The 243,793-nt window shown below is 42.2% G+C and overlaps 11 protein-coding genes and 2 long non-coding RNA genes across 28 annotated transcripts in view; 7 read left to right on the forward strand and 6 right to left on the reverse strand.

The window, feature by feature from the left end:
• The window catches only part of agap1 (ArfGAP with GTPase domain, ankyrin repeat and PH domain 1), a 112,609-nt gene extending 97,253 nt beyond the window's left edge, over positions 1-15,356 (forward strand). For all 5 annotated transcript variants that reach the window (XM_061779828.1, XM_061779822.1, XM_061779837.1 and 2 more), the window contains 2 exons: positions 10,062-10,317; positions 11,551-15,356. In XM_061779828.1, coding sequence (XP_061635812.1) covers positions 10,062-10,317; positions 11,551-11,772 — 478 coding nt within the window. In that variant the 3' untranslated portion in view covers positions 11,773-15,356. The remainder of the gene's footprint in view (positions 1-10,061; positions 10,318-11,550) is intronic.
• Positions 15,357-16,923: 1,567 nt separating this feature from the next.
• Positions 16,924-38,277, reverse strand: gbx2 (gastrulation brain homeobox 2). 2 transcript variants are annotated; one of them, XM_061779908.1, is made up of 2 exons: positions 36,993-38,277; positions 16,924-17,889 (listed from the first exon to the last, which is right to left on the reverse strand). In XM_061779908.1, exons 1-2 carry the CDS (start codon positions 37,285-37,287, stop codon positions 17,363-17,365), a joined length of 822 nt encoding a protein of 273 aa, XP_061635892.1. In that variant the 5' UTR covers positions 37,288-38,277; the 3' UTR covers positions 16,924-17,362. The 2 variants fall into 2 exon arrangements, with proteins under 2 accessions (XP_061635892.1, XP_061635883.1); XM_061779899.1 differs by lacking the exon at positions 36,993-38,277 and adding an exon at positions 18,446-19,736.
• Positions 34,320-48,938, forward strand: LOC133481038 (vesicle transport protein SFT2B-like). Of its 3 annotated transcripts, XM_061779914.1 has the most exons (9): positions 34,328-34,565; positions 36,986-37,031; positions 38,284-38,373; positions 42,107-42,192; positions 43,397-43,478; positions 43,666-43,701; positions 45,329-45,387; positions 48,165-48,194; positions 48,284-48,938. In XM_061779914.1, the coding sequence occupies exons 1-9, from the start codon at positions 34,528-34,530 to the stop codon at positions 48,318-48,320; spliced, it is 504 nt and encodes a 167-aa protein (XP_061635898.1). In that variant the 5' UTR covers positions 34,328-34,527; the 3' UTR covers positions 48,321-48,938. The 3 variants fall into 3 exon arrangements, with proteins under 3 accessions (XP_061635917.1, XP_061635898.1, XP_061635906.1); XM_061779933.1 differs by lacking the exon at positions 48,165-48,194 and having other exon boundaries at positions 34,320-34,565; XM_061779922.1 differs by lacking the exon at positions 36,986-37,031 and having other exon boundaries at positions 34,333-34,565.
• Positions 48,939-49,078: 140 nt separating this feature from the next.
• On the forward strand, positions 49,079-67,805 carry tbx19 (T-box transcription factor 19). 2 transcript variants are annotated; one of them, XM_061779849.1, is made up of 9 exons: positions 49,079-49,673; positions 49,821-50,029; positions 53,008-53,287; positions 55,057-55,191; positions 59,622-59,683; positions 59,817-59,875; positions 64,984-65,136; positions 66,040-66,130; positions 66,199-67,805. In XM_061779849.1, the coding sequence occupies exons 1-9, from the start codon at positions 49,518-49,520 to the stop codon at positions 66,362-66,364; spliced, it is 1,311 nt and encodes a 436-aa protein (XP_061635833.1). In that variant the 5' UTR covers positions 49,079-49,517; the 3' UTR covers positions 66,365-67,805. The 2 variants fall into 2 exon arrangements, with proteins under 2 accessions (XP_061635833.1, XP_061635841.1); XM_061779857.1 differs by lacking the exon at positions 49,079-49,673 and having other exon boundaries at positions 49,680-50,029.
• A 2,754-nt stretch (positions 67,806-70,559) lies between these two features.
• Positions 70,560-81,662, forward strand: pcid2 (PCI domain containing 2). 3 transcript variants are annotated; one of them, XM_061779871.1, is made up of 14 exons: positions 70,560-70,719; positions 71,757-71,820; positions 72,803-72,892; positions 74,896-74,969; positions 75,050-75,127; positions 75,365-75,419; positions 75,531-75,634; positions 78,369-78,444; positions 78,583-78,724; positions 78,810-78,910; positions 78,998-79,071; positions 81,088-81,213; positions 81,299-81,422; positions 81,489-81,662. In XM_061779871.1, exons 2-14 carry the CDS (start codon positions 71,785-71,787, stop codon positions 81,576-81,578), a joined length of 1,170 nt encoding a protein of 389 aa, XP_061635855.1. In that variant the 5' UTR covers positions 70,560-70,719; positions 71,757-71,784; the 3' UTR covers positions 81,579-81,662. The 3 variants fall into 3 exon arrangements, with proteins under 3 accessions (XP_061635855.1, XP_061635871.1, XP_061635863.1); XM_061779879.1 differs by lacking the exons at positions 70,560-70,719; positions 71,757-71,820; positions 72,803-72,892 and adding an exon at positions 75,244-75,273 and having other exon boundaries at positions 74,939-74,969; XM_061779887.1 differs by lacking the exons at positions 70,560-70,719; positions 71,757-71,820; positions 72,803-72,892 and having other exon boundaries at positions 74,899-74,969; positions 75,050-75,273.
• A 5,641-nt stretch (positions 81,663-87,303) lies between these two features.
• prozb (protein Z, vitamin K-dependent plasma glycoprotein b) lies at positions 87,304-94,552 on the reverse strand. Its single transcript, XM_061779940.1, has 8 exons — positions 94,339-94,552; positions 90,844-91,007; positions 90,745-90,769; positions 89,126-89,308; positions 88,922-89,053; positions 88,770-88,846; positions 88,285-88,417; positions 87,304-88,197 (listed from the first exon to the last, which is right to left on the reverse strand). Exons 1-8 carry the CDS (start codon positions 94,541-94,543, stop codon positions 87,587-87,589), a joined length of 1,530 nt encoding a protein of 509 aa, XP_061635924.1. The 5' UTR covers positions 94,544-94,552; the 3' UTR covers positions 87,304-87,586.
• A 213-nt stretch (positions 94,553-94,765) lies between these two features.
• Positions 94,766-103,494, reverse strand: f10 (coagulation factor X). The gene is made up of 9 exons (XM_061779951.1): positions 103,336-103,494; positions 101,330-101,490; positions 98,811-98,835; positions 98,617-98,730; positions 98,387-98,518; positions 98,032-98,315; positions 96,101-96,218; positions 95,837-96,024; positions 94,766-95,303 (listed from the first exon to the last, which is right to left on the reverse strand). The coding sequence occupies exons 1-9, from the start codon at positions 103,394-103,396 to the stop codon at positions 94,881-94,883; spliced, it is 1,506 nt and encodes a 501-aa protein (XP_061635935.1). The 5' UTR covers positions 103,397-103,494; the 3' UTR covers positions 94,766-94,880.
• A 4,503-nt stretch (positions 103,495-107,997) lies between these two features.
• Positions 107,998-113,913, reverse strand: f7i (coagulation factor VIIi). The gene is made up of 8 exons (XM_061779996.1): positions 113,759-113,913; positions 113,361-113,524; positions 112,325-112,349; positions 112,124-112,237; positions 111,902-112,039; positions 110,427-110,530; positions 110,008-110,128; positions 107,998-108,705 (listed from the first exon to the last, which is right to left on the reverse strand). Exons 1-8 carry the CDS (start codon positions 113,814-113,816, stop codon positions 108,092-108,094), a joined length of 1,338 nt encoding a protein of 445 aa, XP_061635980.1. The 5' UTR covers positions 113,817-113,913; the 3' UTR covers positions 107,998-108,091.
• Positions 113,914-114,584: 671 nt separating this feature from the next.
• LOC133481068 (coagulation factor VII-like) lies at positions 114,585-119,584 on the reverse strand. 3 transcript variants are annotated; one of them, XM_061779976.1, is made up of 8 exons: positions 119,456-119,584; positions 119,182-119,345; positions 119,069-119,093; positions 117,778-117,882; positions 117,534-117,698; positions 116,943-117,061; positions 116,713-116,833; positions 114,585-115,277 (listed from the first exon to the last, which is right to left on the reverse strand). In XM_061779976.1, the coding sequence occupies exons 1-8, from the start codon at positions 119,526-119,528 to the stop codon at positions 114,685-114,687; spliced, it is 1,365 nt and encodes a 454-aa protein (XP_061635960.1). In that variant the 5' UTR covers positions 119,529-119,584; the 3' UTR covers positions 114,585-114,684. The 3 variants fall into 3 exon arrangements, with proteins under 3 accessions (XP_061635960.1, XP_061635949.1, XP_061635970.1); XM_061779965.1 differs by having other exon boundaries at positions 117,769-117,882; XM_061779986.1 differs by having other exon boundaries at positions 117,552-117,698; positions 117,769-117,882; positions 119,456-119,560.
• LOC133481083 (uncharacterized) lies at positions 118,331-119,604 on the forward strand. The gene is made up of 4 exons (XR_009789452.1): positions 118,331-118,471; positions 119,086-119,111; positions 119,242-119,367; positions 119,466-119,604. It is a non-coding gene; the product is annotated as an uncharacterized LOC133481083 (long non-coding RNA).
• Positions 119,605-122,837: 3,233 nt separating this feature from the next.
• On the forward strand, positions 122,838-135,187 carry LOC133481089 (dnaJ homolog subfamily C member 16-like). 3 transcript variants are annotated; one of them, XM_061780026.1, is made up of 15 exons: positions 122,840-123,875; positions 124,135-124,316; positions 124,386-124,452; positions 126,511-126,838; positions 126,923-127,107; positions 127,197-127,301; positions 127,379-127,537; positions 127,634-127,764; positions 127,844-128,033; positions 128,609-128,788; positions 128,889-128,965; positions 129,606-129,686; positions 129,758-129,847; positions 129,921-130,091; positions 133,153-135,187. In XM_061780026.1, the coding sequence occupies exons 1-15, from the start codon at positions 123,855-123,857 to the stop codon at positions 133,598-133,600; spliced, it is 2,415 nt and encodes an 804-aa protein (XP_061636010.1). In that variant the 5' UTR covers positions 122,840-123,854; the 3' UTR covers positions 133,601-135,187. The 3 variants fall into 3 exon arrangements, with proteins under 3 accessions (XP_061636000.1, XP_061636009.1, XP_061636010.1); XM_061780016.1 differs by having other exon boundaries at positions 122,838-123,875; positions 126,511-127,107; XM_061780025.1 differs by having other exon boundaries at positions 122,839-123,168; positions 126,511-127,107.
• A 7,037-nt stretch (positions 135,188-142,224) lies between these two features.
• On the reverse strand, positions 142,225-243,491 carry mtcl2 (microtubule crosslinking factor 2). Of its 2 annotated transcripts, XM_061780050.1 has the most exons (25): positions 242,217-243,491; positions 234,097-234,198; positions 232,700-232,822; positions 203,707-203,856; positions 175,860-175,922; positions 171,849-172,016; positions 169,650-169,803; positions 168,602-168,816; positions 168,282-168,526; positions 167,727-168,027; positions 164,902-165,123; positions 162,132-162,269; positions 160,572-160,676; positions 159,948-160,178; positions 159,237-159,353; positions 158,995-159,162; positions 154,035-154,184; positions 153,832-153,933; positions 152,259-152,323; positions 152,031-152,178; positions 150,711-151,277; positions 149,018-149,285; positions 148,136-148,354; positions 147,051-147,460; positions 142,225-145,749 (listed from the first exon to the last, which is right to left on the reverse strand). In XM_061780050.1, exons 1-25 carry the CDS (start codon positions 243,135-243,137, stop codon positions 145,606-145,608), a joined length of 5,496 nt encoding a protein of 1,831 aa, XP_061636034.1. In that variant the 5' UTR covers positions 243,138-243,491; the 3' UTR covers positions 142,225-145,605. The 2 variants fall into 2 exon arrangements, with proteins under 2 accessions (XP_061636034.1, XP_061636023.1); XM_061780039.1 differs by having other exon boundaries at positions 168,282-168,816.
• Positions 176,651-186,080, forward strand: LOC133481107 (uncharacterized). The gene is made up of 4 exons (XR_009789455.1): positions 176,651-180,479; positions 180,562-180,689; positions 184,502-184,609; positions 184,831-186,080. It is a non-coding gene; the product is annotated as an uncharacterized LOC133481107 (long non-coding RNA).
• Positions 243,492-243,793: the final 302 nt, after the last annotated feature.

The raw sequence follows: 243,793 nt of genomic DNA on the forward strand, positions 1-243,793 counted from the left end.
CCTGTATTAAACACCTCCTCTTCCTCCCTTGCTGACTGCCGGGTTTGGCCAGAGGGAGGAATTATGTTCATGGAGATCACGCCCCTGTCCAATGAGATATGTGACAGGCCTGTCTCCAGCTGTTGTCATCATCTCTTTATCAACCTCTGGTTTGTACCCACCGTTCACCGCTTGCCGTAAGCCCACCCACAACATTGTCTAGTCCAGGTCTCATTAACATCAGGGAGACGAGGGCTAGACTCTTAAAGACCCTGTTCAGCACCGCAGCACATAAAGATGAGAAGGAATACTTGTTGACATAGTCGTGATAATGCTGCAGAGATCTGCTGCGCTGTAGGGTTCCTTTGCAAGTATTTTTCCTTTGTGGTCCAACGCACAAAAAGACTGAGCCATCCTCTAAACGTTCCCATTAACGTCTGGCTGCCCGCGGTCAAGCGTCCTCACCTCAGCTGGCATCCTCTCTGGTATCGGCGCCACAGCTGATGCCACAGCTAAGGGGGCTGCTAAGTTTGGGCTCGCTGCCCGTGGTAGAACACCCACAGGGGTCGGCCATTTTAGTCCACATTACTGCGGCACCCTTGCTTGTGTTGTTGGCGTCTCAGTTCATTGTTTTAATTATCTGTGGAGTGACACGTCAACACCAGCACGCCCAGCACCTTGGGCCCATTCAGGCGCTACTTGACGCAGCGTGTTAAATAGGCCTCGGCGGACAGCAAGTGACAGTGCGGCTAAGCCAGCCTCCTGGCTTCCAGACTACAAACTACAGAGGTGATGTGCAGCCATGTTCTTTCCTTCCAAAAAATGACCTTTGGCGGTTTGGCCCAGCGGCTGGCCTTGGCCTGATTCTGCTCATGTTTCTCGTGGATGTTCTGTGTGTCCAAAGCACTTGAATTTACCCAGTTAGTCAAACCACTTGGTGGGAACCAAGGAAAGGCTAAAGTGCGGCTTAGTCCTACCTGGTGGTGGCCGGGTGAGTATGTAAGGTAAAGTTAGTCGGTCCAGACAGGAAGGATGGTAGTTAAAGAATATGCATGAACACCATTGCATCACTTAACAGTGGCCCATACATGACGGATGCAGAGTCAGTTTTAATGCAGCGTGGTTCTGACTGCAGGGATGTCGATGAATACAAGCTCAAAGTATTAATGCGGCCCCCCCCCCCCCCCCCCCCCCCCACCCCTCACCCGGTCCTGAAAAGGCCAGCCCAGCACCAACAGATTTCAAATAAGACCTGCTGCTTTTAATCTGAGGTGGGGTGTCAGGTGCAGTGGCCGCCATTGTAGGGTGGTGGGATTGGGCTCTGGGGACTTGATGAGGCGGCCAGGAGAAAGGCGGGTGGGGCGGTGGGGGGGCACACCACAAGATAATTGCCCCCCAGGGTCAGAGTAGTGTCAGGGAGAGGAGGAGGGGGTACTGCTGCTGCCCCGGTTCTGTGATCATAACACACATTGGACTTCTGTGATTTTGTCGTACACATTGGAAGAGAATGGTGATGACAAACATCGAACACCCCAGACAAGACAACATATTTCTAGCTAGATTTACTAGAGGACATAATAAGTCAGTTACAAACAAAGTCAGTTTCTCTCTCTGCCTGAACATATTAAACTTGTGTGTCGCTGAGATCCGATTTGACCAATGATGACCGAGCCCACCCCAACTCCCCTAATCCCTCCGCCGTTATGTGCAGCCCCTGCTGATGTGCGGCGCCCTCTCATCCTCTCGGCCTGCATTTTAAGCAGTGCACGCTGGCAGAAAGAAGCCTCCTGACAGGCGGGCCAGTGCAAATAATTGGGCCTACATTCTAATTCATCCTTGATTAAATGAGTCCTAATAGACATTATTTTTTACATGACTGCCTTGCTGGCGCCCGCAGCCGCGTCCTCCGACTCGCCTAATGAGCCCTCCAATTTACTATTGACATTAAACCGGTTGACACGAGCCAATCAGCTTCCCTTCATGGTTGGTCATCAGCGAGAGACTCTGCTAATGTGGGCTAAAAGCACATTTTTTATGCCTGAGTCATCACAGCATCGTAATGAGTAAGTAAATAACTGTCGCTACATCTATGACTCTGGCATGCTCCTGGAGCAGATAGGAATATATATATATATATATATATATAAATATGATGTACGCCACCGATAAGCATCCTCCCACCCTGTGGCTGATTGGCCCACTCAGCGAGTATCTCATAGCACGATGGTAGGGGGCCGGGGGGATGGGGTCCTCCTCGGGTTTGTGGGTAATATGTTTGGATTGAATCGGTTCACGCACTGCTGATAAACATTTGAGATGCTTTTATTTTGCCATTTTACTCATTTACGCAGATTTGCTAGTAACTCAAGCAACATATCCTCCCTGGTTCGTTAGTAAGCGTTGAAGAAAAAAAATTACTATTACTATTATACTATGAATTCATATTACTGTGATCAAACTTAAATGTTTGTCATAGCATTTATAACACTGCATTGCCTCCCTGTCCTACATCCTTATGGCAAGACCAAAACAGGTTTTAGGTTGCTTTCGACATCTCCGTGTATAATTACCCAGAGAGATTTTGCCGACATGTCCCATGGCTTTGGCCCATTTCTACTTTTTCTTCAATTGTCTCCCTCCTAATTTGCATTAGTTAACTCATTCTCTGCTGTCGAGTCGAGTCGCACGGATGACTCGCCCCCTCCCCCCTCACCTCCTTTAATTATCTGTGCCTATCGGAGGGCAGCTAACGACCGTCCGGCAAAGGCTAATTGATTTCAGCCTCTTCTCCTTGTTCTTTGTCTTGACTTTTCTCCAGCGGGTGGAATTGATGTGCTGTAGGTTTCAGTAGAACATTCTGCAGCTCACCTTATGACAAAAAGTATGATGTGTGGTGATTCATCTTGACTGCACATTATCTCGGCAGTTAGCTGATGCTCTTACCCATCTATTAATCTATTAATTAGAGGCCTAATTAGGCCAGAAGAGCAGCCACTGACACTGTGTCACTCTTAACCCTGTTTCCTACCGCTCATTACCTCTGACATACACACACCCGCTCAGACTGTAATTAATGATCGCCTTGAACAGAAACCTATTAGCTCAAGTAGTAGCTTTTTTCAGGTTGTACCTTTTATGCTGTAACAATGTGTGTAACGCTTTTACTTAGAGTATTTCATGTGCTAACCAAAGGCGTATGCTAAGCTAAAGGCCAGAGTGATATTATACAGTACACGTGTCACATCCAGTTATGCAAGGGTTATATTTTGCGTTTGTGTGTGGGCACTTTTGTCCTCATATTAGCGACACAATTGTTTTGCACAGTGGACAAGAGGAGGATTGGCCGTGTTAATAATGGATTGTATGAAAATATCAGCACATAATTAGTAAAATAGCTTAGATGTATAGAAAAATGTAGAATTCTTTTGAGGTAATTGCTGATTAAGTATAATGGTAATTCAGCAACTCCACTGCTATATTGCAGTTCCTCGTTAGCACCCCTGCTATATCACGGATTTTCACGCTATTGTTCTTTTATGGATTTTTACAATATTCACGCAAGTTCCACTGTAGAGTTTCACACCTTCAGTGTATTACTCCATTGTGCCACAGCATGCCGGGCAGCACTGAGGTCGACTTGAAGCAACACGGAGTAATTAAGACTAAGAAGAGGAGGCAATAACGGTCCCCAACTAAGATTCAGTAATAGTTGTTCTTCCCACAGAGCATCTGCCTGTGAGTATTGTTGCATGCTCTGTTTGTATGTGTTGCTGCTCCCTGTGTGTTAGTGTTCGAAGGCTTATAATTACAGTAGCATCTATACTAGTTTACCTTAGGCTGTGTATGGCATTTGGCGGTATATGGTAGCATTAAGTTAGAGGACTTTTGTTAGACGTAATAATATGGTTTGGGTGAACATATTACTGTTTAAATATACGTTTTACGTTTCAGTTTCATAGTAAACAAACTGGGAGTGACAAGCAGCTTGAAGCAAGCACAGCATGCCTCTTTTTTTGGAGAACTGCGAGAGAGGAATGCTTTTGTTTTTTTACATTTTTTGTGTGTTTTAATGTTTAAATGAGTTTAAAGCGGGGGCACGCTGGTCGACTGGTTAGCACATCTGCCTCACAGTTCTGAGGACCGGGGTTCAAATCCTGGTCCCGCCTGTGTGGAGTTTGCATGTTCTCCCGTGCCTGCGTGGGTTTTCTCCAGGTACTCCGGTTTCCTCCCACATCCCAAAAATATATATGGTAGGTTAATTGAACACTCTAATTTGCCCGTAGGTGTGAATGTGAGTGCAAATGGTTCTTTGTTTCTATGCGCGCTGCGATTGGCTGGCGACCAATTCAGGGTCTCTCGCCCGAAGATAACTGGGATAGGCTCCAGCACGCCTGCAACCCTAGTGAGGATAAGCGGTACAGAAAATGGATGGATGGATGTTTAAAGCATGTGGGGGAGATACTATTTATTTTATTTGTTTTACTTTTTTTTCGCCATTTTTTTCATATGGTCTCTCTGTATCGGATGTTTTCACCTATTGCTGGTGGGTCGAGGACATATCCCCTGGCAGAAACAGGGGTTCACTATATGTTTTTATATGTAATTTAAGATGACTGCATAATATTTAGTTTAATATTTTGAATCCAAATTACAACATATTCCTTTTTAATATTTTTTCTTTAATTATTTACAACAACATACAGCATATCTACACAAGTGCCCGCTTATTAAAACAATACAACTTGCTGGTTTATTTCAAGACAAATGAATATAGAACACAATTGAGGTTAGCATGTTGGCGTGGCCCTGGACAACCACTCCATTTTCTCTAGTCCAAGGCCTCCTGTCCTTTCGTTTCTTTCTTGGTTTGAAATTGAATTTTTTTCAGTTATTATGTTTTGCATTCTTTTTTTTGGGGGGGAACACAAAATAAAGCAAGCACCAGGAAACACTACCAATCCATAGCCTGGCATTTACGTGCGTTTCACGCTCAACTGCCTTTTTGCTTTTGTTCCAACAAGTCAGGTAATTTAAGGATCTCTTGGAATATCATTTCTTCTTGGAATAGTGGACTTTCTTTTATATATGTTCTGCCATATAAAATAATTTAAAAAATCAGTTATACGAATTACGAGGCAATATTTGATTTAAAAACTAATGCTAAAAATCTACTTACTAATAGAAAATAATCAATGGCAGATGAGTGAATGCTGCAATTATACATTTTCACATCTGGACTTCTCATTGTTGCAAACATAGTTAAAGTGGTGTTAAATTAATTTAGTGTGTAATTATGCTAATTAGCTGGATGTGATTATCAGTGTGTGTTCGAGGGTCATGGATAGATGACCCCTTGAATCGCACTGAGGGAGCAGCCAAATGGCCTCTGGTCCCTGTGTGTGTGTGTGTGTGTGTGTGTGTGTGTGCGCGCGTGTGTGTGTGCGCGTGTGCGCACATGTGAACACACGCAAACAACGGAGGCACTGAGAAGGAACGTTTATACACACACACACACAATGTGAGGAACAGGAAATCCAAAACACTTTGGCTCCTCAAAACACTGGGAGGGACTCACACGGCCTCAAAGGATGTGTCCACATGCACATTAGCGACAAAGCTGTCAGTCAACAGGTGGACACTGTGAGCGGACAAATGTATTAAAAAAATATAGAAATTAACTAATAGAACTCAGTGTGTGACAAGAAAGAGACTAAATGGAGATTCAGTAGACAGTCCAGACTCTGTAGAGATACTGTAAATGCATAAAATGGGGGTTTATATCCTCTGGGTGCTTTTTTTTTTTATCATTAATTTAAATTACACACACACTTTACCCCTCTGGGCCTGTGTGTGTTTTTGTGTGCCTCCGCGTCTCTGTCTTCTCACCCATACTCATGTTTAATTATCTACCCAGCATGCCTGAGTGCAGGAAAACAGCGCTCTGCCTAATGGGATGTGAAAAGAGACACACATTAGCACACAGAAATATGAGGCTGCGCATTCACAAGATACACACATACACAGACATATAAACACGCACACACACTGTGGTTAATTAGTGCAATTAGCCTCTCCACTGTCGAGAGCTGTGTGTTTTCAAGACTCGTTAGTTTGTAATGATGGAGTCACTGTGTACACACACACACACACACGCACACACGGACTCGGAGTCTTAGCAACAGTGTTGGTGGGGGAAGGAAGGCATGCGTTTCCTGGGTCCAGTGGCCTTGATTTCCCTTCTCGGGAGACAGAAGGTAGGCATCCCGCTGCGCGTGCACACACACACACGCTCACACACTGAGCGACACCGCCGGCCTTTGTCCGGGGGTCATGGGCCGTGCTCTCATGGCCGGCCTTCCTGGTCCAGAAAAGAAGCCTCCAGGACATTCCGTGATGCTAGACGCTATTGCTGGTCACCAGGAAGTTAATGAGATTGTTGCAAGTTCCCACACAAACTCTTGGCTTGCTTGTCTCATGTCCTGTAATGTCACTTCAGCTTGGGCATGCGCACACACTGTATTAAGAGTTGGTTCATCAAGTCAAGTCAATTTTATTTATATAGCGCCAATATACAACAGGAGTTATTTCAAGGCACTTTACACATTGTGCGGGTGAAGAAGCACATTCCCTAATACAGTCGTGCCTTGACAGAGGAGTGACCCAACTCACACATTTTTTGCTATGATTTGCAAATGCAAACTTGAAATACAAATGCTATATTATGGCAGTGAACTCAACACATCTAACTTCACAATACGTCACACTGGCCAAAGTGCACATTTCTTCAAAAACGAGGCTTCAAGCTGTTAATGCCAGTCCCAGTTTAGGTTTACTGTTAAATTGAACAAAACTAGGAGAATTGCATTGAAATTAAAGTGAATATAATTTAATATTTGGTGGCAGAAGCCTTACTTGCAATAACTGCATCAAGCCTGCCACCCATTGACTTCTCCACTGTTGCATTCTTCATTTGAAATGCTTTTCCAGGCCTTTACGGCAGCCTCTTTGAGTTCTTGTTTGTTTCTGGGGGGTTCTCCCTTCAGTCGCCTCTTCAGGAGGTAAAATGCTATTGGGTTAAGGTCCGGGGATATATTTGGCCACTCTAAGACCTTCCACTTTTTCCCCCTGATGAAGTCCTTTGTTGTGTTGGCAGTGTGTTTTAAGTCATTGTCTTGTTGCATGATAAAGCTTCTCCCGATTAGTTTGAATGCATATTTCTGTAAACTGCCAGACAAAATGATTTTGTAGACTTCAGAATTCATTCTGCTGCTACCATCATGAGGTACATCATCAATAAAGACTAGTGAGCCCGTTCCAGAAGCAGCCATCCAAGCCCAAGCATGACATTACCTCCACCATGCTTCACAGATGAGCTTGTGTGTTTTGGACCATAATCAGATCCTTTCTTTCTCCATACTTTGGCCTTTCCATCACTTTGGTAGCGGTTAATCTTTGTCTCATCAGTCCATAAAACTTTGTTCCAAAACTTTTAAAACAGTGGATTGTGATACCTTCACCCCTGCCCTGTGGAGAAAATCCACGTAGGCACGGGGAGAACATACAAACTCCAAACAGGCGAGGCCGGATTTGAACCCGGGTCCTCAAAACTGTGAGGCAGATGTTAGGCAGATGTGTTAACCAGTCGTCCACCGTGCCGCCAAGTTTTGAATCTGCTTTGTCCATAATTGGCTAAACCCGCCCCTTTTTAACAATACTTAGTCATATATTCTTTATCCTCTGCAAGGAGCTGAGACGTATTATACTGTACAGACTTCCTTGTACAGTATAAAGTGGCTGAAATAAGTATTTAACTTTTTCTCAATAAATATACTTCCAAAGGTGCTATTGACCTGAAAATTTCACCAGATGTTGGGAACAACCCAGGTAACCCAAACACAGAAAGAAAGTAGAACAAATAAGCTCAGAATTTAAGTTGTATGTAAAATGACACAGGGAAAAAGTATTGAACACATGAAGGGAGGCACAAAAAGGCATTGAAAGCTAAGACAATACCTAAAATCTATCAATCATCAAACAGCAATCCAGCCCCTTGTCAGTGCAAATGAATATCAGCTGGTTCAGTCCTAATTGATGGCCTCCAAAACGGTCTCATTCCCAAGGTGTGAGTCAAGACACAGCTCATGATGGGTAAGAGCAGAGACCTGTCTCAAGACCATCGCAAACTAATTGTTGCAAAACAAAACAATGGCATTGGTTACAGGCGCATATCTAAGCTTCTGCACATTCCAGTGTGCACGGTTGGAGCCATAATACGTAAGCGGAAACCCAAATTTGCCACGATCAGGTGCTCCTTGCAACATTTCTGACTGAGGAATGAAAAGAATAATCAGTTGTCCAAGAGCCAAGGACCACTTGTGGAGGGCTTCAAAGAGACCTGGAATTAGCAGGTACTGTTGTCACAAGGAAAACGGTGAATAATGTACTCTGCCACTCACCATTGAAAATGGTACTGTTAAACTTCACATTATTGAAGGACGGATGAATGAGCAAATGTACCGAGACATTCTTGACAAAAATCTGCTGCCATCTACAAGGATGTAAATGAAACGAGGCTGGACATTTCAGCAGGATAATGAGCCAAAACATACTGCCAAGGAGAAACTCAATTGGTTTCAAAGAAAAAAATAAAGCTGCTTGAATGGCCCAGCCAATCACCTGACCTGAATCCAATCGAAAATCTATGGAAAGAACTGCAACTCAAGGTCCATAAAAGAAGCCCACGGAACCTTCAAGATTTGAAGACTGCTTGTGTTGGAGCAATGGGCCAAAATCACACCTGAGCAATGCATGCAACTAATTTCTCCATACAGGAGGTGTCTTGAAGCTGTTATTGCAAACAAAGGCTTTTGTACAGAGTATTAAATAAATACCAGTTGGCGTGTTCAATACTTTTCCCCTGTGTCATTCCACATTATTACACACAACTTAATTTCTGATCTTATTTGTTCTACTTTCTTTGCATGGATGGATTACTTGGGTTGTTCCCAACACCTGGTGAAATTTTAATGTCAATAGCAACTTGGGAAATATTTAATGGGAAAAATGGTGACGTGTTAAATACTTATTTCAGCCGCTGTATGATACTCTCTCTCTCTGTCTGTCTGTCTTTTCTTCCCCCACATGGCCAAGGCCAAGCAGCACAATGGCCATTCAACTGATGCGAAGTGTGACAAAAACTGTTACATTATTTTTAATTATATTTAGTTATGTAATTGCTTTGTTTTTATGAGGTAGAATATTATAGAGTGCTATTCTTTTCTTTTAAAAAAAAACATGACTTTTTTTTATTTTTTTTTTTTTGGTTGGCTGGAACAGATTAATGGCATTTATATTCATTTCAGTGGGGAAAGATGATTTAAGATATGCCTGATTTGAGCATGGTCAGGGAGCAAATTAAACTGGTATCTCAAGGCACCACTGTACCTGAAAATGAACCAACTGAACAAGCATAAACAGAGTCCAGGCACTGTGGGGCGACCGGTTGAATTGATATGGGGAGGCAGAGTCGAGGGACAGAGGGTTGCTGGAGAGAGAAAATAGAATAGAGGTCTTGAGCAACAAGAGATTTAGATTCAGACAACTTTATTAATCCCGGTGCGGGCAGTTTGTTTACAGCAAGAGAACAATAGGCAGAACAACAGCTGTATTAACAACAGTATTGCTTCCCTGGACTTGCAATCACTTCTGTGTGACATTGGTGGACGCATTTTAGTCACATGATCAGACTGGGCTTCAGGGGTCAGACACTTTTGTGCCATCCTGCATCCCCTGCGGGGACACGTTTTCTTAAATGGGGGGGGGACAGCTCAATATCTGCCCTCGCACTGATCACAAGTGTCTGAATGAGTGGATATTTACATAGTAGGATTTGGACAGATAATCGCAAACCGGATTAAACACAGTTGATGACACTGGATTGGAAACACTGATGTCCACATTCACTGCTTCTCACTTCAGGCTATCGGGTCTTGACATTTGATAAGGAAGAGTAAGATAACATGACATGCTGCATCTAACTCCGGTGTCATGTTGTTCTGTTCTTTCCCGCTGTGTCTTGGCAGGGAGGAACGTGAGCGCTGGATCCGGGCCAAGTACGAGCAGCGTGTATTTTTGCCGTCGCTGCCGTGCGCCGAGCTGTCGCTTGGCCAGCAACTTCTGCGTGCGACGGTGGAGGAGGATCTGCGCGCCGTCGTGCTGCTGCTGGCGCACGGCTCCAGGCAGCAGGTCAACGAGACGTGCGGCGAGGGAGACGGACGCAGCGCGCTGCACCTGGGCAGCCGCAAAGGCAACGTGGTCATCACACAGCTTCTCATATGGGTAACATATCGTACAAACATACATTTTCTCTCGCTCTTCTCTTTTTTAGGGTTGCATTAGGGTGAGCTGGGGCCTATCCTAGCTGACTTTGGGTGAGAGGTGGGGTAAACACTGGACTTGTCACCAGCCATTCGCAGAGCACAGACAAATCAACATTCATACTTGCATTTACACCTATGGACAATTTAGAGCAGGGAGCCACAGACTGTATGGCCCACTCCATTCTTTAATCCAACCCACCCAGGATTTACGTTTACAAGACTTCTGGAAAAGTGTCGCTTTAGTTTAGATGGGTTAGTTAAAATGTATTTAATAATTTATGTATTTATTTGTATTTAACAATTTCTACCTCTACCAAAGAGTAGGCATTCACCGATACCAGTATCGGTGTCGATACTGCAGGTCTGTACGCATACTCGGACTTCAAAATTATTCTCCAATACCAACACATCGATACCACTTTACCAGTCTGACATATAACTTCCCGGTAGGTGGAGGAGGAGCAATGTCAACCGTGTGGGGACTCACTTAAAGATAAGCACGGCTGACAACACTTTGACCGACATGCCTTTTGATACAGGCTACATTTAAGTGAAATGTGTGGCAAGACCGTTTGAAAAATATGCAGTTGGATGTTAAAATGTAAATGTGAGAAAATGAGCCGGACTGGAGAATTGTGAGCGGGGAACCTGGCGTATCTGGTAAGTGCTATTTGTTTACAGGGCTCGGTTGTAGAAGCGAATACACTGTTTGGTGTGTGCGCTACTGCCGCAGTCATACACCATATTCAAATTAAGGTAAACAGCTATCCAATCACTGCAAAGTTTGTTTACATATTGAATACTAATGAGGAATTCTGCTCTCATCTGCCAAACTAAAAGACCAACTAAAATAGCTTCATAAAAACAGCATCGTGTACATTTCCTATCCAAATGATCATGCACACCCAATACAAGGTAATCAAAGATGATATAAAAAAAATGAATTGATGGCATAGGACCTTTAAATAATTTCTTGATTTGTAAAAATGAAAATCATGATAAATGTAACATTTGAAAAGAGACAATTACTATAAATCATTTCTGTGACAATCAACTTTATTTTTAATTGTAAAAAAACGAGTGTGATATATTTCAGCATTTTAACTTTTTCTCGTAATCTTCTGATGCGGGTCATATTTTAAATGTATTATGCTTTTGTTTAGTTGGTAACTCTTTGTCTGTCTGTCCGCAGTATGGCGTTGATCTGATGGCGAGAGACGCCCACGGCAACAGCGCCCTGGCGTACGCCCGGCAGGCCAACAGCCAGGAGTGCGTGGACACGCTGACCCAGTACGGCTGCCCCGACGAACGCTACCCGCTCATGGCCACGCCCAACCTGTCGCGCCGCAACGCCAACCGCAACAACAGCTGCAGCAGCGCGGGCAGCGCCGCGGGCAACAGCGCCTTCATTTGAGCCCTCATTGGGAGCAGCGTCAATTTTCTTTTGGGAACCACTCACTACCTGCTGTGACTCTTGGCTCCACCCACCTCACCGTCAGACTGGTTGAACCGGGTGATGAGCCAGGATAGTACTCAAAGCATGCTGGGTACTGTACTGGGTCACTTTCACCTAAGACTCTTGAGGGCTGGCGTCATCCTTTCTTCTTACACTACAAGGCCAGTTTGCTTTCAGGCAGCGTCACTTTCCCAGCCCGATCATATCGTTGCCTGTCCGACGGGTCCTCTGCATCGTGTTGTGGCCCAGCCCAAACGTTTTTCAGACTTCTGTGAACTAATTTACCTGTGTTAAATGTGACAACTATGTGAAAGATCTAAGGGGCCGACGTCTGGCATCTTTTTCTGTTTGGACCGCTCGCCAGGGAATGTTGGATCAGGCTCAGGGACGGAGTCGGCCAGAAGCAGCTTGTTAATATGGTCGCCCACATCTACGTGATGAAGACGTCTGCAAGCCTCGCCCCCCGACTCGACCGTCTCGCCATCTTGAAGGCAGAGGTGGGGGACTCCAGTCACATCACTCGACTTAAAGCAGACTTGGGAAAGAATCCACTTGACTTTGACTTTAACTGCGTGACTTGACAAGTCTTATGTGTTCTAATTCGAAGATCTGCATTTGCCATTTAGTGTGCTGTTTGTTTTAAAAGTAATTTTTCATACCTGGCCAGCAACCAGTAAGCTGTGATGCGGAATGAAGACGTCACTTCACGAAGCAAGTGTCACGAAAGGAGCGTTGAGTATTATTACATTTGGATTCAGGAGTATGCTTTTGACAATACAGCTGGTTTTGGAAAGTGTGAATGTGTTAGTACAGCTAACTAACGCAAGATCAGATGCTGAATACAAAGTGGCCAATTTGCAAATATATGTTGTGACTGACTTCGGACTTGCATGACACGCGTAATAATGACTTGACTTGAAACTTTACAGTTAAGACTTGGGACTTCCTTGTGACTTCCTCCCACCTCTGCTTGAAGGTACGGTGTTTGTGTCCCTAAAGCTCCAGACTTACCAGAAAGGGAAGGAAATGCTAACTACTTTAGCGTCATTTGGAAGCTAACCCCGATGTAAACGACAATTAAAAAGACTGATATTAAGCCTAGCTTTTCTACACACCATCCCTTTAACACTCGCAGCGAGTGTGTGCTTTGTCAAATTGTTGGGTTACTTCCTGGTGGAGCAAAAAGGGAGTCTACGTTCTTCTTGAGGTGTGTTACACCAGGAACCCGTCTGTAAGCATCTGCTGTCTTTCAGCATCAAGCTTAAGAAGGGTTTGTTGTTTGTTCTTGTTCTGTGCAAATAATTTAAAATCATGTTCCGGTCCTCTATGAGATGTGCTGACAACCGCTAGACTGAAGGTGGTGCTCATTTATCCACTGCTTCAAATTCAAACTCCATCCTATATTTATTTATTTACTCTCTCCTACTTTGGCTTCAGAGTGTCAAGTCTGACATTTGAAATGCCGACACAAGAAAGCAAGGCTGCATTTGTGGATGATTGAGGACTACAAAGTTTGCTCATGAGCTAAATAGTCTTGCATTACTTATTGATCTGACTGAATGTGCTGTGAGCTCGCTGTTTCCTCACCACGTGACTGCTGAGTAATGGAGTAAACCTTATGTCAGTCCGCCACAACTCCCCTCACCTTTGTACAAATCTTAAACTGGGTACACACACATCAATTTTGAACATCTAAACCTATTTTGAAAATGGGAGAAACCTGACACAAATGATGAGGACAAAATGGGCCTATTTTAATGCTTTTCTAGTGAAAGCTTAAACTGTTTTCACTGCAATCTCTCTTTCTTCACATATCAAGCCACCGAGCTTGTCAGGAGGGCCAAGGCCTTCACCCCTGAACACGATCGATGCCCGCTTCCTTGCTTAACCCTCTGCGACGCTGTCGTCAATATCATCAACTCCTCCCTTGGATCTGGCATTGTACTTTACACCTTAAAAACGGTCTCAGTCACACCTGTTCTCAAAAGGCCCTGCCTAGATCCAGAAAACCCCCGGACGATTTCCAAGCTTCCTTTCCTCAGCAAGATCCTGGAAAGTAGTTGCCAGGCAACTTTACCAATACACAACTCACAATCATCTTATCGTTCACATCGCATTCACAGAGTTGGTGACTCGCCTTGACCACATAAGAATTTATCCAAGTACATATTGAACAGGTTTCACATTCACGAAAGATGACTCGACCCAGCACAGGATAATCATTGGAGATATTGGAAAGTCAGGCCTTTGCTGATGGATCGGAAGGAGGGAATCGGGCTCAAAAATGTCCCAATCATCAGTGTGTACCCAGTTTTACAAGACAGACACTCCGTTCATATTTGCCTTTGTTTTAACACACCTACGTTCATTTGACTTGTGATCGTGTAAACCCCACCACCACCACCACCATGATGATGTCCCCCCCCCCCCACAAATATATATATATATATTATATATATATATATATATTAAAAAAAATTCTAACTTGGGCTATTTTATTTATGACAGAAATGCACTAAATTCACTTCGGATTATCTTGTAGCCTCGTGGCTGCTGGCGATGTGATGCTTTTACTTTCATTTTAGCCAAGGTTAGCAGCTACCGATTGGCTTGAAGTTTCCTCAGATTTGTCTGTGCGCCTTTTAAAATGCTTCTCCTATGCCAACACAAGTGGGGAGGGAACACATTAATAAATGAATTAAAAAAAAAAAAAGCTTGCGTGGGCCAATATGAGACGTGCAGCTAGCTCTCACACAAAAGCCGTCGACGCTAACCGAGACCTCAATGTTAGCTGCTGTCTCACATGCATTTTGTATAGTTTGGTCCCCACTTGTTCCAAGTCCATCCATGTTTTGAATATTCAGATTTCTCGCTCAGACACATTGTTCTTGTGGTTCTAATTATTATTGTTTAGTTGGTGTACAGTAAGATAATTCTACGGTAATGTGTCTCTTTTCAATAAAGACCAGAATGATGCTCACTCACTTTGGTTTGAAAAAAATGAAACTTCAATATCTGTTTTATTTCCCAAGAATCATTTGACGCGTCACACTTGATGAATTCAGGCGGTTCCCACCTGGGCTTCCTTTGTGGAGTTTCATGTGTGTCGGAGTACCCAAAGAAAAGCCGTGCTTGCGTGGCTTTTCATCGGTTACGCTGGTTTACTCCCATGTTCCAAAAACGATTAAAATAAAAGTACTTAGTGATGCAATTAAAATGTATTACACATAAGGGTAAAATAAAAATGTAACTTAAATGATTGTTTAAAAACAAGCATTTCCAAAAGACTAAACATGAATGTTTGAAAGTTAAATACAACTGAACTGTACTTGGGCAGTGATTCTTTTGCATACCACTAGAGGGACTTTGTGGTACTCGTTCTATACTTTAAGAATCACAATTGTGGCCTACTACAGCACATCATATGCATCTACTTCATGGTTCTTTTTAAAATCACAAATTGTCTTTTTTAACATCATATTGCAAGCATTTTTGTAAACAAGTCCCTTTTTAAAATAAATTTAACAAACTATTTTGCTTGACTTCTGATTTCAAAACAAGTTATCATCAATTTTTGGTGTGTGTGTGTCCTCCGTGTAGAGGAGGAATGAGCAATCAGGAATCAGCAGGCGTCCATGTGATGCCCGGCAGGTCCTGTTCATTTAGTTCAAGGGTCAGCAGACTTTTAGAAACTTAAGAGCCACTTCTTGGATACCGAGTCATTCCAGTTTGATACACACCTCTGAAATAACTGCAAACTGTGAACTCCCCCTTTAACTATTAATAATTGTTGATATTCATCTTTGTGAAGACACTGATCAATATTGATTTCTGCCCATAATCATGAACAATGTTTTAACTAGGTAGGAATGTCAATATGCAAGACTGTGTGTGCGTGTGTGTGTGTGTGCGCGCGTGCGCGCGTGTGTTTTCATTTCCAAATGATCATTTCAACAACATTCCTAGGAAATCACAATGTCCCGTGACTGGAGAGCTATTTTAAAAACAGGCCCGTTGTGACCCCAGAGTTGGACGTTTAGCAGGATGAGCTGCATCCTCTTGGGTTAATTTATCATTCATCAGTCGACTGTGACGTCCTGACTTGATGAGTGCCCAAAAGAATAAAATCAAATCACGTTCACGTGCACGTTAACAGATTCAATCCTGAACATTTTCGTGTTCTTAATTTAGGACACCAAAATGGACGGATGTTTTCTTGTTCATTTGACATTATTGTTATTATTATTATAAGGAAAACAAAATTGGCGGATGAAGTTTTCAATTGGGGGGGAAAAACGTTCGCGAAAGTAACAGCGTCTTTATCTTTTAATAAAATACTTTTTTTTTTTTTTTTAATTATAGACCACTATCGACACTCCCAGGAGCCAATTATTTCCACATTTTTAAGGACTTGATCTGTAAACGTCATGCGTGAGTTGACGTCAGTGAGACTGACTTCAATTTGCGTGTTCGTCTAATTTTGTTTACGTTATTAATGTTGTTATTATCGTTCTTAATGTGGAAACTGTATCTATTGACCCAGGCATTTTATTGTTCACTCCTTTCAAGCTTTACAAGCATTATAAATATAACTTCGTTGTCTGGATGCGTCAGTCCTGTTATATTTATATTGAATGCATTTCTATTTGTTCAGGCAGTCGTAATAATAACTACAGAAGTAAATTAAAAATGTAAATTCATAATTGTTTATTTGCCGGGTTGAAGTAGAAATGTGCCTTGATTGTTGTGCTGTTTTATTTTTTAGTCTTCTGTGACAAACGGTTGAATATGTTTTGAGATTCTGGCTGTGGGAAGAAACAAACCATTTTTTAATTAGTTCAATGTTTTTAATTAATTAGTAAATTTACGTACGAATTTGATTTAATTCATAGTCGGAGTGGAAAATAGTGAAATTCGAGGCCTTTAACTTCCCTGGCCTTCACAAATTAATTGTTTTAATTTTTTTATTTCTGAAGGAACAACTTTTAAACTTTGAACTCCCAAAATAGTGGCTATTGTTTAAAAACTAAAGTCTGGTGTGAATAAAGGAAAAAAAGGAGAGACTGTTTTTTTTTTTTTTTAAATTAACACTTATTTAATATTTGTCACTGGAAGTCACTGATCACACTTGGATTTAAATAAACTAGCAGCGTCTTTGGGAAAATCAAAAGAGAAGAAAAGAAACCGTTGAAAAAAATCAGTTCGTTCCGTCCTCGGTCCGATTTCGGTACTCTAAAGTGTCTTCATCATCATCGTCGTCGTCGTCGTCATCATCATCCTCGTTTGATGTTCGGATATTTTTTTTCATTCAAGCATTGTCACTTTAAATGAGAACATTATTGTCCTTTGACTAATTAATTTTGATCCCATTGCACTTATTTAAAAAAAAAAAAAAAAAAAAAAGCATTTACATTTTGAGTTTTAAACTTTGGCCTGCTTTTTTTTTTTTTGCTTTTTTTAAGCGAATTAAACGAGTGTCTCAAACGTAAAGTTTGCACTGAAGAGAGGCCAGTTCTCGTCAGCTGTCCCGGTTCGGTTCTTTCGGGTCCTAGGGTCGGCTCTGCTCCAGTTGCTGGTGCTGACTTCTTATTGCGAAGCGGCTCACGTGCACCGGGATCGGAACCACGATCTTGGGGTTCCGGGACGGCTCCCCGGACTTGTTGTTGACGTTGCCGGCTTTGACCCGTTTCCACTTGGCGCGCCGGTTCTGGAACCAGATCTTGACCTGCACCTCGCTCAGCTTGAGCGCATGCGCGATCTGGGAGCGCTCGGTGAGCGACAGGTACTTTTTGCAGTGGAACTCCTTCTCCAGCTCCAGGAGCTGCTCGCTGGTGAACGCGGTCCGCCGCCTCCGGTTCTTACCCCCGCCGCCGCCGCCGCCCCCGCCCGCGCCTCCCGGTGCGCCCGAACCGGACGAAGCGTGGAGGTGCAGGCCGTCCTCCAGCCCGGCCGCCGCGGAGCTCATCATGTTGTCGTCCGAGCTGTAGTCCGCGTCGCTGTCCATGGAGAAGCTCTCGTCTCTGCGCGTGCAGTCGTCCTCTTTGGACTCGTCCGGACTCGCGTGCAGGCCTCGCGCTGCCGAGGAAACGAAACACACACACACTTGGCGTGAGACCAAAATAAAAGTGCACATTTGTGTGATGATTTATTCATTTCCAGCCACCCATTTCTAATGCACATTTGAGTATGCTGGCGTCTTTCCGATGCTGACTTTGGGCGAGAGGGGCAGTACACCGGGGACTGGCCGCCAAGCCAGCCCAAAATAAAATACATTCATAATAATAATAATAATAATAATGCATTTTTTCCTCAGAGCAGCTGGCCTCTTGGAAATAATGCAAATAGCCAACTGAAAAAAAGTTGAGTAAATTCAAAGGTCAAATGTTTTTTCGACTTGTGTAATTACATTTTCAATCCCACCCTGAAAGAAAAGTTCTTAGTTTGATCGTGTACATCGGTTGCACAGCATTAAATGTGCTACTGACGTCACGTTCCCCGCTTTTCCTCGAAAGTAATCATTTTAATTCGTTTCACACATTTTAATCATGGGTAACCGATGTTCGAATTTTCCAAAGGACGTTTTTTTTTTTTTTTTTTTTTTTTCCAGTGTAGAAATATTCAGAATTAGCACCTGTGGCCGCTGGCACCGACGTCTCCGCGTCTTCTTTAGCCGCCACCGGCCCCAAACTCTTGGCGTCCTCGGCGTGCTTCCGCCCGGCGTCCTGGTGCTGCTGGCTCGGCGAGAAACCTCCGGGCAGCGAGGCCATGAGCGTGGAGGTGAGAGCCAGGCTGGAGCAGAAGCCGCCCTGCAGCGCGGGGATGTGTGCGTGCGTATGCGGGTGCGAGGGGTGTCCGGTCGGCGGCGGCGGCGGCGGCGGCGGAGGCGGCGGCGGCTGCAGCATCACCGAGCGGTAGGGCATGAACATGGGGTAGCCCGCGTACACGAAGTGTCCCGGGCTGGGCTGCGGAGGCCCCCCGATTAGAGAGTCGATGCTGAAGGCGGAGCTGCTTCCGAGTGGCCGCTGCATCACCACGAAGGGCGGACTGGACGCCGCACTCATAGGAACGACCGACGCCGGACGACAAGCACTTTGCGCGGCGGCGGCGGCGGCGGAGGGGCCACGGAACCCCGGGGCTTCAGGGGAAGCCGGGACGCTTCGGTAGGAGTCCCGGAGGCTTCAAGGTAGCCGGACGCAGACGCATTCCACCCCGAGCCGCTTGCAACTTCCACCGAGGTCCCCTACACGAAGCGGCTCCACTTTCCTCCGGTCTACAGACGTTTTTGCGATTTCAATTTGCGCTCCCCGCTGTTTAATTGCGCTGGTTAATGCCCCGCCCCTCCCCGCAAAACACCGGCCGCCGATTGGTCAGGGAGGATGGCGTCACACGCCTGCTTCGGCATGCCGGATGAGTGACGTGTGAGGTCGTGCGCGCGCGTGCATGTGAGCGTCGGTTCAACTTGGGATTGATTATTGATTTTGGAAAACGATTAAATTTATCCATCCTTTTTCCAAAAAGCTCTCAAACTTTTTAGAAGTACTACCACTTAAAAAAAAGACAAGTACCACCATGGTGACCAACATTGAAATACGGTATACCTTAGGCCCAAGTATTCATTAAAAACGATAGAGGTTTTATTTCTAAAAAAGTACAGTGTTCCCTTGTTACAGTGTATCACTGTTAACCCATTGCATTGTGGATATTTTTTGTTCCCATTTTCATACTGCGCATAATTCACCATATTGTGGGATTTTGAGTGTATGCTGTAATATTTGAGGCGGTAAAATAACCGCTTCCCAGGCTGAAACATTAAAACTGTAAAGCCACGGAAACATTTAAATAGCGAGTCAGTAAAAAATATACAAACAGAAATTGTACTTGAATAAAAGCAAAAATATTTTTAAAAAATGTTCTGAAATATTTAATGCAAATGGTAAATACATTTGTAGTTTAAATGTATTATACTAGTTTAATACAGCTGAGCTGTGCGGCACGGTGGACGACTGGTTAGTGAGTCTGGCTCACAGTTCTGAAGACCGGGGTTCAATCCCCGGCCCTGCCTGTGTGGAGTTTGCATGTTCTCCCCGTGCCTGCGTGGGTTTTCTCCGGGCACTCCGGTTTCCTCCCACATCCCAAAAAACATGCATGAATTGGAGACTCTAAATTGCCCGCAGGTGTGAATGTGAATGGTTGTTTGTTTGTATATGCCCTGCGATTGGCTGGCAACCAGTTCAGGGTGTACCCCGCCTCCTGCCCGATGACAGCTGGGATAGGCTCCAGCACGCCCGCGACCCTAGTGAGGAGAAGCGGCTCAGAAAACGGACGGATGGATAGATGGACAACTGAACTGTACCTATAGGCAGAGATCCTTTCATGTATCACAAGAGGGAGCCCTTATACCATTACTAGGACTAGTACCACACTTTAACAACCACTGATCTGTACTACTTATGTATTTATAATATACATATTTGTATTCCTTCAATGGTAGGCTCTGCGCTTCAGTTGTCATTGTTTTATTGTTTTTCGTTGTTTATGTTGAATTGGGGTATGGTGTACTTGTAGTTAGCACATTTGCCTCGCAGTTCTGGGGTTGGGGGTTCAAATCCAGCTAAGGCCTTCTTGGTGTTTGCATGTTCTCCGCATGCTTGAGTGTTTTTTTCCCGGGGACTCCAGTTTCCTCCCACATTGCAAAAACATTAACTGAAGACTTGAAATTGTCCCTAATGTGAGTGTGAGCGGTTGTTTGGCCTACGATTGGGTGGCGACCAGTCCAGGGTGTACCACGTCTCTTTGTCCAAAGTCAGCTGGGATAGGTTCCACTTCACCCACTACCACAAGTGGTACACAGGCTCCCTCTAGTGGTTCATGAAAGAATCACTGCCTAAGGACAGTTCAGTTGTATTTAACTTTGAAGTGTGTTTTTGGAATCCGGGAGAAAGACGGAGTACCGGGTGAAAAGCCACGCAAGCACGGGTCGCCGTGGCCTTTCTGCGAGTACTCCGGCAAACAAACTCCACACAGGCAGGCCAGATTGGAACACCGGACCTTAGAACTGTGAGGCAGACGCGCTAACCACTAGTACAACGTCCATTTCATATAATTAGAAAATTCCAGGCCACGTTTTAAACACACGTTACGTCACCACTAATAGATTGCAGTGTCAGTCAGTATCAAATGGTTGCCAATGCCACATTATCATATGTAGCCGCGTGACCTCTGACCCTGAGTGGATCCCCCAGTGGACACCTCCCCACCTCTGGTGAGCTGAGTCAAGGACACGCTTGAACCCCCCCAACCACACCCCGCCCCCCCAAGGGTCACTGGGACACGATGTCATTAAAGGCGTCCTGATGTGTGGTGACATTAAATAGCAGTATTTTTCAATTAGCGCTGACAAATTCAATCAAAGTCGTATAGATTAGCAGGAACGAGCCGCGGCTCATTTACAGGCAATTTTAATTGCGCGGCCATTAGACGAGCGGAGCGCGGCCTCGCTCTCATTATCAATCATGCAGAGCATCAATAGTAAAAGGTTGGAAGGGAGGGGAGGACCAGTGGGCCTGCGAGTGTAAGCGTGCACGCACGCCAATGCTCAGCTACACTCCGCACAGCAGCTAATAAATAGTCACTTTTGTACTTATAAATTATCCAGTTTAATTAACAACAGGGATTATGATTGGACGATGATTTAATTAAACCTTTCCTGCATGCAAGGAGAGCCTTCATCCATTACAAGGAAAAAAAGGGGGAAGGCCGGCGGAGGGGGCTCGGCAGAGCGTGCTGCGGGGACAAATGTTGTTGAGCAGTTCTAAAAAGATCAGCTCTGTGTTTACCTGGTTGCATCACTATATACAATACAGTGGTGCCTTGACTTACGAGTTTAATTCCGACAACTCAAAACACTCGTATCTTCAATCAGCGTTCCCCATTGAAATGAATGGAAATGCCATTAATCCGTTGCAGCCCCCCAAAAAACAGAAGAAAAAAAAATTCGAATGGGTTTTTAAATACGAAAACAGCACTCTATAGTATTGTACAAAACCCCCTACATTCATAAATGCAATTAAATACAATGTAACGAATGAAATGGTTTTTGCATCATGTTTTTGTCCTTTAATTCAATGCACATTGTGCTGCTCGTTCTGGTGTTTGCTTTGTCCCTAATCGGCTAAGACCGCCCCTTTCCTTTGATTGGTTCCCTCCGTGTACAAGACCCACCTGTGAGAGCACACGTGTTTGTAATGTTGACGGCGCTAGCTCGGGAGTGGAGAGGTAGGTGGAGATCTTTGCTAGGGATGTAGATAAGCACACCCAATTGATGCCCAGCCAAGCCCGCCACCGTACTATCTGCACCCCCTTTGCATGCCCCTGTCTACTGCTCATAAAAAAAATAAAAAAAAGTGCTCGCAAGTCAAAGCAAAAAATACACCGAGCAACAGCTTGTATCTCAAAAAGTTGGGCCACTCGTAAGTCAAGCACGTAGTACGTAGGAATGGCGGCCTTTCACCAGCACGCTTCCACCCCCCACCTTTCCTGGCATTTAAATCTGCAGCTAAATGGCATCTTTACTCATATTACTGCATGTAAAGTGGCGAGGACGTGGCAGGAAAGCCATTAGGTGGCTCGGCCCAGCTGATAGGAACAGATGCGTGAAGGGTCGGGTGGGGGTGGTGTGGGGGGGCTGAGGGGGCGTCTTCGCCCTAAGCGCTGGTGCCACTCGGCGCCATTCAGCGAAAGCATAGCACCGTGGCGGTATCAAACCTTTTCATCAGCTTCCAAATGCCAGGGTGCGTTTACTCATATGCATGCCTCCTGAATGCCGCCACACGGTGAGAAGACGCTTCAGGCCTTAAAATAAAGTGAGTCCAAAGTGCAGTCTGAACACGAATACACTACCGTGCTTACAAAGTGTCCCCTGGAGTATCTGTTAGCCTTTGCCGCGCACACATTCCAATAATCGGGCCGATTTTGAGCCCTAATGGCCCTTTGCCATCAAAGTCAGTAAAGGCCCGATTGTCGGATGTCTATAAAGGATGATCCTGACCGATTATTCAGTGGCGTGAGTTGTGGCAAAGTCCCTGTCAAGTGATCATAAAATGCCCTATACATTTCACACAGCACAGAAAAGAGTATTGTTAACAACCAGGCCAAATTTGAATGATAAAAAAACAAATCGCCAAGTGAGCCATTCTCGCCGCTGTGGGTGTGTACACAACCCTGCTGAAAAATGGATGCTACTTCCTCCAGCAACTTTCTTATGCGTACACATCTCTACATGTTTGAGCAGTTAAAATATATCTGCTTAAAGCCTCTGGTGGCTGGAATATATCTCATTGTGTCTTCGCGGGGCTTTCCACGTCATGACGAGCTATCTCGCAAGCTAACACGGGCTTGCGGCTGGCTCGTTTGCGGCATCGCCTCCTCACTTGGGAATTTAAATAATGACACCGAGCTGCTGTGTAAATGATGGCATCCAGGCAAGATGCATTTTTTGGGGTGAATATAGCCAGCTAGCTAACAGAATGATGTAGCGGTTGAAATGGTCCTAGTAATGATAACTAATGAACGTGCAATTATACTCGGTAACCATTCATGTGAATGAAGGCAATCAAGGGAGGGGCAACTCATGCTGATGCACGCTGGTGCGTCACTGGGTGTTGTTTTAGTAACGGCCCCCCAAAAAACTGAACTTTTTGGGGTGTATCTGGTTTCAATTCAGGTCAATCCTTTTTCTGCCAAATAGGTAACTAGCGCCTTTTTCGTGCAAACAATATGAAATGATCGATAGAGAATCAATTGGTTGTGTAGAGTGTTTTTGTAACGTGTCTCTCAAGTCAACCACCGCAATAAAAATGACAAGGACAAGTTTGCACCCGCAATGTGGTTACCAGGTAAGCTAACAGTTAGCCTAACTTCTTCTACGTATTTATTCTTGTCAGGCATGTATGCTGACATTTTCAGGGGCAGGTGCTTAAGCCTAAAGAAAGGGCACCCATCACCAATAATTGAGATCAGTGTCGGCACTTGAGCACATGCGATGGGAGGACATTAGTTCGATGTGTGTGTGTGTGTGTGGTGTGTGTGTGTGTGTGTGTGTGGGGGGGGTGGGGGGGGGGGCAATATTTTAGCGCTCCAAAATGTGCGACAGGCGCAGGTCTAAAAACGTGTTTCTCACAGTGGAGAATGAATTCTCGCAGTGTGCTGTGACAAATGCTAGGCTCAGTTTGAAAGCAGTCAGCTTACTCCTGATCAGATGCATGTACAGTATATGCTACTTTAACAGGAAGTGACGTGAATATATGCAAATGAGCAACTTCCATCCATTCATCCATTTTCCATACCACTTACCTTCACTAGGGTCGCAGGCGTGCCGGTGCCTATCGCAGCTAACTTCGGTCGAGAGGCGGAGTACACCCTGAACTGGTTGCCAGCCAATCGCAGGGCACATAGAAACAAACAACCAATCGCACTCACATTCACACCTACTGGCAATTTAGAGTCTTTAATCAACCTACCATGCATGTTTCTGGGATGTGGGAGGCAGATGTAATAACCAGTCGTCACCGTACCGCTCATGAGCAACATAGGTTGTCTTGTTATTACTTTGTTTTGATTCTCTTTGGGATGTATAAAATTACATCCCCTATTTATTTATTTATTTATTTATGTATTTATCAGCTAATAAAAAAAATTAAAAAAAAAAGGGCCCCTGGTCGAAAATATGGTTATGTGTGGCATGATATGGTTACATTGTGGTATTATATGGTTGTGTGTGTGGTGTGCTGTTTTGGCCATCTGGAGTACACTGCACACTATAATGCAGATTTTTTAAAATGTATTTTTCTTTTTCTTTACTATCAAGTGTGGGATCTCTCGGGCCGGTTTTCCAACAACAACTGACAACATGGTCCTGGTCAGTCAGTCGTGACTGCAGGTGAGACAGGGTCTCACCTGCAGCTCCAAACCAGGCGTCAGTGCCCCCTGCTGGCCAATCATAGGTTGCCTGCTAATTGCTGTGGGAATGCTGTCTCGAAATCAGTTTCCCAACCTTTTATTGAGCAAAGGCACATGTTATAAATTAGGAAAATCTCACACACACCACCAAACAAAAATTACACAAAAAAAGTATATGATCTGGTATAAACACTCCCAAATGTACTGACTCGGTATAAAATGTGGACCTGTTTAATTGAGTACAAAGCCATTATTCTGTTGTATGAATGGCAACAGGTTGAAAACAGGTTCGTTGTACCTTCTCCCATCTAGTGTAAGAGGATTCAATTGTTCTGCTTGTCACAGACAGATGAACCAAGATGCACTATTTGTTGTAGATAATAATTTTCAAACCAACTGTGCAAAATTGGGTAATTTCCTGCAGCACGCTGGATGCTTACTCATGGTACAGTGGTTGGGAATCACAGGTGTAAATTGGCATAGAGTAGATCCAGCAGACAGAGTGACCATTGAGCAATGTGACGTGACGGGACCGTCGCCACGTTTGATTCTTGCCGTGTTGCCGCTGTGATTGCAGAGAGAAAATGTTTTCAGTTGCATGACACTGGGACAGCTGGTCGTGGCGGTGATGGCGTAGGACATCCATCACCGTCCATCAACTTTCCAAAAAGCAGCAAGCAGGTGTGCGTTGCCCCAAATGACTGTTATTACGCTCAGAACACAGCCGTCCTCCCTCTTTAGGCCAAAGCATGTCAAGCCGCTCTGTCCCGCCTTTGACCGTTGGCAGGTAAGTATATGCTAGCACCCGTGTTAAAACACAAAGAATTAGAGGCGTCCGCGGCCCAACACAGACACCAGTTGAAGCCTCCAGACGCTGAAGTTAACTAGATCTCAACTTGTCTCACACGCTCGTTATCCAATTATCACCCGCGGCCTCCATCGCACCAATAAGATGTGAGGAGCCAGTAGCTAAAATTGAGTTAGCGCCGCCTCGTCCCGCTGGCTTCCGCTGATGTGGGCACCAGAAGAATGGTCGCATTGTTTCACTGTCCTTTCTCAGGAGAAACGCCTGAGAGCTGCAGGTGACGTCCGACCATGAGACCATTGGTGTTAACAAGGTTGCTTGCGCTCGGCTTCCAGAGGAAACGTCAACGGACACGTTAACCCCGGGACGCTCGCTCGGGTCTTTGATGGAACGGCGAGCGAGGGCGAGGACGAAGCGAGCAAAGGCGTCCCCTTGCTGCGTCCAAGATCATTAGCCGGGAAAGAGGCAGTAGCACCACTGCTAATGAGCCCTGGTGGCATAATTAGCGCTCATGCTCGGCACTCGGCCTGCTGCTCATGGCTAATGGAGTGAACAAGGCAGAGAAGGAGCCATTAAGACGGGGTGTGGATTCCAGAGCACCGTGTGAAACCTTCCAAACAGCATTTAGCCCAGCTTGGCTCACTCGCCATTTTGTCTTCCTATTTGCTTATGGCTGGATTTATAGGTCCAAGTGTTCCATTCCCATAGCCATTTTTCCCCTATTTAGATAGACAGTAATTCCTACTCACAAGGGATAGGGACAAAGTCCTCCATGAATTGATGACCCGCTTACATTTTTGTTTAATTGCCTATATTTAAAATTTAAATATACCACAAACTATGAGCCCATATCAGTTTAAAGACTCAATAAAGAGACTTCAGAGATTTGTTTCTAAATACATTATACAGATCATAATTGCTAAAAACATGCAAAGATTGAGAACTATGTACTATGTAAAAAAAAAAGAAAATGGGGCCCAGTGACACACCTCAGCTTCAGCCTTAGTCGCCCGTCCCACATTATATTAGAACTCGAGCACCTACGTTCGCATCAACAGTTATCAGGTGCAATTGTGACGTTCAGTTAGCTAGCTAGCTATGCTTACTCCCTCCAGGTAGTGAGCTGGCGCAGCCGCTTTAGAGCGCCTTGTAGTCGGCTGTGAATGCGCAAACTACAAACCACAAACTTGACAGCCAACATCTACACCATCTACACACTGTGAGTGTGTGCAAGTCACAGAGAGAAGGTAAAACTATTTTAAAAAGTGCGACATTCAGGTTGCATGTTAACAGGGGCTTTGCGCTGTCATGGCCGTTTCACAGCAAGCGCCACATTGTCGCGGTGTGGAAAATGTTTGCGGCTTAAACATGTCGTTCTGTGTATAGGGATTAAAAAAAAAAGCTAGATGAAGGAGCATCCATTTTTCCATGTTGTAGTAAAGGTGTTTGAATGACAGTCAACAGTTGAAGTTGAAGGCATGGTTTCAGCGCATTCAGCGTAGATGCACACAACGGTGAGAACGGCTTGATTTTTATCATGATTTTGAAGCCTCGTTTTTTTAATCACTCAAATTTGGGAGGGTTGTTAACAAAAACAATTTCTGTGGTGTATCAAATTTATAAGACATTTATCTTCACTTTACAGTTTGAATTTTGGAATAAATCACCAATGAGTGTAATTGGATGACATCAAGCTGGCAATGATCTGTGCATTTATGCTGCACTTTTATTGTCAGATATACGATACATATTCCATTTTTATCCACATTTGAAAAAGGCCTGTTTCCAATTTGAAGTTTTATGATTCCATGTTTTTTTCCATGACACATTCGAATTCTGTCACCTGAGAGCAAAGAATATGGAATTGTGTCACTTAGCCTGCGCAGTGTAAATCCAGTCTATGATGACATTTAATTGGAGCACCTTTGCTCTCTGTCAAAGGTAAAATCAAATGTCCAAAGTACTTGGCCTGATAGGCAGCATTCCTAAGCGGCGACTATGGAGCAATGCTGAGAGATGAAATGGCAATAGCAATTTGGGTGCATTTGATTTGTTCACGAGTGTCACCTGTGTGTGATTGGTGACAGGGGGTGGAGTCACATAATGGTCGCGGCTGGCAAGGTCAGCGGTGAGCGGGTGCAGGCTGGGTCAAGGTGGCCACTGATGACTGCTGTGATTCAAGCATGCACACACAGTAACACACTGTCCGTGACAGACAGTAACACAACAACCAGCAATAAAAGCTCATATTTCCAGCGACTGAAGCTAATTGGTTGTGGACGTGTTGCTTCTCTTTGAAACGAGCTCCCCCTCTATCACTGCTTATTGTGTATTGGCTCACAACATTTGTGCAACATGAGAGGCTGGTCTGGATGAGTGTCGCATCTTCTGGTAGAAAACAGGTTAAAAGCCATTAGATGGCAGCTGTTGGGTCAGCTGGTGGCTAATCACAGAGAGTGACAGCCAGGAGGCTCCCATGTCTTCAGGGCTCAAGTCTCAAGCCTTCAAGTTTCAACAAAGTCCCAAGTTACTGTGGTAAAAAACAAACAAGTCATGTACAGTCTATCCATCCATGCATCCATCCACCCATGTTCCGTACCCCTTATCTTCACTCGGGTCTCGGGCGTGCTGGAGCCTATCCCAGCTATCTTTGGGCGAGAGGCGGGGTACACCTTGAACTGGTCGCCAGCCAATCGCAGGGCACACATAGACAAACAACCATTCGCACTCACATTCATGGGGAGAACATCCAAACGCCACACAGGCAAGGTCGGATTTGAACCCCGGTCCGCAGAACTGTGAGGCAGAGGTGCTAGGTCCAGTCTCGTCCCCACTAAATTTGAGTCAAGTCATGACTTGGATTAAGCAAGTCACAAGTCAAGTCATGCAATCATGCTCAGTCACAACACAGGATGTTTCAGGTATCATTCAGACAGACGTAAAGCCATCTGCATTTTACAGCTTAGGCTTTGCAGTTTTGATAAGCATATCATTCTCTTGCCCATGGTTGACCAGTTAGCATTGGAGCAGCATTGCAAAATTGTAGAAGTTTTCCTTTGACAACTTTCTCGAAACAGGACCTCTTCTTGACAAATCACACAGCTTAATGCCTGCTACTACAACCACTGATGAAAACACAGCACGCTTTCTGCCCGGGAAATCAGCTTTAAAAAAAGATTGATTCAGCAGATGCTTTTGAGACTGATAAAGCTTTACCCGTGCTAACGTCAGGTGGTTTAAAGGCTTCAAGCAGAAGATTATGATGCTCAACAACCTGAAGCCGGTATGGTTCAACCTTTATCACTGTCCTCTGTGTCGGTAACCTCCACCTTCCCCCTTCTGCTTAGTGTGGACACCCTATCAAATGAATCATTCGTGACCGACGCATCACTTGTCTGAGTCAAGTCGAGTCATTAGCCAAGCAAGTCACAAGTAGTAAAACTGGCGGCCCAAGTCTATTTGGAATCATGTCATGTGAATGGAGTCCCCCACCTCTGATAACATTTGTGGATGAGGAGGCACCAGAGATGGTGCAGGACAGCCCTTGCCACATGCCAGTGTGCAGTTAGTGGCAGGTAGTTGTCGAGGTCAGTTAGTTCAGTGGTCACACAAAGATTCATATTTGCGGCTAATCAGCTGTTCAATAAGGCCACCGGTAGCCATGTGTGCAGGGGTTACATCGGAACTTGCATTTTAAATATGAGAAAAACAAATATTTTCAACCCATGGTCTCAAAACAAACTCAACCAAGCAACACAAAATCTGACGTCTCGCCGAGGACTTGTTTAGCTTCAGGGATCCATAAGCACGAATATGTTGTACACGTGCAAGTACGCAAACAAAGCAGCACTAATTACACGTCTCCAGGGAGCACAACTGGAGCAAACGCTGTGGCATCTTCTTGCTTAAGGGTCTTTTTTAGACGAGGATGGCAGTGACGTGGACAGTCGCTGAATAATTTGATTTAGAGCAGAAAAGGTGAGTTTGCGTCGCCTGGCTGAGCCCACCTGGTCCGAGACGCAAGGCGGACCATCATTTTGTTCCACCTTGCAGAAGCAGTGTCCTAGAATGACTCAACTCAAACCTGAGAAACATAAAGCTTCAAAATCAGGTCACAATAGTTTTTTGATCATATGACACACTGGAAGCACCGCCCCTCCACCCCCGCTACTACACAAGTCTTGTTGTTTGGGGTAGAGGGGGCCGCCTTGGAGATGTTTGAGAAGTGGGTCAACGTCTCATGTAAACATAAGCTAATTACTCACTTGGACGCAAGACGCGTTGGCTGTATTTGTACATGTGCGCATGTTCGTTGATGCAGTGTTTCCCAACCTTAATTCAGCCAAGGCAAATATTTTGCATTAGAAAAATCTCACTGCACACCACAGAACAAAAATGTCACAAAAAATGGATTAACAGGTACAGTAATTATATACCTTCTGCCATCTAGTGGAAGAGCTTTTATTTGCTCTGCCTGTCACTGTTTGTCGCTGCCATAGATAGATGCACAAACATAAAATATTTGGAGTAAAGAAATAATTTTGTGCTTGGGAATCATTGCATTGATGGACCACGAGTGACTTGAACGCAATGAAAAATCACACCGGGCCAGAAGAGACGAGGTCACTCAGTCCTAGCACAGAAAAAATAATGGCCAAACAAATAATAGCGCAGTTACATCCATCTATTTTCTGTCGTGCTTATCCTGTTCAGGGTCATTGGTGAGCTGGAGACTACTGTAACTCAGCTGACTTCCAAAAAGGCAGACTGTACCCTGGATCAGTTTGCTCTTCTCTAACAGTGAAGTTGACAGCAAAATTCACTACAGGTGTTTGAGCCATGAGTCGACCAATACATTTCCTGGTTAGATTAGAACTCGTATTTAACAAGTCATCTTCATGAAGCTATTTGCATTTTGACAGCATAAAACCAAGACGACGCTTAACACTTGAGCAATCGTACTTAGCCATTGTGAGGCTTCCAACAGTTGAACATGCGCATTCAAAAGTTTAGAGACGGTCAAATTAAGTTCACCTGTAAAGGTTAAAGTGCATTTCAGGTTCATCCTAAAATTTCACCCGAAAGCCCAACATGCCAAACTTTTAGTTAGTGTATGTGCATTTATTTGTGTGTGTGTATATTTATTATTTAAGTCATAAGTAAAGTCTCAAGCATTCAAGTTTCAAGCAAGTCCCAAGTTACTGTGGCAAAAATCAAGAAAGTCAAGTTGAGTTCCCACTAAATGAAAAAGAAGTCATAAGTCCTACAATCTTGCTGAGTCACAATGTACAGTATATCTGCACAATAGCCACTTTGCACCCAATATCTGTACTTGCGCTCGTTAGCTGAACAAACACATTCACTATCACATGTTAACAGTCCCCAACCAGTCTCAGTATTGTCTATTACTTTATTGTCTTCTTAATGTAACGCATAACCGACATGAAGCTTAATTCATGTTTGAGCAGCTATCTCAATTGTGAAGTTAATCAAACTTACCTGTCTTTGTGGGTCTTAAAGTGATAGATGAAGTTGCAGTAGATGTAGTAATTGTCTTTGAGTTCAAAAGTTTCAAATGCAGATAGATGAGAATTATTAAGTCATGTAGTCAAAGTCAAGTGAAGTCTCAGGTTTTTAGCCAAGCAAGTCCTAAATCCTAAGATTGGTGACTTACGTCTGACTGGAGTCAAGTCATGTGAATGGAGTCCCTCAGCTAGTGGAGTTGCTATAGGAGGTGTGCACGTGAGTGGTCTGAGGGGTTCTTCACAAAGTTTTGACAATTTTGTGACTGGTCTGAGGGGTTCTTCACAAAGTTTTGACAATTTTCTGAGTTACAGTCATCAAGATGGGATGGGAGTGAATAAGCAGCCCTATTGTTTAGTGACGGAATAAATGACTCACCTTACGAGTCTGGGTGTCATCCTTGACTCTTAAACAGCAGGGAGGATGAAAATGAGCACCTGAATGGCGAAGGGGCTGATTTTACAAAGGACCAATCATTGGTCAATGAGCCCATCAGTTCCACATTGAAATGATATCTGAAGGCATGGATGGGTAGATGAATGATATATTTTAAGAACAACAAGGCAGCACAAATTATCCATCCCTGCTTCAGTTTCCTTAAGTGCTTGTCCTCTTCGGGTTGCAGGTGTGCTGGAGCCTATCCCAGCTGACTTTGAGCGAGAGGCGTGATAGACATTGGAATGTTCGGCTGCCATTTGCAGGGCACGTGAAGACTCATATCCATTCACGCTCATTCACACCTATGGACAATTTAGTCTTCAATTAAGCTAACGTGCATGTATTTTGGCAAATGGGAGGAAAAAACTCACGTACGCACGCTCGCATGGAAAGAGCATGATGTAAACTCCACACAGTACGGCTAAACTCAAGATTCAAACCCAGAACTCCTGTGAGAGGAACTTATAAAATGAGGTAAAAAACAATGTAGTCATTACCATACAGCCTAACCCCTCCCCCATTTAACAAACAACTTGGAGGTCCTCTAAAAGATTGTTTGACTTTAGGGGTTCAACAGTATGCACAGCAGTGATTCTCAAAGTATGGTAATTTATTAGTACCACTATAGTGGTACATGGGCTCCCTCTGGTGGTATGCAAAAGAATCACTGCCCTGTTGTATTTAACTTTCTAGTACAATACATTTCCATTTAATCTTCAACAACTGTTTGTTTTGAAACTTTTATTTAGGTACATTTTTGTTTAACTTTTGAGTGAAATAATTGTTTTAATAATTGTTTAAGAACAGTTTTTGTTTTCCTATATTTAAGTATAGGCCCAGGTGAAAAAATGAACCACAGCAGCAGTAACAGTTCTTTTTTTCTCCCCTCACGCCCCTTGCCACTTGTTTTTCCAAATCCACCTCCAGGACTGACGTAAGCTTTCTCGAAAGCATTCTGAGGTGGCCAGGCAAGTGGGAAGCACCGGTCTCTGGCTGGTTTTCTTTTCTTCCCCGGCTCCCGCCCCACAACTTCCATGTGACACTACTTCAGAAAAGTGACACTAAACATTCAAAGTTCCCATAACTGGTTTGCTATTTCAGATAGTGATAATATATTTCCAAGAGTCAATTTCTCTGTATAAGATGTTTTTTATTTTATTTTAATTTTATTTTTTAATGTTGTTATACGACGCTACAAACACATATCTTTTATTTTGGTACTTCCGTTTCTTGGCAGTGTGGATTTGCATACTAGCTAAATATTTAGTTCAAACCAAAACATTTAGATTTAGCATTTAACATTTATATTTAATTTTGTTTTAGATTTATATTTAAAATGTTGTTTCAATATTATACGTTTAACATATATATATATATATATATATATATATATATATATATATATATATATATATATATATATATATATATATATACATATTTAACATATTTTTAGATTTAATATTTATATTTAGATATATATTTAACATTTAGATTTGAGATTTAGGTGTAACATTTAATACTTGGATTTAACTATAAAGTTGACAAATATTGTTCTAAATGTGCAGAAAAGTGACTTGAAAATTCACACCAATTTTTTTAAATAAGTTTTGAAGCTGTGTCAAAATGTTTATATTATATACAAAATATTTTTGGCGTGAGCAGCTTGACAAACGGCACCCGATATCCTCTTGATGAATTCATTCAAAATTAAGAAAAGTAATCAAAATGTAACCAAATGTATATATATATATTTTTACTTTGAGAAAGTAATTGAAATAGTTACACTACTATTACATTTTCAACACGGTAACTTGTAAATGTAAGCAATTACATTTCCAAAGTAATTGTAACGTGTAAAGTACACCGACCGAAATTTTGGCCGCGTCTTAGCAACAACTCATTGCTTTATGTCGCCATCTGCTGTCTGAACACATGTATTCTAAGTGACACGTTATTAATCTAGATGGGGAAAAATGCTTGATTTAAATATGTGCACTCTCACAGACCCTGATGAACTGACGGGCGATGGTTGTGGGGAGGGGATACGCAAGAAGGACACTCGCCCACTTTTGAAACTACACAGTGTAACAATCAAAGTAACACATTACAAAATGGACAACAATTATCATCCCCGTTACAATTTCATTAACATGACTTTGCTGGCATTTTAAAATCAGGGATATTCTGGAAGTGCTTAGGATGATGATTGAAAGTGAACTTTTTTTTGGAGTAGCTGGCTTTAAAATTTTTATTTTAATCTGTGGCTATGAGAGCCAAGTATTTGTTTGATTTTATTAAAAGGCACTCATGCTCAGTTACTAATTTATGATATGTAAAACATTAAACAACAAAGGATGTCATCGGAGGACACCACCGCTACCACCACATTAACCAAAACAACTGCAGATTTTTTTTTTAAAAAGTATGTAGTTCAACTTTAATGTTGTGATGGCTGTAAGCGACATAACAATGACCTAAACAAATAAACCAACCAACCAACCAACAAACAAACAAACAAAAACACATTACAAATGATAAAACAATTTCATAGACCTACTTTTCATTGAACACCTTTTAATAAACCAATTTGCAGTGCTTTCTTTCTTTTTTTTTTGCTTTACTTTAAGTAAACGAATTGAATCAGTTCTCCTACTTTTACTTTTTTTTGGACCCAAATAACTTTTTCTAAGTAGCCTACTTTTGCAAACTCTGCTGGCAAAGAGAAAGCAGGACAAACTTGAGTGTAAATATTGCAGCGGAAGAAACAGTGCCACCGGTGTTCGTCGGCGGTACTGCAGGCGGAAGCTGGCCACCTGTTGGGGACGGGACGGGACGGGACGGGGGGGACATCGTCGTCTCACTTTTTCGCTCAGTTTGACCACCTGACCCACGAACTCCTGTGGAAACTTTCCGGACACGGCGTTGCTTTTGTCGGTAGCGAGAGGGCAACTACATGGACAAACTGAAGAAGGTGCTGAGTGGCGAAGATGAGGATAACAACGCGGACGGGACCGGAATACTGGAGGTGATGTCAAGTCGCGCAGTTGTTTTTCTTTTTATGTTAGCTTGTTAGCTTCCAAAGGCTAACCACAGTTAAACTCAAAATAATGACCACATGCTTCACGTTGCACACACGCAACAGATGTTAATTTAGAGTTATTTCGTTTGTTTATATTTCGCATTGCAACCATGCATTCTACATTAGTGTAATGTTCTAATTTCCTGATTCTCTCAAGAATTCAGTCATCCTTTGTCCTGTACAGTAGATAGCAATGTCACCATAATTTTCCAAATATCATTATATCAAAATAGACGATATCATTGGATAGAGGAGTGTTACACGAATACAATGAGTCCTGGTTTGTAAGAATCGGATAAGGACTATGGGGTTTATGCCACCTTTTATTTGGACGAATTTGCCCAACATTTTTTGCCCAGAATTTGAGATAAATCCTTAGGAAATGTGAGCGTGAAATCTTTTGTTTAAAAATAAAAAAATGCCCGGATGTTTCTAATTAGTTGAGACGATAATGTGACGTTTAAACAAGGCGGCATCCGCTTGAACCTTTTGTGCATCTCATTGTGATGATCAAATGGAGAGCAACATAATCGTCAGATTTACTTAACAGAAAACAAGAATAATGATAGCAAGTCAGAACCATATAGTTTTCTATCATTACCAAATCTTATTGAGGTGTGATTTTCCCGACACCAAAATCATGGATGATTTTCATTTTTGTCAGAACCACAGAAAATCTCAACTGAATAGAGAAATACAAAAATGAGGAGGTAAATGGATTTCCCAACAATGTAATTTGAAAAGAACAAGTATTAACTTGCGCGAAACAATGAGAAAACGTGATTTCGGTGTACCACCGCTAAATTGACATACTCGATTTCCAGCACAGCGAAGTGGAACGAATTTGGCGCCCGGTTTAATGGATTTAGTAACATACCTACATTAGAAAAATCCATTTGGGCAGAGTAGTCAAAAATGGTGCTCAAGTAAGAATAGTGTTACTTTAGAATATTTAGACTCAAGTAAAAGTAGGCACAGTGGGAAAAAAACTCAAGTACTGAGTAACTGGTGAGTAATTTGTGATTTATTATGTTTTATTTATCAGACCATGAATGTCAAATAAACAAAAATATAAGGCACATACCACACATAAGGCGCTTGTGCCCAAGGCACAAGTCTCTGACAAACCAAAACAAATAGGCAAGGCTACACGCAGTAATAGACGGATACAAATAAAAGTAGTGAGTGAAATGTAGCTCAGTCTACGAGAGTAAAAGAAGCATTTTTTTTCTTCACAAAAATATTCAAGTAAAAGTGAAAAGAATGTTGCATTAAATCTACTGTGACAAGTACTGTTTATGTAAAAAGTGATATCAGTAAATCTAGCGGAGTAAATGCAGGGCATTACCCACCTGTCACAAAAAGTGGCTGCAGAGGTTAATTATGGACTGTCTGCCATCTTGTGGAAGAGCATTTAATTTTAAAGCCTGTCACTATACGTTGACAAGCTTAATGCTAACACTAAAGAGCATCTGTGTTGAGTCCTTTGATCCTTTTTTTAATCCTTTGAGCAAAGGATTGAATACAAACGGTGCAGCAGCACATGTAGACAGACAGAAGTACTGCCCGCTATATGTTCTTTATCCCCTGCGTAGAACATCTAATGTTAGTGCTGCACTGATGAGCTGATATAGGAGTTGAGATGTCTTAATGAACAGGATGTGCGTATGTCTGTCTTATGCTGCCCCCAGCTGGCCAATGTTGGCTCACCAGAAGGAGTGTCACAATGGCCATTCAGTTGATGCAGTGAGACAAAAACTGTTTTATTCTTTAAAATTCTCATTACTATGTGTTTTTGTAATATGCGATGATAAGCGATTGAGAGGATGGATGGAAGGAATATTATGGAATGCTTTTTTTCCCTTATTAAAATGCACATCAGAATCAGAATCATCTTTATTTGCCAAGTATGTCCAAAAAACACACAAGGAATTTGTCTCCGGTAATTGGGGCCGCTCTAGTACGACAACAGTCAATTGATAGAGAACACTTTTGAGACATAAAGACATTGACAAAAAAAAAAAAAAGTCACTGAGCAATAAAGGGTTGCTAGTTATCTGGTAATGCCGGTACATTTAAAAAAAAAAAATGGTGCAATTGTGCACAGAGTAGTTCGAAAGACTAATATTGCAATAGTCCGGTGCAATGACCATTGTGCAAAGGGCGCCGAGACTTCAAGCGAGTAGTACGATAATCTGGGACAATGTTGATTGTGCAAATGTTGCAGATACTCCTCAGTCAGTGTGCAAATGGGGCAGATGCTACTCTGACATGAGTGGCCAGTATTGGTCAACAACAGATACTTACGAGTAATATATATTTGGCTGTTGGAATGTCTGCTAGTTCTAGTTTGCATTGATTGGTAGGGCCTACCTGAGGGAAGGAGCTGGAAGAGCTGGTGACCAGGATGTGGTGGGTCCAAGAGGATTTTGTCCGCTCTTGTCTTAGTTCTGGCAGCGTGCAAGTCCTCAAGGGTAGGTAGGGGGGTACCGCCAATCCTTTCAGCAGTTTTGATTGTCCGTTGCAGTCGGAGTTTGTCCTTTTTTGTAGCAGCACCAAACCAGACTGTGATGGAAGAACACAGGACTGATTCGATGAGCGCTGTGTAGAACTGCCTCAGCAGCTCCTGTGGCAGGCTGTGCTTTCTCAGAAGCCACAGGAAATACATCCTCTTCTGGGCCTTTTTGAGGACGGAGTTGATGTTGATTGCCCACTTCAGGTCCTGAGAGACTGTAATTCCCAGGAACTTGAAGGTCTCGACAGTTGACACAAGGCAGCTGGACAGCGTGAGGGGCAGCTGTGGCGAAGGATGCCTCCTGAAGTTTTACATTACATTACAACAATTTTGTTTTTGTTTTTTTGGGGGCGGGGAGCTGGAACGGGCGGCACGGTGAACGACTGGTTAGAGCGTCTGCCTCACAGTTCTGAGGACCGGGGTTCAATCCCCGGCCCCGCCTGTGTGGAGTTTGCATGTTCTCCCCGTACCTGCAGGGGTTTTCTCCGGACACTCCGGTTTCCTTCCACATCCCAAAAACATGCATGGTAGGTTAATTGAAGACTAAAAATTGCCGGTAGGTGTGAATGTGAGTGTGAGTGGTTGTTTGTTTATGTGTGCCCTGTGACTGGCTGGCAACCGGTTCAGTGTGTACCCCGCCTCCTGCCCGATGATAGCTGGGATAGGCTCCAGCACTCCCTCGACCCTTGTGAGGATAAGCGGCTCAGAAAATGGATGGATGGATGGAGAAGCTGGAAAGTGGTCACTGGGCGTGCATTCTTTTGCCATGTGACCACGCAATATTATGCAGCGCATAATAACTTCAAAATGTCAGAATCGCCATAAACCGGTGACCTCCTTTACATGGCTTATCTCGTGTGGAGCCAGGGTGCAGCTTGGACTGATCACCTATCACACCCAAGACGAGAGGCAAACAAGCATTGACACACACACATGCAGCCCTGAGGGAGAATATTAGTGTATTCAAACATTGATTTAACCTAACATGTTTTTCTGCCTGTGAGACATCAGTGCTAACTGCCAACACTGCTGCAGTAATTACATTTGAAGTACTGAAAACACAATGTAATGCAAATGAGTTTCCATCATTAATTCTTTGGACCTGTGTGCGTGTGTTTCGTCAAAATAATGTTGATGTCATCTCTCCAGAGAACCAGTCAGGCAGCGACACTGGCCTGGGGGACAAGGATGAAAGGCTTCCTGCTCTGTTTCATTTTGGGGCTGCTGTGCTCCATTCTGGTGAGTGGTTGGTGCTGTGATGTCATGCAAGGAGCTTCTTGGGTAGGGCTGCCAAACTTTCTTCCAAGGGTTGCATACAGAAAAGTGGAAGGATGCGAGGACCACTTTGACACGCTTTACCTTTATTTAACATGCAAAAAGTAAAAGTAGTGGAATGAAAACTGACAAAACAACTTTAAATGCTTTTATATTTTTATTAATTAAAAAAAATGATGAATTTATAATTATGTAATAATGAAGTTAGCCTGGCGGCACGGTTCAATCCCTGGTCCCACCTGTTTGCATGTTCTCCCCGTGCCTGCGTGGGTTTTCTCCGGGCACTCCGGTTTCCTCCCACATCCCAAAAAAATGCATGAATTTGAGACTCTAAATTGCCCGTAGGTGTGAATGTGAGTGCGAATGGTTGTTTGTTTGTATGTGCCTTGCGATTGGCTGGCAACCAGTTAAGGGTGTACCCCGCCTCCTGCCCGATGATAGCTGGGATAGGCTCCAGCACGCCCGCGACCCTAGTGAGGAGAAGCGGTTCAGAAAATGGATGGATGGATGGATAAAGTTAGCCCATTTTAAAGCAATAACCTGCGATTATTGGCGCCCCCTACTGCTGGAATTCAGCATTACAACAAAATGTCCATCACTTCGATATGACGTAGGCTAGCTGAGTGCAACTGTCCCCCTCTCCCTCTCTCTCAACCCCTTGCGGGTGAATATACAATACCGTAGTGTATAGTGGAGCAGTTGAAACCCGCAAGATAAATTAAACGGGGGAGAGAAATTGTCAATAGTTAAATATACGGCATACATGTACTGTACGTTCGCTAACCACTGTGGTGTTACAACCTAGGTTGCTGTTAATGTAGAGACACACATACATTTCCGAGTTCCCCCTAAACCATTCAAATGGTGTACATTATAAAGTAAACATATTATTGTGTTTTAAAACAATACTTAACTATATTTACAATGTACCGGTGGAGGAAATAAAAGTGAAGGCTGTGGCCAAAATGTATGCAGGCAGTATACATACGGACATTTGTGTCTCTCGCCTGCTGTTCAAATAAGTGAGCAGTGTCTTGATTCTGTAGCAACCCACTTCTTCCAACTATTAATCTATATTTTCATGGTTTATTAAATGTGATAAAGTGCAAAATACTGTTTGTGCAGCATCAAATGCGCATCCACATATCGAATGGCTCAATATGCAGCGGGGGAGGGGGTTGCTTCGCAGAAGTGTAAGACATTTTTCATCTGTAATCCTGCTCTTCTTCCTCAGTTTTCATCTCGATTATGCTTTTCGTGTCACGTATCCGGACCTCAGCTGTATGTCACCGGCAATCGATGTCTGTAGGTAGATTGAAGAAGTTGCAGAAGCCGGCAGGGAGAATCTCTCCACGTCATGACAGGTGGTGAAGTGGCAACAGCGTTACGACGCTCAAAGTTATAATCAAGTGGATGAAAGTTATTGAAAACCACATTGCTGGGTTACTAGCAAGTTAATTTACACACACACGTTAAAAGGAATGCGATACGGATCAACAAAAGCAATAAAAACAGATCAGTAAGGACGAGAGGAGTGCTGGCTCATGACCACTAGACCACCCACACAGTTGCTGGCAGGCAACGGCTCCTCGAAAAGAGATCGATGTTTGTTTGCGGCCATTTTTATTGTCACTATTATAATTGTCCATAGGTATGAATGTGAGTGCGAATGGTTGTTTGTTTATATGTGGCCTGCGATTGGCTGGCGACCAGTTCAGGGTGTACCCCGCCACCCGCCCACAGTTAGCTGGGATAGGCTCCAGCACGCCCGGGACCCAAGTGAGGATAAGCGGTGTCAAAAAATGGATGGATATATATGTATGTATGTGTGTGTGTGTGTGTATGTATGTAGTGTACTTTCTCGTGTATAATCCACATCCATGTATAATATGCATCCACAAAGTAGACCTCAAAATTCTGGAAAACCTTTCTACCCATGTACAATGCGTGATTTTGCTTCTACCAATATAATCAAAACTAGACTTTACACCGATCTGATCGGTTTGATCGGTACCGGCCGATAATTTGCATTTTAATGTCATAATTCGCCGACCCTTGATCGGCTCCGCAAAAGACATTTACTCCATGTCGCCGTCGTGTAAAATATATTATAATCCAAAAGCTAGTTTATTTTTAGCCTTGTTGCTTGTCTTTTTACGTACTAGTACTGTAAATATCTGACCACCAATAAATTTATTTAAAAAAAAAATAAATGTCGGCGGTGTGAGACAGACAACACGTATTGCGTGGATCAGACTACAAGACAAATTTGGTCTTTCACAATTGCAACATGTCAGACGACCGCAATAAAATCTTGTATTCCGATACCACCGCTGACGAAAATGAAAATGAAACGATGGTGGACATTTTGCCAGGATAATGATCCAAAACATACTGCCAAGGAAACTCTCAATTGGTTTCAAAGAAAAAAAATAAAGCTGCTAGAATGGTCCAGCCAATCACCTGACTTGGGTCCAATCGAAAATCTATGGAAAGAATTGAAACTCAAGGTCCATAAAAGAAGCCCACAGAACCTTCAAGATTTGAAGACTGCTTGTGTGGAGGAATGGGCCAAAATCACACCAGAGCAATGCATGCTACTATTTTATCCATACAGGAGGCGTCTTGAAGCTGTCATTACAAACAAAGGGTTTTGTACAAAGTATTAAATTCATACCAGTTGGTGTGTTCAATACTTTTTCCCTGTGTCTTTTCACATTATTACACATAACTTAATTTCTGAGCTGATTTGTTCTACTTTCTTTGTATATATGTATTACTTGGGTTGTTCCCAACATCTGGTGAAATCTTCATGTCAATAGCACCTTTGGAAATACATTTAGAGAGGAAAATGGTGTGGCAGCAAGGTGGGGGATTGGTTAGCACATCTGCCTCACAGTTCTCAGGACCCAAATCCCAGCCTCGCCTGTGTGGAGTTTGCATGTTCTCCCCGTGCCTGCGGTTTTCTCCGGGTACTCTGGTTTCCTTACACATTCCAAAAACATGCATATGGTAGGTTAATTGAAGACTCTAAATTGCCCGTAGGTGTGAATGTGAGTGTGAATGGTTGTTTGGTTCTATGTTCCCTTCGATTGGCTGGTGACCAGTTCAGGGTGCAGCCTGCCTCTCGCCCGAAGATAGCTGGTATAAGCTCCAGCACGCCCACGCCCCGTGAGGATAAGCTGTACAGAAAATGGATGGATGGATGGATGGAGAAAAATGGTGACACGTTCAATACTTATTTTAGTCGCGGTGTGTATATAGACTGCACGATGGACGACTGGTTAGCACATCTGCCTGGGTTTGAATCCGGCCTCTCCTGTATGGAGTTTGAATCACAGTTTGCATCTGTGGAAAAGGTGATTTCCCCCCCCCTGTTAAAACATAACTGTGCTTTGTCATACCTGAGTCCAATTTCTCTGGCCACACCCAGGCCTGATACTGCCACACCTGTTCTCAATCAAGAAATCACTTAAATAGGACCTGCGTGCCAAAGTAGACCAAAAGATCCTCAAAATCTAGACACAGAGCTGCCAAATGTTACAGAACGTCCGTATTTTGTTACGGAAATCACTGAACGCTGACTCGTTAGGGTCGGAGATTGTTCCAGATGTTGGGGGAGAAAAAAAAATCAGGTGCAAACATTTCTTTGTTCCCTTGTGCTGCTTTTTCCATGGTAACAGCCTGTTTATTTCAGGGCACATGTATGTTGTGGTTGCCTGGACTTGGTCTCATTGTGTTCGCTGTTCTGTACAGTGTGGGAAACCTCTGCGCTTTGGCCAGGTACACACTGTGTAATCACTCCTCCTCTGGTTTCTTAATACAACAACCCCAATTCCAATGAAGTTGGGACATTGTGTTAAACATAAATCAAAACAGAATACAATGATTTGCAAATCATGTTTGACCTATATTTAATTGAATACACTACAAAGACGAGATATGTAATGTTCAAACTGATAAACTTTGTTTTTAGCAAATAATCATTAACTTAGAATTTTATGGCTGCAACACGTTGCCTTCACAGATGTGTAAGTTACCCATGCCATTGGCACGAACACAGCCCCATACCATCACAGATGCTGGCTTTTGAACTTTACGTCCATAACAGTCCGGATGGTTCCTTTCCTCTTTGGCCCGGAGGACACAACGTCCACAATTTCCAAAAACAATTTGAAATGTGGACTCGTCGGACCACAGAATACTTTTCCACTTTGCATCAGTCCATCTTAGATGAGCTCGGGCCCAGAGAAGCCCGGCGGCGTTTCTGGGTGTTGTTGATAAATGGCTTTTGCTTTGCATAGTAGAGTTTCAAGTTGCACTTACGGATGTAGCGCCGAACTGTATTTATTGACATTGGTTTTCTGAAGTGTTCCTGAGCCCATGTGGTGATATCCTTTACACATTGATGTCGGTTTTTGATGCAGTGCCGCCTGAGGGATCGAAGGTCACGGGCATTGAATGTTGGTTTTCGGCCTTGCCGCTTACATGCCATGATTTCTCCAGATTCTCTGAATCTTTTGATGATAATATGGACCGTAGATGATGAAATCCCTAAATTCCTTGCAATTGTACGTTGAGGAACATTGTCCTTAAACTGTTCGACTATTCGCCCCATCTTTGGTAGTGAGTGACCGAGCAATTCAGTGAAGCTCCTTTTATACCCAGTCATGGCACCCACCTGTTCCCAATTAGCCTGCTCACCTGTGGGATGTTCCAAACAGGTGTTTGATGAGCATTCCTCAACTTTCTCAGTCTTTTTTGCCACACGCTGCAGCCATAAAATTCTAAGTTAATGATTATTTGGTAAAAACAATAACGTTTATCAGTTTGAACATTAAATATATTGTCTTTGTACTGTATTCAATTAAATATAGGTTGAACATGATTTGCAAATCATTCTGTTTTTATTTGTTTAACACAATGTCCCAACTTCATTGGAATTGGGGTTGTACATACAACACGTCTGTCTCTGCTGTGGTTTCAGCACCATGTTCCTGATAGGGCCGTGCAGACAGTTAAAGAACATGTGTGCTAAAGAACGAGCACTGGCCACAATCATCATGCTGGTGAGATGAGAATAATTGTGGGATGTCATCTGTTCCATGCTGTGATCATCATCAACTTCATTGAAGAAAAAAATACCCAGCCATTCAAATTTTGGAAAATTCTTTCTTAAATGTTTAGAATGTGAAGGTTGATGGTAGTATGCAGGCAGCTTGGTGATAAACTGTCTGTCTGTCTTGCTTTTTGCAGGTGTGTCTGGTACTGACACTGTGTTCAGCTTTCTTGGTGAGAAATTTGTATCATCGTTTGACAAGCATGACGTGCGTCTTAATATTTTCTTAAAGCATTTGTTGGCGCACCCACCCAATGTCTGGTTTATATAAGCCACAAGTGCCCAAATTTAACAGCATTCGTTATTACTATCGTGTTTTTGTGTCTGTAATGCTTAACACACCAGTATCCAGAACCTCTTTAACCAAAATTATATTTTTAATACTAAAATATAATTATTGTTGTTGTTCATTGTTTTTCAAATGTACTGTTTTACTTTTAAAAATAGGCAAACTAAAGCATTTTATTTCGTAAGATGTGAAATTATAATTTTCTTGAATTCTGTACCGCTGTTGTTAGATTTGTGATTGGATGAGCAAGTCAAGGACTGGGAGCGGAGCGAGGGAGTGAGTGTGTAGGCAAACCTTCCACCTACACACCACAACCTTCTGCCGTGAAAGTGTAGTTGAGTGGACAACTAGTTAGATGTTTTTTTGGTGTGTGTGTTTAAGGCCAACAATAACCGTTCGTTAAAGATACACTACAATACAATAAATGTCTGTAGATGGTATTTTGGCACAACATTTTTGCAACTATTTTTCCGTGCATAACAGAGGATAGGTTTCGCAAAAATAAATAAAAAATCTGTGAATAGTTAAAAAGTCTGAACAGATGAATTTATGAATGCAAAGCTCAACAACATGGGAGTTCACTATATTGCTAATGTACAGTTTTTACAGCCAACACAGGGAGCTTGCACTTCCTAAATTAAAATGTAATTCTTCTCTATGATCAGCAGAGGGTATCTCTATATATCCATAGGTTTTCTATGCCACTTATCCTCATTAGGGTTGCCGGTGTGTTGGAGCCTATCTCAGCTGACTTCTGGCCAATTGCAAGGCACTTGCAGACACATTCACACTCACATGGACACTTATTTATGAGGATAATTTAGAGTATTCAATGAACGAATGTGGGAGGAAGAAGAAGAAGACAATGACGAAGAAAAAAAAGATGACGATAACAAAGAAGTAGAAGAGAGAAGATGAAGTAGAAGAAGAAAAAGAAACTTTCGGCTTTTCCTTAGCCACAGTACCCGGAGAAAATCCACGCAAGCATGGGGAGGTATTACCAATTATTAAAATCCAAATTGTGTCATTAACTTGCACCACTGGAGTGCAGTAAGCCATTAAACACCTCTTTGGAAATTAAGAATATTACATGACAATTCCTGTGATTGACTGGGAATCAGTTTAGAGTCAGCAAGGATAGGCTCCTGCACGCCTACGACCCTAGTGAGGATAAGAAGTACGGAAAATAGATCGACATGAAAATCCTCCCGTGTCCAAAAATTTATATTTGATGCAGTCTGGTAGATAAACATTAAAAATCTAAAATTTCCAAGTGTCAAGTCTTGAATTAAACCAATTCTACCCAACTTGCAGGGTTCAATCCAATAAAGAACAAGAAATTTAACAGATAATTTTCATGGGTTTTCTTTGGCCAAAAGTGACCACAATAGAGCCAAATGAAACAATTTGATGCAAAGAGACACAAATGGCCAGTACAGACAATTAGAATTTGCTGTCTGGATATTCCCCGCGGGGGGTTGCATAATTTACTGACCTCTGTCTCCCTCTAGTGGAAGAGCAACGGCCTTGCACTGCTGTTCTGTGTCTTGCAGTTTGTGGCGTTCAGTTGGTAAGCTTTGGTGCACACGTGCAGAGGTGTATTGGGGGGGGGGGGGGGGGGGGCAATTAAAAAAATTCCTAAGTGATTTATTTATTTATTTTCCCTCTCACCCAAGCCACTACTAGAGTAAGACACAATGCTTATTAAGCCTACCTCCTCTAACATCCTGCTGTATTTTTAATTTAAAAAATTGTTTTTTTCCCATCTATAATTAGACATATTGTAGACATTCCCACGCTGGCTCCCTTGGTGGTGCACCAAAAATGATATAGCAGAATTATGCATTCAACCTTTTAGCACGCCCTTTTGTCTTTTGGAAGAAGCTAATTTAACATATTTTGTGTTTCTGTAGCAGAAAATAATCATACAATAATTACTGTGTAAACAAAAACAATAATAATTGCACCGAATGAACAGAGCCTCTTTCCCAAGACCCCTTGCCTCCGCAACAAGGTGCCTTATGCAAAATTCATGCTACAATGCATGCATAAACGCATCAATAATAGGGAATGGCTCATTCTGTCTGGATTGTACTCCCTGGGATAGTTCTGTCTGGTATCTTCACAAATGCAGACAGGCTTCAATGATATGAGAAAACAACAGCTGTCTGCTGTGACCGAAATCAATTTTTTCCCCACTGGCTATCTTTCAAAATCGAATAAAAATGTTGTAGAATGTCTTGAATCATCTCATACAAGAGGCAACCTACAGTGGGTATGGAAAGGATTCAGACCCCCTTAAAATGTTCACTCTTTGTTATATTGCAGCCATTTGCTAAAATCATTTAAGTTAATTTTTTTCTCATTAATGTTACACACAGCACCCCATATTGACAGAAAAAAAACGGAATTTTTGAAAGTTTTGCATATTTATTAAATAATAAAAACAGAAATATCACACAGCCATAAGTATTCAGACCCTTTGCTGTGACATTACATATCTAACTCAGGTGCTGTCCCTTTCTTGTGATCATCCTTGAGATGGTTCTTCACCTTAACTGGAGTCCAGCTGTGTTTGATTATACTGATTGGACTTGATTAGGAAAGCCACACACCTGTCTATATAAGCCCTTACAGCTCACAGTGCATGTCAGAGCAAATGAGAATCATGAGGTCAAAGGAACTGCATGAAGAGCTCAGAGACACAATTGTGGCAAGGCACAGATCTGGCCAAGGTTACAAAAAAATTCTGCTGCACTTAAGGTTCCTAAGAACACAGTGGCCTCCATAATCCTTAAATGGAAGACGTTTGGGACGACCAGAACCCTTCCTAGAACTGGCCGTCTGGCCAAACTGAGCAATTGGGGGAGAAGAGCCTTGGTGAGAGAGGTAAAGAAGAACCCAAAGATCACTTGTGGCTGAGCTCCAGAGATGCAGTCGGGAAATGGGAGAAATTTCGATAAAAGTCAACAATCACTGCAGTCCTCCACCAGTCAGGTCTTTATGGCAGAGTGGCCCGACGGACACATGACAGCCTGCATGGAGTTTGCTTAAAAAAAAAACCAAAAAAAAAAAAACACCTGAAGGACTCCAAGATGGTGAGAAATAAAAATCACTGGTCTGATGAGACCAAGATAAGGCCCAAAAGTTCTAATTCTAAGCGGTATGTGTGAAGAAAACCAAGCACTGCTCATCACCTGTCCAATAAAGTCCCAACAGTGAAGCATGGTGGTTGCAGCATCATGCCGTGGGGGTGGTTTTCAGCTGCAGGGACAGGACGACTGGTTGCAATCGAAGGAAAGATGAATGTGGCTAAGTACAGGGATATCCTGGACCAGCGTGCTCAGGACCTCAGACTGGCCCGAAGGTTCACCTTCCAACAAGACGATGACCCTCAGCACACAGCTAAAATAACAAAGGAGTCGCTTTAGAACAACTCCGTGACTGTTCTGAAATGGCTCAGCCAGAGCCGTGACTTAAACCCAATTGAGCATCTCTCGAGCCATCTGAAAATGGCTGTCCACCAACGTTCACCATCCAACCTGACAGAACTGGAGAGGATCTGCAAGAAGGAATGGCAGAGGATCCCCAAATCCAGGTGTGAAAAACTTCATTCCCAAAAAGACTCATGGCTCTATTAGCTTCTACTAAATACTGAGCAAAGGGTCTGAATACTTATGGCTGTGTGATATTTCAGTTTTTCTTTTTTTAATTAATCTGCAAAAATTTCAACAATTCCGTTTTCTGTCAATATGGGGTGCTGTGTGTACATTAATGAGGAAAAAATAGAACTTAAATTTTAGCAAATGGCTGCAATATAACTAAGAGTGAAAAATTTAAGTGGGTCTGAATACTTTACGTACCCACTCATATCGAAGCGACGGACGGCTTTGTTGTTGAAATGCTGAATTCCAGCGTCTGGTGTGACAGAACTTATAGCTTTAAATGTTGCAAATCTGAAACGCTGTTTAATAAATATATCATTCAAGGCATTTAAGTAAACTGTTGGAGTTTATATTATTCAAAATTTTGACACCAATATATTCTCTTTTATAGCAAATGAATATCGGCTCCAAATATCGGCCTCCTTGACTACTAATAATTGGTATCGGCCCTGAAAAAAAAATATCTTCAGGCCAAGTGTCAGGTGTGGTTTCCATGGAGACCAATTGTAACTGCATATCCAGCCTGTTACTTGTCCACCTGGTTTCAGCATGAATGCCATTTTATTTATTTATTTAAATCTACAGGCCACCCCCTGGTCCTATGCCACACATGCACACCAAAACACACACAAATGGAAATAAGAGATCTTGTTACAATTTGATGAAAATGTGTTTACTGCAGGTACGGCCTGTCTTACATCCCATTCGCCAGGTGATACACACGTGTGCACATGCAGTACACATATTTAAATCATAACTGATTCAAAACTTAACGAAATTTGTGGTGTTTGTGTATTTCAGGGACGCCATCATCAAATTATGTTCTGTCTGTTTCTAAAATCTCTGAGTGACCAGTCAGGATGCTGCAAGTCTTCAGGCCAAGTGTCAGGTGTGGTTTCCAAGGAGACCAATTGTGACTGCATATCCAGCCTGTTAATTGTCCACCTGGTTTCAGCATGAATGCCATTTTTTATCTGCGCCCCTGCAAATGTCTATTTATTGTTTTCACGTTTCTCAGCGTGATTTTACATTTTTGCCCATGTGTGTTTATTGGTATTGAGAGGCACATAATTGGTATTCAGTCACATACAGTAATTGTCACAATTGTTGATTTATTAATCGACATTAATGGTCAAATATTATATTATGTAAGGAAGTATGAGAGCAAGGTCAATGCTGCATTCATTGTGAGGGGGCATAATGATGAGCTTTGTATGCTACCTGATGGTGGGTGGGGGATTCATTCTCATTCTGTTTCTAAATGTCCTGATATTTAAGAGCAAAGTCTCTCTGGAATTTTTTTGAAAATGTATTTCTGTCTGAAACATTTTAGGAATGACGAAAAATGTCATCCTCATTGAGTGGTGAAAATTTTAATTGACATGGAGGTCAATGTTTGACAAGACCCAAACAATAAATAACTGCAGCATTTCTGTAATGCTGAAATCTTTGCTAACATGCTGAAGTTGATCAGTTTGTTCTGGCAAATGTTGGTGTGTGACCTGCTGATGTTTTCCTGCCTCCTTTGTTCACGCTGTCTTTATGCCTGACGACAGGCTAAAGCCCCTAAATCTCCTTGCTGATTAAATCACACACACATCACACACATGCACGTATCAGGTGTCGTGGGTTTCCAGATGTTTGACCTCTTGTCAGTTTCACGCTTCTGCTCACAGATGTGTGTGTGTGTTTGTGTGTGTGTTTTAACTTCAATATTCTAAGCTGATATTTAAATGTTAGTGTGTCACTGTCATTGGCGCTTGCCTTGAGAACAGAAAACGCAAATCTCTTTCTCAACAGGAATTTGTGTTTTTCATCCTTTTGGGCTGTGTAATCAAGTGGCACTGGCAAAGGCTTGAATGAAAGTAGGAGTACATATTCTCAAGTTTTTCTCCAAGCAGTCTTTTCTGGAATGTGACTTTTCTTCATTTAGCTACATGGATGTGCTCTTATTTGGAAAAAATACTTTGTCACTAAGTATTCAAGAAAAACACATAGGATATTTTGAATAATGTAATGTAATTGTTGGTGTGTTATGTGTGTTTGCAGCTTGACTGTAGTTAAGAGTGGCGAGGGAGGAGCTTTATGTCTGATTGTGTTCAGTTGCTTGCTGACCCCTTTCATATTCCCATCCAAACATTTTTTAGCGTTCATCTTTCTATCAGTCCCCTTTGGGATTCTTTCATTTCAGGTGAGTGTGACTTTTTATTTTATTTTTTATTTAGAAATTATTATTATTGTTTTTTTTGTTTAAACTACAATTCTTTAAGTATGGTCATCATTCGAGACCGAGGCCTAGCGACGGCATGGTGAAAACTCATTTGATTGTCTCATGCAGATGAAGGTGGGGAAGCAACAGGATGCTGGTGAGACTTCACCGGAGCTCTGCATATCGCGGCTGCTGACCGCGGTGGAGCGCGAGCTGCAAGCCGGGCAGGAGAAGGGTGACCCCACAGAAAGAGGGCTACAGGTCACCCTGGAGGGCGCTGAGCTGTGGAGGAAGTTCCAACACATCACCAACGAGATGATAGTCACCAAGAGCGGCCGGTGAGTAGCCTTCTAAAATAAAAGCATTTGCATTAGACAAGCTAATGAAAGAAAGTTACAACTCCCAATGTACATTCTTAGTTTAGTTGAAGCTCTATAGTAGCGATTCCCAACTACATTAGTCGACAGTGAGAAATTATCAGGTGTGCCGCGGGAATTTTACTTCAATAAATTGTGGCTTCCAGTGATTAAGTATATCAGTGTTGTCATGGTGGGTTGAGCTCCAACAGCGTGAGATTGTTGAAGTGCTGAAGCTGATTGGAATGCAGATGTGTGAACGCGTCCAGTTGTCCATGTTCACACCCACGCTAAAACCATGGATCACCATTACCAAGAAGGATTTTCTGTTTCTTTTATTCATTTTTAGTAGTAATTCTCAGATTAACAAACTGACAATTGTCATGTCTGAAATAGTTTTAATGAATGAATAATTACTTAATTGAATAACATACTGCACACAATTGTTTACATTTTTTTTGTGCTGCTCTTTGCGATGGGTGCTGTGTTATTCTGGCTCTTTGCTTATCTGGGAGGCCCCCCGTCTTAACGATTAACTCCACGAGTGTGTTTTCTGTCTTTGGCTTTTGCGTGTTTAGAGGTGATGCCACCGCGAATGGCAAAGAGAACAATATGATGATGACCAATTCATTTGGGTGTAGGATAAACTAAGGAAAGAGGTACAGGTGTCTGGCCGCACAGTACAATTAAGTGCTAAAATTTGTCATAAAATTAATAAAAACCCCACAGTAGATGACATTCAACTATGTATTTATTTTTTAACATAATCAACATTTTAATCAAATAGGGTAACTCAAATGATCAAATTTAACAAATAAATGAATACCTGGCAATAATAATAATAAAAGTATTCAAAATTAAAACATTAAAACTTTGCTACTCTGCTCTGAATAACTGAAATAAAAATAAAGCATCCAATCAGGTCTATTTACAACAAGGATGCTACTTAGCAGGAGCACCCTCCTTAGTGCCATCTCCTGGAGGATTTTTATGACCTCACTCTGGTTTAGTTGTCTTGCTCAATAGCAAGTAGGAGAAGAGCAGCGTCTTTCAGAAATCAGTAACTCACTTTGGGGTAGTTAACAATAAGCCATTTGTTATGCCAATAAAATCAAATAGCTACATCACACTTTCCTATTTATTAATAATTTTTGTATGCTGCTCTGACAGAGCATTATGCAGTATTTTGACTTCTACAAATATGAAATTGTAATGTTAATTAATTACATAGCAAACGTATTCCTCAATTGTAATCCTCAACTGTTGACATATAGATGCTTGCATGAAAATATCTTCTTGATTGCACGCAGAACAGTGTTGGCCAGGATGTTGTAATATATTCTATTTTCATCACTTTATTGTAAGCGGCTCGGTAGCCGACTGGTTACCACCTCCGCCTTTTTTGCATGTTCTCCCCGTGCCTGTGTGGGTTTTTTCTGGTTTCCTCCCACATTCCAAAAACATGCGTGGTAGGTTAGTTGAAGACTCTAAATTACCCATATATGTGAGTTTGAATGGTTTGTCTATATGTGCTCTGCGATTGGCTGGGACCATACCCGCGACCCTACTGAGGATAAGCGGTACAGAGATGGATAATTTTATTGTGAGAAAGCTACTTGAAAATAGTTAAACTGTCTTCAAATTCTATCAGTATACGGTATATCTCTCCAAACGTCAGTAAAAAGCAGGACAAGGCTTTGAAATCACTGATTTCATGAGCGCAAAATATATAGGCTATGTGTTATGCATGGATACCCGTTGTAGGCAAGCCTTTTCAGTGGGTGTAACGCCAAAATTCCCTTACCCTTCTTTTTTATGTACGTACAGGAAACTTTGGGCCAGTAGCATCGTAATGTTTTCAGTGGCACTATTTATACAGTGCTGTGAAAAAGTATCGGTGCCCTTCCCAAATACGTATGTTTTTGCATGGTTTCCCCATTTTAATGTTTAAGATCATCAAACAAACGTAAATATCAGACAAATATAACCCAAGTGAGCTTAAAATACGGATTTTAAATGGTGATTTCATTTATTAAGGAAGAAAAACTGTTCAAAGTTACCTGGCCCTTTGTGGAATAAGTAATGGGCCCCTAAACCTAATAATCCTCAGCAGCAACAATTTAAATCAAGAGACACAATTCTCACAAGAACTCAAATGTATGTCCCCCAGATATCAAAACAGTTACTGAGAATTTATGACAAGGGGAGGGTTTTTGTATTTTTTCAATATTGAAGAATGAAGAAAAAATGGACTCCAGCAGAAAGGGAATTTTTCTAATCCAGGGTGAAGGGGCAGGTGCATGAGGACCACTAAGGGTTTGTCTGTGCAGTTGAAATAGAATTTTCCCTTGATCATAATGAGTATAATACCTTCTAAAAAGCTATGAAGCCTTATCTCCTGCTGCACATTCCTTACTTGTCATCAAGTTAAGGTTTATTACTCAATTTACTGTTGACATCATTTAACCTATTTTAACACCTATATGGGAATTAAGAGTGTAATCATGTTATTACATCTTAATTTGTGCCTCTTCCCTCCTTCCTTCTGCAAACATTTGTCCAATTTGTTCTCTAACGAGGAGGTGAACAGCAAAATTCACAACAGGCCTTGACCAATACATTTCCTGGTTCAGTTGTAATTGGTGTTTAAACAGCAGTCCCCTTGTTCATGACAATAAAAGGTGATTCTTCTTCTTCTTCTTCTTCTTTATCATGCATGCTTTTCACATTTTGAAAGGCATAGAAGTGGATGTCCTTGGAAATTGACAAGCATCACACACCTGTGTTGCCATTTGTAAATGTGATAGTGCCTTTTAGGTTCATCCTAAAATTTCACGGCAAAAGCCCAATAATACCTAACCTTTTGTGAGTAGCGTATGTTTGACTTATAAGCACCATTCACAAGGACCAAACCAATTTCCCATTTGCTCAACTGAATGTTTGTCATGTGCTTGCTCCAGACGCATGTTTCCTGTCCTGAAGGTCAGCGTGTCAGGTCTAGACCCGAGTTCCATGTATTCATTCCTGCTCGACTTCATCCCGGCCGACGATTGCCGCTGGAAGTTTGTCAACGGTGAATGGCTGGTGGCGGGCCAGGCAGAGGGACGCAGTGAGGGCCGTGACAATGGTGGAATCTACATCCACCCGGACTCACCCAACTTTGGAGCTCATTGGATGAAAGCGGCGGTGACCTTTAACAAGGTCAAACTGACCAACAACCAAGTCAATGGAGAAGGACAGGTATCACAAAGTAGTTGAGATGTTCAAAGTTAAACTTCATGTGGCTGTCAATGTATTTATACTTACTTACTGTCAGTATTCAGAAGATTACTTAATGAGTTGCCCTGTTGAAAATATAATAGTGGAGGACCTATTTCAGTTACTTTCTCAAAGTAATGTAAATAATTACATTTAATCACATTTTGATTACTCTTCATTTTGAATCAATGCTTCAGCAGGACCCTTCGATGTTTCCTCTAAAAAAGTGGAATAAAGCCATAGATTATTCAGAATGAATCGAATATTGATCTTTACACAAATGATAAACTGATAATAAAACATGGAATTTAAATAATAAAAATTGGTTGGTACCTTATATGTGTGCAGCATGTGGAAAATCACCAAGCCATATGACCCAATGACAAATGTGCACAATTTAGACACTTGCTTCATATGACAACCCAGATACTGTAAGTGAATGTTCAATAAAAAAAGTCCAAAATTATTAAGATGAAACTGTTCAAAAGTCAATGTTCAATGTGACCTTTAGTCAATGTGTTTAAGAGTGTAACTATGAGTCTCACCTTTTCAAAATCATGGCCAAAATAATAGATTGGACCAGAAGCGGGCACTTCGAGGAATTTTTATTTGGAAAAAATTTGACACTCCAACAGAATGGCACAATCAGAGCGACCCAATCACAAGCATCGGCGTTTGAAGGAGGAAGTGATGTGAAGAAAATCTGAGCTTTTGCAGCTATTTTTAAAATGTTACTAAAAAGTAAAACTAACCCTAACCCCTGTAAACAGAAATTGCCATAAGCAACTGTAATTTAATTACACAATTTCTCCCAGTAATGTAATGGATTACAATCGCATACGTTTTGTAAAATCTTCAAACTGTTTTTATAAATCTTGTTCCATGTAATTAGTTACTCCCCAACACTGCTTACGAACTTACTGTTGCTGATTTCTCATAATTCACTGTGCCAGACAAATACCATTTATTCATTTGTCTTTTTGTCTTGCATTTTGTTAACATTTATTTCTCTTATTCACAGTATGCGTATTTCGGACATTTCAGAGAATGGATAATGGTTACAGTATATTAAATATTTTTTTTTTGCTCTTGTTCCGCTATTGTGCTGGAGTGGGAGAGAGCACCACCTGTAATAATCCACTTCACTGGCTCTTCTCACACACTTCATCTGCGTGCCCCCTCGTAACCACGGGAACGCCATAAACACATTTTAATTGGTCGGCTGCGCTTTAATGCACTTCCTTTGTAGAGGTTCTCAGTCATCACTCAGAGGCCTCACACACAGACCCACACAGGGCAGTAATGCAGTGTTGGAGCTGGGCCGTAATCAAATAATTGATCATCCTATTTGTGCATTATGGTAATTATGTTTTTTGCTGGGAAATTAATTTACCCATCATGTCTGAGAGAGATGAGAGCGAAGGTAAACTATATTCAAAGAGCCTACATACACTCCAGCTTACATGGGGACCTTGCATTTATGCTCATACACACGCATGCACACACGCAGTCGCACGCGCGCGCACACACACACACACACACACACCTAACCAGGGCACCCATGAAGCCAGCCTCTCAAATAGAACATCGTTTGTTCTTTTGTGTTGTCCTGGAGGGCCAAGATTGATAAATTGAGCCTCGTTAGCATTTGGGGCTGATTCAAAGAAGAGTGTTTGGACAAAAGACAAAAATGGCTTTAATCTGTGCACTCATGGTGAACAAACGCGTGTGTTTTTGTGTTTGTCTTCCAGATCATGTTAAAATCGCTTCATAAGTATGAGCCTCATCTGCACATTGTGTGTTTGGGCTCTCAACATCGTGTAGTTTCCAACATTTCCTTCAAAGAGACTCAGTTCATCACGGTCACCGCCTACCAGAACGAAGAGGTACAGTACTTGTTTAACATGATACGTCATCATGATTGGCACCTCAAAACCTCAAACCCTCTTCAAACTCACCTTAAAGGTTCCGTATTTTGCTAGACCATCTTTTTCTAGTATTTGGGATGTAATAATGTCTGTATGGTGCCTCAGTAAACGTGAAATATGAAATAAAATGGTCGACGCATTCCTGAGTTCCAGACATTTTTCTGCCAAAAGGCCTGAAATCAGGTCATTCGAATATCTCGATCTTATCTCCGTCACTAGCAAAGATCACCGCCTTCCCTTTCCGCTTCCGAGCCAGCACTGTCAACATTACAAACACGTGTGCTCTCACAAGTGGGTCTTCTACACTGAGGCATCCAATCAGAGGAAAGGGGGCAGTCTTAGCCAAATATGGACAAACCGGATTCAAAACTGGGTCAAACAGAAGTAGTTGTCAGAGGGGCCTTTTCTGGAGACTTGTCTGACAAAACTAAGGTGTTTTTTTTAAATTATTGATTTATTTATTTATTTTTAAATGAAATTGACACTTTTATACTAAGTCCATGTTAGAAAGTCACTCTATGGAGGTCGAAATAGCCAAAATATGGGACCTTTAATCAAGAAATAAAAATGTGGTTGTACATTGATGACAACAGCTGAATGAGCCTCTTGTGATGTGTTTTGTAAGTTTTTTTCTTTTGACCTTGTATGGTGAAGTTGTGAATCTGAAATTCAAAGAGAGGTAGCCTACTATATAGCCCAGGGGTAGTATTTTAACCACTGAATATCTCCATTTGGTTGTGTGCTGCAACTTAATGAAAATCATGTGCTGTAAAAAGAGCGTGTCGACTTTTTAGTAAAGGTTTCGCTTAATGAGATTCTTCCACAATTCAACTTTGTCTTGTTTGAAGTGCTGATCAGTTTGCATTTGAAACAGTCTGGATCTTGAGGGTTCTATTTTCGGTCAAATGGTGTTTAGATTTCCACACCAGGAAGTGTTTTGCAAGACAATCATTCACACTGTTATTGATTTCATAATAAAGTGAACATCCTGCCCAAACTTTCTTTCTTGGACATGGTAATTTACATTACAAGTCCACTTTCAAGATTTTTTTTGTCCTCATTATAACAGTCTTGCGGTCATGTTTTTTAAAAATGCAAATGACACTTTTATACTAAGTCTATGTTAGAGGGGCACTTTATGGAAGTCTAAATAGTCAAAATATGGGACCTTTAAAGGGGACATATATGGCCTTAGACGGACGGGGTCGAAGGAATTATGAAGTTCAAAATAGCAGTTAGTGTTCATGCAAAACCTTCAGGCTACTGCCATAAATAAAAGTCAGGAAAAGCCTAATCGAACAACTGAAATTAATTTGGGGTTAATCAGAAGCGCTTAAAATGTTGGCAGGTGTGTGGTGACTCCCATTTAACTTTAACATTTAAATGTGTAAATTTGTTAATTCTGAACACATTCACATCCCCAACTATAAGAGACACACTTGTACAACCAAATTATTTCAGTTTATTTTTACTTCCTCTCTTGAAAAGAAAAAAAAAATCAATTGAGTTGTATAGGTTATAGGTCGCGGCACGGTGGACGACTGGTTAGCAGATCTGCCTCACAGTTCTGAGGACTGGTGTTCAAATCCCGGTCCCACCTGTGTAGAGTTTGCATGTTCTCCCCGTGCCTGTGTGGGTTATCTCCGGGTACTCCGGTTTCCTCCCACATCCCAAAAACATGCATGGTAGGTTAATTGAAGACTTTAAATTGCCCGTAGGTGTGAATGTGAATGCGAAGGGTTGTTTGTTTATATGTGCCCTGCGATTGCCTAGCGACAAGTTCAGGTTGTACCCCGCCTCTCGCCTGAAGATAGCTGGGATAGGCTCCAGCATGCCCACGACCCTAGTGACGATGAGCGGTACAGAAAATAGACGGATGGAGGTTATAGGTCAAATTAAAGGTGGAAACATTTTTGAAATTATTTATCTTGCTCTCATGTGTTTATATCACAAAAACCTGGCATTTGAACAGGGGTGTGTAGACTACAGTATATCCACCTTGAAAATATAGGGGATGGTGGTATTTGTGTTTGCTGATGTCTCCTGCATGCGTCACATACACAGTTCCTTACACGTACACTAATTGACAAGTGTAAATCAGCAAGTGCTGACTCCATGAAGGAAAATACAATCTATCCTGTCTTTGTTGTGGCGTTGCAGTTGGCACTATAGAGTGTCCTAGAATTCTTGATCCTTGGGGTATAATGACGAAAATGCAGCCCTATGGGGGCACAAGCCATTGCAAACTGTAGGCCGGTCCCAAGCCCGGATATATGCAGAGGGTTGCGTCAGGAAACAAATATGAGCGTTCATCCAAAGAATTCCATACCGGATCGGTCGTGGCCCAAGTTAACGTCCGCCACCGGAGCCGTCAACCTGCAGGGCGCCGTTGGAAATTCAGCTACTGTGGGTTGAAGTCGAAGAAGAAGAAGCGGTGGAAAGCGGGTTCTGTGGCAGAAAGATCTACAAGAGCGGAGGTAGAAGCATGCAGGTGGATTACATCTTGTGCAGATGATGTAATCTGAAGGAGGTTACCGACTGTAAAGTTGTGGTAGGGGAGAGTGTGGCTAGACAGCATAGGATGGTGGTGTGTAAAATGACTCTGGTGGTCAGGAGGAAGATTAGGAAGACAAAGGCAGAGCAGAGACCCATGTGGTAGAAGCTGAGACAGGACGAGTGTTGTGCAGCTTTTTAGGAAGAGGTGGACAGGAGGAGCTTCCAGAAGACTGGACCACTGCAGCCAAGGTGATCAGAGAGCCAGGCAGGAGAGTACTTGGTGTATCTTCTGGCAGGAAAGGAGAGAAGGAGACTTAGTGGTGGAACCTCACAGTACAGGAAAGCATACAAGGAAAAAGGTTAGCTAAGAAAAAGTGGGACACTGAGAGGACCTAGGAGAGGCGAAAGGAATACATTGAGATGCGACACGGGAAAGGTAGAGGTGGCAAAGGCCAAACAAGAGGCATATGATGACATGTATGGCAGGTTGGACACTAAACAAGGAGACAAGGATCTATACAGGTTGGCCAGACAGAGGGATAGAGATGGGAAGGATGTGCAGCAGGTTAGAGTGATTAAGGATAGAGATGGAAATATGTTGACTGGTGCCAGCAATGTCCTAGCTAGATGGAAAAAATACTTTGAGGAGTTGATGAATGAGGAAAATGAGAGAGAAGGGAGAGTAGAAGAGGCAAGTGTGGTGGACCAGGAAGTGGCAATGATTAGTAAGGGAGAAGTTAGAACGGCATTAAAGAGGATGAAAAATGGAAAGGCAGTTGGTCCTGATGACATTCCTGTGGAGGTATGGAAGGATCTAGGAGAGGTGGCTGTGGCTGTGGAGTGTGGTGTGACAGACGAATTTAAGGTGAAGCTGGGACTGCATCAGGGATCAGCCCTGAGCCCCTTCCTGTTTGCAGTGGTGATGGATAGGCTGACAGATGAGGTTAGACTGGAATCCCCGTAGACCGTGATCTTTGCAGATGACATTGTGATCTGCAGTGAAAGCAGGGAGCAGGTGGAGGAACAGTTAGAAAGATGGAGGCATGCACTGGAAAGCAGAGGAATGAAGATTAGCCGAAGTAAGACAGAATATATGTGCATGAATGAGAGGGGTGGTGGGGGAAGAGTGAGGCTACAGGGAGAAGAGATAGCAAGGGTGGAGGACTTTAAATACTTGGGTCAACCGTCCAGAGCAATGGTGAGTGTGGTCTGGAAGTGAAGAAACAGGTCCAAGCAGGTTGGAACGGGTGGAGGAAGGTGTCAGGTGTGTTATGTGACAGAAGAGTCTCTGCTCGGATGAAGGGCAAAGTTCATAAAACAGTGGTGAGGCCAGCCATGATGTACGGATTAGAGACAGTGACACTGAAGAGACAACAGGAAGCAGAGCTGGAGGTGGCGGAAATGAAGATGTTGAGGTTCGCTCTCGGAGTGACCACGCTGGATAAAATTAGAAATGAGCTCATCAGAGGGACAGCCAAGGTTCGATGTTTTGGAGTTAGTTAGAGAGAGTTACAGAGAGCAGACTTCGATGGTTTGGACACGTCCAGAGGAGAAATAGTGAGTATATTGGTCGAAGGATGATGAGGATGGAGCTGCTAGGCAAGAGAAAGCTAGAGGAAGACCAACGAGAAGGTTGATGGATGTCGTGAGGGCAGTTGGTGTTCGAGAGGAGAATGCAGGAGATAGGCTTGCATGGAAAAGAATGATGCGCTGACAAGCCCAAAGGAAAAGAAGAAGGGGTATATTGACGAAAGCATGTCACACACCACGGAACTGTAAAATTGTGGAGGGAAAATACATAATATGTTTCCTTTAAAATGCTCAGTCTGTCACTAATCAGACATCAGAACATGTTGTAACCAGAGAAATGGAAAAATGTGTTTTCTGTGCAGATCACAGCTCTGAAGATCAAACATAACCCTTTCGCCAAAGCCTTTTTGGACACCAAAGACAGGTATGAGTCAACAAAAAAAGACTTTTGTCCTGGGTTATCATGTTTTTTTAACCTTTAACATTTCTCACCAGGATTGCAGAGGATGTTAGCAAACTGTGCAGAGTATTTAACAAGTTTTTTTTTACTTTGCCAGAAACCCAGGTAGGCGGGGCTTGGCAGAGCCAACAGAGACTCATGTTGGGATTCCACCGTGTGAGTTTGTAATTTAATGAACAATGTGCACAAACTGAGAACACAACCATTTATATTCCTTCTGTTCAATTGCGTCCCAGTAGTTTTTATGAAATATACTAGAAAGCTATTTTCTATTATACTCATCCTAGCCTGTTGTGTAGCTTGATAGTTGACACACAGAAACATAGACTGGCCAATCACAGCGCAGCACAAAGAGAGGTATATTTCCTAGCAGTGCTCCGTTGAATTCAATCATACAATTTACGATTTTTGTTTCCTATCGAGTTTTGCTTGTTTCAAAGGTAATTCTATTTAAACGGTGTGCTTGTGGCATCTGCACAAGTGACACACATTCATTTTCGAGGTTGAAGGCAGGCAATCGGAGGGTGTTTGTCTATACAGTAATCCCTGTGACTAGCGAAAAACCGAGAGTAATTGACGCTCCTCCAAAACTGTTTATAATTGCCCATATGAATAGTTTAACTGTAAATATACTACAAACTGATCACAAAACAGTATATCATTTCAAACATCCATCCATTTTCTGAGCCCCTTATCCTCACAAGGGTCGCGGGAGTGCTGGAGCACATCCCAGCTATCATCGGGCAGGAGGCGGGGTACACCCTGAACTGGTCACCAGCCAATCGCAGGACACACGTAAACAAACAACCATTCGCACTCACATTCACACCTAGGGGCAATTTAGAGACTTCAATTAACCTACCATGCATGTCTTTGGGATGTGGGAGGAAACCGGAGTTCCCGGAGAAAACCCATGCAGGCACGGGGAGAACATGCAAACTCCACACAGACGGGGCCGGGGATTGAACCCCAGTCGACCACTGTGCCGCCCATTTCAAACATTACCCGTAAAAATAAATGATTTGCAGATTATTTAATTACGAAATAATGCACTTGTCGTGCATGTTTACATGCACCAAAGACTCTCCGTAACTTCCACTAATAACCCAGGCTAAAATGACCTCCTCCCAACACACAGTTTGTCTTTCAGTCAAGATATGACTTCATCATGCTTCCTTGATTAGTGTACTCGTTCCTATTTAAATAGGGATTTGCCACCATCTTGTGGCATTGTAGGTTATTTCAGGAAGACCACAAAAAACAAGTGAATGAGTAAAAAATACATTAGTGAATAGCTAGGGATAGGTTACACAGGGAAAAAAAAACATGAATATGTGAATTTGAGAATAGTAAACTGCGAATGTGCGGTGGATTACTGTATATACAGTATAATGCAGGGGTCGGCAACTCGTGACTCGAATGTGCGGTGGATTACTGTATATACAGTATAATGCAGGGGTCGGCAACTCGTGGCTCTCTGGTCGCTTTGAAATTAAATACTGTGCCCCTGCTGACAGTGCTGAGTCATATTAGAAAGCAGAGGCTGGTTTTTGGCTCCCAGAAGTAAAAGGCTTCATGGAGCAACTTCCAAGAAGAACACATTTGCTTCTTCCTCAGCTGGTAAATTGCTAGGTAACACTTGGCTAAACTTTGCTTAGTTTCCTACGGAACTGACTGGGAGGTCATTGTATCGCCCATAACCAACAGTCAGGGTTTCATAAAAACCAAGTGCAACATACGGTAATCGTAACCCGACAGTTAAATAAGACACATTCAACGAAGTACTGGAAAAATACACGCAGACGATAAGTATTAACGCCAGTTGTAAGGCAAAAGTTCAGCATTGCATGGCACAATGCATGCTGGATTAGGGTTGCTACGGAACTGCGGGTTGCTCCGGGTGCCTACAACAGCTGCGATGCGACCCCCACTCCTGCGTCGCGCCCAGAGTAGTCTGGTTAAAGTCTCCCAACCAGTTAGGAAACAGGTACGAGTGTGGCCAGAAGGGCCCCTTGAGGTACTTACACCACAGACTGGACCATGTTCAAATAGACTGCCACCTACAACTCCATCACAGACCTTCAGGAGTACACAGAGACTGTTACTGCCTACATCAGCAAGTGCATGGTTGATGTCAACACCACTAAGTCCTTCACTGTTCGTGCCAATCAGAAGCCATGGCTGTCGGGGGAGGTCTACAGACTACTGAATGTCCGCAACGTGGCTTTTAGGTCTGAGGATGAGGAGGGCCTGAGGACAGCCAGGGCCAATCTGTCCCGTGGCATCAGGGAGGCCAAGAGGGAGTACTCCAGGAAGATCGCCCCCCGCTTCAGTGACAGCAGTGACACCAGAAGTCTGTGGTAAGGTATTCAGACCATTACAGACTATAAACCCTCACCACAGAACTGCGATAGCTCCACCTCCCTGCAAAATGAGCTGAATGACTTATTTGCTCACTTTGAGGCACACAACAGCACCCCTGCACACAAGACTCCACCCCCTCCTGGTGACCAAATGCTGACACTGACCCGGGACAGCGTGAAAAGATCTCTCGATGGGATCAACACACGAAAAGCCCCGGGCCCAGAAAACATACCTGGTCGTGTTCTGAGGGACTGTGCAGCTGAACTCACGGATGTCTTCACGGACATCTTCAACACCTCCTTGAGTCAGGGTGTTGTCCCCACGTGCTTCAAAGCCACCACCATCATCCCGGTCCCGAAGAAGTCGTCTCCCTCCTGCCTCAATGACTACCATCTGGTAGTGCTCACTCCCATCCTGATGAAGTGCTTTGAGCGGCTACTCATGCACCACGTCAAGTCCTCCCTCCCCCCTTCCTTGGACCCCCTTCCAGTTTGGATATCAGTCCAACCGGCCTGTTTACACCGATGTCCAGCGGTTGGAGTTCATTAATCCATTGCTCGAGTTGGTCTTCCAACTCGGGCCACCTCGCCTTGTTTCCGCGTTTTGTTTTTCTTTTTTTTCCGTGGAAACTCAGCTTCGTCTTCTTGACTTGGCGAAGCTCATTTTCCTGCTTCCGCCACTTGCGAACCATGGATTCGTTGATCTTGAATTCTCTCGCGGCTGCTCGATTCCCATGTTCCGCCGCGTAACTGATAGCTTGCACTTTAAACTGTGCTAAGCGTGTTTCTTCGTAGGTGCAGTTTTCGACTGCGGTCAAGCCAGCATCCACTCATAAAGTAGCAGTCTACCTAGCCGCCCCTAATTTTGTTCATACTAGGCATTACGGGAATACGTCGCCAACTCGCAGCGAAAGCCACTTTCAAAATAAAAGCTTCCCAATAATACGGACGTCAGTGCTCTTCGGTTAAGGAATGCAACTAGAAAAGTTGATTTGAATCTTGAGATACATTTAAAAATATAGTTTATTTGATATCTTAGGAAAAATAAATGGTAAATGGACTGCACTTATATAGCACTTTATCTACATCATCACAGTGCCCAAAGCGCTTTACAAACACATTCACACACACATTCATAAACCAATGGGCGACTGCCATGCGAGGTGCTGCCGGGCCCACTGGGAGCAAATTAGGGTTCAGTGTCTTGCCCAAGGACATTTCGACATGCGGACAGTCGTAGCAGGGATTCGAACCTGTTCTACCTACTGAGCCAAAGCCACCCCAACATAATCCCATTGGTATCGCAAGACAAGTCCAGATCTGTGTGACAGACCACCAAGGACTCCACTAAAAGAGGTTTGATGAAGATCTGATATTGTAGTTCAAAATAAAAGTCTCCAAAAACTAATCAACTAAATTTTTTAATGCATCTCAAGATTCAAATTAACCTTGCTGGTTGCATTCCTTAACCGAAGAGCATTGACATCCGTATTATTTGGAAGCTTTTATTTTGAAGGTGGCTTTTGCCACGAGTTGGCGACTTATTACTGGAATGCCTAGTACGAACAAAATTAGGCGCCGCTGGCTTGATTGCTACTTTACAAGTGGAGGCTGGCTTGACCGGCGCTATATACCTCCTGGGGGGCGTGCCTCTAGCGTCCTCCTTCACGCGCACCCTTCCCCCTTTACGTCCGCATGCTGTCCTTAGCCACGTCCACTTTTCATCTGTATAAGCAGCGTGTCGGCATGAAATGCTCCCAGTCAGTCAAGCGGAGCGCTCATCACACAACAACATCTATAGATTTTGGAACTCGGTGTACACTTAAGGCGCGTCGCATTATAAGGCGCCCCGTTCATTTTGGAGAAAATTTACGACTTTTAAGTGCGCCTCATAGTCGTGAAAATATGGTAATAGTTACGCATATTAAAGAATTGACAATAAAAGTACCTTGTAAAATGATGACGGCTCACAAAAGCAGTATGACATTTGGTTTGCTGCAGGTGGATAATTTAAGTTTGGCTTTGATTTCATAAATATCTTACAGATAAGGCATATGATTACGCAATGCACTTTACAAAGTAGAGAGTGTTTCTGGCCATGCCGCCCTGTGCGACCGCAGACACGCACATACCTTTTACCGCTGCATACGTGCACGCGTGTGCGGTTCACCTGCTGCTCGGAACACAGTAATGATCTCGAGCAGCAGAGTGGAGCGGAGGGGAGCGTCGTGTCCATTGCGAACAGGTCGCAAATAAATGAATGAATGGGAAACACCGCAGTGGATGCGACTCACTAACAACTGCGCAGAAATTATTTATATGCTATTTATTATTATTATAATATATATTTTTTTTTATTCCGGCGCACCAGGAAAACTTTAGGCGCTCCCAATGGCTAGTCCGTGGGGACCAGCTCATTTACATTGGGGTATGTGCCGCAGTAATAGGGGTCCGGCGATGCCCATGGATATATGCAGTGTTATCCTCACTTCAGATGTCAAAAGGGTCTTGACTCTGTGTTTTTTTTTTTCTCTGGGGGAGACAATCCAAATGGCTCTTTGAGTATGGAAGGTTGCAGACCCCTGGTATAATGTACGGTATTCTCCAAGTCATTCACCACAATAGAAATTATAAGGCGAAAGGGATGGCAAGGAATTGTGTTTTTATTTTATTTTCTGGCCGTCTGGACTGGTCCAGTACTTTTGGTTTGGGGGAATGAGACTTCATTGTTTGGATCGTTAAGTGTGTGATGTGCTTTGTTGGTTTTCCCAAATAAACAACTCCATAAGAACAACAACAAAACACAGACATTTTTGTATTGCCATGTGTGTTGTCTTACATTATTTAAGTACTGTATGTGTGGACCTAAGGTGAAATGTGACTTCTGCCATAACACATCAGGTTGGTCTTTGCGTTCGCCGGGTGGAGGCGGGGCTTTTTCTTATGGCAGCAGTCTTTCGCTTCCATCTCATCATCAACATGGATACAGGCGCCATGGTTATGTGGGACGACACACTCCCTATCCTTACCTGACACACCACTCGCATCCCTCAGGTAACAATACCAATACAGTGGTGCCTTGAGATACAAGTGACCCGACCGTTTTACAAGATACAAGCTGTAGTTCGGCCAATTTGTTGCTTTGAATCGCGAGCAAACATTAATGCAGGGAACTCAACTCCACAACAAGCAACAGTTTGGCAGATAATGAGCAATTCTTCTAAAAAGAAGCTTTAAGCTGTTTATTGCTTTTCACTGTCAAACTAAAGGTAAAACAAAAAGAATTACACCTGTATTTAAATCAACCACATAATATGGTCTGAAAGTCAGCTAGCTTAATGCTAACACATAATGGCAAGTGCCATTAGGCAATGGATATTTGACCACAAATGGTGGAACAACACATGTAAGCAGACAATGTAACAATAGTCAATCATATACAGTATTCTTTATGGTCTCTGAAAACGACTAATAAAACTACAGCTTACTGAGGACAGTCTCTGACTATGTATCCACTGTGTATTATACTGCCCCTAGGTGACCAAAGCGCGCGCACCAGAAGGAGCAGCAAAATGTCCATTGAACTGAAGCAAAAAATGTGGCAAAAATAGTTTAATTTCTTACACTCTATTTAATTTTGGGAGGGAACCCAAATCAATGGCATTTCCATTCATTTCAATGGGGTAAGATAATTTGAAATAAGATTGTTTTGAGTTACCAGTATGGTCACAGAACAAATTAGTCATGTATCAAGGCTCCGCTGTACATCTTTAATAAACATTGTATGACATGACTTGAAATTTAGTGTGAACCCCAGTTGCTTGATTTTTTAAATTTATTTTCCCCCCCACAGTAATATGGTACTTGGTTGACATTATACGCTCAAGACTTGAGATTTCCTTGTGACAAGTTGCACATATGTGACTTCCTCCCACCTGTGCCTCTTTGTGTGTCAAGGTGTTCAGGTGTTATCAGAAGGGTGGAGCTCCACTTCTTCCCATCCCCTTTCCAACAACAACCCTGCAACAGCGGCTTCTCCCAACTCCAAGTGAGTTCCCCGCTCACTATTTCATATCACAATTACATGTTTCATTCATTGGTCACCTGTGTGTTCAGTCAGTATCCTTGTCTGTGGACGATTGGCTGCAGTGAGATAAGCCCCGCCCCTTCGCCATGTGCCATTCTCCAAGGACCAATCAGCAGCGAAAACCTCATGCAACCTCACAGTAGTACTCGACCAGGTGGTGCAGGGTGGGCTCCTGGACCCACCCAGTCTTTCTAAAAAGGCACATGATTGGTTAAACAAGATTCACCATTTACTGCTGGGTATTTATTATTTGAGGGGCTTATAAATATTTATTTGTCAGGAACAGTCTCACTCATGATAGACAAATTATGTTCATCTGGTGTTTCCAACTATAAATATATTTTAAAAATATCTTAGAGGGGACATATAAAAGAAATACTTATTGTTTGTATCCAAATAGTTGTGTGTTGAGTGCCTGCCCACTCAAGTGTGATCTTAAACAACTAAGGAGGTTTTAGACAGTGATAGTAGATAGTGGGATTAAGTAACGTAATATGCACCCTCACACTCAATTTCTCAACAAAAGACAGCTAGGACTAAGTTTCAATAAAAAAGGAGCACTATGATGAGGCTTCTGAAGCACCAAGTATCATTTCAAAGCCAAAAAGTAAGCAGAGCTTCAGTGTTCTCACAGATCAGTATTCGCTAACAGTGTTACCAACATTAGCGTCTGATAATCATGTCGGGCTATTTTGTCGATGTCTCTTTCTTTGGCCATGTCATGCGCCACCCTGCTACATTAATCGACAAGTGTAATTTGGTGGCTTGTGATGAAATGTTGCCTTCACAGGTGATAATGCAATGGAATCTGTATGAGCTTTAAGTATATCTTGTGTATTGTTATGTGTTGCTCCACAAAAATACATTCATTGTCGCTTGATTTGCACCTTTGGTGCTCTGCCTCCGCTAGTTACCAATAGAAGCAAGCAGCTAGCCCCCGCCAAGCAAGACGCAAGAGGAGACAGGCAAACAAGACCCAGCCCACCGGTTTCCATTCAAACACCTAACTCCTTTTTATTCTCACCAAAAAACTAGAAGAGTCTTCTTTGCGAGAGGCTGCTGTCTGTCTCCGCAAATCTGCGTGTGTGAACATGATTGACAACATCCCTCTGTAACACCTTCTGTCTCTACAGCGTCTGATTGGCTGTTCTTGTCCTGCTGTGACAAGTTTTAAAATAATAATCCAAATTAAATTAGGGGCATAAAATGGGGCCAGCGAGGGATCATTTTAATATTCAACTATCAGGTCATACAGACGGTTTCAACATATATGAGGAAAAAATGTTGTTTTTTTAACTGCAAACTCCACCTTTAAATTAGTGTTTAATTAATTCTAAGAATGAGGATGATTTATTGAAATAAACCTGTATGCATTTGATACACACATTTTATCAAATTGTTTTTACCTCATCTACAAATAAGATGGCCCATCTGTTCAATTTAAAAAAAAATGAAATGTGACCCTTGAGCACAAATGTTTGGCCCCCCCCTACTATATATATCAAGTGTTCTTTTTTTATTGTGATGTTTGTCTTGTTGAAACAAGTTTAGCTGCTGCACAGCGCTGATCCGTGTTACTGTGTAATGAAATACAATTATAATAATAAATAAAATCCAATAAATATTATGTAATCTGCTCAGTTGTTGGTGTATACTTTTACTTTAGCTCTTGTGGATTTGTTACAGGAGATGTGACGTCTTACAAGATTTTTGAAGCTCGGGAGAGATAATCAAAGGTTTTGTGTCTGTAAGCCCACTTTGGAAATCTAAAATGATCCCGTCCCCCCAAAAAACCCCAAGAGCCAGCCAAAGTCTTGGCAATAAAGACCACATAATACAGGTACATGCACACATACACAATGTTGTTGAACAAACTGAGTTATAAAGATTGTTTCAAATTATATTACCAAACAAGAAATGAGTCATTTCAAATGTGGGCATATCATCAGTTGAAACTATCACAAGGAAAGCTGAAGTAGTCAGCAGTGTAATTTAGGGGATACAAATGTGCTCGTGACATGATTGGGAAGCAGGCTAGACTAAAATGGTCAGGTGTTACCATGTTGGTAGTACAGCTTGAACCATGGAGTTCAACATAGACTACAGTCGTGTTGTCATTGTGACTTTTAATATGTAATATTAATATTATGCATGTATGTTATGCATATCAATAGTTCCATACACTTTAGGTGTTGCTCATTGTATCATTATATGTCACTGTCAATAATTGTCAATTTGCACTAATTTCACAAATATAACTGGAGCATCTTTTCATTATTACTTTACATTATCCATTTACCAATTATGGGGTGAAATATGTGCCAGCAGGAACTGAATTTGAATCATTTATGCTTGAATTTGAATTGTGAAACTTGAATAATTGCATTAAAAAAATGAATTTGAAAAACATAATTTGAGTTTGTATTGTTTAATTTGAAACACTGCATTTAAAAACCTGTATCATCCCATAGTCCCGTCTCCATATTTTGACTGCAGCTTGGAGAGACTCTTACACGCTCACTTCACTGTGTCCTTGAGTGTCCTAAAAGCACTATAGAAATATTATTATTATTGTTATGTGTGAATATTACTGCTGTGACAATTTAATTTTCCTCACAGGATGGATAAAGTACCTCTATAGTTTCTACCTAAATGTCAGCAGATTGCGCGTGCGTATGAAAGTGGGAAGTAAGGGACATAACAATAGGGAGAAATCACCCAATTAAGCACTATTGAAAAAACAGCAGCAACAGAGTCACAGGGCAAATATCCCACCATCCAATTTCTAAAGTGCTTTAGCTGACTGGGTGAAAGGCGAAAGGCAGACTTCACCATGGATTGCCGGTAGAAAGCATAATAAAGAAGTGGTTTCAAATTAAGGCAAGGCAAACATTGTTGTTTGGGCATATGAACAGATAGCCTGCATTGTCAGGAGAGTTTAAAAGCTGGAGATAGACAATCACAAATCAAATATTGCACATATTGCCACGACACAACGATTATAACACTTACCCCATTCATCTGTGAGAGGGAAATGATTTGCTTTTTATGAAAGTGGATTCAGATGTGGTTATAGAAGACCAAGAGTGCCAAAATTACATAAATACATAACTAAAGAAATAATGAAATGTGTCATAAAGTGATTATTTCAGTATTGATTGAAGTATTTCAATATTTATTCATTTCACTATTTCATCCATCCATCCATTTTCTGAGCCGCTTCTCCTCACGAGGGTCGCGGGCGTGCTGGAGCCTATCCCAGCTATCATCGGGCAGGAGGCGGGGTACACCCTGAACCGCGGTTGCCAGCCAATCACAGGGCACATACAAATAAACAACCATTCGCACTCACATTCACACCTACGGGCAATTTAGAGTCTCCAATGCAATTTAGAGTCTCCAATGCATGTTTTTGGGATGTGGGAGGAAACCGGAGTGCCCGGAGAAAACCCACGCAGGCACGGGGAGAACATGCAAACTCCACACAGGCGGGCCCAGGGATTGAACCCCGCACCTCAGAACTGTGAGGCTGACGCTCTAACCAGTCGTCCACCGAGCCGCCTCACTATTATCAATATTTAATTATTTCACAATTTAATTTTGGCACTCTAGTCTATGAAGGACCAAGAGTGCCAAGATAATAATAATTAAAAAACATAATTAAATAGTTAAACGTGTCACATAGTATTTCATTATTTTTGGCATTTTTTTTAAATGCATTTTAATATTTATTTTAATATTTGGAGGGATTTAATTATTTCAATATGTATCTTTTCAACATGTATTTATTTCAATATTTACTTATTTCAATATGTATTTCAGTATTTAATGATTTACATTTAATTATTTCACTATTTAATTTTGGCACTCCATAGGAGTTACATTTTATGAATAAATAATGAAATAATTAAATATTGAAGTACTATATAAATAAATGTTGAAAATAATTATTTAAATAAACACCGAAATAAATATTGAAATAAATACAGTTTGACATGATTACATAAATATTGAAATAAATACAGAAATAGTTAAATGCTTTATGACACATCTAATTGTTTATTTCATTATGTATTTATTTCATTTTGGCACTCTTGGTCCAAAATATGTAAAAGAGCCAGAAAAGTTGCATTAGTCAAATAGTGGCAATATCTTTTGATATAGAGAAAGAATCCCTCCCTATCCACTATGGCCCTGTCCCATTCACTGAGTTGGCCATTTTGTGGTACTGTTGTAATGTATAGTAAGTACAGTATAGGTTACCCGCTATATAGTGTCCTCAATGTAATTTGTGAATTATTTGTTAGGTTTTGTGCCGTGACCCATGATGAGATAAAGGCGAGAAACAACTTGTGTTGAAGACGATGTAGTGAAGAGAACAGGCTGACAAGGGCATCAATGCGCCGCACGTGTGTATTGTGTCACAAACACGAGCAAAGAAGAAGAACTCCGAACCGGAAGTGTATTCCGATAGTATTACGACCCGGATGTTAATTCCGGTGAGTCTTCATTTGAATGCTTATTTTATTGGCTAAAAGACCACAATAAAGGTACGTTCTAATACATCGTCAATAAATATATGTATATCGAGTTTAACTGTTCAGAATCTAGAGACATTTGCTAATACTTCACTTAGAAAAGGTGAGATTACGTGCTAACGCTTTGTCGTTTAGCTGCTACTCGCATAGGAAACATGAAGCAATTGAAACATTTTCTGCACAAGCAAGGCTCTTCACACTCAATTCGCGTACGTGCAAAAGAAGTGCTCCATTACTTGACTGACGAAGATATCCTTAGTCCATAAAACATCATGCACGACTCTCACAGCTTTCAATTTACGTGTTAATGATGTTTTAAATTTAATAGATATACGTTTTTGACCATTTAAATGTATACATCCGACCCTAGTGAGGATAAGCGGTACAGAAAATGGATGGATGGATCGACTGATACAGCCATTAACTAGATATAAATGAAAAATATTGCCGTTTTGTTTTTAAATTTTCTATCGCGAAGAATTTTGGGGAAACAACAAAGTTCTGAGGTTCCCCTCTTCGAATCTCAGCTCAGGCCTTCTTGTGTGAAGTTTGCATGTTGTCCCCCCGTGGTTGTCTTTGGTGTCTGCTCCCACATTCCAAAAACATGCATAATAGGTTAATGAAAGTGTCGAAATGGTGCATAATGGGAGTGTGAATGGTTGATTGTCTTATTATGTGCCCTGCTGTTGGCTGGCGACCTGTATCGAAAAAGGGTGTGAATATTCTTGGACATGGATGATTTGGTTAAAATGTAAAATATAATGACAGTAGCAACCGACCCCACCAAAACATCCTATGGGCTTTTTCCACTTTCTGTGTCATTTCCAGATAAAATTCACTCGTCACCATGAGCTCACTTTAACGGTTAAAGTTTAACCCACGATTTTCTGTGTACTCTTGAACAGCCATCCATCCATTTTCCATACTGTTTATTCTCATTAGGGATCTGGAGCCAACTTTACGTTTGTATCATTAAATCTAGACCTGCCATTGTTCAATTTACCTGAAAAACCCCTGATGCACTGAAATTTTAACATGATCCTCCACAGGGTGACGTTGCTCTCAGACAATGACGTCATGGCTCACATCACCATCAACCAGTATCTGCAGCAGGTGATATCTGACCTATGTGTGTCAACATCAAAGCAAACCACAATATAGTCATGGGTAGGGCTGCACAATTATGCCCAAAATAATAATCATAATTATTTTGATCAGTATTGTAATCATGATTATTAATCCCGATTATTCCTCATGTTTGGGAAAAAGCTTTATTTTTATTGCACTACTTTTCAACATACAATATGGAACAGTTTTCAGTGCAAAATGATTCTTTAAATAAGAATAAATGACTAAAAAATAAATGTACCCCAAAAAAATTGTACTTCACCAAGGGCTAACTGAAAAAATGTGTTTTTACAAACTGCAATCACAGCAAACACACACAGTTAATGCAAAAAAAACACAAACATTAGGCTACAAGCATTGACTTTTCATTTGAAAATCCCTGTCAATAGAGTTAATTGTCAAGGACGGGTACGTCGCCATTGTTCTTGTTGACCATTGGTCAGTCGTGCATGGTTACAAACTGCAAAGAACTCGACAGTTGTCATTTCTCCGTCTGTTTACCTCTGGCATTTTTTCCATAGCGTTTAGGCCAGCTGAAAAGTTGAAGTCAAGGCAGCCGCTACAATGATTGTTAATAGTGTCTCACCATGACACACCGCCTCTCCGCCTACGTGCTGAGTGAGCCAACTTCAAAATAAAAGCTTAATATATTACTATGTCGGACATCAATGTCATTTGAAGCTTTTATTTTGAAATTGGCCACAGAGCGCAGTGCCAGCCCTTAATGAAGCCTTAACCATACGTTCGCCCCCTGGTGGCTGGCTGACTAGGGGGGCACTGCTACAAATGAAGCACTTTTTACATGCAGCAATGCGCACATTTTAAATTTAGATGTAAAAAAATCGCTTACGATCAGTTTAATTTAATCACGGCAGCTAAAATCGCGATCACCATTAAAATTCCATTATTGTGCAGTCCTAGTCATGGGTGTGTTCATCAGCTTAACAGTGTTATTATCCTCCTGTAGGTTTCCGAAGCCATCGACAACCAGAAGGGGTCACTTTGTGCTGAGCTGTTGTCTTTTAAACACCCACATGTGGCCAACCCACGGCTCCAGGTGCGACTTCACCGACTTAAGTAGCTAGCAGATATAGATAGATAGATAGATAGATTTACCACATACAGTTTGTGCTGCGTTGCATTTTTCCGTCTTTTTGGCTCTCGTGAATGACTATGTATTACAAAACAATGTTTGACCAAGTAATTTCCCAACATAAAGTGAAGACTATATTATTTTTTAACATATTCTGTGTGCCTAAAATGTTCCTCATCACTGGTATGGCAGGTTGTATAATGTTTTTCTGTCACTTTGGGAAAATGGCATGGGCCTAAGATGGCAGAGGGTTTTGAAAGTGCTTATTTAGAAATAACAGTTTATCATAATTTTTGTTTTTTTCTTTTAAGTGATTCATTCAAGAGGAAAATTATATAAACTGGGGTACTCTCAGTGAGGTTTTATTGTGCCTTACTTTCTTGGGAGACAAAAAATACCTTCCCTTTGAATAAAAGAAGAAATGGTGGAAAATGCAGTTTTTAATAAACAAATGTAATTGATCAGCCTCAATAACAGTTACTTATACGGCGCAGTGCTGCTTGTGGTTCGAACTCAGGCAACCACCATACCCCACCCAGGTTGCGAGTTGAGTGGACCAACGGGTGTGATATTAGACCAGGGTGCCGGGTGCGGGCAGCAGCCTGATTCCGAGGAGTGACGTAATCGCTCGCTACTGCCCAACCTATATCCAAACTATGCTGTAAACACTCTCCAAACTCTAGAAGCCTATACAAACTACACAATCTTTATCCAAACTCTGAGCTGACCGCAACTCTATAAAACAACACACATTTTGGGGCGTCTGCATGAGGGGTTTATGTTGCTGTCAAATCTCGTGGCAAACTCTGAGGCGCTTCCCGAATCGGTCACGTGGTACAGCCAGGCAGGGAGGCTTCAGACGTCATCACTTCCAGCTCCTCCCCTAAATGAAGCAAGCCTTGTTACGCGCTTTGTGGACACGCCCCCTTCATTACTCGACACACGCCTTGAAGACTTGGCACAACCCGTAACATCACGAGTGTACAGTGTGGCCTTGACTTACAAGTTTAATTCACGCTCTTAAATCAAAACACTCGTATCTCAGATAATCTTTCCCCATTGAAATGAATGCAAATGCTATTAATTCATTCCAACCCCACACTGTGCTCTTTTGGGTTTGTGCGCATTGGCCAACAGGGGACATTTAAATACAGACATTGACACACATGGAGAAGAGTTTCACAACTGACTCAGTAAACTGCAGTAATATTAGTCGTTTTTCTCAGAGAATAAAGAAAATACACCTTTGAGTATTACTATATTTACTGTCTACATGTGTGGCTACACTGTTTGTGTTCAAATATCCGTTGCCTATAGGATTATAACACAGCATCATCAATGTTAGCCCATCTACGGTGTTTTCTATTGTGTTAGCATTAAGCCAGCGGACCTTCCCAAGGCAAAGTTATGTTTGTTTTAAATACATAATGGGTAATTCTCTTTTTTCATGCCTAGTTTGACAGTAAACCTCAACCAGGAGTGGCAATAAAAAGATCGAAGCCTCGTTTTTTTAAAGAATATTTTACTATGTGGCAAACTGCTGCTTGTTGTGAAGTTCACTGCCACCATCTAGTGCTTGTATATCAAGTTTTTGCCCTCAAAGCCAAAAAATCAACTGAGCAAAGGCTCGTATCTCGAAAAACTCCTAAGTCCTGTTACTTGTTAGTTAGGGTACCACTGTACTTCCCTGACACCAATTACTACTTTCCAATTAGGTAGGCCTTTGGGGCCATCTTTTGGCATCGGGAGGGTGTTACAGAAAGAGACAAAAAATATGCTGAGGTGAGTTTTTCAGTGAATAGCTGAGGACAGGTTCTGCAGAAATGAAAAGGTCAATTCTTGAATAGTGAACTGTAAATAGAAGGAGGCTTACTGTATACCGAGTGTTGTTCCGATGTAGCTTCATCTGTGTATGTGTGCTTGCGTGCTTGCGTGTGTGTGTGGATGTATGTGGTCCTGTGTTTCAGCTGGCCAACCCAGAGGACAAATGTCAGCAGGTTCTTGAGCCGCCGTACGACGAGATGGTGGCTGCTCATCTCAGGTGAGCTGAGATCAATGGGTTCATGGTATATTGACAAATGATCTTAGTCTGTGTCTCACAGCAGTCTTTCTTGTTTGTAGGTGTACATATGCAGTCGCCAATCACGACTTTGTAGAAGCCTACAAGTTCCAGACCATTGTTGTCCAATATCCTTTATGGTAGCTTAAGCAATTATTTAATCATCAATTATAATGGCATTGTACATTCAAAAATCAGTTTCAATAAATAGGCAAGACTCACTGTTGCCTCCTTGATTTCTCACATCCTTTTTGAGAGGATTTCAGTCACACAAAGAGGAGAACTGGTCAGTGGCAGTGTAAACGACTTACACGAAGAGCAATAATCTGGCCGAATTTGAGCACCCAGAAAATAGCATTCTGTCTTTTGTCTTTTAGGGCGCTGCCTGTCATGTTCACAGTCACTCTGGATCTCAGGATATTTGCCAATAATGTAAGAGGCTGCTTTAGCCAAAGGACTACGGACAATTTTTGGTTTATTAACCATTTTTTGGTCAATGTGTTGACTGACAGTGATTGAAGCTTAACATCTATGTGGTTCCAGGCAGAGCAACAGTTGCAACAAAAGGGCAAAGGTCAACCGAGTGAGATGCTGGAAAAAGCAGCTGAGCAACTAATGAGCTGCTTTCGAATATGTGCCAGTGACAAGTCAGTAATAATAATAACTACTCTACACTCAAACCAAAAGTGTTGATCGAGGGTGGTCAGTTAATTCGCTGTTGTCAAGTGCTATGCCAACATGCTAACATCAACTCGGTTCAATGTTAATGTAATGTATTTACATAAAGCAGTGAATTTTATTGTGCTTCTACTTTTGTAGATATGGTACAGCGGAATGAAAAAGTATTGGCCCCTTTCTCAAATGCTTATATTTTTTGTTCCCCGCATTAATCTTTAAGATCATCAAACAAATGTAATTATCAGACAACTATAACCCAAGTTAACGTAAAATGCTGTTCTTAAATCGTGATTTCATTTGTTAAGGAAGAAAAACTATTCAAAGTTACCTAGCCCTGTGTGAAAAAGTAATTATCCCCCAATGTTAAAACATGAATTAATTGTGGCTAATCACAATTTTGGGTTAATTTTCACTGATCACACCCAAGCCTGATTACCTCCATATCTGTTCAATCAAGAGATCACTTAAACAGAATCTGTCCCGACAAAATCAAGTCGGACAAAAGATCGAAAAAAAGCTACAACAAAATGAAACGATCCAAAGAAATTACAGAACAGTCGAGAAATAAAGTAATCTATCAGTCTGGAATGGGCGGTACGGTGATTGACGGGATAGCACATCTGCCTCACAGTTCTGAGGATCGGGGTTCAAATCCCAGCCCCGCCTGTGTGGACTTTGCATGTTCTCCCCGTGATGTGTGGGATTTCTACAGGTACTCTGGTTTCCTCCCACATCCCCAAAACTTGCATGGTAGGTTAACTGAAGACTCTAAATTGCCCGTAGGTGTGAATGTGAGTTTGTTTATATGTGCCCTGCGATTGGCTGGCGACCAGTTCAGGGTGTACCCGCCTCTCGCCCGAAGATGGCTGGGATAGGCTCCAGCATGCCCGCGACCCTCGTGAGGATAAGCGGTACAGAAAATGGATGGATGAATGGATGGACAGTCTGGAAAGGGTTACAAAAGCTATTTCTAGAGCTTTAGGATTCCAGCGAACCATTATCCTCACATGAAGAAAACATGGAACAGTGATGCACCTTCCCAGGATGGGCCTGTTTACAAAGATTACTCCAAGAGAACAGCAATGACTCAGCCAGGAGGTCACAAATGAACTCAGGACAACATCTAAAGAAATGCAGGCCTCCCTTGCCTCAGTTAAGGTCAGTGTTCATGAGAAAACAATAAGAAAGAGACTGGGCAAAAATGGCATCCATGGCAGAGTTCCAATGCGAAAAGCACTTCTGACCAAGAAGAACATAAAGGCTCGTCTTACTTTTGGGGAAAAAAATCAAATAAAATTTGAATGATTCCCAAGACGTTTGGGAGAATGTTATATGGAATGACGAGATGAAGGTTGAGGTTTTTGGAAGGTGTCTCTCGTTACATCTGGTGTAAATGTAGCACAGTATTTCAGAAAAAGAATTGCATACCAACAGTCAAGTGGTGGTAGTGTGATGGTCTTGGGCTGCTTTGCTCCTTTAGGACCTGGACAACTTGCTGTGATTGATGGAACCATGAATTCTGCTCTTTAACAGAAAATCCTGAAGGAGAATGTTCAGTTTGGGACCTCAAGGTGAAGCGCACTTGGGTTCTGCAGCAGGAACACGATCCCAAACCCACGAGCAAGTTAACCTTTGAATAGCTTAAAAAAACAAAAACAATAATGGTTTTGGAGTGTTCTAGTCAAAGTACGGACTTAAATCTGATTGAAGTGCAGCGGCATTACCTTAAAAAGGCCGTTCATGCTCGAAACCCTCAATTTTTGCTTTATCCAAATAATTCTGCAAGGAAGAGTGGGTCAAACTATCTTCTCAGAGATGTGAAAGACTGATTGGCAGTTATAGAAAATACTTGATTTCAATTGTTGCTGCTGAGGATGGCCCAACCAGTTATTAGGTTTAGAGGGGCAGGACTTTTTCACACAGGGCCAGGTAACTTAGAATAGATTTGTTTCCTTAATAAATGAAATCACCCTTTTAAAACTGCATTTTAAGTTCACTTGGGTTATATTTGTCTGACATTTACATTTGTTTGATGAACTTAAACAAAGTGGGAAACAATGCAAAAGTATAAGAATTTGTGAAGGGGGCCAATACTTTTTCACGGCACTGTATTTGTTGTTATAATTATGAAATAAACATGTTTAAATAATGATAAGCATTCATTAAAGTTTGATGTATCACTAATGAACATTCACAAAAACACATCTTCAGCATCAATCATGTTTTCCATAGTTTTCTTGTGTGCTGACATTTTAACACCAAGCGCAAAGTCATATTTACTGTTTATAGGTGAGACTCCCAAATGATTATCAGAATAAGTTCCCATGGCCCCCTTCCTTCCACTGTTTGAATTGTCCTGTGTTGTTTTTTGGAAGAGTTGTCACCAGATGGGTAGTAAAAGTGGCTAAATATAGCAACAGTGTCTCGTATGTTTATCACACTGAAGACAAGTAGTTGCTCTTGCTCGCTTGTAGCACCCACATGTGTGCACATTTAAAAATTAAAAAAAATTAAAAAAAAAAGCACCCCATTTGTCCTTTTATATTGACTTTATCCAGACATCTTCCTGTGCTTGTGGGGATTTTCACTGGGTACTCAGACTTCCAAAAACATAAATCATTGAGGACTTTAGTTGTCCATAGGTGTGAATCTGAATGTGTCCCTACCCAAATCTCATTGCTGTGTTCAATTTGTTCTCTGCAGTCGAGCTGGGATCGAGGACTCGAAGAAGTGGGGCATGATGTTTCTAAGCAACCAGCTCTTCAAGATCTACTTTAAGGTCTCCCTCTTTTGTTTGGTCATTAAAGATTGAAACTAAAGACCATTTCCCCTTTTTATAGAAACAAATGGTTCATTTTCGACTTTGTGGATTTGGGTAGTGATGGCTTGCATTCAAGCTCGTGTGTTTTGTAATCAGATCAATAAGCTGCATTTGTGCAAGCCGCTCATCAGGGCCATTGATAGCTCCAACTTGAAGAACGACTACAGTCCAGCTCAGAAGGTCACTTACAAATACTACGTGGGCCGCAAGGCCATGTTTGACAGTGACTTCAAACCAGGTAACTTCATTTTAGATGACATCAGACAAAAAAAAAAGATGGGCATCTGATTTGAATACAATTATCATGTGCTCGTGTCCCACAGCCGAGGAGTTTCTGTCTTATTCCTTCCGACACTGCCATCGTGCCAGTCAGAAGAACAAGAGAATGATTCTCATCTACCTGCTGCCAGTCAAGATGCTGCTGGTCAGAAGGCTCACCTCTTCACCGCACTGAAACTATTATTTTCACTCTAACTGGACCTGGAAGAACCTCCCTTTGCTTATGTTTTAGGGCCACATGCCGACACTTCAGCTCCTGGAGAAGTATGACCTCCTGCAGTTTGCCCAAGTCACCAAGGCTGTCAGGTAAGGTCTGTGTTGTTGAGGAAAAGAAACGTAATGTATTACCTTTTGCCACATAAAGTGTCTGTAATAAAATGTAATTAATACGATATGTGTTACAATTACAGTAGCAAGGTCCAGAGGGTGACGAGACGTTCTCTTTTGCATGTTTTACATGTCCAGGTTTTGGGAGCTTAAAAAGCACTGACGGACACTCCAGAAGCTAATCGATCTGGCGAAAGTTTCTTTACAGATGTTTATTTACACCTCAACACACCTCCCCACACTGTAGAACTAATAGTTCAGACTTAGAAAAAGGAAAACATAAGATATAATAATTATCACAAAATTAGCATTGCTTAAGTAGCACTGGAGCTAATAGCGATACACAATGCAAAGTAATACTAACCACTTTAGTCTGCTTCTCAACCAATGGTAGATGTCTTCCAGAAGAAATCTTCACAGTCAAAAGCATGATGTTCAGCAAACGTCTTAATGGTGTATATTCACACAGCTATAGCAAACGACGACGAATGGGTAGAAAAGTAATTCGCACGCAAGTGTCATGACAACATAACGTCACTCTGCGTCAAGTTGACGGAGATACAGTAGCAGGAAACCTTCCGGTGTAAACGTTTTCAAAATAAAAGCATTTTTTGAAAAAAAAAATACAAATGGCTGCATTTACACTAATCATGAAGTTAATCGTCAAGAGAGTGGGGTGGGCAGAGTGTTGCCAACTGGGTAGGGTGGGGTGGGGTGGGTTGGTTGCTGCCATGTCTTCTGCTCAGCAAAAAAAATAAAAATTCCGAACTTACCTGTGCGGCCTGGTACCAGATGGACCGGTCCGCGGCCCAGTGGTATTTTGAATTAACTGTAAGAGTGTTTGGGAGAAGTGTCTTTGGGCAAGACCCTCAACCCTAAATTGCCTCCAGGTAGGCATTGTCAATAGAAACTCAATTGCCTTACCTGGTTAAACAAAGTCAATTATTATAATAAAGGGGGCAAAGTAGGTCTTATTTGAGCAATATTTCTTTACTTAATGGTGAAATGGTAAAATGTCATGAACTGGTCGAATATGATACAGTTAAAAGAGGCCATATTTTGCCAAACCAACTTTTTCTAGTATTTGGGATGTTATTTTGGCTCTTTGGTTCCTCAGTAAACATGTGAAATATGAATTAAAATCATCCACACATTCCTGAGTTCCAGATGTTTTTTTGCAGAGATGCCTGCAATCAGGTCATTTGAATTTCTCGAGCTTATCTACGTCACTCCGAAGATCTCCACCTACCTGTCCACTCCAGAGCCACCACTGTCAACATCGTAAACACGTGTGCTCTCACAAGTGGGTCTATTACACGGAGGCTACCAATCAGAGGAAAGGGGCCAAATATGGACAAAGCGAATACAAAACTGGGTCAAACAGAAATAGCTGTCAGAGGGCCCTTTTCTCAACACTCGTATGCCAGAAGCAAGGTGTTTTTTTTTTTTTATGAAATTGGCACTTTTATACTAAGTTCATGTTAGAGAGTCAATCTGTGGAGGTCTAAGCAGCCAATATATGGAACCTTTAAGGCCTTTTCACAGCAGACTTGAAAACTATGAAACTATTTTTCATATATTCTACTGTCAGGTCATACTGACAGGTTTAACATACATGACAAAAGTTTTTTATTTGTATTTTTTTTAAACTGCAAACTCTACCTTTAAGATGTCAAACAATAGTTGTTTACCGTACTTGCATTTCTGAACAGAAAATGAGCTTAATTTCCAATTTCTCAGAGCATCCCAGTGAGGCTGCTCAAATTTGGGTTAAAAAAGTGAATTCGGTTTACAATTGGACATTCCGGTTTAAATTGGTGAACCTCTGAAATCTCATCGTTATTAACTGAATCTGTATGTAAGTAAATTATGATGCTTTTGTTTTTTTCTCGTTTTCATGACAGATGGTCTACTACAAAGCACTGTATATAGTATATTCCATTTTGTAAACATTTGCATGCGTATGTACTGTATGTGTGTGTGAATGTGTGTCAGTGACGGGAACTTGCTCCTGCTGAATGAAGCTCTGTCCAAACACGAGACCTTCTTCATCCGCTGTGGCATCTTCCTCATCCTGGAGAAGCTCAAGATCATCACCTACAGGAATCTCTTCAAGAAAGTGTGAGCATTGGCCTCTCTCTTACGACTTGCTGAGAGCGATCTGAGCCGAGGGTCCGACCGAGCTCTTCTTATCATCCGTGTTCAGGTACCTACTGCTGAGGACCCACCAGCTGCCTCTGGACACCTTCCTGGTGGCCCTGAAGATGATGAAGGTGGAGGATGTCGATGTTGATGAGGTGCAGTGTATCCTGGCTAACCTCATCTACATGGTGAGTGGACGCGAGCAAACACGGACATGCGAAGTCAAGGAAGGCTGACACTCTGTCTGCTCTCAGGGTCACATCAAAGGTTACATCTCACACCAACACCAGAAGCTTGTGGTCAGCAAACAGAATCCCTTCCCTCCGCTGTCTACAATCTCCTAGGCTTCAGTGACAGTCTCAGCTAAAAATCATTTTTGTATAACAAACTGTAAGATGTAAAATGAAAGCCACTGCTTTGGAATGCTCTGTGACTCCGTCATTCTTGAACGTTGCTCATTTTATTCATTATGCGTAATAGGCATTTAGCTTCAATTTTGATTTGATTTTCGGGTTTTGTTGTCTGGATTCAAACACAGCAGGAACATGTTTCACAGTTACATTTTTATCAGTTTAAAAAAAAAAAAAAAAAAAAAAAAAAGCCCATTCACATTTCATCATTTTGACTGTTCACAACCTCAATCAGTACTCTAAAGGTTCTGGTCCTCCAGAGACAGGATGTCTCACTCTAGACCAGGGGTGGGCAAACTACGACCCGCGGGCCACATCCGGCCCGTTGACCATTTCAATCCGGCCCTCCAAAGATTGGTACAGAATCCCCCAAATCATACATACAATTGATACATTGAGTTGACTTTGGCTGTTCTGTTTTTACTCTGCTACGGCTCTGAACCCTTCTTCAACCATGAGTGGTCCAAAGAAAAGAAAAGTCGACAGTGAGTGCTGAGCAGTGTTTCCGGTAACACGTTACTCCCAAATTCCGCCATTTTGGGAAACGAGTAAAGTGATGCATTACTTTCCCCAGGAGAGTAACCAGACTGCAGTTACTTTTGAGTCATTAAGTTTCCTCCCCAAGTCATGATTTGGTGCTGATGACTCGAAAGCTCCCGCTCCAGCCAATCATTGGTGGTTGATCGCTCACAAAGACTGCTGATTTCTAAATAAGGGAAAGAAAGGGATTGGGACGTGATTGTTCAGTCTACAATGCACAGTGACGGTGCAATACCATAAAAGTGCCACACTATTTTTGATATTTTCCTTTGTAAAAAGTGTATTTGATTGTTGTTACTTTTGTATTTACACAAATAGTACAGTTTTACTGGCGTGTTAAGTGCGCAATGCATTGTGGGTCATACCCAAGTGCGCGGTCGTAAATCAGTCATGGGGGTTAAGGACTGTCTCACTGAAGGACTTACAATACTTATCTTAAATCATATTTACAATCAAAAGTGAGAACTTTCAACTCCATTGTAGTCTGGACTGTGAGCTGGTTTGACGCGCTGAACAGCTGATGTCACGTAAGTAAGCGCTTCTCACTTTTGCGTTTACGTACACGCACGCACACGCACAGTTGCCTTCATGGACCACAATCAGCATCCATCTATCAGTTAAGAGTCTTTAGAGAAGTGTACTGAGAATAGTGTGCTTGTTTATGTTTAGGTACTTATTGTACTCTGTTGTCATGTCACTTCTACACTAAGTTGCTAATTTAACACTAATATTTAAGTTATTGGTTCATGTTGATGTAACTGTAACTTGTGTGGCGTACATTACCAAGTAATGGGTACAGTTAAGCTAATGCTTTTTTTTTTGTACTGGGGATAAGTGATATTCCTGCCACTTGACAGCTGCTGAAAGTAACTAAAAAGTTACTTTTTTCTAACTTAGTTAGTTTTGAGGTGGCACGGTGGACGATTGGTTAGAGCGTCAACCTCACAGTTCTGAGGTCTGGGGTTCAATCCCCGGCCCCGCCTGTGCGGAGTTTGCATGTTCTCCCCGTGCCTGCGTGGGTTTTCTCCGGGTACTCCGGTTTCCTCCCACATCCCAAAAACATGCATTAATTGGAGACTCTAAATTGCCCGTAGGCATGACTGTGAGTGCGAATGGTTGTTTGTTTGTATGTGCCCTGCGATTGGCTGGCAACCAGTTCAGGGTATACCGATGACAGCTGGGATAGGCTCCAGCACGCCCGCGACCCTAGTGAGGAGAAGCGGCTCAGAAAATGGATGGATGGATAGTTAGTTTTGAAATCAAGTAATCAATAAAGTAACTAAGTTACTTTTTCAAGGTAACTGTGGTAACAGTGGTGCTGAGTGTTTAATATAGAATGGACTACTAAATACTTTTTCACTTTCAAAGGCTGTATGTCTAATTTGAAGAGACCATTGCGGGTTTCGAGGAATATAATATAAGCTGTCACTTTTCTACCAAGCATGCTGATTATGCTAACAGCCAATCAACGCAGGAACTGATGGTTACGGCTCAGCGGTTAAAATCAAGCTTGCAGGCTCAGCAAAACCCCTTCATTTGACAAACTGCCATCTAAGACTCAGTCACACAAGACCCTGAAACAGCGCCACGGGAGCTGCAGATGGAACTGATTGATCTCCAATGTGATACTGTCTTAAAAGAGAAGTTCATCTGTCAAACTGGATGAGTTTTATGCTTCATTAAGCGCAGACAAAAATCAGAAAGATGGCACAGAGGATGCTGGTGATGTTTGGCTGTACATACCAACAAAACATCCTACAGATCCCAGCTGAGTGATGAACACCTCGGATGTGTTCTGAGAATTGCCACAACAAAACTAAAACCAGACTTTGCTGCACTGGCAAAAAAAAGTGATCAACAAAACAACACTGTTTGCATTCAAAGTAAATCTAAGTATTAACACTACAATGCCTTTTTTGTTTTGTTTATTTTTTTATATGTAAGCATCTGGTTCTGGCTTGGCCCGCCTGTCAAATTTTAAAAGTCAATGTGGCCCCTGAGCCAAAAAGATTTCCCACCCCTGCTCTAGACTAGTGATTCTCAACCAAGGTGCCGTGGGAAATTGAATTCCACTCAATTTGTCCCAAAAATATTATTGATTAATTAATAATATATCTTAGTTGCTCTATCTATGCCAGCAATGTATAGAGACAGGCAGAAGTTCAGAACCATTAAATGCTCTTCAAGAAGGCAGAAGTTCCACTAAACCTGTGTATCCTGTGTAGACAGTTTCTGTCTAAATAGACAAGGGGTTAAGTTATTGCCTGCCAACATTTTTTACTGTGTACGTCATTCAGCGGCCCCAAAAGAAAACACTGGCCTTGGTGACACGGTTGAAGGACAAAAAGATGCAGTTGTTCCCAAACAATCGGAGGAACAGGAGATAAGGCGACACGGGCCGCAGACGGATTCATCCAAACAATCGGAGGAGTGAATGCCAAATGAGATGAGCCAGCACGTTGAATCTCCCACATTGGAGCAAAGCCTAACCCAAAACTCATTCTCTACTAGCCTAAATTCTCTGCTAGGTGTGACGGGCAGGATGAAGACTATTGTCAGTATTGGAATCCAACGCACACCACGCCAATATGGCACAAAAAAGTAGAACAACAAACTTAGTGAGGATAAAATGTGAATCTATCAAACCATTGTCTCCAGTTATCGCTGCGAGACGAGCAATATCAATATCAGATCACTGGGTAATAAATCAATGTTGATTAATGACATCGTTACGACCTATGATCTGGACTTTTTGTTACTAAATGAAACGTGGTTAACAGAAAGTAGCTGTAATACCAATTTAAATGAGGCAACACCAGCAAATTGAAATTTTATGAACACGTGTCGAATAGGGAAAAAGGTATTGCTATTATTTTTAAGTCATTATTTCAGTGTAAAGAAATTCTACTGGGTGATTTTCGCTCTTTTGAATATCTCTGTTTTTTAGTTAAAGGTGACCCAAATGTTATTGTTTTAATAATTTATAGGCCTCCAAGATCCATCCATCCATCCATTTTCCGAGCTGCTTCTCCTCACTAGAGTCGCGGGCGTGCTGGAGCCTATCCCAGCTATCATCGGGCAGGAGGCGGGGTACACCCTGAACTGGTTGCTAGCCAATCGCAGGGCACATACAAACAAACAACCATTCGCACTCATATTCACACCTACGGGCAATTTAGAGTCGTCAATTAACCTACCATGCGTGTTTTTGGGATGGGGGAGGAAACCGGAGTGCCCGGAGAAAACCCACGCAGGCACGGGGAGAACATGCAAACTCCACACAGGCGGGGCTGGGGATTGAACCCCGGACCTCAGAACTGTGAGGCAGACACTCTAACCATTCATCCACTGTGCCGCTGGCCTCCAAGATACAATAGAACATTTATGGAGGACTTTTCTGAACTGCTGTCAGTTATTTGTTCTGAATACTACTATTTTGTCACAACGGGAGACTTTAAACATTCATGTTGACAATAACATGGAAAAAAAATCTAAAGAACTCTCTGCTACACTAGACACATTTGACCTCTCTCAACATTTTAAGAGTCCAACCCACACTCAAGGTCACATCTTAGACCTGGTCATCTCTAAGGATGTTGAAATTCTATCAATTGACATTAAGGCTATGGCTATTTCCGACCATTTTTGTGTATTCTTTGAATTACAGATTCTTCCAAATGTTCAGAAAACCTCCATGTCTATTAAGAAAAGTTACATAATTGAGAGTACCGCCACCAAGTTTATGGAGACCATTGCTGTGCCACAAACTGTGACTGCTGAGACAGTTGATGAACTTTTGAATAATTTCATCTGTAAAATCTCAGATGTCATGAATGCTGTCGCTCCTATTAAAACTAAGACAATCTTGAGGCGACCTAGAACACCGTAGAGGAGCACAATGATGGTAAAGACCTCAAAATCAAAATGTAGGAAAGCAGAACCTAAGTGGAGAAAAACTTCATCACCTCAGCAATTTCTTGAACTTCAATGGACTTTTTGACAAATTTGAATCATGTTTCCGAACTCATCACAGTACAGAATCTGCTCTTATCAAAGTGCGAAATGATATAAGGTTGAATACTGACTCTGGAAAGGTGTCAATTCTGGTCTTGTTGGACCTCAGTGCGGCTTTTGATACGGTAGATAATAATATACTGCTGAACAGGTTTGAAACGTGGGTAAGACTAAATGGAATAGTCCTTAAATGGTTCAGGAGTTATTTTGTAACCATTGGAAGTGTTCAATTTCATTGAATGGCAATGACCTATGGCAGGGGTGTCAAACTCATATTTGTCGTGGGCCACATTATAGTTACGGTTTCCCTCAGAGGGCCGTTACTGTGAAACCATAAAAATCTTCAATAATCACCATCATTTTTTTGTGTGTGTCCTGTTCGGCTATAATTCTTCAGAACTTTAGTTTTGACTATCATAGCTATGCAGATGACACACAGTTATATCTAGCAGTGTCTCCAGATGACTGCAGTTCAATTGAGGTGTTGTGTCACTGTCTAAAACAGATAAATAACTGGATGAGCCAAAATTTTCTTCAATAAAACTGAGATAATTATTTTTGGCAATAAAGAAAAGAGGATTGCTGTTAGTGAATAGCTGGAGTCACTCTCTTTAAAAACCAAAGACCGAGTCCGAAACCTTGGTGTTCTGATAGATTCCGACCTGACTTTCACCAATCATATCAAATCAATAACTAAAACTGCCTTCTACCATCTGAAGAACATATCCAGAGTGAAGGCTTGCATGTGTCAAGCAAACCAGGAGAAGCTTATCCATGCTTTTATCTCAAGTAGACTTGACTATTGTAATGGTCTTCTGACTAGACTCCCTAAAAAAAAAACATTAAACAGCTGCAGCTCATTCAGAATGCTGTAGTTCGGGTTCTGACCAGAACAAAGAGGTCAGAGCATATTACTCCAATTCTAAAGTCTTTACACTGGCTTCCAGTCAGCTTTAGAATAGATTTTAAAGTTCTGCTACTGGTCTATAAAACAAAAATGGTTTAGGTCCTGAATACATGAATGAAATGGCAATGGAATATAAACCCAGTAGGGCTGTGAGATCGACACTCAGGTCAAATAGTGGAGCACAGAGTCCAAAGCAAACATGGTAAAGCATCATTTATGCAGCATCAGCCTCAAGTGTGCATGTTTTTAAGTGCAAGTTAAAAACTCTTCTTTTTTCCCATGCTTTTTAGAGCATTTCCACTTTTAAATTATACTTCCTGCACTGTTCGCTGTTTTAATTGTATTTTATTTTTTCCCCTCTTTGTTTTAAATGTCTATAAGCTGTTTTTTGTTGTTTTGTTAGTTTTTTATGTGTCGAGGACAAAACATCTGTAGTGGGAAAATGTGTGACACCAGAAGCTGAGCGGGTCACTCATATCAGTTAGTTTCTTTTTGACTGTTGGGTTGGGTGGTCGTGTGACTCGACGGCCTCCAGATGCTGTCTTATCCAGACCAGGTGTCGGGACACTTTGGTAAAGGCCAGCCCATTCCCCAGACAGCCTTTAGGTGGCACAAGGAGCAGGCCCGTGAGGAATGCTGTCCCTTTCTCCACCGTGGCGAGGGGCATAGCGGACAACAGACCTCCACATTGCCACGCGGTTGAACTTCTCTCAGTGTTGGATCCATTGATACTGTCCTTCTGCATTGGATTTTGACTCTGCATCACTATTTTTCCAGTCCGTCCCGTCACGCAGAACATTTTATTGGTGAGTGGGAGCGAGATGTTGACCTGGCCGCGACACTCGTCCAGACTCTTGTAGACAAGGTTGTGGTCCAGGTATTGGCTCATGCTCGCCACAACACCAACCTTCCCAGAATTCATCAGGATGTTTTCGCTGAAATCTTTGGTGGGCAGACACAGGTGGTGGAGGGTGGGCCCAAGGGGCATGAGGCTGGTCAACTCCAAAAGGGCCAGGTCATTGTCATGGTGATTTGGAACGTAACGTTTGTGAATATAGATAGCTTTAACGGACATTGTTGTATCCCTTGTACCTAAGAGACACGCAGCAGACCTTTACTGGGGAACATTGGGTTGAGGTCATTTCATGTGACAGATATTGATTTAATAAGGTTTGTTACCTGCAACAACAAAAAAATTGGAAGGTTGGGGGTTGGATTCCAGTAGGAGACAGCTAGAAGCAGTCAGGACAGTCCGCGGACCCAACAAAACACCGGCACAAAGCGCCGTCCCTCCACTTCCCAGCAGCAATGCCTGCAGACAAACGTGTTCAGGGAGGACGCATGCTTGCGGAGCCACAAACATGGCTTTTGGGGAAAAAAATTCAGTATAGGTATAACGTGCACACAAAATACTAATTTGTGGCCATGAAGTAGTTTTGAGTAAGCAAATCGAGTAGACTTTCTCTGGAAATGGTATGGTAGCGAAAGAGGTTGTTGTCCAAGTTGTTTGTGGGAATGATATTAAACCCACAATTTAGTATTTCGTGTGCATGTTATACAAATTTGTGGCCACAAATTAGCATTTTTTTTGCCCACTTTGTGTTATGATCACAATAACATTTTCACCCAATGTCATGTCAACAACGTGGTAGTGTTCATTTCACCTGCCAGGGGCAGTTGCCATGGTGACACATTGATACTGTCTGAGGGGACCCAGGAAGTCTTCCGCAGGGAAACTCCACTGTGGAAAGACTCAATGTCAGTGTCTAAAAAAATTGTTTGTGCTTATATTGTTGATGATGATGTTCTTTGGGACCTTCGGGCAGGCAGCTTCGTTCATCACTGTGCAGTTTGAATCCCGCCACGCAGGAGCATGTGTAGGCGGAGGAGGTCGCCGTGCACAGCTGGTGGCACACATTTGGGCCTTCAGTGGGACACGGAAACCTTCCTAAAACACAACACGTTGAAGCAGGACTGTCCAACAATCTGAGAGGGCATTTGAACCATCCCTGAGGTTCACCTGCTGCTACGTGTGGCGCTTTTCGCGGCTCCCATTCATCTTCCTGGCTCTTCATGTCTACCGGGGCTCCCAATTGGCATACAATTCCATGTTGGGGCGAGGCGCAAGAGCAGTGGAAACCACCCACCTTGTTCGTGCAGTTCCCACCGTTAAGACAGGGGTTGGGTTTGCAGTGGTTCCTGTCTATCACAAACAAACAAAAGGGGATGGCCATTATAAGTGGATTCATCTACTTGTACTTTCATCTCATGTTTGTATCAACAAGGTGGATTTGATCACCTGGCAGCAGAGGTGAGAGAAATTCACAGAAGTCACATATGTGTAAGACAGAAGGAAGTCGCAAGTCCCAAGTTACTGTGGCAAAAATCAAGTCAAATTGAGTCCCCCACTAAATGTCAAAATTACTTGGAGTAAGCAAGTCATAGGTCAAGCCATACTGTTTTGCGATCACAGCTTTTTTTCATAAACAAAACAAATGGCACAATATCTTGAAAATGAAGATTTTCAAATGTAAACAGGCAGGACCTGTCATGCCATGTAGTTCAAGTCTAAGTCGAGTCTCATGAATACCAAGTCAAGTAGAGCCTGTCATAGGATTTTGTCCAAAGTCCGAAAATTGGCGACTTAAGAATGCCTGGAGTCAAGTAGTGACTGGAGTTTCCCACCTTTGTTTGACTACTTTGCTACCTGCAGGAAACAGGAAGTAAGAGCACATTCTGTATCCATGCATTGCTAATTCTAAATAAACAGATTCAGGACTATTCATTGGAACTAAAAAAAAAAAAAGATAATATTGTAAATATTGCTATACCATAGGCTGGAGGAATGTGAGTGGAGTCGACACATCTGCAAACCTGCTGGCTTGAGGCTTCTGGAGATGGTTTTCATCTGCTGGACTGACTTCTTAACAAGAATCCGTAACCTTCAGATATTTTGTTAGTTTACTTATTTCCATATACCGTAGTTGTTTTATTTGGCTTGTGCGCTCCATTGTGTAGATGTTTAGCTCTGAGTCTCAGATGCCACTCCCTCAACTAAACATCCATCTATCCATTTTCTGTAGTGCTTATACTCATTAGCGTGTCGGGTGAGCTAGAGCCTAACCCAGGTGACTTTGGGCACGAGGCGGGGTACACCCTGGCCTGGACTGGTCGCCAGCTGATTGCATTTCACACTCACATTCACACAATGTCGAGTATTCAATGAAGCTAACGTTCATGTTTTTCGGATTTGCGAGGAAGCCAGAGTACCCCGAGAAAACTCATTTGAGCACAGGGAAATCATGCAAAACCCTCACAAGTAGGCCAGAGCTGAGATTCAAACCCAGAACCTCGGAACTGTGAGGCAGACATGATAACCGATAGTTCACGCTCTGTCTTACGCAATATACATTTATATTTCAGCACAGAAGAAATCTAAAATCATAATTCAAGCTATTTAGTCGTTTTTCGCAACGGCTCTGCCTCGATTAAAAATGACATGGAAGGGTTTGTTTACTAGTTGTCCCTTCTGAGAAGTTGGGGCTATTGTAATGGTGAAACGTCCTATAGATTTTCTTAACATGGCCCTCCCGATTTGTGACGTGACCAGACAGCAATATTTTATTGTACTGAACTTACCATCATAAGTGTTCCAGAACTTTACCTGTGGAGATACAGGAAGTGAAAAGTACTGTAGAAGGAGAACACAGGTGATGATATACTAGTGATTGGGCTGACCGTCTTGTCATTGTCTTCAAAGTACTCTCTGGCCTCTTCAAAAGTGCAGCGTTCTTCGTAACATTCCCGCTCCAGGTTGCCCTGCAGGATCTCCTCCACCAGGAAGTTGTTGGCTCGTTTGGAACGCAGGAAAATGCTTTGTGCAGGTGGCGCCTTCACAAACACTGAAACACGATGTGATAAAATTATTAGTACCCCAGTATTACAAAAGGTGACATTTTTTCAAAGACGGCAACAGATAATCAATAATTGTATCACCCATTAGAATTATTGTTACTAATTTGAGTGCAGAACATTTTTTTAGCACAAAGATTTATTTGGAAGTGTGTAATTTGTAACTGAAGGTTATACACACACAAACACAATAATAATAATGATACTAAATAATAATTAATTTAGAGGCGCCTTTCATGTCGCTCAAGGTCACCTTACAACGTATGGGATAAATGCAAGTAAAACATAAATAAAAACATCAATGAGACATCAATAAGGCAACAGAAACAGTAAAACAGCAAAATCAAGAAAAAACAAAACAAACAACTGAAATAAAACCAACAGGTGTAGTGCAAATATCTGGTTTGAACAGATGAGTTTTTTTGGGGGGTTTTAAATGTTATGAGGGAGTCTATATTCCGTGTGGGGGGAGAGAGTTCCAGAGTTTGGGTGCCAAGCAGCTGAAGGCACCCATGTTACTGAGGCGAAAGATGAGGGTGAGCGGCGGTTGTGTGGAGTGAGTTTATTCGTACAGGAGGCCACAGAGGTAAGTGGAGGCTGAGTTGTGGAAAGCTTTGTAGGTGAGGAGGGGGTTTTTGGAAAGTATGTGGTATTGTACACTGTGCCAGTGAAGTTGGATGAGAACAGAGGTGATGTGGTCAGATCATTTGGTACGAGTTCTGGATGATTTGGAGTCTGTTGATTTATTTTGAATAGAAACCAGAGAGGAGGGCTTTGCAATAATCGATACGGGATGTGTTTAATAAGTGGACCAGGATTCAGTGCTACAGTGGGACAGTGAGAGGCAGAGTCTGGAGATGTTGTGGAGGTGGAAGAAAGCAGTTCGGATGAATATATGAATGTGAGGTGCAATTGAGAGGGTGACGCCGAGGCTCTTGATGCGGGAGAAAAAGGGTACTGGGAAACCGTGGATGATTTTTGGTGGAGCAGGGGTGAGTTGTGACTTGAAAAGGGTGGATTTTGAGCCAGTGAGTAGAGCTTCAGTTTTATTGCTGTTTAGTTTAGGACAAATATTGTTCATCCGTGTCATTATGTCTTCCAGGAAGGTGGTGAGGGAAGTGGGAGGAGGGGCAGTGGTGGGTTTGGAGCAGTTGCAGATCTGTCTGTCATCAGTAACAGTGAAAATGGATCCCATGGTGACGGAGGATTGAGCCCAGGTGATGGTGACGAGAAGGGGATCAAAGACTGACCCTAGAGGGACACCCAGTGTGACATCAGTACACCCAGACTTGTGATTCTATAGATGGAAATACTGTTTACAGTCAGTAAGGTATGATGAAAACTAGGAGAGTGCAACATCAGTGATCCCAATGCCAGCCAGGCAGGGAGGAGTATGGTGTGAGAAATGGCGCTGAACGCTGTACTGAAGTCTATGAAGATGAGGATAGTAAGTAGTCCAGAGTCGGTTGCACAGAGGAGGTTATGTGATTTTATCCAGGGCTGTTTCAGTGCTGTGGTTGGGGCGGAAACCGGAGTGGAAGGGTTCATGGAGATTATTTGTGTCGAAGTGGGACTGAAATTGTGCGACAACCACCCGTGCATGATTTTTTTTTTAAACAAAGGGAAGGTTGGAAAGGGGCCTGTAGGCATTGAGGTCAGATGGATCTGCACTGGGTTTTTTCAGGATGGGTGTGATGGCAGCTTGTTTGAGAGTGGGGGCAACAGTTCCAAGGGTGAGGGAGGAGTTGATTATGTCTGTGATCATGGGGGAAATGGTTGGCAAAGAGGCTTACTGTACTAGTTGTGCCTAACCGATTCTAATTTACCTAGGGGTCCTTTGTTCATGAGGTTTGTTTCTTGGGCGGCAAAGTAGCACTGAACTTGTACGTAATTGGGGAGGTGCCGCACTCTATCACTGACCTACGCTAACACATTAGTAAAGCCAGAATTACAGTAAACCTTTGTATGAAAAACGTTTCATGGCAATAAATATAAAACAATCCACTTAAATACAGTATGGTCTGAAGTGACCATGCCTTCTTGTGCTGCGTGACCACATAGTCTTACGCAATGGGGAGAGAGATGTCTCAAAATTCCATGTCTACACATATATATCCAAAATTCACGTGTTTTTCAAATCCACAAATAATTTGCACGTGGTTTTCAAATCTCCAAATATATCCACGAGTTACACGTTTTTTTTAATGTTGTTTGTGCATTTATCATGACTTAACATTTGTAAATATTCAGTTTTGCTTGTGAATTGTTGAAGGTGCGTTTGTGGGTCAGCTGGCACATTTATTATTGAGACAAATGTAACGCAGTTTTCAACTTGACAACATTCACACGTGTAGGAAGGCCCTCCCTCCATCCGCTAGGCGGCAGTGTTGCTGTCTCCGTTGATAACTTGACTGGAAGTCATTTTTATTGGAATCCAACAGTCTAAGGTCCGACCCTGCTAAAATCCCCAATAAATTGACCATGGCTGAACAAGGTGGACTAACAGCAGCCCCGTCTTTATTAAATACAAAGAATTCACCTTCCTCATCTGTCAGCAAGATACAATAAACAGCTTATTATTAGTGTTTAAAAATATAATAGTGGCTAGCTCTCAAACATCTATATACAGTATATAGAGTCTATGCTTTCAGCGGAGATAGCAACACTGCCGCCTAGCGGATGGAGGGAGGACCTTCCCACACGTGTGATTTTATTTATTTATTTTTTTCCCAACTTGAAACTGCGTTACGTTCGTCTCAAAAATAAATGCGCGTGCCCGCTGATCCGCAAACGCACCTTCAACAATTCACAAGCAAAATTGAATGTCTACAAATGATAAGTCATGATAAATGCACACACAACGTTAAAAAAACGTGTAAATCGCGGGTATATTTGTGAATTTGAAAAACATGCAAATTATTTGTGAATTTGAAAAACACGTGTGAATCGCGGATATATTTGTGGATTTGAGAAACACGTGCAAATAGTTTTGAGACATATCCTTCCCCATATTATGCCACTCAGAAAACTACTGGACTGTCGTTTATTGCATGTCGTTTCCAACTTAAATTTTGTTTTCATCCACTTTAAAATATGAGAAAATCCAGGAGACACCCAATGGGAAAATATTGTTTTTCTACTTAGGACAGAAGAGACATGATAATCACCAAATAGTTCTGCAGGTGAGACTCCCACTTTTAACTGTAAGGATTGGAAAATAAATGTAGTCTTTGTGTCATGTTTTCCTTCAGACGGCCTACGAGCACTAAAGAAGCTCCAAGACGTAACACAAAGTTTAAAAAGAAGTCTAACAAATCTTACCTTCTGCTTTGCCAAGGACCTGGAGGATGCATGCAAGCAAGTTGAACAAGAAGAGACACATTCCTGGTAGCGCCATGACACTGAGTGGTCGATGAGTGTCGTCACATCCCGGTCGTGAAGCACTTGTACAGCTCTGATCAACACATGGTCCTCCATGACATTCGTGAGTCTCAGGGTCGCCTCCTGAATATTTGCCTGCCTTCATCACGAGTTCAAATGTTGACATCAAGTTCAGTTTGCGAGAAACTTTGTGTTCTTGGACTACAACCTCACAAAACAAACAGCAGCTCTGTTTGTTTGTACATTTTATTTACAGAGGTAGCTGCTCTTGGTGCCAACTAAGTAAGCACTATACTATTCTTCTTCATTGGGGTGTCCTTAGTTCATATTGCTAAAAGGAAAAACACTATTAATGCACACACACACACACTGTTGTAGTGTTTATTTATGGGGTTTGGAAAATGCACAAACTCAAAAGCTTTTTTTCATCCAGCCAAATTTCACAACTTGTCTCAGCGGTCTGTCGAGAAGATGTGGTTGTTTTATAAATACAGCCTCTTGATTGGTCCACTTTGCCTCCTCACCCTGCCCCCGCTCATCTCTTTGCCCAACAGAAACTTGATGGCCGAACGGATCCATTTGGTGAATTTGGATACTTGAGTGTAGACGCCGTACTTGCCTTCTTTGGCACAGCCTTCGCCCCAGCTCACAATACCAGTAATGAAATTGGTGTTTTTGTATGTTGTAACGTGTGGCCCACCACTGTCTCCTCTGCACGAATCCTTAGCTTTTTTGTCATAGCCTGCGCAGAACATGTGTGCAGAAATCCGGAAAATGCTAGATTCTTTACACGTTTGTTGGGGCACATAGGGTACAGAGAGACGCTGCAGAATTTTGGATGTTGGCATATTTTCGCCAAGGCGGCCAAAACCGCTAACCATCCCGTCTTGCTGTTTCATAAGGACCTGCAAGGACATGTTAAAACCCAATGATAACAAACATGCATTTACATACACTACTCACAAAAAAAGTTAGCAATATTTGGCTTTTTGGGGGAAATTGCTGGTGGAACTTAAAATAAAGTTCACCTTTACAGGTGAGTTTAGAGTGTCAAAGACTGTCATCAGTGGGTCAAACTAGAGATACAGAGAGATTGGAAGAGTCACAGAAAGGGATAGAAGTGGATGTCAGTGGTGCCCCCTGAAAAAACAATCGCTGACAGGGGCAGGGGGTGGGGTTGAGTTTTTTGTCCCCTCTTAACGCTCGTCAAGGAAAATTGATGCCCCCCGAATCTCAGGTGGATGCCCGGGATCCAACGCTCCGACACTAGTGGACGACGACATTGAACAGTTGGACGTGCATTCAAAATTTTACACGTCAACTGTAAAGATTATAGTGCCTTTTAGGTTCATTCTGTAATTTCACCCAAAAAGCCAAATATCCAAAACCTGGGAGTCTTGTATACTGTACATAAAACAAAACACAGGCACGCACTCACCCTCTCAGCAAAATCCGGCTCAGGGAGGCAGGCTGGCAGGATGAACCTGGAGAACTTGATGGGCGTGGCCAGTTTGAGGAGGGCAATGTCATTGTGAAAAGTGTCTGGGCGATACAGCTTGTGAGTTAGGGCGGTCGCAAGATAGTGAGTGGCTTCAGTCCCCTCATCCGCCAATAAGTCAAACTCACCTAGATGGACAGAAACAGTGACATTTTATCACTAAAACTTCACAAGGATAGACACTGATTGGTCAGTCGCACCCACCCAGCCTCACAGAGATAAAAGATGTGTGGTTCATGCAGTGTGCCGCCGTTAAGATGATGTATTCGTTGAGTATGGTACCGCCACAAAACCCTATGTCATTCTCATCGAGGAGAAGTGCCTGCATTGACAAAACAGGGGGAAAAAAGACACACCATGGAGCTACTTTCAACATGGACATGCCTATCGCGTGGAAACATCGGGACCTGATTTACTAAGCGCCCAAATAGTGGACATTAAATTGCATGTTCACTCACTCTAACAGATTGCACTCATATTTGGCAACAGGTTTAAAAGGGGTGAAGACTGCCATCTTTAAAAGAGGGTTTTGCGCTTTACAGTAGGTAACTGATGGTTTTTACAATAGAATATTTAGGAGAGCACCACTAGCGCAAAATGAAGTTTGAAGTGATGGAATTGGAAGTGTCAGTGGAAGAGGCAAACAAGCATAACTGAGTTACAGAAAAGAAATCTATCGCTGCCATAATTTTGGGGAAACCAGCAACCACACACAAGCCAAGTTTAAAAAAAAAAAAGAAATGTAACAAATCCCGCTTGTGTGGGAATTGGATGTATCTGCCCATCCTGCGTAACACTGCGTTTAAAACTTGGTACAGCACACCCGAAAACTGCTCTGGGAGAGTCCAGCACCAATTGCCACGGCGCACTGAAATGACTCAGATGCTGGGTTGAAATGAATTTTGTCATAGGTGACACGGAATGACTCCTGAATGTGAATGGGGAGAAGAGAGAGCGTAGTCAGCCCTTACATCCTCTAGCAGCTCCAAAATTGCATTGCTGAATAGACCATTAGTCGCAACAACTTATGTCGCTGCCATTTCAAAAATGTTTACATGAACAGAAATGATCCAGTACTCTTATTTTTCCAGTTCAGGGTGTACCCCGCCTCCTGCCCGATGACAGCTGGGATCGGCTCCAGCACGCCCGCGACCCTAGTGAGGAGAAGCGGCTCAGAAAATGGATGGATGGATGGATGTTAGAATGTGTGTTTGTTTAGTTATCCATTATAAACAAAAGATCAAAGTTCATTAGGCACGTTTGTATCACAGTGGCACACTTTTTAATACTTGAGCTTCACTGATGTAGAAAGAGCAGACCTGATGGCATTATAGCTTATACACGCAAATGTTTTTATTTTTGCACTAACGAGACTCCTTATTTCACAGTTTTACAGGTAAATAATTGTTTGTTCCAAATAATTTGGATCTGTGTCTGCGTGAATTGCATACCTTAAAGTTGCTTTAACACATTATTGGGGTTTTCATTTAATCTTGGTCAATAGTTCCATACATTTTACGCCAAGTAGCACCGAGAAAAATACTTGGTGTCAAGATTATGACCAGCATAAATATGCGTAGACTATTTCGTTGACTATAATCTTGTGGTTATTTGTCATCTAAAACTAGACTAAAACAATTTAGATGACAAAATTATGACTGCAACTAAATTGCATTTTAGTTAAAAGATTTGGACTAAAACTACATGATGAAAACACGATCTAATGGCCGCTGCACCTGGATGAAATATAGTTATCTGGTTGCCCCACACGCAAGAAGACGACTAAAACTAAATCGAAATTTGCTGTCAAAATGAACACTGACTCCTCCTCCTCCCCACAGTAACCACAGTCGTGGTTACAGATGGCAGTGGCAGTTTAGACCCGCTATTTTAAGAAATCATTTTGATCTCAGATTTAATTAATCACATTGGGTGTGCTAAATGAATATATTTGCTCCTCCCAGAATATGCAAAATGAACTATGTGGCCATTTTTGCCCATTTTACAAACGTGATCCTGGGTGCGCCCAGTTCGTAGTTTAGCTTCCACGTCTGTTTGTGTGAGAAATCAAGTTTTCATGTGCAGACCTTTAGTAAATCAGGCCCTTGGTTTCTGAGTTGATCAATTGTCTGCACCTGCCATGGACAATCTCCTGGTGGACAGTTCGACCCATTCACGATGCGGGTTTTTCCAGCTACGTCGGGGTAGAGTTCTTCCTCCTCCACATATTCGTGCACCGTTTGTTCACTGGTGATGTTGCCAGGAGCTGAGCTCTCTGGCAGACTGACAGCGGCGGTGTCATTGCCTTCAACGTGGGTTTGGTTGAAGCCAGTGACATTTCCCTCTGTGGTGTTAGGGCGCTGGTACCTGAAAATGGTTCTGGTTTTGCCACTGATTGTCACGCCACATTTGAAGGGCTCTGCAAGAGTTTGGTGGTGTGAGGAAGAAGCACAGAACAACAGAATGTAGCCCATGTGGAATCATGCTCACCATTGGATTCACAGGATTTTTCGTCAGAAGCCAGGAAATATCCATCAGCACACGAGCACTCTAGGTTTCCTTGCTCCACCTTGCAGAAGTGATCACAGCCTCCGTTTTGGTTCTCACAGAGCTGAGGAATAGCTGGAAGGAAACAGGGCAGCGTCTAGACGACTCACGCAAAGGTGGGGAACCTTTTCAGATATATAATGAACACATTCACAGGTACAGTGGCTCCATACAAATTTCACAATTGGAACCCTGGTAGCCATCATCACAGTAGCAAGTGTAGCGACCAATCCCATCTTCACAGCGTCCTCTGTGAGCGCAGGGCATCGAAAGACACGCGTCACCATCTGTGGGTCAACCATATATTGGAATCAAAAAAACAAAACCAAACATCACCAAATATGATGCACACGATCACAGTTCTTACCAAAATATGTGGCCCAGAATTTGTCCTGAAAATTAGCAAGAAAGACTCAAAACAGGATGAAATCAGTTAAAGAATGAAGTGAAGCAGTTCACGAAAATGTTGGTTTACCAGTCGAGTCAAATTTAGTGGGCAGAAAGGCTAATGCTACCTGGACCAACAGATAGCAGTACTAGTAGCTTACCGTGACTACATTTAAATGCACATATTAATCGGGTTACAGACATACACTAAACAGGATGTTTCAACAAAAATGTTAATAATGAACTATAGTATATATATATATATATATATATATATATATATATACAGAGAGAGAGAGAGAGAGAGAGACAGTTAGTGAGTATAGATCATAAATACACCACAAGCTATGATCCCCAAAAACTTTAGTATCATTTCAAACTTTTCAAACGTAACACCACTTTTTAAAAAAATACCTATGTTATTCTTCCAGAGCGAAGGCACGGACGGCATAGTTGTGGTTCGGCATTCACATATTGGCAGATTTATTTATTTTTTTACCTATCTTCCGTTATTCACTGAAAATCAAATGTATTTATTGTTTTTACGTTCAGGTCAAAGCAATAAAAGTATTACTTTATCACAACTGGTGCAATCTTAGTGTTGTTAGGTTTAATATCATTAATACAATTGATAGTTTTTTTGTGTGTGTCTAGGCTTCAGATGTTCTATTTTGTTGGTGGTCTTTGAATGAATCTTGTAAACAGTCCAAAGTAAAACTGAAAGTAATGTATGTTTCTGCTTCCGTCCCAAAGCAGCTACTAATAGCCTGTTTTGTCGACGTTGCTGTTAAAATTATCCTCAATAAACATTTACTCGTGTGTAAATGCCGACAGGTGGTTTAAATTACTTTAATACCATCTGTGTAAAGTGTGGCGGCACGCTGAACAACTGGTAAGCAGATCTGCCTCACAGTTCTGAGGACCGGGATTCAAATCCTGGCCCCGCCTGTGGGGAGTTTGCATGTTCTCCCTGTGCCTGCGTGGGTTTTCTCCGGGTACTCCGGTTTCCTCCCACAGCCCAAAAACATGCGTGGTAGGTTAATTCAAGACTCTAAATTAGGTGTGAATGTGAGTTCGAATGGCTGTTTGTTTCTATGTGCCTTGTGATTGGCTGACGACCAGTTCAAGGTGTACCCAGCCTCTCGCCCGAAGTTAGCTGGGATAGGCTCCAGCACGCCCACGACCCTAGTGAGGATAAGCAGTACAGAAAATGGATGGATGGATGTGTAAAGTGCACTTGTGCATATTTTTTTGCACATGTGTGATGTCACAACAGTTGATGCTAGCGTGTTAGTCAGAATAGTATGCGAGCTGATACTATCAATAACCCATATGTGAAGGTGCTTTATGTGTGTTGGATAATTTAACTACTTAATACAGTGATAAATGTAACATGGGTTCATGATTGTGTACATGCTACATGCATGGTGTTGGTGGTATATGATGTTCTTCGTTTAAAGGGATTTGCCGCCACCTTTTGGCATCGATATGGAATTACAAACCCCCCTTTCAATTACTTTTTTCGCGATTCGCGGAAGGACTCTTACTTTAAAATATTTACTTATTTTAGCTGATGTAGCGTTAAGTTAGTTCCCTTTTGGTCCAAACACCCCCACCACCTGCCACCCGCCACCGCCGTCCCTACACTTCTTCTCATGGGAATCAATGTAAAGTCAGCATTGGCCATCTTTCTGCCACCAAGGTTCGATTCGTACAGCGCATACATTTGAGGAAAAATCTGGTTTCCAATCATCTAGGTGCATTCATCCAAATTTTAAAAATTGATTAAAGTCAGATTAAGGTGTGTATATGCATTTTTTAAAGTCTGGTTTAAATGATTGAATGCATAGTTGGGTTTTGTGATGATACATGTACGTAAATGTACTGACAAAAAGAAGCAGTACAGTATTCAGGCTACAAATATAACCACCAAATTTCATCAGGTTTATTGAAAAATTATTGGTGAGTATTAAAAATCTGAAGGAGCAAATTTTTAGTCTACCTCAGGCTAGCGTAAAGGTAATTTCCAAAAATGTCATTAACCTAATTTGGCCTGAAATCTACTGAACTGGGTATAAAGTAGTTAAACGAGAGCTATCAAATAGCCAACCTCTAGCTAGGCTAGAAGCAAAGGAACTAACTGGATACACAGCCATCCCCACCACCATTTCGCAGTTCACCTATCGTGGTCTTGCTACAGTATGTTGCAGTAGTCCATTAAACATAATATTTTTGTGTTGAAATACGTTCACCATGTTTAAATAGGCTTCTTAAACTATCAAAACAACTTTTCAAAAAAAAAAATATCTGTATCGCAAATGTTCGCCATAGCGCTTCTCCTTATTAGGGTAGGGGCTGAGCTGGAGCTGTAAAACCTGGACTGGTCACCAAACAATCGCAAGCAGCTAACTAGCCTACCTCAAGTTAAGACGGGAAGCACAACAATGTGGAGTGTGGGTTAGGGTTAGTGTCAGCGTGTGTTTCAGGAATTGTGTATACAGTTTGAGCTGCATCTTCAAAAATCTCTCGCGCCTCCTCCCAGCTGCAGCGTTCCTCCTGACACTCGCGCTCCATGTTGCCTTGCTTGAGCTCCTCAAAGTATTTGTTGGCTCGTCTGGGCCGCATCAACACCTGACTGGCCTCCTCGGTGCCCAGGAACACTGAGGACGGCGAGAGATAAGCGGTAAACAACTGAAGATCATCAAAAAAGAATTGTACATCAATCCGTTGAACATTCATTCTTTCCATGCTCAATTGGCAATTGAAAATAAAGAAAATAGTAAGGAATTAAATTTTAGGGTGGGAAAGATCAAAAATACAAAACTGTACATTTAAAAGGTTATTTATTCATTTATCTATTTATATTTAAAATTAACTAAACGATGGTTAGACCCCAAACTTGGAAATTATCGTATTATTATTGTTTTTTACTATGGCAGTATGGGAACCTAAAATACACACCTCAAGCTAAAACCAAAGCACCTACACACAAACATGTTGAATGTTATGTCAATGTTAAAACATATTAATTAAAATGTCTAGAAAGTAAATGTTTGCACTTTATGTGTATATATATTTTTTCATGCCAATAATTCTAATAAAATGATCCAATAAATTCGGCGGCACTCTTAATCTGTTATTTTCATCACCAAAACTATTTTGCTAGTGGAAATTCTTCTTGGCTGGTAACTCATTGGCTGATGATTAAAAAACATATCGAACCCTGGTCAGGAGCATTAGTAAAGCTACATTAGCATCCGTTAAGGCCACAACTACCATCCTTTACGATCCATCAGCCCGATTACAGTTAGTTATTGTAATTGGTTTCATGAATTATGCCTGACATGGAAGATGCGCTTTTGCTGTACATGCTTTTGCTTTTCCTTTTGCACCATACTGTACTGACTTTCTGGCGACCAGAGACATAGCCACACAGTTCCTGGCGTATCAATGAAAATAACGTTGTTGTTGAAGTGATTTCAGCCCCCCATCTACTCGTCCACACGCTGTTCCTTGGACATGAATAAGTTGAAAACAATGCAATCCCACAGATAAACTGTGGTGAAAGCAATTGTCATGTCTTCCTCCTTTTGTTCCTCGAAACAGTACAGTCATTGTTCATGTTATAATATGGTTGATGCGTCATTTGATGGATGGTAGTCGTGATACTGACTGATTGTGGCAGCTAACAAGCTAACATAGCTTTACTAAAGCTCCTTACCAAAACTTCCGGTTCATGGAAACCTGACCATGCATCAATGCATCCATCCATTTTTATAGCACTTATTCTAATTAGATTTGTGGGTGAGCTGGAGCCTTTCCTGGCTGCCTTCGGGTGAGAGGCGACGTACATACGTCACTAGAAAATCGCAAGACATATACTGACAACCATTTACACTAACATTCGCACCAAAGGACAATTTTGAGTCTTCAAAAAAGCTAATATGCATGTTTTTGGAATGTGGGAGGAAGCCGGAGTACCCGGAGAAAACCCATGCAAGCATTCGGAGACCAGGCAAACTATGCACAGTTAGGCCAGAGCACGGATTCGAAACCACAACTTCAGAACTATGAGGCGGAAGTGCTAACTACTAGTCCGCAGTGCTGCCGCCACCTGAGCAAAATCAAATTCAGTCCTGTGCCTTGTTTCTCCATTTTGTACTTTTGATCTGAGCCTAAAATTGAAACATAAAAAAATCAGGCATTCTTTAGTTTAGTTTTTTTTATGATAGATTAAAATAAATAGATAAATAAAATAATCAGTCAGGTTTTTTGTTTATTTTGTAATTGCCGATTAAAAACTAATGTAAAGAAGAAATGATGCACAGATTTACAGAAAGAGTTTTGAGAATTTTTTTTTTGTCCAATCAGGTGATAGAATGTATATCAGGTGTACTGATGTCACAGTCCACATACTAAAGATACACACATTCTAAACACACAAAGGCGTCCCCATCACCACCGCCTTCCCCTTTCTATCCTTCGCCCTTTGTCATCGAACGTACCGTGAGCGGTGGCCAGGCGGAAAAACAGCACGCCAAGCGACAAGCCGCCAAAACAAAACATGGCGTCCAGTGGTAAACCAAGAAGAAGCTTTTAGTGGCGTGGGGATGATATGAAGTCTGTATACACAGCGAGGCACAGGAAGGGGGAGGCCAATGTCCTCTGTGGGGGTGGAAGGGGTGTTAACGTGTTCAAGTGGACCCGTCTGGATGGGAGGGGACTGCGTTGTCTAAATGTTTCACATTCTGTACAACTACCACATGTTGAGATCTGAGACTTAGTCTGCAAAAGAAATGTTTTCAATGTTAGGACTCCAAATAATTTTTTTTTTATAAAACAATGGCATACAGGAAGAGAACATGAACTCGGCATTTTGAAAACACAGATTAATATGAAATCAATAAACCAAAAGGGAACAACTAAAATAAAAATATTAAGGGTGGAGGGATTAAGTTAACATAATAAAACAAGAAATTAAATTGACCGGTTATTCTCAAGGTCAGAGAGCGTTGAAAATCTTCAGGTCACAGAAGTCTTTTAGGGTTGCAGGTGAGCTGGTGCCTATCCCAGCTGACTCTGAGCGAGAGGCAGGTTACACCCTGAACTTGTCCCCAGACAATCATGGCGGGGCGTAAACATGGCATAGTCAAATATTCGCAGTCACATTGATACCTATGGGCAATCGAGAGTCTTCAATAAATCTGTTTTTGGAATGCAGGAGGAAAATCCCACATGAGCAAGAGGAGGACATGCACACAAGACGTGAATGGCTTTGAGTTTGATCTAGGCCCCGGTGCTGCCGAAAGAAACATCAAAGATCTCATTTTAAAACTTGACAAAAACATTTTTAAAACGTCATATTCGGCTCATAAGAGAACAGGCCACTTACGTGCCAGCAAAAAGAGGACTGACTGAACCTAGTTAACTTACCCCGTGATTTTTATCTGCTAAAACATCTTAACTGTACAGCCAATGTTTCAAGTAAGATTTCAACTGTCGTACAAGAATAACCACAAGTTAGCCACTGTAATAATAACAATGTGTTCAAACAATAAAACGTTGTCTTTTGCTACGACGTGACATGGATTTGGCAGCTAGTATGCTGATGAGCTAACTGTATTCTAAATGTTCTGGCCAAACAACACAAACATAAAGGACAGCAGAATCGAATCAAAGCAGCAGAATTGAATCAAAGTGCATTTAGTCTGCAAAAACACACACAAAGACAAAAGAAGATAAGTAACCCCCCCCGCCCCCCAAAAAAAATAAAAAACCCAACCAAAAAAAAAAAAACAGTTAACAGCACAACTTTGCTTAACAGAAGCATCAGCCACATGACTAATCATTCTAGACTGAACATTGCATGACTTGGCACCAAACTACTGGAGTAATGCTGGAGTCCACTTACTAACTCCCTGGTTCTCTTTTCACATTGTTTTTCTCCGAACACCATTTGAGACTGGTCCTTATTTTAGAATATAGTATAGGCCCTGTTGCACCACAGTGAGAATAGCTGCCAGATAATATGGCACTACACATACAATGTAGTCAGTCTGTGTGACTTCTTGATTCAGAACATCCTAATCATTCTGCTGACATTTTGTATGCAAACATCCAAATGAAGGAAAACAAAACCTCTCTTCACCATCACCCCAAGGACACGCATCTGACTCTCCTAAGACTGATGAAAAGGAAAACATGCCAAATGTCTTCTTTAAAGGAGTACACGCACAATAGAAAATGGATGAATGGATTTTTTATTTCAGACCTCAAACTTTTCATCTTGACAACATATAAGGACAAATCATTGAAATGTTTTTCATGTTGACTGTTAAACTACTTTTGTTCGCAACATGTTAGGTGACATCGTGGTTGAAACCAGGTTCTTGGACTCCACCCAGTCAACGAATTTGGCCACATTGGTGTAAACGCCAAAGTACCATGGGATGGAGCATCCCCGCGTCCAACCCACCACACCTGAAAGGAATTGGGTAGAACCACAGAGAATGGTCAATACGCTCCCGACGTCTCCACTGCAACTCATGTTGTCGGTGACGTTAAACCGGGTTGTCTGGGAGCACTGAGAGTTCTGGATGAAAGCCACGCACTTCCTGCGGAGGACGGGGTAGGTGAGGACCTCTAAGAGACTAAGATGAATTTTGTGGTACAACACATCAAAAGCGCTGGCAGGTCAGGATGTGACTTTATCAATATGTTTTTCAACTTGCTGAATTTTGGTCTGAGATGCCGACAGTGTACTGGTTCACTCATCTGACTTCTATGTAGGCAGCAATAGTTCAATTCCCACTCAGTGACGGTGTGAATGACCGTGTGATTGATAACCAAGACAACCAAGAAAGCAGCGTTATGTACAAAGAGTACAGAAGAGAAGGAACTTAATTGTATGTCTCACACATTATAGTTACAATTTGTTCTGCCAGTTGAAGCGCTCGAGTATTTGTGTTCGTCCATTGACCAGCTATTGTGAATCACACAGGAAGTTAACCGGATACTAACTTGATGATCACCGGCGAGAGTGAAAGTGCGTCGCAGGGCTTGTGCACATAGTCCATTATCGTATTCGTCCCAGCCTCACCCTTGGTCAAAACCAGAAGTCAAGAAATTCTATAAATACTGTAAACCGTAAACAAAAACATATGCTCTAGCAAACCACAGTGAGCCATTATCCACTAATGGAGAAAACATGGAACAGTGGTGAACCTTCCCAGGAGTGGCCATCCTACAAAAATTACACCAAGAGCTCAGTGACGACTCATCCAGGAGGTCACAAAGGAACTCTAAAGAACTGCAGGCCTCACTTGCCTCAGTTAAGGTCAATGTTCATGACTCAACAATAAGGAAGAGACCATGCAAAAATGGCATCCATGGTACAGTTCCAAGGTGAAAACCATTGCTGACCCCCCCCCCCCCCCCCCCCCCCCAAAAAAAAACATAAAGGCTTTACTTTTCAACAACAGCAAAATAAACCCATGAATGACTCCTAAAACGGCGGCAACGTGGACGACTGGTTAGCGCATCTGCCTCACAGTTCTGAGGACCGGGCTCGATGGATGGACGGACGGAAGGACGGGCAGACTGATGAATAGAAAGATCCATCCATCCATTTTCTGAGCCGCTTCTCCTCACTAGGGTCGCGGGCTTGCTGGAGCCTATCCCAGCTATCATCGGGCAGGAGGCGGGGTACACCCTGAACTGGTTGCCAGCCAATCGCAGGGCACATGTAAACAAACAACCATTCGCACTCACAGTCACACCTACGGGCAATTTAGAGTTGTCAATTAACCCACCATGCATGTTTTTGGGATGTGGGAGGAAACCGGAGTGCCCGGAGAAAACCCACGCAGGCACGGGGAGAACATGCAAACTCCACACAGGTGAGACCAGATTTGAACCCGGGTCCTCAGAACTGTGAGACAGATTTGCTAACCAGTCGTCCACTGTGGCGCCCTTATAATTCATCGATATTTAATTATATACTGTATCACTGTCACAATGAGATTCCCTTTGCACTAGTTGTATGGCTCTATATATACTTTTGTTATTTATAACTTTTCACAGAAAAACAAGCAACACATTATATCTCTGCCTTTTTCTTCCTGCTTAGATTAGATGTACAGTTTCCTTCACTCCTGCTTTTGTATTTGCTATTATTATTATTATTAAAGTATCTTTCTATTCATCCGTCCTTCCATCCATCCATCCATCCATCCATCTAATTAGCCTGTGTATCCACCTTTTTGGCCATTTTTTGTTTAGTGGTGTGCCATGAGATTTTTCAAACCTAAAATACAATGGTATCTTCCCTTCACTTTTCATTTTGTATTTTTGTATTTGACAGTTTGTTTAGTTAAAAAAAAAAAAACAGTGACAGTGACTGTCACATTTTTTTTAACTGAAGCTTGCTCGTAATTAAAATTTTGTCACAAAACAAAGCAAAAAAACGACCGCGGGATGGTTCGTTATGCATAAAAACTGGTTAATTGGGGCACTCAAGGTATGTGCCTTGTGTGTATGTGCCTTGTCTCAATGAAGGTTGGGAAACACTGATATAAACCGCTGACTGTAGGTCAAAAGGCAACTTGCTGACTGTCTGGATCTTCAAAGACTTCTCTGGCCTCCTCGTAGTCGCAGATCTCCTTGCGGCATTCCCGTTCCAGGTTGCCTTGCTTGAGTTCTTCCAACAATCCAGAGTTAGCGCGCCGCCATCGGCTCAGCACAGCGTTGGCCTTCTGGTTCTCCAAAAACACTGACAGCAAACACGTATCGTCAAATCATGGTTCGCAAACTGACTGGATAGTTGAGTATGTTTGGCCTTGTGCTGAGGCTTGAAAAAGCTAACTACCTAGCATTATTAGCATGTTAGCTAAGTGGGAACAAGTAAGAAATGATGACGTTGTATCCATATAAAGATAACTTATTTCTGTAATACCATTAAATTCAAGTTTACAATAAAGAAACATACTGTACCTGCAGCTGCAGTGAATCAGAGCCTTTAAGCTACACCCCCCCGATGACTCTTACGACACTCAGACTCAGCAAAACAAACATGTTCCCCTTTTTTCCATCAGCTCTGTAAACAAACCGGTGGTCAATTGGCCTGGGATTTTTGCTCCCTAATGAGGACATGCACTATAGAAAATAGATGTTTTTTTTTTTTTTTTTTATTTCAGACCTGAAACTTTTAATTTCTTGACAACATACAATTAAGTACAAATAAAATGTTTTTCATCTTGAATGTTAAACCACTTTCTGTTGCAGCAGGCCAGGTGACATTGTGGTTGAGGCTATGTTCTTGGACTCCACCCAGTCAACGAATTTAGCCACCTTGGTGTAAACGCCAAAGTACCCTGGGATGGAGCAACCCCGCCCCCAACCCACCACGCCTGAAAGGAAGTGGGTGGAACCATAGAGAGTGGTCAATGGGCTCCCGTCGTCTCCACGGCAACTCTCCTGTTGACCCTCCAGGTAGCCGGCACACAGCATGTTGTCTGTGAAGTTGAAGCGGGATCTCAGGGAGCATTGGGAGTTCTGGATGATGGGCACAGACATCTTGCGGAGGATGGGGGATGTGCGCTCCCCCATGGATGCGGTGCTGTGGTCGTTTCCTCCGCTGGTTCTCTTGCCCCAGCCGGAAACAGTGTGGTAGCGCAACAGCAGCAGCTCACGCTCTGCCAAGTCTTTGGTGGGCAGGCAGATTGGTAGGGCATGGCTACTTAAGGACACGCCTTCACTCAGACGCAGAAGCGCAATGTCGCTGTCTCCCGTCGCTATATTGTAATCCTCATGAACAATCACCGTGGAAACTGGGATTCTTTGTTCCGTGCCTTCGTCCACATCCAGGTTAAGTTCCCCTGGAAACATCAAATATATATTTTTTAATATCTATCCCACTTAGTACTTGGCGATCAGTAGTGGCTGGTGTAGTTTTCACAGGGGTCCTACAAATGAAGATAGGTGGCTGGCTGGATGGATAGATAGGTAGATGGACAGATAGAGAAACAGAACATCATTAACAAGTAACATCATCATTCTATGATTATTATTACTTATAATAGAAAAAAACTGTACTTTCTGTATGCTATATGTCAATGTCAAGACTCTCTGAGTCCTGTCATTTTTCGACATCTGTAGACTGGCTGCCTGATCGCCCGAGAATGGGAACAGAAATGGCGTGCACTGACTCAGCTCCATTTTATGCAGATGGGAGGGTTTATAGGCTAATGGGAGCTAGAATTCAACGCCCTCCCTTCGCATCTTTTGTATTGCACAAGGACCGACCGCGCATGTAAAACATTTAACGAGAGTCAATGCGAAACGATCGATGCACCCTAAACCGATCATCATTAGCTATACAAGCTACTATCCTGCTCGTAATATTATATTTTATTTTCATTTTCATTATTCCAGGTTCGATTCAGCGGCCCAATCCTCACATGCTGCCAGACCTTGTCTGATCTCAGAAGCTAAGCAGGGTCAGTCCTGCTTAGTACTTGGATGGGAGACTACCTCGGAATACCAGATGCTGAGGTTGGGCAGTAGGTCAATTCCCTACTCCTGTCAAAAATTCCAGAAACTGCAGTTGCGGCCTAATGTGCCTCATGGCATTGAGAGCTCTAACTTTTGACTCAGCAGCGTTGGGGGCGGCACCCTTGTGCCCTCTATAGACCAGCTACCACTGTTGGTATGAGAGGCAAGGATTTTTCCTCTAACATAACAGAAAGAAGAAACCTGAAACATAAACTTGGCTCTTTGGGTCGACTGGTTGGGTTGAGATGGAGAGACAGAGCTGAGGGACAAAGGGTAGATACAGAGAGAAAATCTATCGAAGAGTTGAGCGACTGGGGGAGGGATGAGAGAACAATGGGAACAAAAAAAGCCATATCAACAACAGTAATAGTCCCCCAATGACAGGTACTGGTTCGCTCCCAACACCACCGTCCATGGCGTCACTGCCACCAATAACATGCACATGAATGTGGAGGTGCAATGGTGCCGGGAGGAGCAACCACAGGGGAGCGAGAGGAACACAAAGAGAAGCAGGTTCGTAACATATGACATGAACAGCGTAAGCAAGTTGAGATAAAGAGGTAAGAAGGATAAAGAGAAGAAAAGAGGAACAGACATCATTGGTTTGACACTAAGCATGTGCCTACCTGCCACGACAGTAAGTTTGTCCGGGTTGATTGCGTGGACACAGTGAGCTGCAGTAAGGACTTGGTCTGGATGGATCAGAGTGCCCCCACAGTGACTGGCTCCGTTCAACTGAATCAGAACCTGATAGGAAAAATAAAAAATCGTTATCGTTATGTGTCCTGTGATTGCTGGCAAGTAATGCCGTCGTGTATCATGAAGTGATAGCAGAGGTAAACATGCGAGAACCTCAATGTGTGCTTGTAATCGCACTGAAGCATGGTACCATAGAACTGTCTCAGTGTGAATGAACCAGCAAAATGCGTATCGATTTCTGTTTTGGTTTGGACCCGAGTCCCAAATGACAATTTACAAGCAGTTTATGATGACACTTATACAGCATTACAGTTTGTCACTCATGCTTCATGATCAGAGCGTCTACCTGCCAGGGACACTCCCCTTTGGGACAATGATTGGCTCCAACAAGCCTCGTCTGATCCATCAGACTCTGATTGGTTGGAGCCAGTTGACCACATGGAAATTCCACTGAAAGACAGAAAAGCATGTTTATGGGCTGAAGTTCCATGACTAACTATTGGATCCCGGGGTCCATGCGCCATAACTTGGTGGTCTGTAAAATCATGTTAAATATGTCCTATCATACCAACATATGGGGACAGAGCTATTAATAAAACAAACATACCAAATTATACGTTCCTGCCTTAGCTTTGGGCCGATTAAAAGCTCTGACATGATTGTGACATACTGCATCATAAAAATCTGACATCCTTGCATGCGTGCAGCATTTGCTTCTTGCTCAGTCTTCTCTCAGGTGGAGCTCTGCAGGTGAGGCAAGGTGACCTCTGAAAAACGTTTGTGGCTTGTGAAGTTTACTACATGTGGATGAATGACTGCTTTTGCAACATATAAATGTCTTTGGCATGTCTTTGGCAAGGTTCAGCGCCACTGACTCCATGATAACCTTGCAACAGGCTCCTCTCTTGTCTCGTCTTGTCTGATGTCGTACTAGAGCAGCTCCAACTACCGGAGACAAATTCCTTGTGTGTTTTTGGACATACTTGGCAAATAAAGATGATTCTGATTCTGATTCTGATATGTAAAATAATGTGAAAATGTTTCTTAGTTGGAATTAAACTCACTTGTCGCTTTTTTGAAAATCAGTGACGAGAGCGGTCGGAAAACGGCTCAATATGGTGACCAAATGGCTAAATTGTCAACACTGACTGTACTTTTTTTGTAAAGTTGCTCCTCTCTGTTCACAACCATGTTGTTAGTGAAAGCAGTGCATGTCAGCTAATGATAATGTGTATATGCAGTATTACATTTACTTTGAATTGAATTTGGTTAAGAGCATTTCTATCAAATAGGTCATGAATATTTATGTTTAAATGTTCCCCCCAAAATTCCCATGGGATTTAGGTGTGCACATGGTAGTTGTTTTTAATTGGCATTAGGATTATGAAGCGGCACGGTGGACGACTGGTTAGAGCGTCAGCCTCACAGTTCTGAGGACCCGGGTTCAATCCCCGGCCCCGCCTGTGTGGAGTTTGCATGTTCTCCCCGTGTCTGCGTGGGTTTTCTCCGGGCACTCCGGTTTCCTCCCACGTCCCAAAAACATGGCTGGCAACCAGTTCAGGGTGTACCCCGCCTCCTGCCCGATGACAGCTGGGATAGGCTCCAGCACGCCCGCGACCCGAGTGAGGAGAAGCGGCTCAGAAAATGGATGGATGGATGGATGGATAGGATTATGAAGGTGTCCTTGGAAAAAGGTCTCCCGTGTAACAGATCCCCTGGCTTAAGAGAAGCTCGTACAAAGAAATACAATCTCGCGGACTAACTCAATCCCACATAGTCATCGTGCAAGTGCTATTTCAAGTTATTCCAAAAGAATCCCACCTTGAGCAATGCACTGTCGCCCATCCTCGCCCAGAATGTAACCGTCAGCGCAGGAACATTTGCGGCGTTTCCCTGAGCCGTCGCAAAAGTGCTGACACTGGCCGTTGTGGTAAATACACTTGAGTGAGTCTTCAAACACTAAAAGATGGGAAAGGGGCAGCACAATGAGCGATGATATCACCACATATACAGAGTCATTGAGTTGTTATTTTACTGCAGTACCCATCTGACAGAAGCGTCCCTCAAAGCCTTCGGCACATTGACACTGGAAGCCGTTTTCAACGGTGACACACACGCCGTTGTTATGACACGGGTTGACTCTGCAGGGGTCCTGACCTGACACCACAATAATTCAGAACGGCAGCAAAAGTCAGACAAAAAAACAGGAACAGAAATTGGTCATTGAAATTAATCCTGACTTACGGTCATATGTCTGCCAAAATTGCCTCTGTGGAAGCAAAAAACAACAAAAATGTGTTTGTCAACAATCAACAATCTTAGTACAAATTATAGTCATATAGACTAGTGACTCCCAGACACACAAACGTGGCTTTAGAGAGCTTCTGGTGTGCTGCAAGAAATTATACAGTTTCACTGTACAGACCCTGTACAGTCCAGGTCGTAGTGGTATTTGATTCACAGTTGAGGGGGGCGTAGTTTCAACACTTTCAGCGGAAACCCCCACAACATTTGAGAGGGGAGAGAATGGCTTGATTTTTCACGATTTTAAAGCCTCATTTTATATACCCGTCTATGTTTCTAATCATTGAATCAAACTTTTCATGCTAAAATGTCTCTACCGTTAGTTGTCTGATATGAAGTTGAATCATTTGCAACGTTTTCAGAAAATGCTGATTACATTTTTAGCTATACAGGATTGTTCACCTATTATCTAATTTCCTCTGCCCTAAAAAGTAACACAAACTCATCTTTATCATTATGCGCGTTTTGTCTTTACCATTATGCAAAAAGTGCATTTCAGTGGGCCACCAGCATTTCCTCTGTCAATAAGGATTGCTTTTACTATGAATGGCTAAAATGTTAAATCATCAATGACATTTTGAAAATAGGACTTTATGGTAAATGTGGCTGTTTCAGCAAAGGAGACATTTACCCGTATAAAACCAAGGTGGCATAAAAGCAATGGTGTCCACCATTATTGATCATATTATATCAAAATGACCCATTTGCGTGTTTGACTGTTTGTCTCGTTTAATAAATGGCTGAAAGTGCATCGACGAGTGTCACTCTTCTTTTTTTCCTCTCACTTCACTCAAGCAGTAGCGTAGCTGAAGCTCACGTGTAATTGAAATCGTATTCGCGACACAAAGCGACGGATCATAACTTGAAAATTGGTTACATTGGGGCCTACAAGGTACCACTGTATGTGCCAAGCCTCATTAAATGTTGGGAAACTGATGTAAACCACCGACGGAAGGTCAAAAGGCAGTTGGCTGACCGTCTGGGTGTCGTCCTCGAACACCTCTCTGGCCTCTTCGTAGTCGCAGATCTCCTCGCGGCATTCCCTTTCCAGGTTGCCTTGCTTGAGTTCCTCCAAGAATCCAGAGTTTGCGCGTCGCCATCGGCTCAGCACAGCGTCGGCCTCCCGCTTTTCCACAAACACTGACGTCAGACGCACAGAGTACACGTAGAGTCAAAAATGATGGCGCAAACTTTCTGTAGTGAAGCATGTTTGGGCTTGTGTTGAGGTTTGAAAAAGATCACTCAGTGCCTTGCATTATTAACATGCTAGCTGAGCGTGAACAAGTCGGAAATGATGGCGTTGTGTCCATATAAATGACAACTGTAATTCCAATACTATTGTTACATTTCAGTTTGCTTTGTTAAATACTGTACCTGCAGCTGCAGCAATGCCAAACAGCAGAATCAACAAAATGCAGCTCCTTGCCAACATGATGTCCTGCGCTCAACTGCCAAAAGTCAAGTTTTGGGTCTGTTTGTAGGAGAGGCAGAGCCTTTAAGCTACACCCTCGGATGACCCTGACGGCCCTCGGACTCAGCAAAACAAACACGTTCCAATTTTTTAATCAGGTCTGTAAACAAACCAGAGGTCATATGGCCTTGGATTTTCCTCTCCTGAAACCAGGACCCAGAAGTATCACTCTACAAAAATGATGGCAGAACACGTGGCCATCATGAAGTTCTGGAGTGTTAGTTTGTCGTACCAACTTATAATCATTAAGTTGTCTCGGCTGGTTCCTAATTGGCCAAGTTGATGCGTTTGAAGAACCGAGCTTGTTACAAGCTCGCAGTAGCTTCGTGTTAATTCAATGATTTTGAAGCCTCCCTCAAAAAATATGGGCCTAATTGCCTATATTAAATTTAGAGTATGCAGTTTTTAAACTGCTAGCAAGACTTAAAGATTCCCCATACAGACGGCAGTGATTTACATCTCATGATGCAAATGGCAAACCGATTCATGTCCAATTTTATTTTGGGGGCAGCGCGTTGCGGCCACATACATCACATATGCCAGAAACCGCCAGTGTTGACCCTATCTCATGGCGTCTTAGAGCATTTCAGAAAGATCATGAAAAACGTAAATTTTCAGCAGATAACTGTGGATAGGTTCCACAGAAAAAAAAAGGTCAAAAGTTGAAGTTGTGAATAGTGAACCACAAATATGCTTGGAATTTCCATAATCTTGAGGAAAATGGATGAATGGTCTTAAAATGTATTTATTGTACTGACAACAACAAAACATGAGACAGTAAAAATGCTTTTGTGCATGATAAATGTGTAAAATGAACTAAAGTAAGCGCTCAGCTGGTTAGATTGTGCAATGCAAGTTGTGTGTTGTTTTTGACTTGTAGTGGAGACGCTGTGTGGTTGCGTATCCATTGCAGGTACTTGGACACCCGCGTGTAGATGCCATAGTGGCCCGGCCGCGCACAGCCTTTCCCCCAACTCACAATCCCCAGCAGGAACGTAGTCTTCTTGTACTGAGTCACCAGGGGCCCGCCACTGTCGCCTTTACACGAGTCCTCCTGGCCCGTAAGGTATCCGGCGCAAAACATGTTCTCAGTGATCTGTACGCCACTTTCCCGGATGCACTGTTGCGTACGTATGCGAGGCACCGTGAGGCGGCGCATCAGATGTGAGGTGGGGCCGTTTTCGCCTCGCCGCCCCCAACCGCTCACTGTGTGCATTCTGATGGCCCAAAGATCACGTTCAGCCAAAGTCTTTGTGGGCAGGCAGACTGGCACGGCGTATGGCGTGTAAACCACAGGTGAGGCCAGTCGCAGCAAGGCGATGTCATTGTCGGCTGTCTTCTTTTCATAGCGCTCATGCATGAGGATTTGAGACACCTGGATGACCTGCTCTGTTCCCTCCTCCACCTCGGTGTTATGCTCACCTGACAAATAGAATGCAAACAGAGAGCACGATGAACTATAAATCACACACTATAAAACACAAGACACAGTGTGATATCGCCAGTGATGGGAAGTAACCAAGAACAAATACGTCGTTACTGTAGTTAAGCAGATTTTTCATACCTTTACTTAACTTGAGTACAGTAGTGGTACCTTGATGGTACCAATATCTTGACTTACAAGTGCCCCAATGACGTTTTTCAAGTTGCGAGCCGTCGCTTATTCTATTTCATTAGTTTGTGTTGCGAGCCAAACATTTTGAGTACGCGCAAGCTTCAGATATACTGTATCACGACTCAAGTGAATTTGATATATGGCTATTACTTTGCATGGTAGAGTTTTAAGTTGCATTTGTAGATGTAGCGGCAGAGTGACAATGGTTTTCTAAAGTGTTTCTGAGCCCTTGTGGCAATATCCTTTACACACTGATGCTGATTTTTAATGCAGTGCCGCCTGAAGGATCGAAGGTCACAGACATTCAATGTTAGTTTTCAGCCTTGCTTCTTGCATGCAGAGATTTCTCCAGATTCTCTCAATCTTTTGACGCTCTTATGGAACTTAGATGGTAAAATTCCTAAATTCCTTGCAATTGGACGTTGAGAAACATTGCTCTTAAACTGTTGGACTATTTGCTCACAGAGTTGGTCACAAAGTGATGAATCTTTCCCCATTCTTGCTTGTGAACAACTGAGCATTACGGCGATCTTCCTTTATACCCAATCATGACACTCAAGGAATACTCAAAAACACCTGTTTGGACAATTCCATACATGAACAGGTTCATTGGAATTTGGTAATTTCCCAGTCTTTTGTTACCCCTCCCCAGCTTTTTTGGAATGTGTTGCAGGCATCAAATTCAAAATGATAGCATATTTGCATAAAAACAATAACATTTGGCAGTTATCTTTGTAGTATATTCAATTGAATTTAGGTAGAATATGATTTGAAAATCACTGTATTCCGTTTTTATTTACATTTTACACAACGTCTCAACTTCATTGCATTCATTGCAACTCGCTTTGAGAACATGAAATTAAAAGGAAAGAGATCTAGGAAGTAAAAATTACTGTCATTGAGACTCCACGGATTCGACGGATCTCATGACGACATACGCCTCTATAAAGGTACGTAACTTGGGGAAAAACTCCCCATATCGTTAGCAATACCTACATTTACATTGTTCCACTGGGAGCATAAATAGTTGAGTTTTTCCACATAAACTCAGGCAGGTCTGTCCTAAGTAAGCCTTGTTGCATGAGCTGATCAAGCCTGCTTGGATGAGAGGTGGAATGTCTTTCTAAGTCCACCAGAACAGTTCACTTGTGATGGATTCACTGCACTGAGAACAGGCCAACATGTTGATCACTTGGTACCCCTACCCTCAGCTAGACCTAGAAGATGTTCAGGGACTGATACCTGGAACCACATTTAGAAACTGGGCATCAGCATCCTCGAGGCAGTGAGAGGCTGTGAGGATCCACATGGGTTCAATGATTACTCCACCACAGAAACCTTTGCCTTTATAAAGCAGCAACACCTACAGAAAACCGAGAAACACGTTTAAGAGAACGAGACCTACAAGAAGCATACAGTATGCTCATGTGCAGTTGACTGTGAAACTGAAGTCACTCATCAAAGCAGCATACCTGCCAGGGGCATTCACCTTTGGGACACTCACTTCCACCAACAATCCGAGCTCGAGGGTCAAGCTGCTTGGCTCTGTTTGGATCCTGAAGGGCTGGGGTCACGCCGCATGGTATTGAGTCTGAAGCAAGGAAAATGATACGTACTTTGTAGGACATTTCACATCACACATACATTGTACTTCCCTTCGCCACAATTAAAAATAAACCCTTCCATGTCATTTGACCAAGGAAGAGCCAAATTGGAGGGTTTTCAAGCATGAACAACCCTTTTAAGGTCATGCCACAGCATTTCAATCAGAAGGGGACTTGCTGAGGTGTTTTGGATCGTAGTCCTGCTGCAGAATCCCATGTTTTATGTAAATTACACATCATATGGTGTCTTTAAAATCACTTACAGACGCTCCTTTGTCATTTTAGGCAAAGTTTATCAGTGGCCCAACACTACGTCCGTCTGCAATAAAGGTCCGTGTGAAATATTGGTTCCAGCGGCGCAAACATGGTCCCCGGTGGAACTTTTTTTTTTGTCCCGGCGGAGCTTTGAGGCAGAAAGTCTGTGTTTTCAAATATTATCAAAGAGAACTTGACTCTTACAAATAGCTCTAAGGTCACCTTTGGCCATGCAGTTCCGCCCATCAGCGTTCAGGAAGTATCCATTTGCACAGGAGCAGTTGAGTCTTACTCCCCTCTCGTCTTCATCACAGAAGTGCTCACAGCCTCCATTCTCTAGCAGGCATGTGTCTGGCCCGTCCCGATCATCTACAGAAGACAACATGACGGTAAGTTCCCTGGAGCCAAGACGTGTGTGAGCATGGTACCTGGCCCTTACTGAGCTCACAGTTGAGGCCACTGAAGGGCGGTGGGCACAGGCAGTTATAAGACTCCGTCAAGGCTGAGCAGCTTCCCCCGTTCAAGCACGGTCTGGACTCACAGCTGTCTGGAACTGTGGGACATCACTTGGTCAATAACTCAAAACTTGCACATGGGAACATGCCAATAAACTTCAAAGGCAGTTCTGAAGAAGCTTATCACCCAACTTAAAAGTAATGACCTCACTGTGTTTCACCATTGTTTTGGTTGTGCCCACAGGTGGGTAGGAATGCGTTACATTTACTCCGTTAAATTGACTCAAATAGCATTTTGGATAAATTATACTTTTTACATACTTTTTACTTTTACTCCGTTACAATGATCTACATGCCGCTCGCTACTTATATTTATCAATTATTGCTCATTTCTCAATTGTTTTTGTGTGCAATCTGTTTAGACTACGAGTTCTGCATTGGGTGCGATTTGCGAAAATACAACGTAACCGCTAGTGACGTTTAACTCTAGTTCACCAATCGAGCAACACAAGAGAGTCACATGACTGCACACGTCTTCTATTGGGCTTCGCAAGACAACGTTGTGCGACTGTATGTACATTTCAGACAACAAAAACAACAGCTTTCATGGATTGTATTATTTACCTGGCACTGTATGACCAAATGTGGATATTCTAGCCCACTTCTAAGATGACAAAACAGCTTGCGGTATGTTTCAGATGTTTTTGTTGTTGATTTGGCTGTGCATATTAGCCCACAATAGCCACTATTTTATGGTCATAAGTAATAGTAAAACGTTTGGGGTATGTGCTAATCTCACACACACACACACACTGCACATTTACATTTTATTTAGTTATAGTTTATATTTTGTTGTATTTTATTTGACGTTCATGCTCTGACAAATTAGAAGTTACTCACCATTGACTCAGTACTTGAGTAGTTTTTTTCCCACTGAGTACTTTCGTACTCTTACTCAAGTCATTTTTGGGGGGACTACTTTTTACTTTTACTCAAGTCATATTACTTTCAAGTAACAGTACTCTTACGTGAGTACAATATTTGGCTGCTCTACCCACCTCTGGTTGTGACATATGAATCATTAGACATACCCAAACTGGACCCTTAAAGACATATGCATTGGCTCAATTTTGAGATTTTAGCATTCAGGCAGAAATTATATTGGCATTGTTGCACTTATTTCTTCCTCCAAAACTGTTGTCAGGTAAAGAAATTGTTAATATAAAGACCTTGTTTTAGCAGTTCTGAGCTCAAATGGGCTTTATAAGCGTTTATTCTGCTTACTGTTGTATGTCTTCCAGAACTCATCCTGAAGAAAAACAAAACGGTGAATAACTGAATCAACACTTGGTTGGTATTGAAGTTGAATTTGGTGCAAGAAAGCAGGACATGCCAACCGTGGCCTCTTGATGCTCAAACACCTCCCGTGCTTCCTCATATGTGCATTTCTCCTCCAGACACTCCCTCTTCAGATCGCCCTTCTGCAGTTCCTCCATCCAGCCCGAGTTGAACCTCCTGGTACGCACCAGGACACTGCGTGCTTCATCTGGATCCAGGAAGACTGAGGAGCAAGCATAGCGCAGGTTTGATAAGGGGAATTGGATGCCTCTTCTCGGCTGCATCAACATGACACGATCACACTAATGGTTCCTGGCCTTCTCCTTCACTGACCTGATGCCAGTGATGTCCAGATGAAGATGATGAGCAAGCTTACGAAGACACTCAAGCATGTTGTCGACGCCATGGAAACGCTGTTTGCTCTGTATGAGGCTGAAGTCCAGTAACCCCAACACTGGCCAAATGCGGATGACCCTGACGAGAAGACTCCGCCTCCATTGTGTAGTTGTTTGGAGAACTTTCTGCATGCCCTCTGCTGGTGAAGTTTCACCTGAATTTTTCCCATCCTAAGACTTCATAGATGCTGAGTCACTGGCACTGCAGATCAGAGTCAGAGCCTTCCGTATTTCTTGCGCATTTATCCCCACTAAAGCCATGGTTATTGCATTAAATTCTACTCTATAAATGATCAAAAGTCCTTCTGCTCATTTCCCCTCTGTAACTATATACTGCAACAGCCGCTCCTGTATGCCCCGTTTCTACAACACTTATCGTCACTGGGGTCGCGGGTATGCTGGACCCTATCTCAGCTATCTTCGGGCGAGAGGCGGGGTACACCCTGAATTGGTCTTCAGCCAATCACAGGGCACATATTGACAAACAACCATTCACACTCACATTCACACCTATGGGCAATTTAGTTTTCAGTCAACCTACCATGCATTTATGGGGATGTGGGAGGAAACCGGAGCACTCAGAGAAAACCCACACAGGCACGGAGAGAACATGCAAGGTCCACACAGGCGAGGCTGGATTTGAACCCGGATCCTCAAGAACTGTGAAGCAGATGTGTTAACCAGTCGGTCAGCGTGCCGCCCTTGTAATTCATCAATATTTATATAATATACTGTACCACTGTCACTATGAGACATTCCCTTTGCACTAGTTGTATGGCTCTATATATATTTCCTCCCACATCCCAAAAACATGCATGCTAGGTTGACTGAAAACTACATTGCCCATAGGTGTGAATGTGAGTGCGAATGGTTGTTTGTTTATATGTTCCCTCCGATTGGCTGGTGACCAGTTCAGGGTGTACCCCACCTCTCGCCCAGAGTCAGCTATGATAGGTGCCAGCACGCCCGCGACCCTAATGAGGGTAAGTGGTATGGAAAAAAGAAGGGATGGACAACATTCCAGTACAATTCAAACCTCCTAACACCCTGAGACAAAGGCTGGTACACCCCAAAGACCGGACACCACACATGCAGAAAAGCAATCTGGTGTATGCGGTAAAGTGCAGTAAGGTATGCACAGATACATACAATAGGGAAACCAAGCAACCTCTGAGCAGATGCATAAGACAGACGGGCAAACTCCCCAGGTCAAGACTCAGCTGTCTACCTGCACCTCCAGGAGAAACAGCACTCTTTTGAGGACAAAAATGTGTATATTCTGGACAGGGTCCATACATGATGTGGTGCATGCTACTAAATTGGAGCATAAATAGTTGAGTTTTCCACACAAACACTGGCTAGTGCATCCTAAGCCTTGGTGCACAAACTGATGAAGCTTGCTCTGATGAGAGACGAAACGTCTTCTAAGACAAACAGAACAGTCCAGTTGCGATCGATTCAATGCTCTGAAAAGGAAATACCCATGCTCAATGCCTGCCCCAATATAAATGGCGCATTAGTCCTCTGTTTTACCTGTATTGTTACTTTTTGTAACAAAAGTGTTTTTGTGGGGGGTGGGGGTGGGGGTGGGGGGGGGCATTATGAATCTGAAGGGGACATGCCCCACCCATCCCCAGTACCATCTGCGCCCATGCTGGGATGGTCTAGTGTCCCTTAGAATTGGACTGGACTGGTCTAAAGGATTATTTGTAATCATGTATTGATGTATTTTTTAAATCAGGCGTAATGACAGAATATACACAGATTTCAGATTACTTTTATTTTGAAATGCAACACCAGATCTGTATGGAACTTCTTTTGGTGGAGTGCTGGGTTGTTGTCTAGTGTCCCTTAGAAGTGGACTGGTCTTGTGATACCTCAGGGATTATTTTTTATCATTTAAAAAAAAATCAATTATAGTTGCCGTCATTTACAGTAGGCAGATTTCAAAGCAACTGCATTTTTTAAAAAGCAACTTTATACCAAAATTAACCTTCCTGGGTGCAATCCTGGGACAGTCTACTCGACTAGTTGAATGATAACAGATATATTAGTTTATATAATTGTTTTGAATCCATAGCATTGATGTGCATGTATTAAAGTGGGTTACATTTTTCTTAGGTTGTCTTTGTTTTTTCAACTAATTTAGGACAATTTTGCATCGCGGAATCCGAAAAATGACGTTTCTCTTGTTTAGTTCAGGTTTTTATGCAAAGTTATTAAAAGTTTATAAACAAATGTTACACATTTTGCGTACTGTAAATCGAATAATAGATATTGATTTAAAAAAGAAAAAGAAAAAAAGGTAAAAGTACCTGTAAATTGAATGTTACAGCCTCGTTCAAAATTTAGGCCATGAACCTCCGTTTATTTGAACCTCTAAAGAGAAAAAACCTTGACATGTCAACAAAAACATGTGGCCATAGTTAAAAGTTTGACTTGATGTGATATTTGGATTCAGCACATCAAAATTGTCCTAAATCAGTTCAAAAAAAAAATAACAAATCTATAAATAGATTAGAATATTATATAACAACAATAAATTTGTTGTTTACCAGTGTTATTTCTTGGGCTTTTATTTTGACGGCGTGTTACCGCATAGTATGAACAATTGTTGTGGCGGCTGGTTTGACTTCGTCTTTTCGAGTAAACGCACTGATACTGGATCATCAAACGACTGTCTTGCTCCTCTAACCAGATGATGTCTGTGTCGTGCATTTGACGCTTCGAAAGGCGAACATTTCAGTACCTCAAGTTGTCATGTGACCTTTCACTAAAATATGTTAAAAATATATAGTTTTCACTAACATTATCCGTGTAACTTGCTTATTGCCGGCCACGGATATGTATCGGTACTATTTTGAACTCCATGCCCAAGGTTAAACTAAGAAGGTTAAAGTCGCCAGAGACCAAGGATGCTGGTACATGATGCTGCATACGGTTGCATGGTTAAGACGCCATACAAAGAGTACTTTTAATATTATTATTTTTAAATCTTTCCCGAAAATGCTGTGTATTGGTAGAATACGCTTTGGCGTTGAAAAAAAATAACCCTCGTGAAAATCGGTTCAGAAATGAGCAAGTTACGACTTAATTTCAGTGTCCATGCATTGCCTTCTACAAGAACGACGACCACTGCAACATGGCCGCCACTTAGGCGCAGAGGTTAGCGTGCTGATACAGGACGCTGGCGTATCTAGTGTTCCAATATCTACGAAAGCCGGTTGCAATCGCTACTTCCGTGTTTACATCACTCTTGTTTGTGATTGGTGACCTCGGAGAGCATACGTTTTTAAAAGGGTGCGCTTGATTTAGCGAACTGTAGTAAGTCACCACTCAGCAAGCAACACATTGCGGTTCTGTTAAAAGTCGGGGAGCTACGAACTATCCGCCGGTAACAAATAAATAAGCACGGAACAGGGTTCCATTAAATACTCAAACTTCTAGCAGTACTTCGGATTTATCGCCTGGTTGTAGATGGTGTCCGTGCCCCGGAGCAGCTAGGAGTTGCTTCCGAACACACCCTGTGATTGTCGTTGTCGCGCAGTTCGGAGCCCTCTTTCGTCCAGCGTCCATCCACCAAAAGCCCGAGGAACGTCGACGCTTGCCGTAAAAATGTGGCGTAGTGCCGGTTAACTGCAGCTGCTCTAGGTGCCTCTCCGTTTGTATTTGCAACGAAACAGCTAATTTCTCTGGCAACGCGATGAAAACACAAAATGTCTGCTTGTACATTTTACATTCGTTAGTAACCATCAGTACTTTAGGATAGTGACATGTCAGTGGTATGGTATACGGTGACATATTGTTTCTATAAAATGCATTTTGCTGTTTTTCTTGCCTTCTATCATTCTGATCATGGCCAATGTGTATATTCGCTTAAGATCATTAGTTCACGTCATTTTATGTTTTACGTCCATTTGCCCGTCTGTCATCATTTTTCCTTGACTTCTGTTCTAAAGTAGTAGCCATCATACAAATAAAAATAAATGCAAATGCCGGGCCAATTGACTATTAGGGTTCCCACAAAGAACATTTTGTATATAGGTAAGAAAGAGGAAGTGTAACTGCTTCGGGTTCTATAGCCACACACCTCGTCCGTAAACAAATGCAGTGCAGCTTAGCCTCTGGCTAGCTGACGTCATGGTGAGTGACTTGCTTCTGGCACTGTGGTAAATATTGGCGTCTTTAATAGCGTCATCATTCAGACTGTTCAAACTATTGCTGTTGCACTCATCTCTATACTTCATTTCCTAAAAAGAAGACAAACTACTGAGTTTGCCCTTTCCTTAAAAGCAAAGTTTGAAGCTGTTGATGTTTCATTTGAAATAGAATTAAACATGTTCCTGTGTATACCAAAGGTGAGCAGTTTTTTTCTTCTTCATTTTGTTCCTTCATTATACCAATGTGAACTGCACTGCGACCTTGAAACAAAGGCACGTACCAAACCGTGATTTTTGGCATACCGTTATACTTTAATTCAATATTCACGACCATTATAACCGGCAACCAGTTGGGTCGTATGATGTGGCCCCCGATATAAACAAGTATCTTGACATTTAAGTATGAGTATCCTGAGATGAAAGACTTGATGGTGACAGATCCTCTTTTGTTGTTAAGGTAACAGTGACGGTAGAGTTGAAGATGTCTCTTCCACTGGCTGTCATAGTAGTCCTCTCTGTGCTGGAGCTAGGCGTGAACCACGCTGGACCGGAGCTGGACCCATACAAAACGTTGGGTGTCACCCAAGGTGCAAGCCAGGTTGAGATTAAGAAAGTCTACAAGCGTCTCGCGAGAGAATGGTGAGCATCTTTAATTTAAGAGCGGCATAGGCTTGCTAACAGCTATGTAATAAATATGCTCTTTTCAAGGCATCCTGACAAAAACAAAAATCCGGGAGCTGAGGATATGTTTATCAGGATTACCAAATCGTACGAGGTCAGTAATGTTGTGAAATTGAAGGGGGGGGAATCCTACTACAGTGTTACCCTGCTATATTGCATTTTTTTCAAGCGATTGTTTTTTTTAAAATGGGATTTTACTGTACACTTGCTGTAATGCCATCACATGTGGGAAAGGAGAGCAGCAGTCACCGATGCACTTTTCAGCCTTTTAGTGAATGACGGGTGAATAGTAAAACACAGGAACACAATCAAAGCACACTCACCCAGAAGCTGATGTTGGCCACCGCCTAAGGCCAGGCACTCACATACACTGACTTGCCGGTATCACACGCCACCCCACCAGGCCCCGCCTCTTTAAAGACACATGCGCCTACACAGAAACTGAGTACAGTAATTTCTATACATTTTAATGCAATTATTTTTTTGTGTTCTAATACATTTACAATATGTTTGAAAAGTGCGTTTTAATCATTTGAAATGTGTTTAATGCTTGTGGGAGGGGTAAATCTACAACCCCAATTCCAATGAAGTTTGGACGTTGTGTTAAACATAAATAAAAACAATACAATGATTTGCAAATCATGTTCGACCTATATTTAATTGAATACACTACAAACACAAGATATTTAATGTTCAAACTGATAAACTTTCTTGTTTTTAGCAAATAATCATTAACTTAGAATTTTATGGCTGCAACACGTTCCAAAAAAGCTGGGACAGGGCATGTTTACCACTGTGTTACATCACCTTTTCTTTTAACAACATTCAATAAACGTTTGGGAACTGAGGACACTAATTGTTGAAGCTGTTTGATTGTTGAAATAAGCAGGGACGTACATGAAAAAGACGTTGCTTGGATGGCAGCATATGTTTCTCCAAAACCTGTATGTACCTTTCAGCATTAATGGTGCCTTCACAGATGTGTAAGTTACCCATGCCATTGGCATTAACACAGCCCCATACCATCACAGATGCTGGCTTTTGAACTTTGCGTCCATAACAGTGCAGATAGTTCTTTTCCTCTTTGGCCCGGAGGAAACGACGTCCACAATTTTCAAAAATAATTTGAAATGTGGACTCGTCAGACCACAGAACACTTTTCCACTTTGCATCAGTCCATCTTAGATGAGCTCGGGCCCAGAGAAGCCGGCAGCGTTTCTGGGTGTTGTTGATAAATGGCTTTTGCTTTGCATCGTAGACTTTCAAGTTGCACTTACGGATGTAGCGCCGAACTGTATTTACTGACATTGGTTTGCCGCTTCAGGGATCGAAGGTCATGGGCATTCAATGTTGCCGTTTTCGGCCTTGCCGCTTACATGCAGTGATTTCTCCAGATTCTCTGAACCTTGATGATATTATGGACCGCAGATGATGAAATCCCTAAATTTCTTGCAATTGTAACGTTGAGGAACATTGTCCTTAAACTGTTTGACTATTTTCTCACGTACTTGTTCACAAAGAGGTGAACCTGGCCCCATCTTTGCTCGTGAATGACTGAGCAATTCAGGGAAGCTCCTTTTATACCCATTCATGGCACCCACCTGTTCCCAATTAGCCTGTTTACCTGTGGGATATTCCAAACAGGTGTTTGATGAGCATTCCTCAACTTTCTCAGTCTTTTATGCCACCTGTCCCAGCTTTTTTGGAACATGTTGCAGCCATAAAATTCCAAGTTAATGATTGTTTGCTAAAAACAATAAAGTTTATCAGTTTGAACATTAAATATCTTGTCTTTGTAGTGTATTCAATTCAATATAGGTTGAACATGATTTGCAAATCATTGTATTCTGTTTTTATTTATGTTTAACACAACGCCCCAGCTTCATTGGAAATGGGACTTGTATCACACAAAATGTTTTTATGTCATCTCGCCCTATATCGTGGATTTTCACTTATTGTGGGTGGGGAGCATATCCCCTGCAATAAATGGGGGTTCCCTGCATGTTGTAACATGGTAGTGGCAAGGAAACTTGACCACACATTCATGGGTAGTTTTAAAAACATCCACGTGTCGTTCATAATGTTCATCTTATCCCTGAGAGATCTTCCACTTGTCACAGAAACAAATTGTCACGTTTTACCCACTATCTAGATTCTATCCAGTGAGGACAAACGTGCCAACTATGACCGCTACGGGCAGACGGACGACACCCAGCCGTACGGCAGCCGCCACTACAGTGGTCACCGCCACGACAACTTCAACTTCGAAGAGTCCTTCTTTAACTTCCCATTCAATAGCAAGAGTCACCGCGACTTTTCCGACAGCAAGTACTCGCTACACTTTAACCAGTATGTCAACGACGTGGTGCCTGACAGCTTCAGGAGACCGTACCTGATCAAGATCACCTCCGACTGGTGCTTCAACTGCATCCACATCGAGCCTGTGTGGAAAGAGGTGGTACAGGAAATGGAGACGCTAGGTTTGGAATCCACACGTCATTTAGTAGCGGAGATTCGGAGGTACATTTTCAAAGGATGGGTTTGGACACAACTCATCTGTGCAGGTGTCGGGATCGGGGTGGTGGATGTTGGCTATGAGAGACGGTTAGCCAATCACCTCGGCGCTCATCGTACGCCATCTATACTTGGAGTCTTAAATGGCAAAGTGACGTTCTTCCATTTCGCTGTAGCAAAGGAGCACCTGAGGCAGTTTGTGGAAGACCTTCTTCCACAAAGACTCGTGGAGTGGGTAAATATCTTAATTTCGACGATAGCCATGGATGACAATGTGAATGCACATGGCCGCGTAGGTATCAAATGGTCATTTTCTCTTATTAGGTCAGCGACAAAAACGACCAGCAGTTCTTGAACAGTTGGCACAAACTCAACAAGCCACACGTGCTGCTGTTTGACCAAGTGCCTGTAGTTCCCTTACTTTATAAAGTGAGCCTGGGACTGACATCACAATTGCATTCACAGCTCAAATGTGTTCAATGGTTTTAATCTCTTACTTTTCATAGCTGACGGCTTTTGCGTACAAGGACTACATGCAGTTTGGCTATGTGGACCAGGGCCTTTCAGAGACGGCCAGTCTGCAGAGACAGTTTAATATCAACACCTACGCCCCCACCATGCTGGTTTTCAAAGAGAACACGGACAACCCCGCTGATATCATACAGGTGAATCACTGCAATCGGGCGCCTAACGAAATAAAGAAGGCGAGTCTTTTTGGAGCCGAGCAAGCGGTACAATAGGATTGTCATTGTTCTTTGCAGACTAAAGGAATGAAAAAGCAGATTATCGACGAGTTCATGTCAAACAACAAATTTCTCCTCGCACCGAGGCTGGTGAATCAGAAGCTCTTTGACGAGCTCTGTCCTGTCAAGCAGTTTCACAGACGACGGAAGTAAGAGCGCACACATTTGTCTGTACCCTCAAATCACAGAAACGCTAGGCTTCATCAATGCTGGGTTTCCTCCCGTCAGATACTGCGTGCTGCTGATGACAGGCGACGGCGAGAGCTTTTCTTCAGGCAAACAAGCGTTTCTGTCTTTCGCCTCCAGTAACACGAAGGAAGTTGTGAGATTTGCTTATGTTTACCAACAACTGCAGCAACCACTTTGTAACATCCTGATGACCAGCAAGGACAGCACACAGGGACCACTGCCACCGCAGGTATGACAGTCTACTTATCCATCCATCCAAATAAATTCTACCAAATTACCCAGCCACAGATTTATAGTATGTCTATAAATCGACACAGCTAACTAACCCAGTCACCCACCTCCCCAATCCATCCATCAAACCATCTATTCCACGTAATTACACATCCACTCATTCATTCATCTATCCAGCTAGCCCATCCAATCGCCCACCCACCAAGCTGTACATCCACCTCAGTTTCTCACTCACAATGTCCACTGCCCACTCATCCATGTATCCATCCTGAACATTCATCTGGCAGTTCACTGTGTTTCAGTTTGGGACAATATTTATATTGTAATTTTGATCTCTCTGTAATCATTGTCCATCATTGTGTGCTTTTGAATCAAACCCAATGGATTTGCCTAAGAAAGAGCTGTGCTCATCACAGAATTATGCTAAAACAAGATCATCATAAATAAAAAAAAAAAATCTAAATTCTTAACACCAAACCTTTAAACCTGCAAGGTATTATTACTTTCAGATTTACCTGTGTGTGTGCGTGCGTGTCTGTGCGCGTGTGCATGTGTGTTCTGCTTATTGTGCAGGTGGTGATCCTGGAGAGGCGCAATGCTGCCGGGAAGGCCTTTTTCAAGCCAGTGACCATTTGGAACGGCAGTGAAGAAGACAAGCAGCGCCTTGTGGAAGAGTTGGAGCGACTCCAGAAGGACCCGTCCATTCTGATCCATGATGCCATGCTGCCTGAGCTCAACAATGAGTTTGCATCTGTATGTTATTTGCCTAGTTTGGACATCCAGATCAGTGTGAAATATGTTTGAAGCATTTTGGTAATTAACTGAGCATGTGACTATTATTCCCTCTCTGTAGATATTTGTTATCCAATGGGTCTATGCATTTTATGATTACCTCTCTGAAGTCATCGATGACATTCTGCACAACAACTGGTGGGTAAAACCTTTTAACAAATTGGTTACAAGTGTCACTGATGCTGTAGTGGTACACTCGCCTGACTTTGGTGCAGGCAGAGTGGGTTCAGTTCCCACTCGGTGACGGTGTGAATGTGAGTGCGAATGGTTGAATGTGTCTATATGTGCCCGGCCACTGACTGGCGACCAGTTCAGGGTGTAGTCCGCCTTTCGCCCAAAGTCAGCTGGGATAGGCTCCGGCGCCTCGCGACCCCTAACCAGGATAAGCGGTGTTGAAAATGGATGGCTGGATGGTTACAAGTGGTAGTACACGCTTTGTCGTATTGTGGCGCTCTGTTACGTGCGCTGGCAGTGACTGTTCAGCGCGATGCATTTTGGGAGTTGTAGCAAATGGAACTCTGTTCCCCTGTACTGCAAAGCATAACAGAGCATGTGCAGCGCTTGAGAAGATGAAAATTAATTTAAAACAATAGGCTTTAGCTGCCGCAATATAGCATGGGAATAATGGAATAAAAATCCTTGAATAGCCAGGACTGCAAAGTCTGAAGCGAGAAATAGTGGGGAATTACTCTGTTGCGATAAAGTAGTAGGAAGTCGTCATGCTGATAATGCCAGAACATTGTTTGTCTTATTATTTGCTGTCTTTGCTGATTTACAGGCGTGAGATGATGCCTTTGCTGTCCCTCATCTTTTCTGCCTTATTTATCCTGTTTGGAACTGTGGTCATCCAAGCATTCAGGTAAGCTTGTTTAGGCCTCACTAAAGATTCACACCCTTGGATCATGTTCGCGTTTTTGTTTGTGTCTTCAGTGACTCAAGTGACGAAAACTCCGCAAAACCAAAAGCAAAAGATGGACCTAAAACAGAAAATGGATCGTCAGGGAGTGGTGGTGCGTCAAGGTAACATTTGTTTATTTAAATGTCATATTTATGGCAAGTGCAAGATGACTATTAACTATTATTACTATCTTAGTCGGCCTCCCAAGAAGAACTTTGTGGAGGTGACCGAGTTGACAGACATCACCTACATTAGCAACCTGGTGAGGCTGAGGCCAGGACACATGAACATTGTGCTCGTGATCACAGATGCGTCGAAGAACATTCTGCTCAGCAAATTTGCCAAAGAAGTCTACTCCTTCACGGGGTATGTTCAAAATTGTCACTTTTCTATTCGTGGAACTTAATTTGTCCATACAAATAAAAGAAAGTAAAAAAAACGTCACCGAGCTCTTCTGTAAATTGAGGCATCCATTTTTTCCGGGTGTAGCCATCGTTAGCGTGCTAACTGCACGCTCGAGCGGTAAATGGGCCTTGTTATGCAAGCTAAGTGCGAGCTAATTCACAACTGCGCAACATAGCCAATCAAAATGACGTCACTTTGTCCTTAGATAGTGGGGGAGGGAACTCATGCTAGAAAGTATACGCTCCAGTCCTGTGATGTCACGGGGCTGTTTTAGCCCCGCCCACAAATCACAAAAATTCAAGAATTCAGCACTAAATTATGTCTTTCCATATGTTTTCAGCGCCTCAAACATATTTCATGTATTTAGAAACAAAACACGGATATCTGCTTCGAGCCCATTTAAAGACCAGAATTCATGGTTTCATCAATCATAGCAAGTTGTCCAGGTCCTGAATAGCCAAAGCAGCCCCAGACTAGGGGTGGACAAAATATATGGCCTTTGATATAATCGTGAATGTTGCTTTAACGATGTGCAATTTTACGGCATCGAGTATTCATACTGTCTCTAAAAGAAAGCAACCGAACGGGTGCGTGGACGGCATATGAGGAGGAGAGAAAGGAGCAAGTGCACGAAAGTCCTCATTCGCCAAATCAGCGGTCATGATTCAGTCACGTGACTCAGTGGCAAGCAAAATAAACTGTCGCTCTTAAATTAGTGCAGTCAGCAACCTTTTCAAGTGTTTTTTTTTTTTTTGTTGGCCAACTGAAAAATGACACAGGCCACCGACGCACGTGCAAACGCGGCCAGTTTATGAGTGAAATGAAGAGAATGGACACCGCTGTTACGATCGTACTTTCACTGGAGGATTTATTCATTTTGGATAAGATCTTCAAAGAAAATTGTGCGCTCTCATAGTCATCCCGACTGCTGGTGAGGCTATTGGAGGAGCTAGCTAGCATAGCCCTACTCCTGTTGCAGCTGTTTGTAAGTAAATACTGTATTTCACTAGCCTGTCACCGATCACCCACTGCTTTACTTATTTGAAACCTGTACTGTATTACCAGTATCAGCTGCTAAACTTGTCACCGTGAAAAAAAAAAAGATTCTGCGGTCATGAAGTCACATGTCATCGTTTCAAAATTACATGAGTGTGCCCGCAAGTGTAAAGCGTTATCTTTTTTTCCATTTCACACCCAGTCATGTGGAAAGATTTTAAAACTTTATGAAGCTAGTAAATAAAATTTCCCTCACGGGATGAATAAAGTATCCATTCAGCCATCCATGCACGACTTCCGCTAAGGATTTGATGAGAAAAACTCCAAAATACTCTCTGAAAACGCGCGCGGAGTCATTGAGCAAACACGTACTAGTTGACAAAAACAAGTAAACGTTGGCAAGACATAAAGAACACGATCAACTACATTTCTTTCTGCAGTGTTCTAGCCAAATTTGTATGCCAGTCTGCTGTAGTGACAAACAAATATTTAATTAGGGTTATATTTTGATGTCATAATTTGTGGACATTTGTTTACATTTGTTTAAACAAAAGCTTAACTAAAACACTTTTGTGCAACGCTGATTTGGCATATTCACCTGTATACAGCCTGGTGAGGTGTGCTGTAGGTGTGACAGAGGAATTTAAGGGTAGATGGGGGTGCATCAGGGATCAGCCCTGAGCCCCTTCCTGTTTGCAGTGGTGATGGATAGGCTGACAGATGAGGTTAGACGGACATCCCCATGGACCATGATGTTTGCAAATGACATTGTGATCTGCAGTGAAAGCAGGGAGCAGGTGGAGGAACAGTTAGAAAGATGGAGGGGTGCATTGGAAAGGAGAGGAATGAAGATTAGCCGAAGTAAGACAGAATCAGAATCATCTTTATGTGCATGAATGAGAGGGATGGAGGGGGAAGAGTGAGGCTACAGGGAGAAGAGATAGCAAGAGTGGAGGACTTTAAATACTTGCGGTCAACCGTCCAGAGCAATGGTGAGTGTGGTCAGGAAGTGAAGAAACGGGTCCAAGCAGGTTGGAACGGGTGGAGGAAGATGTCAGGTGTGTTATGTGACGGAAGAGTCTCTGCTAGGATGAAGGGCAAAGTTTATAAAACAGTGGTGAGGCCAGCCATGATGTATGGATTAGAGACAGTGGCACTGAAGAGACAACAGGAAGCAGAGCTGGAGGTGGCGGAAATGAAGATGTTGAGGTTCGCTCTCGGAGTGACCACGTTGGATAAAATTAGAAATGAGCTCATCAGAGGGACAGCCAAGGTTCGATGTTTTGGAGACAAAGTTAGAGAGAGCAGACTTCGATGGTTTGGACACGTCCAGAGGAGAGATAGTGAGTATATTGGTAGAAGGATGATGAGGATGGAGCTGCCAGGCAAGAGAGCGTGAGGAAGACCAAAGAGAAGGTTGATGGATGTCGTGAGGGAAGACATGAGGCCATTGGTGTTGGTGTTCGAGAGGAGGATGCAGGAGATAGGCTCTCATGGGAAAGGATGACGCGCTGTGGTGATCCCTAACGGGACAAGCCGAAAGGAAAGGAAGAAGATTCTTGTGCAATGTCCTGGAAATGTATTAGTTAATTCACGGATCAAACATTTGTTGTGAAATTTGCCATTGCAACTGCTCCATTTTAGATTAATCAACTTTGTGTGCGTAGTGTATTGTAGTGTAAACCAGAGTTAAGAACATGTTCAAAGTTTTTGTTTTGTTTTGTTTTGTTTGTTTGTTTTTCAGAGCAGCTTGGTGTGGTAAATGTGTTTAATAGGCATTGGTCCTTGTGTGCAAGCACTCCTTGTTTGTCATTTGTTGTGCATATGTATTTAAGAAAATTAATCTAGCAAAACAACACTTTCACCAGCTTCATGTGTTTAGATACTCTGGGGCCTGTTGTTAAATTTATTTGCAACTCAGACAGAACAGAATATGTTCTGTTTGTTCGAATGCATTTGTAAAAACCTTTGACAAGTATCTTTCCATATAACCGATCGCAAAAATGTATTCTTTGAAATATTTTAGGAGCCTGACGCTGCATTTCTCCTTCCTGAATACGGACAAGCACAGCAAGTGGATGTGCACGCTGTTAAACAGTGCACAGGACAGCGCGCACATCGACGCATGCCATGACGACGAAGTCAGCGCCAATATGGACTACACCGGCTACGTGTTGGCACTCAATGGCCACAAAAAGTACTTCTGTCTGTTTAAGCCCGTCTACACTGGGGAAGACCCGGACAGCAAGACGCCGGAGAATGAATCTGGCACGTTGGTGAGGCGGTCGAGGGCGGCTTCGCGTGACGATCACCCTTTGCGCAAATCGGCCCGCTCTCGCAGTACTTCCACCCTCCAGATCCACCATAAACTGGACCGCTTGGGTTTGTGGATGGAAAGGCTCATGGAGGGCACCTTGCCCCGTTACTACATTCTCGCCTGGCCAGGACTCGACAAGATAACCCCCAGTAAATAGATGGAAGCTGGTCGGGTGGTTGAAGACTTTATGTTGCTGCTTTAATGTTTGGTTTTATGTTGCACTGTTTATGTTACAGCAGGGGTGTCAAAACATTTTCTTCTAAGTGCCGCATACAGAAAAATCAAAGGATTGCAAGGGCCGCTTTGAAATGTCACCTTTAATTTATTTAACACGCTGAAACCAATCCATCAGTGCAGGTCAAGATATGCGAAGCAATTTTATAAATATATAAATGTAGAAATAAAATCATTGAACACGTTATTGTTGTTATTATAATAATTATAATTATTGTTGTTATATTTTCTAAAATCATCCCACTGGCCGGCACAGCTATGGAGAGGGGGCTCTCCAAGTGTCCACTTCACGGCGCATATACTTGTGATCTACTTCGAAACCAACTTTACATTATCCGCCTGTGGAGGTCTGCTTGCAGTTCCGCATAAACGTACTTTGATCTTTTGACCTCTGGACACCTCGTGGACTCTGGGATATGGCTGTGTCCCGAATCACGGTGATTCATCTTAGTCTTTATTTTTTTCTCATCACAAAAACCTGGCATTTAAATGGGTGTGAAGAAGTTTTATATCCATTGTATGTATTAAAAACAACAGCTTGGTGATAAAGCAAAAATTCAAGTTTTATTTAATCTTGATATCACAAACTTGGAGTTGGACTCGTTTTATCTCCGCCATAGAATGACTTTTACATCACCAATGGCAGGATTTTGTGAAGTCATCTCGTGGCAGAATGGCAGAGGTCAAATTTTTGCTCAAAACTTAAATTCAAAAAATCGGATGCGCAATGGCTTGTAACTAGAAAAACTCGTTAAGTTGAGGCATTCGTCAGTCAAGGTGTCATTATATATGTTGTAGGCCACTAAAACTATGGATGGTGGACCTCAAATGTCTCCTGCGCCATAGTTTGGACACCACTACGTTCCTGGCATGTTGTTGTTAATTGATTCAACCACATGCTGCTACTTCTGCTACCCCTGCTGCTGCAGCCTTGTGAATAGAAACAGAATATTGAGACCAGGTTGGCCCTTCAGCCTTCAACGGTCATCTTAAATATTCGTAACAGCACACTATGATTACTGTGACTATTGATGCATGTTTTGTCTTCTGTTAAGATTATTATTCTGGATGCTGACTGGCTAGTGCAATATTGTGTACTACTGTTGTGACATTTCTACTGAACCTCAGCATAGTTTTTCTTTGAGATAGAAGTACTTTTTTTATTTTTTTCTGGAGTCCAAATAGTTAAGAATTTAGCCATGTTAGTCAATGTAGCAACCAAAACCCACAAGTAGCTTCATGTAGCCCAATGACAGTTATCTTTGCCTTGACTGAGACTTGATCACATTTTGTAGTTCTATTGTGGTTGTTTGTTTGTCCTTTTTTTCTGGCACTGTGAATCTCAAGATTTTGAAAAACGTTTGGTGTATGTTTACAAGTTATAGTGTATTGTATAGATTTCATTACTGTTGCACGTTCTCACAAGCGTCAGTAAACGTTTGCTTCTGTAAGTTCACCAGTTGTTTTTATCTTTTTGTGTGGAAAAATAAAATAATTTATGGTTCTTAAATAGTGTGTTTTGGCAGTCTCTTTCCTATTTCATGGAAAAGGCAATGCGATGTAATGGACACGCCCTTAAAGATGACACCCGGCAACCCCCAGTCTCGTGCTGTTCCGCAAACCTGCCTCAGCTGCCCTGCTGAGCCAGTCTGCGTACACAAGACATCTAATGAAAGCCTGATTCACTTATCAAAGGAGAAGCACGGTAGACTTAACTTTTCACACGGATGCTAAATGAATTACCAGAACTCCGAAGGAGCTCATCAAAGCTGAGACATGGGCAACTGGTTTCTCACTCGGACGCTAAGTTAATTAACTTTCACCCCCAGCCAGCCTGAAGAGTCTCACCAAAAAGACTTATTTTTTTGGGACACTGGCTTGATGACCAAGAAGGTGAGAAACCCGCTGTTTGGTGGCTCCCCATGACGACACAGTGACATTTGTTCCTTCTGTCTGGGACAATGGATGGAGAACTAGCGACACCCACAGGCGGTGGCAAGCTACTGCAACTCTGGAGGAACAAATAACAATCTTCACCGAATTAGAATGTTGCATGATATTTTCAGAACTTTGTATGAATGTTCCCAGTGTTACCATCACAACGGCGCCACTAGTGATTTGAATGTCTGATGTCAATTCTGTTGGTCAACTGAACTGGAGGAGATGTTTCACCCCACACAACACAAATCCCACATTGCAAATATTAGTGTTCTCAACAACCACATACAATTGAAACATTAATTGCAGGGATTAAGGAGGATGTGCGCGTGACAATGCAAAACTGAAAACTGGTCTCATCTTAAATCCAACAATTAATATTTTATCCCACTAGTTTTAAACCAGGCGGTACGGTGGCCGACTGGTTAGAGCGTCAGCCTCACAGTTCTGAGGACCGGGGGTTCAAAAAGTAACATTAAGAGGCGGTCTATCTCCCCTTTTGGTCCTGGAGAGGGGGGGGGGGCAACCTCTTTGGCCCACAGGATTTTTTTAATCACTGGTTAGTGGTCCTTTCTCTGAAAAGTGACTATGACGTAGGTTTAATTACGCCTGTCTCATAATCTTTATAGTGGTGTTTTAGGAGTAACATTCTCTTTTTTAAGATGATGTTGATGATACAGCAATTATGATTTGGACAAAATGGAACAGTCCTTAAATGGTTGAGGTCCTACCAGGAGGAAGTTTCCATTCTCATCGAATGGCAATAACATATTTCAGCAAGACAATCCCAAACCACATTCTGCATGTGTTACAACAGCGTGGCTTCGTAGTAAAAGAGTGCAGGTATTAGACTGGCCTGCCGTGCAGTCCAGACCTGTCTCCCATTGAAAATGTGTGGCGTATATTATACACAAAAGGCCTATTTCTCTAAAATATTGTTCACAAATCTGTCCAAATCTGTGTTAGTCATAGTTCTCTTCATAGGTGTACCATATCAAGATGCTGATTAGGCAGCATGATTATTGCGCAGGCCTGCCATAGGCTTCCTGCAATGAAAGGCCGCTCTAAAATGTGCAGTTTTATCACACAGCACCATGCCAGAGAAGATGAAAACTTTGCGCGGGAAACTGGCATGTTGACTGCAGGAATACCCACCGGAGCTGTCTCTGAAGGCATTTCAGATAATTTGGCAGTACATCCAACTCACAACTGCTGACCACGTTTACCACACCAGCCCAGGAACTCCACATCCTGCGTTTTCACTTCCAAGACCAATTTCAGCACAAACTGGCATAAACCGTCTCAGGGGAACTAATCTGTTTGTCGTTGTACCCGACTTGAATGGGCAGATGCTCACATTTGATGGCGTCAGGCACTTTGGAGAGGTGTTCTCTTAACGGATGAATCCCGGCTTTCACTGTTGTAGTGACTCTGATCCAGTTGCCAGAACCTCACCCCCCACCTTGATAAACTGCGGAGAAAACTCATTTCGGCCGCTTGTATCCAGTATCTTGTTCTTTCGGTCACGACCAACAGCTGTGAGTGCGAATGGTTGTTTGTTTGTATGTGCCCTGCGATTGGCTGGCAAAGAGTTCAGGGTGTTCCCCGCCTCCTGCCCGATGACAGCTGGGATAGGCTCCAGCACTCCCGCGACCCTAGTGAGGAGAAGCGGCTCAGAAAATGGATGGATGGATGGATTATCATCCCAGCCGCTTCACAGTCAGCTGCAAACTGCTCCAGTGAGAGTTGGAGGTCATGGCTTGATGAAGCCAACAGAACCACATCATCTGCAAAAAGCAAAGATGCAATACTGAGGCCATTAAACCGGAGCCCCTAGAAATTCTGTCCATAAAAGTTATGAACAGAATTGGGCAGCCTTGGCGGAGTCCAACCCTCACCGGAAACGAGTCCGACTTACTGCCGGATATGCAGACCAAACTCTGACTCCGGTCGTACAGGGACCGAAAAGCCCGTATCAGGGGGTTCGATACCCCATACTCCCGAAGCACCCCCCTCATGACCCGGGACACGGTCAAACGCCTTCTCCAAGTCCACAAAACACATGTAGACTGGTTGGGCGAACTCCCATGCACCCTCGAGGACCCTGCCAAGGGTGTAGAGCTGGTCCACTGTTCCACGGCTAGGACGAAAACCACACTGCTCCTCCTGAATCTGAGATTCAACTTCTCGACAGACCCTTCTCTCCAGCACCCCTGGATAGACCTTACCAGGGAGGCTGAGGAGTGTGATCCGCCTGTAGTTGGAACACACCCTCCGGTCCTCTTTCTTGAAAAGGGGGATCACCACCCCAGTCTGCCAATCCAGAGGCACTGTCCCCTGCTTGTTAAGCAGTTTATTAAATGAATCACTGATATTTGTGAGGACGCCCCTTCATTTTAGTACATGGGAACAACATGGAATTTACCACCTACAACAACTATTTAACAATAATGTTTTTAGGACACGTAATGAACTGTTCCAAGAATTCCAAATAACAGCCGGAAACGTTCTTCAATACAATAATTTAAAAGCAGCAATAAAAAGAATACCAACACTCCAGAGCACCCTCAAACTGCCGGAGTTTGTCAAGCAAATAATGAAGCTTCTCCCGCAATGTAAAAGAAATCGCTCAAAAGTGTGTAAATTAATTTCATGTACTAAATCAATGCACTTACCAATCACCAAATGGGAAGAAGACCTCTCCATGCCTGCTGACCGTAGCTACTGGATACAGATTTGTAACAATACGTTTAGAAGGACAAAAAACACAAATCTAAATCATATACAATATAAACTGCTCCATAGAACACACTTTACTCAGTACACTATGCATAACATGGGCTTCTCTCCATCAAATATATGCGTGCAATGCACCAAAAATACCCCAGACACCTATTTTCATGCTATATGGGAATGCACACCATCTCAATGCTTTTGGTCTCCGGTTATACCAAAACTCTCGTATATTTTGAACTGTAGGATTCCACTTTCCCCAAGATTGTGTATACTTGGCGACTTAAGCATAATCGACCTCCCTAATAAATATTCACAATCATTACTCGTCGCGTTAGCTACCGCTAAGAAAACAATTCTATTAAACTGGAAAAACAAACAAGCTATTAACATCAGTCAGTTATTCTATTTCTTTTTCTTTTTTCTTTTTATTTTCACACTTTTTAGATCGGTTTGCATGGTGAAAAGACATATGCATGCTGTGGGGATCTTCTCCTCTTGCCCCTGTGTTTGCTGTTCTGTCGTCTGTGGGGCGGGACTTTTTCACTCCTTCCTGATCTCGGGGGTGGGGGGGAACCACTGGGGCGACCTCCTGGGGAGTAATTGCGGTGTGATGGTGACTCGCCCATGTTCCGTGGGTGCTGGAGCGTTGCCAGTTGGCGACCGCCTGGGTCCCCCGCTCTGGCTGCTGGTGGGGGCCCCCGTGTCGCTCCTTGGGCCTGCTGGTGTGGGGCTGTGGGTGGGGTGGGGATGTTTGCTGGGGGGTGGCATTGGGTCCCTGCGGCCAAAAACGGGTGGTCAGTTGTCGGGGCACCTCGGTGGGGCCAGCGGACCGCCCTGGGTCCCTCGGTGTGGGACGTGCCCCGTCTGCCGGGCTGCTCTCGGGTGGACCTCTGGGCCCGATCCAGCCCCTCAATTGATTGGGTAGGGTCCTCAGCCTCCGCAGTGCGGGCACAGCAATTACAGGACACTTCTGTCAGTCTTTGTGCATGTAAAAGGGTGTCAATTCACTTGCATGTATCCGCAGGCACACACCCCGAGGACTCTTTCACGGGGTGTGGGGTCACACACTTACTGCGACAAATAACTCATGAATATGCAAATCGTTTGTTAATCCCATGTTTATCAATGTTAAAGTCTCTTGTTATGACAAAATAGTTGTGGTCAATACAGATCACTGACAGCAGTTCTGAAAATTCCTCCATCAATTTCCCATTGTACCTTGGAGTTCTATAAATTATTCAAACAATAACCTTTGGCTTTACTAAAAAAAAAAAAAAAAAAAAAGAGATATTCAGAATGGCTAAAATCACCCAGTGTAATTCCTTTATGCTGAAATAATGATTTAAAAATAGTATCAATTCCACCACCTTTTTTTTCCTCCCATTTCGACACTTGTTCATAAAATAAAAATTTACTGGTGTTGCCTCATTTAGAATATGATGTTTCATTTAGTAGTAAAAAGTGTAGATCCTATGTCATAATGATGTCATTAATCAACATTGATTTGTTACCCAGTGATCTGATATTGAATAGAGCGAGTCTTGCAGAGATAACTGCAGGCAATGTTTTTTTTCCTCGCACTAAGCTCGTAGCTCTACTTTCATTGTGCCATATTTCTTTAACCAACTGTCTGTCTCTTGTAATTACAGGGATGCAAATTGCCTGATCTCCACAGATTATTGTGAAGAATGTTGTTTGTATTTGATATGGAGTCACAACCCCGCACATATCGTACTGATTCAAAGTTATGATTCTACGATTAAAGAAGTGTTTCTAGGTTTAATGTACAAAAGGAATCAAAAGGAGATGTATTACATTTTGGAATGATGTCAGTATAAATTTGAAAAATTATACTTATGATATATTATAAATAATTTTTATTTTTCAAAATACTTGCTATTTTTGAAGATTGTAAACATTAATGACTTGTCTGTTGTGTTTTCCCCCTTATAGTTTGGAAGATGGTAGCTTAATTAGATATGTTTGTTAAAAAGTAGGCTGGGCTTCAATAAGCGTATTGCCAATTCTGGCACTGCTCACTATATGACTGTTGTTTGTTAAAGTGTCAGTATCGTGAAATATGTTGCTGCTTATTTTAGCAAGACAATGCCAATTAAGCGACATTCTGCAGATGTTACAACAGCATGGCTTCGTGGTGAAAACCGGAGAGAAATAAGACAACAGAGAACCCAGACTGTTGAGCAGCTGGTTGTAAATCAAGCAAGAATAGGAATGAATTTCACCAACAAAGCTTAAACAATTAGTGTCCTTAGTTCCCAAATGCTGACGTAGTGCTGTTAAAAGAAAAGTTAATGTAACATAAGTGGTAAACATGCCCCTGTCCCAACTTTTTTGGAACATGTTGCAAGCATCAAAATTCTAGTGACTATTCGAAAAATAAAAAACAAACTTTATCAGTTTGAACATTAAAGATCTTGTCTTTGTAGTATATTCAATTGAATAAAGGTGGAAAAGAATGTGCAAATCATCGTATTCTGTTTTTTATTTACATTTTACACAACATCCCAACTTCATTGGATCTGGGGTTTGTTGATTGAGTGCTGATAATCACGACGCATATTCGTACAAGGGGGGAGTGTGTGTTGTGAGCCGGTGGGACTTTTGATGAGGCGCTTGTTTCGTCAAGATGAGCTGGCGACTTGGCACACCACATGTAAGAGGCGGGTACTCATTGCACCCATTCGCCGCCTGTGGCCTTCTGGATGGGCATCATTTCAGCAGCAATTGGTACCTTCCTGCTGCTGATAGTATACCTGATGCTAATCTGTCTTTTTTTCTTTTACTTGTATGAGTGACGAAGAATGTTTAAAAACACAGTGTCTTCAAGCAAAGAACCACACCTTCACTAATCCTTCCTTCCTACTTACATACATGCTACGTGTCATTCAGGCATCATCAAAGCGTGAGTAATTTCCTCCATCCCCATAATGACTTCAAGCTTTGCGGTCTTGTGACTGAGACGTAAGCACGAAACTGAGCGAAGAGAGCGAGACGTGTCCGTTAATTCCACGGTACTTAAATTTGGCTTCCTCAACCACACAGACGTGAAGTGTGAAACAACATGCAAAAGAAGTCCTGCGGTCTTCAGCTCACTGAAACGGCAAGGAAAATGTCAAACTTTAGCCGCCATCTCAAAAGAAAACATAAACACAGTTAAGCTAACGTTAACTGTAAGTATCACCAGCTCATCAAATTTTGTCTTTACTGAGATGAATATTTCTGGAAAACGCTTTTAATTACACCTTAAATTGGCTTTAACAGTATCTTTGGCTGTATTTTTTTCACTCTTTGTACAGTTAGCAGCACTCATAAACCAGCTTTACACTTGCATTCCATTTAAGCAGTGGACAGCAAATCGTGAAAATTTGACGGCCATTATAACTGCATTTAAATATATATATATATTTTTTTTACAGTTTAGCTTTTTTTTTTTAACAACTCCAAAAATTCCTGAATAAGCGGTGATAAACCGTTAAAAAGCATTTTTGTGGTTGCCCACCCCCCACCCAAAAATGAAAAAAACAATGAAAAAAAGCAAACATATTAAAAAATAAATAAATAAACAAATAAATAAAAAATAAAATCGGCGTCCTGGAACGGATTGTGTTCGACTACAGAAGTTCCACAGAAGTGCCAAATATGAAGGTTATTCAATTTGAAACATTGTTATTACACATTCAAAATTGGGAGGGTATTTAAAAAAGAAGCAAATGGGTGTGGAATCTTTTGATCTTTTTTTTTGTCACATTCATTCATCCATGATGCTTAATGTCTGTCTGTCTGTCATTCTAGCTATCGATCGAGTCAATATAAAAGAAAGACGAAAGAAGAAAAACTCTGAAGAAAATGAACCAGTGTGAAAATTCCAACATTTATTTGTGAATTCTATGGCAAAACACAGTGGGCAGTTAGACTACCTTTGTTTTACAAGCTACATTGGTCCAAAAAGTAAAGTAAAAAAAAAAAAGTTTTTTAAAAGCCCTCCTATTTTTGTTGTTGTTGTGTTTTTCATCCGGTTCAGAATACAAAGACACTATGTACACAGAAAATGCTCAAGTGTGGTCAGTTAAAGTAGAGAGCTACATATTTCTACAGCGACCTGCATCAAGATCAGCTGTTGACATTCAGCTTTTCTCAAAATCAACAACTAAACAATCTATTAAATCTACAAAATACTTGAATTAGTTTCCTTTTTTAAAAATGTCGCTTTCATTGCATTCTCCTTTTTAATGAGGAATGAATTTAAAAAAAGTCAAGCATATTGGAGGTAATATGTCTAGCTAATTTACAGCTAGTCAGTGTTTGGGTACAAGTCTAAATATGAGCTAAGACTAGGATGAACAGCTAAGAAGTTAATGTACATATTGCCAATAGATGTGATGAGGACAAAAAGTTTAGGTACTTTTCTGAACAGCTGGTAAATATGACACCTGTCAAAAGGATGTCTTATTAATGAAATGAACAATTCCGACACTTATAACTTGAGGTGACTAAAACAATTTATGAGAGATTATAATTGTTCAGTTGACTTATCCACAAAGACTTGTCAAATTCGGGGAATGAATCAAAATGGCTTGATGATGTATGGAACAACAGAGCATATTTACTCCAATAGTTCATGTTGTTCTATTAGAATAAAATCAAGAAAGAGAAGAAAAATAGAAACACTTCTTACATGCATTTTTTTTTTGCCATTGGATGCTCCTGTCATTTCTAGCAACAGCAGTGCAATAGTGTGTGATAAAGGCTAAATGTGCTTCCTATATATGCAATGCAACTGAAGCACAAAATTTACACACACTTTCGCATATTCTTATTAGTAACAATCCAACTAAATAGTATATGAAATATATTTAAATGAGGTCTTTATCCAAGCAATGTGATTTGCTGCTGTAGAACGTGATAGGTCAATTCCTTTTAAGAACAATGGTCAGTTACAAAAAGTGGATACATAGATGAGCTAGAAAGAACAAGGTAGTATACCAGCCAAAAAAAATAACCATATATACTTTATATATATATATTTAAAAAAAAACAACTAAATCCTTTATTTCCAGAAATAACATCGGTATAAAATGTGCACTAGAAATATCACCCTATTCTAATCCTGTAAACCATTTGTTTGTTGTCCCTCTACTGTTATACATACAGTATTTTAGTGTAGCTTTTTGTGCATTCAAACAATCTTGGTCATTGAAATAAAAGGCCTGCTGGGTTTGTTTCAACATGGAGTCCACAGCCAATGTTACAGGCACTTCAATTATCAGCTGATCTTGATAATGGAGATGATGCACGAGGACAAAATTGAATGAAATATGTACAGCCAAGTCGTTGATATTTTTTTTCTCGGTCTGAGTTGTGTCTTTTCTGCTTTTATTCATCCTGATTTGACGACAATGACCTGAACCTTTTTTATTCGGAACACTGACTCACAGCCTATGTGAGTAGCAAAATTATTATGAAGAGAAATAAAATGACACTAATCGGAGAAAATGAGTGTCTCATCATGAGTGTATGATAAAAGCAGTGTTTTGCTAAATTTGTTTGTTTGACTGTAAGTGAAGTCACATTTTTTTTTTTCCCTTTTCTTTTGGATGAGCAATTTAGGGTCTATGTAAAATGTTTTCTTTTAATTGTCTCACATTGTGAAAAACGTTGTTGCGTTTGTTTTTGCAAATGCTGTCATTTTACCAGTGTTAACCTCCTCAGTGTACCTTTATACTACTACTAATAATACAAAACAATCATGAACGCGATTGTTTTTCCTGACTACTAACTCAACAAATACCTTTACAGCTTAAGCTGGGCATCGGCTTGTTAGTTTTAAAGGAGAAATTTAAAACAGGTGTCTTTAATAAAAGGTCTTTAAAAATATCAAATAAAGAATTACAGTTCACTTAACATCCTCTCTGGTTGAAATCAACGTTATTATTTTTTGGGGGGGGGGGGGTTCTGCCTCATGCAAATAAGCCATAGCTCCCCCCACCTTAATTATTGCTGGGCCCCTGCAGAGTACAGCTTTCTTTAACATGACAACGGGGTGGAGCTACAGACTTGTGCCAAGACTAGCTGCTTCTAATAGCTCAGAGTGAAGAAAGAAGAAGAGTGCGCATTCGAAGACTGATCATATTTTCACTCATGAAGGCAGCACTTCATCACCAAGCTGGTGAATTACAGAACAATTCGTGAAGCGGCTCGGTGCATGTGCCGTCACAAAAGCTTTACATGGTTCTGTAATTATGCCATTAATATGTTGGCAGGAACTTCAGAGACCCAAGTATTTGTTGACAATCAATTAAAAAGTCAATTTTCCATAATATGTCCCCTATAATTTAATTATCAGCTAATAGCTTTCCTCAGAGACTCAAATGCAGTGGAGATTGTCTGACATTGTGAAAAAGGTTGTAATGTTTGCTTTCCAATGAACTTTTATCTACCTTGTTCCAAATGACTACAGCAGTTATCTGAGTATATTTTCCAAAGAATGTCCCTTGAGCATGCATGCGCTTTACGACGAGTGGCAGACCGAGCCACATTACTGTCATTGCCTTGGCTTGAGTTTTGACATCAGTGAAGAAAAACAAAAACAGGCACTTTACCTGTGGCCACATTAAACAAAAAAAAAAAAAAAAAAAATCGCAATTGTGGATAACAGCTGATGTTGTTTTTCCTTATAATGTACAAAGACATAATTATTATATAACACAATGGTCCCATGTTTGGAGAAAAGGTCTCCGGATTCCAAGTATTGTTGAGGTCTTCAAATGCTGGGTTTTTAAAAAATGAGCCATTTCACTTAAATTGTGAGATTGATGGTTTTTGGCCCTAAAAAGTTCTCCTCTATGTGTTTGTTGTATACAAAGGAGCACATGCATGTGGCGTGGGAGGACTACATTCATTCGTTTAGACCCACCGAGACCGTTGTAATAGCTCAGTGGTGTCACATTAGGTCCATAGTGGTATTTATCAGACTGTCCTGCTGGTAGTTTTGTGATTCTTAAATGTGTATGAGGCTACTGACACTGAGTATTGTGGCCCGGATGTATGTGTGTGTGTTACATGAATGTGTGCAGAGCAGCGTGTGTTAAGTTTGGCAGTGCGCATATGTGGCAGGTTAAGTGATGGGAGTGAATGTGATGGCATGGCAGTCATGTGCAGTGTCTGAGAGCAATTGTGTGCACGTGTGTATGTGCGCCTATGTGTGTGTGTGTGTGCGTGGCACAAGCAGTGTTGTCACTCCGTCAAAGTGTCTCCCTTCTCGTCAACTGAGGTCGAAGACTCGTGCAGGCGGTGTTTGCACTGTCCCAGCGAGCCACGAGGGCCTCGAGAAGCTCGGACGGGACAACTGGACGGGGCGATGCAGTCACATGGTCCGTCCTTCCACATAAAAACAAACAAACAAACAAACAGCAACTTTAATTCACTACCCAAAGCAAGAGAAGATCTGCAACTGTGAAAGGGGAAACAAGTATTTGTTAAGACATTGGACAAATACCATTTCTGTTATTGTGCTGCCCCCTGTTGGTAGTTAGTACTTGTTATTAAGTCACACTAATGCTGAGCAAACTGTCGTGTGCCTGCACAGTATTTAAAACTACTGCACTATTAACTAAGCTTAATTATCAAAAATCCTCTACTTAAAGCAATTATTTTTCAAATTTTTCAAACACATTGTAAGCGAACAGTCTTGGAAAAAATTATAAGACCACCCTTGTTTTTTCAATTTCTTGTTCATGTTAATGCCTGGTACCAATAAATTTATTTTACGTGAAGACAAACACGACAAAAATTCAGCTGATTTCACAATGCTTAAGCTTAATTGTATTTCAAGTAATTTTGGTAATTATCAAGAAAACCATGGAAAGGGCTAGATATCGTCTCTTAAATTTAACTCTTAGGAGATGTTTTTATTTTCATCATGATATTTATCAAAACAAATGTATCTTTAGTTGTACCAGGTATTAAAAATGAACAAGAAATTGAAAAAACAAGGGTGGTCGAATAATTTTTTCCATGACTACATTTTAAAGCCATTTTATTTTTTAAATCTTTGAGATCAGACAAATATGTGATATCACGGGACCGTAACTGGTGAACTGTGATATCACTTAGTTAGTCCACTTTGCGATATACGGTAGAACCCTGCATATTTGCGCTTTGGCATTTGCAGATTTACCTAGTCACGGATTTTTTTTTTTTAACCTATCACCCGTTTTTCACAGAAACCCTGCTTATTCTCCCGGTTTTTCGTCGTTAGTTTGATTCAATACTCCGCTTATTCCATTATTTTTTCCAGATTTTTTTTCAATGGCAATTATTAGGAAGTGTCACTTATTAGCGGATTTTTTCTATTTGCGATAGGGCTCGGTACCTATCCTCTGCGAATAGAGGGGTCCACTGTATATACACATATCCTGTTCATACACACACATTTACATACATACAGCATATCACAAAGTGGGTGTTTGTGCCCTTGGTTGGTCTTCCTAACATGATGTAAAAGTGTTATAAAAGTCACAAGACCCAAGTTGCGCTCGGTGTTAACGTTCCGTTATTTTCATACATGATGTTACATTGACTTGAAATGCTGTTTCGAATACTACTAAGTGCCCAAAGATACATTCAGTTCCACACTGTAGCATGCATTGAGAAAATATCAAATAAATGGAAAGTCCCACCTCTGTTGCAGATCCTGTAGAGCCAGCGCTGCCCGTCCCGTCCTTCCCTCCTCCTCCCATGATACTGACCATCTCGTCGCCGGCCGTCTGTCTCATGAACCGCTTGTTGACAATCCTGGTCACATTGTCGTTGCTTGCGCACAGTCCAGCCAAGGCTCCGAGACCTCCCACGGGAGCCGGCAGACATTCTGGTTTGAGCTCATCCATGCAGTTCAAGCCTCCTCCAACAAGGGTGTCTCTTTGTATTCTCTCTCCTGGCAGGTTAACGCCTCCCTGGCTCTGGCTGCTGCACACATTCTTCAAGAACTCCTGGACGAGGCCGCCGAAGGGCTGGGTGTTTGGTTCAGAGCCACAGACTGACGTGCAGGAGGGTTTCCCTGCGGCCTGAGGGTGTCGCACTGGACTGGCACCTAAACACACATTGATCTTCACGAGTTAGGACTGACAGGTTGGCTGAAAATAAAAACATCTCATTTCATTTTGATAATTTCAATTGTTTGCTGATGCCTCTCTCTCTCTACTCTTGGTTAGATTCTTTCTGAATGACACTTTTGACTTCCGCCAAGAGTAGTTACATTTCATTAGCATTTCATTCATTAGCAGGATTTCGCTAAAAAACAAAAACCACAACAACAAAAAAGACATGCTTTACTATTTGGTACATCAGTATCGTTCGGTGTGCGCTCCATTTCTATTTAATTAGAGCAGTGGATTTTCATCTACAAAATTGATAATGATACGTGTATCTTGTAATTCATGGATGAAGAGTGTATCCATGTGAGCCCTCAAAACACACCCAGAAGGAACACCACTTTCTTTTTAGAAAAATTTATTACAAATATTTGCAAATCAATTCTTGGCTTTTTCAGCAATTTACAGATTAATTTATGAGTTTTATCATTTTGCCCATCAGTCTAATGAAAATCCTGGACTAGTTGCCAGTTATTTACTGGTCACTTCTAGCTAAACAAGCATTCACGCTCACATTCACATTTATGGACAATTTAAAGTCTTCACTGAACCCAGCATGCATGTCTTTTACTTCATCATCTTTTCACTGTTTGAGTCAAAACAGTGTACTTTACCTCCATCACCCCTGCAGAGCGTCTCTGTGCTTCCCGAATGTTCCACCACACTAAAGAGGCTAGAGAGGCCGTCGGTGAGGCCGCTCAGCACGGGGCTGTCCCGGGTGGTGGTTGAGCGAGCCCAGGCTGAGCCTCCACCCCCACTGATGGCTCTCTGTTGGAGGCTCCACAGGCTGCGCTCTCGTGACGAAGGCGTCCCATCCAGTCTGGAGGTGGAGCCTGAAAACAAGCAAGATATATCATGATTTTTCAAAAAAAGAAAGTTGATAATCACAGGAAGCATTATAGTAGTCTGAAGGCTTCTTTATACTCGCACGGGCGGTGACCGCGCTGACGTCTCTGCGGCTATCCCGTACGCAGTTTGCCTTTATACTCGAGCGCAACCCACGCGCGCAGTTTTGAAAATGTACTGCAGTTCTCCTCCAAGTCGGGGGTGTCGCTACGGCTGGTATTGGCTAAAGACACCACAGGGTGGAGTTTCCGCTGCATTTTTTGAACATTTCCAGTAGACGTTTTTACTTTCCTTTCCGGAACAAGGAACAAAACAACAACAATGGCTCCTGTGGAACAGTGCCTGCTAGAACAAATGGACCTAGATGACCAGATGATAAGTTTAATTATGCTCCAAAATCGATCAAGAAGGTGGCGGCGTAGATGGTATGTAGAACCAAGGGTAACCCTGAGTACGTCATTACAGCATGTGACTAAAACGGACCAATCACAAGAGATGATCTCCGCGGCATTCTACGCGTGACGCAGAGGAACCGCATAGGGGCCGCGCGGCCCAATGTGTCGGTCACGTGATGCAATGCGGGAGCTGTCGGCTGCGCGAGCGCGGGAGTATAAACAGGCCTTAAGACGCTTATTAAAAAGTGTAAATACCTGAGGACATGCGGCGCTGGAGTTTCGGGGATCCAAACTTGGGTGAGCAACAGGGCCTCTCGACTCGGCTGTGAACTTTGTCCAGAGACGTTGATATCTGTCTCGTTCGGGCTGACACTAACGGGGAGGTGATTGTAGATGAGGGCCGGGGAGACCAGGCTTTGGTGTGCAAACCTGCGCCTCTGCTGCTGGAAAGGGTGTCAGTTTGAAGCCCGATGCTGACGCACTGAGCAGCTGTTTGCGTGGACCTGGTAGACATGCCGACCGCCTGGAAAGGGAAGTAAGGTAAAGCGTGAGGGGATTCTAAAATCTTAATCCAGTTTTTTCTTCATTACAGTGAGTGAGTGTAATCTGATCCCTTGTATAAAATGGTTAATCTTCATGACTGAGTCGCCAAAATTTTGTTTCATCTGTTGATTTTATTGAACTCATTAACGCATTTGATTACTTTTTTCTTGCAGCGAAGTCAGGGCAGCACATACATACTGGTACCTAGACTTAATACACTGGTCGAAAACAAATGTATTATCTAAGATTTTTTTTTTAGCTGATATAGGACAATTTCAATGTGCTGAATCCAAAGATCAGATTGCTTTTGCTAAATTAGGTCAACTTTAGCTTGTTCTCGCCGTGCTTTCTCTGGGTACTCCGGTTTCCTCCCCCCCCCCCAAAAAAAAAAACATGCACAGTAGGGTAATTGAAGACGGCGTACCAGGTGTACCCCTGAACTGGTCGCCAGCCAATCGCAGGGCTCATATAATCAAACAACCATTTGCAGTCACATTCACACCTACAGGAAATTTAGAGTCTTCAATTAACCTACCGTGCATGTTTTTTTTTGGGATGTGGGAGGAAACCGGAGTATCCAGAGAAAACCCACACAGGCACGGGGAGAACATGCAAACTCCACACAGGTGAGGCTGGATTTGAACCCGGGTCTTCAGAACTGTGAGGTAGATGTGCTAACCAGTCATCCACGTGCCACCTTTTCAGATTCAGCGATGCAAAATTGTCTGAAATCAGTTGAAAAACCATAGACTCCATGCGTTTCTTTTTTTGTAACCCCATATTATAAGTTTAATTTGTTACGTGACTAGGCTCGTTTCTCATTTGACTCTTATATAATATAAATTTTCCACAGTGAAATTACTGAAATTTCATCAATCCATTAATCCAGCCTTTAAAACATACTAAAAGAGAATGTAATCAAATGAAGTGGTTTTATACAGTATAATTACTAAACGTACTGCTGTATTCATGTGTTGGCTGTGTACCTTTAAGTGGCCTAGTGAGTGATGTCAGAAGCTTGAGTCAAATTGGCTGGTAAGTCTGCGTGTGAGCTTCTGCGCGTGAGATGTGGGGGACAGCAACTCTTTGCAAGTGTTCTCATTTCGTATTTGTGTTTGAATGCCTGACCGGTTCAATACATAGTTCAAAGTGCATTTGCGACTGTTGCTCACCTTGCCCACATGTGAGGGCATTACAGCACCTTAATTGGGCAATTTTTTTTCACTTTACTTGAGCAGCAACATATCTGAAGCTCGCATGTAACTGAAACGTTGACTTGTAACACAAAACAAAAAATTGACCAAGCGATGGCTCATAACTTGAAAAGCTCATATGTTGGGGCACTCACAAGTCAAGGCACCACTGTATAACCAATATGTATTTTTGTAAAAATGAGTTGACTTACAGGTTCCTTGCCAGATTTCCTCTCCAGAGATGAGGACCGAATGGCTTGGCGCACGCAGTTGGTCATCTCTTTCATATCATCACTCAAGTTGGCTGAAATCTCCCCCATTTCCAAGTCGTGGAACGACGATGAGGTCATCCCATCAGCTACACTGTTCGTTAAGCCATTGTTGACCACAGCGGTGAGAGAAGCAGCGGCGCATCCACTCCTGCTTTCCAGCAGCTCTCGATGCTGCTTGGATAGCGAGCCCAGCCACTGCTCATAAGATGACGAAAAGCAAGACGAGGGCTGCTGGAACTCAGCCGGGCCTGCCTCAGAGGCACTCAGGCCGATGATGGAGCCCCCATCAGCGTTGCCGTGCACCCCGTTGGCCTCCTGCTTACTTCGTTGGTGCTCCATGCGTCGGACAGCAGGGGGGCTGTAGTACATCCGGATTCCGGTGCTTTCTGGAGCCGTGTGGCTCATCTGGACGGACTCCAGATGCAGTTGTGAGCCCACTAAGTTGCTGCAGGAGACACTAGCGCTGGGGCCATCCCAAGTTTTGCAGGTATCCCCGACATTTGGAGTCTGAGAAAATCCATATCAACGAACATGAGTAGCACCTCCACAATTGCATCCTCCAATTCACAAAGTCCATTTTGGGGGGTTTTCACACAGACGGCACTGTTTTTTCTTTTTAAATTAGCTCAACTATGCAAAGTGGATCAAAAAATGAGTTATATTGCAAATTGACTTTAAAAGACTGCTCTCTTTATGGTCCACTTTAGATCAATCAGTTCAGATTGCCGAAAGAGACCAACAGAAACAAAACTCTTTTTCTTTTGGGGTTCACATGACAGTTTCATTTAAAAGGGGTTCAAGTTTTCTGGTACACTTCATATCTGACAAGGCCTCCGCAAATACAGTGGAAATCCAAAGCAAAGTCAACCTCACCCACTTTGAGTTCACATTGCACAGATTAGTGAAACTGAGGGTGCTTTCACACTAGCGCCTTTTTGTTCATTTTAATCAAATTCTAGTTTGATTACCTGTTGATGCTGCACAGTTGGACAGATGTGAACACATCGAACAGACTCCTATGCGGACAAAATTAACTGCTTTGAGGCTTTCTGCAAGATGGTCTTGGTAAGGTTACAACCGTACCTTTGTCCACCACAAGCTGCATATAGCGCATTAATTAACACAGACAATGTTGACAAACCCATACACTAATTTGAACCAGGGTAAACAAACTACTGGTTAAAAGCACCATTAAATCAGCTCCTGAGGTGATCTCAGGTTGATTGACTGTTCACATATACACAAAGATTTTGTTATTACCTCATTAGTCAGATAGGTCCAATTCTTCTTGTTGAAGTCACTCAGCTGTGGCCAAATCAATGAAGGTGGGGCTACTAAGTGGACAAAGCCCCTCAGGTCAGCTGTGGTCCGGAACTCTGGGTCATCCAGGTCTGACGTCGATTTGGTCCTTTACGTAAAAGCAGATTGTCATTCAAATGTAACATTCATCAATGAATTCTCTACATATTGATACTGCTGAGTGTTTGCCTTGGTGATCCTGCTCCACTGGTGACAAGGGTGTCTGCAGACGACTCAGCACCTGATGATTTTGACTGTTGGGATCGAGAAAAACAAGACATGGGCATCAGTAAAAAAAATTATATCTTCAAGCCAGCAGGAAAATGGATTGAAGGATATTTACAGTAACTGGTCTCCATAACTGTACACATTTTTTGGGGGGAAAAGCTATTTGTATTGGTACTGTTGCACCCCAACAAGTGTGCACCTTCTGCAACTGTTTTGACAGGAGGACTTGGTGTCAGTTGCAAACAGAACTGGACTGTTATAATGATTATCTCCTAAGAAGGTTTCATAAAGTGCATATATATTTGCTTTTTCAGCATTTGGAAAAAAAAAAGATCTTACATAACATCTCAGTCAAACATTTTAACAATCCCTCCATCTTTGGAAGCATTTGTCAAGTTTATTTCGCATTAACTGTCCAGATCGGGGCGATAAAGCTTGATCGTAAAATAGGATCAAATTTAAGGGGCACAATGCAGTGGGACATGCAATTGCTGTGTATGTCATGTTGAAGCAGCCTAGCAGTTGACTGCTCTGGTGGATGTTCAGCACATATGTCTGACCACATTAAGCATAATACAGCCCCATAGTTCCCTCCTAAAGAATTAAAACATCCATCCATCCATTTTCAACACCGCTTACCCTGGTTAAGGTTGCGGGGTGCTGGAGCCTAGCATTAAAACAGTGAGGCCAATTTCTTTATTTTTGCTGTAGACTGAAAACATTTGGGTTTGGCATCAAAAGATAAATATGAGACCAGAAATCAAAATTTTATTTCCAGGTATTAACATCTGGATTTGATATACATAATGGAAACTCTTTCCATCACTTCGGTAAAGGTAAATCTTTGTCTCATCAGTTAATAAAACTTTTTCCCAGAATTTTTAAATTTCAGCAGGGCCTTCATATTTATATCTTGGTTTCCATCTTCGGCTGTTGCATCTATACTTCTGTTCAAGAAGTCTACTGCAAGATGTAGATTTTGATATCTTCACTTCTGCCCTCTTGAAGTCATTGCTGAAACCACTAACAGTTGTTTTAGGGCCTTCTTTATAGCTCTCAAAATGTCTTCAACGGCTGTTGTTTTCCTCTACTTGTTCAATGTTATGAACCAGTGTGTTTCTTCCCTTCTCCAAGACACTCCAAATGGTTGTACTGGCTATGGTCAATGTTATTTTTCATCTTCTGGAAACATCACAATTGCTTGTTTTTCATCCATAGACAGCTCCCTTGTTTTCATGTTGGAGACACCTCTAACGATTATAACATTCTTTACAGGCAAAACCCATCCATTTTCCATCCATTTTCAACACCGCTTATCCTGGTTAGGGTCGCGGGACGCTGGAGCCTATCCCAGCTGACTTCGGGCGAAAGGCGGACTACACCCTGAACTGGTCGCCAGTCAGTCGCAGGGCACAAAAAAAATCTAATAAAACGGGGAACTGATGTGAACCATGAGAGAAACACATCTGATGGGAACTATTATCACTGATTGAAGCCATCATTCACTTCCAGCCCCCACCCCACACACGGATACCTTAGTCTCTCTCAGCCTCTGCTCCCACTGAGCTCTCTCCTGGCTGAACCTCTCCAACAGCTCCAACTTCTCCCTGCCCCAGTTCCTCTCTCCGATCTGAAGCTGTCATGATGAAGAGACAAAGAAGGGGATCATTGAGCGGCCTCCCCACTAAATAGTCCCACTAAATAGTCTGTCTGCCACTTAGACCCAAATGCATCTACCTGTTTGGTTAAGTCCATCACGGCTGCGTAGGACTCAGCCAAAAGGTGTTGGTGCTCCTCACGCTCCCTCTTCAGAGCCACCTTCAGGTCTGGCGGGTCCATTGCGTCAGCGGAGGACACACTAGCTACCTTGGCTGCTTTGGTTTCAAGCTGGGGAAACAAAAAATAAATAAATCATAGAACCATGCTAAAGAGTTTGAAAGTTTACGACATGGGAATCTATCCATTTTCTTTAAGGAGACCCTTGACTGCTTGCCGGCAAATCGCACAGCACATACAGCGGTGCCTTGAGATACGAGTTTAATTCGTTCCGAGACCATGCTCTCAAATCTCCTTTCTCCATTGAAATGAATGGTAATGCGATTAACCAGTTCCAGCCTCCCCCAAAATTAGTTTTTTTGATAAGAAAAATATCACTCTATAATATCCATCCATCCATTTTCTGAGCCGCTTCTCCTCACTAGGGTCGCGGGCGTGCTGGAGCCTATCCCAGCTATCATCGGGCAGGAGGCGGGGTACACCCTGAACTGGTCGCCAGCCAATCGCAGGGCACAGATAAACAAACAACCATTCACACACATTCACATTCACACCTATGGGCAATTTAGAGTTTTCAATTAACCTAGCATGCATGGTTTTGAGATGTGGGAGGAAACCGGAGTGCCCGGAGAAAACTGACGCAGGCACGGGGAGAACATGCAAACTCCACACAGGCGGGGCCGGAGAATGAACCCTGGTCCCCAGAGCTGTGAGGCAGACGCTCTAACCAGTCGCCCACCGTGCCACTCTATAATATTTATTTTATAAAAACACACAGTAGCGACATAATGAACTAGAATGTAAAGAATAAAATATTTTTTTGCCGCATTATTTTACTTTGGTCCGGTACATAAAGAAGGAAGAAAAGAATATTAAGGTGACAGCTGTAATCCTTTTCCTGGCTGTGTAGTACATTCGAAATCGGCATCATCTTCAACTTCAATGGTGAGTACTTATAGAATTTTATGTTGTTAATATTATGTATGGTAAAGAATATACACAGTAAATTGTTTAAGAGTAGAATATTTTTTATATGAATATAGTATAGGCTAATTAGAGTGTGGGAAAGATTAATAAGTATGGGACTGGGGACATTCATCTCACTTTAATATGATAAAAAACAAAAAAACAAAAACATGGCCACCACATTGTCGATTTTACTTATTGCAGGAGTGGTCTGGAACCTTAATGAGGAGGCACTGTATCCAGATATATATGGGGATGGAGGAGACGTCACAACTCATCAGCAGTAATATTAGTTTTATTTTGCAGAGGATAAAGAATATTTGCCTGGCAGTATAGTTATATTATGTAGGGCTGAGGGCTCTACACTAACTTTTGCATGCGTAGCACTGGTGTGACCAACTGAAAAAGTTGGTCGCACCAGCGGATCATTTGGCTGCATCATTTTTTGAGGAGGTACAGCATGACCATGGCATACGATAGTTGCGATTTACAGTGACTCGAGATATGATACTTGCAAAATATTTTACTGTGAACAAGAAGTTTGTCCGCAACAAGGAGTAGCAGACAAAACAGGCCATCCATCCATCCATCTATTTTCTGAGCTGCTTACCCTCACAAGGGTCGCGGGAATGCTGGAGCCTATCTCAGCTATCTTTGGGCAGGAGGCGGGGTACACCCTGAACTGGTTTCCAGCCAATCGCAGGGCACACATAAAGAAAAAACCATCCGCAATCACATTCACACCTAGGGTTCAACCCCGGTCCTCAGAACTGTGAAGCAGACGCTCTAACCAGTTTCCACCGTGCCGCCCAAAACAGGCTAATTAAAAAAAAACCAAAGGCTTCACTTTTATTTGATCATTTATTTGACTCAGAGGGGCCAGTTCTTATAGTAAGGGCTCCTAACCTTCTCCCCCCGGGAAAACCACCTACAACCCCAATTCCAATGAAGTTGGGATGTTGTGTTAAACATAAATAAAAACAGAATACATTGATTTGCACATCATGTTCGACCTATATTTAATTGACACAGTCCACCCAGAGGACGGTATGTTATGTAGCTACTACACTGTCCTAATGCATAAAAAGTGTTATACTGGCGTTTCTTTTGCCTCTCTCTATAGATCATTGCACCCCCCATCCCCTCACCCACGTCTTCTCATCCAACAGCTTTCCCGCCAACTACTTCACTTTGCATTAATTGGACACAATGTCACAGAGCTCGTAGGTGGGATTGCTTGAATTTTGTATGAGCACCTTTTCTCCCTGTCAGGTCCTCCTTGTAAGTTCACACAGCCCCGGGGGGAGGACCATCATTTTGGCACGTACAGTGTCTCCTCTCTCTCTCTCTCTCACACACACACACACAAACACGCAGTTGCTTTGTGGCCTTGGTTGGTCGGTATATGGTGCTCATGGGCAGTCCATTAGCCAGTCGTGGACTATGACTATGTTTAGACCCGATTTTGTCTCCTGTGGGGACAGAGTGTTAATTGTTAATGTTGAAGGCTGCCTAGTGAAGGACGGCATCCAAACACTGCCAACCCATAAACAAGAGAGGCAATTGAAATAAATGACTAATTTTACTGGTTTATGAGAGACGACTCGCTACCCACCATTTAGCTCAAATTCAATCTGTGTTATTTATGTAACTAAAGCTCACACGCAAGGGTACACAACAACAGCAAAAACAACCAGAGCTTTGTAACACAAGCCAGCAAGATTTTGGTTCAGATATATTTTAGTGCGTTTAGTTTTTTTCTGCTTTTTTTGTAATGCTTTGAAGAGTTATTTTCTTCGTCAGCTAGTTTGACCCAATTGGACAACAATGTGGCGTTTGTAAGTTTAATTTTATACGAATAATTTTGGAAAATCTAATATCTAACTTTTTCACAATCCACGGACACCCTGTGTACACACTTTTGAGCTCCGTCTGTGATGTAAAGTGTGTTCAAAAAAGTTATCATTATCATTAACATTATCATTATTATCTAGCTCCCATTTAAATATGAATGCTTGCTGATTATTGAGATGCAAGCTTCAGTATTGTAAAGAGTGACAAAATGATCATTTACTGGAATTTTTGTTTTCCTTCCAGGCATGAAGCGGGCAACATGTTCAGCGCTTCCATCTGCTCACCCCATGGATGTGTAACCATGGTGACTGCAGGTGTTCTAATGTGTCAGGATGAAATACTGGCTCAGCGGAAAGGTGTCAAACCAATAAACAAATGAATTGCACAAGGAAGGAGTGTGGTTCCAAGTGTGTTTTTCATACAAATACAGTACTTATGACTTTATCACTGCGTAAGTGTGGGTCTGTCATTTTAGTTTCATGATAAGACCCATCCATTAATCCATCCATTTTCAACACCGCTTATCCTGGTCAGAGTCACGGGGCGCTGGAGCCTATCCCAGCTGACTTCGGGCAAAAGGCGGACTACACTCTCAACTGGTCGCCAGTCAGTCGCAGGGCAAATATAGACACAGACAACCATTCACACTTACATTCACGCCGTCAATGAGTGGGAACTGAACACACACTGCCCGCACCAAAGTCAGGCGAATGTACCACTACACCATCAGCAACTCTCATGATAAGACAATTCATTTATTTACATAATCATCTATATTATTGAAATGCCTAATTCTATTGCTCACACTAGATTGAGCAACCAGACATTCACAGCAAATTACCTTTCAGGTTCTATGGTTAGATTTAATTGTGAAGTTACTGCATTAGATGTTCACTGAGCTGAAGTCTCATGACATATGCAGAAGTCATGTAATAGTGGTCAAAGTTTTGTTTGACTTTTGAGAGCTACTTTATTTCAAGCACATTTTTATTGAACTCCAAATTTTATTGTTTTGAGGCTTTTGACTGAGGAGGTTCGACTTTATGCTGCAAAGTACAGTATTTGGTCTACTGGGCTCATTTTTTTGTAATCTGTATGTATGTTGTCATGTAAACAGAAATTATTAGGGACCAAGCACTACGCGGTGTGAAGGCCCTCTTGGAATCGTTGTTTATATTATTCATGCAAAATATGAATTTACTTTTTGGGGGCCTGAACATTACGTAGTGTTAGCGAGTGAATCCTGGTCAGAATGTATGGATTTCTGTCTTTTTTCCAATCCTTGTTTGTATATCAGATTTGTGTTCAAGTAAACAGGCCCAGATTTCACGAGAGTAAATTTGTGAGTAAATTGAGACAAGATCGATATTTCATTACATGAACTTTTTGTTACATATTTGTTTGGTGTGTGCTGTGAGACTTTTCAAATGTAAAATATGTGTCTTGGCTCAATAAAGACTGCGAAACACTGCCCTAGAAAAATGAGCAAAGCTAAGTTGCAAAGCTTTTTTACCTAAGCCATCTAATGTTTGGGAAGTTCATTTTCTACACAAACTATTTCAAAGTTCATTTCACCGTTACAAAAATGAACTAGTTCAGTTCATAATTAAATTTTTTTTAACTAAGTTCACCATTCCAAAAATTAAACTAGTTCATAGTGGCTGCACTGAATCGGTTGCCAAACACAGCGTTTATCCGCTGACATATGAAGGCTCGTACATAGTGTGTTCAGATGGGATTTTCCTGGAAGTCCTTAACGAAACCTGGCACTCTTGAATGAAAATGAACTTTTGTTCAAAAACCGTTCTTTGATGCCAGAATGAGCGCATTCTCAATTACGTTCATCAGGCAGAAATCAACTAAGTTCGGTTCACGTTCCTCACAAAATAGGAACTAGTTCATTAACTTTCTTTCATATAACTTGTTCAGGTACAACACTTGTGGCGCATGCTTGCAGGATGATTATCTTTGAGGATTTGTCATTAAAAATGGGGTGCAATGAACTATTCACTACTGCTTGCAGGTTTAATTATTAGTAATACTACAGTTTCTGTCATTATTCTACAGTACATTATTAACTGCAGCACTTCCTCTTGCTCACCTGAGTGATGAGACTTTTAAGTTCGGTCCTCTCCACTTCCCACGATGCCTTGGCCTTCGCAAACTGCTGTGTGAGTTCCTGGGAGCCTTGCTGTTCCTGCCGCATCTCGCCATTCAGGTCCTGCAGCGCTACCTTTAGGTCCGCCAGGGTGCTGCTCACAGCACTCAACTAAAGAGCGAAAAAAGAATGAGAGTGTGTTTTCGAACTAAGCGAGCATGCATTTATGCATACGTGCCACCAACCTTGATTACTGGGCCAAGTCCTTGCTCATCTCCATCGGCCTTTTTCCCTGTTAAGTGCACGGGACTTGTCAGGTTATCCTCCTCCAATAAAAGGTAGAGGTCCTTCAGGTTGTTCATCTAGATAACCAAACACAGACCAGGATCATTTACCTTAGCCTCCAATGATGAAAAATGTACAGCCTTCATTTTAGGACCCCCTCATCATATCATGACATAAAACAGGATATGGAGGTTAAGTTAGGATAATGACCATGATACAAGACGGTAGGAATTTTCCAACGGTACAGCATATTTGAAAGAAACCTATTGGGTGACATCCTGTTGTGGCCACTTGAAATTATGACTTTAATTTCAGTTCATTTTACATTACAATATCAAATGTAAGATTTTACATATAATTTCATGTTGAAATGCAGCATTAAATTTAAACTTTTAAATATTGAGGAGAGTTTAACAAGGTCTATTAATATGTCAGATTTATTTTGTCTAAATAGACACCACAAATTAACTTGTCAGCCAGTTAAGAAATGATTTCCTTTACTGTTTCACCTTTAGCATGACAGTGTAATTCTTACCAATGTTTAGCTTATACCCTCTGTTACAAAATCATACTTGATGAAAGTGGTTCAGAGATATGATTTTGGGGTTTTAATCTACAGTAATATCCATCGAGCGATGATGCTGTCATGCAATGACAGGAGAGGTTCACACCTCCAGAATGTCTTTCAAGTCAGTGTCCTTCTTGCAGCCCAGCCTCCACTGTTTGAGGAAGCAGCGTAGCTTGAGACTGAGCAGCAACAGTGCTTGTTTGAGGTGCTGGGACTCCTGTACCAGCAGCGTCCTCTCTTGGCCCCATATCTTGTGTTGGAGCCGAGCCTGGAGGCCCAAACTCTGCAGCTGGAAGTCCCGGCGGAGCAGAGCCTTCTGCTGTTCCTCGTGGAGCTGAGAGAATGACAGACAAGTTTGAAAGCTATCTGGACTTTCTCATGCTTTTCATGATGAGCTGAATGATCTGATTCTGTAATTAGTTGACCTTATTAAAATATTATAACATGTTTTTACTAGCTGAACATCTATATTATGGTACCGACAGATAAACTGTACTGTAAACAATTGGATCATAACGATCTGATACATTGCTGTCATCTCCTCCCAAGAACCCACAAAATGACTTTCATTGTTAATAACGCATGTAATCCTGACAAAATTCAATAAAGATGCGTAATTTAATGCTGATGCATATTAGGATCATTTGGCCTTGGGGGAGGTCAGAGTGTCATTTTAGTTTTTCAGAAAATTCTTTCCCAGTTTGTGACTGTGTGATACATGACCGACCTGTGAGAATATCAGTGTCATTTCTCTCTGAGCCTCCGTCTCCTTCTCCAGCTCCACTCGAGTGGAACCATCTGCCTCGCACGGCTTGGCGCGGGAATTGCTGGACTGGACGGGTTCAACGAAGAAGTGAGTTTAGATGCAGTGAGTAAGAAAATAAAAGATGCGTGATGAAAGTGGACGGATGTGTGGAAGCAAACAGGGTGTCAAGTAAGCAATGAAGGGGGAATAAACAAAATAGCAGAAGAAGCAACAGGAGAGTGTGAGGTATGCATAACACACACCCTTGAAAAGTGACAGGATCCTCACGTAAGTTATTAATGATAACTTCAATTTTGCATGATAGAAATAACCTAAAAGACCCCAAATAAACAAAGTCAAAGCCCAGGGTACGTTCACAGGCTCACTCACATCTTTGGCTCCTCACACAATAAAGAAAATCAACTGCACCTCACATCTTTACCATACACGAAAGAGGCATATACAGCGCCATATGTTGGATCTGATGGGGTACTGCTGCCACTGCCCCTTGCTTCTTCCAGTAGTGTACTGTGTGCATTGTACTCAAAACACTGTCATAAGGCACTGCCCACCAAAGCTGTCTTTTTCCTGGCTTGCTGTTCTATGTGAAAGCAGAGCTGTACCCAAATTAGTTTTCTCTGAATGGTGTCCAAACTCTCCCTTAGAAATAGGGTGAGAAACTGTCATTCGGGAGGGGCTCACAGTAGAGCCACTGCTCCTCCACATCGAGAGGAGCAAGATGAGGTGGCTCGGGCATCTGGTTAGGATGACACCTGGACGCCTCCCTGGTGAGGCGTTCTGGGCAGAAGGCCTCGTGGACGACCCAGGACAGGCTGGAGAGACTATGTCTCCCGGCTGGCCTGGGACTGCCCCGGAGTAAGTGGTCGAACTGCTCGGGAGAGAAAAGACTAGGCTTCCCTGCTTAAGCTGCTGCCCGAGATTCGCAGAAGAAAATGGATGGATGGATGGCTTGTCATCACGAGGGTCCTGGGTGAGATAGGGGCTATACTATACTGACTTTGGGCGAGAGGTGTGGTACTCCCTGGACTGGTTGCCAGCCAATCGCAAGACAAACAATCACACTTTCACCTATTGACAACTTACAACCTTCAATGAACCTAACATGCATTTTTTTGGAATATGGAAGAAAGCTGGAGTACCAGGAGAGCAGAACAAATATTTATGCAAACTCCACACAGGAACGGGAAGGCCCGGGCCGAAATACAAATCCCGACCCTTACCACCACTACTGTGCTGCTAATTCATAAAATTAATACATAATAAAGTTTAACAAATAGGTTCAAACTATGGACAGGGGCATTGAATATTGTATTTGTCATAATGCAGTTGAAAAACTATAAGATGATAAAACTATAAGTAATTTTTGGGGAATTCCCCAAATAGCACTATTTCACTTAGAGTGACAGGCTCTACTGTTACGTCTGTGATGCGACAATTTTGCAGAAAGGCAGTGTGAAAGACGCTAAAGACCCAAGATAACAAGTGTCCTGTAGTAAATTATTGTGTTGTTGTGTTACTTACCAGTGAGTCTTGTGTCTCCTCCTCTTTCTCCTCTGCTAGCTCAGTGTGCTTTTTTCTTCTCTCATTGTCATCCGCATAGCCGTTCTCCTCTGTTTCACCTTTGAACCCTGGCAGCGACTGGTCCCTACAATCAGCCTGCTGCATTCATGCGTGGGCGAGTCAATGGAGAAAGAAATGAAAAACAAACATACACAAGAAGAAATCATAGAGGAGAGAAGGCGAGGGGTGGTGGAAAAGCAAGCCAAAACACAACAATAAAAAAGAAAAAATTGCAACCCCAAAAAAATAGGCATCCACACTCGACATACACACACAGACACACAAAAATAACAATTGGCTTTCACATGACAAAAAAAAGGATGTAGAGGAAAAAGAGCTTGGTCAGAGAGGAGAAGGAGAGAGTGGAGAAAAAAAAAAAAAGCAAGACAGACGAAATGATGACAGGCTGAGGGGAGGATAAAGACAGAAGCGCACACAGGAGGACAGAAGGAGGGGAAAGCAGGAGAGAAAGGAGAGCAAGAGAAGGAGTACGAGTAAAAGGTCAACGTGAGGGACACAACAGGAAGCGTTGGAAGGAGGAGTGCAAAGATGCAACAAGAGGGGGAAAATGGATGGAAGATGAGGGAGCGTGAAAAGTGGCACAGATGGAGCGTTTTAAAAAGGAGGGCAACGAGGGGTGAAAGACGAAGTGTTATGGTGGCAATGCAGAGAGTAGGAGAAAAGGAAGAAAAAAGGAGGGGAAGGGTGTTTGGCTCAGAAGTAGCCTCTAATGGAGTCTAACAATTATTTCACTTAACTGCTGAATTGTATCACAATTGATTACAAGGAAAAAGGTGAAATTCAAATGCGTTTATCTAAAGGGCATTTCAGGCAAATAGTATGGTTTTTTTTCTGATACTGAATTTCATCCATCCATCCATTTTCTGAGCCGCTTCTCCTCACTAGGGTCGCGGGCGTGCTGGAGCCTATCCCAGCTGTCATCGGGCAGGAGGCGGGGTACACCCAGAACTGGTTGCCAGCCAATCGCAGGGCACATAGAAACAAACAACCATTCGCACTCACAGTCATGCCTACGGGCAATTTAGAGTCTCCAATTAATGCATGTTTTTGGGATGTGGGAGGAAACCGGAGTGCCCGGAGAAAACCCACGCAGGCACGGGGAGAACATGCAAACTCCACACAGGCGGGGACGGGGATTGAACCCCGCACCTCAGAACTGTGAGGCTGACGCTCTAACCAGTCGGCCACCGTGCCGCCGATACTGAATTTCCAAAAAGTAAACAAAAATTTTTTTTTTACCAAAATAAAATACTTCTGTATTATTCTGTTGTCAAATAAAAAAAAAGTAGCATATTGACCATGTGATGGTGTTTTTCGTGGTTCTGGTGATACCCAGTTTAGATATAGTCTCCTTAACCCATCACTTGATACATTTACAATGATACTAATTAGCATATGTGGCAATCATGGAGCAACAATCTGTTAATCAGACATGAAAAAAACCTAAAAATATATATATATTTTAAAGTTGCAGTTAACATTTCCATAACAGGAAAGAGCCATATACTGTACATACCAGTATGTGGATTTTTTAAATGGATCTTGAATAGCATGTACAATATCGAGAGACAAGACATTAATATATTACTATCCATCCATCCATCCATTTTCTGAGCCGCTTCTCCTCACGCGGGTCGCGGGCGTGCTGGAGCCTATCCCAGCTGTCATCGGGCAGGAGGCGGGGTACACCCTGAACTGGTTGTCAGCCAATCGCAGGGCACATACAAACAAACAACCATTCGCACTCACATTCACACTTACAGCCAATTTAGAGTTTTCAATTAACGTGCATGTTTTTGGGATGTGGGAGGAAACCGGAGTGCCCGGAGAAAACCCACGCAGGCACGGGGAGAACATGCAAACTCCACACAGGCGGGGCCGGGGATTGAACCCCGGTCCTCAGAACTGTGAGGCTGACGCTCTAATCAGTCGGCCACCGTGCCGCCTAATATATTACTATATTTATTCTAAAATTCCAAAATCCCAACTCATTCATTCATTCATTCATCTTCCGTTCCGCTAGGGTCGCGGGCGTGCTGGAGCCTATCCCAGCTATCTCCGGGCAAGAGGCGGGGTACACCCTGAACTGGTTTGCCAGCCAATCGCAGGGCACATATGGACAAACAACCATACGCACACACATTCTCACCGGCGGGCAATTTAGAGTCTTCAATTAACCTACCCTGCATGTTTTTGGGATGTGGGAGGAAACCGGAGTACCCGGAGAAAACCCATGGGAAGAACAAGCAAACTCCACACAGGCGGGGCCGGGATTTGAATCCCAGTCCTCAGAACTGTGAGGCAGATGTGCTAACCAGTCGCCCACCGTGCTGCCAAAATCCCAACTCAGACTATGAAAATAAATATTAAACCAATGTCATGCAACAATAAAAAAGCTCCAATTGAGGCCTACAGCAGCATCTACAAATTGGGTTAGGAAGTGGGTCCAACTTTTCTCAGAGGCCACAGAGGGAGGCATTTTAGAACAAAAAAAGAAAAAATGGATACCAGTAATTTTTATACTAAGTCAGATTTGAGTGTGAATTGTAAATCCATTGCAAGAAAGATGGGATTTGGAATGGTTAAATCAGCCCAGAAATGCACAAATGCAGGGAAAAGAAAAGAACGGAAACAAAAAAGCTTAAAAAAATAAAATGAAAATAAACATAATGAAAGGGAATGAGGAGGAGTCGTGGACATCATGTGTTACCATCTCTTCTGCAGTCTTGAGTGCATCGTGCTTGTCTTCAGAGCAGGATAATAGATTGACCGGTGAGGTCAAGGAAGACTGACCCTCACCCGCACCGAGTGAGGATTTTCCCAGGGTGTCGACACGCTCCACGAAGACCTGCAGCTGACTGTGCAGGGCCTGCAGCCTGCTGGTCAGAGCGCCAACCAGAGGCCTGTCTGCCAAGTCGGAAAGCTCGGAGATCTATTGGGAACACAAATCGGAAATGACACAATTCGTTACACAGGTCAAGTTAGATATGTCGGTTCAGAATCTGCAAGGCCGGTCATTTGGGTGGCGGGAAAAAAATAAATAAATCACCCATTCATCCATCAATTTTCTATCCCACTTATTTGTACTAGTGTCGTGGCAGAGCTTTGGGCGAGAGGACGGACGGATAGAAAGAGCAGAGCACATATAGACAAAGAACCACTCACACTTACAGTCACACCTATAGACAATTTACTGCAGAGTCTTTAGTTAACCTAACAATGTTTTTGGAATATGAGAGGAACCCAGAATACCCGGAGAAAACAACTTATTTAATCAGCTTTAACCTGTCCCCCTTAAACAAAACACAACTTAATGCCCAGGATGCAACCTTCAAGTGGAAGGCGATCGACATTACAAAGGCAATCAAGCCACTGCACATGAGCTTTGACTAAATGAATCAATGATATGACATTGGAGGAAGCTGCGTTGCGAACTAGCAGTATTTTCGCTTTTGTTACTTTGTGCTATTTCCACTTGTGTTTGTTTACTACAGTAATGTTAGCAGTTTTTGTTTTCGCTATGTGTAATAATGTATAAATATAATAATTGAATATGTGCAGCTTCTGTGTGAAAAAAGTTCAACTTTTTAAAATTTATTGGCTGCTATTGCTATTCAAAAGCAACATTTCCACCGAGTGGTACAGATTCAGTTTTTAATGACCTTATGTTTCACTGTGGGCATGGTAAATTTGATGGAGGTGGTTTATGGTGACAACATCACAGTATTGCACAGCAAGAAATTAGTATACAAAAGACAAAGATGATCGACATCTAGCATATTGTGTTTTTTATTGAAGACGAAGGCAAGCTTTCATGTTTTTTTTTGGGAGTTCTTCTAATTTCTTTCTGTTGGTCATACAATTGTGCAAAGTGTCTAGCTCCATCCCAAAGGTAGTGTGCCAAAAGTGATATGAAAAGGATAAGTGATTTTGGTACCCTGTAAAACTTTTGTGAATGTAAAAATGTAACCAAGGGTTTTAGTGTTCTGAATTTTACTGCTTGGATGATGTTGTGGATGGTTTAATCATGTCCTGTGGGACGACTTCAAAGCAAACCATGATCGTAGATCATTTTACACTTCAGACTATGTGAGTCCCAGGAAGCACATGTCTTGAAACAATAAGTCCCATGCCTGGAACAATGAGTCCCTGAAACTTATCATGACTGTTGTTGCTTTGTGGTCCCGCTATATCGCGGATTTTTTATTGTACAATTTGTACAATATTTTTGTGTTATCCATTGCTCTTGCTCTCTCAATATATTATGTTTCAGCCTGCCATGGTAAAAAAAAAATTCAATCAGAACAAATGATGGTATCGTTGATGTTTTTTTTTTTTTTTTTTAATGCCACTAATATAATGACATTATAGAGCATAATAATTCAGGTATATCCTTTTTTAGAACAATTTCACTTCTAAATAACATTGAACATTGGCATTGTAATGTATAACATTAAATAAAATCTCTTAGATAAATAAAAAATATAAATAAATCAGACTCATGCTATGTCTGCAAAAATTGCACTCAAATAAATATTAAACATTGGGCACACAGGTACAGAGTCATTAAACCACTAAAGAGGCCCAAAAAAATTCTTAAAGCCTGCCAAATTTGAACAAAAAAAAAAACAAAAACACCATGTTATGTACTCGAAAGCATTTGGGCTTTGGCACTCTTTTTAAATCAGATGCCATACATTTTAATATCACTGTTTTTTATAGTCTTTATTTGTATTTATTGTATGAATGTTGTAGTATTATTTACTGTATAATTTCCGCTACCTTTATAATTTCTGCTGCCTCTTGGCTTTTGAAAAAGAATATCTCTCTATAAGGTTTACCTGGTTAAATAAAGGATAAATAAAATGTAAAATAAGGCCCGCCCTTGAGCTGCTAGACTGTGATGTGAGACCTTTACCTGTCAATCCAATGACGTTGAAAATGAGTTCGCTGAAGTCAACTATTGCCTGAATATTGATAACATGTGCCGCTGTGCTTATGGTTTATAAAAAGGAAACTTTTCCATATGTATGTGTGTGTGGATGTGTTATGTGGGGAACACACAACTCCAAGCGCTGACGTTTTAACAATATCACTGTGGTTGAGTGAGCTTTTTAGCTCCAGCCCTTAGCTCACTAAACAGCTGACTTTTCCTTAAGTGTCCCAGTTGTGTGCATCTACTAAGCAAACACCTTTCTGCCAGCGGCTTGCTGCGTCGTAAGGGGCGTGTCAGTGGTTACCACAACAATGAAAATGTATCGAGTCTATAAAAAAACTCCTGTGTCCACTGTATGGAACGAAAACTTGCCCTACTCTGCCTCTGATTGGCTAGCAGCCAGACAGAATTCATACTTTTGATTCACTGTGTGTGGAAGTTCTTCACCAACACAAACACACATACATACGTAGGGCGAGTCTTAAACCATGCATCTACAGACGCAGAATAAATATGTGTCCTGCGTCCCTGCTAATTTTTGTGCGTCTCAGACGCGGGACGTACATCAAACGAGATCCCCGCATGATGGAAAGACTGACCTGGCAGTGAGGCTGGGCTTTCTCCAAGTCACACAGCTCTGCCGCCTCATTGCTACAGACGTTGTGATAGATGGATGGCGAGGATGTCAAGCAGTTGGACTCTGGGGCGGTGAGGAGCTGTATTGCCGTGGAAATCAGGCGAGCCTGGTCCCGCATGGCAAGCAAAGCATCATGGTCCTTGAGCCCAAGGAGGCCGAATGGTGAGGCTTTTGGCCCAGGGGTTTTGTCCAGCTTGTTGTTTTGTTCAGTGCTCTCCAGGGAGATGTTCTCCACCCCTAATGGCTCTTTGCGGTGTGGTGGACTTATGGAAAAAGAAAGAAAGATTACCCTTAAAACTGTACTTTTCTGATAATAACTTTTATTTTACAGTGGAACCGTAACCTCAATGTGTTGTATTTTTCTTTGGCGTTTTTTCCACAGGTGATGAGTAAGCAAAATGAACGAGTGACGAGTAATGACGTTACCTGCCCAATGAAGGGCAACAATAAATGATTAGCAACAACACCTAATTGAATCAAAAGTCAAAGACTAAAGTATATGTCACTTTGACACTACCTGGTAGGGAGACACTCAGCGGAATCTCCAGCCTCCTCATCAGTCTCCATAGCCACTCGTAAAGATGAGGAGGAAGACGGAGGCTGGTAGGAAGCCAAGTCACACCGTTGCAAGTTGGACAGGAGCACTCGGTTTTCGTACTGCAGCTTTTTCACCTTCCCGCTTAGCTCTCCGATCTGAAGCCGTGCTACTCGAAGTTCTTCCTCCTGGGGGGAAACATCCGGGCTGATGAGCACAGCTCCCTCCTGCATGGAGTGAAGTGATCCGTCATGAAGCACCCTGTCCGACAGCGCCGTTGCAGAACCGGTAGTGAGGGGCACCGTTGGTGGCGGCAGCTCGGATTTATAGCGGTTGATTTCATTCATCAGGAGCTTGTTCTGTTCTTCCATCTCAATCAGGGACCTCCTCAGGAGTTCCGCCTCCTCCTCCACAAACTGGAGGTGTCTCTGAAGCTCCATGATGTTTTCAGATGAAGTACCTACCCCGACGACTGGTCCTGTACCACTGCCAACACCACTGAGTTCTTGAGGACCATCTAAAGAAGAGTAGGACTGATGTTACACAAGAGTGGAGGAACTACAACAGTCCAATTTAGAAGAATGAACTTGATCAGATGTCATTCAAAATTTTTTGGCTTAGACATAAATGTAGACGACCAAAATGGATCCTGTTAATAATAAAAGTCTACGACCTATTCTTGCTGCTTTTGTGGACATTCACATACATATGTATGCATATCTATAGCAAACATAGTATAGTATCATATTTAATTTACATATTATCCGTGTATAGTTGTCAATCCAATATTGATCATATTTCTGGTGTTCACTCTCAACTGCGAATATAAAGAAAGACACAACGTCTTCTGTTAACTATTCTTGTTGCTTTTCAAATTCACTTTGGCTATACAGTATAGTACATACTGTAATTATTCATTTAAAGTTTGAAATTCACATCTGCATATAGTATTTATTACTCATGTACTATACTCTTGTACATTCTATTTGTCAGTATTAAAACTAGGTGTAGCTATATACGGTAGGTACATACAGGTTATTTAAATCTCTCTCTCTCTCTCTGACTGTATCGCTCTCTCTTTCGCCAGTTACCTCTTCAATAAATAAATGCCTCACCCCAAATAGCAGGCTCCATTTTCCCCTCATAAAAAATGTATGCCACAGTAAGTGAAGAAATATTTTACAAAGACAATGTTGCAAGATTGTTTATTGTTTCTGTGGAATATTTTTAGACCACTAAACAACACATTTAAGGATTATGTGTCATTTGCAAGAATAATTGCTGCCTTCATTTTGGAATATCTAATTTAATATTCTAAATATAAAATTACAAAGTGGAATAAAGTGCTACCTTGAGCCCCTTTCATGTCATCCATCTCAGCTCGGAGGCCTCTGTTTTCCACCTCCAGCTCCACAATTCGCCGACTCAGCAGGTTGGCCTCCTCTTCCACAAGCTTCAGGTGAACTCTGACCTCAGCCTCACGGGTGTGGGGGGAGTCAGCAACCTGACCGGAGTCAAATAAAATGAGCTCACCTACTGACCTTTAAAGGTCTTGTTAAAGATGTTGTATTTTTTCCAAATATCAACATTCCGAATATTTAATCAATACCCATAAAATATATTTTAAATAAAAATATAAGTAATACAAGTGTATACTCTCTCTCTTTCTCTCTCTCTCTCTCTCTCTCTCTATATATATATATATCCATCCATCCATTTTCTGAGCCGCTTCTCCTCACTAGGGTCGTGGGCGTGCTGGAGCAAACAAAACATAAATAAATCATAGAACTATGCTAAAGAGTTTGGAAGTTTACAACATGGGAATCTATCCATTTTCTTTAAGGAGACCCTTGACTGCTTGTCGGCAAATCGCACAGCACATACAGCGGTGCCTTGAGATACGAGTTTAATTCGTTCCGAGACCATGCTCTCAAATCTCCTTTCTCCATTGAAATGAATGGTAATGCGATTAACCAGTTCCAGCCTCCCCCAAAATTAGTTTTTTTGATAAGAAAAATATCACTCTATAATATCCATCCATCCATCCATTTTCTGAGCCGCTTCTCCTCACTAGGGTCGCGGGCGTGCTGGAGCCTATCCCAGCTATCATCGGGCAGGAGGCGGGGTACACCCTGAACTGGTTGCCAGCCAATCGCAGGGTACATATAAACAAACAACCATTCGCACTTACAGTCACACCTGCGGGCAATTTAGAGTCTCCAATTAATGTATGTTTTTGGGATGTGGGAGGAAACCGGAGTGCCCGGAGAAAACCCACGCAGGCACGGGGAGAACATGCAAACTCCACACAGGCGGGGCCGGGGATCGAACCCCAGTCCTCACGCTTTAACCAGTCCACCGTGCCGCCTATATATATATATATATAATATATATAATATATATATATATATACCATATACCATATATATACCATCTTACACTGGTTGCCAGCAAATCACAGTGAGAAAAAAAAAAAAAATAATTTAAAATAATAACGCTTTTGGTTAACTATTCTTTTGACTTTTAGCTTCACTATTCATGCGGAATACTGACTTTTATTATATGTTCCATGTAATGTTGGTCGTAGCTTATCAACCATATGGTTGTTATGGTTAATAACATACACAGAAATAGCTCTTAAGGAATATTTTTCAGCATGTTATCAATGGTTATTTGTCTATATGTATCCTGCAATTGGCTTCAGAGTAGGGGTTGAATGACCAAAGATTTCTTTAGCTGACTTTATCTGATGTAAGTCGAGTTGAAGTCAGTTAATTGATGACATCATATTTTTTTCAGCGCAGTGCAGCGGTCCCCAAACTTTTTTTGCACCACGGACCTGTTTCACGTGAAGACATATTTCAACAGACTGACATAGAAACAAATACAAACAAATGATTAAAAATATAACTCATTACGCTGAATGTAGCTGTTGTACAGTAATTACTATAGTGGGAGCCCTGGCATGTTTTCCTATTCAACGAGCCGACCAGTCTCATCCTGTGTTCAATGTCAAGATGCAAGATAGGCCATTGTAGTCAGACTCCAAAAAATGAAGCATTTCTCTGTTTCACGGTTTCTATTTTACTTGTGCTTTTTATGTATTTGAAGAGAGATTTGATCTTTTGGCCAAATATTTCCACATGCTTGTAGCATAGTTTGGCTGTAAGCTGTGCTGCTACTTGTGTTACGATGCAGTGTCGTAAAGAGACAAGTCCCGTGACGTTGGTGTGTATAGTGATACGAATGAAGTTCTCCTTAATCATAACGGTGTTTGCCGGCGCATTATTGGACATGACATTTTGGTGATCACCTAGTGTGGATAAGCGGTACAAAAAATGGATGGATGGACAGATGATGACCCTCAAGGATGACCCTCATACTGTATGGAGAGAGAGAGAACCATTCACACTCACATTCACTCCGTCACCTAGCGGGAACCAAACCGAAGCTGAATGCACAAAAGTCAGGCGAGAGTACCAGCACAGTGGCCCAGGTTAAAATACAGTGATATGGAAAGGAAACTGTCAAATAAACCACTAGGAATACCTCCTCAACGGTGATGGAGGCGTCGACATCGCCGTACAGGGACCTGTATTTGGCCAGTTCCTCCTTCATGGCCTCGCTGTCCTTCACCAGTTTGGTGAGCTTCTTGCACATCAGGGCTGATTCCTCTTTGGCGAAGTGGAGCTGACACTTCAGGTCCGAGCTGTCCTCCTATGGCGATGGAATTAAAGAAAAGGACAACATAGTGAGCACTCAATTCCAATGGCACAGCTTGCTACAGAGGTTTTTATTTATCAAACAAACTTCTTGTTTGGAATGAGTAGTCTGAAGACTCACTTTAAGATGAATATAACATCATCTATGTCACTCACAGAGCAAAAATTGCATGTTTATCACAGACTGCAGCTCTATAGAGTCCTTTTGAAGGTCATTTACAGGAAAAGATGGTTTTGTAGCTGGATCATATTTACTCAGCAGTTCGGGGAACATTTTCTGCTGCTCCTGAATGTTTTCATGGCAGCTTATAAAGGAAGAAAGTAAATGGTACAGACCTCTGCTGAGCAATGCTGAGAAATCCAAATACGGTTGGCTACTCCCTTTTTTGTCCCGATTTGTTAACAAAGGCTTTGATTTGGATCGTGATGTGCATTTCAGTCAATCTCTTTCCAGTGTTTGACAAAAAGGAACATCCATTGAAAATGTTATTAATTAATTGCAGAGCCGCTAGCTGCCATGCTCGTAAATTGTGGTCAAAAGATGCAGTGTTAAATGCGTGTGATACATTTTAACGTTTTACATGACATCAGTGGTCATTTTCCTTTTCTACATGTGTGCCAGTCAATATTTTAAAATGAGATCAGAATCTTGCAAAAAGTGTTTTCACTGTTTCTATCAGGTTCTCTTAGTTGTATGATAACAGTGTTATAGCCTGTACAATTAATACATGTTTTATCATGAAAGAAGATTCCAAGTATTCCAAATATAATTGATCTCAATGGGAAATTTTATTTTGACTTTTTTCATGACTCGGTACTGATGCGAGGCGACATAGTTCACCCACTCCTCCCTAGCAACTCAGTGGGTGTATTTGCTTTTGCAGCCTGTGAAATGTTTCCAAACACGTAAGTGAGATGAAGGAAGTGAGATGAAGGGCAGCACATTCACGACCATTTATGGTATGTGCTTTGGACAGCAAGGCTACAAGAATAGCCAATGAGAGGAGCAGCTCCTTCTCGTCTTGAGTCTTTAGCTTTAGTGTCTGTATGAAAGTCATCCATCCATCCATTTTCTGAGCCGCTTCTCCTCACTAGGGTCGCGGGCGTGCTGGAGCCTATCCCAGCTTTCATCGGGCAGGAGGCGGGGTACACCCTGAACTGGTTGCCAGCCAATCGCAGGGCACATACAAACAAACAACCATTCACACTCACATTCACACCTACGGGCAATTTAGAGTCTCCAATTCATGCATGTTTTTGGGATGTGGGAGGAAACCGGAGTGCCTGGAGAAAACCCACACAGGCACAGGGAGAACATGCAAACTCCACACAGGCGGGGCCGGGGATTGAACCCCAGACCTCAGAACTGTGAGGCAGACACTCTAACCAGTTTTTCCACCGTGCCGCCCTCACCTCATATTAAGTCATTTATTAAAACAGCCTCCTACCAGCTGAAGAACATGCAGAACGAAGGCTTGCATGTGCCAAGCAGACCAGGAGAAGCTCATCCATGCTTTTATCTCAAGTAGACTAGACTACTGTAATAGTCTTCTAACTGGACTCCTCCAAAAGAGCATTAAACAGCTGCAGTCCATTCAGAATGCTGCAGCTTGCGTTCTGACCAGAACAAAGAGGTCCGAACATATTACTCCAATTCTAAGGTCTCTGTACTGGCTCCCAGTCAGCTTTAGAATAGATTTTAAAGTTCTGCTACTGGTCTTAAAATCACTAAATGGTTTAGGTCCTGAATACATATTACAATACAATACACAAAGAAATGCTAATTGAATATAAACCCAGTAGGGCAGACTCAGGTCAAATGCAGCACAGAGTCCAAAGCAAACATGGCAAAGCAGCATTTAGCTGTTATGCTGCAGGCAAATGGGATATGTTGCCAAAAGAAGTGATGTCAGCCCCAAGTGTAAATGTTTTCAAGTCCTGGTTAAAAACTCTTCTTTCCTCATGTTTTTTTTAATATTATCACTTTTAAATGCTCTTTCTTGCACTGTATACTGTTTTAGTTGTATTTTTATTTTCTTCTTTTTTAAAAATGGTTATAAGCTGTTTTTTTCTTTGTTTTTAAAATGCATTTATTTATGTAAGGTACATTAAGTTACCTTGTGTATGAAAGACCATCCATCCATCCATTTTTTGTACCGCAAGGGTCGCGCTATATAAATAAATTTGCTCTGCTAACATTGTTGTTGTTGTTTGAAATAGGGATGTCCTGATCCAACTTTTTCACTTCCGAGCCGATACTGATATTGAAGCCTTGAGTTTTGGCCGATACTGATATCGGTCCGATACGAGGGGAAAAATCCTACATAATTTACTTATTTTGAAGTATGGAATTTTAGAAAAGGCTTGATCAAGTGATATTACTCAAACAGAGAACAATAATCAGCAATAGTAGGTATAAAAAAAAAATTGACCCATTTATTATTAACCAGTGGGTTACATAAAGTAACTTCTGTGCAAGTCTTGACCTCTGAGGGGCAGTGTGATGCACGCAATGAGATATACACTTGCCGTAACAAAAAAAGTAGAATAGGTCATGATCAAATATTCTTAATATAACTCGTGTTTCACTGAATTTGAAGAATATATGCCAGAGAGTATTGTTATATTGCCTGTTTTTATGTGTTTATACAGCATTTGCGTACCAATATTCATTATGTTGAGAGATATAAGTGCCGTGAGTTCGATGCTAATTTTCGTTAGCTCGTCGATAGTGTTTTTCATTCATTGTGTGTTAACTTGGAGCTAGCGATTTTTGCGACCAAAAATGAAGGAAAAAAAAACAAGTCTGCAATGTATTTGAACATTAAATAAGTGTAATTCTTTTGTTATGTCTGTTTAGTTTTACAGTGAACTTCGACTGGAGTGTCAATAAACGAATTTAAGCATGCAACATTCACTCTTACTCCTTGCTACGATGTTAGCACCTTCGCAACCTGTTGGTTGTTGTAATCATGTGGGCTATCATGCTGTCCGGGCGCTGCTGGATAGAAGTGCTGGAGAGGAGGATGAGATGGAGTGCTTGTATCAGAGTGGTAACATTTGAGATTTTAGATCCAGTCTGATCCATCCATCCATTGTCTGAGCCGCTTCTCCTCACTAGGGTTGCAGGCGTGCTGGAGCCTATTCCAGCTATCATCGAGCAGGAGGCGGGGTACACCCTGAACTGGTTGCCAGCCAATCGCAGGGCACATACAAACAAACAACCATATGCACTCACATTCACACCTACGAGCAATTTAGAGTTTGCAATGAACCTACCATGCATGTTTTTGGGATGTGGGAGGAAACCGGAGTGCCCGGAGAAAACCCACGCAGGCACGGGGAGAGCATGCAAACTCCACACAGGCGGGGCCGGGGATTGAACCCCGGTCCTCAGAACTGTGAGGCAGACGCTCTAACTAGTTTTTCCACCGTGCCACCCCAGTCTGATCCGATCCTTGTTTTTTTGCTGACATCGGACCGATTTAGGACACCCCTTGTTTGAAATGATGGCAAAAATGTTTTCAGTACAGATTGTCCACCATATTTGTGGAGTGCTTTAATGCATCAGTCCAAGGATTTGTGTATGTTAACTGAATTGCAGAGGCACAATGAAAATAGCACATGCTGCTGGGAAAAAGTCTAGTTTAAATGTCTTGCTTTTTTGTATGATGTTATACTAAATGCTTGTGTGGTTATTTTTCCAACAACTGAACGCTTCCATTCCATGCCTTCTCAGGTGAAGCAAGTCAATACATCGATGTGTTTTTCTGAATCAGTTATTTTATCACGCGTTTAAACACCAGGATGTGTGTGCCAATGTGTTTGTGTGTGTTACCTGTGGAGTGAGCTTCTTGTCCGGTTTGTTGTTGGGTCGTGCTCCTCTTTTCTTCAGGGAGTTCTGAAACAGCAAAGGCTCACATTAGTGAGAGTGAAATAAATTATACTCAGACTCATCCGAATATTCATTACAATGACTGCACACTGATCAGCAATGCATTATGTCCATCTGAGACGCGTAATTGAAAAGTCATGACTGAATAAAATGAATAAGTGCAGTTCCACTCCAGTCCTGTAGGTGGTGGTAATTCACAACACAGAAAATAATGCTTTCTACCTAAGTAACTCCCTTCTTAACTTACTAACCAACTAACAACCAACCAACTCACCACCTAACTAATTAAACCACGTAACTGATAAAACGGAATTATTGTAGTACATAACATAACTCATAAATATTGATTTTAAATTTGAAAAATACTGTTACCTAAAAGAGATTGTGTTTTTTCAATTCACATGTGCAGTTAAACATACAGCCATGAAAACACACACACCTGCAGACAGTGTGGACCTTTAGTGCTACAGCCATCATGGATATGCATACAATCACTGCCATGGTGATGTTTATCACCAGGGCAACACTGTTAGGAACAATAACATGACATACGTAATACTGGCAGGAGGAATAGAGGAAGATACACAACTGCAATATAGCTGTGTATCCCATCTGATCACTGCTTCAACACAGTTTGAGGTAGAGAGGGGAGAGAAGATTAAAAACACAAAATGCATATCAAAGCGAGCAGTTGAAATCCTGCAAAAAGCTGTTTCACGTTACTAATGAACTACTCTGCTCACAGAGACACCTCAGCTCATCCAAGTGTCTGCTCAGCGTATTACACACTCATAAATCATCATCCCGTATTCCTTTCATTACATTACGCACGCACGCAAACACCTACACAGTGGCGAAGAAGCTTATCATGCCTCTGTGTGTTTCCATGGAAACAAGCTACTCTGCAGTGGACAACGAGGAAAATGGAGGGCGGTAAGGAAGGGAAGGACGGAAAAAAATATATACTAGGGGTGTTTTTTTCATGTGTTTGTTTTCCCAAATGATTTGCTTAGGGTGAATGTTTGGGGAGTGTAACTTACATGTGTGTTTCTAGGCGGGCATTAAAGGCATTACCTTGCTTTTCCTTCTTTTCGTTCTCACAGATCTGACATGAGCGACTTTCTCCTTGCTCTCTTCCCTCTTCTCTGATAATCCCAACAGTTAATTTCTCCTTCATCCTTCATCACTTTTTTTGGGGCAAAAATGACCTTTCATTTTTCGCTTCACACTGTTCTTCCCTTCCTATAATTTTCTCTTGCCCTCTGTGCAACCGAATCCACTTTAGGATCTATTTATCACACTGCGGACAGTGTATGGCTCTTAAATGGCTCTTCAATAAGCCTGCCTGTTAATGGAAGCATCGATTCTGGCTAGAAGTTGAACTAATGTCGGAACTACTTGCTCAGGCTTTTTCGCCCGAGCGCTTTTCGGGCACAGTACGTGTCGCAAGACTCGAATCACGGAATGTCACACTTCCGGTTCTCGACTTTCCAACAAGTCCAGTTGGCATATCTGATTGAGTCTGAGCAACACACACACACACACACACACACACACACATGCAATATACTGCACCAAGGTATATACATGTATATATAGAACTTCTTCAAAGGATGAGCAAATCATGCAATATTCATTTTCTGAGCAGTTGGGGCAGCAGGAGAAACTAGAGCATACGCGCATATCTATCTTAATATGTTTATGGGGAATTTAATTGAAAATAGTCCATCATTTAAATATTTTATCAGGATGCCTTTGAATTGTATATGGTATGTCTTATGGAATAACTGTTACTATATAAAAATCATCTGACTATCTTTACATTTGCTAAAGTTTATGTGCAACAAAACTGTATTTTCTACTGCACTATTCCTTCATCTTTTCCTCATCTACATACAGTACTACATTTAGTCTGTGTAGTTCTCATTTTTTTTTATTATTGCTATTTGTCTCTGGACTTTTCCCACCCCATTCAATACCATTTTCAGTTTTGTGAGCTTTCTCTAAAGATGAAGGGATTTTGTAAATCATTTTTTTTCATTAATAATTCATCATATAGAAACTCACAAACACATACTGTATGTAGTGGGCAGTGACCACATGTTGGTTCTCACATTGCCGACAGGTTTACAGTTACTCTACAAGTGATGAAAACAGCTTGACTTACATGCTATCTGAGAACATTTTACTTTTTTTTTCATTTCTTAGCAGTGCCTGGGTGCTCTGTTGTGCTATTTGGCTATATGTCATCACAGTACAAATGTTTATTGTCTGTTTATGGCTGTGTGTATCCCACGGGACAGCCTCCAACAGTCCTGTAATAGTTGGCGATGACCACCAGTAGTCATGTGGATGACTAAGCAGAAGTGCTACTTCTGTTGAACGATGTTTAGGGCTGTTCCTGGTTCTATTTTGGGCTTGTTGATCTCTTTCTGCTGTTTGACAAAAAGGAGTAAAGATGTAGACTCCTATGTTAGTTTCTTGCAGTAGCTAGCTGTAAACTAGCCAACTGTCATAGCCTTGGCAGTTGTGATTAAGATGTAGATTGTTATGTTTTATGTATTAAGATTTTACATTACATTAGTCCATCCATCCATTTTCTGAGCCGCTTATCCTCACAAGGGCGCGGGAGTGCTGGAGCCTATCCCAGCTATCTCCGGGCAGGAGGCGGGGTACACCCTGAACTGGTTGCCAGCCAATCGCAGGGCACACATAAACAAAAAACCATCCGCAATCACATTCACACCTAGGGGCAATTTAGAGACTTCAATTAACCTACCAAGCATGTTTTTGGGATGTGGGAGGAAACCAGAGTGCCCGGAGAAAACCCACGCAGGCACGGGGAGAACCATTACATTAGTGTTTGATTTAATTTTATACATGGAGTTAAACAATGAGAACCATGAGCTGAATCAGCGACGTTTATTACATCTCTTCTACATCATTACACTTTGTGTTTTATTGTTTTGTCATGAATGAATGAATGCACTGTGAGGAAGTGGTTAGCACATGAGTGTTACAGTACAGTTTAGAATCTTGGCTCCAGTCTTCCTGTGTGGAGTTTGCATGTTCTCCATGCGATTGTGTGGATTTCTCCAGGTATTCTAACTTACTCCTACGTTCCAAAAACATGCATGTTAGGTCAATTGAAGTGTGCTAATGCGAGTATAAATGCTTGTGTGTCTTTATGTGCTCTATGATTGACTGGTGACCAGTTCTGCGTGTACTGCGCCTCTCACCCAAAATCAGTCAGGATAGACGCTGGCTCACTGATAAGGATAACCAATATAGGAAATGGATGATGGAATCAAGACTGGTAACTACTGCTTATTCTTACTACAATTTGGGCTAAAATATTTTATAGTGATAGTCTTTTGTCTCAAATGTTATCATAATATCAGATAGGAAAAATGAAAATAAGGAGTGAAAGGTTTGTTTGCGTGCGTGTGAATCCGTGTATTAAGTGTGTGTGGCTTTCTAGCAGGAAAATTGATGTGAAGGAAAGATTCTACACGGCACATCTCACAACACGTTGTATCACCAATTGTGTGCAATTGCGTGGCCATTTTGTGTCTGTGTGTGTGATACGGATTGGATAGAAGCACAGAAGAAGGGAGTGGTGACGCGAGAGGTTAATTAGTCTGCACCAAGGCAGCAAACAAAAGACTACCAATTCTTGATTCATGTCATTAACGAGGGCAGACAAAGAAGGAATGTTTATTTTTTGTTCCCGTATTGATTCACATTTCCCCTCATGTGATTAATAAACTTAATTCATCTATTTCTTAATTTACTTTCTCCATTTAAATTGCTGTTGACAACAAAAGAAGCAATAGGTGATATAATTTTAATGTAATATTTTTCATCATATTTATACTTAACACAATAGTTGATGCAGTTACATTTACACTAAATATTAGATTTTGGTTCCAAAGTCATATTAAAACACTTTTCAGGCCATTTCAAGATCATTTTCTAACACCTTAACAATGTGATAAATTTGATATTTTATGATTACAGTGTTCCCTCGCCACTTCGCGTATCACGTTTTGCGGCTTCAGTGCTTCGCAGGTTTTCCCAAAATATTTATAAAAAATAAATAAATAAATAAATAAATCAAAAGGAAAAAATACACCCATATCGGCAGCAATATTGCGGAAAGACACGTTGTTTCATGTTGATGCGCGAGAGAGAAGGTTTCCCTGCATGCCAACAAAGAGATGAGTTGACTCAGAGGCTTTGTACATGCCTGTACTGTACACTCATACAAGGCGCGAGATTGGTTCAGCAAAAAAGTGAAACTTTTAGATATGATCAAAGAGGGCAGAAGTTATGCATCTGTGGCACGCCATTATGGCCTGACTGAATCTACAGTGCGGTACATCTGTCATATACTGCTCTGCAGTTCCATTATTGGAGCCGGGAGGGCGCTTTGCGTCCTCTCTCTCTCCCCCATCCCCTCTCTGTTTTCAGCACCTGTCTCCAATCAGCCTCATCACCACCAGTATATAAGCCTACCTGTTCCAGGAAATCCTCGCCAAAGTATTGCAGTTACTTCCAGCGGTACCACGGCCCATTTACCTCACGTAAGTCACTCTATTCATCGTTCCCTTTTTTGACTCCTGTGTCTCCTTGTGCTGATCAGGACAAAGGCCAAAGCTCTCTACAATCAAATCTTTCCCGAGGACGAAGAAGGTGCTGACAAACCTGACGAATCTACGAGTCAAGTGAGAGCCTCTCCACCAACGCAACCCTCTTCGCCTCTCTCAGAAGGTAATGTTGATGAATGTTAATTAGTGTATAAGGTTTTATAATTAAAGTTTTAAGTAAATACGTGTACTGTTGTAATCTTTGTTTCAAATATGTAAAGTATAAATACTGTTTACATATTTTAAACATTCCGGTATACACATACACGAAAATTCCTAGGGGAGGGCAAATCCTACTTCGTAGTTTTTCACCATTTGCAGGGGGTTCTGGTCCCCATTAACCGCGAAAAACGAGGGATCACTGTATATTCATACTGGACGGCATGGTGAGCGACTGGTTAGCACATCTGCCTCATAGTTCTGAGGACCAGGGTTTAAATCCCAGCCCCGCCTGTGTGGAGTTTGCATGTTCTCCCTGTGCCTGCGTGGGTTTTCTCCGGGCACTCCGGTTTCCTCCCACATCCCAAAAACATGCATGGTAGGTTCATTGAGGACTCTAAATTGCCTTTAGGTGTGAATGTGTGAGTGAATGGTTGTTTGTTTATATGTGCTTTGCGATTGGCTGGCAACCAGTTCAGGGTGTACCCCGCCTCTCGCCTGACGTTAGCTCCAGCAACGCCCGCGACCTTTGTGAGGATAAAGCGGTACAGAAAATGGATAGATATTCATACTCAAAATGACTATTGATCTTTGTCATATTAAACAAGATAGATGGAACAACAAAATTCAGATTTACAATAGCAGATGGATGCTTTATAGTTATTTGTCCATCAAATAAGCAAACTACTCAATTGGATTATTTGCTAAAAGCAAAGGTTGCCCTTCATAGCACTCTAAAATCCACAACCTTTAAGCACTTTTCAAGACCTTGAAAATAGAGCAAAATGCAAAGACTTTCAAACACCTACAGGAAGCCTGTCATTGTTACATTGTTGGATTGCCTGCAATCAAATTCAGTGACAGGCTTGATGCCTCTGCTGCAACCTGCTCAGCAAAAGCAGCACTGTCAGCTAAGAATCCCGTTGGTTCTGCTCATTAGTGAGCATGTATGTCGCGTCCATACAGTGCGAAAACAACACGCTAGTGCTGAAGTCGGAAATAAAAAAACTTGTTAGTGTCAACAAAATCTGCTGGGACAAGGCCGCATTGCGGCCACAGCAATTACAGGACACTTCTGTCAGTCTTTGTGCATGTAAAACAGTATAAATTCACTTGCATATATCTGCAGGCACACACCCTTACTGTAACAAATAACTATGAATATGCAAATCGCTTGTATTCCCTCACTTATACTCTCGTCCTGTACACTATTATTTACATAATTAATGCCACAACACTTCAGTTGTACAGCTACAACTACAGTTCACGACCCTGGTCCTGCATGCCTCTTCTCCTGTCCTTGTCATGTTCTATCTTGTCCTGTCCTTCCCTCAGTTTCATTGTTGTAGATAATTTAATGATTTACTTCTCTCATCCTGTTTACAATTTGTGCTTTGTCTTTTGTCTTTGTTTATTTCTCCAAGAAAATTTGTTCTGTTTGACTGATCAAGTCTGATTCTCAATAACCCTCAATTATAATACCACAGCGGAAGCTTAAAAACTCTACTGTGACACAGTAAAATAGTTTCGGCATAAAAGGGATACAGATTTTCCATTCTGCTTGACCTAACAGGACAAAAAAAAAAGAAAATAAAGAGGGTTTTGCGCCTTCAAATTGGGGAGAGCACTGCAAGTGTAAACTAAATAATGTAATTGGAAGTGTTAATGGAAGACAAACATATTACTTACAGAGTTACAGATACAGTATTTATTGCCCCCATAATCTTCGGGAAGCCAGCACCTGCACAAAAGCCATGTTTTTTTTCTTTATTTAATCCTGCACAAAACCAATGTTTTGTTTGATTGAATCCGACACAAAACCAATGTTTTGTTTAAGTTAATTCATCCTGATTGCATGGCAATTGGATGTACCTGCCCCTCCGGCATAACACTCCATTCAAAACTTTGGATAACACACCCGAACAACTGCGCTGCGGAGGTCAGCACCAATTTTCACCATTCACTGAAATGACCCAGATGCAATGAAATGCAGACTGTAACGGCAAATGGGGAAAGTATATTCTTTGGTCAACACCTTTGTCAAGATTTGCCCTACAAACAAAACTAAGTAGCTAACTAAATAACTACAGCAATTAAACTATGTAATAGTCATTACCTATCACCTCGCGATGAAGTAGTAGTAAAGGTATTATATTGCCTACGTATATTACAATTTCTCATGTGCTGTTTTTTGGGGAGAAAAATCTTATCTTAAACTTAATTGCATGCAGATATCACCACTAACTTTAACAAGCAGAGCATAGATATCATTAAAATACAGGAAGTCCTCGAGTTATGACGTACTCGACCTACGACGTTTCGACTTTACGACGCCCGTGGCTCGTCCGCCGAGCTGAGCTGAGCAATAAAGGCACGAAGCACCGATTTGCTGCTTTAATGGCTTTATTAGCTCCTTTGCGCATTCAACGTCAACGGGTCCTCCGCTAATCGCTACTCTTCCCCGGTCGCCGTCACTAGACTTGGCACTGTACACACTCGCACCTGCGTGCACTCCTTCCTCATTCACAGTCCCGTCGGACGACGCCTGCGCAGTCCCGCCCACACACACTGAGCTTGCTGTCACAATCACGTGGGACAATACCCGTGACAGAAGTATTGTAAGTAAATTTCAACTTTGAAACCCGACTTGCGCGTAAATTTGGGTTACGTCGCCAACATAGGAACAAATCTCGTTCGTAAATCGAGGACTTCCTGTAGACAAGTCGTGGGGGAAATTTGTTAAACTTAATATATTTTTTCATTTTCTTAGCTTTCTTCCCTCCATTTTGAACACCGCTTATCCTGGTCGCGGGAGCCTATCCCAGCTGACTCTGGGCGAAAGGCGGACTACACCCTGAACTGGTCGCCAGTCAGTCGCAGGGCACATATAGACACGGACAACCATTCACATTCACACCGTCACTGAGTGGGAACTGAACCCACGCTGCCTGCACCAAAGTCAGGCGAGTGTACCACTACACCATCAGTGACTTCTTGGCTTTCTCAAAGACTAAATATACATAGTTTTAGGAATGATACAAAAAAAGGTCAGGAAATAAAATAGAACGAAAGAGTGAGTAGGAAGGGTGAAACAGTGTTCATTTACACCCCACCCCCCAGCAAAACCCTCAGCAGCCATGCACCCAGATACGTTGCCATGGTGACGGCATCAGAAGCCTGTCAGCAAGCCAGCCTGTTAGCAAGCCAGCCTGCATACTAATGAAACGGCACAGAAGGACAGAAAGCATGAAGTAATGAGATGGGAGAAGAAGGAAAAGATGCATTAAAAGAGGGTCGTGATGAAGGGACTTGATGAAGAAGTCACTCAGTACAGTGTATTGTGCTCTTCACAAAACATGCTTTTGAGAACATTAGATAACCCAGCCCTCATGAAGAAATCCAGTACATGAGTTGGAAAGGGATATCCTTTTATGGGCGTGCATGTCAAACTTACCTATATACAACACTGTGATTTATTTTAGTAATTGATAATGCAATGAGTAAATTGGTTGCACCTGCCAAGTTAGTAGGATTTTTGTACAAAAAAACAATTAACTGCCCTATTATAATACATTGTAACACTTTCAAGTTATGTCAAAATGTAATATTTTCACAGCAATTTTGTGTGTAGTAATGCTCATGTTGCTGGAAAATTCTCCACATGCAAAGATAATCTAGTACGTAAGCTTTTATATGAATTCCTATTAAATTCTCATGGGAAATATAACATTGTTTTGAAATGCTCTCCATCATCCTCCACTCCCACCCTCATCACAGCAGACACATGAGCTGCCAACAAACCATATGTGAGGAAGGACATCGTTACACAACAAAAGCTTTTCCAACAGCACAGAATCTCCATCTGCTCTATGTAACTGCATGTGTGTGAGTGTGCGCATCACTTCATTGGGGGCAATAATCTGTCACACTGTGGCGACCAAAATTTTGGTTCTCATATGGGGGAAACCTCGTAATTTGAACTGCACCTCCAGGTGTTCCATACCTTTATATTTTCACCATTTTATACATTGATACGCAAAGTTTGACATAGGGCTCATCTCATTTCTCTAATTGTAACTTCCTAGGTCTTGCTCCTCTGTTTACAGGCTCGCACCTCCTTCCAAAAATTCCATCAAGGAAATAAGATTGACAGAGGAGCGAGACCGGAGGAGGTAGGAATGTTTGTGGGAAATGGGACAATTGCTCCTCGATGACATCATTTCATGGAGACGTCTACTAAAGATGACATGACATCACTGACGCAAATGAACCTTTTGCGTGGCTGAATTATTATTTCACCACAAATGTCCACTTTATTCTTTGACTTAGTGAGGTTAAAATTTTGCTTGTATTATTGTATTATATTGAATGCAAAAACAGTGTGAAACCATCAAAACGTTTTTTTATGTGCCCAGATTCAAAACGACAAAATGACAACCTAATTACTAGAGAAACCTTTGAAATAGGTGGTTAGGCGAGTGTCCATGAGTCAGTGTAATTAAATCAGTTTGGTATCAAATACTGGTCCAAACAGAATATACACTCAGCAAAGTATGAATATACAAACAAAGCAATCAAGGAATGAGAAAACTATAGATTAACCATTTTATTATAAGTCGTGCTCTGTTACTGATCCAGCTAGTCCACGGCCATTTTCGTATGTCACTATCGAGGAGCTATAAGACTCCCGCAGAGAATACATCAGACGTCCCTGGATTTAAGATAGCCCGTGGAACATTCTCAATGCTCGATCCTCGCTCATTGAAGCGCGTTTAAGACAATTAAGACACTCCTTAATATGGCGGCATGAGAACAACTTCCAAGTCACTATCAATGTTTTGAGGAGCGAGGAGCTGGGAACATTCCAATTAAGAGACTTGCGATGAGCACATACAATTGATATGTGTGTGTATGTTAAGGTTGACCAGCATTTACAACTAGACTTTACACAGATCTGATCGCTTGATCAGTATCGGCCGATAATTAGCATTTTATGCTGATTGGGTGATCGGCTTTAATGTCATAATTCGCTGATCCGATCAATGACTCTGCAAAAGACATTTACTCCAGGTCGCCATTGTGTACAGTATATTTGAAACCAGAAGCTAGTTCATTTTTAGCCTTGTTGCCTGTCTTTTGACGTAGTACTGTAAATATCTGACCGCCAATGAAGTTGTTTAAAAAAATGTCTGCGGTGTGGGACAGACAACACAGATCAGATTACAAGACAAATTTGGTCTTTCACGATTGCACTATGTCCGACTACTGCAATAAAATCTTACCACTGCATCCCGTCTTTTACGATCACTGGGCTTAATCTTGTCAACTCAAACGCAACCGGATACATTTGTTACCATGGTGACGACAACAACAATGGATCGCGTCGTGTGTATTATAAGAACAAAATGGGGAAAAACATTTGCTGGTGGTTACCGGTGCTCGAGAGAGGACTTTCATTCAAGGATTGTTTGAGGTATGTTCACGTACTTTTAATACGATACGGCCCACAAGCAGCCAACAAAACGTTATGTAGCCTAGCAAGCTAGTGCTAGCACTAACGGTTGTAGGTAAACATGCCACCGTTCTGTCGAATCATGCTCTAAAGTTTCAGTGTGTGTCATTTAATTACAATAAAGTAATTTAATTACAGTAAGTTAGCACCCATTATTTCTGTCATGTTGTAATGTTGGTTTGACCTGACTGATTAGAATACATGACCTGAATAGAAAATACTTTTGAAGATACTCAGTATACAGTACACAAGTATATAGAGTAAATTAACAAGTCATTTAAATAGACACATCGCTCCATCTTGTGATCTGATCGGTGATCGTTTTTTTAAACTCGGTGATCGGTGATCGTTGATCAGCCCCAAAAATCCTGATCATGTAAAGCCTATTTACAACTACAAAACACAGGACGTTGTCTTGATCTTTCATCAACTCCATGAAAATCTTGATGTGATTTGTAAACTTTACAGTAAATTATCTCAATCAAATCTAAACCTTCAACTTGATTAATTTTGACTTTTGTTTATGTGGTTAAATATTGAATAGTTTGAAGTGTGGGTGTCATGTTGATTCTTCATCAGACGACAAGACTGAATCAACAGCGTCTCTGCTGGTTGCAGTAAAGTAGTCCATGCCACTTTGCCTCAGTTGTTTCAGATATGATTAATCAATAATCTATTTCCTACAATCATTCAGTTTTTACAGCTCAAATATTATGCCCAACCGCACTGAAAACTGCACTACTTTGGTATAATGAGACTTGCTGTCAAAAATGATTTGATAAAGCAAATGGCTTTTAGTGGTACTGTATAAGGGAAGGACATCAGAGCCAACCTACTTCCCACTTTAGAATAATAGCGCACATTTTGTTCTGATTTATTAACAGTGATGTCTTTTACCGTGAGCGCTTGCATTTACTCAATTAATTCATGAAATGCCAGTTTAATAAGTGATCTATTATACTGTACATCAGTGTTCCCCAACCTTTGCACCGTCGACTGGTTAGGAGTCGGCATTTTTCTCACGGACTGGCTGGGGTGTGCCTGTGTCGAGCAGAAACCTATGACTGTATCTGTATCAGAGCGGACTTGGTGCGTGAGAGTTAACTGTGGCGATAAACCCGTATTTTAAGTAGGACTCCTGATATAGTGTTGTTTTGTTCGCGAACGTTTCGTTCCAAACAACAAATCTTTTCAGTTAACATAATGAGCTGAATTAGTTGATGCTTTGAGCTCTGGAAGCAGAAGCGTTCGAGCTGGCTGGGACTGGAAATGGAAGCGTTCTGTGCGGTCTTGACGTGTCAAGTGAGACGCGCAGCTGTTGCGGTGGAGAACATCCGATCAATTTTCAAAATAAAACACATTGACACGTGAATTGCAATACAACAGAAATGATATAAATTGGTCATTCTTTCTCTGTGGCCTGGTAACAAATGCCTCACGGCCCGATATCGGTGGTTGGGGACCACTGCTGTACGTGTCATGGTGGTATTGCACAAAGGCAAACAAAAACCTGTGATGATGTTGGTTCTGTTTGATGTTGCATGAGAGCAGAACAAAGGGCGGCTCTGACGGGCCTGACAGGCCACTGGTAACCAATGCTGCATTAAGCAGGCACGCGTAGAACATGCACCATTGTCCCGTTCAGAGAGCCATTCAGCAGCCTTATGGGGAACGGTGGGAAGATCTTGCTATTCCTTCCTATGCTAATTTAGCTGAAGTGGCAGGATTAATAGCAAGCATCCAGCTGTTTTTCTACAGGGTCTAGAAGATAAATCGTAGCATAATTCCCTGCAATAGACAATGCAAGAGGTTCTCGGGCAGGTTTAGTCTGAGTATCAAGACAAATATGGAGGAATAATAGGCCAACCTACCAGCCCAGGCATTTATGAGACGTGAGAATTAATTTTGACAAATGCTACCACCACCAGAGGTCAATACTATATCATCCAGTTATGTTAATAACTGTATAAAAGTGTGTGACTACCTGAGCAGACCGAAATTGAGTTCACATTAAAACACTTCCTGATGCTTGATGGTCCCTTCATGATTTACAATGTGATATTATTATGACACTTTGGCAATGACATCAGTAGTATCACAGTACAGTGATTGTGCGATATACAACATATACTAATGGGTCAATGCATCACCGTAGCTGCAGGCAGCTGCATTAGTGTCAACGCATCAGTTGTTTGAAGGTTTATAATTACTGTAACATCGGTGGTCATTTCTTTTAGCCCGTCTATGGTGTTTCACAAATCACACTATATGTTAGCATTGAGGTAGAAGAATTTGATGATATAGTTTGGTTGCACATTTTAGTGTTTAAATGTACGTTTGATTCTCTTTGTTTTAGTTTTCAGTTTTACAGTAAGCTTGAACTGGGAGTTGTAGTGTAGAGTGGACTTTTTGTCTTCCATAGTTGCTTCAAGAGGTGTCCTTTCACACGTATCCTACAATCTACAGCAGGCGCATGTCCAGTTTTCATTCTTTCCACATACAAATGCATATTTTACAGGAGTGAGAAATAAAAAGCTTGAAGCAAGCAAATTCTGCCTCTTTTTTGGAGAATTGTCACTATCTGCCAAACAACGCAGAAGGACCATCCATCCATCTATCCATTATCTGAGCCGCTTATCCTTACAAGGGTCGCGGGAGCGCTGTAGTGTATCCCAGCTATCATCGGGCAGGAGGCGGGGTACACCCTGAACTGGTTGCCAGCCAATCGCAGGGCACATATACACAAACAACCATTCACACTCACATTCACACCTACGGGCAATTTAGAGTCTTCAATTAACCTACCATGCTTGTTTTTGGGATGTGGGAGGAAATCGGAGTGCCCGGAGAAAACCCACACAGGCACGGGGAGAACATGCAAACTCCACACAGGCGGGCCGGGGATTGAACCCCGGTCCTCAGAACTGTGAGGCAGATGCTCTAACCAGACGCCCACTGTGCCGCCGCAGAAGGACCAGTACCTAAAAATCGTAAGTATTGCTGCATTTTTTACAGCAAATTATCGCAGTATTGTTCTAGTACCAATATACAGTGCAACCCTATAGTTGAAATGGTATGGTTTTTCAGTGTAGATAATACACAGAGGATAGGATAGTCACACCATTGCCCCGCACTGAGTAATTTTATTCGTGTGCGTCTGTCTGACTCTTGCTGTGTGGGGCAGTGGAGACTGCTGCCCCAGATTGACAAGGAAACAGCACAGTGAGCAGGACTAGCTCTGCTAGCTAGTCCTGCTCACTGTGGTTGGTATTTATGTCTTTTTCCTTCAGTTTATAATAATTCCCATTTCACAGCATGTCTCGACTCGAATTGGATGTTTGAGAGTTTTGTAGGCACTGTCTTATGCTATGATGAAAATGAGAACTAATCTTTTGGCAGTTTCTTTTTTCTCTCCACGGTTATTGAAAATTATATCAAGACCGGGAAGAAAAACAAATGTTGCACACATGACTCACTTTGACCTGAGCCGACCTAGTTACAGTTGGGCTGCGGCCACTTGCAGAGAGTCAAAATAAAACGGATGTTGGCCCACAACCACACGCAAGTCAACACAGGCCCATCCATGTGTAGAGCAACTTAATGTGCTTTAAACAGGCCAGAGTATTGGCATGCTGTCTGCTTGGAAAGACTGTGGGAGATCATCCCTCAATACATCTTTATGTGGAAGTTAATGGCTGCAAAGCACATTTTACGATGGGACAATCGACTTTGGTTGGTCGTCCAACAAAAAAGAAATACATTATTGAACAATTCTTTTAAAGGAAAAAAACCAACATTTGATTTTAGTATTTAATCTCAAAGAATTTAGAAATACATGTCCAGCTGCAAACACAATGTATCCCACCAGACATCTTTTGATTTTTCAGATTCATTCTGATACACAAGTAGGCAAATTAAGAGCGTCATCTGTGTACCTTGTAGAGAAATTGGTAAATATTATCAGTGTTTGACAACAAATGACCAAAATAAATATTATCAAAATAGAATTAGGCGATATCGTTTGGCTCATGTTGAGACATCAAGTACTGTTAAAAGAATAGTCTCATTTTCTAACATTTTCTTGAATCTATCCATCCATCCATCCATCCATTTTCTGAGCCGCTTCTCCTCACGAGGGTCGCGGGCGTGCTGGAGCCTACCCCAGCTGTCATCGGGCAGGAGGCGGGGTACACCCTGAACTGGTTGCCAGCCAATCGCAGGGCACATAGAAACAAACAACCACTCACGCTCACAGTCATGCCTACGGGCAATTTAGAGTCTCCAATTAATGCATGTTTTTGGGATGTGGGAGGAAACCGGAGTGCCCGGAGAAGACCCACGCAGGCACGGGGAGAACATGCAAACTCCACACAGGCAGGGCCGGGGATTGAACCCGGGTCCTCAGAACTGTGAGGCTGATGCTCTAACCAGTCGTCCACCGTGCCGCCATTTTCTTGAATGTTATTTAGAAAAGGAAAAGAAATATATTCATGAGTACAGAAAAACCTGGAGACTGCTACAACTTATGTTACAGTACCATTAGACTAAAATAACAAATCACTTGCACCGCTGCTACTGCGTCTAAATGCATTTGCTTTTTGCCCTCAGTTTCTTTAGAGAGTCCAGACCTTCTTTCTTAAACTACTTTTCCCCTTGGGAAAACATTTACACTGAATGTACTATATTTAGTCATCTTTGGACGCAAGACATATTTTCCCTCCATAATACACTATATTCTTGTCTTGATAGACCCAGTAAAACTCATAAGTATTGCTTGTGTCATTGGTTAGTATTAATCCATCCGTTTTTAAAAGACACCATTTTAATTGGGGAGTTTCACGTTTTCTTATGCTTAGATACCTCTAAAAAACCTTACTCAGAAATACGTAATATCCTTGTCTCTATCACTATTAATCATGTGATCCAGATGGACTTGACCTGTGGTCATGGTCCAGTAGTGTCCTCTACCAGCATGCGAAAGGAGATAAATCTCTTTAACTGCAGGATTAGTGAGTCATCCACTCAACTGAGCACATCCGTGACACACCTCACACACCATCTCTGCATACTGTAAATTGCAATTGTGACGAATCGAACTGCTGGAATACATTTTAGTCAAAATGTTTCAACCCTTGCAAACATAAAAATGCTCATTTTTAACAAAAGGAAGAGCGTAAAAAACGTATTTCACAGTTTTCACTCATTAATTTCCCTTGACTTCAAAATAAATAAATAAATAATAAAGTGTAAAATGAGACAGAAAAAAAGACGAGCAAAAGCTTAGCAGCCTTTAGGATTTTCTGCTGAGTATAGCTGAATCCCAGAACTTCACATACATAAATGTTCCAGTTAACGGGTGCATTCGCTCTTCCTCCTGATCCAATCAGAGTGGACTGTCGGTACCACTCAGCATCTTTCCAATAATCCGGTCATCCGTGAGATGAGATAACAGCACGGAAGAGGAGCATGGAGAGAACAGTGCTTTTCTTTCTGTCCTTTCATCCCTGTTACATCATTTAACAATTAGGAAACAAATAGAAAACATATTGTAACATACAGTAGATGGAATGTATGGAAAATGTGAAATTGGCAAAAGCTTGGGGACAACTTTGGGACAAACTTGAAGAGTGATTGTGAGGCCAGGCTCTGTGACCATAAAAAATTTCTTCTGGATACATTTCCAAACTGCCATAATAATATTAATTTTCTCTTTCATTTTAACTTCCTGTGTTACTGCTAGGTATCCCAATACTATTGCAGTAAATTTTCGGAGTGAGGTAAACAGTAACCTTCAGTATCTGGGGGAGAAAAAAGGGGTGCTGCTGTGACAAAGATGCAAAGCGGGTGAACAGAGCAGGAGCCAGACTTCTTCTAAGATCAAACAATCCTGCTTTGTAAAATGTAAAAATGCTTGTGAACTTAAAATGATGTCGTCTGCAAAGAGAAGATGGCTCAAATAAGCGGCGTTAATTTTTAGTCCTTCTTTTTCCCAATTGAGCTTTTAAAATATTTCTTCAAGGCAAGCTGTAAATAGCTTCGGAGACAGTTTGTCGCCTTGCCTGACCACTTTTCCTAGACATACTCTTTCATCATCAATTCGTATTGAACCTGAAGAATCGTATATTGATTGTAGAATGTTGATATAGGTCGGCTCTATCGCATGATTTACTAGCGCCTGCAGTATCGAAGTGGTGGTGACTGAGTCAAAGGCTTTTTCATAGTCAATGAAGGCTACACACAGAGACATTTCGTACTCGTGTCATTCGATTTTTTGTTGAACTGTCTGTATGTGGTCCATAGTATTAAAACCGCTACGAAAACCTGCTTGTTCTATCGGCTGTGCTTCACTGAGTTTGATTCCAATTCGTTTGTCCAATATCTTTGCAAAGACTTTATAAATCGTTGAGAGCAGGCTTATTTGGGCGATAATTTCTCAGGTCAATTTTATCGCCTGATTTATGTAGAAAAATGATTTCTGCGTCTTTCCATGTCGCCGGTACTTGCAAGTCCAAGCAGTATTCAAATAGTTTTAAAAGGATCTTATTAAGTTCGTTGCCTCCTGCTTTAAGCATTTCAACAGAAATGTCATCCAGACCACAAGCTTTTCCGGCCTTAAGTGAACTAATAGCATTTTCAACCGTAGGCAGAGGCTCTTTGGCCTCCGGGGAATGAGGGCCACGTTTTTTCTTGTACTGCCATGAAGAAGGAATAGGCCCTAATCTGCCACGCTGGCCCAATGCGTGTTGGCAGATTGCCCAAACGTAGTCCCGTAGTTTTCCTACAGTTAAGCCCCTAAGCGACGACAACGCATGGAAACACGAACAAAGCCTAAACATCAGATATGGTCATCTTTGGTATCGCTTGAAGACATCTTTGTGTAAGACAAAAGACAATTCAGACTTTCTACAGGTGCTTTGTCCCAGTCTCCTGCCATAGGGCTCTGCCAGTCACCTGAACGAGAAATGCTTCGTTCGGTACCACCAAATGTGGAAGTTGGTTGCGCATAACTCCTATTAATGATGATCAATTATGGCCAACACATCCATAGCCCCTACTATAGCCTCTGCACATCATTATGGCTTGCATACTCCATCCATAACATTTACGAGCATTCTATCCTTTTAACTACCGTAAATATATTCACTTATTTTGCTCTATCCTCCTTAGTTTATTATCACAGAAAAGCAACAGTAGAACCACAGATGGCTAAAGCAACCCAAGGACAAACTACCTTCCGGCGTTTAAACACTAACAGTGATGACGAGAAGCTACCAAGTAAAAGTACTTAAGTGTACATGCAATTAAGCAACTTTATCCAATTCTGCACACAAAAAGGGGAGGGGGCAGTGAAAGAGATCTGTACATGTACAGTATACTGTATGTGCCCTTGACGTACAGTATCTAAAAACCTACTGTGCCGCACATCATTTTACGCTTGTGACTATGTGAGTCCCAGGACACATGTCTGGAAACAATGAGTCCCAGCCCTGGAACAAAGAGTCCCTGCAACCTATCATCACAGTACAGATACAGTAATCCTCCGCTATATGATGGTTGTTGCTTCGCAGTCCCTCTTTATTATAGATTTTTATTTGTACAATTTTTACAATGCTTTTGTGTTATCCATTGCTCTTGTTCTCTCTCAATATATTATGTTTTCAGCCTGCCACGATAAAAATATTTTTAGGACGATATATTTTCCCAAAAACTATCACAATAAAAAATAGTATCGTTGATGTTTTCTTTTTAGGCCACTGATATAATGATATTATAGAGCATAATAATTAAAGTAGGCCCACATCTTTTTTAAGAACAATTAACTTTCAATTCTAAAGAACATTGATCATTGGCATTGTATTGTAGAACAATAAATAAAATCTCTTAGATGAATAAAAAACATAAATAAATTCGACTTTGGCTCCGTTTGCAAAAGGAAACAAATATTGAATGTTTGGCACATAGATAAAGACCCATTCATCAACTGAAGAGGCCCAAAAAATGTCTTAAAGCCTGACAAATTTGAATCAATAAAAGAAACACCATGTACCGTAATTTCCCACGTATAATACGCAATTTTTTGTCATAAAATCTTCAAAAGTCAATACTGCTAGTAATGGTTAGAGAATTCCATCATAGTCAAATGAGGTATATGAGTAGATATGTGTTTTTAAAAAAGCTAACAACCAGTTTTAAATCTTGTAATTTCCAAGTCATATTTAGATTTGGATGCACAATGGTATAATTAATCTACTCCTTTATTGTGTGTAAGTATTTAGGCTGTGACGCACCCTAGTGTTTAGTTTTGACACAATGGATTGCGAAGGTATTTTTCAACTCCCATGTGACAATTGGCACATCAGTACACTGTAATGAAAGCTAGAGAGGTCATGTGCCCGGATAACACGTTCACTCCTGGTGCAAGGTATAAAAAAAATAGTTACGACACAATAGAAGCTGCAGAGGGCAGATACACATGCATATGCTCTATTAACATTCACATTATTACTATTTACTATATTACATACTATTACTATTTATAGTATTAGGAGACTAACTGACATAAAACAGCATTTTAATTTTCTGATAGCGAGCCACCATGTTTTAATGATCACAGCATTTTAGATGTCATCGTGGCGGTTTGCTGTCAGAGGATGTCCCAGCATGTCTAGCGCCATTTGTGTCGTTGTTAAAATGTTGTTTTAAGTCAGTCCCCTAATCCCATAAATAGTTGTAATAATGTGAATCTTAATCAATCTTATGTGTGGTTATTCCCCCTCTGCAGCATTATTTGTGTCCTATTTTTTGTGTGAACGTGATATTAAAAATTCGTGTTATTAAAAACTGCCTTGCCAATGGTCATGTGGAAGGTGGAAAATACCTCTGCAAAGCTGCAGTGTTAAAACTAAACACTAGGGTCCGCCACGGTGATATACTGTATACAATACTAAAAAAAACAAGTAAACTTTTGTATTAATAACAATAATGATTTGACTTTATTAGAAAAACAAATTAGGAAGGCATCACCAATAACATTTATTGCATATACAACCCCAATTCCAATGAAGTTGGGACGTTGTCCATCCATCCATCCATTTTCTGAGCCGCTTCTCCTCACTAGGGTCGCGGGCGTGCTGGAGCCTATCCCAGCTGTCATCGGGCAGGAGGCGGGGTACACCCTGAACTGGTTGCCAGCCAATCGCAGGGCACATAGAAACAAACAACCATTCGCACTCACAGTCATGCCTAGGGGCAATTTAGAGTCTCCAATTAATGCATGTTTTTGGGATGTGGGAGGAAACCGGAGTGCCCGGAGAAAACCCACGCAGGCACGGGGAGAACATGCAAACTCCACACAGGCGGGGACGGGGATTGAACCCCGCACCTCAGAACTGTGAGGCTGACGCTCTAACCAGTCGGCCACCGTGTTGGGACGTTGTGTTAAACATAAATAAAAACAGAATACAATGATTTGCAAATCATGTTCAACCTATATTTAATTGAATACACTACAAAGACAAGATATTTAATGTTCAAACTGATAAGCTTTATTCTTTTTAGCAAATAATTATTAACTCAGAATTTTATGGCTGCAACATGTTCCAAAAAAGCTGGGAAAGGTGGCAAAAAAGACTGAAAAAGTTGAGGAATGCTCACCAAACACCTGTTTGGAACATCCCACAGGTGAACAGGCTAATTGGGGACAGGTGGGTGCCATGATTGGGTATAAAAGGAGCTTTTATCAGTTTGAACATTAAATATCTTGTCTTTGTAGTGTATCCAATTAAATATAGCTTGAACATGATTTGCAAATCATTGTATTCTGTTTTTATTTATGTTTAACACAATGTCACAACTTCATTGGAATTGGGGTTGTAAATATATCAATGGATAGAAAGTCATGGGTGTGCATTAAACATAGGAAGAAGGGTTTTCCTGATTTTGGGAGTCAATTTTTGTGGTGCGCAATATACTTGAGAGCGTGTTATACACGAGAAATTACGATATGTTCTCAAAAGCATTTGGGCTTTGCCAGTGTTTTCATATCAGATACCATACATTTTAGTGTCACTGTTATTTTTTAGTCTTTGTTTTTATCTATTGCATTAATGTTGTTTGCTGCCTGTCTAATTTTTGCTGCCTCTTAGCTTTTGAAAGATATTTTATCTCTCAATAAGCTTACACCTGGTTAAATAATGGATACAAAAAAAAAGTAAAATAAGGCCCGCCCTCGAGCTGCTGGACTGTGATGTGAACCTTCACCTGTCAATCAAATGACGCTGAAAATGAGTTGACTGAAATCAACTACTGCCTGAATATGGATAATATGTGCCGCTGTGGTTATGGTTTATAAACAGTTAACTTTCCCTTGTGTATGTGTGTTATGTGGGGAACACACACAGAACTCCGAGCGATGACGTTTTAACGATATCGCCGCAGTCGAGTGTGCTTTTTAGCTCCAGCCCTTAGCTCGCTGGCTCGTTAGCTCGCAGGGTAGCGTATGTAATAAACAGTTAACCTTCCCTTTGTCAGTTGTAAATTGTGTGCGTCTACGGAGCAAACGCCATTCTGCCAGATGCTTGCTGCCTTGGGAGCAGCACGGTGGGCATTACCCCAACATTGAAAATTGATCAAGTCCAGAAAAGAATCATGTTTCTATTGTATGGAACAATAACCCCCCCCCCCCCCCCACACACTCTGCCTCTGATTGGCTAGTACCAACACACACACACACACACACACACAGGCCACGCACGGGATGTGCAGATTAGCAGCTGCACACTCGTATCACACATGCATTAGTCGAGTGCTCAGTCAGTCAAATTTACATAAACTAAAAATTTCAAACACGCCAACGACACTAAGGCACATTATGAAGTCTCAAGGTAGACAAATTGGATCTATACTGGCTGTAATTAACACAATCAATAGAGCATCACTTTATTCACGCACAGGAGGTGTACTGTAAAATGTACTAAAGCCATTTTAGTAGTGTATCCAATTAAATATAGCTTGAACATGATTTGCAAATCATTGTATTCTGTTTTTATTTATGTTTAACACAATGTCCCAACTTCATTGGAATTGGGGTTGTAAATATATCAATGGATAGAAAGTCATGGGTGTGCATTAAACATAGGAAGAAGGGTTTACCTGATTTTGGGAGTCAACAGGAGGTGTACTGTAAAATGTACTAAACCCATTTTAGTGTGTGCTGTATTTGTGTGTGTGTGTGTGTGTGTGTGTGTGTGCATGCGTGCTCTGCAGACACAATAGGTCCATAGAGAAACCAGCATGGAACCTTTTAAATGAGCCCATCTGTCCTCCCACAGGTGAGATAATCTGCACTCCAATCATCTCTTAATGGCTGCATTATCTATTACTGTGCGTGTGTGTGTCTGAAGTCAAGAGGGAAGGAAAAACAGACAGAGAAAATTCTGTCTTCCACAAAACGCAACCCAAACTATACACAAACAACACACGCACATGCACTCAAACACATACACGCAGTACACACACCACAGAGCAAACAGCTATATCGGTCAACAAATGACAGTTAGTCATCTTGTAGTCAACTCAACACTATGTGGCTGTGAGTTAGTTGTGTGTGTCCATCAAACAAAAGTCTTGTTTCTTTGTCCCCCCCCCCTCCCCATTTGTGTTTAACTATCCTCTTTCTAGCAACTTGTGTGTGTGTGTGTGCGCGTGTGTTCGCGCGCGGGTCTGTGTGTGTGTGCATCCGTGTGCGTGAATGACTGTCTGTCTGTTTGTCAAGAATTAGGTTGTTTTTTGGTTCTTCGGGGATGGGAATGGATAGGAAGTTGTGAAAAAAAAAAATGTGGCTTGGAGCGTTGCAGGGAGGAAATTTGATCGAGCTGACAAAACCCCATCAACAATAATTCTACAACAACAAAAAAACAAGCCGTATTAAGTGTAGACCTTAAGATAATGAAACAATGATCCATGTTAAATAATGACCGCTTGGATGATGATAATGATGGATGGTTACTTTTTGGTTTTCGACAGTCTGACAGTGCTAATATTTTCCCTTGGTTTCAGTATGTTCCCAGCATGAGCCACATATTGCATCATTGTTGTTTTTGTGCTCCAAATACTGTAAAGCTGTTTGTATTTCAAACCACAACTAGCTTTTTGCTTCAATTGGGGTTTCACATGAAAACCGTAGGTGTGAATGTGAGTGTGAATGATTGTTTGTTTATATGTGCCCTGTGATTGGCTGGCGACCAGTTCAGGTTGTACCCCTCCTCTCGCCCAAAGTTCGCTGGGATAGGCTTCACAGCACGCCTGTGACCCTAGTGAGGATAAGCGGTATGGAAAATGGATGAAAACGATTGGTGACACATTATCTTCTTTCTATATCTTCCAATGACTCTTCCAACTACAATGTACTAAACAACACAGACATGCAATACAAAAAAAGATAAGATTTCCTGTCCAGATAAAAACAACTGGTATACAGTACAGTACATTTCAAGTTATCACTAAGCTGCAAAAATATAAAAATTTAGCAGCCAGTTGCATGATAAGGCAAGAATTCATGGAGCACAATCAATACATCAAAATAGCACTGAAAGCCAAATTCCATCAAGTCAACCATCCATCCACCAAAACTATTCTCTGTAACGCTTTTATGCATACTAGGCTCATGGGTGTGCGTGAGGCGTGACACACCCTGGACCAGTCGCCATCCAATCACAGGGCACGCATTTCCCTCTCTCTGTGTGTGTGTGTGTGTGTGTGTGTATGTGTGTCGGGTGGGACAACGCAGACCTTCTCTGTACTTTTCCATCAACATCCTCAAGGCAAACATGTTTTTCATGAATTATTATTATTATTATTTTTTTAAACAGATTTGCCGTTGTAAGATAGGAAGTGTTTCTTTTACCAGAAAAAAATTACAGCATACACTCAAAATCACACGATATGGCAAATAATGTGTGGTTCGAATAGGGGGGAAAAAATCCGCAATGCACTGACTCCACAATAGGTGAACCACCATATAGCGAGGCAACACTATACGGTGTACGGTGTATGGCTGTAATGTTTAATATTAGGAATGTACGATGACTTGTTGATAAACTGACAACATTTCTAGCAATCTTACTTCGAATGTGACAGGCCTTGATATTTTAGCCCTCAAATTGCAAACTGAATAAACTTCTTAATGCGATTATGATCTATATTTCTCTCTGGTGGGAAGTGACATACTTTGAAGGCATACAATTCTATTCTGTTTGGCCCTTCTTTACTCTAATCAATCACTCACTTTAAGCCAGTTTAAGTTCAGCTGCTTTGATGCTCTGACCCATTTAACAACACACGTGCCCCAGGAGAGAATGCACAGATTTAATTGTGGACTATGAGGAAAATCACCGGTGTCATGGCTTGCACGCTGGAGACTTGTAAAATATGAGAAAAAAAAGCGAAGAAAACGAGAGCTAAATATTTCTAAGTGTTATTTGGGAGTTTTATGCACTCCTCTAGCACTAAGACACACCCTGAAATACAGAACAGCCAGTCACAGCAGCACAGAACAGGCTTCGACATAGGTTTGACACTTTCCTGGTGACACTCTGTTTTAAAGATTTAAAGGCTAATTATGGTTAAACGATGTGTGTTTCCAAAACACAAAACACACCCAAATAAATGCAAACTCTGGATGAAGCTGTACAGTTAGCATTACAGTTTGAACCACAAGATACAGTATCAGCAACTCTTGCAAGACGTCATTTCAGTACATCCAAAGATGAGCAATTTTTGTGCCAACTATACTCTTTAAAATGGTGGTGCACGACATCATGCACAATGTTCGTGTGCCATATTATCAATCCATCCAATTTTCATCAGTCCATTTTCTATACTGCTTAGCCTACAGTGAGAGAATATGGCAAAAGAATAATATACACGCCGTACACACATACACAAGGGCACAAACACACAAGATGACACTTCAATGACCTGCAGCTGAGTAGTGATCATTTGCAGAGGAGAGCGAAAGAGTGGAACTGGATAGACAAAAACTCACCCTTAAATGACATGCAGTCTTTTCTCTCCAATCATCAAGGATTATTTTTCTAATTAAAATGGCCAAGCCCTCCTGGAAAGACACCACCTGGTACCGCCCCCTTTTGTCTCCCTTCTCCTTGCCGTGTAAAAAGTAATGTCTTTCTCTTTCTTTCCAACCTCATCTCAATTCTCTACACCTTTCCTACCTCCTTTCTTGGAGGAACTCTTTCACTTCTACCAGCCAATTGAGCAGCTGTGTATTCTTCCTTTACCCGTCCACAGTTTCCCCTTGTGTTGGTGATGGACTTAAACAGTAATTTCCTTGCAGAATCACTCTGCACGTCTCCACTGCAAATCTCCCAAACTCCACCTCATTATCTCCCCCAGCACCATCCTTTTCTCCTCTGTACCTTGAATCAATCTTTTCCTTCAGTTAAGCTGCTTCACCTTCAAACGATGAAACATTCTCAGAAGATGCACCCTGTGCAGCCTTCTTTATCCTCAAAAAACTGCAGACACCCTCTTTGTCTTCTCTCTCCTCCTAAATCAGCGGGCTTCACTCTATAACCCACCCTCCAACAAATATGACCTTGCTGCCTTCCAATACCAAACAGCAGGAATGGATCGAACATTTTGGAGATAGAGTGAGAGATTTGAGAGGTGGGCATAAAATAAAGAGGTGCTAGAGGGAGCTGGGAAAAGAAAGGACGGAGGGCAAGAGCAAGAGAAGTGAAAGAGGGCGTGTGGAAATGTGGCAAAAGACATACCCACATCAGCAGTCCTCAGGGTCTCCTTTCAATAGCAAAATCATTACAAAAATCAAATCAAACCAGAGGGAAGAAAATGCATCCCAGCTATCTTCGGGCGGGAGGCGGGGTACACCCTAACCTGGTCGCCAGCCAATCGCAGGGACCAACATCATATTAAACCATATTGATTTAGAATGGGATATCACTTAAAATCATGTGTGAGTCAAGGCAGGTGTCCGATTCCTTTTGGCAATAGAGTGTACTTCCATCTACTTCACGGGGAACTAACCAACTACCAACACTAGTCAAAACACGGTACTCTAATTACTATTGCGATCGTGGAATTAGAATTAAATGGAATAATAAATCAACGTACAAGGGTCACCATGTCCTCATCATCCACAGACCGGAAGCGATGTTGAAACTACTGTAGCGCTTGGCCTGCGGAATTTGAGGAAGCCTCGTTTGTTAAAAATGGATCGTTAGGAACTGCAACTGTGTCAGGCGGTCAGCTAAGTGTGTTGATGCATTTTCGCCTATTAAACTGCCTTTGAAAAGTAGTCCGCCAGTTGTCGTGAGCCATCAAAGCACTCGCTGCTAGCAGTTAGCCACTAGCCAGTAACACTAGGAACTGGCGCTTTAATCGGTGACAGCGTAATTAATTAACGACTGAACATGATTTCGGGACGTGGTGTGTTGACATTGGTAGCAAAAGAATATGTTGGCACGAATGTCATATAAAGTGGGACACCAACTTGAACAATGCGAGAACAGCCATGCGAGTCATCCGAGTAGCACATCCACCATTAGTTGGCTAGATAAGTGGATTAGTCCAATGTATACCTTGTAGTTGCTGAATATTTACCAACTCTGTCTGTCTTTGTTAGTAAATAAAGAGGGCAGGGAAGGCTGATACACGTCACATCCTCGCAAATTTGCACACTTACGAGTGAAAAAGACGAAAGTGATTCAATCAGCAGTGAAGCCACATTAATGTCGAGTGTCCACCGACAAGTGGTCACCATCCAAATCTATTAGCATATGATTGGAAGTAAAATTTAATGACTTGTCAACTACAATACGTGCACCCTGCAGGTCTATCTAATTAGTGAAGGAAGAGGACAAGAAGGGATTTTTCTGTCTCTTTTCCAATTGCACAGCTATATCAGTCAAGTAGTCTATCAATAGTTGGAGAGTACAGTGATGAATAACACAGAGACCCCCCTCTCAGACGTCCACAAACAACCAATATTATTGAGGGAACACAGGCCAGATACCCTGCCAGCTACCCAGCCAGCCATCTAGCCGTGACCCACAAATCTGAGCCCAATTAAACATGGAGGAAAATAGACAAAGGAGACTGATCAGGGTGCTCAGAACGAGGGAGCCGTTATGTCACTCGTTAAGCACTGAACACAAAAAAACAGTTTTTTATTTTTTTCATTTGCTGGCCCAATTTGTTTTTCACTCCGCTTGGCGATGGCATCAAATTGTACCTTTCCTTTTAAACACTGTGTTTTCAGAGTTCTATCAAAATGGAAGAACGGAGTGTCAACAAGAGATGTGTACAGTAGCTGACCCAAGACTTTCTTTTATAGACTTTGGATTTCTATTATCCTTGACTTCTGATTTCAAAACTAGGTATCCATCAATTTATTGAGTGTATGTTATAATATTATGAGGTGATTAAACATTTATATGGTTTCACAGTCAACGGCCCTCTAGGGGAAACGGTGACTACAGCGTGGCTCGTGACAAAAATGAGTTTGACACACCTGGTTTATACCATACACAGAACAAACATAGGCAGTTTAAGGATAGAAATCCAGCCCTCATGAATGAGAATAAAATGCATGTTAGTAGTACAGAAAGGTACAGAAAGTCCTCGAGTTATGAAGTACTCGACCTACGACGTTTCGACTTTACGACACCCATACCTCGTCCGCCATTTTGTCCCCAGCACCATAGTGTTTCTGTTTAGCTAGTGCATAGTGCTTGTCTGTATTTGTGTGCTGGGAGTATATTTGCCTTTTTCGCCCTCCTTTTTTCACACTCTCAGCAGTAATGGTAAGTACAGCATCTTATTTTTTTATTTTAATGTATTTTAGTTTATTTATACGAAGTGTTAACCTTTCCTGCTACGGTCACCTGACCGTGGTCGGGATACGCAGGGGAGACGCCTTCTACAGTGCCGAGGTTGTCCTCCTCGGGGTTAACTCCCTTCTCTCGTTGCACAGCTGAGCTGGGTGGCGGCAACAATGAAGGCACGAAGCACCGATTTGCTGCTTTAATGGCTTTATTAGCTCCTCTGCACAGTCACCGTCAACGGGTCCTCCGCTAATCGCTACTCTTCCCCGGTCACCGTCACTACACTTGCCACTGTACACACTTGCACCTGCGCACACACCTTCCTCCTTCACAGTCCCGTCTCACTCACACATCGACGCACACGCCCACACACACTGAGCTCGCTGTCACATTCACATGGAACAATACCCGTAACAGAAGTATTTCGACGTAAATTTCGACTTTAACGGTGAAATCCGACTTACGCGGAAATTCGGGTTACGTCGCCAGCGTAGGAACGGCACTCGTTCGGAAATCGAGGACTTCCTGTACTTCACTACTCGATGAAATATCTATAGGATAATCGATTCTAAAAAGATTCGATAGTGACAGCCCTAATCATGTCCTACCTTGTCAATCTCCTGCTGCAGGACTTGTTTGGCAACCTCCAGATCCTGGAGTTGGACTCTGAGTTCCTCATTCTCCTCCTCCAGACGGGCCCTCTTCTTCTCTCCACTGTCCAGCTGACTGTGGAGACGGATGGACACATCCTTCGCCACCTGTGAGGATGTACAGCAAGGGTTTAACGCGTTAATGTGATTTTTGGCTTGTTTGATGGGTAATTGTGTGCATGTATTCATTGTGACCACATTTTTACCAATCCATAAACCAGTTTAATAAAGACTAAGTATAAAGGAAGCAGAAATATCTATGGATTGAGTTACCTCCTGCAGATATTGGATGCTCTGAGTCGATTCAGAGTTCATTTAGTAGTGAATAGTTCATTTAGTAGTGAATATTGTCACCAATTTCCTTGGGGGTACAACTGTTTCTAGATTCAAATAGTCAAGCAAATACACTGTCAACTCACTGATGATGTCAGATAAGAAAAAAAGCACTACTGGACAGAAAAAAGTAGATATGCCCTGCTAAAAAAGCACAGGGGAAGTATCTCTAGTCAGTTACTTAAATTTAAAGACGGTTAAGCACATGACTTTATCAAATAGAATACTAAGCTATATACAGTGCCATGGAAAAGTATTTGCCCCCTTCTCAAATTCTTTTTTTTTATTTTATTTTTTTGCATAGTTTTGTCACCTTAATATTTATGATGATCAAATAAATGTACTGTAAATATCAGACAAAGATAACCGAAGTAAACATGAACTGCAGTTTTTAAATTTTATTTATTTAGGAAAAACTATTCAAAGCTCCCTGGCCCGGTGTGAAAAAGTAATTGCCCCTAAACCTAAATAACTGGTTGGGCCGCCCTCAGCAGCAACAACTGAAATCAAGCGTTTTCGATAACTAGCAATGAGACTTAGACTACTCTGTGGAGATATTTTGGCCCATTCTACCTTGCAGAATTGTTTTCATTCAGCAACAATGGAGTGTTTTGGAGCATGAATGGCCTTTGTAAGGTCATACCACAGCATTTCAATAGGTTTCAAGTCCGTACTTAGACTAGGCCACTCCAAAACCTTTTATTGTTTTTCTTTTCTTAAGCTATTAAGAAGTTGACTTGCTGGTATGTTTTGGATCGGTGTCCTTCTGCAGAACCCAAGTGCACTTCAACTTGAGGTCACAAACTGATGGCTGAACATTATCCTTCAGAATTTTCTGGTGAAGAGCAGAATTCATGGTTGCATCAATCACAGCCCAACTCCTGAAAGACCAATGCAGCCCCAGACCATCACACTACCACCATCATGTTTGACTGTTGGTATATATTCTTTTTCTGAAATGCAGAAGGTTTTGTGTGTCTGTGTAGAAAGAAAGAAAAACAAAAGTAAGATAAGGCTTCATGTTCTTTTTGGTCAGTAGTGGTTTTCACCTTGGAACTCTGCCATGGATGACATTTTTGCCTACTCTCCTTATTTTTGAGTCATCAACACTGACCTTAACTGAGGCAAGGAAGGCCTGCATTTCTTTAGATGTTTTTTTTTGTTCTTTTGTGACCTCCTGGATGAGTGGTCATCATGCTCTTGGGGTAATTTTTGGAGGCCGGCCACTCCAGGGAATGTTCACCACTATAAAAAAATTTCTCCATTTGTGTGTAATAACTCTCAACGTGGTTCACTGGAGTCCTAAAGCTTTAGAAATGGCTATGTAACCCTTTCCATACTGATATATTTACAATTACGTCTTATTTTTCTTATTCTTATTTCTTTCAATCGTTGCATTTTGTTGTAGCTTTTTGAGATATTTTACCCTACTTCATTTTCTCAGACAGGTTCTATTTACGTGATTGAACAGGTCTGAGGGTAGTCTTGGGTGTGGTCAATTAAAATAAACTCCGCTTTCCCCAAAAAAGTGATTAGCCACAGTTAATTCATGATTTAACAAGGGGGCGATGACTTTTTCATGCAGGGGAGGTAGAAGATGTTTTTTCTCCCTTAATGAATAAAATCATTTTTGCATTTTATGTTCATTTGGGTTATCTTTGTCTGATAGTTACATTTGTTTGATGATCTTAACATTTAAAGTGGGGAAACTAAAAAGAAAGAATTTGGGAAGAGGGGCAAATGCTTTTTCACGGCACTGTATACGCACACAAAGAGGAACCACTAGTAGTGTCATTTCATACAACTCTTTTTAGTATAGCCATTAAAAGCAAAACAAATCAGCACAATATTTTTTAAACAGCCCATAGTAAAGACTTAGTGTAAAAGTCAATAGGTCTATTTTTAATATGAGTATACTTACAGTGCTCAACATAAATACATCTCCAAACTTTAAAATCCATACTGAGTGAACTGTATCGCAATGTTTTTGTTTGTGCATGTGTGCCTATTTAATAGACACAATTATTTTGTGTATCGCTGCTCATGTACAACATCTTTCCATGCAAATACAATAAGTAATTGTGTTGATGTGCATGTGTATGTCACTGTATGAATGCTTCTAAACCAGTGCCAGTGTGCAGCTGAGTGCCACAATGCTCCAACTGAGCGCCCACACAAAACAATGGCACCCTGAACTCTTCCATGACACACAGCCCCGTTGTGTGTGCACACAGGCTTCTACATCATTCCTTGTGTATGCTTGTGAGTGCTGAGTGGGTTTTAAACGTGATGGTGAGCTTTTTTAGTTTTAAGGTGAAATAGGGGTCACTTGGGCCAGCCACACACTGAGCGACACGGCCGAACGCCAAAAAACCTTTGTAGAGTGTGCATGTTCTGCCACTAGTTTTCATGTGTGGTCGATAGCCGGCCACTTGTTTTGCTGCGATTCTAAATTTTAATTCCAGGTGAACAATTTTGCAGGTGTAACAGCACATCAAAAATGCCATGTCATATCGCATGCGTTTTCACAACAAAAACAAATGTTTCCGCATATTAAGTGAGATGCAGCCGGCACCGCCAGGGTGAACCAAAACAATATATACATTATATATAAATTGGGATTTACAATAATAATACTTTACCACTAATAATAATAACAACAACAACAACTTTGGGGCACCATGGTGGATGGCTTGTTAGCACATCTGCCTCACAGTTCTGAGGACCTGGGTTCAAATCCAGCCTCCCGTGTGTGGAGTTTGCCCCGTGCCTGCGTGGGCTTTCTCCAGGTGCTCCCGTTTCCTCCCACATTCCAAAAACATGATGTTAGGTCAATTGAAGACTCTAAATTGTCCATAGGTGTGAATGTAAGAGCGAATGATTGTTTGTCTACATGTGCCTTGCGATTGGCTGGCGACCAGTACCACGCCTCTCGCCCAGAGTTAGCTGAAATAGCTGCCAGTACACCCTAGTGAGGATAAGCGGCACAGAAAATGGATGGATGGATAATAACTTGGATTTATAGATAATAACTTGGATTTATAGAGCACCTTTCACGCAACCCAAGGGCGCTTCACACAAGGTGGACAAACAAAAACACAAAGGATACTAAACATCAAAAACTATTTGAAAACTAAATAATTTCATATGTACCTGTGGCTAAAAAGCCAGCATTCATCAAGCCGTACCAATCCAGTTGTTATATATGTTGTTTTATAATAACACACAACTATTTTTATAATCCAAATTTGGTTAATCCCATGTGGGTCTGTTCCATCCATCCATCCATCCATTTTCTGAGCCGGTTAACCTTACAATCGTCGCGGGAGTGCTGGAGCCCATCCCAGCTATCTTCGAGCGAGAGGCGGGGTGCACCCTGAACTGGTTGCCAGCCAATCACAGGGCACACATAAACAAACAACCATTCGCATTCACATTCACACCTAGGGGTAATTTAAAGACTTCAATTAACCTACCATGCATGTTTTGGGGATGTGGGAGGAAATCGGAGTGCCCGGAGAAAACCCACGCAGGCATGGGGAGAAGATGCAAACTCCACACAGGCGGGGGCGGGGATTGACCAACAGTCCTCAGAACTGTGAGGCAGATGTTATAACCAGTCGGCCACCATGCCGCCTGTGGGTCTGTTATTTTTAAAATTACTGAACATTCTAAAGTGTTGAAAATGGCTTGCTCTCTTTGACAATGCAATTTTAATGGCTCAACGCCCGTTTCTTGAAAAGTGGTGGTATTGGAAATGCGAGGATTCCGCTTAACGGCAGCAATATGTACTTGTGACTGAAAAAGAGAAGCACGGAGAGTCTCTGTCGCCAAAATGCAGGCCTGCAGTCAATGAATTGAGCAAAGACCCTCTCAAATATCCACTTTAATTCTAGGCGGTTTCCTTTCTTTGTATTATTATAACATAACTACTCGGCCAGCACAATCCATGTCTTCCTTGACAATTGCGCCATGTTGTTTGTGGTTCAATAAAAAAATACAAAATAAGAAAAATAGTAGTATACTGTATGTGGCACCTTTCCTGATAACGCTGATTTTCCAATGTAGCGAGTTGGTTTACATATGTGTGCGAGGGTGAATCGCCTGGCGGGAGAATGTGAGTTGTTGACTAATTTCTTTCACAATTGTCAAGTTCAGTCGCATTCAGTTGCATCACTCAGTGTGCGGTGGTGCTTAATTGGCAATTCACTAAGACCTGCTCCCCTGAGTTACTGCTGCTAAATCGCACTTTTGGATCCAACAACCAAACAAGATTTCACGGAAAAAAGAAAACGTCAGCATAAGTAGTAGAAAGTTGTGATGTCTTTGAACGATTCACCATGTCAAAGCACGGGAATAATGCAAAACAGATGCAAGCTACAGTAGCGCATACACATCATGGATAAAAAGTGAACCACCATATATATAAGCTAGCGATTGGAATAGAAGACAACGATATTCTGGTGCAACACTTTCTTGTAGAGCAGGCGAGCTCCCTATGTACTAGTTACAGTACATCATTAAAAAGACTCTTCAAGTGTTGCAACCAAAGCACAAACAGTCGCTAGCCTCATTAGCTCAGCTGGCTAAGATTCAAGCAATAACAGCTGTTTTGTGCTTAACAGTGACTGGCTAATCTACTCAAAGACAGTTTTATTCATCAGGCTGTCAGGAATCTGAACTCTCTGCTCCCTCTACCTCTTCTTTCCTCTGATGCCCCACAAACATGCACATGCACAGTCCACCCCTTCTGTCCTCCGCCCACCTGAACTCTGAACTCTGACAGCTCACAATCATGCACACACACACACACACACACACACGCACGCACGCACGCACGCACGCACGCACACACACACACACGCGCACACACACACACACACACCAGACTCAGGGTCGCACCAGCCACTTTAGCAGCATTGGGGTTTTGTCATCTAATTTATCTTATTTGCCTTGGTTCTCTGACCTTGACTATTTTGCACATGTATCCTGATCTTAGATATTTGCACATCAATTAGTAGTTATTATACTGTATATACCATAGTTTTATTTTAGCTTTTTATATTAATGTTATTATTTGTAGCACCGCGGGCCCTATGCAGCCCTATGGGGGGCACAAGTCAGTGCAAACTGTAGGCCGGTCCCAAGCCCGGATAAATGCAGAGGGTTGCGTCAGGAAGGGCATCCGGCTTAAAACCTTGCCAAACAAATATGAGCGTTCATCCAAAGAATTCCATACCGGATCGGTCGTGGCCCGGGTTAACAACGTCCGCCACCGGCGCCGTCAACCTGCAGGGCGCTGTTGGAAATTCAGCTACTGTGGGTCGAAGTCGAAGTCAAAGAAGAAGAAGAAGAAGAGGTGGAAAGCGGGTTCTTCGGCAGAAAGAGAAGAGGAAAACACAGAGCCTAGAACTGAATGTGGGGACTTTGAATGTTGGGACTATGACAGGAAAATCTCAGGAGTTGGTTGACATGATGATTAGGAGAAAGGTTGATATATTGTGTGTCCAGGAGACCAGGTGGAAAGGCAGTAAGGCTAGAAGTTTAGGGGGAGGGTTTAAATTATTTTACCATGGTGTAGATGGGAAGAGAAATGGAGTCGGGGTTATTTTAAAAGAAGAGTTGGCTAAGAATGTCTTGGAGGTGAAAAGAGTATCAGATCGAGTGATGAGGCTGAAATTTGAAATTGAGGGTGTTATGTGTAATGTGATTAGTGGCTATGCCCCACAGGTAGGATGTGACCTAGAGGTGAAAGAGAAATTCTGGAAGGAGCTAGATGATGTAGTTCTGAGCATCCCAGACAGAGAGAGAGTCGTAATTGGTGCAGATTGTAATGGACATGTTGGTGAAGGTAATAAGGGTGATGAAGAAGTGATTGGTAAGTACGGTATCCAGGAAAGGAACTTGGAGGGACAGATGGTGGTAGACTTTGCAACAAGGATGCAAATGGCTGTAGTGAACACTTTTTTCCAGAAGAGGCACGAACATAGGGTGACCTACAAGAGCGGAGGTAGAAGCACACAGGTGGATTACATCTTGTGCAGACGATGTAATCTGAAGGAGGTTACCAACTGTAAGGTAGTGGTAGGGGAGAGTGTGGCTAGACAGCATAGGATGGTGGTGTGTAAAATGACTCTGGTGGTGGGGAGGAAAATTAGGAAGACAAAGGCAGAGAAGAGAACCATGTGGTGGAAGCTGAGACAGGACGAGTGTTGTGCAGCTTTTCGAGAAGAGGTGATACAGGCTCTCGGTGGACGGGAAGAGCTTCCAGAAGACTGGACCACTGCTGCCAAGGTGATCAGAGAAGCAGGCAGGAGAGTACTTGGTGTATCTTCTGGCAGGAAAGGAGAGAAGGAGACTTGGTGGTGGAACCTCACAGTACAGGAAATCATACAAGGAAAACGGTTAGCTAAGAAGAAGTGGGACACTGAGAGGACCGAGGAGAGGCGAAAGGAATACATTGAGATGCGACACAGGGCAAAGGTAGAGGTGGCAAAGGCAAAACAAGAGGCATATGATGACATGTATGGCAGGTTGGACACCAAAGAAGGAGAAAAGGATCTATACAGGCTGGCTAGACAGAGGGATAGAGATGGGAAGGATGTGCACCAGGTTAGGGTGATTAAGGATAGAGATGGAAATATGTTGACTGGTGCCAGCAGTGTGCTAGGTAGATGGAAAGAATACTTCAAGGAGTTGATGAATGAGGAAAATGAGAGAGAAGGGAGAGTAGAAGAGGCAAGTGTGGTGGACCAGGAAGTGGCAATGATTAGTAAGGGGGAAGTTAGAAAGGCATTAAAGAGAATGAAAAATGGAAAGGCAGTTGGTCCTGATGACATTCCTGTGGAGGTATGGAAGCATCTAGGAGAGGTGGCTGTGGAGTTTTTGACCCGCTTGTTCAATAGAATTCTAGTGCGTGAGAAGATGCCTGAGGAATGGAGGAAAAGTGTACTGGTGCCCATTTTTAAGAACAAAGGTGATGTCCAGAGCTGTGGCAACTATAGAGGAATAAAGTTGATGAGCCACACAATGAAGTTATGGGAAAGAGTAGTGGAGGCTAGACTCAGGACAGAAGTGAGTATTTGCGAGCAACAGTATGGTTTCATGCCTAGAAAGAGTACCACAGATGCATTATTTGCCTTGAGGATGTTGATGGAAAAGTACAGAGAAGGTCAGAAGGAGCTACATTGTGTCTTTGTAGATCTAGAGAAAGCCTATGACAGAGTACCCAGAGAGGAACTGTGGTACTGCATGCGGAAATCTGGAGTGGCAGAGAAGAATAATACAGGACATGTACGAGGGCAGCAGAACAGCGGTGAGGTGTGCTGTCGGTGTGACAGAAGAATTTAAGGTGGACGTGGGACTGCATCAGGGATCAGCCCTGAGCCCCTTCCTTTTTGCAGTGGTGATGGATAGGCTGCGATGAGGTTAGACTGGAATCCCCGTGGACCATGATGTTTGCAGATGACATTGTGATCTGCAGTGAAAGCAGGGAGCAGCTGGAGGAACAGTTAGAAAGATGGAGGCATGCACTGGAAAGAAGAGGAATGAAGATTAGCCGAAGTAAAACAGAATATATGTGCATGAATGGGAGGGGTGGTGGGGGAAGAATGAGGCTACAGGGAGAAGAGATGGCAAGGGTAGAGGACTTTAAATACTTGGGGTCAACCGTCCAGAGCAATGGTGAGTGTGGTCAGGAAGTGAAGAAACGGGTCCAAGCAGGTTGGAACGGGTGGAGGAAGGTGTCAGGTGTGTTATGTGACAGAAGAGTCTCTGCTAGGATGAAGGGCAAAGTTTATAAAACAGTGGTGAGGCCAGCCATGATGTATGGATTAGAGACAGTGGCACTGAAGAGAAAACAGGAAGCAGAGCTGGAGGTGGCGGAAATGAAGATGTTGAGGTTCGCTCTCGGAGTGACCAGGTTGGATAAAATTAGAAATGAGCTCATCAGAGGGACAGCCAAGGTTCGATGTTTTGGAGACAAAGTTAGAGAGAGCAGACTTCAATGGTTTGGACACGTCCAGAGGAGAGAGAGTGAGTATATTGGTAGAAGGATGATGAGGATGGAGCTGCCAGGCAAGAGAGCTAGAGGAAGACCAAAGAGAAGGTTGATGGATGTCGTGAGGGAAGACATGATGGCAGTTGGTGTTCGAGAGGAGGATACAGGAGATAGGCTCTCATGGGAAAGGATGACGCGCTGTGGCGACCCCTAACGGGACAAGCCGAAAGGAAAAGAAGAAGATTTGTAGCACCGCGGGCCCTTGAGTACCGTAATTTCAATCCTTCATGTGTGTGTGCCAAGGACATACATCTGTAAGTGCAGTGCCACTGAGTGCAGACAAGTACCAATAAGCCAAGGTAGCACAAATCCTTAAGGTCCTTGGTGATGGAGGGGCCTTTTTCAAGTTTAATGTAAGGCCAGGCCAAGGTAAATGTATGTCTCCTATAATGGAACTATCACTGTGTGTGCGCGCGCATGTTTCTGTGTATAAAAACACTGAACTTTTTTTTCATATTCTCTCTGATTTGATTTCTTACGCTTTAATTGTTATTTATGTAGCAAAGAAGAATATGCACATATTAGTGGTCATACTATTACCTTAAAATAATAGCTTTTTTATTTCAGAAAAAATGTGGATAAGACACTGACTTGAATAAGAACAGTGTCTCTGTCATTTACATGGCAACCAATCATTATTCTTTTCCTCATAAATCATTGAAGAATACAATAATAAGTCCAACAAATGTGTTTTGGAATCATACAAGTTAACATGCATGTTAACTGACACCTTGTAGTAAACTACACTCTTCTGTGCCTTTCATTATTCTCATTATCCTTTTGAATTATATTATGTGGCAAGGTCAATTCCTTTGTTTTCTTTGTATACTGAAAACAATTGGGTTTTAGAAAAAAAAGATGAATATGAGACAAAAGTTCAGAATTCCAGCTTTTATTTCATGGTATTTACATCTAGATATGTTGCACGATGAACTGGTCACCAGCCAACCGCAGGGCACATTGAAACAAACAACCATTCACATGCACATCCACACCTACGGACAATTGAGAGTCCTCAATCAACCGACCATGCATGATTTTGGAATGTGGGAGGAAACCAGAGTACCCGGAGAAAACCAGCGCAGGCACGGGGAGAACATGCAAACTCCACATAGGTGGGACTGGCATTTGAACCCCGGTCCTCAGAACTGTGAGTCAGACATGCTAACCAGTCGTCCACTGTGCCGCCCGCAAAATGAATCGGAAGGCCAGATTGGATTTTGCAAAGAAGTACAGAGATGAGCCACAAAAATTTTCGAACAAAGTTTTCTGGACTGATGAGACCAAGATTAACCTCTACCAAAGTGATGGAAAGGCCAAAGTATGGAGCAACAAAGCATCTGCTTATGATCCAAAACACACAAGCTCATCTGTGAAGCATGGTGGAGGTAATGTCATGGCTTGGGCTTGCAAAGCTGCTTCTGGAACGGGCTCACTAGTCTTTACTGATGATGTAACTCATGATGGTAGCAATTAATTCTGAATCAGAATCAGAATCATCTTTATTTGCCGAGTATGTCCAAAAAACACACAAGGAATTTGTCTCCGGTAGTTGCTACAAAACCATCTTGTCTGGCAGTTTACAGAAAAATGCATCCAAACTAATCACGAGAAGTTTCATCATGCAACTAGACAATGAACCAAAACAGACTGCCAACACAACAAAGGACTTGATCAGGTCTTAGACTGGCCAAGTCAATCACTGGACCTTAACCAAATAGAGCATGCATTTTACCTCCTGAAGAGGAGACTGAAGGGAGAAACCCCCAGAAACAAACAGGAAGTGAAAGAGGGTGCAGTAAAGGCCTGGAAAAGCCCTTCAAATGAAGAATGCAACACTCTGGTGAAGTCAATGGGTTGCAAGCTTGATGCAGATTTTGCAAGTAAGGGTTATGCCATCAAATATTAAATGTTATTCACTTTAAGTTAATTTCATAATGTCTGTTCCAATACTTTTGCGCACTTGAAAAGTGGGTGGGTTCAAACAAAAGGTGCTCTGTCCTGAGTTGTTTAACACATCTAGATGTAAATACCATGATATGAATGCTTGAATTCTGAACTTTTGTTTCATATTTGTTTTTTGATCTGAAACCCAAATGTCTTCAGTATACAACAAAAACAAAGGAATTGACCTTGCCTTGTACCAATACTTTTGGAGGGGACTGTCCATCCATCCATTTTCTTTAGCACTTATCCTTATTAGGGTCGCAGGCTGCTGGAGCGGCAAGGTCAATTCCTTTGTTTTCGTTGTATACTGAAAACAATTGGGTTTTAGAAAAAAAAGATTAATATGAGACAAAAGTTCAGAATTCCAGCTTTTATTTCATGGTATTTACATCTAGATATGTTGCACGATGAACCGGTCGTCAGCCAATCACATGGCACATAGAAACAAACAACCATTCGCACTCACATTCACACCTACGGGCAATTCAGAGTCTTCAGTTAACCTACCATGTTTTTGGGATGTTGGAGGAAACCGTAGTGGGAGGAATGTGGGAGGAAACCGTAGTGCCCGGAGAAAACCCACGCAGGAACGAAGAAAACATGCAAACTCCACACAGGCGGGACCGGGATTTGAACCCCAGCCCCCAGAACTGTGAGGCAGATGTCCTAACCAGTTGTCAACCGTTCCGGCTGGAGGGGACTGTATTCCAATGAAGTTGAGATGTTGTCCATCCATCCATCCATTTTCTGAGCCGCTTCTCCTCACTAGGGTCGCAGGCGTGCTGGACCCTATCCCAGCTGTCATCGGGCAGGAGGCGGGGTACACCCTGAACTCGTTGCCAGCCAATCGCAGGGCACATAGAAACAAACAACCATTCGCACTCACAGTCATGCCTACGGGCAATTTAGAGTCTCCAATTAATGCATGTTTTTGGGATGTGGGAGGAAAACGGATTGCCCGGAGAAAACCCACGCAGGCACGGGGAGAACATGCAAACTCCACACAGGCGAGGCCGGGGATTGAACCCGGGTCCTCAGAACTGTGAGGCTGACGCTCTAACCAGTCGGGCACCGTGCCGCAAGTTGAGATGTTGTGTTAAACATAAATAAAATCAAAATACAATGATTTGCAAATCATGTTCAACATATATTTAATTGAATACACTACAAAGACAAGATATTTAATGTTCAAACTGATAAACTTAATTGTTTTTAGCAAATAGTCATTAACTTAGAATGTTTTGGCTGCAACACGTTCCAAAAAAGCTGGGACAGGTAGCAAAAAAGACTGAGAAAGTTGAGGAATGCTCATCAAACACCTGTTTGGAACATCGCACAGGCGAACAGGCTAATTGGGAACAGGTGGGTGCCATGATTGGGTATAAAAGGAGCTTCCCTGAATTGCTCAGTCATTCACAAGCAACGACGGGGCGAGGTTCACCTCTTTGTGAACAAGTGCGTGAGAAAATAGTCGAACAGTTTAAGGACAATGTTCCTCAACGTACAATTGCAAGGAATTTAGGGATTTGATCATCTATGGTCCATAATATCATCAAATGGTTCAGAGAATCTGGAGAAATCACTGCATGTAAGCGGCAAGGCCGAAAACCAACATTGAATACCCGTGACCTTCGATCCCTCAGGCGGCACTGCATCATAAACTGACATCAATGTGTAAAGGGTATCACCACATGGGCTCAGGAACACTTCAGAAAACCAATGTCAGTAAACACAGTTCGGCGCTACATCCATAAGTGCAACTTGAAACTATACTATGCAAAGCAAAAGCCTTTTATCAACAACACCCAGAAACGCTGCCGGCTTCTCTGGGCTAAGCTCATCTAAGATGGACTGATGAAAAGTGGACAAGTGTTCTGTGGTCTGACGAGTCCACATTTCAAATTGTTTTTGGAAATTGTGGACGTCGTGTCCTCCGGGAGGACAAAGAGGAAAAGAACCATGCGGACTGTTATGGACGTAAAGTTCAAAAGCCAGCATCTGTGATAGTATGGGGCTGTGTTAGTGCCAATGGCATGGGTAACTTACACATCTGTGAAGGCACCATTAATGCTGAAAGGTCCATACAGGTCTTGGAGAAACATATGCTGCCATCCAAGGAACGTCTTTTCATGGACGCCCCTGCTTATTTCAGCAAGACAAATCCAAACCACATTCTGCACGTGTTACAACAGCGTGGCTTCGTAGTAAAAGAGTCCGGGTACTAGACTGGCCTGCCTGCAGTCCAGACCTGTCTCCCATTGAAAATATGTGACGCATTATGAAGCAGAAAATACGACAACTGAGACCCCGGACTGTTGACCAGCTGAAGCTGTACATCAAGCAAGAATGGGAAAGAATTCCCTCTACAAAGCTTCAACAATTTGTGTCCTCAGTTCCTAAACGTTTATTGAATGTTGTTAAAAGAAAAGGTGATGTAACACAGTGGTAAACATGACCCTGTCCCAGCTTTTTTGGAACGTGTTGCAGCCATAAAATTTTAAGTTAATGATTATTTGCTAAGACCAATAAAGTTTATCAGTTTGAACATTACATATCTTTTATTTGTAGTGTATTCAATTAAATATAGGTCGAACATGATTTGCAAATCAATGTATTCTGTTTTTATTTATGTCTAACAAAATGTCCCAACTTCATTGGAATTGGGGTTGTATTATATTGCCCTGCGATTGGCTGGCGACCAGTTCAGGTTGTACCCCGCCTCTCGCCCGAAGATAGCTGGAATAGGCTCCAGCACGCCCACGACCCTAGTGAGGATAAGCGGCAAAGAAAATGCATGGATGGATGGATTATATTGTATTGCCCTGCGAACGGCTGGCAACCAGTTCAGGGTGTACCCCGCCCGAAGATAACCGGGATAGGCTCCAGCATACCCGTGACCCTAGTGAGGTTAAGCCAGGGGTGGGCAAACTATGGCCCGCAGGCCACATCTGGCCCGTTGATCATTTCAATCCGGCCCGCCAAAGATTGGTACAGAATCGCCCAAATCATATCAAAATGATGACTACATTTATTTGACCTTGTCCTGTAATGCCGAGTGGTTCCACCAGGTTGCGCTGTAATGCCCAGTGGTTCCACTCGGTTGTCCTGTAAAACCCAGTGATTCCACCAGGTAGCGCAGTAGGTACTGTGATACATTGACTTCACTTTGGCTGTTCTGTTTTTACTCTGCTACTGCTCTGAACCCTTCTTCAACCATGAGTGGACCAAAGAAAAGTCGACAGTGCGTGGTGAGCATTGATGCCGGTAATGCGTTACTCCCAAATTCCGCCATTTTGGGTAACGAGTAGTGATGTTACGAGATGTGCCGAGTCTTTGAGGCGTGCGTTCAGTGATGGAGGGGACGTTTCCGCAAAGCCCGTATCGAGGCTTGCTTCATTTAGGGGCGGACCCGGAAGTGATGACGCCCAAAGCCTCGCTGCCCGGCTGTACCATGTGACCGATTCAGAAAGCGCTTCAGGGTTTGCCGTGAGGTTTGACAGCAATAAACCCCTCATGCAGGCTCCATTCAAAATGTGTGTTTTTTTTTTTTTATATATAGAGTTGCGGTCAGCTCAGTTTGGATAAAGATTGTGTAGTTTGTAGAGGCTAATATCGTTTGGAGAGTGTTGACAGCAGTTTGTACATAGCTTGGACAGTAGATAGTGGTTCCGTCACTCCTCCGAAACCTTGGAAACAGGCAACTTTCAAAATCCTCTACCCTCTTCAGCCCATGCCATTTTCCCAAAATGACAGAAAAACATTATACAACCTGCCTAATAAATCGGTCATGGAGGTTAACGACTGCTTATCTTAAATAATATTTACAATGAAAAGTGAGAACTTTCAACTCCATTGTAGTCCGGACTGTAAGCTGGTTTGACGCGCTGCACAGCTGACGTCACGTAAGTAATTGCTTCTCCCCGTCGTCAATCACCCACAGCTTTGCTAGTTAAACAGTTGCGTAATCTTGTCACCTTTTCTCGCTCTCCGCATCAAAATGATGATGGTGGGAGCAATGGTGTTTGTGTGTGTGTGTGTATTTGTATGCCCCCAATATCAAACCGCCACTCACTTTTACGTTTACATACACGCACGCACAAACGCACGCACACACACAGTTGCGTTCATGGACCACAATCGGCATCCATCTATCTATCAGTTAAGAGTCTTGAGAGAAGTTTACTGAGAATAGTGTGCTTGTTTATGTTTAGATACTTACTGTACAGTGTTGTCATGTCAATTCTGCACTGAATTGCTGATTTTACACTAATATTTATGTTATTGGTTCATGTTGATGTAACTGTAACTTGCCGTACATTACCAAGTAATGGGTACAGTTAAGCTAATGCTTAAGTGATATTCCTGCCGCTTGGCAGCTGTTGAAAGTAACTAAAAAGTTACTTTTTTCTAACTTAGTTATTTTTGAAATCAAGTAATTAGTAAAGTAACTGAGTTACTTTTAAGCTCAAGTAATCAGTAAAGTTACTCAGTTACCTTTTCAAGGTAACTGTGGCAACAGTGGTGCTGAGTGTTTCATATAGAATGGACTACTAAATACTTTTTCACTGAAGTACGGTCAAAGGCCGTTTGTCTAATTTGTTAAGAAACCATTGCGGTTTTAGAGGAATATAACATCAGCCGTCACTTTTGTACCAAGAATGCTGATTATGCTAGCACCCAATCAACGCAGGAACTGATGGCTACGGCTCAGCGGTTAAAAATCAAGCTTGCAGGCTAAGCACAACCCCTTCATCTGACAAACTGGCATCCAAGATGCAGTCACACAAGACCCGGAAACAGGGCCACGGGAGCTGCAGATGGAACTGATTGATCCCCGATTTGATACTGTCTTAAAAGCAAAGTTCCAGTGAGTTTTATGCTTCATGCTTTTAGTGTGATGAACACCAACAAAACATCCTACAGATCCTAGCTGCGTGATGAACACCTCAGATGTGTTCTGAGAAGTGCCACAACAAAACTAACACCAAACTTTGATGCGCTGGCAAAAAAAGTTGATCAACAAAACAACACTGTTCCCATTAAAAGTAAATCTAAGTATTTACACTACAATGCCTTTTTTTCTTTTTTTGTTTTGTTTAGTTTTGATATGTAAGCATCTGATTCTGGCTTGGCCCAACTGTCAAATTTTAAGTCAATGTGGCCCCTGAGCCAAAGAGTTTGCCCACCCTTGGGTTAAAAGCGGTACAGAGAATGAATGAATGAATGAATTAAATTAGATATTATAATTCACTTTATTACTGTTTATTTCTCTTCCCTACTATCTTAGAGTAAAGGGTTTATACATGTTTTGTATTCTGCTGTTGTGCACAGGATGTCAGCAGTGGACAGTAGAAATACACACAATGCAGTATGGTTACGCTTAGTGGTATTATACACTCAACAGAATCCAAGATTAATTTGCAAAATTCTTAATAAAAGCTTAAAGTACATTTTTAGTGTTTTATCACAATGGTGCAATCACGGGCCACTCCATTGCCCCTTTTCTTCTTTGCTCCTCACTTGGAGAATTATCTCCGTCATGAGCCATCGGCTGCCTGTAAATGCTGTTATGTTTCTCTACGTTCAAGTGAACGTGATGGAATTTACATCCATTGAAGATTCCTTATAGGATTTAATTTGCCTTCACTAAGGCTCCTGGTGAGGAGCACGTTGTATTTAGTACTGTGCGTGTGTGTGTGTATGCCACAGGGCTATATCAGGCAACGAATGGTAGTTACACATCTTGTAGTCCACTCTACACTATGTGGCGGTGAGTTAGTTGTGTGTGTCCAACAAAAAAAAGTTGTCGACCCACACACACACACACACACACACACACGCGCACGCACGCACGCAGAAACACACACACACACGAAGTAAGCATTTATGTTTGCTTAACCATCATCTTTCTAGCAACTTCTGTGTGTGTCTGTGTGCGTGTGTGACTGTCTGTCTGTCTGTCAAGAATTACGTCGGTTGTTTTTTGGGTCTTGGAGGATGGGAATGGATAGCAAGTTGTAAAAAAAAAAATAATAATAATCTGGCTTGGAGCATTGCATGTAGGAAAATAGATCGAGCTGACAAAAAACCCCAAACAACAATAATTCTACCACAAAAAAAAGTCTTTAGTGTAGGCCTCGGCCCTTAAGATGATGAAACATTCATGATCCATGTGAAATAATGACAGCTTGGAGGATGATAATGATGGATGGATATGTTTGGTTTTCAATGGTCTGGCGCCGTTCAAATTTTCTCTTGGTTTCAGTTTGTGTATCTGTTTCCAGCAGGAGCCACATATTGCATCAGTTTTTTTTGTGCTATAAATACTGAAAAGCTGTTTGTAGTTCAAACCAGAACTAGCTGTTTGCTCCATATGAAAACAATTAGTGAGACATTATGTTCTTTCTATATCTTCCAACGACTCTTCCAACTGCAATGTACTAAACAAAAACAGACATGCACATTTCATCCATCTATCCATTCACAATTCCACTTATCCTGTACAGGGTCACGGGGTGCTGGAGCTTATCCCAGCTGACTTATAAAGGCGGACTCCACCCTGAACTGGTCACCAGTCAGTCGCAAGGCACATATAGACACGGACAACCGTGCACACCGTAACTGAATGGGAACTGAACCCACGCTGCCCACACCCAAGCCAGGTGAATGCACCACTACACCATCAATGACTTTGCACATTTTAATAAAAAATAAAAAATCCTAACATTTTCTATGCAGATAAACCTACAGCACATTTTAAGTTATCACTGAACCGCAGCAATATAACACTTTAGCAGCCAGTTGCATGGTAAGTATTCATGGAGCACAATCAATACTTCTAAATAGCACTGAAAGCCAAATTCCATCAAGTCATCCATTCATCTATCTACTCTCTGTACTGCGTATCCATACTAGGGTCGCGGGTGTGCTTGATCCTATTCCAGCTGACTTTAGGCGAGAGGCGGGATACACACTAGATCAGTCACCAGCCAATCGCAGGGCAGATAGAGACACACGACTATTCATACTCACATTCACACACAAACATTCACACCTACGGACAGTTTGAAAAATCTCAAATGTCATGGTTGCTGTTGCTTCTATTAAAACCAATACAACCTTGAGCTGACCTAAAACACCTTGGAGGGACACTATGATTGTAAAGGCGTGGATGATTGTCTAAGTGGAGAAGAACGAAACTCCAAATTGACTATGGCCACTACAGACAAAGTCTTTGTAATTTTAACCAAGAGTTAGTCAGGGCTAGACATCCTTTTTTTTCTGAACTCATTAGTAAGAAACTCAACAATACTCACACTCTTTGCTGTGGTTGACAAGCTCATATACCCCCCTAATCAGATTGCTCCAGAACTCCTCACAAGAACAGATAAATGCAATGAAATTGCTTACTATTTTAGTGGAAAAAATACAATCCATCAGGTCAAATAGCACAAATCAGGAAAATTACAAAACAATGCAGCACCTAAAATCATCAAGGAAAAACGATTACCATGCCAGAAATTGACACACATGACAAAAAAAAAACTGTAGAAACCATCAACTATCTGTCTTGACTCAATACCATCTGACTTTTTCAAAACTATTGCTAAGTCTGTGCTAGCCGTTGCTCACTTCAGTCAGGCGAGTTTCCTAAAGCTCTTAAAGTAGCTGCTGTTAAGCCACATCTAAAAAAAGACAACGCTGGGTTCCATTTTAGCAACCTATAGACTAGGGTTGGGCATCGAGAATCGAGAACCGATTGGAACCGGGACCCTACTACAGACCAATCTCATACCTCCCTTTTATGGCCAACTTTGTCGAGAAAGCGGTTTTTAATCAACTCTGTAATTTCTTGAACTTAAATGGACTTTTCAATTACAAATCAGTTTTCTGACCTCATCACAGTAAAGAATCAGCTCTTATCCATCCATCCATCCATCCATCCATCCATTTTTTGAACCGCTTTATCCTCACAAGGTTTGTGGGCGTGCTGGAGCCTATCCCAGCTATCTTCGGGCGAGAGGCGGGGTACACCCTGAACTGGTCACCAGCCAATAGCTCTTATCGAAGTGCTAAATATTATCAGGTTAAACTCAGGCAAGGTGTCTTATCTTGTTGGATCTCAGTGCCACTTTTATACAGTAGATCACAAAATACTGTTGAACAGGTTGGAAACATGGGTAAGACTCAATGGAACAATCCTTAAATGGTTCAGGTCCTACCTGTAGTTATTTCGTAACCATTGGAAGTTTTCAATCTCATTGAATGGCAATGACATATGGGGTCCCTCAAGGGTTAGTTCGTGGACCCCTTTTGTTCAGCCTGTATTTGCTACCCTTGGGTCAAATTCTTCAGAACTATCATAACTATGCAGATAACACACAGTTATATCTAGCAGTTTCTCCAGATGACTACAGTTCAATTGAGGTGTTGTGTCACAGTCTAAAACAAATAACTGGATGGACCATAATTGACCATTCCTTCAATTAAAACACAGCAATACTGAGATGACTGTTTTGGCAGTAAAGAAAAGAGGATTGCTGCTAGTAAATAATTTTTATTTATATTTTATAGTGTTTTTTGTAGCAGTACAAGAGTGACACCAAATACGACTAATTACATGTTTTTGTTAAATATTGAATTGACAAAATTACTTATATTAACCTTTATAGGGTTTAATGTATTCTTTTCTTGTGTATTCCTTTATTGTTCCATAACTCTGGTGTAACTTCTATAAATGTGCAGCCTTTCTAAAAGCAGCATGCCATTGTTTGTCTTATCCAAGGACATTCCCAAGTGAGATACGACAGCTGGCTGGGTAGCTGGTGTGAATCTTCTCTCATGGAAAGTTACTAAAAGAACTCCCTTCTTAAAACGGTGTTTTTGACCTCTCGGGCTTCAGAAGGAGAGAGAGAACCCTTGCTGCTGGCTGAATGCTTCCGTCCTCCATCCTCCCCTCCCCTTACCTTGCACTTTCTCCACTCTCCCATTATCTTTTTGTAAATAGCTGTAAATAGCTCTGTGTAATAAAAACCCACAAGGACAAGAATGATGTCTTAATTATTCTGCAAAAGAGAAATGTCCACCACAAAAGTGACGACAAGGAGGGATCCTAAGATTGATTGCCGATCCAGGGGTCCCGGGAGTAATTGATCATCCAAAGTACAAGTCATTTGGCGAAAAAAAAGATTATTCTGATTTAAAACTGCCTGCCCAAATCAATTTGGTGTTATGATGGCAACGCTTTGACCTTGGAAAAGATTACTTCAATTAATAATTGCGTCCAATGGGAAAAACATTTGAAAATTGACCTGCATCTTGGCGTGCATAGGGTTCGATTTTGGAAGTTCCATTTTATATTATGAGAGTTTCTTTTTTTTTTTTTTTTAAGATTAATTGTACAATTGAAACACTACTTTATATTAGATATAAAATCCATATTGGAAAAACAGAAAACAGAATAATAGCTTAACATTCCATGATACAAAATTGCAACTGCTATTATAACACATCAAGGCATGTACAAACCAAAATTTGCCTAACATTTGCTCAGTAAATTTCAACATATAAGAATCTTACGTGTATTATTACTGAGCGTTTTACAGGCAGGTTTCATAGGCAGCCCTGGTGTTTATGTTCAGTGGTGACAGTAGTTTTCCTTTTTGACATCCGCCCAACACGAAGTCCTCTCGACACCCATTTAGAGGATGTTACATCACAACTAATCTGCTGCACATCTATATATAAAACCATTATGTGTGAAAGAGAGAGTGGGACGTTGGCACGGCAGCTGTTCCGAGGACAAGCTCTGATCCATCTATCTTCGGATTGGATGCAGAGGGATGATGGAATGTGATGAGTACTCACAATCCTCTGCATGTTTTGCTACATCCCAAAGCTAGCAGCTAGGAATAAATTAAATACAATTTTGTGTACTGCCTGTAGAGGAAATCTAGTATCAACTTGAACCACATTTCCTATTGTCAGGAGGGATAAGGGGTATGACACTCATGTAGAAGCTTTACTTCCTGGACTGGTAAGCCTGCAATCACCCAGGCAGTACAAAACCTCTTGAGATGAGGCTTTTCAGATAGAACTGCCTTTAATTAATTAATTAATTTTTCGACTAACAGAGTTGCAGTCCTCATGCTTCAACAAAAGACCAGTCTAACAGTAGTGTTAGACATTAAAGTAAGGAGATGTTTGGTGCTTCAAGACATTTGGCTGACCCGGAGTTCTCCGAAGGGTAAAGTAAGTCTCCTTAAGAGACTGGATATCAGGCACGGTGATGAGTATCACAGGATGAAGGTGTATGTGTATGTGTGTGTGTGCGTTTGTGTGTGTGAGGGAGAGAGAGTGAGAGAGAGAGAGAGAGAGCGAGAAAGAGAGAGTGCATGCATGCATGCGTGCGAGATGTACAGATAACACATAACAGAAGGTCCTTTGAGTGAGGTCATTTTTAAGCAAATAAGGCAGACGGATGAGGAGGAAGTGGATTGGGATGTTATGTAAATAAGTCAAGAAGAAAACTAACTCCATTCATTCATTCACTCACTCATATGGACGTTCACTGCCAGCCCTCCCAGTTAAAGATGACAAAGATGTTATGGGGTCAGTTAAAATTCATATTTGCATTGTGTATATGTTATGATATACATGCATGTAACTTCCAGCAAGTTTTCAACCATAGTTTAGCTAAAAATTAGGTTCAATGACGCATATAGAGCCCTCCCCGAACATACCCGAAGCTCAAGACACCGGGATGTGGTTACTCTATCCACCACGAGGGCTACCAGAAGTGACGTTGCAATTGACAAACACAGCGCGCTATACTCTATACAAAATGGCGAGGAACGTGTTGGAATGAGGAGGAGGAAGAGGATTTCTACGTACAGGAGCACCCAACTGAACTTGGCATCGTCAAACCTTCCATGTTTGAGCCGATCAGGTCGAAACCTGACAGTGACGATGACAAACAGCCAAGTAGCAGCTGTACAACAGAAAAAGAGAGTGGCCAGTGGGTCGATGTGACGGTATGTCAAAAGCATGTCTTTTTATACAGTCATGGCTAGAAATAGGCGGCACGGAGGCCGACTGGTTAGAGCGTCAGCCTCACAGTTCTGAGGACCGGGGTTCAATCCCCAGCCCCGCCTGTGTGGAGTTTGCATGTTCTCCCCGTGCCTGCGTGGGTTTTCTCCGGGCACTCCGGTTTCCTCCCACATCCCAGAAACATGCATACATTGGAGACTCTAAATTGCCCATAGGTGTGAATGTGAGTGAGAATGATTGTTTGTTTGTATGTGCCCTGCGATTGGCTGGCAACCAGTTCAGGGTGTACCCCACCTCCTGCCCGATGATAGCTGGGATAGGCTCCAGCACGCCCGCGACCCTAGTGAGGAGAAGCGGCTCAGAAAATGGATGGATGGATGGATGGATGGCTAGAAATAATGGCACGCCAGGGGTGCCAATATTTTTTATCACAACTATACGTATTATATCTTCATATATGTTTCTGTGACATGGCACAAGCTTTTACATAGTATGCAGTATTCCTATATATTGTGTCGCTCGAGTAGCGTTATAACACGCCGCACAGAAAGTCTGTTGGCTTGTAGGCAAAGGTACACAGTACTGAAAAGTACTGGGTGGGTCTTTTTTTCCTACTCCCCAGTGCATAGTAACCATAATAGAGTCGTAGGTATATACAAGGAAATCCTCTCCTCTTGTCTGCGCCGCTTCGCTGCTGCACCGTGGCGGCTGCGAGATTTAGTTCTGTTGCTGGCGGTTGAGGTCCCGATGGCCGTAGGAAAAATAGTTTGCACCGCAGCTGGTTTCAGCCTCTACCTCTGTATCCAATACTTTCTGCTAAATCTTCCTCAAAACACACCGGCTCGAAGAGATCAGCACAGTTTGGAATGCTTGCTAGGCACCCATAGCTGACCACGTTTCTTCCCCTGTCGAGTGACTTTCCCTATCCACTGGTCATGTATTCCTTTCTCACTTGGAAAGCCAAAAAATTAAAACTCTTGTCACTGCCTGAACCATTTGTACAACCAAATGCCACACAATAAACCATTGTGACATCATTAAATCATGAGACAACAAATACACAAGGACCGGAACAACAGCATGGAACAATAGCACACAACGCCGAATGAACAGGCTGTTTGGCTCGTGTGACGTCACAGCGCCGGAAAGAGACGAAGACCGGAAGGCGCTGGATGCAAAAAGCAGAAGGCGCAGTCTGCATCATATTTATCGATTTAACCCCTGTATATCTGCTATATAATCACTTTGAAATGGCAGATGTGGTTTGTAAAGGGGTTCTAGAGTCATCAAGAAAAACTTTTAAATCTTTGTCCTCTGACCTCTAACATGGCTATTTGAATGATATAGCCGTCAATGGCAGTGAATGAGTCAATGGAAACAACATCAGCTACACCTACAAACAAAGGAAACTTCTTTGATCAATCCTGGAGGATATTACTAATCAATTAGTTTCAATGGAAGAGGAGAATGTTTTGAACTGTTTCAGTCTGTTTTTTTTTAGCAGAATATTGTGTGGAGTTGCTATCGATCAGGTCTGTGAATGTTTAAGAATGTTTATTGTATTGTTTTGTCACTACTATTATTATAGTTATTTAACATTATCTTACACTTTTATAACAGTTTTATAACAAAGATGAAATGCCACGCAACATAAACAACACCTACATGCAATAAAACAAATCGATGACGTAAGATGTCGGGGAAATGCCGTGTTTTGATCCTGGGGCAGAGGGAGAACTTTCATCATTTCCTAGAGTTTAGGATTAGGTAAAGGTAGGTGACTCATGCTATTCGCAATTTTATTCAGAATTGCACCAACATTAAATGGGATCTTGGTAGTAATTTTCTTGCATTATTCTGCAAACAAACTATGGCGAACAAAACAATACTGGACCACCTTTCACCCTCACGTTTTTACATCTGGCAGAGGTAATGCTCAGTTTTGACTCTGCAAAATAGGTATTTTACAGCATAACCTCCTTATTTGGCAGTAATAAGAAGTTTTGCATTACTTCCTGTTTGTGCTGCGCAGCAGTCAATAGAATTACATAGCTCTCACGCACTTAACTGTATATGGTAAATCCATCTAAAATGGACTAAAATAGATAGACAGAAAATTAGAGTAATTATGTCAGGCGTTCTCAAGGAAATTCTGTTTTTGTTCTGGGAACACAATCGCCGAGTCACGTGTGTAGTGACACTGACACACATTATAAAACAAACAGACGTGATGTATTTAAAAATAACAGTCGCCTGACTGTCAACAGTACATACTGCATCTGTCGTGAGAGTTTTCATGCTCTGGTAGTCCTAAGAAATGAGCAGTAAGATAGAGGGAATGTGAGGAGAGTGAGTGTGCGCGCTATCAAATCAGTGCCTTCGAGCATAAGCAGTAGTTAAGCCAATTTGGTAAAGCAGATGAGCTCAGTTTTGTGGAGCTCAAGAAGTCAAGGTCAAGTTGTCACAATGAAGCAGAATGCTGACTAGACAACAGCACCATATAATATTTTCTAAATATTTATTTTACATTAGTGTGAATGTGACTGGTTGTTTGTCTATATGTGCCCTGCGATTGGCCTGCGACCAGTTCAGGGTGTGCCCTGCTTCTCGGCCAGTCAGACAGGATAGGCTCCAGCACACTCGCGACCCTAGTAAGGATAAGCGGTACAGAGAATGGCTGGATGGTTACTCATGTGCAAAAAGAACCACATTAACAACAGATACACTTTTTTTGCTCTGCTTTCAAAAGTGGCTCGGAGGTTAGCGTGTATTATTTTAACAACATTAATTGATAGGAAAAACAAACCGTTCAATTAAATACTGTATGTGTTTTTCTATCAGTTAGATGAGATACCACATACAGTGGAACCTCCCAAAAAGTATTCCACCAAGGTCATATTTGGTAAAATATGTCTCCAAAGTTGCACAAACTTCAAACCACTGTCATCCTCATGCATGACATCGTGCTAGACTTCAGTTCAGCTGGGATCAATGGATCAACTCCCCGTATGCTGACTTTTTGTTTGGCTTTGTGTGCGTGTGTTTATTGCAACACTGATTCTAAAAGAGGGATCAGCCTCAACAAGAGGTGTTAATAGAAGAAGAAGAAGATGCAGTGGATGTTATGTGATGTTACACATCTCTGTTATGACTCATCTTTGCATTATGTAGAGCCACAGCACTGCCATTAAGCTTTGGCATTGAAGTAAAAGATGTTTTTACATTCAAACAAGTACTGGGACAGAAAAAAAAATATTCCATTTAAAAAATCATTACAGGCATTAATTTTATTTTTTTATGTGTTTTTCAATGTCAGTCTTCAGCTTTAACCTCATGTCCATTTTAATGACATTTGTTTCATTTCTCCATGCTGGGACACATGTTTATTCTTTGATGCATCAATATTAACTTGTGCAATTGCAATGCCTTGATTTTAGTGAGATTAGAACACAGTCATTGCCATGAACGCAATTGTATAAAGATGCTAAATACGAAATAATCACTAAAAGCTAATGTATTATATCATGAATATATGGGGCCAGTACCGGTTCTGACAGGGCCACCACTCAAAAAGGCTTAATATCGGACCCTCATAAGGCAAATGACAACATTACCTCAGGAGTGACTACGCACGCACACACATACACACACAGAGAACACAATGTAGTGTAACTTGACCCCCTGCCAGCATTTGGCCCTGGCAGCAAGGCAACAATCACTTATGTGTTGTTGAGGGACACACAGCGATGTCAGCTTGTGTCTCCCACCAGTGTCAATTTTCACCCATGATGTATTTGGTACTGCAGCCAACTGCTGCTCTGACTAAAGCTTTCCACATGTACATGCGATTAAAAAGAAATCCCCAACATCACTCCACCACAATGCCTTCAGATTTTGTATACATTTTCACAGGGTCTTAAGTGAATACCTAAACCATAGGGGCCGCTATAACGCCTCATGACCATTGCAGCCAAACAGAAGAAATTAATGTGCGGAAAGGCACAATAAGAACAATGGCAAATTGTGGAAAGGGGGAATCATTCACTGTTTTGTAAAGTACCCATGCCATAGTTTTACAAAAATATCTGTTTTCCAGACTTATAATGCATGTTGTATGCATATGAAAAGCCAAAAATCAAATACAAATTCTTTCCATGGTCATGGTATGAACAAGCCTTACTCTTTTTCTATAGCATCTTTCAATTTACATTTAAACCTTTAAAATTAAAACTGAAGTCAGATCTTATTTCAAATCAACTCCACAGTCTCTCTTCAATTATGTTCCATCCGTAGTCTTGTCCCCGTTTTACTCGCACCCACCCCCGGCCCTGCCTCACTGCTCACTCCGATCTGCTGATTAGAATTTTCAAACAGTTACCAGTCGCCCCTCACTTTTTATTTTTTTATTTTACACCCACACATGTATAATCATCCCTTGCACTTCCTCTTTCCATCCTTCCTTCTTTCAGGACAACCAGATGGTGAGACAGCAGCTGAACCGCAAACAGAGAAGGCAAGGGAGTATGACGTGATACCACACAAACACTCACACAAACTGACTCTTAGGGTTTAACACTTTCTTTGTCCTCCTTGGGATCTGATAGTGTCTATCCACCTTTCAGTGACAAGACAGACAGAAACACAGACAGACACACCTGAACTGTTTGCCCGTGCGTGCACATGCCATTGCGGTCAGTTTAACTCGAGAGCGTGATTCACTGCCCTAAGGCAGCCTGACAATCAAACCCAAGCAATTTTAAAGGAGGTTTTGAAGCATGACCTCACCACAGCCTTTAGATTGTAGAAGAACTAGGTCATCCCTGACCAAGGTTATTTGAGGAAAATACAACCACAATTCCAATGAAGTTGGGACGTTGTGTTAAACATAAATGAAAACAGAATACAATGATTTGCAAATCATGTTCAACCTATATTTAATTGAATACACTACAAAGACAAGATATATAATGTTCAAACTGATAAGCTTTATTGTTTTTAGCAAATAATCATTAACTTTTAATTTTATGGCTGCAACACGTTCCAAAAAAGCTGGGAGAGGTGGCAAAAAAAAGACTGAGAAAGTTGAGGAATGCTCATCAAACACCTGTTTGGAACATCACACAGGTGAACGGGCTAATTGGGAAAAGGTGGGTGCCATGATTGGGTATAAAAGGAGCTTCCCTGAATTGCTCAATCATTCACAAGCAAAGATGGGGCGAGGTCCACCTCTTTGTGAACAAGTGCGTGAGAAAATAGTCGAACAGTTTAAGGACAATGTTCTTCAACGTACAATTGCAATGAATTTAGGGATTTCAATATCTACGGTCCATAATATCATCAAACGGTTAAGAGAAAGGCGGCACGGTGGACGACTGGTTAGAGCGTCAGCCTCACAGTTCTGAGGAGCGGGGTTCAATCCCCGGTCCCACCTGTGTGGAGTTTGCATGTTCTCCCTGTGCCTGTGTGGGTTTTCTCCGGGCACTCCGGTTTCCTCCCACATCCCAAAAACATGCATTAATTGGGGACTCTAAATTGCCCCTAGGTGTGAATGTGAGTGCGAATGTTGTTTGTTTGTATGTGCCCTGCGATTGGCTGGCAACCAGTTTAGGGTGTACCCCGCCTCCTGCCCGATGATAGCTGGGATAGGCTCCAGCACGCTCGCGACCCTAGTGAGGAAAAGCGCCTCAGAAAATGGATGGATGGATGGTTCAGAGAAACTGGAGAAATCACTGCATGTAAGCGGCAAGGCCGAAAACCAACATTGAATGTGACCTGTGACCTTCGATCCCTCAGGCGGCACTGCATCAAGAACCGACATCAATGTGTAAAGGATATCACCACATGGGCTCAGGAACACTTCAGGAAACCAATGTCAGTAAATACAGTCGGCGCTACATCCGTAAGTGCAACTTGAAACTCTACTATGCAAAGCAAAAGCCATTTATCAACAACACCCAGAAACACCTTCTCTGGGCCCGAGCTCATCTAAGATGGACTGGTGCAAAGTGGAAAAGTGATCTGTGGTGCGACGAGTCCACATTTCAAATTGTTTTTGGAAATTGTGGACGTCGTGTCCTCCGGGCCAAAGAGGAAAAGAACTATCCAGACTGTTATGGACGCAAAGTTCAAAAGCCAGCATCTGTGATGGTATGGGGCTGTGTTAGTGCCAATGGGATGGGTAACTCACACATCTGTGAAGGCAGCATTAATTCTGAAAGCTACATACAGGTTTTGGAGAAACATATGCTGCCATCCAAGCAACGTCTTTTTCATGGACGCCCCTGCTTATTTCAGCAAGACAATGCCAAACCACATTCTGGCAGCCTGGCTTCTTAGTAAAAGAGTGCGGGTACTAGACTGGCCTACCTGCAGTCCAGACCTGTCTCCTGTGGTGCATTATGAAGCGTAAAATACGACAACAGCGACCCCGGACTGTTGAACAGCTGAAGCTGTACATCAAGCAAGAATGGGAAAGAATTCCACCTACAAAGCTTCAACAATTAATGTCCTCAGTTCCCAAACGTTTATTTAATGTTGTTAAAAGAAAAGGTGATGTAACACAGTGGTAAACATGACCCTGTCCCAGCTTTTTTGGAACGTGTTGCAGCCATAAAATTCTAAGTTAATGATTATTTGCTAAAAAAAAATAAAGTTTATCAGTTTGAACATTAAATGTCTTGTCTTTGTAGTGTATTCAATTAAATATAGGTTGAACATGATTTGCAAATGATTGTATTCTGTTTTTATTAACAGAACGTCCCAACTTCATTGGAATTGGGGTTGTACATTATAGTTTGTTAACAAACTTTATGTAATGCTACATGGGTTAACAAGACTCAACTTTTAAGGCCTTGTTTAAGCCAAAAAGGTCATTTGATTAAGCTTGATACTTAATTGTGCACTTCCATTGTTAAAAGTTGTGACGGGTATCTCATATTGCTGATCTGAACTGGATTACTACCAGGCATTCTTTAGTTAAGGTACCAAAAGCAGTGGTAAAGTCAGGATGGAGTTTGATGGTAGAGCTGTCTTTGGTAGAAATGTCACGTTCCAGTGATGGAAAGAATCGGGCTATGGGAAGAATGAACAACTGTACATTTTCCCTAACAAAACTAAAATAGCTACATCAACAACAGCCACATCATCTAATCACAAGCGTGTAGCTCTTTCTTATGTGCCCATAAACCTTCTCTGTCAAGAGAGGGATCTTAACCATTGGGCAGCCGTGGCCCAATGGTTAAGATCATTGCCTGCCACCGTGGTGGACCTAGGTTCACAACCCCGACTGGATTATCCGCCAACATCCCCCGGACTCACGGCTGTGGTGTCCTTGAGCAAGACACTGATACCCCGAAATGCTCCCCGGGCTATTCAGCTGCCCCCTGCTCCAGTGTGTTCAATTAACGTGTACGTGTTCACTGTGATGGGTAAAATGCAGAGAACGAATTTCGTGTGCATGCATGCATGTTCATGACAATAAAAGGTGATTCTTCTTCTTCTTCTTCTTCAATCATGACAGCTTAATATACAGTACTACGACAGAGCTTTGAAGCAAAGACTTACTTTGACGTCTTGCTCCAAGGTTCGGATCAGTTCACCGTCCACTTGCCCTGTTTGGGCCACTCGAAGGGAACGCCGCTCCGATTTCCTCAGTCGGTACTGCAGAATGCGGCAGGTCTTGTTTGCCTGTCCATCAAAGACACACTCAGGACCATAATACTTTCGTAAGAGACAAATATTCAAAATGTTGGAAGCGGATTATGAAGAAATTTGAAGATGAACTTCGTTCTGATCCAAAGACAAACTAAATGCAATTGAATGTGTTGTAGGCCACAAAAAAAACCTTCAAAACAATAATTTTGTACAATACAGTAATATGGGTGAGTACGGCTTCAAAAAAAGTGCTTCAATGTAACGGACAATCGGCTGTATTGGACAACCCGCCCCACGTGTTACTCTGTTCTATCCATCCATCCATCCATTTTCTGAGCCGCTTCTCCTCACCAGGGTCGCGGGCGTGCTGGAACCTATCCCAGCTATCATCGGGCAGGAGGCGGGGTACAGCCTGAACTGGTTGCCAGCCAATCGCAATGTTCTATCCATGTTCCACTGTATATTGTACTTTAAATGTATGTTTTTTCCACAAATCTTGAATCTGAATTAAAGAGCTTAAGCATTACACTTGGTTTTTCAAGGTGCGCACCGCCGGGTAGAACATCGAATGGTGCAGTGATGATGGCAACATGGAGCAAGCTTGCCCATATTTGACACTGGTTGCTAAATGACCGAACAGGAAGCAACCTGGTGCCCGGAATGGAGGTAAACTAGGGCGTAGCCTGGCAATTGTATTTGCCATTGTTACAACAGAAAGACCTGGTGTTACTTCTAATATGGAGCAGGAGAGTAGCAGCAGCTAAAAAAGGGGAATGGGTCCATCTGATTCTAATACCACAGCAGGATCTGGAGGAGTTCGGGCTCATAAAGACCGCTTCGATGTGTATTTCTGGCTGAGCAGGAAGCAGTTTGCTTTTTACCACGTCACTGTATAAAATTTGTCTCGTTTCCCATAGCTCGGGACACTGGGACAGCACATTAATAAAATTTTCGTCATGCTGTGTTCAATATACAACTCCACCAAAATCTCTTTCTTTTGTCAATCGGAAATCACTCACCAACTCTTCTATTGGATGCGCGAATTTAGCCCCGGCGGCACATACACAATAAATGGGTTGTTGGAGGCCTCGAAGGCACACTGTGCTGCGCTAAGTTCAGTGTGAAAAGGCCTTTAGAGGTTCAACTGTATTTATACGGCTTAAAAACATTCTGCAGCACTCTCTGTTCCACCCATGTGTTTTCAAAGTATGTGAACAAAGAAAATTAGGTTTGGTGAGAGGCTGAGCTCACATTAAGTAGTGCCTGCCTGCACACACAGAGATAGACACAGACACATGCATACACACCTGCTCCAGCTGTTGCCGCAGTTCCTGCAGCTGGTAGACGTCGTCCTCCATGTACATGTCCCTCATCTCCAGCATTTCGGATCGCAACTCTTCCATCTCATCCTGGAAACAGAAAGGAAGACACAGGAGTGATTCATCCATCCGTTTTCTACTGCTTATCCTTTTCAGGGTCACAAGTGAGCTGGAGCCAATGCCAGTTGATTTTGGGCAATCAGAGGGCACATACAAAGAACCGTTCATACTCAGATTCACACCTGTGGGCAATTTTGGCTGGGTTTACATTACATGGTACAACTTTTTACTACAGTATGGGGCAGATGTGCTAACCAAATACTCCACCGTCCAGCCCTTAGTGACTCATTAAGAATAAGTTATCAGTCTAAAATTCTTACGAAGAAATGAAGAAAATCATCATGAGACATGAGCTGCCTTTATAGATGGTTGAATCCTTTCCATAATCACTGCCTCTTGCCATAAACTGACATGACTTTTTCACAATCACCCTGAATATGAAGATGACTAATATGACACTTAAAATGAAGTACAAAGCAATATCCCCTTTTTATATAAAAGAGGTCATTGAATTTAGCAAAACATCTTCTGAGTAGGCGGCACGGTAGCCGACTGGTTAGAGCGTCTGCCTCACAGTTCTGAGGACCGGGGTGTGTGGAGTTTGCATGTTCTCTCCGTGCCTGCATGGGTTTTGTCTGGGCACTCCGGTTTCCTCCCACATCCCAAAAACATGCGTGGTAGGTTGATTGAAGACTCTAAATTGCCCATAGGTGTGAATGTGAGTGCGAATGGTTGTTTGTTTAAATGTGCTCTGCGATTGGCTGGCAACCAGTTCAGGGTGTACCCCGCCTCCTGCCCGTTGATAGCTGGGATAGGCTCCAGCACTCCCGCGACCCTTGAAGCGGCTCAGAAAATGGATGGATTGATGGATCTTTTGTGCAACAAAAAAAGTTTACATAATAGTATCGTAAGATCTATTGATTCTTCATCAGTGCTCAGTGACAGTTCATTGTTTTTTTCTTCTTTTTCTTTCGGCTTGTTCCGTTAGGGGTCGCCATAGTATGTCATCCTTTTCCATGTAAGCCTACTGTATCTACTGCATCCTCTTCTCTAACACCAACTGCCCTCATGTCTTCCCTCACTACATTCATCAACCTTCTCTTTGGTCTTCCTGTAGCTCTCTTGCCTGGCAGCTCCATCCTCATCATCCTTCTACCGATACACTCACTATTTCTCCTCTGGACGTGTCCAAACCATCAAAGTCTACTCTCTCTAACTTTGTCTCCAAAACATCTAACCTTGGGTGTCTCTCTGATGAGCTCATTTCTAATCCTATCCAACCTGGTCACTCCTAGAGAGAACCTCAACATCTTCATTTCCGCCACCTCCAGCTCTGCTTGCTGTTGTCTCTTCAGTGCCGCTGTCTCTAATCCGTACATCATGGCTGGCCTCACCACTGTCTTATATAAACTTTGCCCTTCATCCTAGCAGAGACTCCACCCATTCCAACCTGGTTGGACCCGTTCCTTCACTTCCTTACCACACTCACCATTGCTCTGCACTGTTGACCCCAAGTATTTAAAGTCATCCACCCTCTTTATCTCTTCTCCCTGTAGCCTCACTTTTCCCCCTCCACCCCTCTCATTCATGCACATATATTCTGTCTTACTTTGGCTAATCTTCATTCCTCTCCTTTCCTGTGCATGCCTCCACCATTCTAAATATTCCTCCACCCGCTCCCGGCTTTCACTGCAGATCATAATGTCATCTGTGAACATAATGGTCCATGGGGATTCGAGCCTAACCTCATCTGTCAGCCGAGCCATCACCACTGCAAACAGGAAGGGGCTAAGGGCTGATCCCTTATGCAGTCCCACCACCAATGTTCTTTAAAATAACCCCTACTCCATTTCTCTTCCCATTTACACCATTGTAAAATAATTTGAACCCTGCCCCTGAACTTCTAGCCTTTCAGCCTATCCACCTGCTCTGCAATATATCAACCTTTCTCCTAATCATCATGTCAACCAACTCCCGAGATTTTCTTGTCATAGTCCCAACATTCAAAGTCTCCACATTCAGTTCTAGGCTCTGTGCTTTCCTCTTCTATTTCTGCCAAAGAACCCGCTTTCTACCTCCATCACAGTAGCTGAATTTCCACTGGCGCCCTGCACGTTAACGGTGCTGGTGGCGGACGTTGTTAACCCGGGTCGCGACTGATCCGGTTTGGAATTCTTTGGATGAACGCTTATATTTGTTTGGCAAAGTTTTAAGCTGGATGCCCGTCCTGACACAACCCTCTGCATTTGTCCGGGCTTGGGACCGGCCTACAGTTTTCACTGGCTTGTGCCCCCCATAGGGCATCATTTGCATTGGCAAATGAACCCACGCGCGCTGTTTTGAAAATGTGCTGCAGTTCTTCTCCATGTCGGGGGTGTCGCTACGGCTGCTATTGGCTAGGATAACACAGGGTGGAGTTTCCTCTGCATTTTACGGCCAATTTCGGTAGCCGTTTTTACTTTCCGGAACAAGCACCAAAGCAACAACAATGATGTATAGGTGTTTTGTTTTTTTAAAGATGGCAGTATTAATGAACCAAGGCGAAAGCTTAGTATGTCATCACAGCATGTGACTAAAAGGGACCAATCACGAGATGATCTCTGCGGCATTCTGCGCGCAGCAACAATTTGTGCTGTGTGCGCGTCAAGTGTCGTATAGGAGCCGCACGGACCAATGCGTCAGTCATGTGATGCAATGCGGGCGCTGTCGCCCGAGCGAGCGCGGGTGTATAAAGAGGCCTTAAGAACATAGACTCCGCCACTGGAAACTAGAAACAGAATATAACGTGACAGAGGATGCACAAGGCGCACACACTAGTATGATGATAATTCAAGAATCTTGTACATGGTAGGAATGAATTATTCATTTCAGTAGAAGAGCATTAATCATATCAGGTCACTGTGAATAAAAGTATGTGCATGGCTCCAACAGGGATTGGGTCACTTGTGTTTGTGGGACACTGTTAAACTCGTAGAGTGATTCCCAGAGTGTGTATGTAGCCAAAAAGAACATGATTTTCCTGTGAGAGTAATAGTGCTGTCATCATTTACTACACTGGAATATGTGGGTCAGCGACTGCTGAAATCCAACCGTGGCAAAAAAAAACCTCTGTGTGTGCGTGTATAAAAAGATATCAAGATAGAACAGCTGCGGGCATGGTGTGTCTGCACTTATAGAGTATGAACATTGAGGTTGAGGAAAGATAGGTCATCACCAATAAAGTATCATCCTGTATGTTAACACTGACCTTGGATTCAAGCCGCTGTATGTTACAACCTGATCTGACAGCGATAATGTCTAAACATTGAGATTTTCGATGTTAAATATAGCTAGATCAAATCCAAATACAACTTTTGACATTATAACTCCTGGTCCTGCATCCATACAGCAATTACCCGTTAATACATATATATCTACAGTAAACCCCCACTATTTGCGGGGGATAGCTATCTTAACCCTGCTGTAAATAGCAAAGCAATGCCAGTGAAATAATTGCCCATATTTATAGTTTAAACCGTAAATATAACACTAACACAATTTTCAACTATGATCCCAAAAACATTTTAATATCATTTCAAATTCATCTTACAACATTACCCTTAAAAATAAATGACTTACATATTTGATTTGCAAAAAATGCAGTCAAAACTGTGACGTACATATGTCACCTCTGCAGCCTGTAAAAATATTATTTCATTTGAGAGGAGACTGAGAGCGGCTAAAAAAAACAACCTACTGCAGCAAAGTGGAGACTGTGGAGTACAATACTACTGCATCCAGAATTAAGGCACAATAATAGAATAAGCTAACGTTAGCGTTTGTGTTTATTTTTGACAATTGGCATTGCATCCTTAAAACTTAAATGGTGGCCTGAGACTTTTTCAAAGTGCTGCAGATCTAAAACTGTAGAGAGGAAATTGCTAGGTTATAAATAAATTAATTAATTAAACCCAAGCAGAGGAAAACATACTAACTTATTAGCAGGAGCTTACTATTGAGGGAAGACAGTGAAGTAAAGGCGAAAACAGGAAATGGGAGGTCAAAAAGACAGGAAAGGCGGGAAATAGGAAGGATAAACTGGTAACGGAAAAGGTGGGGCAAACAGAGCATGAAACCCGTGTAGACAGTGAGGCGGAGAAAACACGACCACAGAGAGTGAGGATGTGAGGTCACGGAGCTTGGGAATCACAAGTTAATGTGCTGAGAGAGAAATGTTCCACTGACCCGCTTTTCACAGCTAACTAGGAAGAACAATAGGGACGAGGTTTTCTCTGTCATGTGAGCAGTGAGCAAGTCAAAAGAAGAAGATGAACCATACAAAGGCCAGATTGCAGTCTCGTGTTCAAAATTAGAGCCTAGTAGCAACATTTGCTCTGAAAACAGTCTTGTGATACACAGTGTACACTGGGGAAAATATTTTTTTGTCTCATTAAAGTGAGAATGTATGTAATCTAAAAAAAAAAAAAAAGTCAGTTTCACACAAGCAACGACTGGAGGAGATGACAAAATTCTGATTAAGCCTTGTAGCGCCTGTAACATCTTTGTGTATTTTTCACTATTTGATCTTTTATATTTTGTGTTGACTGGCGACATGGCCCATTTGGTGGTGCACCGAAAATGATGTAGCGGAAATGACACGTATTTATACCGGAAATTACGTATTTTACCTAGCAGAAGCCTCATGTCTCCCGTTTGGAAAATTCTATCTAAACATATTATCCATCCATCAATCCATTTTATTTTACGCTTATCCTCACTAGGGTGGTTATTTTGCATTTTTTGTAGCAGAAAATATTACACAATAATTACTGTCCATCCATCCATTTTCTGAGCCGCTTCTCCTCACTAGGGTCGCGGGCGTGCTGGAGCCTATCCCAGCTGTCATCGGGCAGGAGGCGGGGTACACCCTGAACTGGTTGCCAGCCAATCGCAGGGCACATAGGAACAAACAACCATTCGCACTCACAGTCATGCCTACGGGGAATTTAGAGTCTCCAATTCATGCATGTTTTTGGGATGTGGGAGGAAACCGGAGTGCCCGGAGAAAACCCACGCAGGCACGGGGAGAACATGCAAACTCCGCACAGGCGGGGACGGGGATTGAACCCCGCACCTCAGAACTGTGAGGCTGACGCTCTAACCAGTCGGCCACCGTGCCGCCACAATAATTACTGTGTATATTAAAAAACAATTGTCACTAACAAACTGAACACCTCTGTCCCTCTTTCTTTTTTTGTAAACTGAATGTTCAATAAAGATTTTTTTAAGTCTTTCCAAGGACCCCTTAGCTACCCAACAAGGTGCCTTATGTAAAATATAGGCACCGAACAATACATGCACAAAACGCAGCAACAATGACATTACATTGTATAATTAAAGATTTAATCACTATTTATGCATTTTGAACATAATACATTTAATGGCAAAGATAATATACAGGAATATGTTTTAATGGGATATCATGGTGACCGACTGGTTAGAGCGTCTGCCTCACAGTTCTGAGGGCTGGGGTTCAAATCCCGGCCCCGCCTGTGTGGAGTTTGCATGTTCTCCCCATGCCTGCATGGGTCTTCTCCGGGCACTCCGGTTTCCTCCCACATCCCAAAAACATGCATGGTAGGTTAATTGAAGACTCTAAATTGCCCTTAGGTGTGAATGTGAGTGCAAACGGTTGTTTATGCGTGCCCTGCGATTGGTTGGCAACCAGTTCAGGGTGTAACCCGCCTCCTGCCGAAGATTGCTGGGATAGGCTCCAGCACATGCGGCCAACTGGTTAGAGCATCTGCCTCACAGTTCTGAGGTCCGCGGTTCAATCCCCGACCCCGCCTGTGTGGAGTTTGCATGTTCTCCCCGTGCCTGCATGGGTTTTCTCCGGGCACTCCGGTTTCCTCCCACATCCCAAAAACATGCATGGTAGGTTAATTGAAGACTCTAAATTGCCCTTAGGTGTGAATGTGAGTGCAAACGGTTGTTTGTTTATGTGTGCCCTGCGATTGGTTGGCAACCAGTTCAGGGTCTAACCCGCCTCCTGCCGAAGATTGCTGGGATAGGCTCCAGCACATGCGGCCGACTGGTTAGAGCATCTGCCTCACAGTTCTGAGGTCCGCGGTTCAATCCCCGACCCCGCCTGTGTGGAGTTTGCATGTTCTCCCCATGCCTGCGTGGGTTTTCTCCGGGCACTCCGGTTTCCTCCCACATCCCAAAAACATGCATGGTAGGTTAATTGAAGACTCTAAATTGCCCTTAGGTGTGAATGTGAGTGCAAATGGTTGTTTGTTTATATGTGCCCTGCGATTGGCTGGAAAACAGTTCAGGGTGTAACCCGCCTCCTGCCCAATGATAGCTGGGATTGGCTCCAGCACTCCCACGACCCTTGTGAGGATAAGCGGCTCAGAAAAAGGATGACTGGATGGGCTCCAGCACACCCTTGACCCTTGTGAGGATAAGCAGCTCAGAAAATGGATGGATGGATGGGATATCAATGCATGTTGGATTTACAAAAAGATATTTTGCAAGTCCTCTGCATGTGGTTTTGATGCTCAGTTCATTTGCACCAAGCAGGTGTTCCTCACAGCTGCACCGGCAGTTGTCATGAGGCTTTTTTTAGGGGGGTGGTGCGGCTAACGGAGGCTCATGCAATCACATGTAATCACATATCCCTTCCAAGATAAAGGTTAAATTTTAAAAAGTCAAGCAATCCATTGTTTTGGCTTATTTTTCAAGATCACACGTAATTCTGAAACTAATAATAATTGAATAACTTAATATTTGAAACTTGTGTACATGTTTTAGAGTGATAAATCTGTTATGCAGTTAATAACTTCCAAGTTAATTTAAACTATATGGCTCTAATTTCGATAAATGAAACATTTTTTTATTATTATTTTTAATGCAGAGTGAATTAATGTTCTGAACTCCTGTTTCAATGTCAGTGTTGTATTGAAGAAACTAATTCACCCTGGAGCAGTTGCGCAATAGCGGACGTCCACATGGATGTAGCTCAACTTCGAGCTGATGACATGTTCCACGTCTTTTCACAGCTAACTGTGTACTCCTTTTTACCTTGGTTGCTTCAAGAAATGATTAATCAATAATCAGTTCTAAACAACTGACCAACATTACTTCTGTAGTTGAGTCACTCAGCTTCCTTAATCAGCCTCTGATCATTTTTGTCTGCTGACTGTCTATTAGAGTGTATAGAAACATTCCCTCATTAATGCCTCAATGATAGTGGATACATAATATACAATATGCATTAAAAAAAAAATTATTGTCCGCAGATGCAGGTATAGCTGTATCTCAACTATCGAACGTTGATGACATGAAGAGGCCACTTCAAACTACTGATGTTCGATTTTTGGCATTGTTGATGTCTGGTAGCTTCAGACAGCTGTTGAATGAGACTGTACAAAACATTGCATTTTTAATATTGTCCTTAAAATGTTATTATGGGAGAATTGCACTTGGAATTTGATGCTTAATTTAACACCCAATGCTGATGATATAATACAGAATGAGTGGAAATCAAGACATGGGGGGAAATCACTACTTGATGGCCAGTAGAGATCCTCTTCAATTTGGATGCATTAATAAGGTATGCATAGCAGCTCCATATTTCCATGTTTTTTTGCTAATGTGCTACTACTCAAAACATCAGTGTACTGGTAGTCATTAGCCTTGGATGGAATCCAAAAAGAAGAAGCATGTCTGAGTCAACTGTACCAGAAACCCTAAAGACACCATTAGGGAGCTTGCCCAAGAAAGCCAGAGTAGCTTTGTGGGTCCCTTGTAACAGACAGGGCAATAATATTAAATAGCTGGTGTTATGAGATGAATCGGATCTAATATCTCTAGGAGTACCGTTGTGTGGGTTAGGCTCAATCATAATGGAAACGATTCTAATTAGTATGCTGTATGCAATTAACACAGCGCGACATTACGTTCACTTCTTGGAGGAGACGTGCGAAAATTTGGTCAGTATATTAAAGCACCCCCAAATCCACAAATGAGGACCAAACAAATTCAAATATACAGTAACAATAACTTACTTTGAGGTAATCGTTCTCAGATCGCAGCTCCTCAATTTCCCTCACAAACTCCTCGTGCATACCGTCCGCAAACTCCTCGGTGAGGTCAGAGAAGGCCAGAGACGTGCTAGCTGGCATCCGGCTGTCCGCCGAGGTGACCGAGCGTTCCTCAGCCGGAGACGCGCTCTCCTCGCCGACCTCAACACCAATGGAAAGTCGGTCCTTGTCGCCCCTCTCCGTGGAGCTTTTAGCCTCGGCTAGTAGTTGGCTAGTTCCGTTCCCGAGCGGGTTGTCTCCGTTCAGCCCGCCGCCTCGACTGCTCCTCGAGTCGGTGTCACTACTGGGGGCGTCCGTGGAGAGTTTGTGTTCCTCGGAGGCACAGTCAGACAATTCCGAGCTGCTGTCGGTGGGGGAGAGCTTCCCAGCGGCGCAGCCGGAATCCTTGGACAGGTCGTCCGATCCAGTGCTGGCGTCCGAAACCCTCCTCCGTGCTCCGCTGCTACTTTGGGCCATCTTGGTAGCCGAGTTTTTGGAGGAAGCGGAAGACTTCCCAGTCGATTTGCCACCACTTTTATCGGCTTTACCGTCTTTTCCACTCAAACCTCCTATGGGGCTCCTCCTGGAAATGCGGCTCCCCAGGTGGATGGCTCCCGTCTTCACGCTCAGACTGGGGACTCCAATACCACCGCGGATCTTCGTGAGGGACCACCCGGGTACATCCTTGGGTCTGGCCGGTGACGGAGCGCGATTAATTTTCTTCTTCCCCCGCTGAGCTAATAATATAGCAGGCAGCTCCGCGTGCTGCGCCTGCCCGCTGTCCGAGCTCTCTCTCCCGCCTCCGCTTTCCATCGTCTGCCGGAGATGGAGTCTCCGTTCCTTGGGCGAGGCGAAGGGGAGGTGAGCCGGGGTGTTGTGGACATCAACCTCCTTTGACTTTGTCATTCATTCCGTTTGAACCGAACGCTTGAAAACAAAATTGAAAGGCAGAAGTTCAACTGAAATAAATTTTAAAAAACGCACAGACAAAAGGAGAGAGTGAGAGAGAGAGAGAGAGAGAGAGAGAGAGAGAGAGAGCGAGAGATCCTCTCTCCGGTTACAATGAAAAGCTCCCGCGGTGAAACAATACACGAAAATACACGCGAGAGGATCCGATAAAAAGCAAATCGTGTCTAATAATGCTTTAAATTAAATCGAGCTTTTATCAGAAGAAGACGCATTTCCCTCTCAAAACCGCAGCGATTGTCGTTCTACGGCGTCTGCCTTCAGGAGGAGTTGTGCGTGAAGACTGGTAGGCGGAGAAGTCGCATTATCTCCCCGCCCACATAACGGGAAGTGCGGCACACACTTCAACCACAACAATGTATATTAGGTAAAACAAACAGAAACAAAAACATATTTATAAAACCTCTCCGCGCGGTCCTCAAAATATCGTTTCCAGGTTTGCATTCATTTAATCGTTGATAAATACAACAATCAAACCAAATGAAAACTCAACAGTCAAATAATTGCTCATCTGTAAATCCCAAATGTCACAACTCCAAATGAACAAATACTTGTGAATTGGACCTTCTTTTACACTATAAAAACAGACTCTTTCA

This window comes from Phyllopteryx taeniolatus, chromosome 1 (genome assembly GCF_024500385.1).
Source record: "Phyllopteryx taeniolatus isolate TA_2022b chromosome 1, UOR_Ptae_1.2, whole genome shotgun sequence".
NCBI lineage: Eukaryota > Metazoa > Chordata > Actinopteri > Syngnathiformes > Syngnathidae > Phyllopteryx > Phyllopteryx taeniolatus.

What these genes read in the sequence shown, in the direction of transcription:
- gbx2 (XM_061779899.1), bottom strand. Translation starts at nt 18,875, where the DNA reads ATGAGTGCGGCGTCCAGTCCGCCCTTCGTGGTGATGCAGCGGCCACTC. An exon ending in GTCGGTGCCAGCGGCCACAG is followed by an intron (nt 17,890 to 18,445) that starts GTGCTAATTCTG and finishes TTTCCTCGGCAG; the next exon opens with CGCGAGGCCTGCACGCGAGT.
- LOC133481038 (XM_061779914.1), top strand. Translation starts at nt 34,528, where the DNA reads ATGAGGATAACAACGCGGACGGGACCGGAATACTGGAG. An exon ending in GAGCTGGTGACCAGGATGTG is followed by an intron (nt 37,032 to 38,283) that starts GTGGGTCCAAGA and finishes TCATCTCTCCAG; the next exon opens with AGAACCAGTCAGGCAGCGAC. An exon ending in GGCTGCTGTGCTCCATTCTG is followed by an intron (nt 38,374 to 42,106) that starts GTGAGTGGTTGG and finishes TGTTTATTTCAG; the next exon opens with GGCACATGTATGTTGTGGTT.
- tbx19 (XM_061779849.1), top strand. Translation starts at nt 49,518, where the DNA reads ATGTGTGTTTGCAGCTTGACTGTAGTTAAGAGTGGCGAGGGAGGAGCT. An exon ending in TCATGTTGGGATTCCACCGT is followed by an intron (nt 59,876 to 64,983) that starts GTGAGTTTGTAA and finishes ATAACACATCAG; the next exon opens with GTTGGTCTTTGCGTTCGCCG. An exon ending in ACACCACTCGCATCCCTCAG is followed by an intron (nt 65,137 to 66,039) that starts GTAACAATACCA and finishes TTGTGTGTCAAG; the next exon opens with GTGTTCAGGTGTTATCAGAA.
- pcid2 (XM_061779871.1), top strand. Translation starts at nt 71,785, where the DNA reads ATGGCTCACATCACCATCAACCAGTATCTGCAGCAG. An exon ending in CGAATATGTGCCAGTGACAA is followed by an intron (nt 75,635 to 78,368) that starts GTCAGTAATAAT and finishes TGTTCTCTGCAG; the next exon opens with TCGAGCTGGGATCGAGGACT. An exon ending in TGCCAGTCAAGATGCTGCTG is followed by an intron (nt 78,911 to 78,997) that starts GTCAGAAGGCTC and finishes CTTATGTTTTAG; the next exon opens with GGCCACATGCCGACACTTCA.
- prozb (XM_061779940.1), bottom strand. Translation starts at nt 94,543, where the DNA reads ATGAAGGCAGGCAAATATTCAGGAGGCGACCCTGAGACTCACGAATGT. An exon ending in TTGAAGACAATGACAAGACG is followed by an intron (nt 90,770 to 90,843) that starts GTCAGCCCAATC and finishes GTATCTCCACAG; the next exon opens with GTAAAGTTCTGGAACACTTA. An exon ending in GTTCTGGAACACTTATGATG is followed by an intron (nt 89,309 to 90,744) that starts GTAAGTTCAGTA and finishes TGTTTGTGATAG; the next exon opens with ACAGGAACCACTGCAAACCC.
- f10 (XM_061779951.1), bottom strand. Translation starts at nt 103,396, where the DNA reads ATGTTTTGTTTTGGCGGCTTGTCGCTTGGCGTGCTGTTTTTCCGCCTG. An exon ending in CCGCCTGGCCACCGCTCACG is followed by an intron (nt 101,491 to 103,335) that starts GTACGTTCGATG and finishes CGCCGTCCTCAG; the next exon opens with TGTTCCTGGGCACCGAGGAG. An exon ending in ATTCTGGGCCACATATTTTG is followed by an intron (nt 98,731 to 98,810) that starts GTAAGAACTGTG and finishes GTTGACCCACAG; the next exon opens with ATGGTGACGCGTGTCTTTCG.
- f7i (XM_061779996.1), bottom strand. Translation starts at nt 113,816, where the DNA reads ATGTTGGCAAGGAGCTGCATTTTGTTGATTCTGCTGTTTGGCATTGCT. An exon ending in GGGACGCTTCTGTCAGATGG is followed by an intron (nt 112,040 to 112,123) that starts GTACTGCAGTAA and finishes CCCATCTTTTAG; the next exon opens with TGTTTGAAGACTCACTCAAG. An exon ending in GCGACAGTGCATTGCTCAAG is followed by an intron (nt 110,531 to 111,901) that starts GTGGGATTCTTT and finishes TCTGTCTTTCAG; the next exon opens with TGGAATTTCCATGTGGTCAA.
- LOC133481068 (XM_061779965.1), bottom strand. Translation starts at nt 119,528, where the DNA reads ATGGCGTCGACAACATGCTTGAGTGTCTTCGTAAGCTTGCTCATCATC. An exon ending in GTTCTGGAAGACATACAACA is followed by an intron (nt 117,883 to 119,068) that starts GTAAGCAGAATA and finishes GATGTCCCACAG; the next exon opens with TTCCAGACAGCTGTGAGTCC. An exon ending in TGGCCTCAACTGTGAGCTCA is followed by an intron (nt 117,699 to 117,768) that starts GTAAGGGCCAGG and finishes TGTCTTCTGTAG; the next exon opens with ATGATCGGGACGGGCCAGAC.
- LOC133481089 (XM_061780016.1), top strand. Translation starts at nt 123,855, where the DNA reads ATGTTCCTGTGTATACCAAAG. An exon ending in TAGTTCCCTTACTTTATAAA is followed by an intron (nt 127,302 to 127,378) that starts GTGAGCCTGGGA and finishes TACTTTTCATAG; the next exon opens with CTGACGGCTTTTGCGTACAA. An exon ending in GTGGTCATCCAAGCATTCAG is followed by an intron (nt 129,687 to 129,757) that starts GTAAGCTTGTTT and finishes TTGTGTCTTCAG; the next exon opens with TGACTCAAGTGACGAAAACT.
- mtcl2 (XM_061780039.1), bottom strand. Translation starts at nt 243,137, where the DNA reads ATGACAAAGTCAAAGGAGGTTGATGTCCACAACACCCCGGCTCACCTC. An exon ending in CCTCCATCACCGTTGAGGAG is followed by an intron (nt 169,804 to 171,848) that starts GTATTCCTAGTG and finishes GACTCCGGTCAG; the next exon opens with GTTGCTGACTCCCCCCACAC. An exon ending in CCAGCGCCGCATGTCCTCAG is followed by an intron (nt 148,355 to 149,017) that starts GTATTTACACTT and finishes GCTTGTTTTCAG; the next exon opens with GCTCCACCTCCAGACTGGAT.